Here is a 288358-nt window from a genome sequence, read left to right as displayed (position 1 = left end):
GCAGTCTTTGTTTTCTACAGTGTTATTGGACAGAATTCTTTTGATAATGGGGTTCCATGGTTTTGTGAAATATTATTTTCTGCTTTTGTTATTCACTAATCAAGTGGAATGCAGAAAGATGCAGGTACTTAATGAGAAAATAAATTTATGGAGATTCAAAAAAGAAATGATGGATAGTCACAAGAAGCTGTATAGTCACAATGTAAATTACAGATACCAAACATTTTATTTGTTGTTGAATACATAAATAATAATTTTGAATGGAGTCAATATTGGCTTATTCCACGTGCAAAAATTTTTATTTTCCGAATAAATGCAAATGAACTGAAGATAATGATGTAGGGATCCCACATAGAGATGCCTTATCATAGAGAAGGGGAAATAACGTAGTTCCTGATGAAAATCTCTTAATGGGACATGTGATCTTGTGATTTGTCCTGTTAGTATCCTAATATATATTGATTATATATGATGTTTATAGCATGTAGATCATAACTTTGTTTGAGAAATGTCAAATACTGTACTTAATGTTATTTTCCAGGTTGTCTGGGCAAAAAGTTATAAAGTTGGCTGTTCAGTTTCTGATTGTCCCAAAGGAATTAAAGGTTCTGGATTAAAAGGACCAGCTGTAATTTTTGTCTGTAACTATGCACCAGCGTAAGTCTTTCTAATTGTTTTCTGTTGAAATAATACCTTTCTTTTATTTTGGTGAAGTGAGAATGACAGCTGTAGACATCAAGGCAGCATTTGAAAGAATGTGGCATCAAGGAGCCTTAGCACAATTGAAGTCAATGGAAAGTAAGGGGAAACCTCTCCACTGGTTGGAGTCATACCTAGCACAAAGGAAGATGGTTGTGGTTATTAGATGCCAATCATCTCAGCCCTGGACATCTCTGCAGGAGTTTCTCAAGGTGGTGTCCTAGGCCCAGCCATCTTCAGCTGCGCCACCAATGGCCTTCCCTCCATGATAAGGTCAAATGTTGGGATGTGTGATGATAATTGCACAGTGTTTAGTACCATTTGCAACTCCTCAAATACTGAAGCAATCCGTGCCTGCATGCGGCAACACCTGGACAACATTCAGGCTTGGGCTGATAAGTAGCAAGTAACATTCACGCCTTACAAGTGCCAGGCAATGTCTCTCTCCAGCAAGAAAGAATCTAACCATCTGCCCATGGCATTCACTGAAACCCCCACCATCAACATCCTGGGGGGGTTACCATTGACCAGAAACTTACTGGAGCAGCCAGATAAACACTGTAGATACAAAGGTTGGGGATTCTATGGCAAGTAACTCACCTCCTGACTCCCCAAAGTCTGTCCAGCATCTACAAGGCACAAGTCAGGAATATGATGAAATCCCACTTGCCTGGATGAGTGCGACTCCAACAATGCTCAAGAAGCTCTACACCATCCTGGACAAAGCAACCCGCTTGATCGGCACCCAATCCACCACCGTAAACATTTAGCCCCTTCACCTCCAGCACACAGTGGCAGCAATGTGTACCAGCTACAAGATGCACTACAGCAACTTGCTAAGGCTCCTTGGACAGCGCCTTCCAAACTCATGACCTCCACCACCTAGGAGAACAAAAGCAGCAGATGCATGAGAGCACCATCACCTGCAAGTTCCCCTCCAAGTCGCATTTGGACTTATATGGACGTTCCTTCATTGTCGCTTGTTCAAAGTCCTGGAACTCCCTCCCTGACAGCACTGGGTATACCTACACCACATGACTGCAGTGGTTCACCACCACCTTCTCAGGGGTAATTAGGGATGGTCAATAAATGCTGGCCTTGCCAGCAACACTTACATTCCATGAATTAATAAAACAACATTTTTTAAATCAATTAAAATATTCAGAACTTTCCTTTAATTGAGGAAAACAGTATCGTTGATAATTGAACATGAATACGGTAATAATTCTTTGTCTGCTGTCCTGACCTTAACCTATCATAGCCTTGCCATGTGAAAAGGCAGTGATTCCTACAAATTGGTCTCTTAATTTAAATTTGACATATAATGCAGAGGTTCAAAATTGAATCCAGAAAGACAGTGATGGAAATATTTGTCTGAGTCTGACTCCTTTATTATTGTCAAGTATTTCACAACAAGAAGTTGTTCACTTTGGAACAGCTGCACTGTTGCCATCACCTAAATGAAGGACTCGTGCATAGATGATCATAGCAGAAATGTTAACAGCGTGTTTGTATTTTTCTGACTACAAGATTGAGAAAATAAAACCTAATAAAACAAATTTAGTACAATGCTTAGGATATTGTTACTGCACTCTGGCAAGAGGAAGCGTTACAAAGCTTACCAATCTTCAAGGTTACTCTTGAAAAAGAAATACCTAATCTGGAGCTCCTGCTACCCTGGTGCGTTTACATTTGATCTATCACCCATGCAGTCTCCCAGCACAGGTATAAATATAATAGCTTGCATATTTTTCCTATTTTGTCTCCTCAGATAACCAATCATCCAGTTTTATCCATTGCAGAGAACATTATTATTTCTAAAATGAGGAGATTAACAAAGCAGCAAATGCCAGCCATGAAAAGTTGTAGGGCTGATTTTCATCTGACTGCAATTGGGTGCAATGAATTGTTTGGAAACAGCATCTAGAGGAAACAGGGAAAATAACCCATAAAGAAGCCCATCCAAAAATTCATCCATTAAAATTAATGGATGGAACATCCAATTCATTGGGTGATTGAGTTTACGAGGTGGAGTTGGATTAGTTTGAGGAAGACATGCCATATATTTAGATGACTAATTTCTGGGCCAGTATTGCATTTCACAAGACTACCTACAACATGCCTTCCCATTAGAAATCTGGGCACACAATGATCCTGAAATCCCGTTTGCTTAAGTTGGCCTCTAACAGGGAGAAGTAGGGCAGAGCATTCTCCTGTACTTTGGCTGCATTTTCATTCATGCATTAGTTTGGACTTGTTAGAAGAACCTTGTGTTTGATGTTTCAATTTCACAAGGTAGGTTCCCACAGAGTGACCTGTACAGGACCTCTGGATCAATGACAGCACTTGCCGGAGTAATGATGCTTACCACTTAAAGACACTTTCATGCTGCTAGATCCTTTCAAGCCACACCAGAAGACATCTGCCATATCAGTCAATATTGAGTGCACATATACTTTAGCTAAAGTGCTATATCTGTTAGGAAGCATCAGCAAGACATGGTACATATCTTTCACTGGGTGGCATTGTTCCCTCAAGTACCATGTCATATATGGTGGTATCCTTGTGACCATCAGGGCTGTTCATTATCAGCTCCACGGCCTTCATAAGGATAAAAGGTTTGCACTAATCTAATGTTCAAGAGATTACTGGCCACAATATCATAAAGCATATGAGGTGTCAACATCTAGGAAGCAGCCATCGTGCCTGCCTCATGTGACATTGCACAGTGCAGGCTTTATTTGAAAGAACCACTGAGCTCTTGGGAGAATAGAACTTTCCTCTATATCCATGGCTGCAAAACATACTGAGAAACCCTTTAATAGTACAGGAGCACATTGACATGGACAAGAATTGGTTTAATGGTCTTAGATTCCACCTTCCAAAAAAAGGTGTTCCATGATCTTGGGTACAGCAGAGGAGTATGTGCAAAGCAGTGATCATGTGCAATGCTTCAATCGTACCTCTTAAAAGGTGGTGTCATTTCACAACTTGAGTTTCTGCCATGGTTGATGGGACCTACTAGAAATGTGTGCAGATGTGAGGACTACACCTATTGTCACCATGTTCCTGACACCAGTTAACTTGTACCACATTTCCTTATAAAAGGACCTTGATGACTGCATCGACATATTTGTCAACTTCCCTCCATGCAATTGTCACCACTGCTTTCAACGTAGTGAATTTCAGCCCCAGGTAGAGCCACACTCCAGTGGTGTACCTTTTGCATCTGATCTCTCAGAAACCTCACAGTTTTATTTATGTAATGAATTACTTGGTAGAGAATTCACTTTTATTTGTGCAAAATGCAACATCCATTTGGCGTACAGTAATAAGACAAATGACACAATTCCAGCAACCAATGATTGAATTCCAGAGAAATTAATGAATTTGAAAAGATCCACTAATTTGTAAAATTATAACTACCCCAAACACAGATCTGAAAGAACATTGCTTTTTATTTGTTGATCCTAACTTGAAATCTGCAAAAGCTGTCACTTAAAAAGGCCTATTGTCTTTATTACTGTACTATATTGCTTTAAATAATTGATTGTAAAATTTATTAAATGGGCTGCATATTTCACTAAAAATCAATGTCTTTTAGATAAACTATTTCTTAAAAGACACAATACAAAAAAGTTTGAAATTTCCAATTCATGAGCAGACAAAAATGGTTGCAAACTTCACTAATTGAGAGCATGTTAAGAGACTTGAGTTACAAGTCTACTGAATTAGTAACACATTTTGCATTGCTCCTCCAATTATCAGCCTGTTAGAATCATAGAATGATACAGCACGAAAGTTGGCCACTTGGCCCTCTGTGCCCCTTTCCCCATAGTCCTGTAATTTTATTCCTTTAAAGTATTTAACTAATTCTCTTTCTAATGTTGCTATTGAATTTCTTCCATCATCCCTTCAGGCCGTGCTTTCAGATCACAACAACTCACTGTGTAAGAAAAAAGGTATCCTCCTGTTGCCTCTGCTTCTATTGCCAGTCACCTTAAATCAGTGTCCTCTGTTTACTGACCCTTCTGCCACTGGAAACAGTTGGTCCTTCTTTACCGTTATCAAAATCATTCATGATTTGGAATCCTCTATCAAATCTTCTCTTAACCTTCTCTGTTCTAAAGAAAACACTCCAAGCTTCTCCATTCTCACCACATAATTGAAGTCCCTCATCCATGGTACCATCTCTTCTGCACCCTCTCTAAAACTTTGACATCCTTTCTAAAGTGTGGTGTGATGCCCAGAATTGAACACCATACTCCAGCTGAGGCCTAACCAGTGTTTTATAAAGGTTTAGCATAACTTGTTTTTAGACTCTATTCCTCTATTAATTAATCACTGCCAATCAGGTATTGGCTGCTTCTACAATATTGAAAAAGCTCTTACAAAGTCACAAATATTCTATGTGACTGTGACAAAGGTAAACTATCCCTCCTCGCCCTTCTCAAACTGTCAGCAGCCTTTGTCATGGCTGACCACATAATCCTTCTCCAATGTCTCTTCACCATCGTCCACCTTGATGGGACACATATGTCTGGTTCCATTCTGTCTGTCGAATCATTGCCAGTGAATCACCTGCAATGGCTTCTCTTCTTGCTCCTGCACAGTTACTTCTGGTATCCACCAGGGATCTATCCTTGGCCCCTTCTGTTTCTCATTTATATGCTGCCCCTCGTCTACATCATGCAAAAACATGTCAGTTTCCACATGTATGTCGAGGGCACCCAAATCTACCTCACAGTCCCCTGTTTCAACTGCTCCAATGTCTCTAAATTGTCAGGTTGTTTGTCCAGTACTGGATGATCAGAAATTTCCTCCAACTAAGTGTAGGATAGACTGAAGCCATTGTCTTTGGTCCCTGCTACAACCTCTGTTTCCTAGCCACTGGCTTCATCTCTCTCTCAGGCTGAACCAGGATTCACAACAGACTGCAGCGGTTCAAGAATGCAGCTCACCACCACCCTCTCAAGGGCAATTAGGGATAAGCAACAAATGCTGGCTTTGTTAGCGATGCCAACATCCCATGAAACAAATAATCTTAAAAAAACAACCGTGGTGTCATATTTGACCTTGAGATGAGTTTCTGGCCACATATCCATCATTATGAAATGCATCATTTAACATTTCTGTGCATTAAATTTCATCTGCCATATGTCTACCCATTTCACCACTCTGTCTATATCGTCCTGAAGTCTGTTGTTATCCTCATTAGATAGAAAAGTACTCTTTTATTCTTTCATGGGATGTGGGCGTCACTGGTAAGTCCAACATTTGTTGCCCATCCCTAATTGCTTGAGACGGTAGTGGTAAGATGCCTTTTTGAGCCACTGCAGTCCATCTGGTGCGTGTACACTCCCAGTGTAGTTAGGGAAGGAGTTCCAGGATTTTGATCCAGTGACAGTGAAGGGATAGCGATATATTTCCAAGTCGGTAGTGTGTGGTTTGGAGGAAAACTTGTAGGTGGTGGTGTTCCCATGCATCTGCTGTCCTTGTCCTAGGTGTTAGTGGTTGCAGGTTCGGAAGGTGCTTTCAAAGGAGGAGTGGTGAGTTGCTGCAGTGCATCTTGTTTATGGTGCACACTGCTGCCACTGTGAGTCAGTGGTGGAGGAAGTGAGTGTTTAAGGTTTTGGATGGGGTGCCAATCAAGTGGGCTGCTTTGTCCTGGGTGGTGTCGAGCTTCCTGAGTGTTGGAGCCACACTCATCCAGGCAAATGGAGATTATTCCGTCACACTCCTGACTTGGGCATTGTAGATAGTGGACAGACTTTGGGGAGTCAGGAGGTGGGTTCTTTGGCGCAGATTTCATGGTCTCTGATCTGCTCTTGTAGCCATTGTATTTATGTGGCTGTTCCAATTCAGTTTCTGGTCAATGGTAACCCACAGGATGTTGATAGTGGGAGATTCAGTGATGGTAATGCTGTTGAGTGTCAAGGGGAGGAGGTTAGATTCTCTTCTATTGGAGATAGTCATTGCCTCGCACTTGCATGGCATGAATGTTACTTGCCACTTATTAGTCCAAGCCTTAGTGTCCAGGTCTCACTGCATATGGACAGACTGCTTCAGTAACTGAGGAGTTGCAAATGGTACTGAACATCATACAATCAGCTGCAAATATCCCCACTTCTGATCTTATGATGGAGGGAAGGTCATTGCTGAAGCAGCTGAAGATGGTTGGATCTAGGACACTACCCTGAGGAACTCCTGCAGAATATCCTGGGCTGAGATGATTCGCCTGCAACAACCACAACCAGTTTCCTTTGTGCTAGGTAGGATTCCAACCAGTGGAGAGTTTTCCCCTTGATTTCCATTGACTTCAGTTTGCCACACTTGATCAAATGCTGCCTTGGAATCCAGGGCAATCACTCTCACCTGACCTCTTGAATTCAACTCTTGTCCACGTTTGGACCAAGGCTGTAAGGAGGGCAGGAGCCAGGAGAACCCAAACTGAGCATTGGTGAGCAGGTTGTTGCTGTTTAACTGACACATGATAGCACTGTCGATGACGCCGTCCATCACTTTACTGATGATCGAGATTAGACTGATGGGGCGGTAATTAGCCGGATTAGATTTCTCCTGCTTTTTGAGGATAGGACATACCTGGGAAATTTGCCACATTGTCAGGTAGATGCCAGTGTTGTAGCTGTATTGAACAGCTTGGCTAGGGGTGCAGCTAGTTCTGCAGTGCAAGTCTTCAGTACGACAGCCAGAATGTTGTCAGGGCCCATATTCTTTGCCGTATCCTGTGACTTCAGCAGTTTCTTGATATCATGTGGACTGAATCAGATTGGCTGAATATTGGCATCTGTGATGCTGGAGACCTCAGGAAGAGACAGAGGTGGATTATCCACTCAGCACTTCTGGATGAAGATGGCTGTGAATGCTTCAGCCTTTTGCACTGTTGTGCTGGTCTCCCCATTATTGAGGATGGGGATATTTGTGGAGCCTCCTCCTCCTGTCAGTTTTTTCATTGTCCACCACCATTCACGACTGGATGTGGCAGGACTGCAGAACTTTGATCTGATTTGTTGGTTGTGGGATTGCTTAGCTATGTCTATCGCATGCTGTTTTATTTAGTTCCTCAGCTATGTCCTCTGCCTCCACAAGAATATCTCCTTTTTGGTCCCTAATCAGCTCCACTTTCTTTTGACTACCTTTTTACTATTTGTTTATAAAAGGCTTCTGCATTCCTTCTTGCCTTCACTGCCATTGTATTCATACTCTGCCTCCGAGCAGAAGGGCAGATTAGGGTGTGTGGCCCAAATAAGCATTCTGGAAACAAAGACAGGGAGTATACGGAACAAATGAAATTGCAGGCACAAATTCAACTTGGAGGGTGAGACATGGCTGCAAGGCAGTCAGGACTGAAACTAAGTATAAAGTTTATTGGAAAGATAGGGAAAATGGTAGAGGGGAAAGATTAGGGATGAAATCATTTCAATAATAAGAGAAGATAATAATGAGAGGTAAGACCGCATTGGAGACTTTATGGGTAGAATTAAGAAATAAAAAAAGGATTTATGACTAGTGGCAGTTGTGTATAGGCCCTTTGGTAGTAGCTGTGAAGTAGTTGATTGTATAAGTGCAGAGGTTAGACAAGCATGTGGTAAAAGCAATGTGGTTTTAATTTTCACATAGATCAGATAAGTAAACTGGCACATGTCAGAAAGGTAGTGAATTTCTTGAGTGTGTCCAAATTAGTTTTCTGCAGGAGTATGTCCTAGAGCCAACAAGAGGCAAACCATAATAGATTTATTAATGAATAAATGAGCCAGATTTAGTTAACAGTCTAATGTGTATGAGCATTTATCGAATAGCGATCATAATATGATCAAGTACAAAGTAGTGTTTGAAAGAGATAAATGCAAAACAGCTAAGATTCTAGTTTTAGGTAAGGCTGACTTCAGTGTATGATAGAGAGAGAGAATGTCCATAGTAAATTGGGAAAACCTATTAATGGGTAAAATGACACAAAATCAGTTGGAGGTGTTCAAAGAAGAATTTAATGTGATACAGAACCAGTTTATACCCCTCAGGGACAAGAGCTCTACTTACCAAAAAAAACAACAGCCGAGGATGACTAAAGAGATAAGAAACTACATAAAAACAAAAGAAAAAGCAAAAAAAAGTACAGATCTTGGCAATGGGAAAGATACAAGAACAGCAAAAGGTGACAAAACAGCAAGCAAGAACTACACAAAAAGAGGATGGAAAGAAACTTATAAAGGATACCAAAAGGAACAAAACTGATAATGGTGATATTGTTAATGAACATAAGGGAAATGGAAGATATGTTGAATAATTAGTGTGTGTCAGTATTTTCAGTTGAGGTAAAGGTCAGCATGCCGGATATCAGAAGGAAACTAATATTGAATCAGGGACGCACCAAAACTAATGTAAGCAAAACAATATTAATGAAGAAAATAATAGTACTAATGTCTGACAAATCCCAAGGACCAGATGGTATCCATGCCAGGGTTTAAAAGGAAATGGGTGAGAACATTCCTGATGCCCTAACTATAATCTTCCAAAGTTCTCGATTCAATAACCAACCTTTAGACTGGAAAATTGTGCATGTCACTTGCCTTTTTTTAATTCATTCATTCGTGGGATGTGGGTGTCTCTGTTAAGGCCAGCATTTATTGCCCATCCCTAATTCCCTTTGAGAAGGTGGTAGTGAATTGCCTTCTTCAATACAACTGGTTGGCTTCCTTGGTTGTTTCAGAGGGCAGTTAAGAGTCAACCACATTGCTGTGGGTCTGGAGTCACATATAGGCGAGAATGAGTAAGGATGGCAGATTTCCTTCCTGAAAGGACATTAGTGAACAAGATGGCGTTTTACAATAGCCTGGTAGTTTCACAGATACTGGCCATTTATTCCATATTTTATTTAATTAATTGAATTTAAATTCACCAGCTGCCATGGTGGGATTTGAACTCCTGTCCCAAGATTCATTAGTCTGGGTTTCTGGATTACTAGTCCAGTAGCTTAACTATTATTGCTACCATACTATAAGAAAGGTGAAAGAGAAGCGAGGGAATTATAGACTAGTTAGCCTAACTTCTGCTGTTAAGAAATTACTAGAGAATATTATTAAGGATAGAGTGATGGAACAAGCTGAAATTTTTCAGTTGATCAGAGAGCCAGCCTGGATTTCCTGAGAGAATTTTTTTTGAAGAAGTGACTAAAGAGCAGCAAGGGAATTTGTTTTTATTCAGGGGATGTGGGCATCACTGGCTAGGCCAGCATTTGTTGTCCATCTCTAATTGCACTTGAGAAGGTGGCGGTGAGCTGCTTTCGTGAAGCACTACAGTCTTTGGGGTGTAGGTACACCAACAGTGCTGTTAGGAGAGGAGTTCAGGATTTTGACCCAGTGACAGTGGAAGAACGGCGATATAGTTTCAAGTCACGATGGTGTGTGGCTTGGAGGGGAACTTGCAGCTGGTGGTGTCCCCATGCATTTGCTGCCCTTGAGCTCCGAGGTGGTAGAGGATGCGGTTTTGGAAGGAGCCTTGCTACGGTGCATCTTGTAGATGGTATGCACTGCTGCCATTGTGTGTCGGTGGTAGAGGGAGTGAATGTTGAAGTTTGTGGATGGGGTGCCACTGAAGCGGGCAGCATTGTCCTGGACGGTGTCGAGCTTCTTGAATGTTGTTGGAGCTGCATTCATCCATGCAAGTGGAGAGTATTCCATCACATTCCTGGCTTGTGCCTTGTAGATGGTGGACAGGCATTGGGGGAAGTGGGGGTGGGGGGGCGGTGTGGAGAGGAGGTGGGTTACTCGCCACAGAATTCCCAGCCTCTGATCTGCACTTGTAGCCACTGCATTATGTGGCTGGTCCAGTTCAGTTTCTGGTCAATGGTGACCCCCAGGATGTTGATAGTGGGGGATTCAGCAATGGTAATGCCATTGAACATCAAGGGGAGATGGTTAGATTCTCTCTTGTATGAGATCGTCATTGCCTGGCACTTGTGTGGCGCAAATGTTACTTGCCACTTATCAGCCCAAGCCTGGATGTTGTCGAGGTCTTGCTGCATATTGACATGGGCTGCTTCAGTATCTGAGGAATCGTGAATGGTGCTGAATATTGTACAATCATCAGCGAACATCCCCACTTCGAACCTTATGATGGAGGGAAGGTCATTGATGAAGCAGCTGAAGATGGTTGGGCCTTGGACACCACCCTGAGGAACTCTTGCAGCGATGTCCTGGAACTGAGAATGATAGACCTCCAACAGCCACAACCATCTTCCTTTGTGCTAGGTATAACTCCAACAAGTGGAGGGTTTTCCCCCGAATATCCATTGATTCCAGTTTTGCTAGGGCTCCTTGATACCATACCCAGCCAAATGCTGCCTTGATGCCAAGTGCAGTCACTCTCACCTCATCTCACCTCTGGAGTTCAGCTCTTCTGTCCACATTTGGACCAAGGCTGTAATGAGGTCAGGAGCTGACTGGCCCTGGCGGACCCAAACTGAGCATCAGTGAGCTGGTTATTGCTGAGCAAGTGCCACTTGATAACACTGTTGGCGACCTCTTCCATCACTTTGCTGATGATTGGGAGTAGACTGATAGGGCGATAATCGGCCGGGTTGGATTTGTCCTTTTTATCCACAGGACATACTTGGGCAATTTTCCACATTGCCGGATAGATGCCAGTGTTGTAGCTGTACCGGAACAGCTAGTTCTGGAGCACAAGTCTTCAGTACTATTGCCAGAATGTCGTCAGGGCCCATTGCCTTTGCAGTATCCATTTCTTGATACCACATGGAGTGAATTGGATTGACTGAATTCTGGCATCTGAGATGCTGGGGACCTCAGGAGGAGGCAGAAATGGACCACCCACTCGGCACTTGCAAATGCTTCAGCCTTGTCTTTTGCACTGATGTACTGGGCTCCCCTATCATTGAGAATGGGGATATTTGTGGAGCCTTCTCCTCCTGTCAGTTGTTTAATTGTCCACCACCATTCACGACTGGATGTGGCAGGACTGCAGAGCTTGGATCTGATCTGTTGGTTGTGGGATCGCTTAACTCTGTCTATTGCAGGCTAATTCTGTTGTTTGGCATGCAAATAGTCTTGTATTGTAACTTCACCAGGCTGACACCTCATTTTTCAGTATGCCTGGTGCTGCTCCTGGCATGCCCTCCTGCACTCTTCATTGAACCAGGGTTGTTCCCCTTGCATGATGGTAATGGTAGAGTGGGGGATATGCCGAGCCATGAAGTTACAGATTGTGGTTAAGTACAATTCTGCTGCTGATGGCGCACAGCACCTCATGGATGCCTAGTTTTGAGTTGCTAGATCTGCTCAAACTCTATCCCATTTAGCATGGTGGTAGTGCCACACAACACGATTATGGGTACCCTCATTGTCACTGTGCGGTGGTCACTCATATCAATACTGTCATGGATAGATGCATATGTGACAGGTAGACTGGTGAGGACAAGTTCAAGTAGGTTTTTCCCTCTTGTTGGTTCCCTCACCACCTGCCGTAGACTCAGTCTAGCAGCTATGTCCTTTAGGACACGGCCAGCTCAGTCAGTAGTGGTGTTACCGAGCCACTCTTGGCGATGGACATTGAAGTCCCCCACCTAGAGTACATTTTGTGCCCTTGATACTCTCAGTGCTTCTTCCAATTGGTGTTCAACCTGGAGAAGCACTGATGTCACTAAACTAGTAACCCAGAGCTCCAGGCAAATGCTCTGGGGATATCGGTTCGAATCCCACCACAGCAGATGGTGGAATTTGAATTCAATTAATAAAACTGAAATTAAAAGGCTAGTCTAGTGGAAACCATTGTTGTTTGTTGTAAAAACCTATCTGGTTCACTAATGTCCTTTAGGGAAGGAAATCTGCTGTCCTTACCTTACCTACATGTGACTCCAGACCCGCAGCAATGTGGTTTACTCTTAAATGCCCTCTGAAATAGCATAGCAAGCCATTCAATTCTTTCAAACCGCTACAAAGTCTCAGAGAAGGAATGAGACCAGGTGGACCACCAGGCATCGATCTAGGCACCAGAAACGACAAGGGCAAACCCAGCCCTGTCAATCCTGCAAAGTCCCCCTGACTAACATCTGGGGGCTTGTGCCAAAAATGGGAGAGCTGTCCTACAGACTAGGTAAGTAACAGCCTGACATAGTCATACTCACAGAATCATACTTTGCAGACAATGCCCCAGACACCACTATCACCATCCCCGGGTATGTCCTGTCCCACAGGCAACAAGAGGGAAAAACCTACTTGACCTCGTCCTCGCCAGTCTACCTGTCGCAGATGCATCTGTCCATGACAGTATTAGTTGGAGTGACCATTGCACAGTCCTTGTGCGGTTGAAGTCCCGTCTTCACACTGAGTGTACCCACCATCGCGTTGTGTGGCACTACCACCAGGCTAAATGGATAGATTTCAAACAGACCTAGCAACTCAAAATTAGGCATCCATGAGGCGCTGTGGGCCATCACCAGCAGCAGAATTGTATTCAACCACAATCTGTAACCTCATGGCCTGGCATATCCGCACTCTACCATTACCATCAAGCCAGGCAACCAACCCTGAGTGCAGGAGGGCATGCCAGAAGCAGCACCAGGCATACTTAAACCTGAGGTGTCAGCCTGATGAAGCTACAACACCGAACTGCTTGCATGCCAAACAGCAGAAGCAGCATGCAATAGACAGGGCTAAGCGATCCCCAACCAACGGATCAGAGCTAAGCTCTGCAGACCTGCCACATCCAGTCGTGAGTGGTGGTGGACAATTAAAGAACTGACGAGGAGGAGGCTCCACAAACATCCCCATCATGTGCGATTGGGGAACCCAGCAAATCAGTGCAAAAGACAAGGCTGAAGCATTTGCATCCATCTTCAGCCAGATGTGCCAAATGGATGATCCATCTTGGCCTCCTCCTGAGGTCCCCAGCATCACAGATGCCAGTCTTCAGCCAATCCAATTCACTCCATGTGATATCAAGAAATGGCTGAAGTCACTGGATATGGCAAAGGCTATGGGCCCTGACAACATTGTGGCAATAGTGCTGAAGACATGTGCTCCAGAACTAGGCGCACCCCTAGCCAAGCTGTTCCAGTACAGCTGCAACACTGGCATTTACCCAGCAAAGTGGAGAATTGCCCAAGTATGTCCTGTGTACAAAAAGCAGGACATATCCAACCTAGCCATTGCTGCCCTATCAGTCTACTCCCAATCATCAGCAAAGTGATGGAAGGGGTCGTCGATAGTGCTATCAAGTGGCACTTGCTCAGCAATAACCTGCTCATTGATGCTCAGTTTGGGTTCCGCCAAGGCCAGTCAGTTCCTGACTCATTACAACTTTGTCCAAACATGGACAAAAGAGCTGAAGTCCAGAGGTGAGGCGAGAGTGACTGCCCTTGACATCAAGGCAACATTTGGCTGAGTATGGTATCAAGGAGCCCTAGCAAAATTGGAGTCAATGGTAATCAGGGGAAAACTCACCACTGGTTGGAGTTAGAGGCCTGCTAACCAACCCGAACCCGACGGGACCCGATGACATTTGTCGGGCTCGGGTCTGGTTGGGCCCATCTTCCGAGGTTGGCTTGGCTGAGTCCAGGTCGGGTTGGGCCCGACACACATGATAAGTGCTTTGCTGGTAAGTATTGAAATTTTAAAAAAAACTTACCTGAGCTGGGAGTCTGGGACGAAACTGTATCTGCTTGGTGGAGCTTCCCTATGGAACGGTAAGTAAAGTGATGGTCGGGTCTGGCCGAGTCGAGTAGTGGCGGGCTCGGGTCGGGTTGGGCTCGGGTCAAAATCGGAGGGACTCGGGTCCGCTGTGGTTCGGTCGGGTTCAGGTCGGGTCCTTTTTCCGAACCTAAAGCAGGCCTCAACAATCAACAATGGTTTCATGATCACCACTAGACTAGCTTTTTAATTCCAGTTTTATTAATTGAATTCAAATTCCACCATCTGCTGTGGTGGGATTCGAACCCAAATCCCCAGAGCATTTGCCTGGGGCTCTGGGTTACTAGTTTAGTGACATCAGTGCTTCTCCAGGTTGAACACAAATTGGAAGAAGCACTGAGAGTATCAAGGGCACAAAATGTACTCTAGGTGGGGGACTTCAATGTCCATTGCCAAGAGTGGCTCAGTAACACCACTACTGACTGAGCTGGCCGTGTTCTAAAGGACATAGCAGCTAGACTGGGTCTACGGCAGGTGGTGAGGGAACCAACAAGAGAGAAAAACCTACTTGAACCCGTCCTCACCAGTCTACCTGTCACATTTTTTTTTTATTTATTCTTTCATGGGATGTGGGTGTCGCAGGCCAAGCCAGCATTTATTGCCCATCCCTAATTGCCCTTGAACTGAGTGGCTTGCTAGGCCATTTCGAGGACATGTAAGAGTTAACCACATTGCTGTGGGTCTGGAGTCACATGTAGGCCAGACCAGGTAAGGACAGCAGATTTCCTTCCCTAAAGGACATTAGTGAACCAGATGGGTTTTTACAACAATCGACAATGGTTTCATGGCCAACATTAGACTAGCTTTTAAATTCCAGATTTATTAATTGAATTCAAATTTCACCTTCTGCTGTGGTGGGATTCGAACCCATATCCCCAGAGCAATACCTGGGTCTCTGGGTTACTAGTTCAGTGACAATACCAGTACGCCACCGCCTCCCCATTTGCATCTATCCATGACAGTATTGATATGAGTGACCACCGCACAGTGACAATGAGTCTACCCATAATCGTGTTGTGTGGCACTACCACCATGCTAAATGGGATAGAGTTTGAGCAGATCTAGCAACTCAAAACTAGGCATCCATGAGGTGCTGTGTGCCAACAGCAGCAGCAGAATTGTACTTAACCACAATCTGTAACTTCATGGCTCGGCATATCCCCCACTCTACCATTACCATCATGCAAGGGGAACATACCTGGTTCAATGAAGAGTGCAGGAGAGCATGCCAGGATCAGCACCAGGCATACTGAAAAATGAGGTGTCAACCTGGTGAAGTTACAATACAAGACTATTTGCATGCCAAACAACAGAATTAGCATGCAATAGACAGGGTTAAACGATCCCACAACCAACAGATCAGATAAAAGCTCTGCAGTCCTGCCACATCCAGTCGTGAATGGTGGTGGACAATTAAACAACTGACAGGAGGAGGAGGCTCCACAAATATCCCCATTCTCAATGATAGGGGAGCCCAGTACATCAGTGCAAAAGACAAGGCTGAAGCATTTGCAAGAAGTGCCGAGTGGGTGGTCCATTTCTGCCTCCTCCTGAGGTCCCCAGCATCACAGATGCCAGAATTCAGTCAATCCAGTTCACTCCATGTGGTATCAAGAAATGGACACTGCAAAGGCAATGGGCCCTGACGACATTCTGGCAATAGTACTGAAGACTTGTGCTCCAGAACTAGCTGTTCCGGTACAGCTACAACACTGGCATCTATCCGGCAATGTGGAAAATTGCCCAAGTATGTCCTGTGGATAAAAAGGACAAATCCAACCCGGCCGATTATCGCCCTATCAGTCTACTCCCAATCATCAGCAAAGTGATGGAAGAGGTCGCCAACAGTGCTATCAAGTGGCACTTGCTCAGCAATAACCAGCTCACTGACGCTCAGTTTGGGTCCGCCAGGGCCAGTCAGCTCCTGACCTCATTACAGCCTTGGTCCAAACATGGACAGAAGAGCTGAACTCCAGAGGTGAGATGAGGTGAGAGTGACTGCCCTTGGCATCAAGGCAGCATTTGGCTGTGTATGGTATCAAGGAGCCCTAGCAAAACTAGAATCAATGGGAATTCGGGGGAAAACTCTCCACTTGTTGGAGTTATACCTAGCACAAGGGAAGATAATTGTGGTTGCTGGAGGTCAATCATCTCATTCCTGGACATCACTGCAGGAGTTCCTCAGGGTAGTGTCCTAGGCCCAACCATCTTCAGCTGCTTCATCAATGACCTTCGCCCCATCATAAAGGTAGAAGTGGGGTTCTTCGCTGATGATGCACAATATTCAGCACCATTCGTTATTCCTCAGATACTGAAGCAGCCCATGTCAATATGCAGCAAGACCTCGACAACATCCAGGCTTGGGCTGATAAGTGATAAGTAACATTCACGCCATACAATTGCCAGCCAATGATCATCTCAAACAAGAGAGAATCTAACCATCTCCCCTTGACATTCAAAGGCATTATCAACATTGAATTCCCCAATTTCAACATCTGGGGGTCATCAATGACCAGAAATTGAACTGGACCAGCCACATAAATGCTATGGCTACAGGAGCAGATCAAAGGCTGGGATTCTGTGGCGAGTAACTTACCTCCTGTCTCCCCAGGCACAAGTCAGGAGTTGATGGAATCTCTCCACTTGCCTGAATGGGTGCAGCTCCAACAACACTCAAGAAGCTCGACACGATCCAGGACAAACCTACCCGCTTTATTGGCACTGCAACCACCACCTTCAACTTTCAGTCCCTCCACCACAGATACACAGCTGCAGCAGTGTGTATCATCTACACGATGCACTGCAGCAATTCACCAAGGTTCCTTCAACAGCAACTTCCAAACCCACGACCTCTAACACCTAGAAGGACAAGGGCAGCAAATGCATGGGAACACCACCACCTGCAAGTTCCCCTCCAAGTCACACACCATCCTGACTTGGAACTACATCGCCTTTTCTTCACTGTCACTGGGTCAAGATCCTGGAACTCTCTTCCTAACAGCACCGTTGGTGTACCTACACACCAAGGACTGCAGCGTTTCAAGAAGGCAGCTCGCCGCCACCTTCTCAAGTGCAATTAGGGATGGGCAATAAATGCTGGCCTAGCCAGCACTGCCCATATCCCCGAACAAGTAAAAAAAAAACTCAGGGCACTCTAGCTTTGGATGCCCTTCGTTTTCCCCATCACGATAATGCGTTTCATCTGTATCTGTACCAATTCCTCTTTGAAGGTTTCCCATTGTTATGGTTTTGCCTACCAAATTTTGATTTCAATCTGTCTGGGCCAGATTACTTTTCAACTCACTGAAGTTAGCCCTCCTCCAATTAAGCATTTTTTCTGTGTGTACCTTGTCTTTTTCCATAACTATTCTAAACCTAATGATACTATGTTCACTGTTCCCCAAATGCTGTCCCACTGAAACATGCTCCATTTGCTTCATTTCATACACCAGAACTGCCTCCTTCCTCAGTGGGCTGGAAACACACTGATCAAGAAAGTTCTCTTGTACACATTTAAGGAATTTCTTCCCCTCTTTGCTCTTTACACTGTTACTATCCCAGTCTATATTAGGATAATTTAAGTCCCCAATTATGATTGTAGTTCTTGCATCTTTCTGTAATTTGCCTGCAAATTTGCTCCTTTGTCTGCTTCCCACTATTTGATGACATATAGTAAACACCCAGTAGCAGATAGCACCTCTATTGTTAATTCTAACCAAGTAGACTACCTTTGGCCCCTTGATTGTATCATTCCTCTCCAGTGCTATAATAGTTTATTTGATCGATTCTGTCACCCCCTCCTTGTTTTTCCTTCCCTGTCTTTCCTGATTACCTTGCAACCAGGAATAATTAGTTCTCAATCCTCCCCTTCTTTGCTATTGTCACTATATCATAGTCCCACGTGGCATCTTCTGCCTAGCTCACCAACCTTATTTACCACACTGTATTTATGTACATGCACCCCGAACTCATCTTAGACAGCCTCATTTTGCCCCCTGTCTGATCCCTCCTATTTCTAAACCATTTATTCTAGTACTAATTGCCTTTCCCTGTTCTTTATGCACCTTGTTTTTCCCTGTAATGTTCCACACTGGAGTCCACCCCCCTGCCAAAAAAAACCCATATAAAGCTAATGGTTTACTAATGTCCTTTAAGCACGGAAATCTGCCATTTTGACCCGGCTGGCAATACGTGACTCCCACACCAATGTGGTTGACTCTTAACTGCCCTATGAAATTACCTAGCAAACCACTCAGCTGTATCAAACCTCTATAACAAAGTATAATAAAACTAGATAGATTACCCATTTGGACATGACAATGCCAAAGTCTTCCTCACTAACATCTGGGATGTGCCAGATCAGGAGAGCTGCCCCACAACCTATTCAAGCAACTGTCTGACATAGTCACACTCACAAAATCATACCTTTCAGCCAATGTCACAGACTACAACATCATCATCCTTGTGTATGCCATATCCACCAGAGGTGGCAGCACAGCAGTTTACAGTTGGGATCGAGTGGCCCTGGAAGGCCTCAACATTGATTCTGGACACCATGAAGGCTCATGATATCAGGTCAAACATGGACAAGGAAACCTGATCATCAATTACTGTCCTCTCTCAGCTGATTAAACAGTGTTTCTCCATCTTGAACACCACTTAGAAGAAGCACCGAAGGCAGCAAGCGCACAGAATGTACTCTCAGTAGGGGACTTCAATGTCCATCACCAAGTGTGGCTTGGTAGCGCCACTAATGATCGGGCCCTGAGGGTCATAGGTGCCAGACTGGGCTTGAGGCAGGTGGTGAGAGGACCTACACAAAAAAATCTACCTGTCGCAGATGCATCTGTTCATGACAGTATTGGTAGGAGTAACTACTGCGCAGTCCTGGTGGAGAAGTCTTGTCTTCAAAATGAGGCCACCCTCCTTTGTGTTGTGAGACATTACCCCAGGGCTAAATGGGATAGACTCAGAACAGATCTAGCAGCTCAAAACTGAACATCCATGATGCATTCTGGGACATCAGCAGCAGCATTGTATTCCACCAGAATCAATGAGTGAAATTGCTCAGGTATCTCCTGTCCACAAAAAAAAACAAAGCCAATCCAGCCAAATACTATGCCATCAGCCTACTCTCAGTCATCAGCAAATTGATGGAAGGGGTCATTGACACTTCTATTAAGCAGCATTTACTGAACAATAAGCTGCAGACCGATGCTCAGTTTGGATCCTTTCAGGATTACTTGGCTCCAGATAAAAGAGCTGAATTCCAGAGGTGAGAGTGGCTGCCATTGACATCAAGGCAGTGTTTGACCAAGTGTGGCATCAAGGGGACCTAGTAAAATTGATTATTGGGAATCAAGTGGAATACTTTCCACTGGCTTGAGTCATACCTAGAACAAGGGAAGATGGTTGCGGTATTTGGATGCCAGTCATCTTATCCCAGAACACCGTTGCAGGAATTTGCCAGGGCAGTGTCCTAGGCCCAAACATCTTCACCTGCTTCATGATTGACTTTCCCTCCATCATAAGTTCAGAATTGGGATGATCAGTAATGATTGAAATGTTCAGTTCCATTTGCAACTGCTCAGATAGAATCATAGAAAGTTTAAGGCACAGAAAGAGGCCATTTGGCCCATCATGTCTGTGCCAGCTGAAAAACAATCCGCCTATTCTAATCCCACCTTCCAGCATTTGGTCCTTGGCCCTGCAGATTACGGTACTTGAGGCGCATATCCAGACTCCTTTTGTATGAGTTGAGGGTTACTGCCTCAACTACCCTTTCAGGCACAGAGTTCCAGACCCTCACTACCCTCTGGGTGAAAAGATTTTTCCTCATCTCCCCTCTATTTTTCCTACCAAGCACTTGAAATCTATGCCCCCTCATCACTGACCCCTCTGCTAAGGTGAATAGACCCGTCACCTCCACACTATCTAGGCCCCTCAAAATTTTGTACATTTCAATCAGATCTCCCCTCAGTCTTCTCTGTTCCAAGGAGAACAACCCCAGCCTATCCAATCTTTCCTCATAGCTGCATTTTTCCAGTTCTGGCAACATCCTCAATAATGAAGCAGTCTGCCTGCATGCAGCACTTACGCTTGTGCTGATGGGTAACAAGCATATTTGTGCTGCACAAGTGCCAAGCAATGACTATCTCCAGCAAAAAAGAGTCTAACCATCTCCCCTTGACATTCAATGGCATTATCATCGAATCCCCCACCGTCAACATTCTGGGGGTCACCATTGACCAGAAACTTAACTGGAGCAGGCACATAAATACTGTGGCTAAAAGAGCAGATCAGAAGCTGGGTGTTCTGCAGCAAGTGATTCACCTCCAGACTGCCCAAAGTCTTTCCACCATCTACAAGGCACAAGTCAGGAGTGTGATGGAACACTCTTCACTTAACCTGGATAAGTGCAGCTCTAATAACACTCCTATTGCTCAACATCATCAATTGAGGGGAGATGGTGGTGTAATGGTAATGACACTAAACTAGTAACCCACAGGCCCAGGCTAATTCCCTGGGAACACAGGTTCAAATCCCACCACAGCAGCTGGTGGAATTTAAATTCTGTTAAGTAATTCAATAATCTGGAATTGAAATCTAGTCCCAGTTATGGTGCCATGAAACTATCATCGATTGCTATAAAAACCCATCTGGTCTGGTTCACTAATAGTCTTTAGGGAAGGAAATTTGCTGACCTTACCTGGTCTGGCTTACATGTGACTCCAGACTCACAGCAATGTGGTTGACTCTTAACTCCCTCAAATTGTCTAGCAAGCCACTCAATTCAAGGGCAATTAGGGATGGCCAACAAATGCTGGCCTTGACAGTGATGCCCAAATCGCATGAAAGAAGAAAGAAAAGACAAAAGCACCCATCCACCACCTTAAACATTTACTCCCTTCACCACCAGTGCAGTGAACAAGATGCATAGCAGCAACTCACCAAGGCTTCTTCAACAGCATCTCCCAAAACGCCAACCTTTACCATCTAGAAGGGCGACAGGCACATGGGAACACCCCCACCTCCAAGTTCCCTCCAAGTTGCAAACCATCCTGACTTGGAAATATATTGCTGTACCTTCATCGTTGCTGGGTCAGAATCCCAGAACTCCCTATCTAATGTACTGTGGGAATACCTTCTGCATTGGTTCAAGAAGACAACTCAGCACCACTTTCTCAAGGGCAATTAGGGATGGGCAGTAAATGCTGGCCTTGCTAGTGATGCCCAAATCCTGTGAATAAATAAAAAGGAATTAGTTTAAATGCTCCCCACAACAAGTTAACCTTCCTGCAAGGAAATTGATCGTAACTCTATTGAGTTGCAATCTGTTCACCTTCATCAGGTCCCTTCTGTCCCAGATCTTGGGAATTTGAAGTCCTCCCTCCTGCACCATTTCTCCAGTCACACATTAATCTGTTTTATCCTACTATTCCTATCATCATTAGCGAGTGGCACTGGGAGTAATCTGGAAATTACTACCTTTTAGGGCTTGCCTTTTAAGTCCCTCCCAGCTTCTGGAACTCTTGACTGCAGGACCTCAACCCTTTTCCTTCCAAAGTCATTGGTTCCCTAATGGGCCATGACTTCTGGCTCCTTCCTGCCTCAAAACTTTCTGCACCCTCTCAGTTGTGTTCTTTACCTTGGCACCAGCGAGGCAATGCACCATGTGGAACTCATGTCAGCAGATTCAGAACTGTCTATTTCCGTGTCAAATCGCCTACGATCATTGCATTTTTAAACTGTGCTGTGCACCTCTTCCCCCCACCCCCCCTCCCCACCCCCAACAAAGCCCCACACTGCTATGGATGTGCTCTCGACTGCACTCACCTAAGGTGTCACATCATCCTCACCAGTACTCAGTGCTGAAAACTGGTTTGAAAGTGCCACATGCCTGGCAGATTCTTGCACTGCCATTTGGCCACCCACTTATTATGCTCCTGAACTCTCTAGCTGTGGGTTGGCCACCTCTTGGAATGTGCACTTCAGGAAATTCACAGTCTCCCTGAAACCTTGCAGCTACTCAAGCTCAGAAAAGACTGGAGAAACAGTGAACCTATGAGGAGTCGCACTGGAGAGGGAGCTATAAATCAAGACCAAGGCTCGGGACCTACGCTCACCTGGGAGACCGGAGAGGCAGCGGAGCTGTGAGGAATCACACTGGAGAGAGAGATATAAATCGAGACTGAGGCTCGGGGCCTACACTTAGCTGGGATGCCGGAGAGGCTATGGTTGGAAGTCAGCATGTGTTGGGTTTGAAAAAAAGAGTGAAAATAAATCTAACAGTGACATCACAGGAAAGCTGTAAAAGTAACTACTGTTAGTGGCTGTAAATGGCTGGAAAATTAGGGGAAAAAGTAGCTCTTTTTAACCCTCAAATAGCTACCTTATAAGTGGTAAGGTTTATTAGTATTACCGAGGCTTAAGTTAGTGTAATTTATTAGTAATTACTAATTAGAAAGTGCTGCTTGGACAGAGTGTGAAGCTGTGAGTTGGTAAGTGAGGGAGTTCAGTTTTTAAGCCACCAGTATTTAGTTCTTACTTTGGTAGAGGGAAAGAAGCTGATTGATGAGTAACTGGTAAGTTATTCTACTTATTCCACTGACAATAATTAGTTTGTAAAGTGACAGGGCAGCTCAGCTGAGTGGAATGTGCCTCCTGTGGTATGTGGGAACTTGTGGATGCACCATGTGTCCTTGACAAACACATCTGTAGGACGTGTCACCTGCTGCAGAAACTTGAGCTCCAGGCTTCAGAACTGAAGCAGCAGCTGGAGACACTGTGGTGCATTCACGAGATAGAGAACTACGTGGATAGCATATTTCAGGAGCTAGTTACATTGTAGCTTAAAGGTATGGAGGCAGAGAGGAAATAGGTGACAGCCAGGCAGACTAAGAGATCCAGGCAGGTAGTGCAGGAGTCTCCTGAGTCAATCTTGGTTGCTAACTTGTTTTCCATTTTGGATATTGGTGAGGGTGATTGGTAAGGAGCGCAGCAAGAGCCAAGTTCGTGGCACCACTGGTGGCTCAGCTGCACAGAGGGGAGGAAGAAGAGTGAAAGTGCAATAGTGATAGTGGATTCGTTAGTTAGGGGAACAGACAGGTGTTTCTGCACCCATAGACATGACTCCAGGATGATATGACGTCTCCCTGGTGCCAGGGTCAAGGATGTTACAGAGCGGCTGCAGGATATTCTTCTGGGGGAGGGTGAACAGCCAGAGGTCATGTTCCACATTGGTACCAACGACATAGGTAGGAAGAAGGATGAGGTCCTGAAAGCAGAGGTTAAGGAGTTATGAAAGAAATTAAAAAGTAGGACCTCAAAAGCAGTAATCTCGCGATTACTCCCAGTGCTACATGCCAGTGAGCATCGGAATAGGAGGATTGAGCGATTGAACATGTTGTTGGAGAACTGGTGCAGGAGGGAGGCCATCAGATTTCTGAGGCATTGGGTCCTATTCTGGGGTAGGTAGAACCTGTACAAGATGGATGGGTTGCACCTGAGCAGGACTGGGACTAATATCCTTGTAGGGAGATTTGCTGGTGCTGTTGGAGAAGGTTTAAACTAGATTGGCAAGGGGTTGGGAACCTGAGAGGGAGCTCAGTTTGGAGAGAAGCAAAACTGGTAACAGGAAGCAGAAAAGTGTAAGCAAAATTAGAAGGCAGATGAAATGAAAGCAAACATCAAGTAGGATCAGAATGAGGAATATTGTTAAGACAAAGTTAAGGGCACTCTATCTGAAAGCACAAATAGAGGTAGAACCATAGGACCATAGAAAAATTATGGCACAGAAGGAGGCCATTCAGCCCATTGTGTCCGTACCGGCTGAAAAATAACTAGACGCCCAATCTAATCCTACCTTCCAGCACCTGGTCCATAGCCTCGCAGGTTACAGTACTTCAGCTGCATGTCCAGGTACCTTTTAAATGAGTTGAGGGTTTCTGCCTCCACCACCGTTTCTGGCAGTGAATTCCAGACACCCACCACCCTCTGGGTGAAAAGGTTTTTCCTCATGTCCCCTCTAATCCTTCTACCAGTCACCTTAAATCTGTGCCCCCTGGTAATTGACCTCTCCACTAGGGGAAACAGGTCCTTCCTGTCTACTCTATCTAGGCCCCTCATAATTCTGTACATCTCGATTAAGTCACCTCTGTTATAAGGAAAATAACTGTAGCCTATCCAATCTTTTTTCATAACTGCAACTTTCAAGCCCTGGCAACATTCTTGTAAATCTCCTTTGTACTCTCTGCAGAGCAATTATGTCCTTCCTGTAATGTGGTGACCAGAACCAGCTGCGGCTTAACCAATGTTTTATACAGTTCTGGCATTACATCCCTGCTTTTGTATTCTGTACCTCGGCCAATAAAGGAAAGCATTCCATATGCCTTCTTCACCACTCTATCTACCTGTCCTGCCACCTTTAGGGAACTTTGGACATGCACTTCAAGGTCTCTTCACTTCTTCTACCCCTCTCAATATCCTCCAGGTTATCGTGTAATTCCTCGCTTTGTTTGCCCTCCCCAAATGCATCACTTCACACTTCTCTGGATTTATTTCCATTTGCCACTTTTCCACCACTCAACCAAACCATTGATATCATTCTGGAGTCTACAGCTATCCTCTTCACTATCAACTACACGCCAATTTTTCTGTCATCAGCCAATTTTCCAATCATGCCTCCTACATTTAAGTCCAAATCATTAATATATACCACAAACAGCAAGGGACCCAACACTGAGCCCTGTGGAACGCCACTGGAAACCGCTTTCCATTTGCAAAAACAACCTTCGACTACTACCCTTTGTCTCCTGTCACTGAGCCAATTTTGGATCCAACCTGCCACATTCCTCTGTATCCCATGGGCTTTCATTTTACCGGCCAGTTTGCCATGCGAGACCTTGCGAAACGCCTTACTAAAATCCATGTAGACCACATCCACTGCACTATCCTCATTAATCCTCCTTGTTAATACCCCAAAAAACACAAGCAAGTTAGAAAGACATGACCTTCCCTTAACAAATCCATGCTGACTATCCTTGATTAATCCACACCTTTCTACGTGGCAGTTTACCCTGTCCCTCAGAATTGATTCTATAATCACTCACCACCGAGGTCAGTCTGATCGGCCTATAATTATTTGGCCTATCCCTCGCACCCTTTTTAAACAATGGTATAACGTTCGCAGACCTCCAATCCTCTGGCACCTCGCCCGTATCCAGTGAGGATTTGAAGGTGGTCCTCAACACATCCAGTATTTCCTCCCTGGCTTCCTTTAACAACCTGGGATGCAATCCATCCATTTTCAAGGATGTCAGACCCTTTAGTATTTCCTCCCTCATTATGCTTATCGTATCTAATATTTCACACTCCTCTAACTACAATGTCTGCATCAACCTTCTCCTTTGTGAAGATAGAGACAAAAAACTAATTAAGAACCCTGCCCACATCCACCCCTAAGTTCCCTTGTGCATCTCTACTAGGCCCTATCCTTTCCTTACTTATCCTCTTGCTCTTAATGTACTAATAAAACATCTTCGGGTTTTCCTTGATTTTACCTGCCAATAATTTTTCATGTCCTCTCTTTGCTTTTCCAATTTGCTTTTGTACTTCACTCCTGCACTTTCTATACTCCTCTAGGCTTTCTAAAGTATTAAGTTTTTTGTGATCGTCATAAGCTTTCTTTTTCTGCTTTAACGTACCCTGTAAGCTTCTAGATAACCAGGGGGCTCTAGATTTTGCAGTACTACCCTTTATCTTTGTGGGGACATGCCCACACTGTGCCTGTAGTATCTCGCTTTTGAATGCCTCCCACTGGTTTGCCACTGATTTTCCTTCAAATAGCTGTATCCAGTCCACTAATAGTTCGCCAGGTCACCTCTCAGCTTCTTAAAATCGCCTTCCCCCAATTTAGAACTTTTACTCCTGTTTTATCCTTGTCCATGATTATGCTAAAACTAACTGTATTATGGTCACTATCTCCAAAATGGTCACCCAGTTGCTCAGCTTCATTATCAAAGACTAAATCTAGAATTGTGCCCCTTCCGTTGGGCTTGTTATGTGCTGGCTAAAAAAGTTCTCTTGAATGCAGTTCAAGAATTTTGTGCCCTTTGCACCCTTCATATTGTTTGTGTCCCAATTGATATTAGGATAGTTGAAATCCCCAACTATTATTGCCCTATAGATTTTGCATTCAGAAATTTGCTTACATATTTGTTCTTCTATCTCCCGCACACTATTTGGGGGTCTATGGTACACTCCTAGTAGTGTGGTTGCCCCTTTTTTGTTTCTGAGCTCCACCCATATGGCCTCACTTGATGATTAGCATGTCCTCACTCCTCAAAGCTGTTATTGATTCCTTAACTAAGAATGCTACACCCCCTCCTTTTTGATCCCCCTATCTATCTCACCTGAAAACTGTATATCCAGGGATGTTGAGCTGCCATTCTTGCTCCTCTTTAAGCCAAGTTTCCGTTATAGCAATGATATCTGTGCCCTCAGCTCACCGGCTTTATTTAAATAAATTGCATTTAAATAAATACCCCTTAACACAGCCAAATTCTTGTGCTGCACACTTTTTAACCTTTGCTACTTCTGTCTTTCAGAGTCACTAGCTAATTTTCTGCCTCCCGTTAACGGCCCTGAAATTGTCCTATCTGAGACTGAGCTCAGTTTCCCATCCCCCTACCAAACTAGTTTAAACCATCCCCAACAGCACTAGCAAACCTTCCTGCAAGGATATTTGTCGCAGTCTTGTTCAGGTGTAGACCATCCGCCTTGAACAGGTCCCACCTCCCCCAGAACCGGTCCCAATGCCCCAGAAATCTGAAGCCCTCCCCACTGCACCATCTCTCTAGCCATCTGGTGTATTTTCCTATTTCTATACTCACGAGCACATGGCCTTGGGAGTATTCCAGAGATTACTACCTTTGAGGTCCTGCTTGCTAATCTCTTTCCTAACTCTCTAAACTCAGCCTGCAGGACCTCATCCCTCTTTCTTCCTATATCGTTGGGACCAATGTGGACCACGACCTCTGGCTGTGCACCCTCGCCCTCCAGAATGCTCTGTAGCCACTCGGTGATATTTATTTTTTTATTTTTTATTTAGAGATACAGCACTGAAACAGGCCCTTCGGCCCACCGAGTCTGTGCCGACCATCAACCACCCATTTATACTAATCCTACACTAATTCCATATTCCTACCACATCCCCACTTGTCCCTATATTTCCCTACCACCTACCTATACTAGGGGCAATTTATAAAGGCCAATTTACCTATCAACCTGCAAGTCTTTGGCATGTGGGAGGAAACCGGAGCACCCGGAGGAAACCCACGCAGACACAGGGAGAACTTGCAAACTCCACACAGGCAGGACCCAGAATTGAACCCGGGTCGCTGGAGCTGTGAGGATGCGGTGCTAACCACTGCGCCACTGTGCCGCCCATACTCCATGACCCTTGCACCAGGAAGGCAACATACCATCCTGGAATCATGTCTGTGACCACAGAAATGCCTGTCTGTTCCCCTAACCACAGAATTCCCTTCCACTATTGCTCTCTTGTCTTTTCTCCTTTCTCCCTGCACAGCTGAGCCACCCATGGAGCTCTGGTCATGACTCTCACTGTACTCTCTAGAGGAACCCTCTCTCCCATCGGTACTCAGAACTGAATACTGGTTAGATAGTAAATGGGTATGATTTAATTGCCATTACGGAGATGTGGTTACAGGGTGACCAGGACTGGGAATTGAATATTCAGGGATATTCCTCATTAAGGAAGGCTAGGTGGAGGGGAAAAGGAGGTTCAGCAGTGCTGTTAATAAGGGACAATATCAGTACATTAGTGAGAGAGGATCTTAGATTGAAGGAGCAAGATGTAGAATCAGTTTGGGTGGAGCTAAGAAACAGTGAGTGGCAGCAAACATTGGTAGGAGTTGTTAATAGGCCACCAAACTGTAGTGGTTGTTGGCATGGTATAAAATCAGAAAATTAGAGCTGCATGTAGCATGGGCTATACAGTAATAATGGGCAACTTCAATTTACATAAAGACTGGGTAAATCTAATTAGCACTAATGTTGTGGAGGATGAATTCCTGGAGCGTGTACGAGATGGGTTTCTGGAGCAGTATGCAGGGATTGGGCTATTTTAGGTTTAGTATTATGTAATGAGAAAGGACTAATTAATAACCTTGCTGTAAAGGAGCCATTAGGAAATAGTGACCACAATACTAAGTTTGAAAGAGATATCGTTCATTCTGAAACTAGGGTCTTAAACCTGAACAAAGGAAACTATGAAGGTATGAGGGGCAAGTTGGCTATGGTGGATTGGGAAAATACATTATAACTTGTGCACGACGTCTCAGGTTGTAATCTCTGGATTACTCCCAGTGCCATGTGCTAGCGAGTATAGAAATAGGAGAATAGCACAGATGAATGCGTGGCTTAAGAGTTAGTGCAGGAGGGAGGGTTTTAGATTCCTGGACCACTGGGACCGTTTCTGGGGAAGGTGGGACCTGTACCAGCGGGACGGTCTACATCTGAACCAGAGGGGGAGTTTGCTAGTGCTGGGTAAGTAAAACGCTATATATTTGGGCGGTTTCTGAACCCGAGACACCACACTTGTAGTGTCTCCCACCCGCCCTCCTCCTCTAACCAAAAAAAAAGGACTCGGTGGGGTGTATATAAGGTAAGGCTTTTTCTATTTCTCTGGTTTTATCGTGATTTGTTTTCGGCGGAGGCCAGGGAGCTGCTGGGTAAGTAAAACACGATATATTTGGGCGGTTTAAAATAACTTTCCTTTCATTGCAGCAGCTTTTTCGGGAGCAGAGTGCGAGCGAGTGAGCAGCTGGAAAGGTCAGTTTGAAAGTAAACTTAATTTCCTTTTGTTTTCGGCGGAGGCCAGGGGGCTGCTGGGTAAGTAAAACACGATATATTTGGGCGGTTTAAAATAACTTTCCTTTCATTGCAGCAGCTTTTTCGGGAGCAGAGTGCGAGCGAGTGAGCAGCTGGGAAGGTCAGTTTGAAAGTAAACTTAATTTCCTTTTGTTTTCGGCGGAGGCCAGGGGGCTGCTGGGTAAGTAAAACACGATATATTTGGGCGGTTTAAAATAACTTTCCTTTCATTGCAGCAGCGTTTTCGGGAGCAGAGTGCGAGCGAGTGAGCAGCTGGGAAGGTCAGTTTGAAAGTAAACTTAATTTCCTTTTGTTTTCGGCGGAGGCCAGGGGGCTGCTGGGTAAGTAAAACACGATATATTTGGGCGGTTTAAAATAACTTTCCTTTCATTGCAGCAGCTTTTTCGGGAGCAGAGTGCGAGCGAGTGAGCAGCTGGGAAGGTCAGTTTGAAAGTAAACTTAATTTCCTTTTGTTTTCGGCGGAGGCCAGGGGGCTGCTGGGTAAGTAAAACGCGATATATTTGGGCGGTTTCTGAACCCGAGACACCACACTTGTAGTGTCTCCCACCCGCCCTCCTCCTCTAACCAAAAAAAAAACTTTTCGTTCCTTTTTCATTTAACTAAGTTAAGCTTAAGATTAAAAATGGCAGGAGATCTCAGACCCGTGTCATGCTCCTCTTGCTCAATGTGGGAGCTCAGGGACATGGCTGATGTCCCTGACTCCTTCACGTGCAGGAAGTGTGTCCAACTGCAGCTCTTGTTGGACCGCATGACGGCTCTCGAGCTGCGGATGGACTCACTTTGGAGCATGCGCGATGCTGAGGAGGTCGTGGATAGCACGTTTAGTGAATTGGTCACACCGCAGATTAGGATTGCTGAGGGAGAAAGGGAATGGGTGACCAAAAGGCAGAGAAAGAGCAGGAAGGCAGCGCAGGAGTCCCCTGCGGTCATCTCCCTCCAAGACAAGTATACCGTTTTGGATACTGTTGAGGGAGATGGCTCACCAGGGGAAGGCAGCAGTAGTCAGGTTCATGGCACCGTGGCTGGCTCTGCTGTTCAGAAGGGCGGGAAAAAGAGTGGAAGGGCTATAGTCGTAGGGGATTCGATCGTAAGGGGAGTAGATAGGCGGTTCTGTGGTCGAAAACGAGGCTCCCGAATGGTATGTTGCCTCCCAGGTGCACGGGTCAGGGATGTCTCAGATCGGCTGCAGAACATTCTAAAGGGGGAGGGTGAACAGCCAGTTGTCGTTGTGCACATAGGCACCAATGATATAGGTAAAAAACGGGATGAGGTCCTACAAGCAGAGTTTAGGGAGTTAGGAGCCAAGTTAAAAAGTAGGACCTCAGAGGTAGTAATCTCAGGATTGCTGCCAGTGCCACGTGATAGTCAGAGTAAAAATGAAAGAATAGTCAGGATGAATGCGTGGCTTGAGAGATGGTGCAGGAAGGAGGGGTTCAGATTTTTGGGACATTGGGACCAGTTCTGGGGGAGGTGGGACTATTACAAATTGGACGGTCTACACCTGGGCCGGACTGGAACCAATGTCCTTGGGGGTGCTTTTGCTAACGCTGTTGGGGAGGGGTTAAACTAATGTGGCAGGGGGATGGGAACCAATTGAGGAGGTCAGTTGACAGTAAGGAGGTAGTAACAAAAGCCTGTAAGGAACTAGATAATGAAGTCAGTGTGACTAAGGGGAAGAGCAGGCAGGGAGCAGATGATGAATGTAAAGGGACTGGTGGTCTGAGGTGCATTTGTTTTAATGCAAGAAGTGTAGTAGGTAAGGCAGATGAACTTAGGGCTTGGATTAGTACCTGGGAGTATGATGTTATTGCTATTACTGAGACTTGGTTGAGGGAAGGGCATGATTGGCAACTAAATATCCCAGGATATCGATGCTTCAGGCGGGATAGAGAGGGAGGTAAAAGGGGTGGAGGAGTTGCATTACTGGTCAAAGAGGATATCACAGCTGTGCTGAAGGAGGGCACTATGGAGGACTCGAGCAGTGAGGCAATATGGACAGAACTCAGAAATAGGAAGGGTGCGGTAACAATGTTGGGGCTGTACTACAGGCCTCCCAACAGCGAGCGTGAGATAGAGGTACAAATATGTAAACAGATTATGGAAAGATGTAGGAGTGACAGGGTGGTGGTGATAGGAGATTTTAATTTTCCCAACATTGACTGGGATTCACTTAGTGTTAGAGGTCTAGATGGAGCAGAATTTGTAAGGAGCATCCAGGAGGGCTTTCTAGAGCAGTATGTAAATAGTCCAACTCGGGAAGGGGCCATACTGGACCTGGTGTTGGGGAATGAGCCCGGCCAGGTGTTTGAAGTTTCAGTAGGGGACTACTTTGGGAATAGTGATCATAATTCCGTAAGCTTTTAAATACTCATGGACAAAGACGAGAGTGGTCCTAAAGGAAGAGTGCTAAATTGGGGGAAGGCCAACTATACCAAAATTCGGCAGGAGCTGGGGAATGTAGATTGGGAGCAGCTGTTTGAAGGTAAATCCACATGTGATATGTGGGAGGCTTTTAAAGAGAGGTTGATTAGCGTGCAGGAGAGACATGTTCCTGTGAAAATGAGGGGTAGAAATGGCAAGATTAGGGAACCATGGATGACAGGTGAAATTGTGAGACTAGCTAAGAGGAAAAAGGAAGCATACATAAGGTCTAGGCGGCTGATGAAAGACGAAGCTTTGAAAGAATATCGGGAATGTAGGACCAATCTGAAACGAGGAATTAAGAGGGCTAAAAGGGGTCATGAAATATCTTTAGCAAACAGGGTCAAAGAAAATCCCAAAGCCTTTTATTCATATATAAAGAGAAAGAGGGTAACTAGAGAAAGGATTGGCCCACTAAAGGACAAAGGAGGAATGTTATGCTTGGACTCAGAGAAAATGGGTGAGATTCTAAACGAGTACTTTACATTGGTATTCACCGAGGAGAGGGACATGACGGATGTTGAGGTTAGGAACAGATGTTTGATTACTCTAGGTCAAGTCGGCATAAAGTGGGAGGAAGTGTTGGGTATTCTAAAAGGCATTAAGGTGGACAAGTCCCCAGGTCCGGATGGGATCTATCCCAGGTTACTGAGGGAAGCGAGAGCGGAAATAGCTGGGGCCTTAACAGATATCTTTGCAGCATCCTTAAACACGGGTGAGATCCCGGAGGACTGGAGAATTGCTAATGTTGTCCCCTTGTTTAAGAAGGGTAGCAGGGATAATCCAGGTAATTATAGACCGGTGAGCCTGACGTCAGTAGTAGGGAAGCTGCTGGAGAAGATACTGAGGGATAGGATCTATTCCCATTTGGAAGAAAATGGGCTTATCAGTGATAGGCAACATGGTTTTGTGCAGGGAAGGTCATGTCTTACCAACTTAATAGAATTCTTTGAGGAAGTGACAAAGTTGATTGATGAGGGAAGGGCTGTAGATGTCGTATACATGGACTTCAGTAAGGCGTTTGATAAGGTTCCCCATGGCAGGCTGATGGAGAAAGTGAAGGCGCATGGGGTCCAAGGTGTACTAGCTAGATGGATAAAGAACTGGCTGGGCAACAGGAGACAGAGAGTAGCAGTGGAAGGGAGTTTCTCAAAATGGAGACGTGTGACCAGTGGTGTTCCACAGGGATCCGTGCTGGGACCACTGTTGTTTGTGATATACATTAATGATTTGGAGGAAAGTATAGGTGGACTGATTAGCAAGTTTGCAGACGACACTAAGATTGGTGGAGTAGCAGATAGTGAAGGGGACTGTCAGAGAATACAGCAGAATATCGATAGATTGGAGAGTTGGGCAGAGAAATGGCAGATGGAGTTCAATCAGGGCAAATGCGAGGTGATGCATTTTGGAAGATCCAATTCAAGAGTGAACTATACAGTAAATGGAAAAGTCTTGGGGAAAATTGATGTCCAGAGAGATTTGGGTGTTCAGGTCCACTGTTCCCTGAAGGTGGCAACGCAGGTAAATAGAGTGGTCAAGAAGGCATACGGCATGCTTTCCTTCATCGGACGGGGTATTGAGTACAAGAGTTGGCAGGTCATGTTACAGTTGTATAGGACTTTGGTTCGGCCACATTTGGAATACTGCGTGCAGTTCGGGTCGCCACATTACCAAAAGGATGTGGATGCTTTGGAGAGGGTGCAGAGGAGGTTCACCAGGATGTTGCCTGGTATGGAGGGCGCTAGCTATGAAGAGAGGTTGAGTAGATTAGGATTATTTTCATTAGAAAGACGGAGGTTGAGGGGGGACCTGATTGAGGTGTACAAAATCATGAGAGGTATAGACAGGGTGGATAGCAAGAGGCTTTTTCCCAGAGTGGGGGATTCAATTACTAGGGGTCACGAGTTCAAAGTGAGAGGGGAAAAGTTTAGGGGGGATATGCGTGGAACGTTCTTTACACAGAGGGTGGTGGGTGCCTGGATCGCGTTGCCAGCGGAGGTGGTAGATGCGGGCACGATGGCGTCTTTTAAGATGTATCTAGACAGATACATGAATGGGCAGGAAGAAAAGAGATACAGACCCTTAGAAAATAGGCGACATGTTTAGATAGAGGATCTGGATCGGCGCAGGCTTGGAGGGCCGAAGGGCCTGTTCCTGTGCTGTAATTTTCTTTGTTCTTTGTTTGTTCTTTGTTGGGAGGAGTTTAAACTAATTTGGCAGGGGGCGGGGACACAGACTCCTAGCAGAATCGGGACACAGCTAAACACAGGAAAGCAAACAAGTCAGAGGGAATACAGCGGAGGTAAGTTTCAAGGGAGTAAGACCAGGATGGATGGCCTCTACTTTAATGCCAGGAGTGTTACAGGTAAAATGGATGAGTTAAGGGCAAGGATTTACACGTGTAATTGTGATATGGTAGCCATCACGGAGACATGGTTGAGGGAGGGGCAGGATTGGCAGCTCAATATCCCGGGATATAGAATCTTCAGGTGAGACAGAGGAGGGGGCATTGCAATATTGGTTAAGGAGTCCGTTACTGCAGTTAGAAGAGATGATATCTTGGAGGGGGCATCAAATGAAGCTTTATGGGTAGAGTTTAGGAATAAAAAAGGGACAGCCACATTGCTAGGTGTTTATTATAAACCCCCAGATAGTCAGCAGGAAATTGAGGAGCAAATATGTGCACAATTCGCAGAGGTGTGTAAAAAAATAATAATAGAGTAATTATATTAGGTGATTTCAACTTTCCCAACATTAATTGGGATAGTCATCGTGTTAAGGGCTTAGATGGAGTGGAGTTCTTAAAATGTATACAGGAGAACTTTTTAGCTCAATATGTAGAGGATCCAACAAGGGAGGGTGCAGTGCTGGACCTAATTCTGGGAAATGAGGCCGGACAGGTGGTTGATGAGTTGGTGGGGGGGGATTTTGGTAATAGCGACCACAACATGGTACAATTTAAGCTTGTTATGGAGAAAGAAATAGACAAGTTGCAAAAAAAGGTTTTGGATTGGGGGAGAGCGAATTTGAGTAAAATAAGGCAGGAGCTGGCCAAGGCAGACTGGAAAGAGTTACTTGTGGGGAAATCTACAGAAGAGCAGTGGGGGGCATTCAAAAAGGAAATGGGGAGGGTACAGGCCCAACATGTTCCCTCTAGGGTAATAGGTAGGAGCATCAAGCCCAGAGAACCATGGGTGACCAGAAACATTCAGGGTACGATGAGAAGGAAAAGAGAGGCTTTTAGCAAATACAAGGAGAGCAAATCAACAGAAGCATTAGTGGAGTACAGAAAGTGTAGGGTGGAGCTTAAGAAAGCAATTACAAGAGCAAAGAGGGGATATGAGAAAGCTCTGGCTGGTAAAAGTAGGGAAAATCCCAAGATATTCTAAAAGTATATCAATGGGAAGAGGATAACCAGGGAAAGAGTCGGTCCCATTAGGGACCAAGGGGGAAATCTGTGGGTGGAGCTAGAGGACATTGGTAGGGTGTTGAACAAATACTTCACATCTGTCTTCACCCAAGAGAATGAGGATGTCGATATGGAACTCAAAGAGAGAGACTGTAAGGTTCTTGAGCAAATTGTCACAGGGAGTGACAAGGTATTGGAGGTTTTGGCAGGCTTAAAAGTGGACGAATCTCCAAGTCCGGACGATTTGTGTCCCAGGATGCTGTGGGAGGCGAGGGTGGAGATTGCAGGGGCTCTGACCCAGATTTTTAATTCCTGTCTGGCCACGGGGGAGGTGCCAGAGGACTGGAGAACAGCTAGTGTGGTCCCACTATTTAAGAAAGGTTGTAGAGATAAGCCAGGGAACTACAGACCAGGGAGTCTCACGTCAGTGGTAGGGAAACTATTGGAGAAAATTCTGAAGGAGAGAATCTATCTCCACTTGGGGAGGCAAAATTTGATTAGGAATAGTCAGCATGGCTTTGTCAGAGGGAGGTCATGCCTAACAAATTTGATTGAATTTTTCGAGCATGTGACCAGGTGTGTAGATGAGAGTAGTGCAGTTGATGTAGTTTACATGGATTTCAGCAAAGCCTTTGACAAGGTCCCACATGGGAGACTTATCAAGTAAGCAAATGCACATGGGATACAACGTAACTTGATAAGGTGGATTCAAAATTGGCTTAGCTGTAGGAGAGAGAGAGTGATGACAGACGGCTGTTTTAGTGACTGGAAGCCAGCGTCCAGTGGCGTACCACAGGGATCTGTGCTGGATCCCCTAATGTTTGTCATTTATATAAACGACATATGTGGGGGTAGGATCAGTAAGTTTGCGGATAACACAAAGATTGGCCGAGTGGTTGACAGTAAGGTTAAGTGTCTTGGGTTACAGGAAGATGTAGACGGGATGGTTAAATGGGCAGAAAAGTGGCAGATGGAATTTAACCCTGAAAAATGTGAGATGATACACTTTGGAAGGAGTAATGTGACACGGAAGTATTCAATGAATGGCCTGACACTGGGAAGTTCCGAGGAACAAAGGGACCTTGGCGTGTTTTTCCATAGATCTCTGAAGGCAGAAGGGCAGGGTAATAGGGTGGTGAAAAAGGCATATGGGACACTTACCTTTATCAATTGAGGCATAGATTACAAAAGCAGGGAGGTCATGTTGGAGTTGTATAGAACTTTGGTAAGGCCACAGCTGGAGTACTGTGTGCAATTCTGGTCGCCACATTATAGGAAGGATGTGATTGCACTGGAGGGGGTGCAGAGGCGATTCACCAGGATGTTGCCTGGGATGGAACATTTAAGCTATGAAGAGAGGTTGGATAGGCTTGGTTGTTTTCGCTGGAGCAGAGAAGACTGAGGGGTGACCTGATCGAGGTGTACAAGATTATGAGGGGCATGGTCAGGGTAGATAGGGAACTGACCCTTAGTTGAAGGGTCAGTTACGAGGGGACACAAGTTTAAGGTGAGGGGCGGGAGGTTTAAGGGGGATTTGAGGAAGAACTTTTTTAACCAGAGGGTGGTGACGGTCTGGAATGCACTGCCTGGGAAGGTGGTAGAGGTGGGTTGCCTCACATCCTTTAAAAAGCACCTGGATGAGCCCTTGGCACGTCAACATTCAAGGCTTGGGCCAAGTGCTGGCAAATGGGATTAGGTAGACAGGTCAGGTGTCTTTAATGCATTGGTGCAGACTCAATGGGCCGAAGGGCCTCTTCTGCACTGTATTATTCTGTAATGGTAGACAGGCAATGGCTAGTATTTTTTAAAAGTATCACATGGTTTACAACAAATATACATTCCTCTAAGACACAAAAACACAACAGGAAAGTTGAATCAACCGTGGCTAACAAAAGAAGTTAAAGATTGCATTAGATCAGAGGAAGTGGCTTATGTGATCACTAGAAAAAGTGATAAGCCCGAGAATTGGGAGCAATTTAGAATCCAGCAAAGGAGGACCAAGAAACTGATAAAGAAAGGGAAAAGAGAACATGAACGCATGTTAGCTAGAAACATAAAGGCAGACTGTGAAAGCTTTAGGGATGTGAAAAGGAAAAGCTTTGCAAGGCGGAGACAGAAGAATTTGTGATGGAGAATGGGGAAATGGCAGAAAGACTAAACCATTACTTTGTGTCTGTCTTCACGGAGAAAGATACAGAAAATCTCCCTGAAATACCAGGGAACCAAGGAACTTGTAAAAATGAGGAACTGAAAGAAATTAGTATCAATAAAGAGGTAGTACTCAAATTTAATTGATTGAAAGTTGATAAATTCCCTGGACCAGATGAGCTACAACCCTGAGTATTGAAGTAGGTGGCTATTGAGACAATGGTTGCATTGGTGGCTATCTTGCAAAATTCTATAGATTCTGGAAAGGTTTCTGCAGACTGTAAAATAGCAAATGTAACCCCACTCTTTAAGGGAGCGAGAGAGAAAACGGAGAACTACAGACCTGTTGGTTTGATGTTAGTAGTAGGGAAAATATTAGAATCTATTGTAAAGATGAGATAACTGGACACTTGGAAAATAATGGTATGATTGTGCAGAATCAACATGGATTTATGAAAAGGAAATCATGTTTGACGAATCTGGTTGAGTTTTTTTTTAAAGATTTTACTTGTAGCATAGATAAAGCAGAACCAGTGGATGTGGTGTATTTGGATTTTCAGAAGGCTTTTGATAGGTCCTATACAGGTTAGTTCTGTTTATGGGCGGCACAGTGGTTAGCACTGCAGCCTCACAGCTCCAGGGACCCGGGTTCGATTCTGGGTACTGCCTGTGTGGAGTTTGCAAGTTCTCCCTGTGTCTGCATGGGTTTTCTCCGGGTGCTCCGGTTTCCTCCCACAAGCCAAAAGACTTGCAGGTTGGTAGGTAAATTGGCCATTATAAATTGTCACTAGTATAGGTAGGTGGTAGGGAAATATAGGGACAGGTGGGGATGTTTGGTAGGAATATGGGATTAGTGTAGGATTAGTATAAATGGGTGGTTGATGGTCGGCACAGACTCGGTGGGCCGAAGGGCCTGTTTCAGTGCTGTATCTCTAATCTAAAATTAGAGCATATGGGATTGGGGGAAATATACTGCTATGGATTGAGAGTTTATTTTGGTAAACAGAAAGCAAAGCGTAGGAATAAACAGGTCATTCTCAGGATGGTAGGCTGCTACTAATGGGGTACTGCAAAGTTCAGTGCTGGGGCCACAGCTGTTAACAATATATAAATGATTTGGATGTGGGGACCAAATGTACTATTTCCAGATTTGCTGATGCCACAAACCTAGGTGGGAATATTAAGTTGTGAGGAGGATGCAAAGAGGCTTCAAAGGGGATTTGGACAGGTCGGTGCAACATCGAGGGCCGAAGGGCCTGTACTGCGCTGTAATATTCTAAAAAATGAATGAGCAAGAACATGGCAGATGGAATATAATGTGAATCAAGCTTGAAGTGATCCACTTTGGTATAAAAACAGAAATGCAGTGTATATCTTAAATGGAGAGAGGCTGGGAAATGTTGATGTCCAAAGGGACCTGGGTTTCCTTGTTCATGAGTCACTAAAAGCTAGTATGCAGGCGCAACAAGCAATTAGGAAGGCATAGGGTATGTTGGCCTTCATTGCAAGGGGATTTGAATACAGGAGTAAAGATGTCTGTCTTGCTACAATTGTATAGGGCCTTGGTGATTCCGCACCTGGAGTATTATGTACAGTTTTGGTCTCCTTATCTAAGGAAGGATATACTTGCCATAGAGGGAGTGAAACAGAGGTTCACCAGATTAATCCCTGGGATGGTGGGATTGTCTTATGAGGAGAGATTGCAGAAACTGGGCCTGTATTCTCTCGTGTTTCAAAGAATGAGAGGTAATCTCATTGAAACTTACAAAATTCTTACAGGGCGTGACAGGGTGGATGTGGACAGGATGTTTCCTCTGGCTTGTGTGTCCAGAACCAGAGGACACAGTCTCAGAATATGGGGCAGGCCATTTAAGACTGAGATGAGGAGGAATTTCTTTACTCAGAAGGTGGTGAATCTTTGGAATTCTGTACCCCAGAGGACTGTGGAAGCTTAATCATGCGATAGATTTCTGGATACTAATGACATCAAGGTATATGGGGATAGTGGGGGGAAATGGCATAGAGGTAGATGATCAGCCATGATCTGTTTGAATGGTGGAGCAGACTCGATGGGTCGAATGACCTACTCCTATTTCCAAAGATCATATGAAAGACTATGAGCCCGAGTTCGAGCACTGGAAATATTTTTTGCATACATGGTCATTCAGGACACATGAAGATCCTGGAGTTCCCACAAGGCAGTGGATCTCAGCCATCATTTTGATCCCTCTGATTATATAGGAAGATAGGAATAGGAGTAGGCCATTCAGCCCCTCGAGCCTGTCCGGCCATGCAGTGAGATCATGGCTGATCCACGGCCTAACTCCATATACCTGCCTTTGGGCCATATCCTTTAATATCTTTGCTTAACAAAAATCTATCTCAGATTTAAAATTAACAACTGTTCTACCTTCAACTGCTGTTTGTGGGAGAGAGTTCCAAACCTCTACCACCCTTTGCGTGAAGAAGTGCTTCCTAACATCTCTCCTGAACGGTCTGCTCCTAATTTTTAGAATCTCCAACCAGTGGAAATAGTTTATCTTTATTTAGCCTGTCTTTTCCTGTTGATATCTTGAAGATTTCGATCAGATCACCCCTTAACCTTCTAAACTCTGGCGAAAACAGGCCTGATTTGTGTAATCTCTCCTCGTAACTTAACCCTGTAGACCAGGTATCATTCTTGTAAACCTGTGTTGCACTCCATCCAAGGCCAATATATCCTTCCCAAGGTGTGGTGCCCAGAACTGCTCACAGTACTCCAAGTGGGGTCTAACCAGGGTTTTGTACAGCTGCAGCATAACCTCTGTGTCTTTATACTCCAATCCTCTAGATATAAAGGCTAGCATTCCATTAGCCTTTTTGATTATTTTCTGCACTTGCTCGTGGCATTTTAAAGATCTATGCACCTGAACCCCTAAGTCTCTTTGGACAGCCACTGTACTTAACCCCTTCCCATTTAGAAAGTACCCTGCTCTGTCCTTTTTTGCTCCAAAATGGATAATCTCACACTTGCCCGCATTGAAATCCATCTGCCAGTTTTGCCCATTCACCTAGTCTGTCAATATCTCTTTGCAATTTTATGCTATCATCTAGACTGTCTACAATGCCGTCTAACTTTGTATCATCAGCAAATTTGGATATACGACTTACTGTGCCATCATCCAAGTCATTAATGAATAATGTGAATAATTGAGGCCCCAACACAGATCCCAGTGGGACGCCACTAGTCACATCCTGCCAGAGTACTTAACCATTATCCCCACTCTCTGTCGCCTACCACTCAACCAACTTCCTAACCATGTCAATAATTTGCCCTCAACTCCATGGGCTTCTACCTTCGTTAACAGTCTCTTATGTGGGGCTTTATCAAATGCCTTCTGGAAGTCCATATAAATAACATCCATAGACATTCCCCTGTCCACTACCTTAGTCACCACTTCAAAAAAATTCAATATTTACTGTTGTCTCCATATTTTTTCCTGAAATATCCTTTTGGTATCTCTGCTGGTTTTTTTGACTGTAAACTTTTGCTCTATGCGTATAAGCATGTTTGTGTTTTCAAACTTTTATTATATTTTGCTCTACTTTCCTTTCTCAGTTTTAAAAAAATATTTTTAAAATGCTCACTGCTTTGATATTAGTCTCTCTTGCTATTCCCTCATCAGCCCAAAAGTCTCTGAACTTTCAAAGTTCTGTCTATGAATATTTGACTTATTTTTGATATTTTTTTCCATGCTGATGTCTGGGGAACTTTATGCAGAATTTTCCTAATTTTTTTCCAGCCCGCTATTCATAATAATTTGTGTTTCCATACAAGTCATTTTCTGTTTCTTGCAGTGGAAATTATATCGGAACTTTACCATATACATCAGGAGAATCTTGTGGATCATGCCCCTACAATTGTAATGACGGGTTATGCAGTAAGTTAAATATTACAATCTTGTTATGCTATTAACTGCATTGAAGTTTTAACAATTATTAAAAAACTGATTAAATGTGAGTCAATTCTATGCCAAGAATTTTAATTTCAACTACAAATTTACACTTACATTTTTCTCTATTATTAGGGGATGCAAAACGTGATGCCATCAAAAGTATGTGTTTTATATTACTAATTATCTGTAGTTCATTGTTAACATTGTTCTTACAAATTAATTACATATTTTCTCTTCAATTTTTGACAGAGTATCCTAACTGGAATCCAGACTTTGGGTCAGCCTCCATTTCCTTCTGTGACCAACTACTGCTACTTACATCTATTATTGTGATATATATTCTACAGTAACTGTCTAAATGTAAATGTATAGCATATATATCAGGATTTCGCCACCCCCCCCCCCCCCCCCATTTCAGGCTGAGAGGTTACAAAGTTCTGGGTTGCAGACCAACAGTGCTGCTTTCTGTCCAACAGGCATTCAAAGGAATCACAATGGTCTCGGCCCATTTTTCTGATCAACTTCCAAACCAGAATACCTTGCTTTTGCAAGGTTGTCCATCTAGTGACCTAGTTGAGTACTGTGAAAACTAACACAACTAAAACAAGTATATCTGAGTGACAGGCAAAGCCACAGGGTTCAAATTGGTGACATTTATCTGATCAACTATTCAAGCTACCAGGGGTAGTCACAAAACTCTTCCATTGAATACAAAGAATTTAGCTTTCTAAAGAAATAATCATTTTTCTGTGATAGCTGAAAAAAGTGTGTTAATTATTACTGTATACTATGTTATCATTTAAGGAATGCTGGTTTGATTTTTACAGTTTGCTAATGTCTTGTGAAGTTGAATTAACAAAAAAGAACAATTTGATTTCACTTCACCACTATAAATATTACAGGGAACGTTCAGAAGAAACCTTGCATACCTTTTGGATTTGTGGTGGATTTTCTTCATTGTTAGTTCTGCAAGTGCAGAGTTACCATCGGTATAAATACTAGTGGACTCATCACTAGACAAACTTGCACTCTCAAATAAACATGGTACCTTTTCCAATTAGGATATTAAGTGAGTCCTCAGCCTTCCCTTTCAGTCTGATGTAATGAATAATTACAGTAATTTTTTTTAAATGTGTAATACAAGCTGGCATAGTATGCACTAGATCATTTATGTTGCCAGGTATGCAGTGTTTCTCATCATCCTTGAGTTCCATTTCACGACAAGAGGAGCTCAAGCAACAAGACAAAAAGCAGAAAATGCTGGAAACATTCAGCAAGTTACACAGATCTGTAAAGGAAAGAAAAATGTTGACTTTTCAAGCATGCTGAGCATTTCCAGCATTTTCTGTTTATGTCTCAGATTTCCTGCATCCACACTATCTAAAAAAATCAATAGTAAGTCCAGTTTAAACCACTAAAAAGAAATGAGGACAGATTTGTGACAGCTGTGTTTTTTGCTTGAACAATATTTGTCCATCCCTTTGTAAAACTAGAAATAGCCAACCCTGAAGAATACAATTCAAGACATAAACAAAGTAGAAGAAATGCCATTTTGTGCAATTATGTATAAAAATTATTAAAGACCATGCTGGCAGCCTGCATGAAATAGTGTTGTATGAGGAGTTAAACATTACCTGTTGGTTTCTTAGGGTTTCTGTAACCAATTTTTTCCTTAGGATTCTCTGTGCAATTTTGAATTTCAACAAATATTCAAAATTTACTGAATTTACTTTGTGGTTCAACAGACAACTAACTAAAAGAAACAATAATAAAAGCAAAATACTGCGGATGCTGGAAATCTGAAATAAAAACAAGAAATGCTGGAACCACTCAGCAGGTCTGCAGCATCTGTGGAAAGAGAAGCAGAGTTAACATTTCGGATCAGTGACCTTTTGGATTATACTTCATGGTGGATTTTCTTCATTGTTAGTTCTGTTTATGGGCGGCACAGTGGTTAGCACCGCAGCCTCACAGCTCCAGCGACCCGGGTTCAATTCTGGGTACTGCCTGTGTGGAGTTTGCAAGTTCTCCCTGTGTCTGCGTGGGTTTTCTCTGGGTGCTGCAGTTTCCTCCCACAAGCCAAAAGACTTGCAGGTTGGTAGGTAAATTGGCCATTATAAATTGCCACGAGTATAGGTAGGTGGTAGGGAAATATAGGGACAGGTGGGGATGTGGTAGGAATATGGGATTAGTGTGGGATTAGTATAAATGGGTGGTTGATGGTCGGCACAGACTCGGTGGGCCGAAGGGCCTGTTTCAGTGCTGTATCTCTAAACTAAAGTGCAGAGTTCCCATCGGTATAAATACTAGTGGACTCATCACCAGACAAACTTGCACTCTCAAATAAACATGGTACCTTTTCCAATTAGGAGTTTAAGTGATTCCACAGGCTTCTCTTTCAGTCTGATGTAATGAATAATTACAGTAATTTTTTTTAATGTGTAGTACAAGCTGGCATAGTATGCACTATGTTCCGAAGAAGGGTCACTGACCCGAAACGTTAACTCTGCTTCTCTTTCCACAGATGCTGCCAGACCTGCTGAGTGGTTCCAGCATTTCTTGCTTTTATACAAGAAACAATAAGTGTTTAGTTCTACTCCTCTGCAATTAAGTTTTTTTTCTCTATTGTATATCCTTACAGGGACACTTCAGTGAGTCTTGCGTAAACTCTCTGAAAACACTTTCCTCCCTGCTTATTGATCAATCGAGTAGGTGGAAGGTGGACTGAACACTCTGTAAGCAGACTATTAACATAACATGATGTGCATTGGCACATTGCAAAGGAATCCCTTTGCCTTTTATAGTTCAGCACACCCACTGCTTCAAAAGAAACATCCGCATAACTTTTCCAGGGACTCCTTCAATTTAAGTAAACTAGTGGAGCATTTGTGGTTGTTCACAGGTGTCAAAGGACTAGCTCTAGAGTTAGGGTGGGTGTAAAAGGGATATCCCTGATTAAACATGCAATACATATGGACAGAAATTCCAAACTCATCTGCCTTTCCAGAACTTTGTCGAGCTTGAATCCAGGTCAGATAAGGCTACAGCATTGTAACCCGTGTCTGAACACCAGGCTTTTAACATCAGGCGAGACTCCACACTAAAAGCAAGCCTCACTATTTCTGTCCAATGATGCCATATGTTTAATGTGGACCAATCAAGTCAGGAGGAATTCTGCATATATAGATTCATACAGGTTCAAATGTTTTCATAAGTATTTGGTTGAAGTCTTTCCTTGCAATGACCCCAATACTAAAATTCCATTTTATAATGGGCACTAATGTTTTGGATCCCAATTCTGAAATCCTGGGGGCAGTTTTAACTTTGCTCGTGTAAAACAGAAGATAGTGGTTCAGTTGCCCATTATACATCTCTCCTGAAAACTGGGAGAAGTGTAGTCACTGGAAATGAAAACTGGAAAGAGTTGTATAACTAGCACCCAACCCAACATTGTCCTTTTAAAATTAACCCACTTGACTGTACATTCCGCTGCTCTATCTGAAGTAACTTGTCTTTGAAATTTACTGTGTTTTAGGCTATTTTGTACAGAATTACAAACACACTTATTTAGTAATGGAACAAAATTCTACTTTTTGAATGTGCAGATAAGATTGTCTAGAATTAATTCTCTTCTGCAAGTGAGTAATGTACCTCATTGTAAAACTTAGCATTATATACCACAGTTGTTAATAAAATGCTTGTTTTGTGTTGGCTAAAATGTCATTTTCTCAAAGTCTTAACATTAAAAAATTAAAGCTTTGGAAAAGGCCCTGATCTTCAATCACCCCCAAATGCCTATCCAGGTCTCAATTATTTCTTCCACAGGATCTCCAGTCTTTTGTTTGTGTATTTGTTTCATTATTACCTTTTGCTTTGCACCATTATCCCACACCATTTAATCACTCCTGCTGTCCATCCTAACACAGACCTTTCATGTTTTTTCCTGCTTCTATAATTACATAAAAGCCGTTCATCTCTAACATCTTCCAGTTCTGATGGCAGGTCATTAAGCTGAAACATCAACTCTTTGTCTCTCCTTGGATGTTGTCTGACCTGTTGAGTGGTACCAGCACTTTTTGTTCTTATTTCAGATTTCCAGCATTTGCACATTTTGCTTTTGTTTTAGACCTTTACACAACTCCACTAGTCACTTCCCACATAACAGCAGTTCCCAGTTATTAGCCTGTTTAAAACAAAAACAAGAAATGCTGGATTCACTCAGCAGGTCTGGCAGCATCTGTGGAAAGAGAAGCAGAGTTAACGTTTCGGGTCAGTGACCCTTCTTCGGAACCTGTTTAAGCCTGTTTAAGATGGTCTCATCAGTTTTCAAGCCAGCTACTACTGGCCATTAATTCCAGGAACCACAGCCTAATAGAACTTCATTTGAAGCTTAACAAACATTTCTAGACATAATTTTAATTTAACTCTGCTTTAACTCCCAGAATGGAGAAAGAAAAATATCAAGCAGAAGTGCTTGACAGAGTGTTGCCCCATCCCATTGCCTGATTATAGATGTCTACTCCAGACAGATTCTATAGGAACTTGCATGAGCATAAAGGATTGGTGCTGTTACAAAGACCAGTCTTGCAAACTGTTACACCTCGGTGCCCAATGCCGTACAAGGATAGTGTCCTCAAAAGTGATTTCCCCAATTGGAAGGAAGGCTTTCCTAATCGTACATGACATTTAATTTCTTTGACCTGTTTTGTGGCCAAAGGTCAGGCAGCGACACCTAATACTGTCAATGCAAATATTAATAGCTAGATGTGATAATATGGAAGATAACAGATAAGGAAATATCCTGAATAGCTTCATTGCAGCTTGCATGTAATTCATAAATGGTTCAAAGATTTTCACATTCTTCTACTTTTATCAGTGTGAAGAATTTATGGATGCTAGTTCTGAATTTACCTTTTATTACTTTGAATCTGAGTCCCATTCTATTCACGCAATTACATTTTCTACGTTTTCCCAAGGTTTTCCCATCTTTGCTCAGACCTCTTAGCACTTGGGATCAACCTTGTGAACTATTCCACGCACAGGCTTCAGTGCTTGACCCTGTGTCTTGGCGACCAGTAGAATATACAAAACACACTGCAACAACTCACCATGCCTTAGATGGGCAGCAGCTGTATGGGAACACCACCATCTGCAAGTTCCCCTCCAAGCCACACACCATCCTAACTTGGAACTATATCGCCGTTCCTTCACTGTCACTGGATCAAAATCCTGAAACTTCTTTCCTAACAGCACTGTGGGAGTACCCACACCAGATGAACTGCAGCTTAAGATGGCAGCTCACCACCACCTTCTCAAGGGCAATTAGGGATGGGCAACAAATGCTGGCTTTGCCTTCGATGCTCACCACCCATGAAACAAATAAAAAAAAATCATGCAATCTTGAACTTCCCTTTACTTGCTTAGCAAATTCACTCTAATGGCACAACCAAGAGTATGAAATCAAAAGCAACAGCAAACTACGTACCCTAAAACCCCATGACATTACTTGCACCTTAAGTGTATATTTAATTATAAAGACATTTAATGAACAGACACAAAAGAAATCAAAGATATAATTTTAGATATACAACACAGACCTGAAGTATAAAATACCATAATAGAAATATCACAGAACATTGTTCTGCATGGTCCTGTATATAGCACAAACTGAAAAGTTCGACCCTAAAACACACTTTTCACTGTCTCGAAATCCATAGAAGGCTTCATTTCTAATGCGAATGCGTTAAGGAGAAAAATGTTTTCATCTTGACAGATCGACATTAGATTGTTTCCACAGAATGGGATACAATGAGATGGAAAAGCATGGAACTTGAATTTTCTAAGGTTGGGATCTGGGCAATCACAATGCACTTCAATCAATAATTTATATGCAAGTTTCTGACTGCAATGTACCCAATGGGTAAGAGTTAAGGGCAAGCGAAACAGTCCCACAAACTTAGCTGCTTTCAATAGATTTTACTCATTGTGACGATTAGTTGAAAGCTGCTAGAATTGCACAATGTTTGATGTGGATTTTTTTTATCTGCATTGCTGTAAGTCTCATAAAAAAACAACTTGGTGAACCATTTCATGAACCAGGTCAGGGATCCATCGATGTAGACAGAGAAGCACCTAGATTTAGCTGTCTAAGATCGGGTAACAGCAACTCCTACTCAGCCTTGCTCAGATTGATAACAGCCATATTGAAGTAGGAGATGGCTGAGGAATTATGAACAGTACTGGTCTAAGTGCACAAGAACCAGTTCCTTTCCTTAAGCATCAATGGCTATGCTCTGTTGCCTCCATTGGCAGAACACAGAAATTAGGAATTTAATGTTTACTGGCCATTTGTATTTACCATTAGTTAAGGAGGTGAAAAATAAGGCAGCAGCCTCAACAAGAATGACACGAATTTTAAGCAATGCAAACTGGATAGTTCCAATAGCTTAACCATGCTTGTCAAAAGTAAGGCGGGAGGTATGGAAAACCAAGTCAGTTTATTTCTTTTTGTTCTTCTCCTTTTGAGCTATTTTCTGAGCAATTTCTTCTGCTGCTGGGGCTCCCAGCTTCTTTTTCTTGGCTGTTTTCACTTTCTCTTTAAGAACTTGAATGTTAATTTTGGTTTCTACAGCTAAAAGAAAACAGAAAATTTTTCTTTTTAGCAAAGAACACACAAATCTGTTCACTGCAAGCTTTACTGACTAAACTACAAAACGTCAGTCAAAACAACTAACAGTCTTTCCGTCAGGTCTTCTATGCATCACAGCTTAAATTATGCATATGAACACCAGGATCCTAAAACGTTTTTCTGTATGCCAGCAGAAAAATCTTCAAAATACTTATAGTCTTTATATTGCTACATGACAATGCTCAGACACACATAATGCTTGCATTATACTCTACCTCAAATTGAGAAATGGTCCAAATTGTCATGTGATAGGAAAGCACCAACAAGGGCAAGACCATTGGGCTCGACAACACTCGCAACCAGTGGACATAGCAATCTCATGTACCACATTTCCTTAGGGTGATGCTCTCAGGATGTGGGTTAAGCTGGCATGGCAGAACATACAGCATTGTACAGCGAGCTCGTCACTGATATCAGACCGGCCGTCCATGTCTCCGCTTTAAAGACGTCTGCAAACACGACATGAAGTCCTTTGACATTGACCAAAAGTCGTGGGAGTCAGTTGCCAGTGATCGCCAGAGCTGGCGGACAGTCATAAAGGCGGGGCTAAAGAGTGGCAAGTCAAAGAGACTTAGCAGTTGACAGGAAAAAAGACAGAAGTGCAAGGAGAGCCAACTGTGTCCCGACAACCAAATTTTATTTGCAGCGCCTGTGGAAGAGTCTGTCACACTAAAATTGGTCTTTATAGCCACTCCAGGCGCTGCTTCACAAATCATTGACCACCTTTAGACGCTTACCCAAGGAGGCCAAAAAAGAGGACCAGAATATACTGTTTGATAACTTTTACGAATTTAAAGAAAACACACTTGACACATGCACACACCAGAACATACATATACATCTATATTGTGCTTTTAAGATTACAAACAAAATGTCCTACAGAAGAATTAGGAAAAGGGAATGCCAATCCAAAGGAGGTTACGAAGGGTGATCAAAGCTTTGTTAAAAGGGATGGCCTTAGGGAGGTGAAGAGGTGGAGGGCATTAGAGAAGGAATTCCAGAGAGTGGCACCATACATAGCCTACACAGCTTGAACAAGAGCTAGATTCATTTGTAGATTTGTTTGTAAGTCTGTCCTCACCTGGGCATCGCACATAGAATAACTAATGTCTGCTACATCAGAAAAAGACTTAAAATATAATCCAGTCAAACTACGTACAATGGAATCAGCAGGATTTTGTTGATTTCTGGTGATTGGAGAAAACAAATATGGAAATCAGTTACCTGTTTTCACTTTAACCACAGGCTTTTCTTTAGGGGGAATAAAAGCTTTATTTCTTTCTTCTTTTCGTCGAGCTGCTGCCTCTGCTTCTTTTGCCTAGGGATACATATACACAACAGTATGTATTTATAATGAATCATCTGGTGTAAAAGCTTTGCAGCACCCTTTGGTTACTAAACTGAGATAAAAAGACTTGCATTTATGTAGTGCTTTTCATGACCACAGGATGTCTCAAAGCGCTTTACAGCCAATGAAGTAATCTTTGAAGCGTAGTCAAAGTTGTAACGCAGGAAATGTGGCATCGCAAGCAAACTCCCACAAACAGCAATGCAATAATGACCTGATGATCTATTTTTGTGATGTTGATTGAGGGATAAATAATTGGCTAGGGCACGGAGGATAACTCTCCTGCTCTTCAAAACAGTGCCGGGGATCTTTCACGCCCATCTGAGAAGGCAAGTCACGGCCTCGTTTGAACATCTGAAAGACTGCACCTCTGATAGTGCAGCACTCCCTCAGTACTGCACTGGAGTGTCAGCCATGATTTTTGTGCTCAAGTCTTTGGAGTGAGACTTGAACCCACAACCTTCAGACCCAGGCGAAAGTGCTACCAACTGAGGCACAGCTGGTACATAAATACAGATTTGACAGGCTTTCACTTTTTTCATCTGTAACAATGAAGCGTTGAAGACCCACCTTTGTTTCGTGTAATTTCTTCTTCTTCCTGTCTTTCTCTCTGAGGAAGTATTCACCAGTAGCCAGCTCCTGATCAATCTAGACAATAAATTCAGCAACAATTAAGAACAATCCCTACAGCACAGCCACGATCAGCAGACAAGGGAACATATTTTTCACCTTTACATAAATTCAAACCCTTAGACCTTAAAATAAACAATCCTTAAACATCCATTTTAAATGAGCTTGTCCACAAAGCCACAGCAACTTGCATTTATACAAGTGCCTTTAACGCAGTAAAACATTTCATAAGAGGTGTAATCAGAAAAACCGACAGAGTCAAAGGAGGAGACTAGGAGATTCCACCAAAAGCATGCTCACAGAGGTAGCTTTTCAAGAAGGATCTTAAAAGGACCAGAAAGAGGCAGAGGAATTCCAGACCATGTCACCTGGCAGCTGAAGACTTTGCTGTCAATGGGGCTGAAGCATAAGAGATCAGAATCAAAGGAACAGTGTGTTCAGGGCAGAGGTATATACAGTTGGGATATGCTTACATGGATAGGCAGGGTGGGGTGGTGGGGAGACCATCTAGATATCTAATATGGGTGAGAATTTTTGAAATGGAGGCATTGTGCTGCAGTTATAGCAAAGACCAAGGTAGATTTAAAAAGGTACTTATATTCTATGCAAACATGTTTAAAATCATTATAAGTACTGCCACAGAAATTCAAATGTAAGAATATTTAAAACCAAGTTTAATGTCATGTGCCACGTAACTTTTTTTTAAGTCAAGATTCTTATGTGTTAAAGACTATTGTTTTTTCATCTGTCTTAAGACTGCAGATTCTGAATAATCACACCTAATTGTACTTGCATAAACTACTTATTATTTCCTATCTTCACTGATAAATTCATCAATTTCTGAATTTCACAGAAAAAATCTAGAATATCCTCCCATGACACTGGGAGAAATTTAGAAAAAATTCGTAATCTTAAAATACAAGATATGTAGAATGTGATTCACCAAAGTTACGGCAAGAATCCTGGGATCCCGTTCCTCTCTTCAACGACTTACCCATAAATATTGACTTGGTCTGTTTCAATGACTCACTGTGGTCGTGTATCCCATAGTCGCAAAGATTTTTTTTTTTTAAATTGTCCAATGATCAGGGTCACTCTCTTAAGGCAACTGAATAGTCAAATTCTGTTTTCAAAGCTTGGGATTCCAGGATTCTTAACAGCACTTTCGGAAATCAAATTCTACAGCTCAGCAATTTATCCTTGGTTCACAGGTGACTAAATCTGTGTACAAATGTTTTACCTTTGCCTGTTTTAACTCTCATGCATTTAATTTATATCCATGTCTCATTGTCCTAGATCTCCCTAAATCACTGGAAAGTCTGTTTCCATCTGCCTCGTCCTAACCCTTAAGAATTTTAAACAATTCTATCAGACTACTTTGTTAAGTTCATGATGGGTGCAGTTTTACAGGTGGCTACAGCCTCACAGTACCTCATTCAAACAGCCATTTAGTGTGGAACAGCAGCAAATAATAGTAACAGGTGATGCAGAGGTTATAGAAAGGGAGGAACTTAGAACTATCACCACCTCTAGGGAAAAAGTACTGAGCAAACTATTGGGATTGAAGGCAGACAAGTCCCCAGGGCCTGATGGCCTACATCCTAGGGTCGTAAAGGAAGTGGCAGCGGAGATAGTGGATCCATTGGTTATAATATTCCAAAATTCCCTGGATGCGGGAGAGGTTCCAGTGGATTGGAAAAATGCTAATATAACGCCCTTATTCAAAAAGGGTGGGAGGCAGAAAGTAGGAAACTACAGATCAGTTAGTTTAACATCTGTCGTTGAGAAATTGTTAGAATCCATTATTAAGGAAGTAATAACAGCACATTTAGAAAGTCAAAACGCAATCTATCAGAGTCAGCATGGTTTTATGAAGGGTAAATCGTGTTTGACTAATTTGCTAGAGTTCTTCAAAGATGTAACAAGTAAAGTGGATAATGGGGATCCTGTAGATGTTGTATATCTGGACTTCCAGAAGGTATTTGATAAGGTGCCGCACAAAAGGTTCATACACAAGGTAAGATCACATGGGGTTAGGGGCAATTTTATTAGCTTGGATAGAGGATTGGCTAACCAACAGAAAACAGAGAGTTAGGATAAATGGATTATTTTCTGGTTGGCAAGATGTAACTAGTGGGGTGTCATAGGGTTCGGTCCTCAGGCCCCAACTATTTACAATCTATATTAATGACTTGGATGCAGGGATAGAAGGTACTGTAGCCAAATTTGCAAATGACACTAAAATAGGTGGGATAGTAAGTTGCAATAAAGAAATAAGAAATTTACAAATGGATATGATAGGTTAGGTGAATAGGGCAAAATTTGGCAGATGGTGTTTAACATGGATAAGTGTGAGGTTATCCATTTTGGTCAGACGAATAGAAAGGCAAATTATTTTCTAAATGGAGAGAAACTTCAGAGTGCTTCAGTGCAGAGAGATCTGAGTGTCCTCATGCATGAATCGCAGAAAACTAGTATGCAGGTACAGCAGGTAATAAGGAAGGCAAATGGAATTTTGGCATTTATTGCTAAAGGAATAGAGTATAAAAGTAGGGAAGTGTTGCTGCAACTGTACACGGCATTAGGGAGACCACACCTGCAGTATTGCACACAGTTTTGGTCCCCTTACTTCAGGAGGGATGTAATATCATTGGAGGCAGTTCAGAGGTGGTTCACTAGATTGATTCCAGAGGTGAGGGGTTTGTCTTATGAAGAGAGATTGAGAAGTTTAGACCTTTACTCTCTGGAGTTCAGAAGAATGAGAAGAGATCTAATTGAGCTATACAAGATGATTAAGGGGATTGACAAAGTAGACGTAGAGAGGATGTTTCCTCTTGTGGGGCAATCTAGGTCATAGTTTTAGGATAAGGGGTAGCAGATTTAAAACAGAGATGAGGAGAAATTACTTCTCTCAAAGGGTCGTGAGTCTGCAGAATTCACTATCCCAGAGTGCGGTGGATGCCGGGACATTGAGTAAATTTAAGGAGGAGATAGACAGATTTTTAATTAGTATTGGGTTGAAGGGTTATGGAGAATGGGCAGGAAAGTGGAGTTGAGGCAGAGATGAGATCAGCCATGATCGTATTGAATGGCGGAGCAGGCTCGAGGGGCTGAATTGTCTGCTCCTAGTTCTTATGTTCAAATACTGGCAGGCTTTTGAACCATAGCTGAGGCCAATTTTCTCCTAAACCCAACATCTGCACTTCTAATTTCTAGTAGGGGTTTTCAGATAGCAGTTGTGAGCCCGCAGATTTTGGCGATTCAATGGTTACCTGTAGCACCACATCCAATAGTATGTAACAATTACTCTGTGGGGCTAAGTTTTGGTGCACTTGGTGACAGGGGAAATTGCAGTCATCAGGAATGCATCTTGGAAAGTTTTGGGCATCAGACAACGATTGCCACGTAACAGTGTACTCACAAAGTACCTGTGTCAGTGGATGACAGCATCACACAGTACAGGATGGCATTCGGCCCATTGTACCTGTCTCAGTATCAAAAATGTAAAGAAAACAAACTAGGGGCAATCAGTACCCACCTTGCTCTCTGGTTGTGGTGGTGGGAAAGGTGTGTACTCCTTCTTAACCCTCTTCTTCTTTGGTTCTTTGCGTTTGTTTAGGTTCTTGTGCTTGAACTTAGGCAGAAACCGCTCCCAGTTCTGTGTTCTAAGCTCCGAGTCTTTTGCTAATTCTCGTTTAATCATCAACGTCTTGAAAAGAGGAGATATTTCCCCACTTGAGTATCATGCAGATGAAACACGCAAATGCAATTTGTGAAGTCTCAGAAACACTTAATAGTAGAATGAAACAACTCTACAGAAAAATACAAATAAAAACAGAAAATGCTGGAAAGACCCCGCAGGTCTGGGAGCATCTGTGGAGCGAGAAACAGAGTTAATCTTTCAGGTCAGCAATCTTTCATCGGAACTGATGAAACGTCATCAACATCCACAGATGCTGCTAGACTTGCTGAGTATTTCAGCACTTTCTGTTTTTATTCTAGTTAACACAAGCCTTCCACAATACCAGTTTAAGTTCCATTACACTCTAGCAAACTCATATTTCAATACTGACTAGATTTCATCCAGGACAGTTGTGCACTGGAAACTACTGTTTTGTTAGGCATTAAGAAACAGCAACGAGACATCAAAAGATTTGATTGCAATACCAAAGGAAAGAGCATGGCAATCTGTGAGGGAGAGTACAGAATGTCGGATATGGACCAAATGGAGCTCAATGTGAAAGAAAATTGATATAAACCCTCAATAGAAACATTCTCAGAGTGAATTAAAATGGGGTACATGGGGCCCCTGAAAATGAAAACATCTATTAAAACAGAAAATGAGGTTCTGGGCTTTATATACAGAGACATTGAATTTAAAAAAACAAAACAAGCAGGCAATATTAAATCTACATATTTTGCGAGGGCAAAGCTGGAGTCCCATGTGGAGTTTTATGTAAAACATAAACGCAATGTCAGTTCCACAGAAAGGATGCCTAATAGGATACACTTACAGCTGAAAAACTAGAACTGTGCTTACTGAAATAGAATAGAAATTTCAAAAATCATGAAGGTTTAAAAGGAGAAATAGTGAAAGATTATTTCCACTGGCTGGTAAATTGGTAATGAGGACATGCAGGATTAGTGCTAGAAGCATAAAGGGGGATTAAAAATGTTCTCATAAAGAGGTGTTACATGGCATTTAAGAGGGAACTGGACAACCACGACAAAAGATATTAAAGGTTTCAGGGAAAGAGCAGCATAAACAGCTCTGATAAAAGAGCTGGCATTGGGAATGACACTGACTAATGGGCTAAAGAGCCGACTTCTCCATTGGAGTTGCACCAATTTTGAAGAGGAGACCGGGAAGGGATTTTTAAATTTCAACATTCCTCTAAAAGGGTTGGATAAACATTATTCTGAAGCAGAGATACCACTGAGAATACACAGGATTTCTCATAACCGGTGTTGATGAATTTGCTGTATAACCAACATTTGCAATTTTATATTTCTCTTATTGATATGAACGTTGGACCTTGTAACATGATTATGTTTTAAAAATTGAGATTTTAAAATTTCAAGCTGGATTCCAGAAGGTCAGGTGACCTCACCATCCACTCTGCAAAAGGACAAGTCAGAAGTCTTGGTTACTAGGACAACTGAGAACACATTTCAAGGACTTTCTTTTGAAAAACAGAGACTGCAGGGCTTACACCTGAACAATGGATTTCGCCCTCCCAGACTTTCGGGTCGTAAAACAAGGAGTCAGTAATTCGGATAATGCAATTGCACCAGGCAACTGTTAACATCTTCTTCTTTGGCCTCCTTATCTCGAGAGACAATGGATAAGCGCCTGGAGGTGGTCAGTGGTTTGTGAAGCAGCGCCTGGAGTGGCTATAAAGGCCAATTCTAGAGTGACAGGCTCTTCCACAGGTGCTGCAGAGAAATTTGTTTGTCGGGGCTGTTACACAGTTGGCTCTCCCCTTGCGCCTCGGTCTTTTTTCCTGCCAACTACTAAGTCTCTTCGACTCGCCACACTTTAGCCCCGTCTTTATGGCTGCCCGCCAGCTCTGGCAAACGCTGGCAACTGACTCCCACGACTTGTGATCAATGTCACAGGATTTCATGTCGCGTTTGCAGACGTCTTTAAAGCGGAGACATGGACGGCCGGTGGGTCTGATAGCAGTGGCGAGCTCGCTGTACAATGTCTTTGGGGATCCTGCCATCTTCCATGCGGCTCATATGGCCAAGCCATCTCAAGCGCCGCTGACTCAGTAGTGTGTATAAGCTGGGGATGTTGGCCGCCTCGAGGACTTCTGCGTTGGAGATACGGTCCTGCCACCTGATGCCAAGTATTCTCCGGAGGCAGCGAAGATGGAATGAATTGAGACGTCGCTCTTGGATGACATACGTTGTCCAGGCCTCGCTGCCATAGAGCAAGGTACTGAGGACACAGGCCTGATACACTCGGACTTTTGTGTTCCGTGTCAGTGCGCCATTTTCCCACACTCTCTTGGCCAATCTGGACATAGCAGTGGAAGCCTTTCCCATGCGCTTGTTGATTTCTGCATCGAGAGACAGGTTACTGGTGATAGTTGAGCCTAGGTAGGTGAACTCTTAGAACATAGAACATTACAGCACAGTACAGGCCCTTCGGCCCTCGATGTTGTGCCGACCTGTGAAACCATCTGACCTACACTATTCCATTTTCATCCATATGTCTATCCAATGACCACTTAAATGCCCTTAAAGTTGGCGAGTCTACTACTGTTGCAGGCAGGGCATTCCACGCCCCTACCACTCTCTGAGTAAAGAAACTACCTCTGACATCTGTCCTATATCTATCACCCCTCAACTTAAAGCTATGTCCCCTCGTGTTTGCCATCACCATCCGAGGAAAAAGACTCTCACTATCCACCCTATCTAACCCTCTGATTATCTTATATGTCTCTATCATGTCACCTCTCCTCCTCCTTCTCTCCAACGAAAACAACCTCAAGTCCCTCAGCCTTTCCTCGTAAGACCTTCCCTCCATACCAGGCAACATCCGAGTAAATCTCCTCTGCACCCTTTCCAAAGCTTCCACATCCTTCCTATAATGCGGTGACCAGAACTGCACGCAATACTCCAGGTGCGGCCACACCAAAGTTTTGTACAGCTGCAGCATGATCTCGTGGCTCCGAAACTCGATCCCCCTACTAATAAAAGCTAACACACCATATGCCTTCTTAACAGCCCTATTAACCTGGGTGGCAACTTTCAGGGATTTATGTACCTGGACACCAAGATCTCTCTGCTCATCTACACTACCAAGAATCTTCCCATTAGCCCAGTACTCTGCATTCCTGTTACTCCTTCCAAAGTGTGAATCACCTCACACTTTTCTGCATTAAACTCCATTTGCCATCTCTCAGCCCAGCTCTGCAGCCTATCTACGTCCCTCTGTAACCTACAACATCCTTCGGCACTATCCACAACTCCACCGACCTTAGTGTCATCCGCAAATTCACTAACCCACCCTTCCACACCCTCATCCAGGTCATTTATAAAAATGACAAACAGCAGTGGCCCCAAAACAGATCCTTACGGTACACCACTAGTAACTAAACTCCAGGATGAACATTTTCCATCAACCACCACCCTCTGTCTTCTTTCAGCTAGCCAATTTCTGATCCAAAGCTCTAAATCACCTTCAATCCCATACTTCCGTATTTTCTGCAATAGCCTACCGTGGGGAACCTTATCAAACGCCTTACTGAAATCCATATACACCACATCCACAGCTTTACCCTCATCCACCTGTTTGGTCACCTTCTCAAAAAACTCAATAAGGTTTGTGAGGCACGACCTACCCTTCACAAATCCGTGCTGACTATCTCTAATGAACTTATTCTTTTCAAGATGATTATAAATCCTATCTCTTATAACCTTTTCCAACATTTTACCCACAACCGAAGTAAGGCTCACAGGTCTATAATTACCAGGGCTGTCTCTACTCCCCTTCTTGAACAAGGGGACAACATTTGCTATCCTCCAGTCTTCCAGCACTATTCCTGTCGACAATGACGACATAAAGATCAAGGTCAAAGGCTCTGCAATCTCCTCCCTGGCTTCCCAGAGAATCCTAGGATAAATCCCATCTGGCCCAGGGGACTTATCTATTTTCACACTTTCCAAAATTGCTAACACCTCCTCCTTGTGAACCTCAATCCCATCTAGCCTAGTAGTCTGTATCTCAGTATCCTCCTCGACAACATTTTCTTTCTCTACTGTAAATACTGACGAAAAATATTCATTTAACGCTTCCCCTATCTCCTCTGATTCCACACACAACTTCCCACTACTATCCTTGATTGGCCCTAATCTAACTCTAGTCATTCTTTTATTCCTGATATACCTATAGAAAGCCTTAGGCTTTTCCTTGATCCTATCCGCCAATGACTTCTCGTGTCCTCTCCTCGCTCTCCTTAGCTCTCCCTTTAGATGCTTCCTGGCTAGCTTGTAACTCTCAAGCGCCCTAACTGAGCCTTCACGTCTCATCCTAACATAAGCCTTCTTCTTCCTCTTGACAAGCGCTTCAACTTCTTTAGTAAACCATGGCTCCCTCGCTCGACAACCTCCTCCCTGCCTGACAGGTACATACTTATCAAGGACACGCAGTAGCTGCTCCCTGAATAAGCTCCACATTTCGATTGTGCCCATCCCCTGCAGTTTCCTTCCCCATCCTACGCATCCTAAATCTTGCCTAATCGCATCATAATTTCCTTTCCCCCAGCTATAATTTTTGCCCTGCGGTATATACCTGTCCCTGCCCATCGCTAAGGTAAACCTAACCGAATTGTGATCACTATCACCAAAGTGCTCACCTACATCTAAATCGAACACCTGGCCGGGTTCATTACCCAGTACCAAATCCAATGTGGCATCGCCCCTGGTTGGCCTGTCTACATACTGTGTCAGAAAACCCTCCTGCACACACTGGACAAAAACTGACCCATCTAAAGTACTCGAACTATAGTATTTCCAGTCAATATTTGGAAAGTTAAAGTCCCCCATAACAACTACCCTGTTACTCTCGCTCCTGTCGAGAATCACCTTCGCTATCCTTTCCTCTACATCTCTGGAACTTTTCGGAGGTCTACAGAAAACTCCCAACAGGGTGACCTCTCCTCTCCTGTTTCTAACCTCGGCCCATACTACCTCAGTAGACGAGTCCTCAAACGTCCTTTCTGCCGCCGTAATACTCTCCTTGATTAACAATGCCACACCCCCCCCTCTTTTACCATCTTCTCTGTTCTTACTGAAACATCTAAATCCCGGAACCTGCAACATCCATTCCTGTCCCTGCTCTACCCATGTCTCCGAAATGGCCACAATATCGAGATCCCAGGTACCAACCCATGCTGCAAGCTCACCCACCTTATTCCGGATGCTCCTGGCGTTGAAGTAGACACACTTTGAACCACTTCCAGAGCGTGGTCGCCAATATTGATGGATGGAGCATTTCTGACGTCCTGCCCCATGATGTTCGTTTTCTTGAGGCTGATGGTTCGGCCAAATTCATTGCAGGCAGCCGCAAACCTGTCGATGAGACTCTGCAGGCACTCTTCAGTGTGAGATGTTAAAGCAGCATCGTCAGCAAAGAGGAGTTCCCTGATGAGGACTTTCCGTACTTTGGACTTCGCTCTTAGACGGGCAAGACAACCTACCCCCTGATCTTGTGTGGAGGAAAAATTCCTTCTTCAGAGGACTTGAACGCATGTGAAAGCAGCAGGGAGAAGAAAATCCCAAAAAGTGTGGGTGCGAGAACACAGCCCTGTTTCACGCCACTCAGGATAGGAAAGGGCTCTGATGAGGAGCCACCATGTTGAATTGTGCCTTTCATATCGTCATGGAATGAGGTGATGATACTTAGTAGCTTTGGTGGGCATCCAATCTTTTCATGTAGTCTGAAGAGACCACGTCTGCTGACGAGGTCAAAGGCTTTGGTGAGATCAATGAAAGCAATGTAGAGGGGCATCTGTTGTTCACGGCATTTCTCCTGTATCTGACGAAGGGAGAACAGCATGTCAACGGTCGATCGCTCTGCACGAAAGCCACACTGTGCCTCAGGGTAGACATGCTCGGCCAGCTTCTGGAGCCTGTTTAGAGCGACTCGAGCAAAGACTTTCCATCTAGGAACAATGGAAATGCCTAAGTGGCTCTGTGAAACCAGACTCCTGGACTCTGCATATTGAAAGAGTACAACAAGCTATTGACTTTTGAGACCAGATAAATTTAACAGACTTTCTGAAGGCAGACAGGCTGTAAGAAGGGAACTCAGTAGTTGCAGCCTCACAGTAGGCTGTAAGAAAGGAAGACAACCAGCGGTGGCAGCTCGAGAGAGAGAGAACGAGAGAACACCTGCTCTCGGAAACCAGATACAGTAAAAGGCTGCAAAGACTTTAACTTGTTTTGAATGTTGAAGCTTGCAGAGAAGACGACGCCCAGCAGGATCACCAGGAAATACTTTATTCACAGATGTCCAGGTCGGAAGTGAGAAAAGAGGACACTGATTTTTGAAAAGGTCTGGGAAATCCAACCCAATGCAACTGAGAAGAGCTTGGGACTCTTAACCGCAAAGGATTTCGCCATCAAAAAGAACGGTGTAACATAAGTGTGGTGTGACGTTTTCATGTGTTTGAATAAGTAATGAAAATACCTTTCTTTGTAATTTGGGGTATCAGCTACTTACAAATAACTATTCAGTTAATTGGGGATTTCTTTTAGTTTAGTTATTATAAGAAGTCTTAAAACGTGAAAGCTTATGTATTCCTTGAAATTTGTCTGGGTTTTCATATCTCGATTTTTCACATTAACAAACCCACTGAGGTCAGAACACATTATATATATATATATAAACAATACCTTGATATTGTAGATTGGATGAATGTTCTTCAAGGTGTCAATTACTACCTTTCTGACCTAGAAAAGTTAAAATACAATTAAATATTAATGCACTTATAAAATCAAGTATAGGTGGTACAAGACTAAATTACTTTTACTTGTTCTCATAAGGGCAAGGACACATTTATTGTCCATCCCTAGTTGCCCTGAGGAGTTAGTGGGCCTTTTTCCCTCTACAATGTGGTAATGGTGCTTCATAAGGATTGCTTACAAATGAGTGCTTTGCCAGGCCACTTCACAGGGCATTAAGAGGCGACTGTGCGGTGTGGGCTAAAGTAACGTGGGCCAGACCAGGGAGGTCACTTCCCAGAAGAGTATTAGTGAATCAGTTAGATTTCTACACGGTCATTGTATTCCCAATGCCAATCCATTGATTACCAGATTTACTGAATTCACTTTCACGGCTAACCACAGTGGGATTTGAACTCTCAACTTCTTGAGTTGCTTGCCCATGACCATTAAACTGCTGCACCTGTAATCAATGTTCAAAATGACAATCAAAAAAGGCTGTGGGGACCAAATTCTTCATTGCATGAAGAGGACCTCCAACTAAGAAACAGAGAGAAAAAAGGAGTGGGAGAGATGGAAAATGACCAATATTGTGGATTCCTGAGGCAGATTTTAAATGTAAGGGGTAGAGCCGGGGAACAAGAAAGAACAGAGAACAGAGCTGCTGGGAACGGACGATCGGTGCTAGCCCAATGACTTCCTACTTTGAGAGATTATACAGAATGTCACCAACCAGCAACTTGTCAGATTCCCTACAGCACAGTGAAGTATCTGCAGCATCATGCCAGCACAGTGAATACTCCCAATGCAATAGAAGTGAAGGAGAGGACAGCATATGCACACAATAAAAGTGGAGATAGGTAAACAGTAGGAATGGAGGAAAGCGCACAAGGCAAGATAAAAGCCACAGAAATGCAAGAATTTAGTGTACATAATACAAGTTAGAGAGGACACCATGCGTTAGAACAAGTAAGCAAGTGAAGGAAAGCAAGTCGGAAATGGTGTCTAATTGTGATTGTACGCCTGACTCAGAAGTTATTTAATCATACACAGCACTGTCACTAATTGTGGACACAATCTAACACACTGCCCCAATATACTGGACACCTCTACACAAACAAAAAACCAACAGCAAAGCCACAGAATTCAAACTTTAACATGAAATACAACAAGACACTGGCTTTTCTTCTGCTAAAGATCCACCTTTGTTCTGTGAAGTGCTATCTCCGGTCTTAGCCTATGGTGAGCAACAGAAGAAAATGAAGACTGGGAAAACAATTAGCACAGTTTTAGGAAATGCTGTTAACAACAGCCTTGAGCAGTCTAGGATCTAATGGGGCATTAGTTCTTTTCTGAATGAAAAAAACTTGTCACTAATAAACTAATTCCCCAACTCTCTCACTTGCCAGGTAGGATTGCACCTACAAGACTAAAAGCTCGAAATATAATTTAGGGATAGCAGATTAATGCAGTGCCTAAAGCCAAAAAAAGTTATAAACAGCATTTTGCATGATAAGAAAAAGCATCTGGTTTTGTGGTCTGAATACTGAGCACATCAAGTCTGCAAGTGAGCGGCAGCAACATTACATATCTGATTTATTCACCTCCTTCAGTCCAGAGTATGGTCCTAATGCAGACACAGTATTTCCTTGTACCATAATATAGCAGTTGGTCAACAGCTCCAAAGCCTGTGGGTAGGAGATGCAACATGAAGAATCCATTAACAGAAATTTGACAACAGACACACCCCTCTCCTATGGCTCTGCTCATGGTAACTCAGAAGATGCATTATTTTGCAAGGGTGGGAACACTGCTTCACGTTAAACAATGTCTTCTGCTGTTAAATTGTGGCTACACGATGCTTTAAGGCTCCAAGGTATAATGCTCTGGATTCCTGAAATGAATAGAGGAATCAATTAAAGATCAGGTTGCTTTTAATGTGCTTAATTACTTAACTGTTAAGCAGCCAGAAGCTCGGGTGACTCTGTTTTTTTGTTGTTTGGTTAGGGAGCTTTGCAGAATGTGGAAAAACAAAGTATTTCATCGTGAGATTTGACTGACAGCAATTTTCTGAAATCTAATTTACCCGAGGAATTTAGAATCAGCTACAATGACTTGATCTTCCACAGGGAATCTGAAGCAGACAGGCCAAGTTAAGAAGGTACACATCATAAATGTTCCCCAAGTTCCAGACTAGTAGTAATCAATGCCAAGGGAAATCCACCAACATATTTTTTTTTAAATTCCACATAGCCTATTAACACAAAAATCAATTAAACAATTCCAAGCCTTTTTAAAGAAGGAAGTGAAACTTTAAGATCAATGTAATAGGCCTGCTGAGGGCTACACTACCAGCTTCTGTTGTTTTAATCACTTATTGTAATGTGAGCATCATTTAAATGTTTTTAATCCTTAAACAAAAAACTATTTCACAGCTTATTATTCTGCAGAAAGGTTTATTGGACTTGTATTTGAAAGATAAATTCAAGAATTAGATAAGCACTTGAAAAGCTATAGCATACAAGGCTACGGGCCAAATGCTGGAAAATGGGATTAGAATAGTTAGGTGATTGATGGCCGGCATAGAAACGATGGGCCGAATGGCCTGTTTCTGTGCTGTATAACTCTATGACTCTAAGGGTCTTTCTGCAATCAATCAATTTATGAACATAAGAGAGAAAAGGTCAGACTTCCCTCCAAGCTTGTTCCACCATTCAACATCATGGCTGATCTTCTACCTCAACTCCACACTTTCTCCATATCCCTTGAGTCTCTTAGTGCCCAAGAATCTAACAAGCTCTGTCTTGAATATACTCAATGACTGAGCATCCCAACGGCTCTCTTGGGGAGAGAGTGAAAGGTTATCAGGGGTAAGTGGGAATGTGGAGTTGAGGTTGCAATCAGATCAGCCGTGATCTCACTGAATGGCAGAGCAGGCTCGAGGGGCCGAGTGGCCTATTCCTGCTCCTAATTTGTACTCATAGCCGCTAAGCGCATTGCACTTTTGAACTACAAGAAAGCCCCCAGCGATTTAACATCCGCAGCACTTAAAGCAGCCAGAAGTACTGCACAAAGAACAGCTAGGCGTTGCGCAAACGACTACTGGCAACACCTATGCAGTCATATTCAGCTGGCCTCAGACACCGGAAACATCAGAGGAATGTATGATGGCATGAAGAGAGCTCTTGGGCCAACCATCAAGAAGATCACCCCCCTCAAATCTAAATCGGGGGACATAATCACTGACCAACGCAAACAGATGGACCGCTGGGTTGAGCACTACCTAGAACTGTACTCCAGGGAGAATGCTGTCACTGAGACTGCCCTCAATGCAGCCCAGCCTCTACCAGTCATGGATGAGCTGGACATACAGCCAACCAAATCGGAACTCAGTGATGCCATTGATTCCCTAGCCAGCGGAAAAGCCCCTGGGAAGGACAGCATTACCCCTGAAATAATCAAGAGTGCCAAGCCTGCTATACTCTCAGCACTACATGAACTGCTATGCCTGTGCTGGGACGAGGGAGCAGTACCCCAGGACATGCGCGATGCCAACATCATCACCCTCTATAAAAACAAAGGTGACCGCGGTGACTGCAACAACTACCGTGGAATCTCCCTGCTCAGCATAGTGGGGAAAGTCTTTGCTCGAGTCGCTCTGAACAGGCTCCAGAAGCTGGCCGAGCGCGTCTACCCTGAGGCACAGTGTGGCTTTCGTGCAGAGAGATCGACTATTGACATGCTGTTCTCCCTTCGTCAGATACAGGAGAAATGCCGTGAACAACAGATGCCCCTCTACATTGCTTTCATTGATCTCACCAAAGCCTTTGACCTCGTCAGCAGACGTGGTCTCTTCAGACTACTAGAAAAGATCGGATGTCCACCAAAGCTACTAAGTATCATCACCTCATTCCATGACAATATGAAAGGCACAATTCAACATGGTGGCTCCTCATCAGAGCCCTTTCCTATCCTGAGTGGTGTGAAACAGGGCTGTGTTCTCGCACCCACACTTTTTGGGATTTTCTTCTCCCTGCTGCTTTCACATGCGTTCAAATCCTCTGAAGAAGGAATTTTCCTCCACACAAGATCAGGGGGCAGGTTGTTCAACCTTGCCCGTCTAAGAGCGAAGTCCAAAGTACGGAAAGTCCTCATCAGAGAACTCCTCTTTGCTGACGATGCTGCTTTAACATCTCACACTGAAGAATGCCTGCAGAGTCTCATCGACAGGTTTGCGTCTGCCTGCAATGAATTTGGCCTAACCATCAGCCTCAAGAAAACGAACATCATGGGGCAGGATGTCAGAAATGCTCCATCCATCAATATTGGCGACCACGCTCTGGAAGTGGTTCAAGAGTTCACCTACCTAGGCTCAACTATCACCAGTAACCTGTCTCTAGATGCAGAAATCAACAAGCGCATGGGCAAGGCTTCCACTGCTATGTTCCGACTGGCCAAGAGAGTGTGGGAAAATGGCGCACTGACACGGAACACAAAAGTCCGAGTGTATCAGGCCCGTGTCCTCAGCACCTTGCTCTACGGCAGCGAGGCCTGGACAACGTATGCCAGCCAAGAGCGACGTCTCAATTCATTCCATCTTCGCTGCCTTCGGAGAATACTTGGCATCAGGTGGCAGGACTATATCTCCAACACAGAAGTCCTTGAAGCGGCCAACATCCCCAGCTTATACACACTACTGAGTCAGCGGCGCTTGAGATGGCTTGGCCATGTGAGCCGCATGGAAGATGGCAGGATCCCCAAAGACACATTGTACAGCGAGCTCGCCACTGGTATCAGACCCACCGGCCGTCCATGTCTCCGTTATAAAGACGTCTGCAAACGCGACATGAAATCGTGTGACATTGATCACAAGTCGTGGGAGTCAGTTGCCAGCATTCGCCAGAGCTGGCGGGCAGCCATAAAGACAGGGCTAAATTGTGGCGAGTCGAAGAGACTTAGTAGTTGGCAGGAAAAAAGACAGAGGCGCAAGGGGAGAGCCAACTGTGCAACAGCCCCAACAAACAAATTTCTCTGCAGCACCTGTGGAAGAGCCTGTTACTCCAGAATTGGCCTTTATAGCCACTCCAGGCGCTGCTTCACAAACCACTGACCACCTCCAGGCGCGTATCCATTGTCTCTCGAGATAAGGAGGCCCAAAAGAATTTGTACGTTCGTATGTTCCAAAGATTCACAACTCTAAAATTTAAATGCAGGGTATGGCTGCTTTCTCCTTCTTAAACACAAGCATATGCTGAAAAAAATTAAACCCATGATTTAAGAGATCTTTACACAAATGTGGTATAAATGAATGAATTCTTCCAAGTCACTCCAGTATATCCAGTCTGCTCTGCTGCCTGAAATAGTCTTCAAGATATTTTTTCTATTGAAACTATTAATATGCATCAATAGTACTTAATTATGGAGTTGCTTTCTCTTTTAAGTTGGTGAGGTGCATGTATATATCTAATGTAGTCATTCGTAAAGAGGAACTCAGAGCACTTTAATATCCAAAAATTAATCTTAAATTGTGCTGATAATCCCCCTCACACATTTGGAATCAGAATATTTAAGACATTTTTAAACAAACCCAGTGTGATCAAGGAACTTACAAAGTTTGCTTAAAATTCTATCAACTGCTTTGACATTGAGATAGTTCCAACATCCCAGCTGAGCGGGAGGTATTGAAAGAAAGCAAGGTTTACTGCTCAATAGCAGGTAAACACATTTTCTAAAGACTCAAGAACTGGAACTATGGTTACCTTAAGTGTTGACCCTTTTGGCCCAATAAGTCTCAATCTTCTTTTTACAAATCGTTCGCGGTTCCTAACTATCGAGCCAATCTTAATGATGTCACATGCCATACCATCCTGAAAAATACGAACAGCCTAGAACAGGGAGCAATAAGAGTTACAATTCAAAACATCAAATATCCAGGCCAGAACATTCCTCTCTATTAACTTTAAGTAGAGGACATAGGGTTCATTTTACAAGCCTGCACTCCTGCTGAGAGATCACACCAGGAATTCAAGCACATTCCCCCATAAACCTCCAACCACTGAAATTAAGGACAGAAACAAGGTTTCTGCATCTGAATGGGCGCTCCTCACTGGGAGTGATCATTTGAAATGTACCCTTACTTCATGTGTCCTGCCTCTACAACGGAAAACCTGTTGCGTCAGCATTGATTTAGTTAAAGGCTCTCTTTGAAAATTTTGCTACTCACTTGCTCAAAAGGAACACTTCTTGCCAAAAGTTTGATCAGGTCTCTGGCCTTGATAATGATGAATGGATCAAACGTCTTCCTTGTGGTGGAAACTGTCATGCTGCCTTCAATCAAATCTAACGTAGCTGTGATATACTAAATAAATGAGAGATTACAACCATTTTCTCGTTAGAATAAATATTTTAGTTCAGATAAAGCACTACCAAAATCAAATACTCAGCAGGTCTGGCAGCATCTGTGGAGAGAGGAACAGAGTTAACGTTTCAGGTCGGTGACCTTACATCAGAGCCTGAAACCTTAACTCTGTTTTTTCTCTCCACAGATGCCGCCAGAACTGCTGAGCATTTCCAGCATTTTCTGTTTTAATTTCAGATTTCCAGCAACCGCAGGATTTTGCTTTTGTGCTACCAAAACCAAACATTACTTGTGAACTATGGATATTAAAAAAAATCTCAAACACAAGGATAGAAACATAGAAAATAGGAGGAGTAGGCCATTCAGCCCTTCGAGCCTGCTCCGCCATTCATTATGATGGCTGATCATCCAACTCAGTAACCTGTTCCCGATTTCCCCCCATATCCTTTGATTCCTTTCGCCCCAAGAGCTATATCTAACTCCTTTTTGAAAACATACAATGTTTTGGCCTCAACTGCTTTCTGTCGTAACGAATTCCACTGGCTCACCACTCTCTGGATGAAGAAATTTCTCCTCATCTCAATCCTGAAAGGTTTACCCCGTATCCTTAGACTATGACCCCTGGTTCTGGACACCCCCACCATCGGGAACATCCTTCCTGCATTTACCCTGTCAAGTCCTGTTCGAATTTTATAGGTTTCTATGTGATCCCCCCTCACTCTTCTGAACTCCAGCCAATATAATCCTAACCAACTTTTCAATTCAAAATGTTACATGGCGTGAAGACAAGATTAAAACAAACTCAGATCCAAACATACAATCGCCCCCTCCTGCCATGCTCCTGTGTCGTGTCTTGGATCATTTTGCTACTTTAGGAACACTACATAAGTAATTCGTTTTTAAAAATAAAGCATAAGGTTTAACCAGTTTGTCTATTTTGAGCATTGTAGGTGAACTGACTTTGTACTCTGTCCTGCCTATCTAAACCTGAAGCTTGTTCATTCACGAATCTGCAAACTATTAAAAAATATTTCTTAGTAGCCCCGATATAAAAACACTGAGTGCAATGATAGGACTTCAGGCCAATTGTATTTTTGACCTCTACCTTAGTGTTAGTTCTTGAGTCTTTTATATTAAAAATTAATTCTTCAGATCAGGCTGTCACTGGCTAAGTCAGCATTTATTGCCCATTCCGAATTATCCTCGAGAAGGTGGTGTGGAGCTACCTTCTTGAGCCGCTTCAGTGGGGAAAGTGCTTCCATAATGTGTTAGGTAGGGAGTTCCAGGATTCTGACACAGAAACAATGAAGGAATGGCAACACAGTTCCAAGTCAGGATGGTGCGTGGCTTGGAGGGGAACTTGGAGGTGATGGTGTTCCCATGCAACTGCTGCCCGTATCCTTCTGGATGGTAGAGGTCACAGGTTTGGGAGTTTAACCTTGTAAAAGACTAAATCATCTGAGATAAATAACTGAACAGGCAGTGGTAATAGAGACTGCCAAGAACTGCTATTTTTATCTCCAGCCATTACAAAATCACTATCCATCAGATGCTGCATTTCTTCAAGTATCTCTGTAGCCTCCTCCAGCCCTTCAACCTTCCAAGACCTCTACATTCCTCCAATTCTGAATTCTTGCACATCCCCAATCTTCATCACTCCACCACTGGCCGTCACTTCCTCAGCTGCCTGGACCTCTAAGCTCTGGAATTCCTTTGCCAAGCCTCGCCGCCTCTCTCTCTCTCTCCTCCTTTAAGAGGCTCCTTAAAAATGACATCTTTGAGTCACCTAGAGTCATAAAGTTATACAGCACAGAAACCAGCCCATCGTGTCTGTGCCGGCCATCAAGCATCTATCTATTCCAATCCCATTTTCCAGCACTTGACCTTGTATGCTATGGCGTTTCAAGTGCTCATCTAAATACTTCTTAAATGTTTAGTTTAGTTTAGAGATACAGCACTGAAACAGGCCCTTCGGCCCACCGAGTCTGTGCCGACCATCAACCACCCATTTATACTAATGCTACACTAATCCCATATTCCTACCACATCCCCACCTGTCCCTATATTTCCCTACCACCTACCTACACTAGGGGCAATTGCTAATGGCCAATTAACCTATCAACCTGCAAGTCTTTGGCATGTGGGAGGAAACCGGAGCACCCGGAGGAAACCCACGCAAACACAGGGAGAACTTGCAAACTCCACACAGGCAGCACCCAGAATTGAACCCGGGTCACTGGAGCTGTGAGGCTGCGGTGCTAACCACTGCGCCACTGTTCCTGCCTCTACCACCCTTTCAGGCAGAGTGTTCCAGATTCCAACCACCCTCTGGGTGAAAGATTATTTCCTCAAATCCCCTCTAAACCTCCTGCCCCTTAGTTATGGACACCTCCAGGTAGGTGGTAGGAGAATGGTGGGGATGTGGTAAGGAATATGAGATTAAGGTAGGATTAGTATAAATGGGTGGTTGTTGGTCGGCACAGACTCAGTGGGCCGAAGGGCCTGTTTCAGTGCTGTATCTCTCTATGACCTCCGCTAAGGAAAAAGGTTTCTTCCTATCTATGCCCCTCATAATTTTGTATACCTGACTTAATGTCATATGACTCGATGTCAAATCTTGATCATCGTTCATGTGAAGCACCTTGGGACATTTTATTAGGTTAAAGATGCTATATAAATGCAGGTTGTTATAACAGTAGCAATTCTTACATCATTTACAGAAGTGGAGGAGAGTAAAAGGAGTATTTGAAGGGTCTTACATATTCTTTCAGAGCGTTTTGTACTAAAGGCCAACATTCTTTCAGATAGGCCTCTCTGTATTTGGGGAAGAGAGTAGCAAAACTACTCTCCTCCAACAAGCCGTATGTATTGTCTGCTTTGGTGAATGGTTCCTCCTTCCATCCTTCCGGTACTGTCAGCAGCTCAGTTTCATCAACTATAGAGCACAAGCAACAAAATTAGCAGCTTAAAATTACAAATATTCACCTCCCCTGCAGAGTCAACCCATTGGCATTCTGCTCAATGTTTTTCGGAAATTAAAAATGCATTAGAACTTGCTTTTTAAAAAATTCTTTCATGGGATGTGAGCATCACTGGCAAGGCCAGCATTTGTTGCCCATCCCTAATTAGCCATGACAACTGAGTGGTTTGCTAGGCCATTTCAGAGGGCAGTTAAGAGGTAATCACATTGCTGTGCATCTGGAATCACATGTCGGCCAGACTGGGTAAAGACAGCAGATTTCCTTCTCTATCGGATATTAGTGAAGCAGATGGGTTTTTACAACTATCGATAATAGTCTCAGCAATGGTGCCATGAAGCTAACTTTCAATTCCAGATTTTTATTAATTAATTGAATTTAAATTCCACCAACTGCCGTGATGGGATTTGAACCCATGTCCCCAGGGCAGTAGCCTGGGCCTCTAGATTACTAGTTCAGTGACATTACCATCTCCCCATAATACAGTAAGTTATTAATGTTAAAACTTAAGTAATATTTGTTGGTAATACTTTACACACAAAGTTAAATCTGTTACGTATAGTAGGGTCAGACTGATTTTCTGGTGACTTTAACTATGGAAATGTCCTGAGGATTAGGCTGGAAAGGGCACCAAGTGACAGCACTTCAGCCAGCAGAAAAGGCCAAAACAGCCCACTTGTTTCAGAACAGAAGTCTAAGAACAAGTCACCGGCCCAACTTCTCTATACATATGCCAGAATTTATTAAGAATAATTTAAATCCAATGAAAAAGAAATAAACAGAAGGACTAGGTCGTGCTTGTCCTTTCAGCTTTGGTTTCAGGCTCAGACTAATGGAATAAAATTGTGTGTGTGAGGTTCCTACCTCGGTGAGCTAGACAGTACCAGCCCTTACTCAACAAGCATGGATCAAACAGCACAAAATTGCCTGGAGATTACACCATAGGCTGGTGCAGCAAGTGGAAGCGACGCCAAGAGGGACTGTTCTACCAGGAATTGGGGCTGTCAGTGTTTTATAAAACACATACTTCTGCTGCAAAATGAACCACAACTTAACTACAATGGTTATCCTGGGTCAGCCACTGTAAGAATAGGGTTCAGTTAAATTGCTTTCAGACATTTTTTAAACTCCCCCTGCCTACCCCACCAGAACGACCACCACCCCCCCCCCCAACCCAAAAAGGCCCTGTCCAACAGCCCCCTGGAACACCCTGCAGAGCACTCTATAAGTGGTACCAACGACATAGGCAGAAAGAGGGATGACATCCCGCAGACAGATTTTAGGGAGCTAGGGTAGAAACTAGCAAGCAGGACCTCAAAGATAGTAATCTCCGGATGACTCCCGGTGCCACATGCTAGTGAGTATAGAAATAGGAGGTTCGAGCAGATGAATGCTTGGCTGGAGAGATGGTGCAGGAGGGAGGGCTTTTGATTCTTGGGACATTGGGACTGGTTCTGGGGGAAATGGAACATATACAGGTTGCACCTTAACAGAGCCAGAACCAATGTCCTCGCAGGGTGGTTTGCTCACGTTGTTCAGGAGGGTTTAGACTAACTTGGCAGGGGGATGGGAACCAGGATGTAGTATTAGGAAAGATAAACAAGGTGCACAGAGGATTGGGAGAGACAGATCACAAGAGAGTAAGAAATAGTAAAGTATTAGGTGACGTCAGATTAAGAGGTAATGCAATAAGGTCTAAGTTAGGTTTACAGTGTATGTATGTGAACGCATGGAGCATGGTAAATAAGGTTGGTGAGCTGCAGGTGCAAAAGGGAGGTATAATATTGCGGCAGTAACAGACACCTCGTTCAAAAAAAAGGCAGGATTGGGTACTAAATATTAGTCATAGCGAGTCTGTGCCAACCAACAACCACCCTTTATACTAATCCTACATTAACCCCATATTCCCTACCACATCCCCACCATTCTCCTACCACCTACCTACACTAGGGGCAATTTACAATGGCCAATTTGCCTATCAACCTGCAAGTCTTTGGCTGTGGGAGGAAACCGGAGCACCCGGCAGAAACCCACGCGGTCACAGGGAGAACTTGCAAACTCCGCACATGCAGTACCCAGAATCGAACCTGGGTCGCTGGAGCTGTGAGGCTGCGGTGCTAACCACTGTGCCACTGTACCACCCTACTAATCACACACCCAAAGCAAGAATCATATCCCTAGACCAACGAGCCACTTATATTCCTGGATACCAGGTGTTCAGGAAAGATAGGGAAGGAGAGAAAGGAGAAGGGGTGGATGTAACGATTAAGGAGAATATTGCAGTGCTGGAGAGAATGTCCTAGAGGAGTCAAGGACTGTATCTATTTGGTTAGAGTTAAGAAACAACAGAAGTACCATTACACTACTGGGTGTATTCTATAGGCCATCAACTAGTGGGAAAGATATAGAGGAGCAAATTTGCAGCGAAATTACAGAGAGGTGCAAAAACAATCAAACAGTTATAATGGGGGACTTTAATTAACCTAATATAGATGGGAATAGTAATACTGTAAAGGGGAGAGAGGGGAAAGGCTCTCTGAAGTGTCTTCAGGAGAATTTCCTTGACCAATATGTTTCTGACCCAATGAGGAAGGAGGTATTGCTGAATCTGGTTCTGGTGGATGAGGTAGGACAAGTGGTTCAAGTGTCAGTTGGGGAATATCCAGGGAACAATGATCATTGTATCAAAAGGTTTAGGTTAGCAAAGGAAAAGGACAAGGAGAAATAAAAACTCAAAATACTTATTGGAGAAGGGCCAATTTCAGTAGGGTGAGAACAGATCTAGCCCAGGTAAATAAGAATCAAAGACTGGCAGGCAAAACTGAAACAGAGCAATGAGCTGCCTTTACAGAGGAGATGCTTCAGATACACTCGAGGTACATTCCCATGAAGGGGAAAGGTAGGGAAACTAAAGCCAGAGCTCCATGGATGACAAGAGTTAGAAAGATGAAGCAGAAAAAGGTGGATGTTAGGTTGATAATCCAAGAAAGAACCAGGCTGAATACAGAAAGTTCAGAGGGGAAGTGAAAAAGGAAATCAGAGGGGCAACAAAGTATGAGAAGACTCAGCTAACAGAAAAGGGAATCCAAAAGATTTCTATAAGCATATAAATAGTAAAATGGTCGTCAGAGGAGGGGGTGCGGCCAATTAGGATTTATGCATGAAGGCTAAATGAGTACTTTGCATCAGTATTTGCCAAGGAAGAAGATGCTGCCAAAGTCACAGTGAAAGAGGAAGTGATTGAGATACTGGATGGGTAAAAATTGATAAAAGAGGAGGTATTAGAAGTTGAAAAGTCACCAGGCCCAAAAGGCATGCATCTGAGGATGCTGAGGGAAGTAAGGGTGGAAACTAAGGAGGCACTGGTTATAATCTTCCAATCCTCCTTACACGAGGAGGGGTTGCTGCCAGAGGACTGAAGAATTACAAATGTTACACCCTTATTCTAAAAAGGATGCAAGGATAAACCCAGCAACTGCAGACCTGTCAGTTTAACATTAGTGGTGGGAACGTTTTTAGAAACGATAATCCAGAACAAAATTAACAGCCACTTGGACAAATATGGATTAATTACAGAAAACCAGCGCAGATCTGTTAAAAGCAAATCATGCCTAGCTAACTTGATTGAGTTTTTTGATGAGTTAACAGAGGGTAATACAGTTGATGTGGTCTTTATAGATTTCCAAAAGATATTTGATAAAGTAATAAACTTGTCAGCAAAGTTTAAGCCCATGGAATAAAAGGGAAAGTCGCAACATGGAGTCAAAGTTGGCTGAGTGACAGGAAACAGAGCGTAGTGATGAACAACTGCTTTTTGGACTGGAGAAAGGTATACAGTAGGATTGACCATGGGGTCGATACCAGGACCACTGTTTTTCTTGATTTGTTAATGACCTAGACATGGGTGTGTAGGGAACAATTTCAGAATTTGCGGATGACACAAAACTTGGAAATATTGCGAACTGTGAGGAGGATAGTGATAGACTGCATGAGGATGCATACAGACTGGTGGAATGGGCGAACACGTGACAGGTGAAATTTAATGCAGAGAAATGTGAAGTGATTCATTTTGGTAGGAAGAGCAAGGAGAGGCGATATAAAGGGCACAATCCTAAAGTGGGTGCAGGAGCAGAGGGACCTAAGGGTATATGTGCACAAATCATTTGAAGGTGGCAGGGCAGGTTGAGAAAGCAGTTAATCAAGCATTCGGGATCCTGAGGCATAGAGTACAAAAGCAAGGGAATTATCAACCTTTATAAAATACTTGATAAAACAATTCTGGGCACCACACTTTTGGAAAGATATGAAGGGAGTGCCGAAAAAAGTTATGAGAATGTTTCTAGGGATGAGGGACTTCAGTTACGTGGATAGATTGGAGAAGGTGGGGCTGTTCTCCTTAGAGAAATGATGGTTGAGAGATTTGATAGAGGTGCTCAAAATCATGAAGCGCCTGGATAGAGTAGATAGTGAGAAACTGTCGCCATTGACAGAAGGGTCGCGTACTTGCGGACACAGATCGAAGGTGATTGGCAAAAGAACCAATGGTGACGTGGGGAAAAACTTTTTTTTTTTACACAGCGCGTGGTTAGGATTTGGAATGCACTGAGTGTATGGTGGAGGCAGATTCAACTGGGGCATTCAAAAGGGAATTGAATAAGCACCTGAAGGGCAGCAGGATAGGGTGGGGAGCGAGACTAGCTAAATTGCTGTTGCAGAGAGCCAGCACAGTCACAATTGGCCGAATGGCCTCCTTCCATGCTGTAACCATTCCAAGAGGGTCACGTTCTCCCTGAAAACACAGTGTTCTCAGCCACCCTTGTGTAGATATTAAGCCTGGAGAGGAAACGTGGTCTTGATGTCCGTGTTTTTAATCAAATGTGATGGAGGTGTGAAAACAAGCCTCAGTGGTAGTGAGCACTGTTGTGCTCAGAAACATTTGAAGCAACTCTTCTGAGTGAATATAAAATAAAGAGCTACAATAAAGATGTAACAAAATCTTATGATTCTGGTCAGTTTCCCCGTAAGACTTTATTAAACATGTGGAAAGGAAGAATATGGAAAGACCCAGGGAAGGAGATGGTTCCAGGTCAAGTGGCCAGATTGTCCCCACCTCAGGCCACCCCCCTTCCATCCCCTCTACCTGCTCCCCCTCCCTCCTTCCTATCCCATCTAAACCCTTCCCCACACCCCTCCTCCCATTCCCCCCCCCACACCCCTCCTCCCATTCCCCCCCCCCACACCCCTCCTCCCATTCCCCCCCCCCACACCCCTCCTCCCATTCCCCCCCCCACACCCCTCCTCCCATTCCCCCCCCCACACCCCTCCTCCCATCCCCCCACCACACACCCCTCCTCCCAACCCCTCCCACCCACACCCCTCCTCCCATCCCCCCACCACACACCCCTCCTCCCAACCCCTCCCACCCACACCCCTCCTCCCATCCCCCCACCACACACCCCTCCACCCATCCCAACATCTCCCCCAGTTTGCTGAATCCGTTTAGTTGTGGGGAAATATAGAGCACTGCAGGCTTAGCGATCAGCTCAAACGCTCTCCCCGCCCACTCGAAATCCTCGGGCCGGGCTTGGGAAGTTACCGTCACTCGCAGCCCATTTCCCTCCAGGCTCGTATTTACCTTCATTTTTGCCGCGTTTCTTTCTTCCTGAAGCTGCCTCCATGCCGGTGCAGCACTGAACTCCGGCCCCCAGTCCGCTTCCGCCGGTGCAGCACTGAACTCCGGCCCCCAGTCCGCTTCCGCCGGTGCAGCACTGAACACCGGAGTTCAGTCCGCTTCCGCCGGTGCAGCACTAAACTCCGGCCCCCAGTCCGCTTCCGCCGGTGCAGCACTAAACTCCGGCCCCCAGTCCGCTTCCGCCTGTGCAGCATTCAACTCTGCCCCCTGCTCTCATCTCTGTCCTGGGATTGCTGCAGTGTTCCAGTGAACAGCATCTCATCTACCGATTAGGCACACTACAGCCTGCCGGACTGAACATTGAGTTCAATAATTTTACAGCATGACATCCCCCCATTTTACTTTCATTTTTAGTTATTTTTTCTTCTTATTTTTTTGCATTTATTTCATTTCATCTTAGTCTGTTCAGTTTGCTTAGCCACTGTTTTTTTTTCAGGTTTGCACTTGCTGCTGTTCAATATTCAGTGTATTTACACCTAATCTGTCCTAATGCCTTGTCTTTCAATACACCATTAACATATTGTTTGCCTTTGCTCTGTGACCTTTTGGTCAGCTATGTGGCCTGGTCCAATCTGCACCTTCTCCTTTGTTATCTCTTGCCCCACCCCCGCCTCACTTTCTTATAATCTGTGACTTTTCTAATATTTGTCAGTTCCGAAGAAGGGTCACTGACCCGAAACGTTAACTCTGCTTCTCTTTCCACAGATGCTGCCAGACCTGCTGAGTGATTCCAGCATTTCTTGTTTTTGTTTCAGATTTCCAGCATCCGCAGTATTTTGCTTTTATTCAACTCCGGCCCCCGGCCGCGCAGCACTTAACCGGCCCCCGTCCGCTTCCGCCGGTGCAGCGCTCAACTCAGTCCTGGTTACAGCAGCGAACTCCGGTCGTTAGTTCAGTCCAGTCAACTTCAGCACATGAATTCTGTTACAAGGATATTTCAAAGGAACTTGCATTTATAGTGCCTTTCAGCAGCTCAGGAGTTCTGCAAACTCTAGTTCGACACTTAAATGCAGTATTGAGGGAGTGCTGCACTGTTGGGGGTGTCATCTTTCAGCTGTGACATTGAACTGAGGGCACGCCTGCTCTCAGGTGAATATAAATGATCTCATGTCTGGGATAGAAACGCCAGACTCTATGGCAAGCCAGGAGGCACATTATAGTAGTCATGAGGCACTCACTGCAGGCATCCATTGGTAGGCAGTTCAATAAAGACACAGTACAAGCAAGACTGTTGTCCTGTGAGCTCGGAACATGGTGGCAGAGTGGAGCTGAGCTTGAACGTTGAAGAGCTAGCTAGAAGTACAGCTACTAAAAGAGCACAGGAATGTTCAGAGCTGCTAAAAGCCACAGGCAGCCACAGAAAAGGAACAAAGAAGCACTGGGTAAGACACAATGGCTGCAAATTTTCCTCTTCTGGCATCGGTCGCAATGAAAGCTGATATGAAGCAGAACTGGCAGTGTTTTCCAGTCGCAATGGTAAAATTACACAATTGCGACAGATTTAATTAACAAACCAGAGTAGCTACACTTTTATCACCATTGGAGAGACTTTTGCAAAATGTATTCCACCCTAAATCTCTCTGAACAAAAAAAAGCAGCAATTTTGAAAGCCTTGAAGGCACACTTTGAACCCTAAGTGAACGTGTTCACTCTATTCCCATCCTATTCATGTAGTCGCCTGACCTACTTAATTTTCAAAGCCCACTGGCCAGAACTAGATGGTGTTCTAGTTCACCAGACAAACCAACATATAGGTCAGCTTTGCCCAGTTTAAAGGCGACTGAGTCAAGTTCTGTTCCCACAGAATCTAGGTTGAAATTTTACAATAAAGGCAGAGGGGAGTACTGCACCGTTAGAGATAAAGATTGTATCAGTTCAGTGCACCTGTTCCACTGGTGCAGGTAGATTCAAGAATTCCCATGGCCTCATTTGAGGGGAAGGACATGGCCTTGGCAACATTCCTTAACTGCCATTTACCAACAAAAACATTAAATCAGCCAATTGTTTCACTTGTGGGATAGTGCTGTGCACTGTTTATGTCGTAGCAGCAGAATTTCTAAAAGAAATTCACCAAATGAGCGCACTTTAGGGCATCAGAAGAAATGTGGCAAGTTATTAAGTGAAAGACAGACCAATGTTGACATTTTGTAAGCTTTTAAATACATATAATGGGTAATTTTAGAAATCCTATATAATTCTGCCTTTCTGGAATGTTTTGCTCCATTTTAAACTTTACCTGCTTCCAGCTCAATAACATTGCCCACTCACCTCCCATCTCACCTCCACTGGTGTTGAAACCTTTGACTATACCTGGTTAGTCCAAGACTCATTTTGCCAACAATTCCTGGCTGCCGTCTAAAGCTCCACCTTACGTAATCATCAATGTCTGTTATATTTTTACATTCTTTTATTCTCTTCAGCATTCCAGACTGATAACACCTCTTAAAAACAACTTCAAAGTCAATAATTAAAAAGACAATTTAATCTCTCCTTAAACAGCATCAATAAGAGCTTTGTGAATGTAAATAACCCTTTTTAAATTTAAACAGCCATCATCTTGACACCTAAATAGATCACACATCATGTTTGTATTTGAATTAAGTGGTTCGACTACTCCCTGAAGCAAATTGGCTAAAGACCAACCAAGCATTGCATCAAGTTAACGTGAACAACCATCTAGGGCTTTTCATTTGCGAGGTGGGGCAGAAATAAAATATTAAGACACTAGCTGGTTCTTGAAGTACAAGAAACTGGTAATTATTTCTACTCTCCACCAGCAATAGTCTACCTTCTCAGTCATAATAAAACACCAGCTCACAGAAAACATAGTACAGCAAAGAAAGCAATTAATTTTCCTTTATTATTACAATCCACATAGCTGTAACTACATAGATTTGAATTTAAGCTTAAACAGGTTGTGAAATTCTGCGAGCTAATTTACAGGGCAGAAGTTGCCTGTTGTTCAATCGAGCGCTCAGCCATTCTGGATTGTGAGGGAGTCATAATCTTCAACAAAACAACAGCAACCACCATCAGTAGTGTTGTTCCTATTATCCCACCAGCCATCCAGAGGAGAATTTTCAAATTTTGCCCTGTAGATCGAAACAAAAACACTAAATATTGACTTAACAAAAATTTCATTCACACACAAAAATGTCATTGCTCACTGAAAAAAAAATGCTTTTTGGCTCATCTTCCACTATAATTTTCTATCGTTTAAATAACATTTCATTCCCTTCCAGCGAAGAGAATCGACCGTGTCTCAGTGGGTAGCACGCTGATCTGTAAGTCAGAAGGTTGTGGGTTCATGTCCCACTCCAGAGACTCATGTACTGACTCCAGTACAGTACTGAGGGAGTATTGCACTGTCAGAAGTGCCATCTTTTCAATAAGAGGTTAAACAAAGGTCCCATCTGCTCTCAGGTGGATGCAAGAGATCCCAATGCACCCTTTCAAAGAAGAGCAGGGGATTTCTCCATGGTGTCCTGGCCAATATTTATCCATCAACCAACAACTGATGTTTGAGAGAGTTTGCTGTGTGCAAATTGGCTGCTGCATTTCCTACATTACAACACTTTAAAAAGCACATAATTCACTGTAAAGCATTTTGGGTCATGAAAGGTGCAACATAAATGCAAGTTTTTCTTCTTAATCCCCCACTAAAATTCTCTGTCGAACATACATTCTCTATGTCCATCTTTTTGGATGCTCATTCCTTTACACAAGGCCTTTGTTCTTTATTTACTGTTCAACCCAACCAGTACATTTTGATGTTTATGCCCCACATGAGCAGTAGTCCTAATCTCATGCGTCTGAGCTGTTGGCATATCCTTTTTAGTCCTCAAGCTCTGGAATTCCCTCCCTAAACCTCCCAGCATCTCTACCTTTATTTCCTCCTTTAAGATGCTCCTTAAAACCTCTCTTTGACCAAGCTTTTGGCCATCTGCCCTAATATCATCTTGTGGTTCCAGGTCTAATTTCATTTTATAATCCTCCTGTGAAGCACCTTGGGACATTATACTTATATAGCACTTTTCTAAATCTCCTGCATTGAACATGTCCCATCATTTCTGGACAGCTTAATCATTGGAAACCATCTGTTTCTTAACTATTTGTCACATCAAAAAGAGAGAGTGTTGTCGGGACCTGGAAGGCTCCACCTAAAAAAGGTGGTGGAAGCGGATTCCATAAATAACTTGAAAAAGGGACAGACACTTGAGGCTGAGGAACTTAGAGTTATGGACCAGAAGCGGGGGGAATGGGACGAAGGACGACTACAGTTTCAAGGAGCCATCACAGGCAAAATGGACTGAATGGCCTCCATTTGTGCTGTAAGCTTTTATGATTCCATGATTTTTTTTCATAACTTCAAACTTCATATCAAATCATCCCTTAAATCTATGTTCCAACAAAAACACTCAATTTTTCCCAAGTCTTTCTTTGTACGGGTTTCCTCATACCAGGTGGCATTTTAGCAAGTTTGTGCTATAACCTCTCTATTGCCTCATCCTCCTTCCTATAGCATGGAGCTCAAATCTGCATGGTGTACGCCAACTGTGATCTTACTAAAGTTTTACAGAGTCTCTCAAATCCATTTCAACTTTTAGCTTCAAAACATTTTGCCACAAATTGGGAATTTGTTGCAATCAAACTTGTTTTGTGGAACCACAGTTTTACTGATGGGTTCAGTCTGAACTTGTTCCTTGGTACTTACAGTTTGTTGCTCCATCTCCCAGATCCATTGCCACACGTTTAGTAGTGCTCCACAGGTCTATAGGTCCCACAGAGACAATCACATTCACAGGCTTGAAGCCTGGTGCCAATACATTCCGTTCTAGCCTTTTGGGAATCTGGATGGCTGAACATTTCTTGGACAGGAAGAGAATATTCCAATTATTGATGCACAAAATAAATGAAAATTCATAATTCGATTGTTACAAGAGGTACCACCACCGAATCATACAAAACTACAGCACAGAAGGAGCCCATTACGAAGAGCAACCCAGTTGGTTCCACTCCCCTGCTCTTTCCCCATATCCTTGCAAATTTTTTCTCCAAGTATTTAATGATTTCCCTTCTGAAGGCTTCAATTCAATTTATATCCACCGCCCTATCAGGCAGTTCATTCCAAGTCCTAATCATTTGTGTAAACAAGCTTTTCCTCACGTCACCTCTGGTTCTTTCACCAACAAAAGGGAAAAACAAACTTGACCTCGTCCTCACCAATCTGCCTGCCACAAATGGATCAGTCCATGACAGTATTGGTAGGAGTGACCGCCACACAGTCCTTGTGGAGACTAAATCCCGCCTTCACATGGAGGATACCCTCCATCGTGTTGTGTGGCTCTACCACTGTACTAAATGGGATAGATTTCGAACAGATCTAGCAATGAAAAACTGGGCATCCATGAGGTGCTGTGGGCCATCAGCAGAATTGTACTCAACCACAATCTGTAACCTCATGGCCTGGCATATCTCCCATTACCATCAAGCCAGGAGACCAAGCCTGGTTCAATGAAGAGTGCAGGAGGGCATGCCAAGAGCAGCACCAGGTGTACCTCAAAATGAGGGGTCAACCTGGTGAAGCTACAACACAGGACAATCTGCGTGCCAGACTGCGTAAGTAGCATGCGATAGACAGAGCTAAGCGATCTCATAACCAAAGGATCAGATCTAAGCTCTGCAGTCCTGCCACGTCCAGCCGTGAATGGTGGACAATTAACAACTAACCGGAGATGGTAGCTCCACAAATATCCCCATCCTCAATGGTGGGGTAGCCCAGCACATCAGTGCAAAAGATAAGGCTGAAGCATTTGCAACAATCTTCAGCCAGAAGTGCCCAGTTGATGATCCATCTCAGCCTCCTCATGAAGTCCCCAGCATCACAGATGCCAGACTTCAGCCAATTCGATTCACTCCACATGATATCAAGAAACAACCGAAGGCACTGGATACTGCAAAGGCTATGGGCCCTGACAATATTCCAGCAATAGTACTGATGACCTGTGCTCCAGAACTTGCCGAGCCCCTAGCCAAGCTGCTCCAGTACAACTACAACACTGGCATCTACCCGGCAATGTAGAAAATTGCCCAGGTATATCCTGTACACAAAAAGGAGGACAAGTCCAACCCGGCCAATTACCGCCCCATCAGCCTACTCTCAATCCTCAGTAAAGTGACAGAAGGTGTCATCAACAGTGCCATCAAGCGGCACTTGCTTAGCAATAACCTGCTCAGTGACGCTCAGTTTGGGTTCCACCAGGGCCACTCAGCTCCTGACCTCATTTCAGCCTTAGTTCAAACATGGACAGAAGAGCTGAACTCAGGAGGTGAGATGAGAGTGACTGCCCTTGACATCAAGGCAGCATTTGACCGAGTATGGCATCAAGGATCCCGAACAAAACTGAGGTCAATGGGAATCAGGGAAAACTCTGCTGATTGGAGTCATACCTAGCACAAAGAAAGATGGTTGTTGGAGGTCAATCATCTGAGCTCCAGGACATCACTGCAGGAGTTCCTCAGGGTAGTGTCATAGACCCAACCATCTTCAGCTGCTTCATCAATGACCTTCCTTCAATCATAAAGGTCAGAAGTGGGGATGTTCGCTGATGATTGCACAATGTTCAGCACCATTCGCAACTCCTCAGATACTGAAGCAGTCAGTGTAGAAATGCAGCAAGACTTGGACAATATCCAGGCTTGGGTTGTTAAGTGGCAAGTAACATTCGTGCCACACAAGTGCCAGGCAATGACCATCTCCAACAAGAGAGAATCTAACTATCTCCCATTGACATTCAATGGCATTACCATCGCTGAATCCCCCACTAACATCCTAGGGGCTACCATTGACCAGAAAATGCATGGGAACACCACCTGCAAGTTCCCCTCCAAGTCACACCACTTGGAACTATATCGCTGTTGCAAAATCCTGGAACTCCCTCCGTAACAGCACTGTGGGTGTACCTACCCCACATGGACTGCAGTGGTTCAAAAAGGCAGCTCACCACCACCTTCTCAAGGGCAATTAGGGTTGGGTGATAAATGCTGGCATGGCCAGCGATGCCCACATCCCATGAATGAATATAACATTTTTTTTTTTTTTAAAATAACCTTAAATCTGTACCCTCTGGTCACCGACCCTTTAGCCATTGGAAACAGTCTTTCTTTACTTACTCCATCTAAACCTTTCATGACTTTAAACACTCCACAAACCTGGTTAACATTTTTGGGATACATTCAAATTGTTAACTTACCGTTAAGCAATCAGTAACCCCAGTATGGCAGATCTTAGCCTGACAATGGAGATAGATAGGATGGTTTGCTATTTCGATGAAGTGAAACATTTTGATGGAGAATCGACTACTACTGGAAGCCCCGTTTACAGAATGCCATCTGAATGTCTCATCATTCGGGCAGCTATTGGGAAAAAGAAAAGTTCATTTTTTTCCCACTCCTCCAGGACCAATTATAGGGTGGAGTAAGAGAATCAGCACAGTCACCTCATCCATGGCACTCCCACCTGTGCAATGGTGTGGAGATCAAGTTATCACTGTATAGAACAAAAAAAAAGTAGAATTTACAGCACAGAAACCAGGCCATTCAGCTCAGCTGGTGTTCATGGTCCACACGAAGCTCCTACCACCACTCCTCAACTCACCCCATCAGCATATTTGTATTCATATCCTTTCTTCATGTGTTTATTGAGCTTCTCCTTAAATCACTGTCATGCACTTCAATCATTCCCTGTGGTAGCAAGTTCCACATTCACCACTCTCTGGATAAAATGTGTTTCTCCTGAATTCCCTATTGGATTTATTAGTGACTATTCTATATAGTTGGCCCCTAGTTTTGGACTCCCCCATCTTCTTTACATCTACCCGATCAAACCTTTCCATAATTTTATAGACCTGTATCAAAGATGTCCCAAAGCACTTCACAGCCAAGGTTGTACTTTCAAACTGTAGTCACTGTCAAAAAGTAGGACACATGGCAGAAACTACACAAATTAAGAGCTCATGGTGTTGGGGGATAACATACTAGCATGGACAGAGGATTGGTTAGCTGACAGGAAGCAGACAGTAGGGTTAAATAGGTCACTTCCGGGTTGGCAGGATGTGACTAGTGGAGTGCCACAGGGATCAGTGTTGGGGCTTCGACTATTTACAATCTATATCAATGACGGATGTCTGGTATCTAAATTTGATGACAAAAGATGGTTAGGAGAGTAAGTTGTCAAGAGGACATAAAGAGGCTGCAAAATAGATATAGATAGGCAGATGGAGTATAATGTGGGGAAATGTGAACTTGTCCACTTTGGCAGGAAGAATAGAAAAGCAGCAAATTATTTTAATGGAGAGAGAGATTGAAGGACTTGCAGTACAGAGGGATCGGGGGTGTCCTGGTACATGATTCACAATAAGTTAATATGACGGTACAGCAATTGATTAAGGCAGAAAATTAAATGTTATTGTTTATTGCAAGGGAAATGGAATATAAAAGTAGGGAAGTTTTGCTACAGTTGTACAGGGCCTTGGTGAGACCACATCTGGAGTTATATGTACAATTTTGGTCTCCTTAAAAACGGTATCGTTGCACTAGTTCAGAGAAGGTTCACTCAACTAATTCCTGGGAAGAGGGGGTTATCTTATGAGGAAAAGGTTGGACCTGTATCCATTGGAGTTTAGAAGAATGGGAGGTGATCTTATTGAAATGTATATGATTCTGAGGGGCCTTTCCAGGGTGATGCTGAGAGGATGTTTTTTCCCTTGTGGGAGGGACTACAACTAGGGGGCAGAGTTCAAAAATTGAGGGTCTCCCATTTAAGATGGCAATGAGGAGAAATCTTTTCTTTGAGGGTCATTAGTCTGTGGAATTCTCTTCCCCAGAGAGCAGTGGAGGCTGGAGCACTGAATATTTAAGGCTGAGTTCGATAGATTCTTGATTGACAAGTGAGTCAAAAGTTAAAGCAGCTAGACAGAAAAGTAGAGTTGATGCCAGAATCAGATCAGCCATGATCTTATCAAATGGCAGAGCAAGCTTGAGGAGCTGAAAGGCCTACTCATGCTCCTAATTCGCATGTTGGTATGTAAATCTGCACACAGCAAGCTCCCACAAACAGCAATTCAACAGCAGTTCCGAAGAAGGGTCACTGACCCGAAATGTTAACTCTGCTTCTCTTTCCACAGATGCTGCCAGACCTGCTGAGTGAATCCAGCATTTCTTGTTTTTGTTTCAGATTTCCAGCATCCGCAGTATTTTGCTTTTAATTCAACAATGATCAAATCAGTTTTAGCGATGTTTGTTGAGTGATAAATATCATCCAGGATACCAGGGAGAACTCTCCTACTCTTATTTGAAATCATGTCGTGGGATTTATCCCATCCAAAAGGCAGCACCTCCGACAGCGAAGCACTCCCTCAGTACTGCACTGGAATGTCAGCCCAGATTTTTGTGCTCACGTCTCTGGAGTGGGAATTGAGCTCACAACCTGCTGACTCAGAGGAGAGGCTGTTACTAACTACGCCACAGCTGGAAACATATCAAGTCACCCCTCAGCCTTCTCTTTTCTAGAAGAAAAAGAGCCCCCCCCCCAAGCCTGGTCAGTCATTCCTATTAAGTCCAAACCTCTCAATTCTGGATTCATCCTTGGTGCAAAAAAAGTATTTTTTTTTTTTTTTAAAACTTCTCCTGTGGCTCAATATCATTTTGTAATGCAGACCAGAATGAATACCACTGAATTTACCAAAATCAGATCAAGAAAAGTATACTGAAATGTTACAGTAAAAAAAAAAACAAGTTTATGTTGGGCCAACTTAGTATTTACATTTTGGCCATGAAGAAAAATAAGGAGCCTGTCACTGAATAGCACCATTGTAATGGGTGTAATTCCAAGTTTGCTCATGGCCTTTAAACTAGTGGAAAGATCCAATCTAGAAATAATATACAGGAGGTAAAAATGTTTCTTCAGTCCTAATTGAACCAGTACATTTTGGAGAACTGCGATGGAACAGAATTGTACTCCTGTTCCAAAGAATCTCTCAAGAACACCACCAACGGAGAATGTTCAGCCCATCATGTCTGTGCCAGATCTTCAAAAGAGTTATCCAATTATCCACTCCCCTGCTCTTTCCCCATCACTCTGCAATTCTCTCAAGTATTCATCCAATTTCCTTTTAAAAGTCAGCATTGAATTTATTGAATCTGCTTCCACAGGCAGTGCATTCCAGATTTTACTGAAAGAAATTTGCACATCTCACCTCTGGTTCTTTTGCTAATCACCTTAAATCTGCACCTTATGGTGACTGACCAACCTGCCAGTGGAAACAGTTCCTCCTTATTTGCTCCATCAGAGCCCTTTATGATTTTGAAAGAATAATGTACTCACCCATCCTGAAGGAAGTGGAACTTTCTCTTCCCTTGAGGGTCAGGCGTTGTTGTAGCCCAACACGAAGCAACTTGCAGAACGAATGCAGCGGCAAAGCTCCCATTAGTCATGGATGATCTGACCTCCAAATAGAGGTCATCATTAAGCCAAATAGTTGGACTTGCTCCATAAGCACCATCGGGTGAGAAAGTATCATCCTTGTAGAGAAACATGGAGAGATGGAGTTTCTCTTTACTGTATTGCACAATGGGTTTGAACATCCTTCAACAAACAAGGCAGTGGGGGGAGGGGGCAGTGGAGAAGAAAAAGGGGGGGAAAAAAACCATCAGCACTGAAAGGTTGACTCGTACCACCTCTTCACAAAAGATCATAAATAATTATGGGGCCATAAATATAAGACAGCCACTAGTAAATATAATAGGGAATTTAGGAGAAACTTGTCAGAATGTGGAACTCGCCACCACAGGGAGTAGTTGAGGCCAGTACCATTGACGCATTTAAGGGGAAGTTAGATAAGCACATGAAGGAGAGAGAGGGGGGAATAGGAAGATATGTCAAGAGTTGAATGAAGAAAAGCAAGTGGTAGCTCATGTGGAAAGGCAGACTTACATTTATAAAGTACCTTTCATAACTTCAGAATGTCCCAAAGTGATTTACAGCCAATGAAGTACTCAATGTAGTCACTGTTGTAATGTAGCAAACAGCAGCCAATTTGCACACAGCAAGCTCCCACAGACAGCGAGGTGATAATGACCAGATAATCTGTTTCATTTGTAGATTGAAGGTTAAATATTGGCCAGGACACCAGGGATAACTCCCCAGCTCTTCTTTGAAATAGTGCCGTGGAATCTCTTACATTAAACAAAGTCCTGTTTGCTCTCCGGTGAGTGTCTGATGTGACAGTGCATCACCTCCTCACTACTGGCACTGGGAATGTCAGCCTAGATTTTTGTGCTCAAGTCTCTGGAATGGGAATTGAATCCACAACCTTCTGACTCAAAGGCAAGAGTGCTACCACTTGAGCCACAGCCGACACTGAAAAGAGCCAGCACAGGCACGATGAGCCGAATGACCTCATCTGTGTTGCATCATTCATAATTTAGGTTTACTGTTCTCCAAATCAGTCCAGACATAATGAGCTAACATAATTAGCAAATAAGCTGATACAGGCACAGCAACCCCAATATACTTAAGATTTACTTTACATTCTATACTATAGAATAGTTAAAGCATATATGTTCCACAAGTTCCCAAAGTCTCCTCTTTGGCCAAAATGTTGATAGATTGCCAGACCACACAGTGATCTGTTCTACAAAATTCTCTTTATAGTTTCCATCTACCTTATAATTCTCTTTCACCTTTGCACTCTTGATGACGAACATTAAACTCGCAAGTCTGGTAAACGTAAAAAGTAAAGTTTAAGCCTACCGGATTAATGGGAGACCTTCCAGAGGCATTTTCACTAAGGAGCTACGTAAATATACACATTTCACTTCAAGTAGTAGTGGCTCTTCTCTGGTTATAGAAGAAGCGGAATGAAAGTCATTAACGATGACATGTTTAAATATTTTGTGCGTCTCATTTATCTAGAGTGCAAGGGAAAGAGACAAAATAGTATTTAAAAGACTGGAGCTTAAAATAAAGTTGAGACTTCACTCTTAACAGTTTTAATTTTAAATATATTTAAGCAAACTCAGTATTAAAATTCAAATTAGAAGCTGATTCTTTCACGCGTGTTTCCAGCTCAAGTTAGTACAAAATTTGATGAGATCAGTAGAGATAATCACATCAAAGAATATCTTTTTTTTTTTTATATACACAGGACAAAAAGATCTGTCTTACCAGGAGCTGACCTCCACAGTAAGTCTGGGTTTCAGTGATTATGAACGTGTAGTACTTTGGCCCTTCTTTGACTGCACAGCCACCATCGTTCAAGACAAGATTCAGTCGTGTCTTCACACGATCTGCCAGAAATTCTTTTGACACATTAATTTTCACTAAACCGGTTTCACAACTTGCAAACACTCCATGATCTAACAAGGCAAAAACCAATTACAATCACTGGAGCAGAAGAGCAGACCCTCATTATCATTACAAAACTGTACATGGTGCATTGCATCTTTCCTTTGACAAAGAAAAATGTCCTTCCTGCAATTAGCAGAAGGGATAGCGAGGGCAATATAGATTAAATGGTACTGTTCTAAAGAGGGACCTAGGGGTTCATGTGCATAGATCTTTGAAGGTGGCAGGACAGAGAGTAGTCAGCAAAGCTTATGGGATCTTGGGCTTCATAAATAGAAGTAGCGTACAAAAGCAGGGAAGTTATGCTGAACCTTTATAAAAGCTCTGGTTAGGCCACAACGAGAGTATTGCACCCAGTTCCAGTCACCACACTTTAGGAAGGATGTGAGGGTCCTTGAGAAGGTGCAGAGGAGATTTACCACAATGGTTCCAGGGATGAGGGATTTTAGCTACATTAGGTTGGAGAAGCTGGGGTTGCTCTCCTTGGAACAAAGGAGATTGAGGGGAGATTTGATCGAGGTGTATAAGATTTTGGCAGGTTTAAATAAAGGTAGACAAAGAAAAGCTGCTCCCATTCGCTGATGGTACAAGGACTAGGGGACACAGATTTAAGCTTTTGAGCAAGAGGTGCAGGGTGGGGTGGGGAGGAAATGTGTGGATGAAATTTTTGTTTTTATGCAGTGAGCAATAATTATCTGGAACTCGTTATCAGCGAGGGTGGTGGAAGCAGAGATGATCAATGATTTCAAAAGGAAATTGGATGGGCGCTTGAGGGAAATAAACTTTTGGGGATGAAGAGGAATTTCTTCACTCAGGGTGGTGAATCTTTGGAATTCTCTACTCCAGAGGGCTGTGCAAGCTCAATCATTGAGCACGTTCAAGACAGAAAATATTGATTTCTGGACACTAATGACATCAAGGGATATGGGGATAGTGGGGGGAAAAAAAAAAAACTGGCAGAGAGATAGATGATCAGCCATGATCTATTTGAACGGCAGAGTGGGCTGATGGGCCGAATGGCCTGCTCCTATTTCCTCTGATCCTGAATTCTTTTAGATTCATTAGTGACTCTCATACTTAAGGCATCTAGTTTTGGACTTCCCTCAAAGTGGAAACATCTTTTCTCTGCCTACCCTATCAAACCTTGAAGACCTTGAAAGTAAAAGCAAAATACTGCAGATGCTGGAAATCTGAAATAAAAACAAGAAATGCTGGAAATACTCAGCAGGTCTGGCAGCATCTGTGTACCGATGAAGGGTCACTGACCTGAAACGTTATGGAGAGAGAAGCAGAGTTAACGTTTCAGGTCAGTGACCCTTCATCAGTACACAGATGCTGCCAGACCTGCTGAGTATTTCCAGCATTTCTTGTTTTTATCTCCAAGACCTTTATTAGGTCACCAGTCAGCCTCTCTTCCAGAAGAAAAATAAAGTGTCAGCTTGTTCCATCATCCTTGTAATTCTTTTTTGCACCTTTTCTAGTGCCTCTATATCCTATTTATAAATGTGGAGACCAAAACTGTGCACGGTACTCCAAGTGTGGTCTAACCAAGGTTCTATATAACCTAACTTCCCCAATTTTCTATTCTATTTCTTTACAAAGGAACCCCAATCCTTTGCTTGCATTCTTTATGGTCTTATTAACTTGTAAATGATTTGTGAATGTAATTTTGCATGAAGGAACATTACTTTTGATTCTACATGCACCAAATGTCATTGGTTTCCCCTCCAATGTTAGATGTGGTTATACACATTTGAAATGGAGGGGGGGCAGGGGGGGGGGGGGGGGAGTGCACGATGTTGATTCCTAGGATGGGAGGGCTGTCTCATCAGGAAAGATTGAGTAGAATGGGCCTATAGCCTAGAAGAATGACAAGTGATCACTTTGAAACATATAAAATTCTTAGAGGGCTTGACTGTGTAGATGCAGAGAGGCCGTTTCCGCTGGCTGGTGAGTCGAGAACTAGAGGTCTAGGGGTCAGTCGTTTAGGACTGAGATGAGGAGAAATTTCTTCTCTCAAAGGGTTATGAATGTTTGGAATTCTCTACCCCAGAGCGTTGTGGATGCTCAGTCATTACATAGATTCAAGGCCGAGATTGATCGATTAAAGATGAAGGGATCAAGGGATATGGTGATAGCACAGGAGTTGAGGTCGAAATTCAGCCATGGGTCTTATTGAAAGGTGGAACAGGTTTGAGGGGCCAAATGGGCTACTCTTGCTCCTATTTCTTATGGTCCTATGATATGAAATGTTGCTACTGTACTGGATATTATACAAGAACAAGAAAAAATTTAGCTCATTGTGAGCTTCCTCTGTAAACCACACCCAATTTACATACTCGGAGTCTAGTCAACTTTCTATTAAAAGCAACTAACTGTAGGTAGATCAACAAAAAATGTCGCTCTGAAATTTCACTATGATCTCATCCAAAACTCCAGCTTATTCCAACCTTATAAACAGTCCACAAGGTGACTCATCCTTGGTTATTGTATTGCCGTGCATGGAAGGAGTCATGATGAAGTAAACAAAATGAAAGAATTATGAATTTAAAAAGTCAACTGTTCAACAAAACCATAAGCACACAGACATTTGTACGACAGTCAAAGTGGTCACACGACCCCTCCTGTACTGGAAATCAACAAACCTGTCTACAAAGATGGAACCCATTAACCTCATCTGAAATAGCTCTGGGGAGAACCCTTTTAAAATTGAAAGGAGCACTATTGCATAGTGATGACCTCTATCAACATGACTGAACTAACAAAGGGTTCTGGAGACAGACTGACTCACAGCCCAAATCAAAATGAATAAGTTGTGAGGTAGCACTGTTACCAGAATAGTCCCCGTTCAGACATCAAATCGATAGCCATGGTTATCATATCCTGGTCCATTGTGTGGTTACATCAGGGGAGCAGGCCATGTGTCTTATGTGTCATGAGAGAAACCACAAACAATTACCTCACTTTGGACTGTAAACGACACCCTACCCTTTTCTCTCCACCTGTTCTTGGCTGTGTGTGGGTGAGGTTGTAACCATTTCGGGAATTGTGTAACCACCGACACCCCTTTTTACCTGTCCGTAACAGTATGCATGAAGTAATCATATTCCACTGAGCATATGTACTGCTTGAAGTGGTAAGCCAAACAAACCAGAAAGTCCCTGTTTGATCTCTCCAAGTGCAACAGTTGGGGAAAGGGCATACCTAATCTGTTGGTGGCAGGATGATGCTTTGCTGCAATATGCTTTACAGTTGAATAGCCCAATTATCATTGTCTGGTCTTGCAAATGAGGAATGGCCACTTGGATAAAGGTACCCAGAGGGTTTCCACTCAAATTATACCACAGAACGAAAAACCATCTTGAAGAAAAATGGAGGTAAAAGGTTGGACAATATCTCAACTTAACCACCAGTGCCCTCCAGTCCCCCAAAAATCACCTTCACTTCTCCAATACATCAATACCTTTTTGGTGGTAGTGTGCAACATTGTACATGACTTTTATTTTGAGGTCTTAGTGAATTAGAGTTTAAACTATACTTTTGACAGATTTTCAAATATGCATCCCAAAAACTTCATTAGCTTTGCTGATGACAGCCGGACATTAATTATGTACCATTTTGCCATACACCATCATCCTTTCATTTAAAATCACCCCTGCCCTATCACAGACCTTCCTTTTTTTTTTCCACTCACATTCCCCTCTTCCTTGGCTCTGTACTTGCTTATAAACTGTTAAGTCTCTAACTTATTCCAGTTCTGATGAAAGGTCATTGACCTGAAACGTTAACTGTTTTTCCTCACTTTCTCGCTCCACAAATGCTACCTGACCTGAGTGTTTCCAGCATTTTCCATTTTGATTTCAGATTTGAGCATTTGCAGCATTTTGTTCATGTCTTAGTTTATTGAAAGCACCCTACTTTTGGGGTACGAACACGCTCCAGGTTCATTGTAAAATGAAAAGTCCTCCATGTTAGGATTTCATATCACATTAATAGAATACCTCTACAAGCTCTCTCTTGATCATTGGTTTCGAAGTATCCTTGATGACAGATGCATGTAAATGAATCAAAAGTATTGATGCAATCTGATTTCAATGGGCAGTCATTCTTTGTAGCATTTGCACATTCATCCTCATCTGCAATACAACAGTTTTAAACTTAAGGTGCACAGTTACAAAATTATCCATTCTATCAGTTAATGAATGGAACATAAATTTGACAGAGGAATCCAAAAAAGATTCAATCCATTTATGTTTAAAATTATATACAGACAACTCTTCACAGATCAAGAATGCAGCTAAGTGTTTACTGTAAATTTGAATTGATCACATCTTCAATGTAGGAAAATATCCCAGCCACTTTACAAGAGTGTAAAATCAGACACCAAGCCAAAGGAGATGTATTAGGGGAATGGGTGTTTAAAAGCTTCAGTTGGGGAGACAACAGTAATCTTTTACTCACCATTCCAAAATAGTGCACTGCCCATGGCAGACACGTTAGAATCATTCAAATGAGTCAGGTGGTGTAAAAGAGTTGAGAATGTGCTACTGAACTGGACAACTACTGCTACAATCATCTCAACTGTATTGTTGCTTTTTGCCAGATACAACATCTCTACTTCAGTGTTGGAGAATTGCCCAGAACGCAGCAACTGTGAAATCTGGAAAATTAACAGTGTGTGCGTTACAATTGTCACATGGGAGATGGAAGAGCCAGACTACTTTAGATTTCTCGGTCATGAATCTCACCTCAAATCCTGATCCTAGCCCTACAGGTGCAAGATCTCAATTGCTCACACTCTATATACTTGCCTTAAATTTAGAAGTCATGTTTGTAATATTTCTGTTCAAGTAAAATATTTCCCGGCTTCTTGAAAGCTAGAAGGGAACGGCCAAATTCTAATGCATTCTCCAGATACAAATAACTCTTCTCAAAGACTGGTTGTAGAATGATACAATAAAAAAAAAAGGAGGCCATTCAGCCCATCGTGACTGTGCCAGCTCTTTGAAACAGCTATCCAAATTAGTCCCATTCCCTCCCTCTTTTCCCTGCAAATTGTTCCTTTTCTAGTACCTATACAATTCCTTTTGAAAGTTACTATTGAGTCTGCTTCCACCACCCTTTCAGACAGTGCATTACAGATCATAATGACTGGCTGCATTTAAATAAAAAAAAGATTCTCTTCATCTTCCCCTCTGGTTCTTTCATCAATTACCTTAAATCTGTGTCCTCTGCTTACTGACCCTTCTGCCATTGCAAACAGTTGCTCATTATTGACGGTCAAAATCACTCGTAATTTTCAGCCTCCATTAAATCTCCCCTTAATCTTCATTACTTAAAAGGAGACCAATCCCAATTTCTCCAGTCTCTCCATATATTTGAAGTCCCTCATCCTTGGTACCATTGGAGTAAATCTGCCTTGCACCCTCTGAGGTCTTGCCATGTTTAACAGCCTGGCTTCATTTAAATCTTACCTTGGACTCAGCAATGGTTGCCAGTTTTAGATACGGTCTTGAAGTTGGATCATCCATAAAATCTGCAAACTTCCATGGAAAATAAATGCGTACATGTAATTTTTCTGGCAGTGCCATAATTCGTTTACGATCAGAGGGTGGGCCTTCTATTGGACAGCCTAAAGAGTTCAAAAATGAGTCAAAAAATGTATTAAAGGGGAGACATTACAATCCAGCAGATCTGTGGCCGTTTGCTCTAGAATGTTAGTTTTCCATCCTTTGATTTTCTTCCTTTTACCCTAACTCAGGTGATAGGAGTCATTACAGCACAGAAGGAGGCCATTCAGCCCATTGAGTCCATGCCAGCTCTCTGTAGAGCAATCCAGTAAGTCTCATTCCCCCGCTCTATCCCCGTGGTCCTGCAAGTTTATTTCCCTCGTGTGCCCATCCAATTTCCTTTTGAAATCACTGTCTCTGCTTCCACCACCCTTGTGGGCAGAGAGTTCCAGGTCATTACCACTCGCTGCAAGAAGTTCCTCCTCACATTCCCCCTGCATCTCTTTCCCAAAACCTTAAATCCTTGTCCCTTAGTCTGGGGAATACTCATACAGAAATCAGTAACCCACCAATGCATTGCTCGAAAAACTATTTTATTTTGATATATTGGGAGGCTATTTGACTATGGGGATCATCACAGACAAAACCAAAGCTGTCCTTGCGGACCATCCTTCGTGGTTATTTCTTAGCAGTAAATACACTAACTGACTTGTTAAACCCTCAGTGAACAAGCATTCCAATCATGTTGTGGTGCGAAAATGTACACATTTTAAAGAAGTGGGAGATTTGATTGGTTTGCAGCAGTTTGTGCTGGGAGCTCTTGTTTTTGGTTTAGGCGGGCGGGAAAGAGCTTTTTGTGGGAGCTTGCTGTGCGTGAGCTGGCTGCCACATTTTCTACATTACAACAGTGACAACACTTCAAAAGTACTTCATTGGCTGCAAAGCCCTTTGGGCATTTTGAGGTCACGATGGCCATAATATAAATAGTTCCAGGGATAAGGAATTACAATTACTCGGATAGACTGGAGAAGCTGTATTTGTTCTCCTCAGAAGAGAAGGCTTAAAAAAAAAAAGAGATTTGATGGAGGTATTCAAAATCATGAGGGGTTTAGACAGTAGCTGTTTCCAATGGCTGTCAGACTGATCACCAGAGGGCAGAGATTTGAGGCGATTGGCGAAAGAAGCTGCCGGTATACGAGAAGGAATGCTGTGATTAGTTGAGATTTGGAATACACAACCAGTTAGGGTGGTGGATACAGATTCAATAGTCACCTTCAAAAGGGAATTAGGATAAATACATGAAGGATAGAAAATTGCAGGGATATAGGAAAAGTGTGAGGGAGTGGGACTAACTGGGTTGCTGAGAGAGAGAGAGAGAGAGATGGCACAGACTCGATGGACCAAATAGCCTCCTTTGCTACACAATTCTATGATTCCATAATTCTTAGATAATTCTTCAGTTCCAATAGATTTTTTCCCCCTTCCGGACACCAGTTAAAATGATTCTCAACACGGGTTAGAGGTTTTACTGGACATTAATGTTGTTAGGATACCTGTGAACTCAGTCCTGGTGTTAGCTTCGCTCCTCCAGCGTCCACAGACTGCTTCAAACGTATACTGGTATCGAGTGCAAGTGGTCAAGCCCAACACCCGGTAATAATTCTTCCTGGTGAAAGCCATTAAAATAGTGTCAACACTGATATAAATACCGTGAAATACTGGTGGGGAATGCCAGGAGAAAATGCCTCCGTCAACAGTTTGTTTGTAGAGCAGCTTAGTGATCATCTCTGGAGCTGGGAGGAGAGATATTTAATGAATAAAAGTCCCATTAAATAAATAGTCAACTGCCATAAAACCAATAACCCGTTTATCCCAAGAGAACCTTTCTCCATTGGAGAGAAGCACCGGCATGATCTGCATGGAATCCAACTCCCTGATGGAAGGTTCCCTCCACTCCCACACACTCCCCCTCCCAAACCAATGATGACCAATTGTATTTCAGTGCCGTGGAAATGTCTCCCTGCTGCAGCGCAGAGACATCAGCCTCCGACACTCAGTAAAGCTTCGTTAAAAATAAAAGCCGACAGCACAAAAAATAAAAACCAACTGGGGATTGAGGGGCAATTTTTGAACGAGGCCTTTAGCTGACTCGGGTATATTTGGTGTCCGTCCGTGTCTCTGCGGATGAGAAAACAATTGCGACTCCTAGACTCTTCTACATAGCAGTCAGAAAGATTCATGGGCAGAAATTCACCTCGAGCGGTGTTGTAAAACTGGTGGTATTGGATTGTCCGCCCAGTTCATGCGAAATCCAACATTCAGTTCCACTGCAGTCAATGGAACTGAGCATTGGGGCTGTGTATTCCAGGCAGTTGATCGATACAAATTTCTGCCCCCATAACTTGTATAAAGTGGAAGCCTGACCACTAACATTGCCAAGACTGTTACTGTCATGGTGCAACATGAGAGGAGATTGGTCTGGGTTGTAATCAGTTTTCCTGCTCACTTCTCTGGAGTTTCACACTTTGAAATGTACTTCCTTGGCTATAAAGTGCTTTAGGACATGCTGAGGTCACGAAAGACACAATATAAATGCAAGGTTTTTTTTTCTTTGCTGTAGAGCTAGTGACAAAGTCCAGCATGAAAAATGCAGCAGTGAGGAACTTGTGTGCTTTCAAATAAGCATTTAAAAAAAAAAGGTCCCCACCTGTTGCCACGGTGATTGTTCTCCTGTCTGCCACTGCACCAGTCCTGCAAACTGCCTCCAGCGTTAATGTCTCTTGGGTGCAAGCCTTGAAGCCAGTTGAAACGTACTCAGTTTGTCTCTGGGAGACTTGCAGGATTCCGTTTTTGTAGATGTAGAAGAGGATTTCTGATGGATCGCCCGACACTGACCAAGATACAGTGTAACTATCAGTAGAACCAGCCGTTTGAGTAACTTTTACAAACTTCACTGGGGCTGTGTATGGCAGGGAAAAAGTATTCTTAAAATGGTTTAAGTGATGAAATTATTAAAAAGGTTAAAGTAGTAGTGCAGGCATTGTGATTTTTTTTTATTCGATCCTGGGATGTGGGCGTCGCTGGCTAAGCCAGCATTTATCGCCCATCCTGAATTGCCCTCGAGAACGTGGTGGTGCAGATTAAAATAAATGTCATCACCAAGTGCATGGAGAGACAGTGAGAAAAGGAGAAACTTGCAATTTATGCAACGTCTTTCACAATCTCATTTCCCAAAGTGATTTACAGCCAAATGAAGACTCTGCTAAGTGTAGTCACTACTGTAATGTAGAGAAATGGGGCAGGCAAATTGTGCACAGCAAGGTTCAAAGAAGAGCAATATAATAATGACCGGATAATCCGTTTTACTGCTGTTGGTCAGGAGATAAATATCAGGATACCAAGGTGAACCCCTCTGCTCTTCCACAAAGTGTTGTGGAATCTTTTACATTCATCTGAAAGGGCAAATGGGGCCTTGGGCTAACGTCTCATCTGAAAGACAGCACCTTCGACAGTGTAGCACTCCTTTAGTACTGTACAGGAAACAGTTGGGATAAATGGGGCATTTTCAGGTTGGGAAACTGTAACTAGTGGAGTGCCACAAGGATCAGTGCTGGGGCCTCAACTATTTACAATCTGTATTTATGACTTGGATGAAGGGACAGAGTGTATTGTAGCCAAATTTGCAGATGATACAGGGATAGGTAGGAAAGCAAGTTGTGAGGACACAGTGTCTGCAAAGGGATATAGATGGGTTAAGTGAGTGGGCAAAACTTTGGCAGATGGAGTATAATGTGAGAAAATGTGAGGTTGTCTACTTGGGGTTTGGGGGTGGGGGGGGGGGGCAGGTGTTGGAGAAAGATAAAAAACAGAAGATTATTTACATGGAGACACACTGCAGAATGCTGCAGTAAAAGGGTTCTGGCAGTCCTCGCTCGTGAATCACAAATGTTAGCATGCAGTTACAGCAAGTAATTAGGAAGGTAAATGGGATGTTTGCATTTATTGCCAGGGGATGGAGTATAAAAGTAGAGAAGTCTTGCTACATCGTACCAGGGCATTGGTGAGACCGTACCTAGAGTACTGCATGCAGTTTTGATCTCCTTATTTAAGGAGGGATATACTTGCATTGGAAGCTGTTCAGAGAAGATTCACTGGGCTGATTCCTGGGAAGAAGGGGTTGTCTTATGAGGAAAGGTTGAGCAGGTTGGGCCTACACTCATTGGAGTTCAGAAGAATGAGAGGCAATCTTATTGAAACGTAAAAGATTCTGAGGAGGGTGCTTGACAGGGTAGATGGAGAGAGGATGTTTCCCCTTGTGGGGGAATCTAGATCTAGGGGAGCAGAGTTTAAAATTAAAGGGTCTCCCATTTAAGACAGAGATGAGGAGGAATTTCTTCTCCCAGAGGGTTGTTAATCTTTGGAATTCTCTTCCCCAGAGAGCAGAGGAGACTGGGTCATTGAATATATTCAAGGCTGAGTTAGACAGATTTTTGATCTGCAAGGGAATCAAGGGTTATGTGGGGTGGGGGGGGGGGGGGGGGAAGGTGCAGAAAAATGGAGTTAATGTCACAAATCGGATCAGTCATGATCTTATCGAATGGCAGAGCAGGCTTGAGGGGCCGAATGGGCTATTCCTGCTATTTATGTTTACTGGATGTGTTGACCAAGAGCTTAGTGCTCAAATCTCTGAAGTGGGGTTTGAACCCATGGTCTTCTGATTTTGGTCAGAGGGTGTGACCCAGTGAGCTACAGGCGACCTTGTGCTACAACACATGAAGAAAATAAAGGTTGTTCAGTGCATTTAAGTCCTGCTTCAAGGCCAATCTATATAATTTTAAAAAATACACATGCTTTTCCTAAATTCATCTCTCTCCTCTCCTTGCCTAAACATGATTGGCGCAATTCTCTTGTGAATGCTCCATGTTCAGTATTTAATGCACTGGAGAGCATTTTATTCCAGAGGTAAACTACCCCAAGTCAGAGTCACAGAATCAGAACATCACAGATTCGTCCCATAAAGTCCATGCCAGCTCTCTGTAGAGCAATTCCATCAGTCCCATTCCCCAGCTCTAGCCTTGTAGCCCTGTGAGTTTATTTCCCTCAAGTGCCGATGCAATTTTCTTTTGAAATCATTCATTGTCTCTGCTTCCACCACCCTCGTGGGCAGTGAGTTCCTCACGTTCCCTCTGCATCTCTTACCCAAAACCATCAATCTGTGTCCCCTAGTTCTAGTATCAGCAAATGGGAACAGCTTTTCTTTGTCTGCCCTATCCAAACCGGTCATAATCTTGTACACCTCAATCAAATCTCCCTTGCTCCAAGGAAAACAGCCCCAGCTTCTCCAATCTAACCTTGTAGCTAAAATCCCTCATCCCTGGAAATATTCTGGTAAATCTCCTCTGCACAACCTCAAGGACCCTCACATCCTTCCTAAAGTGTGGTGACCAGAACTGAACGCAATACTCCAGTTGGGGCCTAACCAGAGCTTCATAAAAGGTTCAGTAAAACTTCACTGCTTTTGTATTCAACACTTCTATTTATGAAGCCCAAGATCCCAGATAAGACTGACAAGTGAAATTTGGCGTTGAAAGAGGTCATTATTTACTTTGTATTACACCTCAATCTAATTTACACACATTGGACAGAAAACAAAAATGAGCAAAACTACTAGAAAAAAGGAAGGGATAAATGTCAGGAATTAGACTACACTATAAAACCCAATCCCACGGAACATTAAAATTAATAGGCAAGTATATTGCATTTAATCTTGACCTGTTAACAGGTATTTAAAATTCCCTCCTCAGAGTAAAAAAAAAATTATGGATTTCATAACATTATCCATTTGTTTGTGACCATGGGAACAGGAGCAGGTCATTCAGCAACCCCTGGTCCCAAACCTGTTTGGCCCTTTAATTAGATTATTGCTGATCTGTATCTCAGCTCGATTTACCTGTCTTGGTTCCATATCCCTTAATACCCTGACCCAGCACTCAATCTCAGTTTTGAAATTTTCAATTGGTTGAGCCTCAACAGCTTTTTGGGGGAAACAGAGATCTAGATTTCCACCCTGTGTGAAGTGCTTCCTGACATCACCTCTGAACGGCCCACCTCAAATTTCAAAGTTATACCCCCTTGTTCTGGGGTTGGGGGAAGAGTTTCTCTTTATCTACCTTATCCTCCTTTAAATCACCTAAACACAATGAGATCGCCATTTAGTCTTCTTAATTCAAGAGAATATAAGCCGAATCTGCGCAACCTGTCCTCACAAGTTAGCCCTTTTAACCCCGATCCCTTTCCGTCCCTTTGACCCGACTCTCATTTTCAAGTTGTTGCCACAGACAAGTTTACCTGTGTCAGCCACCACAAAGAGTTCTGCACTTTTCTTTATCTCGGCTGCTTCACACACAGTCACAAGAGAAACATTCACCATCTGGCAAGCCGGCAATCCATCGATAAGAAAGGTAGTCCCACTTTGTATCAAACGGTAAGACCGAAGTAACGGATTAGTGACATCTTCCTTTTTCCCAAGCAAATGGACATCCAGTTGGAACCAGTCAAAGCTTCCCAAAGCGGGCTTGTCCCAGTGAACGGTAACACTATTAGAACTCGAAGTTATTATGGTTAGGGTGCTCGGTGGCATGGGACCTACAACAGAAAGAAATCTTATTAAAAAAAAACTTTAATGCAAAACATCGATTGGAACTTTAATATTCTATTTGGTGCAGCATTATGTTTTGGATCTTATTTCATTCAACCCTTCAAGCAAGAATTACACCCAAATGGAAAGCAAACTCCGACAAATATGGAAGATAGGAGAAACTTTTATTGGATTGGAAACATTGTGAATCAAAAAGAAAAACAAATATTTTTGCAAAATGTTGTTATATCTGGGTCAAATATATGGTTTGATCAGGTGTGCATTCATCTGGAAAGAGTCAAGCATTCCAAGGTAGGAAAAATAGTTGAAAGATTGGCTCTGTATCAGTGTCAGCCATGGCTCAGTTGGTCACACCTTCACCTCAGGTCAGAAACTTCAGGTCTACATCCCACTCCAAGATTTGAGCACAAAAATCAAAGCTGACACTCCATTGCAGTACTGAGGGAGTGCTGCACTGTTGGAGGTGCCGCGCTTTGGATGAGATGTTAAACCGAGGCCCTGTCTGCCCCCTCAGGTGGGTGCACTACTTCAAATTATTCCTCAACTGATAATCGTTAGACAAAATTTGACAACACAGCAATTTTCTTTTATCGTAATGTGCATCTATTTAGATATCAGAATTATATAAAGCAATTTTATTAGAGACAAATTGTGTGTCAGCCATGGCTCAGTTGGTAGTGCACTTGCCTCTTATGTACAAGCTTGTGGGTTCAAGCCCCACTCCAGGACCAGAGTCCAAAAATCAAGGCTGACACCCCAGTGCAGTAACGTGGAATCATCTTTCAGATGAGACATTAAACCGAAGCCTCACCTGCCCTCTTCGGTGGATGCAAAAGATCCCAGGACACTATCAAAAGAGAGCAGGGCAGTTATCTGCAGTTTCCTGGCCAATATTTATCCCTCAAGCAACATCACAAAAACAGATTATCTGGTCATTGTTACATTGCTGTTTGTGGGAGCTTGCTGTGTGCAAATTGGCTGCCACATTTCCCACATTACAACAGTGACTGCACTTCAAAAGTATTTCATTGGACGTAAAGTGCTTTGGGACGCCCTGTGGTCATGAAAGGCGCTATATAAATGAAACTTTTTTTTTTAATACATGGAGTGTAGTTTGTACAAGAGGTGGAAGAGTTACAAACATGAGGAAAGAGCTCAAGCTTTACATTCCAGAAAGACTGTATATTGTGCTTGTTCATCAAAGCAGGTAAAATATTAAATTGCAAAGTAAGCTCTAATATTTCTTCAAGCATAAAACAGTTATGAACACTGGATTTTGTAACATGCTTATAATTTTAAAAAGTTTAAGATGGAGTCAGAAGTCAGGTGACCTCTCATCAACTCTACTTAAAGACAAGACAGAAATTTCAATTTCCAGGACAGAGAACAAAGATCAAATACGTTTTTGAAAAACAGAGACACTGCAGAGGTATGAGACTTGAACAATGGATTTCACCCTCCCAGACTTTCGGATCACCAAGGAGTCAGTGATTCTGAGAATGCAAGTGTGCATGGCAGCTGCTAACACCTGGGAACAATGGAAGGCCCAAGTGGCTCTGCTGAAACCAGACTTCTGGACTTTGCATATTGGAAAAGGACAATGAGCTATTGACTTCAGATAATTTTACAGATTTTCTGAAGGCAGACAGGCTGTAAGAAAGGAAACCAGCAGCTGCAACCTCAGAGCAGGCTGTAAAAATGGAAAACAACCAGCAGTGACAGCCTGGGAGGGGGGGGGGGGGGGGGAGGGGGAAAAAGGGGGGAGGGGGGAAAAAGAAAAAAAAAAAGAGAAAAGGGAGAAAAAAAGAGAAAAAAAAAGAAAAAGAGAGAAAAAAAGAGAGAGAGAACACGCCTGCTCTCACTTGAACCTGTGTTTTAAAAGTTGAAGCTTGCAGAGAAGGAAAAGACCAATGGGATCACCAGGAATCTCCATATCCATGGATGTTCAGGTCAAATATGTTCAGTAAAGTAAGCAAAAAGAGGGCATTTACCGTGGGAAAGGTCTGGGAGATCCAACCCATTGCAACTGGGAAGAGTTTGGGATTTCTAACCACAAAGATTTTGCCATCAAGAAGGACTGTGTAATGTATAAATGTGGTGTGAGGTTTTCAAGCGTTTTAGTAAGTAAAGAAAATACCTTTGTGATTTGGGGCATCAGCTACTTACTTTCGTTGGTATAATAAAAGTCTTAAAATGTGAAATCTTGTGTAATTTTCTTTAAAATTGGTCTGGGAGGTCATATCTCGTATTTTAACATTAATGGTCTCACTGAGGTCGTAACAAACAGAAAGTAGTGAAAGAATCTAAGCGAAAAGTCATTTTAGAACAGATACATAAGGGAGAAAAAGAAATCATCGTTACTCAGTGAATAATATTGGGAATAATCTGCCAGGTAAGAGACGACAAAAACAATAATGTACTCGAGGGATAAGCTGAGAGTTGGGTTGAATGGCCTTTAGCCCTTACCACTCTTACTTCCTAATTTCAAGCTCGGTTTGCCTGGACTCAAATACGACAACACTATAATACTGAACATCAAGAGTGGAGTCACATGAAAGGGTCCTCTTCAGAGGTTAGATAAAAAAAAAAAGGACATTGCTCTTGGGGAGAAGTTATTTGTCAGTTCAAGTTAACAATAACTTTTTGCACAAGCAAATATGTATATCACATTAATTCAGTGCATAGTTTTAAAACAACGAGGACCCTACAGAACAAGTTAGATTTTGGAGATTATGCTGCAAACTACACCCAGATCCGCTAATCACAAATGGATACTTGTGTACTGCTCACTTAATCTTTATTTGAGTGTATCTGGATTGACAGTTCAAGTTGAAAGTCAAGTCGTGAAATTCCCTGTCTGCGCCATCATGAGATTAAGTGTAAAGGAACACAATGTAATTTTCTAGTGACAGCCTCATGGGCTTTAAAAACAGCATTTTACATCACATTTGGGGTTTGTTGCAGAATTGATCAGAAGGGGTAATGACCAGATATTTTTAAAACCATCAAGACTAATTATCTGCAATTTAACCACAGTAGTTCTGCAGGATTTCATTAACTTCCAAAGCCAACATGATTTTCCATGTCAAAACAATTAAATCTTACAAAACCTACATCCAAATGAATCTAAACAAGTTTGAGGGGTGGGAAATGGTGGAATTAAGGAAGGAAATTGCTTTAAATATGTTGATAATTACAACCCAAAAAGGGTGCACGACTGAATTATTACCATAGAAACCTACAATTAATTCATGATGAGAATCATCTACTGTAAAGAAAAAAAACCCTAAAAAAAAAGTGAAATTCTGAAAAATCCAACATGGTTAACCATGACAGGGATATAGAAGCAATTTCCTTCGGACTGTTCCTAGGCCTGGCCAAGGCGACAACAGGATCTTTTAGCCTGACTGCCCACCTCTCTACCGCAGATATGGTCATGCCTGGGTGTCCCTGAATGGGAGCATGGGGGTGTGCATTGGGACGCAAATTATGGGCAGCAAGGGTGGGGGCTGGAGTGCCTCTGCACCCTAGGAACAGAATTAAAGTTTCACTTAAATTTTATTTGCAATCTATTGGTTGTGCCCTTTTAAGTAGGGGCACTTGCTACCTTTTTAATAGACAATGATTCCCATCAATCATAGTTGATTAATTAACATTAAAAAGTGGTCAAAGCAATTTCCTCGGCAACAGACTTGACTGTTTGCAGGTCACAGGGCCCTTTCCACAATAAGCAATTTCTACATCCAGGGAAGGGCAAAGAAGGTATCGACAATTAACACATGCTCTGGCCTCTGGAGTTTGGGTTCAAATCTGGCATCGGAGGATAACTTCACTAGATTTGCTACAACACTCCTACGTAAAGTAGGTGTAACCAGTTGAAATTCAGTGTCTGGTTATCCCAACTTCACAGCAAGGAACTAGCTACAAATTGTGCAGAGGTGAACAGATGCACTCAGGTCAAAGGATGACAGATGTGGGACGTAAAAATTCATACCAGTATAGTGGAAGATGCTGAGCTTTGATGTAATTGAACCATAGACATTAATAGAACAAAAGGCGGCCATTCGGCCCATAGCATCACTGCCAACTCTTTTCTAGAAACTAATCCCACTCTCTTCCCCTATTGCTCTGGATGGTAAATTGTTGGGAAAAGTTACTTTGCTTCTTGTTTGTCCCATGTCTGCTGTACACTGCTTGGTGCTAAACCTCTGCTGCCAAGAATGTCAACTTGGAGAATTTTCTGCAATTTGTATCCAGTAGAGCAATGGCCTCTTGTTCATTACCACTATTGCAGCTAGTTAATTAGCTATCTTCAATTGAAGATGCAAGACAATTTTTAGACATGTAATCAAATCAATTAGAAAATATGCTCATTAATGAGCCTGCAGACAAAGTCATTGATTTGAATCCAATAATATTCATTTTCACTGAAATGAAGAAAGAACATATCTGGAAGATAATTGGTGCTGAAGGGTTATCTCACTCATGCTTAGAATGTAGATACCATATGCCAGGAACAGACTAAACATCCTTGTCAATCGTGCAGGACAAAGAACTCTAGAGGTCTTGCTGCCACCCTGGGGGAAACATCCCAGTTGTGATTATAATACTGTGATCGAACAACATGGAAATCCAGAGTTCAGGGCTGGCATAGTCTACTGGGATTGTCTGTCCACTTTGGGATTGATGAACCATTGCTGACAAAGCAAGCCAGTGGAATTTGAAATTTTACAAGTAATGTGGGCCACAGAGAAACTGAGCTGCACAACACAAGAGTGTCAAATTATAATAATGTACATATAGGGTTTACAGATATACAGGGACTTCAGAAAATTCCTATTTCTAATAAAATCACTCAAAAATTTAGTCACTTTACACCTTTATTCTGGATAAATCCTAAATAAAGTACCACAGACATTACCACCTATCAATCTGCCCAAAATATTTTATACTGAAAGTTTAATCACTCAATAATCCAATCTTCTTCGAGATACAACATTTGGATTGGAATTATCCTCTAGTATAAATACTCATTCAATTTAGTAAACGTTGGTTGCAAATTTACTCAAGTAAACTTGTAAATTGTACTTGGTGGTGCCCATGGTTAGTTTTAATACAAGTTTTTTTTTTAAAAAAAACATACAAGGTGGTGATAAAGTTGGAGAGAAGTTTCAGAAACTTGCTCCACAGCAGCACCCAACAGTCAGAGCACGCAACAGTTGCGTGACAGTTGACATGGCAAAAGTTGACGTAACTTTAAATAGTAAATGTTGATGGAAATGAGAGAGACAACAAATTTGGGGACAAGTAGTGCAAGGCTTTTAAACATACAGACAACTGGAAAGTTAATTAAGAAGCAGTACATTACCTATTATGGTTGCAGCACAGACATCATGCTGGCCTGCAACATTCAAACATGCTGTATAGTGTTTACATGGCATCAGATCTGTGAATTCATGGTTCTGGTCTTGAACAATCTCCTGATACAAGTTTTTGCCATCCACATCGAACAATAGAAGGGTACAAAGAGGATCTTTAAGGAAACAGTCTCTGAAATCCCAAGAGAGACTCAGAGAAGTGTTAACTGTACTGATCTTGAAGGGGAATTCATCAGCATGCACTGTAAGATAGAAACAGTTTTAATGGTCAGTGTTCAACAAAAGTGGCCAGAAAGAAAACTGCTAGGCATTTTCTCCTTGAAGTAACAAAAAGTAATTTGATAATTGCCCGAGATCGCCAGATTGCATATGCATTTATTTATTTAAAAAAGTTTTGTTGAAAGATCAAGCTGAAATGTTAACTGTTTCTCTCTCCACTGATGCTGCTTGACTTGAATATTTTCCACTTTTTCTGTTTTTATTTCAGATTTCCAACATCCACAGTATTTAGCTTTTGTTCATTTTAAAGAGATTAAGGAGAAACATGCACCTCACCTAATGCCAAAGCCACACCATCTGTCTCAGAGAAGTATAACACTTCTCCCTTACAGCCTAGTCTGATGTTTTTTTGGAACTGGAAGCTGAGTTCAGAGTCTTCCATTTTCTAGAAAGCAAAAAAAAAAAAGGCAGTATTGGTTGCAAGTCGATAAAGCCAGTATTAAAATGGAAAGCTCAGCTCATACTATCCAATTCCCAATACATTCAACAGCTTACCACTTACCGAGTTATCTGTATGGATGGGGACCATTTCTGCACCACTTCCATTTAAAGACACCACTTGTAGGTGTAGAGGACCTCAATGTCGTTACAAAAGGAAAGAAAAATGAAACACGTTTAATTGCAACTTTAAGATTACAAGACAAACTGCAACCTTGACATGTCTAAGTTGAATTATTTTTACACTTAAATTGTGCTGATAGCTTGAGATGAAGGAGGGTGGGAGGAGGTTTGTGTGGAGCATCAAGACCAGCATAGACCAGTTGGGCCAAATGAGCTGTAGATTCTAAGTGCTCCCATTCCTTAAATTATCCACCGTATTTCAGGAGAACACAGAATTACTTTCTTTCAGCTTATGCCAGGGAATAAATATAGGCTCAAGAAAGTATGGCATAACATTTATATATTTCCTTATTACATCCTCATGACATTCCAACGGAATTCACAGCCACTTTATATCGGGCGTAATATAGTTAGTGCGATTTTTCCATGTTACTGTGAGCAATAAAACTGATAAAGCAAAATAGCCAACACATTTTTAATAAAAACCAGGAAAGCTCCACTTAGCAACCACCTCTCCTAATTATTAACAGTTACATCTGGGATTTTGCCACTGAGGTAATCACACTTTAATGAGCTGGTTGAAACTACAGAGATTTGACTTTGGCTTCGTTTCAGGCTGGAGGAAGGTTTGTAGTGGAGTTCCCCAGGATTCAGTGTTGGGACCCTTGCTGTTCCTGATATATATTAATGACCTAGACCTTGGTGTACAGGGCATAATTTCAAAGTTTGCAGATGATACAAAACTTGGAAGCATTGTGAACTGTGAGAAGGATAGTGTAGAACTTCAAAAGGACATAGACAAGTTGGGGAACGGGCAGACAAAGTTCAATGCAAAGAAATGTGAAATGATTCATTTTGGTAGAACATGGAGAGACAATATAGTACAAAGGGTACAATTCTAAAAAGGGGGTGCAGGAGCAGAGGGACCTGGGTGTATATGTGCATAAGTCATTAAAGGTGGCAGGACAGGTTGAGAGTGTGGCTAATAAAGCATACAGTATCCTGGACTTTATTAATCATGGCATAGAGTACAAGAGCAAGGAAGTTATGTTGAACTTGTATAAGACACTAGTTTAGCCTCAGCTGGAGTATTGTGTCCAATTCTGGGTGCCATACTTGAGGAAAGACATGAGGCAATTGGAGAGAGTACAGAAAAGATTCACGAGAATGGTTCCAGGAATGAGGAATTTCAGTTATGAAAGATAGATTGGAGAAGTTAGGACTGTTTTCCTTGGAGAAGAGAAGGCTGAGAGGTGATTTGATAGAGGTATTCAACATCATGAGGGGTCTGGACAGAGTAGTTAGACAGAAACTGTTCCTACTGGTGAATGGATCGAGAATGAGAGGGCACAGATTTAAAGTATTGGTTAAGAGAAGCAAAAGTGACATGAGGAAAAACATTTTCATGTAGTGAGTGGTTAAGGTCTGGAATGCGCTGCCCGAGAACATAGTGGAGGCAGGTTCAATTGAAGCATTCAAAAGGGAATTAGACAGTTATATGGAAAGGAAGAATGTGCAGGGTTATGGGGAGAAGGCAGGGAATGGAACTGAGGGAGTTGCTCTTTCAGAGAGCCAGTGCAGACACGATGGGCCAATTGACCTCCTTCTGTGATTCTGTAATGCCTCATCATAAAGGAGGCTTCTCAGACAGTGCAGCACTCCTTCTGTACTGCACTGAGGTTTCAGCCTCAGTGTTATGTGTTCAATTATTGGTGTGAGCCTTGACCCACAACCTTTGACTTTGCAGTGAGAGTGCTACCCACTGAGCCAAGCTGACAATTTGTTTCTTAAATGAGCACAATATACATCTTAACACCTTTCAAATTAACCACTCACTATGCATGTAGTGATGTCCTCAAAAGTGATCTCTTTGGCTTCAAACAGGATGCCTACTTATACCAAACCAGTAAAACCATGGCCTACAGCCACAGAGTGGCATACTTTGTTCCAGTACTGTAGGCAGAGTGTTCAACCTCTGATAGTGTGACAGTACTGTACAGGTCTCACTGATAGAGGTGGCACTGTACATGCAATTGGCAAGCAGAAACTTGCTGTTCAAAAACTCTGCTGCCCATGTCTTAAATTGCACCATTCACCCATCATCCTTATGCTCACTGACTTACATTAGTTCACGGTCTGACAATGCTCCACTTATAAAATTCCTATCTTGGTTTTCAGATCCCTCCCACGATCTCACCCCTCGCTATCTCTAATCTCCTCCAGCCCTACGATCCTCCGAGATCTTTGCACTCCTCCACCACTTGTGCATCATTGCTCAACCATTAGTGGTTATGCCTTCAGATGTCTAGGCCCCAAGTCCTGGAATTCCCTCCCGAAACCTCAAACTCTCTCTCCCCCAAGATTTTGGTCACCTGTTCCAATATGTCATGTGGCTCAGTGTCAAATTTTGCTTGGTAACATTATTACAGTGCTACATTAATGCAAGTTATTGTTTTTGTTGTCAACCAAAATCATGAGGCAAAATTTCCTGTTTATGTTCTTGGCATAGTCGGCCACCTGGGTGCAAGGATGAAAACTGGAGCAGAGAGAATTGCAGCCCAGTCGTGGCGGCTGTCTGATGTCCATCCATTCATTTTAAATGGATGAAAAATTTGACAGACTCCGTTACTGAACCGCAATACACTCTGCTCAGTTTTCCTCCATATGCCCATGCCCAGGTGAGCCCAAGCACAGGCACAGGAAAGCAAACACTGCTAGGAGCAGAGAACACTTTGGAGAAAGTGGCATTATCAATAGTTACATACACATGGTGTAGATTCTCCAGGTGGATAACTTGTTAGCATGCGAGTACTGTAGGATGTGTTGTGTCCTCGGCTCCAGAAACCAGGACCCAGATTTTCTTACTTTTTCAGCCTCAAGAATGTTGTTGCTGTTTAAATAAAGTTTCCTACTGGAATCACAAAGCAAGAACACGTTAACCAAGCAAAAAGAGTAATACAGATTCTCAAATGCAATTACTGAACTTCAGGAGAAAAATGGTTGGGATGTGGGCATTGCTGCCAAGGTCAGCATTTATTGCCCACTCTAGTTGCCCTCGTGAAGGTGGTGGTGAACTGCCTTCTTCAATCATAGACATCCTGTGAAGATGCTCCCACAATACGGTTCAGTTAGGGAGTTCCAGAATTTTGACCCAGTGAGAGTGAAGCAACGTTGATAGCCATCCATGTCAGGATGGTGGGCAATTTAGTGGGAACCTGGTGGTGGTATTTCTATGCACCTGTAATCCTCGTCCTTCTAGATGGTGAAAGCCACAGGTTTGCAGGATGCTAAAGAAGCCTTAATGTTAATGTTAATTAATATCCAACCTCCAGGATAAAACGTAAACAAAAGTGGCATCAACAAGTCCACGCCCAAAGCATCACCTTGCACTGAAATGAGCCCAAGTTTAAGGTCAGACACCCAGCCTCAATCAAATGTCTCTCCTCTTATATGAAGCCTGTAAGTGATTGCATCCCTTTGAACATTCCCCCTCTGGGAATCCCAATTACCAGCATCAAAAAGGACTTGAATAAAATCTATGCAACAAAAAGATAATTAAATAAGTGAAAGTTTAAAAAAAAAATTTTTTTTTGCAGTCAATTAAAGTCAGACTGCAGACAGGGCAACAGAGTCAAAGCCTGCTCGAGGAACTTTGAGCCTTCTTCACCATTCAATTAGATCATCTGAACTCCATTTACCTGCCTTAGCTCTTAGTCTTGAGAGCTCCAATTGTCCCAGAGCATTTTGTGGGAGAAACTTACAGATTTCTACTAAAGTTGATGTGAAAAAGTGCTTCTTAGGATGGAAGTCAAATGATCTCACTAATTTTAAGATATCTTCTGCTCATTCTTGATTTCCCCACCAGGTGAAATAGTTTCTTGGTATCTAACCTATTGAATTCTTTTACCATTTTAAACATCATGATCCAATCACCCCTCAATCTCCTGAATTCAATGGACTATGAGCCAAGTTTAGGGGCAGGCGGTGGCGTAGTGGTATTATCACTGGACTAGTAACCCAGAGACCCAGGTATTTCTCTGGGGACATGGGTTCGAATCCCACCACAGCAGAAGGTGGAATTTGAATTTAATTATTAAATCTGGAATCAAAAAGCTAGTCTAATGGTGGCCACGAAGCTATTGTCGATTGTTGTAAAAACTAATGTCCTTTAGGGAAGGAAATCTGCTGTCCTTACTTGGTCTGGCCTACATGTGACTCCAGACCCACAGCAATGTGGTTAACTCTTACATGCCCTCTGAAATGGCCTAGCAAGCCACTCAGTTGTATCTAACCACTCCAAAGTCTATAAAAAGGAATGAAACTGGACGGACCACCCAGCATCGACCTAGGCACCGGAAACAACGGCAAACCCAGCCCTGTCGACCCTGCAAAGACCTCCTTACTAACATCTGGGGGCTTGTGCCAAAGTTGGGAGAGTTGTCCCACAGACTAGTCAAGCAACAGCCTGACATAGTCATACTCACGGAATCATACCTTACAGACAATGTCCCAGACACTGCCATCACCATCCCCGGGTACGTCCTGTCCCACCGGCAGGACAGACCCACCAGAGGTGGTGGCACAGCAGTATACAGTAGGGAGGGAATTGCCCTGGGAGTGCTCAACATCGACTCCAGACCCCATGAAGTCTCATGGCATCAGGTCAAACATGGGCAAGGTAACCTCCTACTGATTACCACCTACCGCCCTCCCTCAGCTGATGACTCAGTACTCCTCCATGGTGAACACCACTTGGAGGAAGCACTGAGGGTGGCAAGTGCACAAAATGTACTCTGGGTGGGGGACTTCAATGTCCATCACTAAGAGTGGCTCGGAAGCACCACTACTGACCTAGCTGGCCGTGTCCTAAAGGATATAGCTGCTAGACTGGGTCTGCGGCAGGTGGTGGGGGAACCAACACGAGGGAAAAACATACTTGACCTCGTCCTCACCAATCTGTCTGCCGCAGATGCTTCTGGCCATGACAGTACTGGTAGGAGTGACCAACGCACAGTCCTTGTGGAGACAAAGTCCCGCTTTCACATTGATGATACCCTCCATCGTGTTGTGTGGCACTATCACCGTGCTGAATGGGATAGATTTCGAACAGATCTAGCAATGCAAAACTGGATATCCATGAGGCGCTGTGGGCCATCAGCAGCAGCAGAACTGTACTCAACCACAATCTGTAACCTCATAGCCTGGCATATCCCCCACTCCACCACTACCATCAAGCCAGGAGACCAACCCTGGTTCAATGAAGAAGGCAGGAGGGCATACCAGGAGCAGCACCAGGCATACCTCAAAATGAGGTGTCAACCTGGTGAAGCTATAACCCAGGACTACTTGCATGCCAAACTGTGTAAGCAGCATGCAATAGACAGAGCTAAGCGATCCCATAACCAACGGATCAGATCTAAGCTCTGCAGTCCTGCCACATCCAGCCGTGAATGGTGGTGGACAATTAAACTAACTGGAGGATGTGGCTCCACAAATATCCCCATCCTCAATGATGGGGGAGCCCAGCAAATCAGTGCAAAAGATAAGGCTGAAGCATTTGCAACAATCTTAAGTGCCGAGTTGATGATCCATCTTGGCCTCCTCCTGAAGTCCCCAGCACCACAGATGCCAGACTTCAGCCAATTCGATTCACTCCGTGAGATATCAAGAAACGACTGAGGGCACTGGATACTGCAAAAGCTATGGGCCCTGACAACATTCCGGCAGTAGTACTGAAGACTTGTGCTCCAGAACTTGCCGAGCCCCTAGCCAAGCTGTTCCAGTACAGCTACAACACTGGCATCTAACCTGCAAAGTGGAAAATTGCCCAGGTATGTCCTGTACACAAAAAGCAGGACAAGTCCAACCCGGCCAATTACCGCCCCATTAGCCTACTCTCAATCATCAGTAAAGTGATGGAAGGTATCATCAACAGTGCCATCAAGCAGCAATTGCTTAGCAATAACCTGCTCAGTGACACTCAGTTTGGGTTCCGCCAGGGCCACTCAGCTCCTGACCTCATCACAGCCTTGGTTCAAACATGGACAAAAGAGTTGAACTCAAGAGGTGAGGTGAGAGTGACTGCCCTTGACATCAAGGTAGCATTTGACCGAGTATGGCATCAAGGAGTCCTAGCAAAACTGAGGTCAATGGGAATCAGGGGGAAAACCCTCCGCTGGCTGGAGTCATACCTAGCGCAAAGGAAGATGGTTGTGGTTGTTGGAAGTCAATCATCTGAACTCCAGGATATCACTGCAGGAGTTCCTCAGGGTAGTGTCCTAGGCCCAACCATCTTCAGCTGCTTCATCAATGACCTTCCTTCAATCATAAGGTCAGAAGTGGGGATGTTCGCTGATGATTGCACAATGTTCAGCACCATTCGTGACTCCTCAGATACTGAAGCAGTCCGTGTAGAAATGCAGCAAGACCTGGACAATATCCAGGCTTGGGCTGATAAGTGGCAAGTAACATTCGTGCCACACAAGTGCCAGGCAATGACCATCTCCAACAAGAGAGAATCTAACCATCTCCCCTTGACATTCAACAGCATTACCATCGCTGAATCCCCCACCATCAACATCCTAGGGGCTACCATGGACCAGAAACTGTACTGGAGTAGCCATATAAATACCGTGGCTACAAAAGCAGGTCAGAGGCTAGGAATCCGGAGGCGAGTAACTCACCTCCTGACTCCCCAAAGCCTGTCCACCATCTACAAGGCACAAGTCAGGAGTGTGATGGAATACTCTCCACTTGCCTGGATGGGTGCAGCTCCAACAACACTCAAGAAGCTTGACACCATCCAGGACAAAGCAGCCCGCTTGATTGGCACCCCATCTACAAACATTCACTCCCTCCACCACCGATGCACAGTGGCAGCAGTGTGTATCATCTACAAGATGCACTGCAGCAATGCACCAAGGCTCCTTAGACAGCACCTTCCAAACCCGCAACCTCTACCAACTAGAAGGACAAGGGCAGCAAATACATGGGAACACCACCACCTGCAAGTTCCCCTCCAGGTCACACACCATCCTGACTTGGAACTATATCGCCGTTCCTTCACTGTCACTGTGTCAAAATCCTGGAACTCCCTTCCTAACAGCACTGTGGGTCTACCTACCCCAAATGGACTGCAGTGGTTCAAGGCAGCTCACCACCACCTTCTCAAGGGCAATTAGGGATGGGCAATAAATGCTGGCATAGCCAGTGACGCCTACATCCCATGAATGAATTAAAAAAAACATTTACGCAACTCTGGTCCCACTGTATAGTGGAGAAATCAAAAAAATCTACTCTGATGTCTCAGTGCCCCAATTTGTACCGTCAACCATCATTCCTCTGCTCATTGAGCTACAGCACCTCCGTTTTAAAATTCTCATCCTTGTTTTCCGATCCCTCCACGGCCTTGCCCCTCCCTATCTTTAATCTCCTCCAGCCCCATAACCCTCTGGAGACATATGCATTCTTCCAATTCTGGAATCTTGTGCATCCCCTATTTTCATTGTTCCACTATTGCTGATCATGCCTTCAGCTGCCTGGGCCCTAAGTTCTGGAATTTCCTCTCTAAACCTTTCCGCCTCCTTTAAAGACTTTCCTATAACCTAACTGACTAAGCTTTTGACAATCTGTCTGAATGTGACTCGGTGTCAAATTTTGTTTGATAATGTTCCTATGAAGCATTTAGAGCTACTTTATTACATGAAGGACACTATCAATGCAAGTTTTTGTTGTTGCTCTGGGTTGAAGGGTTCAAAACACATAGGAGCCTTAAATTATGTAAAAGACAGAAATTGGCATTTTAATTAAGTTAGAATGTCACTGGGCTAGGCAGAGGTCTTACAGTAACTAAATTACTGAAATCATTTTTAGTTGAGATTTTTCTTTCAATAAATTGGCACATTATGACTTCTGAACCAATCTGTTGACTTGAGAACTTAGTCATTGCTACAGGGCATTGTTTTCATGGGCAGTTTCTCTCCATCTGTTCCAAGGTATTAATCGAGAGCTGTACATTACTCTGATACATTTACCTCTCAGACGTGACACTTGATGTCATTTCCCAGCAAAGTGAGATAGCACCACATGTTGCTGGTTCTGCCCCTTTAAAAAAAGACAAAAAAAGTACATGTCACATTAAGATTGGCTTTCTCAGTTTATGCATTTGAAAAGGCAGTTACTGCAAAGAGCTACAGTAATTACCATCCTCAGATCTTGATTGCAAGGCCTTTGATAACGGGCCTCAAAAGGAGACTTGTTTTCTTATCTATCTGTGAAGCTTCTCCAGATGATATTCTTCATGATAAAGTCACTAACATGAATGCACGTAAGTCAGGCACATGGTGCATGAGGAAATCCAACAGGTTGGATAAGAAGCTAGTTGCTAGTCTATTGGACCTTTCAACTTCCAGGAGATGTAAAACAGGGGAGAGTGGATTGGCCCTTGTCATATAACGTCATACGAACTAGGAGCAGGAGTAGGCAATTCAGCCCCTCGAGCCTGCTCCGCCCTTCAATACGATCATGACTGATCTCATCTCAGCCTCAACTCCATTTTCCTGCCCGTTCTCCATAATCCTTCAACCCATTACTAAATTAAAAATCTGTCCATCTCCTCCTTAAATTTACTCAATGTCCCAGCATCCACCGCACTCTGGGGTAGTGAATTCCACAGACTCACGACCCTTAGAGAGAAGTAATTTCTCCTCATCTTTGTTTTAAATCTGCTACCCCTTATCCTAAAACTATGACATCCTCTCTACGTCTACTTTGTCAATCCTCTTCATCATCTTATACCTCAATTAGATCTATCATTCTTCTAAACTCTAGACAGTAAAGGCCTAAACTGCTCAATCTCTCTTCATAAGACAAACCCCTCATCTCTGGAATCAATCTAGTGAACCTCCTCTGAACTGCCTCCAATGCAACTACATCCCTCCTCAAGTAAGGGGACCAAAATTGTACACAATACTCCAGGTGTGGTCTCACTAATGCCTTGTACAGTTGCAGCAACATTTCCCTACTTTTATATTCTATTCCTTTAGCAATAAATGCCAAAATTCCATTTGCCTTATTACCTGTTGTACCTGCATATTAGCTTGCTGCAATTAATTCACGAGGACACCCAGATCCCTCTGCACCGAAGCTTTCTGAAGTTTCTCTCCATCTAGATAATAATTTGCCTTTCTATTCTTCCGACCAAAGTGGATAGCCTCACATGTTAAACTCCATCTGCCAAATTTTGGCCCATTCACCTAACCATATCCATTTGTAAATGTCTTTATTGCAACTTACTATCCCACCTATTTTGGTGTCATCTGCAAATTTGGCAATAGTACCTTCTAAGCCTGCATCCAAGTCATTAATATATATTGTAAATAGTTGGGGCCCCAAGGACCGAACCCTGTGGCGCCCCACTAGTTACACCTTGCCAACCAGAAAAGGACCCATTTATCCCGACTTCCTGCCCCCGCCCCACCCCCAAGAGAAAAATGACACACCCATGACTGCCCAAATTTACACCCGCACTGAAGTTGAAAGCTGCATCCAAAGGGTTGGGTGAATGGATGATACACAAATTTAAGAGTTGGAAGTGTTATACTCTAGGAATCACAGCTGAATCGACTTTTGTTCTGTATATAGATCAGATATTTGGACTTGGATAAGGGAAGCACAGTACCATAAAAGTAGGAGGTTTGACAAAATGGAAGGGCTATAAAATACTTAGAGATGTGTTAGCAGAATGGCCAAATAGGTAGCAGATGTTAATGAGCATGTGGTGGTGGCAGGGGGAGGGAATGGAGAAATACATGTGGGGAGAAAAATGAAGATTTGGGAGTATAAACTTAATGGAAAAACAGTGATCAGTCTGGAGGACAGAGAACCTTAGGGTTCCAACACAATTACTTCAAAGTGAAAATGTAGGTAGATACAACCAATAAAAAAGCCAATAGTATTTTGCATCATATAAATAGGAGCATAGAGTTATGATAAATTTGTACAAGGTAATAGTTTGGCCAAAGCTAGAGAGAACCTTTTTGCAGTGTTGGGCATTCTACATAACAAGAACATGGAAACCATACAGAGTAGGCAGCATAGATTCAGTGATATGGGATGATACCAGGGATGAGGAAACATTTGAGGAGACACTTGAGATACTGGGACTATTCCATTCGGAAAAACTTTGAGTGGTTAGGATTTGAATGCACCACCTGACAGGGTGGGGGATACAGATTGAATAGGGAATTGGATAAATACTTCATGGAAAAATAATGACAGGGTTTGGGGGGGGGGGGGGGGGGGGGGGTTGTGCAGTGAGACAAACAGGGGAGCGGGGCTAACTGGGTTGCGGGACTAAATGGGTTGCTCTTTGAAAGACTCTGAGCTGAATGACTTCCTTCTATGCTGTACCAATCTAAAAAGGAGATTTTTTAAAAACCTGAGTATTTCCCCAGTTTACTTCCAGTCAGGGATCAGTGACGGGTGTTAACAATTTAAAAATCAGTAATTGGAGTGAGGATAGGTTTCGGAGAATTTCTTTACACAGATGGTTGTGTTGAAAATGCCCTCTGAAATGGCTTAACAAGGCATTCAGTTCAAGGGCCGTTATGGACGGGCAATAAATGCTGGTCTAGCCAGCAATGTCCATATGCCACAAAAAACAAATTTAAAAAAATAAGGGGAATACTCCACTGTTGGGAGTGATTGAGGCAGTAACTACTACATCTTTTAAAGAAAATTTGAATAAATGTTTGAAACAGAGGACAGTTATGGAGCTCAAGGTAAAAAGTAGAGGCATCAGATTTGGATTGCTGGAAAGAAAGAGCCAGCACAAACACGGGTGAGGTCCCGAAGGACTGGAGAATTGCTAATGTTGTCCCCTTGTTTAAGAAGGGTAGCAGGGATAATCCAGGTAATTATAGACCGGTGAGCCTGACGTCAGTGGTAGGGAAGCTGCTGGAGAAGATACTGAGGGACAGGATCTATTCCCATCTGGAAGAAAATGGGCTTATCAGTGATAGGCAACATGGTTTTGTGCAGGGAAGGTCATGTCTTACCAACTTAATAGAATTCTTTGAGGAAGTGACAAAGTTGATTGATGAGGGAAGGGATGGCGATGTCATATACATGGACTTCAGTAAGGCGTTTGATAAGGTTCCCCATGGTAGGCTGATGGAGAAAGTGAAGGGACATGGGGTCCAAGGTGTACTAGCTAGATGGATAAAGAACTGGCTGGGCAACAGGAGACAGAGAGTAGCAGTAGAAGGGAGTTTCTCAAAATGGAGACGTGTGACCAGTGGTGTTCCACAGGGATCCGTGCTGGGACCACTGTTGTTTGTGATATACATCAATGATTTGGAGGAAAGTATAGGTGGACTGATTAGCAAGTTTGCAGACGACACTAAGATTGGTGGAGTAGCAGATAGTGAAGGGGACTGTCAGAGAATACAGCAGAATATAGATAGATTGGAGAGTTGGGCAGAGAAATGGCAGATGGAGTTCAATCAGGGCAAATGCGAGGTGATGCATTTTGGAAGATCCAATTCAAGAGTGAACTATACAGTAAATGGAAAAGTCCTGGGGAAAATTGATGTACAGAGAGATTTGGGTGTTCAGGTCCACTGTTCCCTGAAGGTGGCAACGCAGGTCAATAGAGTGGTCAAGAAGGCATACGGCATGCTTTCCTTCATCGGACGGGGTATTGAGTACAAGAGTTGGCAGGTCATGTTACAGTTGTATAGGACTTTGGTTCGGCCACATTTGGAATACTGCGTACAGTTCTGGTCGCCACATTATCAAAAGGATGTGGATGCTTTGGAGAGGGTGCAGAGGAGGTTCACCAGGATGTTGCCTGGTATGGAGGGCGCTAGCTATGAAGAGAGGTTGAGTAGATTAGGATTATTTTCATTAGAAAGACGGAGGTTGAGGGGGGACCTGATTGAGGTGTACAAAATCATGAGAGGTATAGACAGGGTGGATAGCAAGAGACTTTTTCCCCCAGAGTGGGGGATTCAATTACTAGAGGACACGAGTTCAAAGTGAAAGGGGAAAAGTTTAGGGGGGATATGCGTGGAAAGTTCTTTACGCAGAGGGTGGTGGGTGCCTGGAACGCGTTGCCAGCGGAGGTGGTAGATGCGGGCACGATGGCGTCTTTTAAGATGTATCTAGACAGATACATGAATGGGCAGGAAGAAAAGAGATACAGAACCTTAGAAAATAGGCGACATGTTTAGAGAGAGGATCTGGATCGGCGCAGGCTTGGAGGGCCGAAGGGCCTGTTCCTGTGCTGTAATTATCTTTGTTCTTTGTACAAAGACCATGTGGGCTGAATGGCCTTTTTTTGTGCTATAAACATCTAACAGCTTGTCTCAATTTGAAAGATTAACAAAACTGCTAATGGGAAATCATCTCCCAAATTCTCAAGTATTGGAGGTTAATGGGAGGGGAAGGAGTCATACAACCTTCAAACCCAATGTCCAACACTCAGTCAAACACAGCGTGTACTGACTGAAAATGGACTCAAAAATATTGAGGTACAGCTCATGCAAATCCAATCAACTCCAACCACCAAGGAAATGAAGAATGGAATCACCACAGGTATGGATGTCAATTTGAATACTCACCTGAAAAAGCAGTGAAGACATCGTTAAAGAACAGAGAACCTGTACAATTCGAGACACGAGTATCTGAGGAAGCAAAGTCGCTAGCATTTTGTTCTCCCAGACAACTTACCGATGGACAGCTGTTAGTTAATATCGAGCCCAAAGTCAAAAAGAGAGAGAAGTTTCTGGTCGGGGACGTGGAGGACCAAGAGGATAACATTCTGTTCTGCTTTGTAGAGACAGTTGCAGTTGATGTCTGTACAAGTTATTCAAGAATTTGTGCATTTTTTGTTGTTGTTGTTCCAAACTGAACTCACTGAACCCAACTGAACTGAAAGAGCTTCCAACACAGGGTTTAGCAGTTTCATATTGCCCCATCAGAGGGAGCGTCTCACGTTCTCTTGTTAAGAATATACCTGTAAAGATGCGAGTTCAATGCATGTTTTTTAAAACCAAAAAAAAAGACTGAATTGATTGGATTCTGATGGCTGACCATTCCTTGTAGTGCCTGCCGTTGGGTCAGCCTTAGAGGTGTTGCACATCTGTGAAATTAAATGATTACCTATTTGTATCGTTTGGTTACATAACCCCAATGAAAGATTTGGAGGGTTAACGTGTAAATTCGGGATTTAAAAGATATTTCAGGAAGTAATGGGTGGGAAATGGATCACAGATTCAACTCTGGGCAGCTACAAATGTAATTGTGTGTGTTTAAACCGATTTAGTCTAATTCTCACTGAACAAAAATCAACTTAATTCTTGGGGAAATCTCAGCCTTCAGTTATGTTGTAGAACTACGGAATCACGAAGAGGCACCAAGCCTGATAAAGACTCAACCAACAGTACAATTAATTTCATTGGAGCTACAGACACATATTGAACTCTTTGAACCATTTGAAATCACGCATTGTTCACAAGACCATTACCAGCACCGTTAAGGGTTAACAGTGCCTGGGATAGATAACATTGTGTAATTTACTGGCAACTACTTCTGAATTAGAGAAAAGGGTAGAGTCCCTCAGTGCATTTCACATTAAAACTTCCTACTTTTTATAGAAATTCTAACGTGATGCAAGAAATAAACCCACTGTTGGGAGAAAGTAGACGTTGAATGAATGATTTTGTGCAAAGTATCCAAACTGTTAGCATTACCTCCAAGTTCACGGGCTCGCTTTGAATGGACTGCAGAGAAAAACAACGCCAGGGACACAATTCTCACGTGCTGCATTCTGCTCAGTTACTCCCCCCCACAACGGGCCTCTGAGATAGAAACTATTTCTTTCCCTCTGATTGTTAATCATAATATCACTTCAGCACTTCGATTTACTCGCTCTTTGAAAAGCGATTGGCAATATGAAGCAACAGCATAAATAGAGCCGTGGGAACTGGCGTCGGAGTGCATCATTATCCTGGGCAATGTCAGCTTAATTTGATGGCTGATTCCTTCAAAGATTTTTTTTCTTACAGTCTATTAGTCAGACACTTAGTTCCTCTTAATTGGCAAAACTTGTGGTTGAATCACGTGAGGGCTATCACCTATAAATCGCCAATAATCTTACAAATGGACTGAATGAAAATTCAGCTATGTCTCAGATTTGCAGGTGATAACATTTAAAGGAACACTATCAAATACTTTTTTTTAGGAGGCAGCGGCTTAGTGGTAATGTGACTGGACTAGCAATCCAGAGCCCAGGCTAATGCTCTGGGGATAATAAAAGCAAAATACTGCAGATGCTGGAAATCTGAAATAAAAACAAGAAATGCTGGAAATACTCAGCAGCATCTGTGGAGAAAGAGAAGCAGAGTTAACATTTTCAGGTCAGTGACTCTTCATCAGAACTGGCAAAGGTTAGAAATGTAATATGTTTTAAGCAAGTAAAGTGGGGGGTGGGGCAAGAGATAACCAAAGAGAAGGTGTTGATAGGACAAGGTCACAGAGAATAACTGACTAGAAGGTCATGGAGCAAAGGCAAATGGTATGTTAATGGTGTGCTGAAAGACAAAGTGTTAGTGCAGAGGGTGTTAATTGACAGAAAAATGAACAGCCTGGCCCCAAGCACAAACATGAAAAATGTGGGTAGGCACAGTAGAAACAAACTAAACCAAACTAAAATATAATAGAAAAAAGAAAAAACCAAAAGATAACTAAACATGAAAAGAGGAGGGAGGGCCCGTCATGCCCTGAAATTATTGAACTCAATGTTCAGTCCAGCAGGCTGTAGCGTGCCTAATTGGTAAATGAGATGCTGTTCCTCGAGCTTGCGTTGATGTTTACTGGAACACTGCAGCAATCCCAGGACAGAGATGTGGGAATGAGAGCAGGGGGGAGTGTTGAAATGGCCAGCAACCGGAAACTCGGGGTCATGCTTTCGGATTGAGTGGAGGTGTTCCGTGAAGCAGTCACCCAATCTGCGTTTGGTCTCCCCAGTGTTGAGGAAGCCACATTATGAGCAGCGAATACACTATACTAAATTGAAAGAGGTACAAGTAAATCACTGTTTCACCTGAAAGGAGTGTTTGGGGTCTTGGATAGAGAGGAGGTAAATGGGCAGGTATTACACCTCCTCCTGTGATTGCAGGGGAAGGGAATGAGGTGGTGGGGGTAATGGAGGGGTGGACCAGGGTGTTGCAGAGGGAATGATCCCTTTGGAATGCTGACAGGGGAGGGGAAGATGCATTTGGTAGTGGCATCATGCTGAACATGGCGGAGGATGATCCTTTGGATGTGAAGGCTGGTGGGGTGGAAAGTGAGGACAAGGGGAACCCTGTCGTGGGGTTCTGGGAGGGAAGGGAAGAGGTGAGGGTAGAGGTGTGGGAAATGGGCCAAACATGGTTGAAGGCCATGTCAACCACAGTGGGGGGGAATCCTTGTTTGAGGAAAAAGGAAGACATATTAGAAGCGCTGTTGTGGAAGGTAGCATCATCAGAGCAGATGCGTCGGAGAATGGAATGGAGTCCTTACAGGAGGCAGGGTGTCAAGAAGTGTAGTAGAGGTAGCTGTGGGAGTCGGTGGGCTTATAATGAATATTAGTAGACAGCCTATCCCCAGAGATAGAGACAGAGAAGTTAGGGAAGGGAAGTGTCAGAGATGGACCATGTAAAGGTGAGAGAAGGGTGGAAATTAGAAGCAAAGTTGATAAAGTTTTCCAGTTCCGGGCAGGAGCAGGAAACTGCACCGATACAGTCATCAATGTACCGGAAAAAGAGTTGGGGGAAGAGGGCCTGAGTAGGACTGGAACAAGGAATGTTTGACATATCCCACAAAAAGACAGGCATAATTAGGACCCATGCTCCTGCCCGGAACTGGAAAACTTTATTAACTTTGCTTCTAATTTCCACCCTGCTCTCACCTTTACATGGTCCTTCCCTGACTTCTCTGTCTCCATCTCTGGGATAGGCTGTCTACTAATATTCATAACTCACTTCCTTCAAGTAAAAGGTGTTGCTGAGTTGAAGGAGAAGTTGTTCAATGTGAGAACAAGTTCAGCCAGGAGGAGGAGGGGGGGTGGTGGTGGTGGATGGGGCCTGGTTGGGCCTCTGATCAAGGAAGAAGTGGAGAGCCTTCAAACCATCCTGGTGGGGGATGGAGGTGTAGAGAGATTGGATGTCCATAGTGAAGAGGAGGCAGTTGGGGCCAGGAAATTGGAAATTGTCAAAATGATGTAGGGTGTCAGAAGAGTCACGGATGTAGGTGGGAAGAGACTGGACCAGGGGAGAAAAGATAGTCAATCTAGGAAGAAATAAGTTCAGTGGGGCAGGAACAGGCTGAAACAATGGGTTTGCTGGTCAGTCCTGTTTGTGGATTTTGGGAAGGAGGTCGAAGCGGGCTGTCTGGGGTTGCGGGACTATGAGGTTGGAAGCTGTAGAGGGAAGATCTCCAGAGCAGATGAGGTCAATGACAGTCCTGTGGATCGTAGCTTGATGTTCAGTGGTGGGGTCATGGTCCAGGGGGAAGTCGGAAGAAGTGTCTGAGAGTTGGCACTGAGCCTCTGCAAGGTAGAGGTTGGTAAGTCAAACAACAACAGCACCACCCTTGTCTACAAGTTTGATGACAATGTCGGGGTTAGACCTGAGAGAACAGAGTGCGACAAGTTCAGAGGGAGACAGTTAGAGTGAGGGGGGGGGGGGGGTGGGGGGCCGAGAAATTGAGACGGCTGATGTCTCGGCAACAGTTTTCAATGAAAAGATCAACAGCGGGTAAGAGGCCAAAAGGAGGGGTCCAGGTAGAGGGAGAATGCTGGAGGTGTGTGAATGGGTCTGCAAAATGCTCTGGGGACATGGGTTCAAATCCCACCACAGCAGATGGTGAAATTTGAATTCAATTAATAAAAATTTGGAATTAAAAAGTTAGTCTAATGATGAACATGACCATTGTCGATTGTTGTAAAAAAAAACCCATCTGGTTCACTAATGTCCTTTTCGGGGAGGTAGTCTGCTGTCCGTACCTGGTCTGGCCTACATGTGACTCCAGACCCACAGCAATGTGGTTGGCTTGCTAGGCCATTTTTAAGAGTCATTCAGTTCAAGGGCAAGTAGGATGGGTAATAAATGCTGGCCTAGACAGTGATGCCCACATCCCACAAACGAATAAAAAAAAAACTGTGTTCACAACCCCAGTGTCATATTTGACCCTCAGATGAGTTTTGAACCACAAATTCACACCATTACTAAGACGGCCTATTTCTACTGCTGTAACAGCACCTGATTCCCCTCTGCCCCATCTTAGCTCATCTGCTGCTGAAACCCTCATCCATGCTTTTGTTACCGCTAGACTTGCTGGCCTTCCATGTTCTCCCCTCCGTAAACTTGAGCTCATCCAAAACTCTACAGCTCATACCCTAACTTGCACCAAGTCACCCGTCACCTCTGACCTTGCTAACCTGCATCAGTTAAGCAATGCCTTGATTTTAAAACTCTTATCCTAGGTTTCTAATCCGTCCATGGTCTCGCCCCTCCCTATCCCTGATTATTTCTGAATTTCAGAATTTTCGATTGACACACCCATCCTGAATGGCTTTTTTGGCGGAGAGAGTTCCACAATTCCACTAGCATTTGTGTGAAGTGCTTCCTCACATCACCTCTGAATGGCCTGGCTCTAATTTTAAGATTATGCCCCCCCTGCTTGGTCTCCCCCCACCAGAGGAAATCATCTCTATCGACCCTATCAACTCATTTTATCATAATTAGAACATCACTTAATCTTCTATGTTCAAGAGAATATAAGACTAGTCTATGCAAATTATCTTCATAATTTAACCCTTTGAGAGCTCTATTAATCTGTGATGCTCATCCTCCCAAGGCCAATACATCCTTCCTGAGGTTTGTTGCCCAACCCTGAACACAATACTCCAGGTGTGGTTTAACCAGAGCTCTGGCTCACTGTAGCATAACTCCCACCCATTTATATTCAATTACCTTTGAGATGTTTGTTTACATTATTTTTTTGTTCCTATCCACTGGTTTTTACTCACACTTCCCCACATCAAACCTCAGCTACCACTATTTCACCTACTCACTGAATCGATCAATGTCCCTTTGCAAATTTCTACTCCCATCTGCATTACTGAAGGTGGGACCTATTTCAGAAAACTGATATATGCTTCTCTCTTCCTTCATCTAAGTCATTGATAAATATAGTGAAAAGCTGAGGCCGCCGTCTCCTGGTCAATATTAACCCCCCAATTGATAGCAATAAAACACATTGGCTGCTTTGGATGCCAAAGCAGTGAGAATGGAAGCTGGGATAAAGTAGCGACAGCTCTTATATTCCAGAAAGCTGGCTAGTGAAGGATAGAACAGGAGCCAATCTTTAAACACTTTTATATTTATTTACAAAGTTACACATTATAAGCATACGCATCCAAACTCAACAACCACAGTTTTAGTCTGTGTCTATTTGTAGGGGGCTCAAGTGAATGTGTCTATCCTTACTACCTAGCAAATCAAGTTAACATTTTAATCAATCTGTTCTACATACTGTCAAAGTGCAAGCACTATCTAGCACTGCACAGTTAAACAATTACGCAACTAACAAATTCATCACAGGATTCAAACTTCTTGTGGCCAGTATAATCTATTCGGGTTCGTCATTATCTTGATCCTCTTCCTCAGAATCCTCTGTTCATTTCAAGGACCCGGCCTCTCTGGTTTGGGCAGTTCCCTAAACCTCTCTCTCCAATCCAAACGAAAATCCCAATCCTAACACTGAACACTAAGGACATACAAAATAAGAGCAGGAGTAGGCCATTCAGCCCTTCAAGCCTACTCTGGCATTCTACAAGATCATAGCTGATCTTCTACCTCAATTCCTGTACTTTCTCCATATCCCTAGATTCTCTTATTGCCCAAGAATCTATCGAGCTCTGTCTTGAATATACCCAATGACTGACATCCACAGCTCTCTGGGGTAGAGAATTCCAAAGAGTCACAACCCTTTGAGTGATAAAATTTTTCCTAATCTCAGTCCTAAATGGCCGACACCTTACTCTGAGACTATGACCCTGTGTTTGAGATTCCCCAGCCAGGGGAAACATTTTCTGTCAATCCGCTTTAGAATTGTATGTGTTTCAATTAGATCACCTCTTATTATTCTAAACTCCAGGGAATATAGGCTTAGTCTACTCAATTTCACCTCCTAGCGTAATCCCCTCATCCCAGGAACCAGTCTAGTGAACCTTTGCTGCACTCCCTCTAGGGTAAGTATGTCCTTCCTTAGGTAAAGATACCAAAACTGCATACAGTACTCCAGGTGTGGCCTCACCAATGCCCTGTATAACTGTAGTAAGACTTCTTAACTCTTGTACACCAATCCCTTTGTAACAAAAGCTCACATACCATTTGCCTTCCTAATTGCTTGCTGTACCTGCAAGTCAACTTTGTGATTCCTGTACAAGGACACACAGGCCCCTCTGAATGCAAACATTTCCCAGCCTCTCACCATTCAAATATTATGATGCTTTTTTATTTTTTTGTACCAAACTGGATAACTCCACTTTAACGAAAAACCCTTACCCTAAGAACCTGAATCCTAGTCTAAAACGCTTATCCTAAAATGCCTTCTACCATGATCCTTATCTTGACTTTAAGCATGACTGCTCTTTCAACTAGATGTATCCTCTGGTAAGAAATTAACATATGCCTTGAAATACAACTATAACTCCAGGTGGGATGGATAATGGAAGTAAAACTGGGTAAACAGAAATGGAAAGCATGAGCCAAACAAAGTGGCAACTGGTAGTGAAACTAAAAAAACTGGAGAGGGGACGGTCCCCTTGCTGCCTGCACATTATCTCATAGAATGGATACAGCACAGAAGGATGCCATTTGGCCCATTGTGTCCATGCTGGCTCCCTGCAAGAGCAACTCATTTAGCTCCATTTCCCCCATAGCACTGCAATTCTTTTCTCCTCCAATTCACTTTTGAAGGCCTCGGTTGAGTCTGCCTCCACCACACACTCAGGTAGTGCATTCCAGATCCTAACCACTCGCTGTGCACAAGTTTTTCCTCATGTCACCATTGCTTCTTTTGCCTCTCGCATTAAATCAGTGTCCTCTGGTTCTCGACCCTTCCGCCAACAGGAACAGTTTCTCCCTCTCTCCTCTGTCCCTCATGATTTTGGACACTTCTTTGATCGTGACGTGCTTCTTATTGTCATGGGACAAGTAATGCCAAGAAATGAAATCCCATCAGGAGTATAGCCCAGCTCTCAGGCCTGGCCCAAAGCTGTAGTAAAACTTTAATGTGGGATGAGGAATCTTAAAAGAATAAATTGAATAGCCCTAGCCCCATCCTGGAATATTCTCTGAGGAAGGAGGCCCTGACTCATAGTTGCCCGTTTGGGGGCAAACGCGGGCAAATTCCACCCTGGAGGCTGATGAACAGGCCTGTGGCAGAAGGATGAGTTGTGCCATTGAGGGGCGGAGCCTGTCAGGGAGGGTGGTGCCTGTCAGAGTGGGTGTGGTCTGCCACTAGGGCGGAGCCTGCCAGGGTGGGCGGTGCCTGGTATTGGGGCGTGGCCCGCCCAGATGGGCGATGCCTGTGTAGGGGCGGGGCCTGCCAGGTTGGGCGGAGCCTGTTAAGGGCGGGGCCAAGGGTGAGAAGGTTTCCTCCCATTGGTAGATGCGCTGGCTGTGATTGTGATGCGAGGGTGAGTGAACTCTCCCTGTACATCCCAGAAATGGGAGCGTAACCAGGTAACCGTGGCCGGAAACGGGAGCGTAACCGGGCAACCGGCCCGGAAGCGGGCTTGCAGAGACTGACGGTGCGTCGCCCTCTGGGCCGGGCAGCTGCGTCCGGGTCCCCGCGGTTAGTCACTGGGACGAGCGAGGATGGGCCCTTCGGAGCCGGGCAGCTGATTAACGGAGTGTAACCGCCAGAAACCCCCTCCCTTCCTCCCCCATGGGCAGGAGCGCCGGACAGCAGAGCTGGGCCCGGCCGGGCTTCCTCAGGGTTTATCTAGCCAGGGCCCAGCGGCCTTGGGCGGAGAGAGTTCCTGCCGGAGAGGCAGAGCTCAGGGTGAGTGCATCATTCCCAGGAACAAGGTAGAGGGAACTCCCTTCCCCCAGTCAGGGGGAACCCCCCCCTGCGTCAGAGATATAACCATATGTTACTCCTGCAACAGGAACACTGGAAGAGGCCATTCAACCCATCCAACCTATTCTGCCTTTCACTGAGACCGTGACTGATCTATAGCCATCCACTCACCTTGGCTCCATATTGCTCATTACCCTTGGCTTTCTAAACCTTATAACTCTCAGATTTAAAATTATCAATTGAGTTAGCATCTACTGCTTATTGCGAGAGTCCTACACTTCTACCACCATTTACATGAAGTGTTTCCTTATTTCTCTCCTGAATGGCCTGGCTCTAATTTTAAGGTAATGTTCCCCCATGAAGAAAAAAGTTCTCTCTATCCATCCTATCAGTTTCTTTCAAAATCCTAAAAACCTCAATCAAATCTCTCCTTAACTCTCTATATTCCAGGGAATATACTCTAGATAATGTTATCTCTCCTCATAACCTAACCCTTAGAGCCCTGGTAACATTCTACTGTATCTGTACTGCAGTATTTCCAAACCAATGTATTCTTTCTAAGGTGTGGTGCCCAGAACTGTACACCGTACTCCGTTGTCTTGTTATTTCACTTGACCGTGTGAGCAATACATCCTGATAAACTGCACTGTCAGCTGTACAGCTGCTTTTAGCTAAGAATCTTGGAGTGGATGCAGCTCAATCCAGGTCTAATTGTTTTTTTATTTATTCATGTGGGCAGTGATGGCTAGGCCAGCATTTATTGCCCATTCCTAATTGCCCTTGAGAAGGTGGTGGTGAGCAACCTTCTTGAACTTCTGCAATCCTTTGGGTGTAGGTACATCAACAATACTGTTAGGAAGGGAGCTCCAGGATTCTGACCCAGTAACAGTGAAGGATTTAAAGATTAAATGTTTGCTTGTTTGATCTCTATGCAGGCTGGTACTGTACCTCATTGTATGTGTTCCCACTTAACTGTGCTGCTCTGAACTTGTAGTTAGTGAAAGATTCTAACGGGGAAAGATTATTTTGGTTTGTGGAAAAGGTGGTTGGAATCCACCAGGATGCTAATCTGTGACATGAGTAAAAAAAAATTGAACAAGTCAAATTAAAATCAAAGTTTTAAAGAGAACGCATTGGAAGTTAGCAGCATGTTCATCTGCTGCAACGGGTCAGAATTAGCTCCAGGCTGAAGCTTGCCCATTGCACCAATCTCCTGAGCTCCAGGTGCAAACTTAAGCGATGAACTGCATGTTGAGTGAATGGAGGCACTTCCTGTTCATGTATATTCTGGGGTCTTTATATGGAGCAAGGCTACGTGGGTGCACCTGGGGAAAACCCACAATCTTGACCAGAGCCCTGTCTTACTGCTTTGCTGTCTCCATAGGGAAGGAGATGAAGTTGTTTGCTTTGGTGGAGAACCTGTCCATGACCTTGGTGCTTGCGTGCACTGCAAGCTGACTAATGTCAATGTTGCAGCCTGGGATGACCTGAAGGTGTAGAAATTCAGGCCCACATTCTCTGTTGTGGTGATGTATGTGACCTGGTGCGGGTTGCAGTTGGTGATACAACAGGTGATGTAACAGCCTCCCTGGTGAAGGTTCATCCCAAGCAGCTCTGTAACACAGGAGTCTGTGCTCTACGGGCTGTTCCCAGGGACGCACACCGAGACAAACATCAACTGCTGCTGGAGGACTATCAATTCGGTGAAAGACGCCCTTTGGTCTGCCCGAAACTTGCTGGTCTTCCAGCGCAAAGAGTTGTCCACCACCGAATGTTGCAGACTGGCACATTCCAAGGTCCAGGACTACGTGCTGAGGGACGCACTAAAGCTTGGGGCTGCCGCAGCAAAGGCTCAATGGGGAAAGACCACAGTGTAGGGTTCCCCCACCAAGCTGGACTGAGGGGCTGGAACCATGGGAAGCCCCTCGAACTGTATCGTTAATATTCTGAATTGCTGTAAATGTAAAACTGTAATTGACATGACAATTGTGAAACGGAAGGGTTGGGAAGAAATTCATGACAGTATTGAAGGAAACTGATCTCCCTTGCAATGTTTGTATTTTTTGGTGCTGTTTGGAAACTGTTTGGCAATGTAATTTTTACAGATTTTTATGAATAAAGTATATTTTGGAAATAAAAAAAAAAAAACAGCCTCCCTGGTGAAGCAGAGCAGCCAGACTGCCTGCTCTTCACTTAACAGGAGGACCTGTAAACCCATGTGTAGTAAGACCTCCTGCTCTCCCTTTAGCCTTTTCTTGCTGTTCTTACTCTTCCTGATTCTTCTGCCCTGTAACACTGAATAGCACATCTTGCTGCCAGAGTTTGTGCAGGTCCCTCTGTACAAAAATTGACCCTCAGCTCCAAAAAAAGCCACAATTTCTGCGGTCAGCTGTTGCAGCTCCCTCAGCCAGAAATAGACGTAACAGCTCAACAGCAGCCTAATACAATGAACCAGCTGCTTGTCTAAGTTGAGGAGCCCTTTAAAGACCAGTACGACATCTATTCCAACTGTCCTGTCCTAGGATTTGTGGGTGGGTTTTAGAATGGGTGAAAGCAGTGTTCAGGAAGTTGAAATTGGCAGCAGGATCCTGACTTGGGCTCAGGAGCCACCTGTTTTAGGCAGGTATCCTGGACAATTAAAACTGCAACCAACTCAAAATGATGTTGGGTGCACTTACAACGGACCTGGTGAGTAATAAATCCTTGTACAAAATTCAGAGGCTGAGCCCCGATTTTAGCTGTGCAAAACAGATGGCTGTGAATTAACGCCCACCCTTCGACATAACTGAGGCATGGCGTTAGGATGTATGTATTTTATTAGCTCAGTAATAGTTTCATTATTTTGAATTGCAGCTAATTATCATAGTGATTTAAACAATGGCTGGAGAGGAATATGCTTCAATGATGGAGGAGGACAAGGTGGAAGAAATGGATACATCTGATGCACAGTGGAACTGGTACTATTTGGGTGAATGTGGAAAATGGCACATATTTGAGGTGTGCTATTTTATTTCTTTCCTTACTTGCTGATGCAGTGATGTTCAAATGATAAGTGAACCAACATTATAAGATTGAAGAGAATCATAGAAAACAAATCCTAATGTCTGTATTGGTCTCCCATGTTCTACCGTCCATAAACTTGAGCTCATTCTAAATTCTGCTGCCTGTGTCCCATTTGCCTATAACCTCTGTGCTCGCTGAGCTACTTGCTCACTCCCAGTCGAGCAATGTCTTGATTTTAAAATTCTCATCCTTGTTTTCATATCCTTCCATGGCCTAGCCCCCTCCCTATCTCTAATCTCCTCCAGCCTCACAATCCTCCAAGCCTTCTTGGCTCCTCTAATTCTGGCCTCTTGAGCAGCTCTGATTTTTAATCGCTCCACTAATGGTGGCCATGCCTTCATTTGCCTAGGCCCTAAGCTCTGGATTTCACTCTCTACACCTCTCTTTCTTCCTTTAAGACACTCCTTAAAACTTCCCTCTTTGACAAAGCTTTTGGTCATCTGACTTAGTATCTCCTTGTGTGGCTCAGTATCCTATTTTGTCTTATAATGCTCCTGTGAAGCACCTTGTGACCTTTTATTACATTAAAGGTGCTATTTAAATGTCAGTTGTGTCTCAGCTGAGAAATTCAGATTTTTGTCCATGTAACCTATTCCTGTAAAGCTAATGAAAAGCCCAATTTAGCCTGAATTGTTCATTTCTTAGACATTTAATGTCATGCAGTTTACCCATATTTATAGACTGGAAGACTAATGAAGTTAAAGAGTGTTTTAGCTAATGTTGGCACTGGCTACTCTTGTGATAACTTCATGCTTAGTACTTTATCCTTGACTTTCAGCAAGTATAAAGTACAGTCTGGTTCTCAAGGCCAGGAGGTCATCTTGAAAAACTGTCTGGCTTGTATCAAATTAAAAATGTAGGCACTTTGAATTTGCCTGTGTCATTATTCCAATTAAATAGAATGTTACCTTTTCATATTACCTCTAGTTAGATTTACCAAATCCTCCTTCAGCGCATATATATAGATATATTTTTCAATCTAAGTAGTAATTGCATTTTTGAAAATAATGTTAATTAGCGATTTTTGTTAATGCATCTCAAATTGAGTAACATAATTTACATGTTTTTTCTCAGACAATTATAATTTTTTCATTAGTGTCAAGGTGTGGAGACATTAGTCCTCGTGCATGTGAGCATCAAGCAATCCAAGGCCCAGTGTAGGTTGGGTTAGGTGCAGAGTAAAGATCCCTCTGTTATGCCCCAACAAATCTCCTGGCTCCTGTTTAACAGCACTGCTGTGAATTGTTCCATTTCCCAAAACAGTTATCCTTATAACCTTTATGGATTGAGTTAGGGTTAGGAATGTGGTTGCCAATTTAGTCTTTGGTTTCATGGGGGAGCACATCAATAGTGTGCTATGGTATTCGCCTTAGGAGATTGAGGGATGACTTGATAGAGGTGTTTAAAATCATGAAGGGATGGGACGATGTTCATCCATACAGACTGTTCCATCCTGAAAGGACCTGGAATGAGGGGGCATGGTTGTAGATAAAGTGTAAGAGACATGGGGCAAAGTGCAGGAGACGTCTTTTATACAAAGGGTTGTGTGGCTGTGGAACTCACTCCCGGAGTTTGTGATTGAAGCAGAGACAGTTGAGCTGGATTTTGTCGGGCCGGCAGGGCGCCCGGCATTGGGAGAGGAAAGGCAAGGAGAACCCTGCCTCGGCCATTTGGGACACACTCTGCCCCCCTCTCTTTCCAACCCCCCCCCCCCACCCCAGGCAATCGACTGGCACTTAAGTGTCCAGCACCAGGGTCGCTGTCCCTTGAAGAACGGAGATCCAGCCTCCAAGAGTTGCCGGCCAATCACAGGGCCGGCATCTCGGTAGTATTGGCGGTGCCACCAGGAGTGGTGGCCACTGCCGGTACTGTGGAAACCTTGGCCCCAGGCCCAGTGCTGGAGCCAAACCCAGGTGAGGTGGGGTTGCTGGTGTCAGACTGGCAGACCCTAGGGGGGAGAGGGGGGCTCTGAAGCGTTTAGTGCAGGGGAGGGGGTTCAGGGAGGTGCAGGTTTTCCCTTGTTTCACTGGGTGACCTCCCCACGTGGCAGAGGCCCACCTGCTGCTGGTTAAATCTCAACAGTGGCAGGAAGAGGCCCTTAAGTGGCTGGTAATAGGCCATTTAAGGGCCTCAATTGGCCTCTAGGCAGGGAGGCTGTCATCGAACTATCCCGCTCTGGTAAAATTGCATTGCGATGGGGAGGTGATGGGCCCTCCATTCCCTGCCTCCTGTTGCTATTGGGCCCCCCCCCCCCCCCTGCCTCTGAACACGTCTTCAGGGTGGCCCCATAAAATTCAGCCCAAATGTCACATGGAAGAATAGGTTAGAGAGGGTGTTGAAGGAAATTGGATAAAGGAATCTGGGAACCGTGCGAGTAGCTGGGATTAGTATACTGTGCCTGTGGAGAAGAAGCACCACCATAGACTGGATGGGCCAAGAGTCTTTCCATTTTAGAATTTCCGTGTAAATTCTATTGTAACCTATGTTTATCTTAAAGTGGCATATAAAATAATTTTTGCAATTTTTTGGGGCTGATCTGATGTCTCATGAATATATATTGCTCTATTATTAATCTCTTCCATATTTTCTGTTATATATGCTCGCCGTTCCTATTAGTGTGAAACACCTTGCAGAAAAATTTTATTCAACATAATTTCATGATATTAGGAGCTTGCAGACTGAGTATTCCTGATCAGTGGATTGAATAAGTAAGGAAAATGATAGTGGGTTATTGGCGCTGCAGGATTGTTAATTCCTGAAGTGCATCTCATTGTGCTTTATAGGTCAAATTTGGAGTTTCACTGCAAATGAGTTGTCTGTATAATGGGCGAATGATTCGATTTAGCATTGTGGGTAGTATCCAGCAAACTGGATTTCATTAGATCATAGGGAAATTTCATAAAATATTCTGGTTCTGGGTAGAGAAGCTTGGTAATACTGTAGAGTCATAATAGCAAAAAAGGAGACCGTTTGGCCTATCGAGTTCATGCCAGCTCTCCATAGAGCAATTCAATCAGTCCCATTCTCCGGCTCTGTCCCTGTAGCCCTGGTAAGTTTATTTCCCTCAAGTGCCCATCCAGTTTCCTTTTGAAATAGTCTCCGCTTCCACCCTCCTTGCAGGCAGTGAGTTCCAGGTCATTACCACTCGCTACGTTTATATAAAAAAAAAAAAAAAGTTCTTCCTCACGTTCCATCCCTGCATCTCTTGCCCAAAACCTTCAATCTGTGTCCCCCTAATCCTTGTACCATCAGCTAATGGGGACAGCTTTTCTCTGTCTACCTTATCTAAACATGTCATAATCTTGTACAACTCTATCAAATCTGTCCTCAATCTCCTTTTACTCCACAGACAACAACCCCAGCTTCTCCAACCTAACCTTGTATCTAAAATCCCTCATTCTTGGAACCATTCTGATAAATCACCTCTGTACCCTCTCAAGGGGCCCTCACATTCTTCCTGAAGTGCAGTGGCCAGAATTGGGCACAATACTCTAGTTGTAGCATAACCAGAGCTTTATAAAGGTTCAGCATAACTTCCCTACTTTTGTACTCAATACTTTTTATGAAGCACAAGGTCCCATATGTTTTGCTAACTAGCCTCTTGATATGTCCTGCCACCTTCAAAGATCTATGCACATGAACCCCCAGGTCTCTGTCTCTGTGCACTCTTCAGAACTGTACCATTTAGTCGATATTGTCTCACCCTGTCCATCTTGCCAAAATGCATCACCTCACATTTCTCTCTATTGAATTCCATCTGCCACTTGTCTGTCCATTCTGCTAGCCTATCTATGTTCGGTTGCAGTCAATTTTGTATCATCCTCACTGTCTGCCACATCTCCAAGTTTGGTATCATTGGCAAATTTTGAAATTTTTACTCTCTATTCCAATATCCAAGTCTTTTATATACATCACACAAACACTGGTCCCAACACTGAACCTTGGGGGACACCACTGTGTAGCATCCTCCAGTCTGAAAAATAGCCATTTACTGCAACTCGCTGTTTTCTGTCCTTAAGCCAATTTGCTTATCCAAGCTGACACAGACCCTTCTATTCCATGAGCCTCAATTTTTTTTTAAAAACTAGTCTTTTATGTGGTATTTTGTCAAACACTTCCTTAAAATCCATATAGATGACATCCACCACATTCCCTTTATCAACCTTCTCTGTTACATCAAAACATTCAAATAGATGAGTCAAACACGATCTGCTTTTTACAAATCTGTGCTGGCTCTCCCTAATTAACTCAAACCTTTTCAAGTGTCTGTTGATTTTTTTCTCTGATTATTGTTTCCAAAACCTTACCCACCTCAGATGTTAAACTGACTGGCCTGCAGTTACTATGAATGACCTTTCTTGAATAAGGGTGTCACATTTGCCACCCTCCAATCTTCTGGCACTCCCCCAGCCCCCATATCTAGGGAAGACTGTAAGGTTAGGGCAAGCCCTTCCACTATCTCCACTCCCATTTCCTTTAGCAACCTGGGATGTAAGCCATCTGGACCAGGCGATTTACCCACTCTAAGCATAGGCAAGATGTACTAGAAAGGCTGGCTATCAATTTTCACCTCATCCATTTCCTCTACACTTCTACTGATAATTAACATTAGTAAATGTTAGTAAACATTGATACTAACCACTCCTGAAGGATTCTAACCTTGCCCTCTGCCACCAAGCATATATCACCCACTTTTTCCCTAACAGGCCTCACCCGACCTCTTATTATCCACTTACTATTTGCATGCTGGTAGATGGTTTTTGGGTTCCCTTTTTACATTAACTGCCATTCTGTTCTCATTTTTTTTGCCAGTCGTATTTTCCTCTTCACTTCCCCTTTCAACTTATTGCATTTGACCTGGTTCTCGTTTGAAGAATTCACCTGACATGCATCATACTCCTTTTTTTGTTTCATCATATTCTCTATCTCTTTTGTCATCCAAGGAGTCCTGGCTTTGATTCCTTACCCTTCGCCCTTGTTGGAATGTATCTACCCGTACCTGAAACATCTCCTCCTCAGATCAGCCATTGCTCCATTGCAGTTTTTCCTGTCAATCCTTGGTTCCATTTTACCCAGGCTAGATCCTCTCTCATCCCATTGAAGTTAGCTCTCTTCCAATTTAGAAGTTCTACTTTAGATTGTTCCTTGCTCTCTCCATTACTAACCTTATGATACAAAGGTCACTTTCAGGAGAGAGAACTGTCTCTCCTGCCATTTTCTGTATTCCACTTATGAATCTATTTTCATTTCCAAGTTTCTTTTACTATCCTAAATCTTTGTTATAAATAAATGATAATGTACTTTTCTTTCTATAATCATGTTAGCGGGAATTTTAGATTTAAAAGCTCACTTTCTGTTAGTCACTTGACATCTGAAAAATGATGTCACTGCAGAAAGATTGGTTTTTCGCAATTTTTATCTGTCTTAAGATAACTTGGGTGGTGCTGAAGTGAGGGCTTCATATCCATTTTGTTCTCTTAGCAATTTTTATGTTTATTTCAGAGGGACCCCAATGTTCCATGTTCTGTGAGCAGTGAAGATATTGAAATGATTTTCAGGATGAATCCACATGGCAGTCTTTCATTTTCCACTGCAAAATACAACTACACGTTAGATTTCCAAGGTAACATTCCCTATCTAATGTGCAAATAAAGATTGATTCAGTGGCAATCTAAGATTTCAATGGAACATGCTTGGAAATCAAGCTGGAGTAAAGAATAGCCTGAAGAGATCCCAGTTGAATCCCTTGTCTACATTAAGCCAGACTGACAGAAGAAGAGCTATTCACTGCAGATGCAGGCTATCTGAAATAAAAACATAAAATGCTGGTAATACTCAGCAGGTTTGGCAGCATCTGTGGAGAGAGAAACAGAGTTAACGTTTCAGCTTGATGATCTGATGGGTTAGTGACCTGAAATGTTGGCTCTGTTTCCTCTCCACAGATGCTGCCAAACCTGCTGAGTATTTCCAGCATTTTTCTGGTAGGAGAGATGCTAGGCTGGGGATGGGAAAAGAGTTTGTATTCCAACTGCTGACTGCTTCCAGTCAACCTGCTGGGAATATTGTGCATCCTTGTGTGTGGACATTGAGTACAGACAAGGTTTAGCTTGCTGTGATATCTCGGACTGCTATATGGTCTGTCAGCATTCACAGTCTTGGTTCCTGCATAAACCAACAATAACTGGCATTTATGTCATGTAGTTTTACATAGTAAAACGTCCCAAGGTGCTTCACAGCAGTGTTACCAAACAAAATTTGACACAAGCATGTAAGGGGATATTCGAGCATATGAGCAAAAGGTTAGTCAAAGAAGAGTGTTATAAGGAGCATCTCAAAGGAGGAGTGAGAGATGGAGAAGTGTAGTGAAGGAATTCCAATGCTTGGGGCCCAGGCAGCTGAAGGCAGTGCCAATGATTGAGCAATTAAAATCGGGGATGCGCAAGCGATCAGGATTGGATGAATGTACAGATCTCGGAGGATTGTAGGGCTGGAGTAGGTCTGAGAGATGGGAAGGGGGAAGGCCATGGAGAGATTTGAACACAACTGTTTTAGATATGAGGTGTTGCTGGACCAAGTGACAATGTAGGTCAGGAGAGATGGGTGAATAGGACTTGTTGCGAGTTAGGATACAGGCAGCAGAGTTTTGAATTAGTTCAAGCTTATGGTGGGTAGAATGTGGGAGGTGTAAGGGTTGCCCCGGTACCCAAAAATGCCTAGCGAGTCAGATGTCTTGTACAAATGAGTGATCTTTATTTACGAGCATGCAAGGCGAAGTCCTACTCTCATGAATGGTTGTAGGTGTTCTGCTAGTATGTTGTCCCGATAGTCATTTTATGCAGTTTTACAGGTTTACTTGATAAACTGTTTCTTAATTGCATCATCTCCCATCTATTGCCTTCCCTGATCTCATCCTGCCTTGATTATATTATTCACTTCGTCACCCTCTTGATTACCCTATTCATAGAATTCTTCGGCTATTCATATGATTTGGGTGTCTACCTCCTGAGCTTGTTACCTTCTGATTAGGTATTCATATAATTCGTGTGTCTAGCAGGCAAGCTTTCTCAAGTTACAGGGACCGAAGTTACGCCAAGTATCTCATGGTTCCCTATGCCATTCTCCCCTACAGAGGCCAGCCAGGAGTGCATTGGAATAGTCAAGTCTAGAGGTAACAAAGGCAAAGATGAGGGTTTCACAGCAGACAAGCTGAGGCAAGGGTGGAGACTGGCAATATACAGAGGAGGAATTAGGCAGTCTTAGTGATGAAAAGGATATGGGGTGGAGGGTCAGCTCACGTTCAAATACGCCTCATACGTCAAATACCAGCTCAAGGACGTCTAGGTTGTGAACTGCCTTTTTCAGTCTGTTACCGGGGAGAGGAATGAAGTTGGTATATGGTATGATATGATATGGTACCAGAAGCTTTGCTGCCTTAGTACAACTCAGCACTTAAATGACAGAGGGGGGACATGTGCAAGTTTTGTGCATAAGCTCTATGGAGTAACGGAAGGGGTTAAAAATTGAATTTTGATGCTGACAAACTACTGTCAACATAAAGCTGAAATGGTTGAGAAATTTAAGTGAGATCCCAGAGGTAGAAACAGCTCCTTGTCTTCTGGCTGGGTAACTTTTTTTCCTGCCTCTGCCAGTTTTTTTTTTCTGCAAGATAGAAGCTAGTTTCCACTATGCAGCTGCTTCAAACAACCTAACTGTGCTCCATATTCCACTACTTCATTTGCAGCATAATGGAACCCTAATGTGCTTCGTTCTAATTCTTCACATTATTGCTTCTCTCCTGATGAGTCCTACGTTTTAAGCCTGTTTTTCTTCACGCATCCCATGATTTTACATAAGCAAATACTGCGGATTCTGGAAATCTGAAATAAAAACAGAAGATGCTGGAAGTACTTGGGTCAGGCAGCGTCTGTGGAGAAATGGTTAACGTTTCACGTTGATTACCTTTCATCAGATCCAGTTGTGACGAAGGGTCTTTGACCTGTTTTTATTTCAGATTTCCAGTATCTTGCTTTTGTATTGTTGTGGTTCTCAGTGCTGCTGTTGGACTTGCCTCATTTAATCGCTCCTGCCTCCTCACCCTATCACAGACCTCCCTTTTGCTCTCTTCCCCCGTCCCTCCATCTTATTCTGCACCTGTACTTGCTTAAGACCTGTTGCATCTATAACTTTTTCCAGTTTTGATGAAAGGTCACAGAGCTGAAACGTTAACTCTGCTTCTCTCTCCACAGATGCTGCCAGACCTGCTGAATATTTCCAGCATTTTCTGCTTTTATTTGACAATTTACATTTTTGCTTTTAATGTTATATTTTCACAGCTCCCTGCATTTGGTCAGCTGCTGCTTTTAGCTCTGCAGATGGAATTTTTCAAAATTGCTAGGCACTAGGGAAAGTGACTAATGCCTTTGTAGTTCATGTATCACATTTTTACTGGAAATGTAAGAGGTAATTGAAATAGCAAATGCATTGAAGGACTGGTTCACTTATCCCTAGTTTTGTTATTCAGATCAACCCAGGACACATTCTTAAGTAATTTTTCTTCGTTTTGTCTCTAGGACAAACTGTGGTTTTGGAGATAGACCTGCCAAGTTCATGTTGTATTAATTGTCATGTTTGGGCTGGCAAATTGCAAATGTTGATAAGAATGTATTTCTGTTGCAGGAATGAAACAAACCAATATAGCCACAGGGAAGCAGCGGCCAGTGAAGCGTGCGGCTTTCTCTGTCACTTCCTTCAGGTTGGTATTATCTGACACCCAGAATTTGGAGAAATAATGTGAACATTTTCCAGTAATCGGGTGGAAATTGCTTATTTATTGACAAATCTACAGTGATCTCAGTCTTTTAAACCCTTTAAATAAATATTTTCACCCATCAAGTAACACACTATGTAGCCTGTGGGTTAAATAGAAGGGAACAGAACCATATATCGGCAGGGGGTGGGGTGAGTGCAAGTTAATATATTGAAGGCTAGGAATATTGGGATTAGATCGAATTTACCAATGAAGAAAACATCATTTATTGTTTACAGGGAGATATTAAAAATGAATGCCAGACAAATCTAAACAATGTAGGAAAGATGAAAAAGGATCAGAAAGGCCGAGAGAGTACAAGAGAAAATTCACATAAAACATAAAGGGCAATAAAAAGGCTTTCTGTTGGACTATTAGTATTATAAGATCGTCAAGGTAAGGGTTGAAAGTACAAGCTTGTATAGAATACAGGAATGGCATAGAAACTAAATAGGAACTTAACTTCAGTTTTTACAGAGGGGAAAGTATTGGGATTAAACAAGCACCAGAGGTGTGTGTCATTTCAGCTTAGTCAACAGAATGCTTGTCTTTAAATTGGATGGCAATGGGTTCAAGCTCCATTCCTGTGCCTGAGCACACAATCTAGGCTGAAACCAGCACTGAAGGAGTGCTGCATCGTCAGCAGTGTCATCATCTGGCTGCAATGTGAAAATGATATTCCGTTTTGCCTGTTCCAGTAGACATGAAACATACTGTGACACTATTCAAAAAAAAAAAAAGCAGGGAATTTTCCTGTTGGTCTCACCGAACAATTGCAGAGAATCATGGAATGCTTACAGCACAGAAGGAGGCAATTCTGCTCATCTTGTCCGTGCTGGATCTCTAAGTGTGAAGTGATGCGTTTTGGAGGAATAGCATGGAGAGGCAATATAAATGAAATGGCATAATTTTCAAGGGGGTTCAAGTACAGTGACACCTTGGGGTTTCCACACACAAAACTTTAAGGTGGCTGGGACACATTGAGAAGGCTGTTAGAAAGGCATACAGGACCCTTGGCTTTATAGATGGAGGAATATCTTGAACACCTATATTACATCTCTTGATCTCTTCTCCAAAGTGAACAGCCCCAGCTTCTCCAACCTATCCACGTAACTGAAGTTCCCATCCACAAACATTCGCTCTCTTCCCCCACTGACACACAGTGGCAGCAGTGTGTACCATATACACGATGCACTGCAGAAACGCACCAAGGCTCCCTAGATAGACCTTCGAAACCCGTGACCACCTAGAAGGACCAGGGCAGCAGATGCATTGGAACACCACCGCCTGCAAGTTCCCCTCCAAGCCACACACCATCCTGACTTGGATCTATATCACCGTTCCTTCACTGTCACTGGATCAAAATCCCGGAACTCCCTTCCTAACAGCACTGTAGGTGTACCTGTACCAGATGGACTGCAGCGGTTCAAGATGGTTCTCTCCATCACCTTCTTGTGGGCAATTAGGGATGGGCAATAAATGCTGGCCTGGCCAGTGATGCTCACATCCCTAAAAACAAACTAGACACAATACTCTCCCATTTGAGGCTGAACCAGTGTTTTATACAGGTGTATCATAACGTCCTTCCGTTTGTAACTGGTTGAATAATATTTTATTGGGGAGATAATCTGCCATCTGCAGCCAGACTGGCTTACCTATGATTGCCGTCCCACACATGTTGACTCAGTGTCCCCGGCAATAGATATTACCTTAGTGATTGCCCATTTCCCAAGAACAAATTTTAAAAACCTTCGATCGACCATATAAAAAGACTAATAGAATCCTTTTTTGTATTCATAGTAGAATACAAAAACAGAAGGATATTTAAAAACAGTGGAAAAGTGCTGCATAGATGTTACAAGGGATAAATAATTTACCATTGTTTGGGGTTTTGCAGTAGAGCTGAGAAGATTAAGGAATGATACTTGAGAAGCTTTCAGGATTATGAAAGGTTATGAAAGAGTACGTATTGGTGACCATCTTCAGCCAGAAGTGCTGAGTGGATGATCCATCTCTGCCTGCTCCTGAGGTCCCCAGCATCACAGATGCCAGTCTTCAGCTAATCTGATTCACTCCGTGTGATAACAAGAAATGGCTGAAGACAATGGATGTTGCAAAAGCTATGAGTCCTAATAACATCCTGGCTGCAGTTCTAAAGACTTTGCTGCAAAACTAGCTGCACCCTTAGCCAGGCTGTTCCAGTACAACTATAACACCAGCATCTCCCCGATAATGTGGAAAATTGACGGTATGTCCTGTCCACAAAAAGCAGGACAAATCCAATCTGGTCAGTTACTGCCCCTTGGTCTACTCTCTATCATCAGCAAAGTGATGGAAGGTGTTGTTGACTGTGCTATCAAGTGCGACAGAAACAGCAGTAATCTGCTTGCCAATGCTCAATTTGATTTCTGCCCGGGCCTCTTTGCTCCTGATCTCATTACAGCCACGGTCCAAACATGGACAAAAGAGCTGAACTCAGGAGGTGAAGTGAAAGTGATTGCCCTGGATATCAAGGCAGTATTTGACTGAGCATCAAGGAAGCCTAGCCAAACTGAAGACAATGAGAATCGAGGAGAAAATTCTCCACTAGTTGGAGTCATACTTAGCACAAAGGATGATGGTTGCGGTTGTTGGAGGTCAATCATCTCAGCCTCAGGGCATTGCTGCAAGGGTTCCTCGGGGTAGTGTCCTCGGCCCAAGCATCTTCAGTATCTTCATCAATTACTTTCCTTCCGTCGTAAGGTTTGAAATGGGGCGTTCGCTGATGGTTGTACGATGTTCAGTACCATTTGCAACTCCTCAGATACTGAAACAGTCTATGTCCAAATGCAGCAAGACCTGGACAACCTTCAGGCTTGGTCTGGTAACTGGCAACTAACATTTGTGCCACACAAGTGCCAGGCAATGATGATCACCAATAAGGGAGAATCTAACCATTTCCTTTTGACGTTCAGTGGCATTACCATCGCTGAATCTCCACTATCAATGTCTTGGAGGTTACCATCGACCTGAAACTGAACTGGAGCAGTCACATAAATTGGTTGCAAGAGCAGGTCAGAGGTTGGGAATTCTGTGGGAAGTAACTGACCCCGATTCCTGCTGTCTGACATGCCCGTAGTCCTGTATTGTAGCTTCACATATTTTTAGGTATGCCTGGCATGCCTTCTTGCACTCTTCTTTTGAACCAGAGTTGGTCCCCCGGCTTGATGGTAGTTGTAGAGTGGAAAATATGCTGTGCCATGAAGTTACAGATTGCATTTGAATACAACTCTGCTGCTGCTGATGGCCCACAGTGCCTCATGGAGACCCAGTTTTGAGTTGCCAGATCTGTTTGAAATCTACCCCATTTAGCACAGTGGTAGTGCCACACAACAGAATGGAGAGTATCCTCAACGTGAAGACGGGACGTCGTCTCCACAAGGACTGTGCGGCGGTCACTCTTGCCATAGTGTCATGGACAGATGCATCTACGACAGGTAGATTGGTGAGGACATGGTGAGGTCGATTTTTCCCTCTTGTTTTCCTCATGACCTGCCGCATACCCAAGTCTAGCAGCTATGTCCTTTAGGGCTTGGTCAGTAGTGACGCTACTAAGCCACTCCTGGTGATGAACATTGAAGTCCCCCATCCAGAATACGTTTTGTGCCCTTGTGGTTTTCAACTTGGAGAAGCACTGATTCATCAGCTGAGGTGATAATCAGCAGGAGTTTTCCTTGCCCATGTTTGACCTGATGCCATGATATTTCATGGGGTTTGATGTCAATGTTGAGGACACCCTGGGCAACTCCCTCCCAACTGTATACCACTGTGCCGCCACCTCTGGTGGGTCTGTCCTGCCGCTGGGACAAGACATACCCAGGGATGGTGATGGCGGTGTCTGGGACGTTGTCTGTAAGGTATGATTCCGTGAGTATGACTGACTATGTCAGGCCGTTGCTTGACTAGTCTGTGGAACAGCTCTCCCAATTTTGGCATAAGCCCCCAGATGTTAGTAAGGAACATTTTGCAGGGTCGACAGGGCTGGGTTTACCGTTGTTGTTTCAACTGCTGAGGTCGTGCCAGGTGGTCCGTCCAGTTTCATTCCTTTTCTTCGACTTCGTACTGGTTTGATACAACTGAGTGGCTTGTTAGGCCATTTCAGAGGGCAGTTAAGAGTCAACCATATTGCTGCAGGTCTGGAGTCACGTAGGTCCGACCAGGTAAGAACTGCAGATTTCCATCTCTAAAGGACATTAGTGAACCAGATGGGTTTTTGCAACAATTGACAATAGTTTCATGGTGTCTATTAGAGTAGATTTTAATTCTAGAGTTTATTAATTGTCTTCAAATTTACCATCTGTCGTGGTGAGATTTGAACCCATGTCCCCAGAGCATTAGCCTGGGGTTCTGGGTTACTAGTCCAGTGACATTACCACTACATCAATGCCTCTCCTCAAATGTAAGAAAAGAATCTGAAAGGTTAGAAACCATGTCTTTGCATAGAGTGTGGTTGGAATGTGAAATATCTGCCACAAACCGTTGTGAAACAGAGCACTTAAGTTCTTTTAAAAGCAAATTAATTTAGTATTTGAAAAGGTGATGGAGATATGTACCATTAGACTAGAAAGCTCTTGGAGAAAATCATAGGTGCAGAGTTGATTGGCTTGTTTCTATGCTGTAACATTTGAAGATTTAATAGATTTACTGTGTACTGCAGTGTCTGATGTTTTGTCGATAAACCTGGCAGTCATTTTGCATATAGCAAAATGTCACAAACTGGTAATGAGATGACTGTCTTTTTTTTTCTTTGTGCAATTGGTTAAGGAATGTTGATGAGAACTCTTAGCTTTTCTTAAGAACATTTTTAACATCCACCAGCACAGGCAAACAGGACCTCAGTATGAGATTGGAGTGTCAGATGAAATCAGTGGTTCTCAAACCTTTTTTGGTCAATGGACCCCTTCTCAAGTGGACAAGTAATCACAGACCCATTCACCCCTTCCCATCTAAACTAGAATACCTGGATGAGCTGGCATTTTGGCACCCTTTTTTTTTTGAGTTTTAGTTTTAAAACAAAATCTCCCCTCTTTTGAACAAGGCTGAACTCGCCTGGCCCCCCACCAGCCTTGGTAACTGTGGTTCTCCCTGGTGATTTACCTGCTGCTCTCTGTGCTCCTCCATGCATGCTCCCTTCCAGGATGAGACTGCCAGCTCACTCTACACTGTGCATGTGGCAGCCGCATTCCGCTTCCAGTTCACACCAAGCCCTCACCAGCTGACGCTCGTTTGTATACTGCTCAAATATTTTGTGGACTGCCTGGAATGTCTCTACGGTCCCCAGTTTGAGAAACTGTGGTCCAGATTATGTGTCATAGAGTGCGATGTTTAGTAAACAGTGTGTGGTTAATATATCTGTATTTTGTATTCATTAATTTATACTGTTGAATGTTAACATTTTATTGTCTGTGATATTTTTTCAAAGTTTTATATGTGGAAATGAAGAAATCCCCATACCTTTACATTGGGACAATATAGACAGAGACAAACCTTATCAGGTAGGTCAGTTCAGGCAACTTATTTCAGAAGCCGTGTATGCATCGTAACCGATCAAATTAAATTATAAACTTTGTTTTAGCTCAGTCCATTGCACAAAGCTTCAAATGAATATCAGGAAGTCGCTAAACTTTTCGGACAAACAATGGATCAGAATCGAATCAAGAAAGTTCAAAGAATTCAGAATTTAGACTTGTGGGAATTCTATTGCAGGTAATACACACGGGATGTATTGTCATTTTGTTTGTTTCATTTCTTTCAACATCTTTTCTCCATGAGAGAAATCTGTCTGTCTTTGATTCATCAGAATGGACTGAGTTCTTTTTCTATGGATGTGGATAAAAGTAATGAATAATGTTGGTCATATTTTGGACAAGAGTTTCCTCGATCTGTCTTGCACCAAGATTTATGCTGGTTTTTATGTCCATAAAAAAAAAAAATTCCTTATTGACATCCGCGTTGTAATTGTCAATTATGTTAAATCAATGTTGACATGCAGGCCTGAGGACATTTTTCCTCTATCTTTAACCCTGTATCTGATTCATGTTATGGAAAATGTTTGAAGTCATCAAACCATCAATTATCCCACATTAGGCACATCATGTTTAAGAAAATTTAATTGTGCAAACTTTTTAATTTTGGTGCCATAAAAATATTCAGTTGTAGGAAATACAACGCGGATGTCAATAAGGAAATTTTTTTTAAAAGCTATAAAACCTGTTGCACCTGAAGTTTTACATACAAGCTTCCACCATTTCAGAACCAGCATAAATGCTGGAAATTTGCTTTCCTTTGTATTTTTTTTGCATGTAGGCAGAGCTTTGCTAATGAGATCAGTGGGGAATCGACAGATTCTGGGGTGGTACAAATGAACAAGGGAATTTATGAGCAGCAATGTTTGTGTAAAACCAGCATAAATCAGTTATGTGCGAATTTCCTCAGAGAAAACAGTGCAACTCCACTCTTTTGCTGAAATTTACCAGGAAATTTTTATTTTTTATTCTACAAGTTTAATGTGTTTGTTTGAATATCTGTAATATAAGTCCAGATTATAGCCATGCAACATTTTTGAATATCTAGTTATTTATATCTGTGATGCATATGTGTGTAAATATTCTGTTTAACAAAATTTTAACCTGCTGAAATAAATCGGGATCTCGATAGTTCAAATGGTGACAAAATAGTAAATCAATTCAAATCATGGATCTCTTCTCTCTCACTTTCCAGCATGACAAACTCTCTCAAACTATAGCAATGCTTATTTTTTAGACAGTAACAGAAATTAGGGTGTGGTGAAGCAACTTGACACATTTTAAAAAGAATTTTCATGGAATGTGAGCAACGCTGGGAAGGCCAGCAGATATTGCCCATCCCTAATTGTCCTTGAGAAGGTGGTGGTGATCTGCCTCTTTAACCACTACAACCCTTGTGGTGTAAGTACTGCTGTTAGGAAGGGGGTTCCAAGATTTTGACCCAGCATCAGTGAAGGAACAGCTGATCTATTTCCAAGTCAGGATGGTGTGTGACTTGGGTTATCTCTTTATCCTGACCCCCCCTGGGTCTCTGTGTATTTGAGCCCCTGAACGTGATTGACTTTCTCAAACACTTTTGAAAATCCATGAACTCCATGTCTACTGCAATCCTTTTCTATATTTGGTTACTTCAAAATATTCCATTAAATTTGTTAAGCACAACTTGCCCTTAATAAATCCATGCTGACTGGCCTTGACTAGCTCATGCATTTCTGAATGCCTACTAGTTTAACTTGAATTATGGATTTTTGAGAATTTGTAATTGCCTTCGTTGCAGTGCAACCTGTTTTACTGCATGAATTATATTCTGTTGTCTGATTATGTCCATGGTTCAGATCAGTCCCAATATGGAGCCCAACATCCAAGTTCTAGTGTGTGTTGAATACAATAGTGTAAATGCAGACATTCTTGTCTAGATATTTTCAAATTGATATTTTGACTTTTAATTTTCCTTTCCCAGAAAAAAAGTTCATTTGAAGAAAATGAGAAATGGGATCGAACTGAATGAGAGAATGCTCTTTCATGGTACAGGCAATGAATTTGTAGAAGCAATATGTTCACAGAATTTTGACTGGAGAATAAATGGATTGCATGCTACAGTATATGGAAAAGGTAAGTAGCAATTATACTGGCAATTTCACAAGGATTTACACATTTTATCAAGTAAAATTGTATAATTGGAATTTTATATCCAAAGAATAAGTAGTGTATTCAGGTACATTTTGAATCTTTATACAGGGACTTATTTTGCTCGTGACTCTTCGTACTCCAGCCGTTACTGCCGCATCGATGAAAAGAATGAGTCGTCCTTGCAACCTCCGGGGACGATGCTGTCCCCGTCTGCACCACATAGGTGGAGGTCGCAATTTAAAACAATGTTTCTTGCTCGAGTACTCGTGGGCGACTATATTACCGGAGACCCCAAATATATTCGGCCTCCTTCAAAAGATGGAAGTCTGGTGAACTTGTATGACAGCTGTGTCGACAACAAATGGAATCCAAAAATTTTTGTAATATTTGATTCTAACCATATTTATCCAGAATACCTAATTGAATTCACTTAATCACAAGAAGAAACAAGGAAAAGCTGGCTAAGGTAATTAAATAATATAATGTAATGATAGAAATGTAACCATTTCTTGAATTTCGAGGCTGATTTTTGACTCTCTAGCCTGTCAGAAAATGGGCACTGGTGGAGTGGTTATGGAGGTGTTGGACTTAACTTTGGGACTTCCCATTGGGTGGTCAAGGCAGCTGCCTGAATCAAGCAGGAGCCTTATGAATCTCTATAAATTTGGGCCCTACCATGTATGTCGGACCCTGATGACATTGTGATGGCCCATTGAGCAGAGTATCTGATGTTGACCTTCCGTTCTGCTCAGTAGATCTTGAAAGAATGGGAGAAGAGGCCATTGTTGGGACAAAGAGGGGCAGGGGTCCTGTGGCTCCCCCTTCCCGTGAGCACAGCCCCCACCATCTCGCCCTGGACCTACCTTTATCCTGGCTGGATTATCCTGTGGGATTCCCGCTATTCCAAAGCAGCCGAGCTGCATCAGGACATTTGTGGCATCTGTTAACATACCCCAGTCCCTCAGAATGCACCAGGATCTCAATGGACCAGGAAAAATAGGAAGGCTTGGATTTATACAATGCCTTTCACAACCTCAGGACTACCGCAAGCTTGCCTTCACTGGTCAATAGATGTGTTGGGATTCTTACAGTTCTACGGGCTATAAGATTGGCTTTATCGGCAACCTTGTAAATATTGCCCGAGGCATTTGCTCGCCATGCAAGCTTGATGCTAAAATAGGGCGAATCAAAGGCATCCTGCGTGATAATGGCTACCCTGATTTGATCATTTCTCGCTGTATATCGTGCAAACTTACGAACGGGTGTAAGGCTGTCATTTTCGACGCTGAAAAGTGCCCAGTCTACCTCCCCGTTTACCCTGGAAGGGTAACGTATCCCAAAAATTTGAGCAACAGGTGAAGCTAGCTGTTTCACGCTGCTACTGTGCAGTAGCAGCACATGTGGTGTTCGCCAGTAACGGGATGCTGCCATTAAGCCAAAAAGACATTCTGCCTACCACATAAATTAATAATGTGATGCATGAATTTCAATGCCAGTGTGCTGCTAGGTATATAGGCCGTACAGCCCAACAACTGGCAGATTGTATCAAACAACATGTCCCTTCCGCTGTTTGCAATGGGCAAGGTACAGGCCATACCCAACCAGCCCATGCTTGCAAAACCCAATACACAGTGTCCAACATTAGATGTGATTCTGCGATTGGACAACATTTGCTAAATAATCCTCAGTGTGCTAAGAATTACGCTGACAACCAATTTAAGATTGTCAGTAGGGCTTTCAGTGTGGCACATTTGTGCATACTGGAAGTTACATATTAATACACAGGGCCCTGTTCTTTGCGGACAGAAAGAACATGTACACACATTGCACCTGTTTCAGCTGAACAAAATAAGCCATTCGCTGGTTCATTCCCCAGGGCAATGCTTTGACCAATCAGTCAAACTGTCTGGTTTAAATTTCAACAAAGCTTGGCAGTTAACGGTCAGTCACCATAAATTGGTAGAGGTGTTGCCATAGAGAAGGCACCAATCAGCACACGTTTCTCATACACTGTAAATTTATTGCTTTCCCTTACATTGGTAGTATTGCGGATTGTCCTGATGCGTGCAAGACGAAAAGCTTCGACAAAATGTCTCTCATTTTCATCAATACTCAAGTTCAGTACTACCAAATGACTAGAAGGAAGGAGTGTTGGATCTGGTTCTGGGAAGTGAAGTAAGATAAGTGGTGTGTTACAGTAGAAGAGCATCCAGTTAACAGTGACCGCAACATAATTTAGTGGAGAGTAATTATGGAAAGGGACCAGAAAATATCAAGTGCAAAACTAGAGAGTAGTGATAAAGGGGGACTTTAATTATCCTAATATAAACGGGATAGTAATACTGTAAAGGACAGGGTGGTGGAGGGGGGTGGGGGAAAAGAGTTACTGAAGTGTGTTCAGGAGAATTTTCTTGATCAGTAGGTTTCCAGCCCAATGAGGAAGGTGGCATTGCTGGATCTGATTCTAGGGAATAAGGTGGGTCGAGTGGATCAGGTGTCGGTAGCGGAACAAGGCAACGGTAATCATTGTATCATAAGGTTTATGTTAGCTATGGTAAAGGACCAGGAGCAATCTAGAGTTAAAAATACATATTTGGAGGAGGGCCAATTTCAGTGATAATGAATCTGTCCCATTGGTAAATTGGAATCAAAGCTTGGCTGGCGGCCTTGAAAGAAGAGATGTTTCAGGGACAGATGAAGTACATTCCCATGAAGAGTAAAGGTAGGGGAAGCAAAGCCAGAGCTCCCTGCATGATGAAAGAGATAGCGTATGTTGAAGCAGAAAAAGGGTGTGTATGACCGATCTCAGGTGGATAATACAGTTGAGAACTGAATGTAGAAAGTTCAAGGGGAAAGTGAAAATGGAAATGAGAGAAGCAAAGAGAGTAAAAGAGACTAGCAGCTAACATTAAAAGGAATCCAAAAGTTTTCTATAAACATATAAATATTAAAAGGGTAGTAAGAGGAGGGGTGGGGCTAATTAGAGACCAAAAAAGGGATCTGTGCATTGGAGGCAGAGAGAATGGCTGAGGTACTAAATAAGTACTCTTCACTTGTCTTTACCAAGAACATGATGCTGCTGAAAGAGGAGGTAGTTGAGACACTGGGCTCGGAATTGATAAATAGGAGGTATTAGAAAGGCATACTTAAAGTACTTGTACTTAAAATTGATAAGTCACCAGGACTGGATGGGATGTATCCGAGGATACTGAGGAAAGTAAGGAAGGAAATTGTGGCGGAACTGACAATAATCTTCCAATCCCCCTTAGATACAGGGGTGATGCCAGAGGGCTGGAGAATTGCAAATGTTACACCCTCGTTCAAAAAAAAAATGGTGTAAGGGTAAACCCAGCAACTATAGGCCAGACAGTTTAATATTGGTTGGAGAGCTTTTAGAAACAATAATCTGGGACAAAATGAACAGTCATTTGGACAAGTGTGGATTAATTGAGGAAACCCAGCACAATTTGCCCTTAACAAATCTGTGTCTAACTTGATTGAGGTAACATAGGATTGCTGAGGGTAATGCAGTTATATATGGACCTTCAGAAGACGTTTAATAAAGTTCCACATAGTAGACTTATCAGCAAAGTTGAAACTGATGGAATATAAAGGGCAGTGGCAGCATGGATATGAAGTTGTCTGAGTGACATGAAATGGAGTAGTCCGGTTGTTTTTCGGACTGGAGGAAGGTATACATTGGGGCTACCCAGGGATTGGTACCAGGACCACTGCTTTTCTTCTATACTAATGCCCTAGACTTGGGTATATAGGGCACAATTTCAAAATTTGCAGATGATTCGAAACTTGCAAGTATTGTGAACTGTGAGGATAGTGATAGACTTCAAGAGGATGTAGACAGGCTGGTGGAATGGGTGGACACGAGGCAGATGAAATTTAATGCAGAGAAGTGTGAAGTGATTTTGGTAGAATGAGCAAGGAGAGGCAATAAAATTAAAGGATACTATTCTAAAAGGGGGTGCAGGAGCAGAGGGACTTAGGAGTTATATATGCACAAATCGTTGAAGTAGTAGGGCAGGTTGAGAAAGCAGTTAAAGGCATACTGGATCCTGGGTTTTTATAAAAAGAGGCAGGGTATGAAAGCAAGGAAGTTATGATTAACTTTTATGAAAACACTGGTTTGACCTTAACTGGAGTATTGTGTCCAATTCTGGGCACCACACTTTAGGAAGGTTGTGCAGGTGTAAGAGAAGATGCAAAAAAGATTTAAAGATTAAAAGATTGCAGAGAAGAGGGACTTCAGTAACTTCGATAGATTGGAGAAGCTGGGGCTGTTCTCCTTGGAGAAAAAGTTGGGAGGAGATTTGATAGGTGCTCAAAATCATGGGTCTAGACAAAACTGTTCCCAATTGTGAGAGGATCGAGAATGAGAGGGCACAGATTTAAAGTGATTGGCGTGAGAAGCAAAAGCGACATGAGGAAAAACTTTTCACACAGCGAGTGGTTAAGGTCTGAAATGCATTGCCTGAGTGTAGTACAGGCAGGTTCAATTGAGGCATTCAAAAAGGGAATTGGACTGTTCTCTAAAAAGAAAGAGCATGCAAGGTTACAGGGTTAAGGCTGGGGCGTGGCACGAAGTGAATTGCTCATTCAGAGAGCCGGTGCAGACACGATGGGTCAATAGCCTCCTTCAGTGCTGTAATAAACATGAACCACAACCTAAGACTGCACAACTTGCCTTTCCTGAAGGTTTTCCCACCCTGCCATTACGCGCCTTGCCCTGCCACCTGGGAATAACAACTTGCATTTATATAGCGCCTTTGATGTAGTAAAACATCTGAAGCTGCTTCTCAGGAGCCTTATCAAACCGAGGCATTGAGTACAAAAGCAGGGAAGTTATGCTGAACCTCTGGTTAACTTTCAAGTGGAATATTGCATCCAGTTCTGGTCACACTTTAGGAAGGATGTGAGGGTGCAGAGGAGATTTACCAGAAGGATTCAACGATGGAGGATTTTAGTTACAAGGTTAGGTTGGAAAAACTGGGTTTGTTTTCCTTGGAACAAGGGAAATTGAGGGGAGTTTTAATAGAAATGCACAAGATTGTGACAGGCTTAGATGAGTTCGACAAGGAAAAACTGTTCCCATTAACTAATGGTACAAGGACAAGGGGAGACAGATTGAAAGTTTTGGGCAAGAGGTGCAGGGGGAATATGAGGAAGAGCGTTTTTATGCAACGAGTGATAATGACCTGGGGTGGTGGAAGTGAAGACAGTCATTGACTTCAAGAGGATATTGGATAGGCACTTGAAGGAAGTAAATTTGCAGGCCTATGGGGATTGAGTGGGGGAGTGGGACAGACTGAAAAACTCTGGCGAGCCAGAATGCACTTGATGGGCTGAATGGCCACCTTCTGTACCATAAATGACACTGACTCATCAGTACATGATGGCTCAAAGGGATTTTGACCAATTAAATCAATAGGCTAAGGAATTGCAGATGGATTTCAATGTAAATATGTGTATAGTTGGAATTATGAATTATGTAAACCATGACTATATGTTTAATTGTACAAATGGGAAAGGATTTGGGTGTGATTATTGATCACTCACTGAAAGTATCTGGGCAATGTGAAGTCATTATAAACAAGGTTAATCATATCCTTGAAAACATTTGACCAGAACTCTCAATACTTGGAGGGGTTAAATTTGGAATATTAGTGGAGTTTTGAGTACTATTAATTCATAAAGACACCAATGTGTTGGAGAGTAACAAGAATGTGACTTGCAGTTCTAACAAAGAGCGAGCTTGCATGTATATAGTTCTTTTCATATCACCAGGGCATCCTAAAGTACTTCACAGCTAATGAATTAATTATTTCAAATAGCGTCACTGTTATGTTGGCTAATGAAACAGTTAATTTATACGCAAGGATCCTAAAAATAGCAAATGAGGCGAATAGTCAATTAATCTCTTTGGGGTGTTGATAGGAAAAATTCCCAGTTCCTCTTCCAAAAGTGCCATTTTACTCCAATGTGAACAAACAGATGTGACCTGTCGAATCTGACTGCACCTCTGACAATGCAGCACTCTCCTCGTACCGCTCTGAAGTGTTAGCTTAGATTATGCACTCAAGTCCTGAAGTGCAGCTTGATTTGACGTTTAGTTTAGAGATACAGCACTGAAACAGGCCCTTCGGCCCACGAGTCTGTGCCGACCATCAACCACCCATTCATACTAATCCTACACTAATCCCATATTCCTATCACATCCCCACCTGTCCCTATATATTTCCCTACCACCTACCTATACTAGGGGCAATTTATAATGGCCAATTACCTATCAACCTTGCAAGTCTTTGGCATGTGGGAGGAAACCGGAGCACCCGGAGGAAACCCACGCAGACACAGGGAGAACTTGCAAACTCCGCACAGGTAGTACCCAGAATTGAACCCGGGTCCCTGGAGCTGTGAGGCTGCGGTGCTAACCACTGCGCCACTGTGCCGCCCCTTGGAACCACATTGCTGTCTAAATAATGAAGGGGAGTTGTAGAACTTTTTAAAAAAAAAAATCATCCAGGTTTTTAAAAAACTGAAAAGAATTGGCAATGTAAATGCATTTAATTCATTATTTGAGATAGATGATAGGTGCAGAACAGTAGTATTAAGTGACACCTTGAGCAAGATTTGTAAGTATAGGAGTTCCTCCCAGACCCTTGGCTAAAGTGGTTAATGTTGTGGTCTTTTATGCCTTTTCAAGTTATTGCTCAAGTACTTCCTGTAATTCAAGTACTTCCAGGTAATTGTAGGTGCTTGTAACTTTACCAGAATGAAGCAGAGGTAATATATTTCAGGCTCCATGTCAAAGTCTGGCTATTTTCTTTTTAAAAAAATAAATAAATAAAACTACTTTGCACCTGTCATAAAGTGCGACAATTTGTGTGATGTCTTGAGGGTGAAGAGCATGCATGAGGTGAAAGACTATTATAGCCGATAACCTCTTTATTGCTCAAAATGCATTATTACTGGTGACTCCGTCAAATTGCATTTTTATAACATGGTATTCTAAGATTTATACAGTGTTTTAGTGATTAAATTCCCATTCTTCCTCTAATACTAAACCAAAGACTTTGATTTATTAATTGATATCCCATAACATTGCAAATGATCTCTCTCTCTTTACCTGCCTGCTGTATTTATGTTTCACTCTCTCTTCCTCTCCAGCACTCCCATGTTCATTGATCTTATCCCCTCTTCTGCTTTTCTCCATCTTCTGCTGTTCTCTTTGTAATGCTTTCTTTCAGGTATGGGGTTGGGGGTGCATGGAATCTTTGGTTGTGCAAGGAACCACGGACAGCTGTGTGGGGTTGTGGGGAAAATAATGGCCCTCAGCAGCTCTCTCCCCAACATCTGTGTTGCTACCCACCCCCACACCCCACTTCTGTTGTGTCCCCTACCCCTTCATCTACTGTCCCCTGCCTATAATCCTTTTCCTACCCCTACATCTTTCTGTTTGAATGATGCGCTCCCCTTTGCTCTGCTGTTACCCACCTTACACTTAATTCCCACTTAGTCCCTCAAAAACAGACACTCTCTCCTCTCTCTGACCCCTCTGTGTCTGTCCCCTCCATTCCTCCCCCCTGCCCTTTTCTCTATTGCTCACTCCTCCCTTTATTTAATCCTCCTCCTCGCCTCCCCCTCGCCTCCTCCCCCCCTCATGGATGGTGCCAAATTAACCTCTGTCTTCAACAGAAACTATTAGCATTTACCTTTTCTAAATGTCAACAGACATGGGTGAGATAATTAGATAATTTTAAAATTCAACCTTTGTTGAAAGGTGAACTATCGTTAGCATAAAGTAGGGCAAGACAGTCTCCTCGGTTTTTCCCTCTGTGCCTTTCTCTTTGATAAAACTGTCTCTCAGCTACAAACTTCAGGAAGTATATTAAGAACACAAACAAAAGCTGCAACAGGTAAGTAATCTGTGCAGTTATTTTCTGTATATTTTCATATGTACGAGTGTGTATATGAACACACATACACACTTTGGAAAAAGAAAATCCATCAACTTCTCCTGAATGAAGCTTTGAAAATTAATCCTCTACATTTTCTTCAAGTAATTGTGATAACCACTGGGAAGAAACTGCGAGACACTAATGGAAAATATTCCATCAACACGGCTAACTAGACAGTACTAATGCATCCTTTGAAATTGGGTATACTGCACAAGTTCAGACTGATGATTCAAATACGTTGCATTGCACCACAGCTCTGAGCAAAGCTATGAAGTCGCAGCCTTGGCTTTTGAGAGAGGTTGGGGCCTTCAACTAAAAACTGCTGTAGACATTAAAAGAAGTGAACAAAAATTCAGTTGTTAAATTGAATGTTATTGTCAAATATTTAAATACTTGAGTTTTCTGTTCAGATTAAACCCTATTTTGAACATTAGAAATTTCACTCACTGAGGAAAAGTAGTGTTAAAAGTTTTCAAAGTATTTTGAGCAATTTGTGGGGATAGACAATACAGCGCTACCCAATGGCAACATAATGCAAGTTACATGGGTTCTTGTCAGTATAAATGTGAACATAAATTATGATGGAAAGTTGACCAAATGTGACACCAGGAAGTAAGATATGTAGCCATGAAGTGCATGCAGATTTAATACTTTTTCAAAGGAAACAGGCCTTGTAATTACAGTAATTGACTAGCAACTTAAAGGTCATGAATGTTTTATGGTGAATGAAATGTTATCAAAAGATGTTTTGAACAATTTTATTGGTTTACTGTTTCTAAGAAGTTTGCATTTGACAATAATAGCTATCTGAAGTATGATGAGGAATTTCATTCGTATGTAAAGTTTTAGGATGTGTATTCACTATAGGATTTAAATTGTTCTGCTCATGGTCAGTCAAGGATGCAGTTATCATGTAATGCATAAAGTAGTATTTTGCTGCTGAAGTACAAGAGTGTTTCCCTTTAAGACTGCAAGGTGCAATGCTTTGCATTTTTTAAATTAATGCTTGGATCATTCGGTCCAGTTTTAATTGCAGCAACTGAGACCAATTGGGAGTTGGATGTGACTCAAAACGTCAACTCTGTTTCTCTCTGCACAGATGCTGCCAGACCTGCTGAGAATTTCCAGCACTTCCAGTTAATGTCTTTATAACAAACACTGGCAAGGCATGCTAAATGTAACATTTTTAGGAAGCACTACATAACTCTAAATATCTTCCTTTCTTGTATTCCAGTGGATCTCCCGTGGCATTGTTCACATAAATTGAATGATGCAAAATATAGTCTGCTAATCTGAAGATGTGTTTTCTGTCCTATCCTTTTTTTCATTCTCGCATGTGGACGCCACTGGCAAGTCTGGTATTGATTGCCCAACCCTATTTGTCTTTGAGAAACTGGTGTTGGGCTTTCTCCTTGAACTACTGCAGGTGCTGTGCTGAAGTTGTTTACACAATTGTACAGGTACAGTAGCATAGTGGTTATGTTACTGATCTAATAATCTAGTTGCCTGGACTAGTGATCTGGAGAGAAGGATTCAAATCTCACTTCAGCTGCTGGAAAATTTAAATTCAGTGAATTAAATGAATCTGGAATAAAAAGCTAATCGCAGTAATTGTGACCATGAAACTACCATTGTTGTAAAAAGCCATCAGGTTCACTAATATCCTTGAGGGAAGGAAATCTACTATCTCTACTTGCTCTGGCCTATATGTGACTCCAAGCCCACAGCAATGTGGTTGACTCTTCACTGCCTTCGGAAATAGTCTAGCAATTCCCTTAGTTATATTGAGGCAATGAGGGATGAGCAGTAACCCAGTCATGCCCAAATCCAGTGAATGAATAAAAAAAAGTGTTATTGCATAGGGAATTGCAGAATTTTGACCCCACAAGGTGATGGTATTTTTTGTAATGCATGCATATTAAGAGTTACAGAACCAAGGTAGGTAACTGGAACAAAGACACAGATCAGCTATGATCTAATTGAATGGCAGAACAGGCTCAATGGCCTCCTCCTGTTCCTATTTTAAGATTATTTCACAATTGTAAACAAGTGTGATCCCTGTGCAGGCAGCAATACTCTGTTATTTGTAAATCTTCTATATGCTGCTCACAGTAAGTAAGAGGCATATTTTACAAAGTAAGATGGATATACTTTTGATTCCCTTTTAGGAAAGAAAATATAATTCCTAGGGAGGCTAGCAGTTCATCGAAGGGGAGAATGGAATAATCGGATATGATTAGGAAAAACTTTGACTAAAGAACCATAGAAAAGTTACGGATATAGAAGAAGGCCATTCAGCCCATCGTGTCTGCGCCAGCTGAGAAAAATACTCGCCGTCCAATCTAATCCCACCTACTAGCACCTGGTCCGTAGCCTTGTAGGTTACAGCACTTCAGCTGCAGGTCCTAGTACTTTTTTTTAATGAGTTGAGGGTTTCCGCTTCCACCACTGTTCCTGGCAGTGAATTCCAGACACCCACCACCCTCTGGGCGAAAAAGTTTTTGCTCATGTCCCCTCTAATCCTTCTACCAATCATAAATGTGTGCTCTCTGGTAATTGACCTCTCCGCTAGGGGAAAGAGGCCCTTCCTGTCGACTCAATCTAGGCACCTCATAATTTTGTACACCTCAATTAAGTCACCGCTCAGCCTCCTCTGTTCAAAGGAATCCTAGCCGATCCAATCTTTCCTCATAGCTGCAATTTTCAAGCCCTGGCAACATTCTTGTAAATCTCCTCTGTACTCTCTCTCGCCAGAGCATTTATGTTCTTCCTGTAATGTGGTGACCAGAACTGTACGCAATACTCCAGCTGTATTTTATACAGTTTCAGCAATAAATTCTTGCTTTTGTATTCTTTACTGACTGAGGTATAGGAAAGCATTCCATCAGCCTTCTTCATTGATCTGTGGACATAAGCTCCAAGGTGTCTCACTTCTACTCCTTTCATTATTGTTACAAACTGGTGAGAGAGTGGTCTAGAGTTCCCTTTCAACTTTCACCTGGTCTTACTGTAACGGGGTTTAATTTTAAACACACTATTTTTAGCTCCCCCTTGGTGAATCTTTGTTCACGGCTTTCCAATTATTAAGGCAAAGAAACGAGCACAAACACGCTTTCTTGGGTTTAAAGAAGAAAGGTGACATTTTTCCCTCCTCACAGTGAGGTGTTGGTGACAGGTTTTAAGTACCTTTGACATGAAGATAACCGTAGCCAGCCTCAACATCAACGGCAGCAGGGGGTCTCACCGCAGATTTCACAATCTCTCAGTATTCAGGGAAGGGAGATATGCGGTGAGCTTTCTGCAGGAAACCCACACCGTTCCGGGAGACGAAGCCACTTAGCTCCTGGAGTGGCAGGGTGGGGTCTACATGAGTCACCTCACCTCTATTTCTAGTGGGGTGGCTATCTTGGCCCCGACTTTTCAGCCGGAGGTCTTAGGGGTCAAGGAGCTAGGGCCGGGCCACTTGCTCCACCTCGCTGTTTGCCTGGGTAGCGTGCCGCTCCACTTTGAACGTGTACGCGCCCAGGCCCGGTGTGTTGCAAGCGCGCTTCTTTGAAGTGTCCGCTCTCTTGAGCTCCATCGATAGCGGTGAGTGCATCATCCTCGGGGGGGATTTTAACTGCACCCTCGAGGTGGGGGATCGCTCCGGTCCCCAGCGCAGCCAAGCGTCGGTGGAGAAGTTGAGGGAACCGATCAGCTCCCTCAACTTGGTGGACGTCTGGCGGAATCTCCATCCCGACTCCAGCGCCTTCACGTGGAGGTCCGGAGGAGGAGGGTACCGAATTGACCGCCTCTACTTTTCGCAGGCATACGTCACCCGCGTCTTGGCCTCCATGCGGCTGGTGCCGTGCTCGGACCACCACCTGGTGTGGGCTGAGTTCATTCCGCTCCGCACGTGGGCAGGGTCCGTGTACTGGCACTTTAACAACCGGCTGCTGGAGGACGAGTGATTCCGGGACTTGTTCTGTCGATTCTGGGCCGACTGGAGAAGGAAACAGGGGGCTTCCCCTCCTTGAGGCTATGGTGGGATGTGGGCAAGACTCACATCCGCGTCTTCTGTCAGGAGTACGCGAAGGGGTCGACCAAGAGGCGGGAAGCCGAGATCGGGCGCCTAGAGAGGGAGGTGCTCGACTTGGAGTCCCGTCTCGGTCATGCCGTCGCGGACCTGGCCCTGTGGCAGGCGTACAAAGAGAAGAAGGGCACGCTGAGGGACCTACAGCTCATAGGGTCCCGAGGCGCGTACGTGAGGTCGTGGATCCAGATCCTGGAAGATTTGGACCGCGCCTCACCCTTCTTCTCGCTGGAAAAATGGCGGGGGGTCCGTAAGCAGCTCATCAAGCTGCTGGCCGACGACTGATCCTCCATCACGGATCCGGAGGGAATGGGCCGCCTGGTCCATACTTATTACAGTGCATTCTCTCTGGATCCGTCCAGTGAGGACACGCGCAGAGCTTTGTGGGAGAACCTGCTACAAGTCAGCCCGGAGGGCGCCGAAGGATTGGAGGCTCCGCTCACGTTGTCGGAGCTGACTGGCGCCATCCACCAGCTCTCGGGGCAAATCTCCAGGGCTGGATGGGTTGACCGTGGAGTTCCTCAGGGCGTTCTGGGATGTCCTGGGGGACGATTACGCGTGGGTCCTGGGGGAATGCCTGGCGACCGAGGAGATGCGCCTCTCATGGCGCAGGTCGGTCATCGTCCTGCTGTCGAAGAGGGGCGATCTCCGTCTGCTTAAAAACTGGCGTCTGGTCTCCCTCCTCAGCACGGATTATAAGATCTTTGCCCGGGCTATGTCTACCCGCCTGGGCTCCTTGCTGGCCCACATGATCCACCCCGACCAGTCCTACACGGTCCCGGGCCGGTCCATCCAGGACAACATCCACCTGGTCCAGGACCTGATCCATCTTTCCCAGAGGACGAGTCAGTCGGTCGCCTTTCTCTCCCTTGATCAGGAGAAGGCGTTCGACAGGGTGGATCACTAATACCTTTTCGGGACTCTGCGCGCTTTCGGACTCGGGCCGCATTTCGTGGCCCGGGTCCAACTTCTTTATGCCGCCGCAGAGTGTCTAGTCAAGGTTAACGGGTCCTTGACGGCGCCCCTTCGCTTTGGGAGAGGAGTGCGTCAGGGATGCCCCATGTCCGGCCAATTGGACACCATCTGCGTGGAGCCCTTCCTGTGCCTGCTTCGCAGGAGGTTGACGGGATTGACTCTGCGCGAGCCGGCCATGCGGGTCGTCCTCTCTGCTTATGCCGACGACGTGCTCTTCGCGGTCACAGATCCCGTTGACTTGCAGAGGATGCGCGACTGCCATCAGACCTTTTCTGCTGCGTCCTCCGCGAGGATCAATTGGGAGAAATGTTCCGGGCTCCTGGTGGGTCAGTGGCGGGTGGATTCCCTGCCGGAGGAGTTGACGTCTTTTGCGTGGAGCACCACGCACCTCCTCTATCTGGGAGTCCACCTTAGCCCTGCTGAGGAAGCCTGGCCGGCAAACTGGCAGGAGTTGGAGGCGAAAGTCACCGCTCGGCTGGGGCGCTGGACAGGACTGCTCAGTACTTTCCTACAGGGGCCGAGCGCTGGTCATAGACCAACTGGTGGCCTCCATGCTGTGGTACAGGTTGGTCACTTTGGCCCCGCCCCCTGCATTTGCCACCAAGATCCAGAAGAAACTCGTCGATTTTTTTTTTTTTTTCTAGGGCAAGAGGAAACACTGGGTCTCTGCTGCAGTCCTGAGTCTCCCGATCGAGGAGGGCGGCCAGTCGCTGGTGTGCGTCTGCACCCAGGCTGCGACTCTCCGCCTTCGGACCCTGCAGAGATACCTGTACGTCGAGCGTCCTCGATGGTGTGCGCTGGCGACGTATTTTTTCCGCCAGTGTCACTGCCTTCAAGACGACACGCAGCTCCCGGCAGAGTCCGTTAGCTGCGCCTCTCTGAGGGAGTTGCCTTTCTTTTACCGGGATCTCTTCCGAGTCTGGAACATGGTCGCCTCCAGTCAGGGTGCTCCCCCGCCGGCGGAGGTGAGTGCCTCGGCTGTCCGGGCAGCCGACTCGAGGGACGGACTGGCGGGCAGAGGAGTAGCCGAAGCTCCCGGGACGCCCCTCACTGTGGGTGGTGAGGGAGCTCGGGAGTGCGGAGTGCTCCTGGCCGAGCTGACCCCCGCTCGGCCGGAACTGCTCATCGGACTCCGGCCCCGAAACCCTCCTCGGGAGCCGGTCCTGCACAACCCGAGCCGTCTCTCGGAAATGCCCTCCGTGCCATTCCAATCGGCACGGAGGGGTTACCGGTACGGGCTGCTCCTGCACACTCTCCACTTCCTTGCCTCGTCAGCCAGCCGGACATGCCCTGGGGGTCCGCGTTGCCATCTGGTGGTGAGGGGAAACCCCGATGGAGGTCTCTCTACGTGGGAGTCTTTTCCCCCCCTTTACATCGGGGACCTGGGGTGGAGGGTGTTGCACAGGGCAGTCCCGTGCAATAGACTTTTAAGTAGGTTCACGGACTCCCAGGCCGCCTGTACTTTCTGCAGCCTGGACGAGTCCGTGTTTCACATATATACGGAGTGTGTGAGGTTGCAGCCCTTCTTTGAGTATTTGAAGGGGCTGCTCCTCAAGTTCTGGCTGCACTTCAGTCCCACGTTCCTGATCTTTGGGCACCCGGTGCGGAGGGGCCTGGCCAAGGTGGCAATTCACAGGTCCAGGCTGCGGGCCGTCGGGGGGGGGGGGGGGGGGGCGGGTCCGTCCTCCCTGATTGCCTGCCCCTCTTCCATGGTTACATTCGCACCCAGGTGTCCCTGGAGAAGGAGCATGCGGTGTCTGCTGGTACGCTTGAGGTCTACCACGACCGGTGGGCACCGCAGGGACTGGAGTGCATTGTCGAAGCCGAGAATGCCCTTTTAATTTGAGTTTTTTGTTTATCTGTTTTTTTAATAAAGTTATTTTAAAAAAATATGTATATAAAGGGGGCCTGGGGTAAAAAGGCCACCTTATATTAAAAAAAAAAGTGAAATTTTATTAAATTTAAGCTCTAATTTGGTTGATGCTTATGGTTACATGATGCACTCATGCTAGCATGGATACGTGATACACACATGAAAATAGAGACAGTAAAGAGCAGAAGAAATAAAGTGGAAAAGTTTGAGGCAATATCACAGAATCTCAGAATTGTTACAGTGCAGAAGGAGGCCATTTGGCCCATCATGTCTGCAACAGCTCTCTGAAAGAGCAACTCCCTCAGTTCCATTCCCCTGCCTTCTCCCCATAACCCTGTACATTCTTCCTTTTTCATATAACTGTCTAATTCCTTTTTGAATGTTTCAACTGAATCTGCCTCCACCATGTTCTCGGGCAGCGTGTTCTAGACCTTAACCACTTGCTGTGTGAAAATGTTTTTCCTCATGTCACTTTTGTTTCTGTTACCAAATACTTTAAATCTGTGCGCCCTTGTTCTCGATCCTTTCATGAGTGGGAACAGTTTCTCTCTATCTATTCTGTCCAGACCCCTCATGATTTTGAATACCTCTATCAAATCACCCCTCAGCCTTCTCTTCTCCAAGGAAACAGTCCAAACTTCTCCAATCTATCTTCATAATTGAAATTCCTCATCCCTGGAACCATTCTTGTGAATCTCTTCTGCACACTCTCCAATGCCCTCATGTCTTTCCTCAAGTGCGGCACCCAGAACTGGCGCAATACTCCAGCTGAGGACGAACAAGTTTCTTTCATACAAATCACAACATACAATATCTCAATATCTGAAGAGTATTTGTTACAGGTCTTTGAGCTCACTGTAGAGTCCTTGATTGTAGTTAGATCTTTCTTTTCATTGGGGCCCAGTATTCTTCTTTAAACCTTGTTTGCTGTAGGAGACCTTTCTCTTAGGGTTCATGTGTCTTCAATGGATTCAGTTCTGTGAAAAGGAGATGGGAGAAGACAGGAGAGGCTGTGGCAAGCCAGCCAGGAGAGGTCTTTTCAATCCAGGAGCATTCTGCTTTCTGTTCAAAACTGTACAATTCGGAAAAAAGACTGCCAAGCAGGTTAGCTATGTGACTGACTGGTTTGACCAAGTTTGTTGAGATAGTATTGGAGCAGGGGATAGCTCCTTTGTTCCATCACTCTGTTAATATGCAAAAATGTCTTTCCAGCCAGGGGCCTGGCAACCCCTTGTTACAGGCTGCCTTCCCAGCAATAATTTGAAATTTAATGCCCATGTGGCAAAATTAATGTGTCTCATTCTTGGCAGGTGGGGGCCTACATGACATTTCCACACCCAAGGGAATGAAATGTGTTTTGAGAAACGTGCATTTCATTAAAAGGGTTGAGAGAAAATATATAAAATACAAGAAAAAAGCATGCATTTCCCTCATTCATTTTTATTCATAAATCCTAAAGCTTATTAAAATTGTCTGTCTTTTCTTGGTGCCAGTGCTGCTTTAATTGCCCCCTTTTTGGCATCCCAGTAAACATGTGTGCTTCTAGTGTTTGCATTTAAATGGGAGGATGTGGGGGTCCAACTTTTCAAATTTTTCAGGGTTGGCTGACTAGACTGTAGGGGTTTTCATCTGGGATTACTCCCAGACATCCTTTAAACTGCCCTCTTGGTCACTCTTTCCCTTTCCCTTTCTAAACTTTTGCCAGCCTTGTGCCTGCCTGTCCCCTTTTGTTCTCGACAGGGGTCCCTTACAGTTCACCAGTCCTCTGCTGGAGGGTCCTCCTAACACTGGTACAGAATTTAGGGGTGCAGGTTTCACTGTAGGTTGGGGTTTCCCCTCAACTTGGCACATGTGACAACTCCTGCAGTACTCCACCCCATCTTTGTGGAGTTTTGGCCAGTCAAACTGCTGTCTTATGTGGGCTTTGGTCTTTCGTATACCTGCATGTACAGCCACTGTAGTCTCGTGTGCCCTTCTTAATATTTCTGTCCGGTATGTCTGCAGTACCACTATCTGGTGAACTGCTGCCCACTCCTTGCTCTCAGGTCTGTGAGGAGAATTCAGTTTCCTATTCAGTGCCTCATTCTTTAAATAGTAGCAATCAGGGACTCCCCCTGCTTCACTTTCAGACTGGACAGTGCTAATTCTCGCAATACTGGGTCTTTTCGCTGAGCCTCAGCTAGGGAAAATCTGTTAATTCATTCCCCAGTTCTCCTAACATTCCAGAAGAAAGTCTCAGACAGACAAATCTCATGGTCATCTGCCTGCAGTGCTAATTGTCTCCTCTGGGGGAAGCTGGTTTGATCAAGGCCTGATCCACGACACATTCAGGGAAACTGCAGGGGTCTGTCTCCTACCACTGCCCTGTGTCTCACCTCCTGCAGTCTTTCTTTCACTACTGCCGGTGCGGGGGGCTACCACTTTCACCCCTGCCAAATCATTACCGAGGAGCAGGTCAACCCCATCCACAGGCAAACTAGAGACAATCCCTATGGTCACCGGTCCTGAACTAGGTTGTACTCCAGGTGCACTCGGTGTACAGGTACAGGCAGACACTGCACTCCAATACCATTCACCACCATTTTCGTGTACACTGCACACTCTAGGGAAAGGTCAGGCCTTTTCCCAGTGAAAGGGATCCAGTGGCCCTTGGGAATTACTGTGGGCTTGCTTGCCACACTCAAGGGGTGTGGGGTTATTTTCCCTTCAGACACAAAATCCTGATAACCCTCAGGAATCCTATTAAATGTTCCTGTACTTGCAGTGGTAAGCTTCCTGGTCTTGCTCTTACTGCAGTTAAAGTCGCAGCTTGTTCTGCTGTGCTTTCCATCAGTGTCCTGTCTTCACTGAGGCAGGTGTGCCCTGATCAACCCTACCGGTTTTCCTTTAGTTTCCAGCTTTTAAATGTTCTACTTTATTACAATGGAAGCACACAGGTCTCTGGGCCTCACTCTTGCTCACAGCACATTTCTTTTGTGCCCTGTGTCTCCTGCTTTCCTTTCTCTCCAGGAGTGCCTGGGCTTCTATCACCTTCCCACCCTTTTGTCCTTTTCGAGTTTGTGGTGTGATTAGGAAAGGTTCTCCCCTGGGAAACTGACTTATAAATTAAAGCAAACTCATCAGCTAGAATGGCTGCTTGCCGGGCTCTCTGAACCCGCTGCTCCTCTACATGGGTCTTTATGGAGAGTGGGAGAGAGTGTTTGAATCCCTCTGACAGAATTACTTCCATGAGATTCTCATAGCTGAGCTGTACTTTAAAGAGCCATCAGCCACTGGTCAAAAGCCCAGCTGCTTGCTTGCTTTCAAACTCCCGATAAGTTTGATTAGCTTGCTTCATGACGGTTCTAAACTTCTGGCGATTGGCTTTGGGTACTAATTCATATGCCCCAAGGATAGCATTTTTGGTCAGTTCATAATTTGATGAGCTCTAATCTGGCAACAGGGAATAAACCTTATGGGATTTTCCAGTTAGCTTGCTTTTGTAGTGAGAGACCAGGTCTCAGCTGGACATTTAGCTGCCTGCCAGTTTCTCAAACGACACACACACACACACACACACACAAAAAGCTTCCACATCATCCTCATTGAATTTTGGGATTAGTTGAACTAGTTTTAACAATTCTGTACCCAGCCCTGAATTATGCTCCTCCATATTGGCCATGCTTTCACTGGGGTTACTCTTGCCCCTTAGTTAACTCAAGCTGCTTCAACTCTCCTTGCATTCTTTCTGGAATATTCATTCTCTCTCTCTCTCTCTTTTTTTTCTCTCTTTTTCTCTTTCTTTTTTCTCTTTCTTTTTTTCTCTTTCTTTTTTCTCTTTCTTTTTTTCTCTCTTTTCTCTTTCTTTTTTCTCTTCTTTTTTCTCTTTTTTCTCTTTCTTTTTTCTCTTTTTTCTCTTTCTTTTTTCTCTTTTTTCTCTTTCTTTTTCTCTTTCTTTTTTCTCTTCTTTTTTCTCTTTTTTCTCTTTTTTCTCTCTTTTTTCTCTTTCTTTTTTCTCTTTCTTTTTCTCTTTCTTTTTTCTCTTTCTTTTTTCTCTTTTTCTCTTTCTTTTTTCTCTTTTTGCTCTTTCTTTTTTCTCTTTTTTTCTCTCTCTCTCTTTTCTCTCTCTCTCTTTTCTCTCTCTCTCTTTTCTCTCTCTCTCTTTTCTCTCTCTCTCTTTTCTCTCTCTCTCTTTTCTCTCTCTCTCTTTTCTCTCTCTCTCTTTTCTCTCTCTCTCTTTTCTCTCTCTCTCTTTTCTCTCTCTCTCTTTTCTCTCTCTCTCTTTTCTCTCTCTCTCTTTTCTCTCTCTCTCTTTTCTCTCTCTCTCTCTTTCTCTCTTTTTTCTCCCCCCCCCCCCAAATTCAGGTTTCCTTTGTTCCAATTGTATCTTTGCTAGCAATACCCTTTCGGAGTCTACTTCTAACCTGTATCTGCTTCAGATTCAAGGGAAAATTGGTTGACCACTACCCTTAGGAGTTCAGACTTCTAGCCCTACCACGTACTGTGATCCCAAACTGCTCAGCCATTTTCCTCAACTCCTCCATAGACGGTGCTTTTAACTTATCCCAAGTTACTTCACCCCTGGCTTGGAGAGCTACTAGCTTCAGTTGCAGACATGTTAGTGTTCAAGCACATACAACGGCAAGAAAACTTGTATTTAATCTTGCTCTTTTTTGATTGGGAACAATTTGGCTTCCCACTTCCTCTCAGTTGTCTGTGGGTCAATCTGGATGCTAGCCCCCAAATTTCTGTTACGACTAGGTAAGAATGAGGTCTCGGGTTCCCTTTCAGCCTTCACCTGGTCTTACTGTAACAGGGTTTAATTTTAAATACATTCTTTTTTAGCTCCCCCTTGGTGAATCCTAGTTCACTTTCCAATTATAAGGCAAAGCAACAAGCACAAATGGGCTTTCTTAGTTTTAAAGAAGAAAGGTGAAATTTATTAAACTTGCATGCATACACCATGCACACATGCAAATAGAGACCGGAAAGAGCAGAAGAAATGAAGTGGAAAGGTTTGAGGCAATATCTGACCAGTTTTTGTTACATGTCTTCGAGATCACTTTAGAGTCCTTGGATTGTAGCTAGATCTTGCTTTTCGTTGGGGCCCAGTATTGTTCTTAAACTTTGTTCGCTGTAGGAGACCTTTCTCTCTTGGGTTCATGTGTCTTCAGTTGGTTTTTGGAGTTCCTTGAGAAGGAGATGGGAAGCAGCGAAGAGAGGCTGTGGCGAGCCAGCCAGGAGAGGTCTTTTCAATGCAGGAGTATTCTGCTTTCTGTTCAAAACTGTACAATTAAGAAAAAACCCCAGACTGCCAAGCAGGTTAGTCATGTGACTAACTGGTTTGACCAGGTCTGTTTGTGGATTGTATTGGAGAAGCTCCTTTGTTCCAACACTGTTAATATGCAAAAATGTCTCTCCAGCCAGAGGCCTGGCAACCCCTTGTCACAGGCCTTCTCTTCCCAGTAAGAATTTGAAATTCATGTCCATGTGGTGAAATTAATGTGCCTCATTCTTGGCAGGTGGGAGCCTGCATGACAATATCCTCCCGTTTATTGTTTGCCCTCCCGAAATGCATTACCTCTCTCACTTTTCTGGATTGAATTCCATTTGCCACTTTTCCACCCACTCAACCAAACCATTGATCTCATTCTTGAGTCTACAGCTATCCTCTTCACTATCAACTACACAGCCAATTTTTGTGTCGTCTGCAAATCACCCAATCATACCTCTCACATTTAAATCCAAATCATTAATATATACCACAAACAGCAAGGGACCTGACACTGAGCCCTGTTGAAAGCCACTGGAAACCGCTTTCCATTCACAAAGACATCCGTCGACCATTACCCTTAGTTTCCTGTCACTGAGCCAATTTTATATCCAACTTGCCACATTCCCCTGTATCCCATGGGCCTTTATGTTTCTGACCAATCTGCCATGTGGGACTTTGTCAAGTGCCTTATTAAAATCCATGTCGACCACATCCACTGCACTACCCTCATTCATCAATCCTCCTTGTTACTTCCTCAAAAAATTCAATTAAGTTAGTAAGACATGACCCCTTAACAAATTCATACTGACTAACCTCGATTAATCTGTGCCTTTCGAAGTGGCAGTTTAACCTAGCGTTCAGAATTGATTCTAATAGTTTATCTACCACTGAGGTCAGACTGACCAGCCTATAATTATTTGGCCTATACCTCGCACCCTTTTTCAACAATGGTATGACATTCGCAGACCTCCAATCCTCTGGTACCTCGCCTTTATCTAGTGAGGATTTGAAGATAATCTTCAGATCATCTGCTATTTCCTCTCTGGCTTCCTTTAACTAGGATACAATCCAGCCGGCCCTGGTGATTGAGAAGTGTTACAACAAGTATGTTACCACATTGTATACACAAATTTAAATTTACTATTTCATCCAAGTCTAAATATAAATCATTAGGGTTCTAGAGAGAGAATTTTTTCCCATTGACGGAAGGGTCAAGAACCACAAGATGTTGATTTAAGGTGATTGGCAAAAGAACCAAGGAAGATCTTTTTTCTGCTCGTCCGGATTGGGAATGCGCTGCCTGAAAAGTTGATGGCAGCAGATTCAATCATGGCTTTCAAAATGGAATTGGATAAGCAACTGAAAGGAAACAAAATGCTGAGTTACGGGGGAGTGGGACTTGCTAAATTGCTCTTGCAGAAAGCTGGCATGGACACGAAGGCCTGAATGATCTCCTGTTCTCCCCCCGAGAGTCTGGGGTCACTCCTCTTCTCCCCCCTCCCCTCCCAGAGAGTCTGGGGTCTCCTCTACTCCCCCCTCAACCCTGGGGTCTCTACTCTTCTCCCCCCTCAACCCTGGGGTCTCTACTCTTCTCCCCCCTGAGTCTGGGGTCTCTCCTCTTCTCCCCCCTCTCCCCACCCGAGAGTCTGGGGTCTCTCCTCTACTCCCCCCTCAACCCTGAGGTCTCTACTCTTCTCCCCCCTGAGTCTGGGGTCTCTCCTCTTCTCACCCCCCCCCCCCCCGAGAGTCTGGGGTCTCTCCTCTTCTCACCCCCCCCCCCCGAGAGTCTGGGTCTCTCCTCTTCTCACCACCCCTCCCCCCGAGAGTCTGGAGTCTCTCCTCCTCCCTCCCCCGAGAGTCTGGGGTCTCTCTCTACTCCCCCCTCAACCCCCGAGAGTCTGGGGTCTCCACTCTTCCCCTGAGAGTCTGGGGTCTCTCCTCTACTTCCCCCCTCAACCCTGGGGTCTCCTCCTCCCCCCTCCCCCCGAGTCTGGGGGGTCTCCTCCTCCCCCCTCCCCCCGAGTCTGGGGGTCTCCTCCTCCCCCCCTCCCCCCGAGAGTCTGGGGGGTCTCCTCCTCCCCCCTCCCCCCGAGAGTCTGGGGTCTCTCCTCTTCTCACCCCCCCCCCCACCGAGAGTCTGGGGTCTCTCCTCTCCTCTTCTCACCCCCCCACCCCGAGAGTCTGGGGTCTCTCCTCCCCCTCACCACCCCTCCCCCCGAGAGTCTGGGGTCTCTCCTCTTCCACCTCTCCCCTCTCCCCCCTCCCCCCCGAGAGTCTGGGGTCTCTCCTCTTCCACCTCAACCCCCTCCCCCCCCCGAGAGTCTGGGGTCTCTCCTCTTCCACCTCTCCCCCCTCCCCCCCCCCCCCCCCGAGAGTCTGGGGTCTCTCCTCTTCCACCTCTCCCCCCTCCCCCCCACCCCCCCCGAGAGTCTGGGGTCTCTCCTCTTCCACCTCTCCCCCCTCCCCTCCGAGAGTCTGGGGTCTCTCCTCTTCCACCTCTCCCCCCTCCCCCCCGAGAGTCTGGGGTCTCTCCTCTTCCACCTCTCCCCCCTCCCCCCCGAGAGTCTGGGGTCTCTCCTCTTCCCACCTCCCCCCCCCCCCCCTCCCCCCCGAGAGTCTGGGGACTCCTCTTTCACCTCCCCCCTCCCCCCGAGAGTCTGGGGTCTCCTCTTTCACCTCCCCCTCCCCCCCGAGTGTCTGGGTCTCCTCTTTCACCTCCCCCTCCCCCCGAGTGTCTGGGGTCTCTCCTCTTCCACCTCTTCCCCCCCTCCCCCCCGAGAGTCTGGGGTCTCTCCTCTTCCACCTCTCCCCCCTCCCCCCCCGAGAGTCTGGGGTCTCTCCTCTTCCACCTCCCCCCCCCCCCCCCTCCCCCCGAGAGTCTGGGGACTCCTCTTTCACCTCCCCCCCTCCCCCCCGAGAGTCTGGGGTCTCTCCTCTTTCACCTCCCCCCTCCCCCTCCCCCCCGTGTGTCTGGGGTCTCCTCTTTCACCTCCCCCTCCCCCCGAGTGTCTGGGGTCTCTCCTCTTCCACCTCTCCCCCCTCCCCACCGAGAGTCTGGGGTCTCTCCTCTTCCACCTCCCCCCCCCCTCCCCCCGAGAGTCTGGGGACTCCTCTTTCACTCCCCCCTCCCCCCGAGAGTCTGGGGTCTCTCCTCTTCCACCTCTCCCCCCTCCCCACCGAGAGTCTGGGGTCTCTCCTCTTCCACCTCCCCCCCCCCCTCCCCCCGAGAGTCTGGGGACTCCTCTTTCACCTCCCCCCTCCCCCCGAGAGTCTGGGGTCTCTCCTCTTCCACCTCCCCCCCCCCCCTCCCCCCCGAGAGTCTGGGGTCTCCTCTTTCACCTCCCCCTCCCCCCGAGTGTCTGGTGTCTCCTCTTTCACCTCCCCCCTCCCCCCGAGAGTCTGGCGTCTCCTCCTCTTCCACCTCTCCCCCCTCCCCCCGAGAGTCTGGGGTCTCTCCTCTTCCACCTCTCCCCCCCTCCCCCCGAGAGTCTGGGGTCCTCTCCTCTTCCACCTCCCCCCCCCCCCTCCCCCCGAGAGTCTGGGGTCTCTCCTCTTCCACCTCCCCCCCCCCCTCCCCCCGAGAGTCTGGGTCTCCTCTTTCTACCCCCCCTCCCCCCGAGAGTCTGGCATCTCTCCTCTTCTCCCCCCTCCCCCGAGAGTCTGGGGTCTCTCCTCTTCTCCCCCCGAGAGTCTGGGGTCTCTCCTCCCACCTCCCCCCCTCCCCCCGAGAGTCTGGGTCTCTCCTCTTCCACCTCCCCCCCCCCCTCCCCCCGAGAGTCTGGGGTCTCCTCTTTTTCCCCCCCCTCCCCCCCCCGCCGAGAGTCTGGGGTCTCTCCTCTTCTCCCCCCTCCCCCCGAGTCTGGGGTCTCCTCTTTCACACCCCCCCCCCCAACTCCGTGAGTCTGGGGTCTCCTCTTTTCTCCCCCATCCTGGGAGTCTAGGGTCACCTCTTTTCCCCCCCCCCCCCCTCCCCCGCCGAGAGTCTGGGGTCTCCTCTTTTCTCTTCTCCCCCCTCCCTGAGAGTCTGGGGTCTCCTCTTTTCTCCCCCATCCTGGGAGTCTGTGGTCACCTCTTTTTCTCCCCCCCCCTCCTCCCCCCGAGAGTCTGGGGTCTCCTCTTCTCTCCCCCCCCCCCCCCCCCCGAGAGTCTGGGGTCTCCTCCTCTCTCTCCCTCCCCGGGAGTCTGGGGTCTCCTCCTCGCTCTCCCTCCCCGGGAGTCTGGAGTCTCCTTTCTCTCTCTCCCTCCCCGGAGTCTGGGGTCTCCTCTCTCTCCCTCCCCGGGAGTCTGGGGTCTCCTCCTCTCTCTCTCCCTCCCCTCCCCGGGAGTCTGGGGTCTCCTCCTCTCTCTCTCCCTCCTCCCCGGGAGTCTGGGGTCTCCTCCTCTCTCTCTCTCTCCCTCCCCGGAGTCTGGGGGTCTCCTCCTCTCTCTCTCTCTCCCTCCCCGGAGTCTGGGGTCTCCTCCTCTCTCTCTCTCTCCCTCCCCGGGAGTCTGGGTCTCCTCCTCTCTCTCTCTCTCCCTCCCCGGGAGTCTGGGGTCTCCTCCTCTCTCTCTCCCTCCCTCCCCGGGAGTCTGGGGTCTCCTCCTCTCTCTCTCCCTCCCTCCCCGGGAGTCTGGGGTCTCCTCCTCTCTCTCTCTCTCCCTCCCCCGGGAGTCTGGGGTCTCCTCCTCTCTCTCTCTCTCCCTCCCCGGGAGTCTGGGGTCTCCTCCTCTCTCTCTCTCTCCCTCCCCCGGGAGTCTGGGGTCTCCTCCTCTCTCTCTCTCTCCCTCCCCGGGGAGTCTGGGGTCTCCTCCTCTCTCTCTCTCTCCCTCCCCGGGAGTCTGTGGTCTCCTCCTCTCTCTCTCTCTCTCCCTCCCCGGGAGTCTGGGGTCTCCTCCTCTCTCTCTCTCCCCCCTCCCCGGGAGTCTGGGGTCTCCTCCTCTCTCTCTCTCTCCCCCTCCCCGGGAGTCTGGGGTCTCCTCCTCTCTCTCTCTCCCCCTCCCCGGGAGTCTGGGGTCTCTCCTCTCTCTCTCTCTCTCCCTCCCCGGGAGTCTGGGGTCTCCTCCTCTCTCTCTCTCCCTCCCCGGAGTCTGGGGTCTCCTCCTCTCTCTCTCTCCCTCCCCTGGAGTCTGGGGTCTCCTCCTTTCTCTCTCTCCCTCCCCTGGAGTCTGGGGTCTCCTCCTCTCTCTCCCTCCCTCCCCTGGAGTCTGGGGTCTCCTCCTCTCTCTCCCTCCCTCCCCGGGAGTCTGGGGTCTCCTCCTTTCTCTCTCTCCCTCCCCGGAGTCTGGGGTCTCCTCCTTTCTCTCTCTCCCTCCCCGGGAGTCTGGGGTCTCCTCTCTCTCTCTCTCCCTCCCCTGGAGTCTGGGGTCTCCTCCTCTCTCTCTCTCCCTCCCCGGGAGTCTGGGGTCTCCTCCTCTCTCTCTCTCTCCCTCCCCGGGAGTCTGGGGTCTCCTCCTCTCTCTCTCTCCTCCCCGGGAGTCTGTGGGTCTCCTCCTCTCTCTCTCTCCCTCCCCTGGAGTCTGGGGTCTCCTCCTCTCTCTCTCTCCCTCCCCTGGAGTCTGGGGTCTCCTCCTCTCTCTCTCTCCCTCCCCTGGAGTCTGGGGTCTCCTCCTCTCTCTCCCTCCCTCCCCTGGAGTCTGGGGTCTCCTCCTCTCTCTCCCTCCCTCCCCGGGAGTCTGGGGTCTCCTCCTTTCCTCTCTCTTCCCTCCCCGGGAGTCTGGGGTCTCCTCCTTTCTCTCTCTCCCTCCCCGGGAGTCTGGGGTCTCCTTCTCTCTCTCTCCCTCCCCGGGAGTCTGGGGTCTCCTCCTTTCTCTCTCTCCCTCCCCGGGAGTCTGGGGTCTCCTCCTTTCTCTCTCTCCCTCCCCGGGAGTCTGGGGTCTCCTTCTCTCTCTCTCCTCCCTCCCGGGAGTCTGGGGTCCTCCTCCTTTCTCTCTCTCCCTCCCCGGGAGTCTGGGGTCTCCTTCTCTCTCTCTCCTCCCCGGGAGTCTGGGGTCTCCTCCTTTCTCTCTCTCCCTCCCCGGGAGTCTGGGGTCTCCTCCTTTCTCTCTCTCCCTCCCCGGGAGTCTGGGGTCTCCTCCTCTCCTCTTTCCCCCTACCCCGGTATTATTCTGTTGGGTGATATCCTGAGACCGGAAGTGTTGGGTCCGGGTTTTGAGAGTCTCAAAAGTTTCTGCACCTGAGCTGAAGGAGGAAGTTCCGAGCGGCTCGGTGGGATCGGACTGTGCCTCCGTTTCTTGAGACTCGGAGCGAGCGGCTGGTAGCGTTTTCCTGCGGTGTGGTGAGTTTGATGGAAGGTTTGTTTGATTGTGAGGAAGGTCTGTTGAATGCGGATTATGTTAAGTTGTTGAAGTTTACACAGCGAAGCCCAGACCATCTTTGGCAACAAAATTATTCAATAACAAGTTTGTTGACATTTTATTCTGGGAAATACTAAGGAGCAAGTTTAATGTTTGCTTATTTTAAGTATAAATTAATATAAAAGTAGAGAGTCTGTGTGACTTTTGAATATGGTGAATTAATTCAGTGCAACTTAGTCCAATTAACCCGTTGTTCTCCAAACTACCCCTACATTACAACAGTGAGTACACTTCAAAAAGTTCTTCATTGGCTGGGTATCCTTTGAGATGGTCGTTGAGTGCATAGCCAGGAGAGTTCGGCTACTGTAATATATGAATCTTCTTGCGCTGCCTTTGTCACAGTTACCCTTGTGTGACACATTCTCTTTGCTTTTCTAACACCTGAAGTGAGACACTTTCAGTCTCCAATTCTCCTGACGGAGCACTTTGTTGTTACCAGTTTGCTACAATCCCTCGTGTGCCTTATGTCTCAATTTTTGTAACTTACAACTTATCAGTTGCCTTCTGAAAATTCACAAGCACAATGTTTATTGAATTCCCAGCATGAAATCAGTCATTTGATCAAGAAAATCTATTAAATTTGACAGCTCACATGATCTTCTCAATTTCAGTAACCAGCTGGGTAAATACATAGTTAAACCATGAGTTATGTTAAAACTGGCATTTATGAACCAGTAAATGGCTAATTGAACAGAAGAAAAGTTCTAATAGTCATGATTTAACTGTAGCGCCTCAGTAGATGGAAACACAAACCATTGCATCTAATGCCATGAAAAATGCAAACTAAACCAAACATAGAATTTCTCTTACCTGTATCCATCTTAAAAGATATAAAATTTGAACAAGATGAGAAATAATTTTCAGAAAATGACGACAAGCTGGATTTCAATATTAGCGGGTGAATGGGACTTGGTGGGAGTTAGGATGTAAGCAGCAGAGTTAACTCAAAAGGATGCAAGAGCAAAGAGGATTGGACATTCACAAACAAATTTGAAGGTGGCAGGACAAGTTGAAAAAGCAAATGAAATCTTTATTTTTACAAGTAAAGAGATATTATACGAAAGAAAGGAAGTTATGCTAAACCTTTATAAGACACTGGCTAGACCTCAGCTACAGTCTTGTGTCCAATTCTGGGCGTAACACTTCAGGCAGGATGTGGAGAGGGTGCGAAGGAGATTCACTGGAATGATACGAGGGATGAGTGATTACAGTTATGTGGAGAGGTCAGTGAAACTCCTACCGCACAACCCCCCGCCCCAGTATTATTTTGTTGGGTGTGACTTGAAATGTTGGGTCCGGGTTCTGAGAGTCTCAAAAGTTTCTGCACCGGAGCTGATGGAGGAATTTCCGAGCGGCTCCATGGGATCAGACTGTGCCTCAGTTTCTTGAGACTTGGAGCGAGCGGCCCGTAGCGTTTTCCTGTGGTGTGGTGAGTTTGGTGTTCTCCTTAGAGAAGAGAAGTTTAAGGGGAGATTAAAGAAAGATTTAATAGAGGTGTGCGAGATTAAGATGGATTTTGATAGAGTAAATAAGGAGAAACTGTTTCTGTTGGCGGGAGGATCAGTAATCAGAGCGCACAGATTTAAGATAATTGGGAGAAGATCCAGGGGACCGATGAGGTGAAATTTTATTCAGGTAGTTGTCATCTGCAATGTGCTGCCTGAAAGGGTGGTGGAAGCAGATTCAATAATATCTTTTAAAAGGGAATTGGATAAATACTTAAAGGGGGGGATAAAATCATAGGGTGACTGGAAAGAGCAGGGGAGTGGGACTAATTGGACAGCTCTTTCAAAGAGTTGGCACAGGCGCGATGGGCTGAATGCTCTCCTTTTGTGCTGTATGATTTTATAGCAGGGTTTTCCGACATATGGTCCACGGGCCAGGATCTGGCCTGCCAAAAGTTTCCATCGAGCCCACGGATGTATTTTCAGAGATGGGAAATTTTCCATTGTCGTCGTCTTTCAGACTGGCTTTTTAAAAAAAATAAAACTTGTGCTGTCAGCTGACCGGTGGTGGGAGCGGAACAGCTGTTTCTGAACTTCGGACAGCTTCAGGGTTTTCCGGCGGGTTCCAACTTTTCTTTTAAAAGACTGCCGGAAAACCCCGAATCTGTCCAAAGTTCAGAAACAGCTATTCCTGCTCCTAGCACCTGTCAGCTGTGAAACAGATGGCGCAAATTTAAAAAAAAACTGATCAAGCACAAAGTTGCTGTGCTAAGTGCTCCTGATCCCTGCAACTGTCAGAGACAGAGAGAGAGAGAGAACAGAAAGAGAGACAGTGGGGTGGGGGTGGGGGGTTTGGAGGCAGAGAGTGGGGTGGTGGGGACAGAGAGAGAGACACACAGGGGGCGGACAGAGAGGGGGTTGCAGGGAAAAAAAGAGAAGGGGAGACAAAGAGGGGGGCACAGAATGAGGATGACATGGAGTGGGGGGGGGGGGTAAACACAAGGAGAGAGAGAGGTAGAGTGATCAAGGTCACTCCTGACAGATGGACATCTATCCGGAATACTCCGCGTTGTTACAGCAAGTGTGCGGGCAAACATTGACTACTTGTGCAAGTAAAAAATGCCAGGTATCTCACTAAATCAGTGACCAACATAGTGATGAGAAAGTAAGGCAACAAATTCATCTTCTCATTTAAAGCTTCTTCACAAAAATTCACATTTGTTGTTTTGATTAATAGTAAGATAAATTTTTTATGTCTTTATCTTTCCGAAATTGTCTCATAGGCCCCCCCATATAAGACAAAAATTGTAATGTGGCCCCCCCATGCGCAAAGGTTGGTATGTTCTATGGTATATGTGATATGGCCGGGCACTGTCCAGTTTCCTGTGGTGACCTCCTACCGTATTTTAGGACTGCTGTATTGATGGAATGCTGAAGTAAACATTGCTTGGCTTCCAGATCTAAATCATTCCAGATTTTACCTTTTAAAGGTTTCATGTAATAATACTTCATTTCTTTTGGTAAATAAAACATTTGCCTTGATTCCTCTGTTTTTATTTGAGAACTTTTTTTTAGATAAAAACAGAAAATGTTGAAAACACTCGGCAGGTCTTGCAACATCTGTGGAGAGAGAGAAACAGAGTTGATGTTTGAGGTCAATGATCTTTTATCAATTGTTTTTTAATATAGTCGATTAAAATCAAACAGTAATGTTAATGAAGTATGTAGTCTTGCTTGCTGCTTTGTCTAGGTTTAACAGCTAACATCTCTTTAACAGTATTTAAATTGTTATATCCCTGACAAATGGACAGAAAAAAATGAGGCGTTTCCTTTATAAAGTACTTTAGTCTCATCACTCATAACGTGACCCAATGCTTCAGGTAGAATGAATTGGTTTCCAGTTCAGTCGCCACTGTTATTTTGGGAAAGCTGGACAACCCTTCTACCCGTACCATCATAAGAAGAGATAATGCAGCTAAACGAAGATGAAGAATCCCATGACCTTTTAGTTGCATGCTGTTGATTGGCCATGGATCTCGAAAGGTCACTACACGACTCTGTGGTTCTTTTAATTGTTTCTCTTCTCTCTAGTTTCCTGCACATTGTGGCTGTTGCTTTTTTTTCTTATGTGGTTAACATATTCTGTCCCCTTCAACCTTCCTGCTTCTACAAGTTCTTTGCCTCTATTCCTGACAACTGCATCAGGGTTCAACAGGGATCCTTATGTCGAGACAGAATCCTGGCCTCGAAAGACATGTCTACATTCAGATGCTGCATTCTGAGACAAAAGAACCTTCTTAAAACAAAGAAACAGGAAGTACAATTGAGTGGAATATAAGGAAGTTAAGAGACTGGTTAAAAAAGCTGAAGTAGAAAATGAGGTTAAGATTGTGGGAGTATAAAGCACATTGTGAAAGGCTTTTGTAAATATATATTTGGAGCAAACAGGCATGAGGGTAACAGTAGGACACTTACTGTGTCACTCGTGCACTTTTCATCAAAGTGATTTCCTAAACCACTACTACATGTGAATGTGTGTGTCTTCAAAGCGGAAACCACAAACTACCGTTCCAATACAGAGATGGCAATTCTGGGGCAGGCAAATATTAAGGATTGTAAAAATTACAATTCAAAAGATAACAGGCAGGATGCAGTCAAGGCCTGCCCAGGTCACGAAAGAAAACCCGACCCGAACCTAACAGAACCAGATCAGACCCGAGCCCAACCCGGCCCGAGTCCCTCCCTTTTTTTCCACGCCCAACTCGACCCGACCTGACCACCAGAATGTTTCCTTTACCTACCTTGCAACTCCCAATCTTCGGGAAGCTGCAGCATGAGCGTGATGATGTCATAGAGACACTCACTGCGCAGACTCAGAGTTTCCTACTTTGACGTCCCGGACTCCCAGCTCAGGTAGGGTTTTTACTTTTAACACTTCTTGCTGTGTGTGTCTGACCTGGACCCAGCCCGACCCGACCCGACCCGAAAAGCCGGACCCGGAAGAGTGACCTGACCCGAACCCGACACATGTCGTCTGGTCCCGTCGGGTTCGGGTCGGGTAGCAGGCCTTTAGGATGCAGTCAAAACTCAGGGAATGTGTAAGGAAACGGCCAATGACATCGTACATCAGTCACAAACTTTAGGAATGCATTAGAACCCGAAACAGGGCTCAAGGATTGAAAAAGGACAAACATTACAATACAATAATTCATAAAAAGAAGTTTGCAGATAGCTATGGGGACTACATGCAATGGATCTGACATCTGTAGTAATTCAAAGTTGGAGGCCATTTGAAAGAGGGAAATAGTGAGAGGAATAGATACATTTAGCAGAAAGGAATGGAAAGATATGCCAATAGGGTGGGAGGAGACCAAAGGGGCTGCATAGCCTGTTTATGTGCTGCAAAATTCTATGTAATTCTTTATAATTCTATGTAATATGGAATAATTAGGAGGCATTACCATGTCTTTTTGGAAAGGCAGTCAAGACTAGAAAATGTATTTGACTTTGAGAAGATATTGAACCCAGTTGATACGTGAGACTGAGTAGATTTTCACGAAGATTTTGACAGTTTCATGCTGGAAATTAGAAAAGGGGACGGAAACACTGCTGTTTAAGTTTGTTAACAATACAAAACTAAGCGTATGGCTGCAAATAACTGAAGAAGCAAACCAAATATAGAGGAATCTAGAGTGAAAGCGCTGTCATTGACATATCATTACATGTATCAAATTTGCAATCGTATAATGACTTTATTGCAATAAATGTCCTCAGCCACTTCACACAGGGAAACATGAATATTGAGAGGGAGTAGAAAAGGTGGGGGATTTGACCAAAACAAAGGTTTTCTGGAGGCGTTTAAAGATGAAACAACATATGCTTTGGGAAGGGAATTCCAGAGAGTAGGGTGAGGTGACTGTAGCCACATCCTGAGAACAGAAGGAGTGGGTGTATATTGCCTCTACAAATAAAGCTGAAGGGCAGGCGTAAAGGTTTGAACACAGAGTTTTAATGGAGACTTGTTGCTTCAGCTTACACCTGCAAACAGACTGAATGGGAGAATGAATCACATAATATTGCATCACTTCCTGTGATGACATGCATATTAGCATAAACATATAGTTAAATGATTCTATTTAACATACTAACAAATATACTATCATAACAGTGGGGTGGGGGAGTGGGAATGAGAAGGAGGCCTGATTCATTGGATTGGAGTTTGGTCTGGGCTGTAGAGTTCAAGAGGCTGTAGTGGTATGGAGGGGTAATTGTAGACAAGAATGGGGAATTTTACTTCAGTGCATTACGGGCCCTCAAGTTTTGCAGAACGTTTTGTAGCGTGGAGCTTGAGAGATTGGTGATATGAGTCTTGAGGTCACAAAAGCATAGATAATGCTTTTGTGGGTAGCTTGGGCAAGTCGCTGTGGAGGTTCACAGTGATAAGAAGATAGAAATCTGTGACCTGAGTAATGGAAAGGATGTAGAGTTTGAAATTGATGAAAGTTCTGAAACGGTGACAGACCTGAAATGTTAGCTCTGTTTCTCTCTCCATAGCTGCTGCCAGACCTGCTGAGTATTACCAGCACTTTCTGTTTTTATTTCAGATTTCCAGCATCTGCAGTATCTTGCTTTTGTGTTGTGATGATGATACTGCACTCCTGCTGAGCGCTTATTGCTGCTTTTACACAGAACTCGGACATTGTTCCTAATTTTAATCGTTAATAACATTTATCACAAACTACAGTGGATCAATTCTTGTAGCAGACCCATTTACTACTGTTGACATGTTTGTTAACTGAACATCAGTGATCAATGAGTTGATAAAATGGAGAAAAAAATTTCCTTTCAGTTATCTGCTTGAATCAAATTCAAATAGGTGAATCTTTAACCTGAAGAAGTCTTTGCCTTTCTGCTGTAATCCTGATGTTGGCCATTTCAGAATCAGTAATCAAAAAGACTTTTGAGAAAGTGTGATTCAGAGAATCATAGGAACAAATTGAGGCATTCAGACCCTTGAGCCTGTTCCACCATTCAGTTAGATCATGGGTGATGTGTATCTGAACTTTATTTACCCACCTTCATTCCATAACCTTTAATACCCTTGCTTAATAAATTATCAATCTCAATTTTGAAATGGACCCCCAGCATCAGCAGCTTTTTGGGGGAGAGTGTTCCAGATGTTCACTGTCGTTTGTGTGAAGGAGTGCTTCCCCCCGCCCCACCTCGTTAATCTTCAATACTCAAAGAAAGATAACTGAAGTCAGTGCAACCTTTCTTCATAATTTAGCCCTTACAGCCCTGGTATCATTCTGGTGAATCTGCACTGCACCCCTTCCAAGACCAATATCTCCTTCCTGAGGTTCAGTGCCCAGAACTGAATGCAGTGCTCCAGGTGTAGTCTAACCAGAACTGTACTGCTGTAACATAACATCTTCCCCTTTGTCTTTCAGCCCCCTTGAGATAAAGGCCAACATTCCATTAGTGTTCTACATTATTTTTTACATATCTCCACAAGATTTTGGTGATTTCTGTTCTTGAACCCCTAAATCTCTCTGTTCCTCCACAGTTCCTAGCTTCTCACCACTTAGAAAAATATTCTGATCTATCTTTCTTAGGTCCAAAGTGAATGCCCTCATACTTTCCCACATTGAACTCGATCTGCCGCAGTTTTGTCCACTCATGTAACCTATCAAAGTCCCGTTGAAACTTTCGGCTCCAGTCTACACTGTATATTGTGTCATCAAACTTAATGTTATAAGCAAACTTGGAAATATGATTCTCTATTCCTTCATCTGAATCATTTATCAATCTCGCAAAAAGCTGTAGCCCCAGTATGGATCCCTGGGGACGTAACTAGTCACATTCTGCCAAATTGTGTATATACCCATTATCCTTACTCTCTGTCACCTTCCAGCTAACCAATTCCTTACTCATGTCAATAGGTTGCCCCCAATTCCATGTGCTTGCATTTTTCCTAACAGGCTGTTTTGTGAAATCTTATTGAATGCCTTCTGGAAGTTTATGTAAGTAACATCCAGAGACACTCCCTTATCTACCATGTTAGTGACCTCCTCAAATAATTCAACTAGGTTCATTAGATATGGCTTATCCTTTACAAATGCATGCTGGCTCTCTCTGATCAGTTCATTGTTGCCTAAACACTTTTTAAAAAGTAAAATTAGGTGTTTTATAACAATAGAACATTTGTTTTCTGTTGATTACCCTTTAAAGTAACAAGTAATTTCATTCCAACGGGGATAGGTTTTGTTGAAGTATGTGGGAAATAAATCATGGCATTGGAAGTTTCTCAGTATGGGAGGTGCAGAATGGAGAACAGCTGAACGTATTGTCAAGAAAAGATCTATTGATTTATGATTGATGAAATTCATGAGGGTTCGATGAAGGTGATGAGACATCGGTGTTCAATGGGACTACTCAATGTAGATGCCACTGCCAATGAGCTGAATTCCAATTTTGGTGCTGATATTGAACAGATGTAGAAAGTAATACAAGCATACCTGACAGGAACAGAAAACTTCCTAGGCCATTATTGCTTGCCTCCCAGAGGCTATTTAAGAGTCGCATGGACAGAGGATTGAACAGATGATGTTCCTATGCTACAGGCTGATGATGATGTCTTGGTACTGATTTCGCCCTTCCATTGATTTCAATCATCAAGAAAGCATCATCCCACCCATGCACCATTACCCCTGGAGTCCTCGAAAGATCAATCCTTGAGCCCCTCTACATCTTACCCCGTTGGTGATATGGGATAAGTTTTCACATCTATGCTGATAAAATTGTTTGACTTCACCACTCCATCTTTTGACCAGCTGGGCTCTTACCCACCACTTACTCCGTGCTGCATGTTTGATTGTTCATCAAGTCTTGTATCAACTTTAATTTCCTCTTTTAAGTATCACATTAAAAAACACTCCTCAAAGCCTCTCCACCATCTACAAGGCACAATTCAGGAGTGTGAATACTCTCCACTTGCCTGGATGAGTGCAGCTCCAACAACACTCAAGAAGCTCAACATCATCCAGGACAAAGCAGCCTGCTTGATCGGCACCCCATCCACCACCTTAAACATCGACTCCCTCCACCACCACTGCACTGTGGCTGCAGTGTGTACAATCTACAAGATGCACTGCAGCAATTTGCCAAGCTTTCTTTGACAGCCCTTCCAAATACATGACCTCTGCCACCTAGAAGGACAAGGGCAGAAGATGCATGGGAACACCACCACCTGCGTGTTTCCCTCCAAACCACCCACCATCTTGAATTGGAAATATATCGCCGTTCCTTCTGTGTTGCTGGGCCAAAACTCTGGAACTCCCTTCCTAACAGCAGTGTGGGTGTACCTACCCCACATGGATTGCAGCGGTTCAAGAAGGCAGCTCACCATCACCTAAAAGTGTGCAAAGGAAACCTGACCCCAGTCCGAATGCTGGAGCCGGAAGTCCGACTTGACCAGGCCCGAACCCGACACGTGTTGTTGGATCCCGTCGAGGTTGGGTCGGGTAGCAGGCCTCTACATCAGTACATGGATAAAGGCCTGCTACCTGACCTGACTCTGATGATGTGTCTGGTTCGGGCTGGGTCAGGCTGGACTTCCGGGTCTGGCATTCAGGCTCAGTGGGGTTTCCTTTGCACACCTTTACCACCACCTTCTTGAGGGCAATTGAGCATGGGCAACAAATGCTGGCCTTGCCAGTGATACTGACATCCCATGAACAAATAAAAAAAAAAGAATTCTACTGCCTTGCTTTAGTGATTTATTTATTGGTTTTGGAAACTTGCAGTAATGTGAAATGGGCACGTTTGTTTAGGTGGCAGCACTGTGTAATTCTAAGTCCTGACCACTCGTTAGAAATTCCACAAGAAGCCTGCTGATCAGGTTAGGAAGACAGAAACGTGTTGCCTTGGTGACCGTATGCTCTTTACAGTAATCTAATTGTACACAACTTGAATTGTGCAAATGTTTACTCTGTTAGTAAGATTTGGGTGGGATTATAATAAATTCAAGAATAAACCATCAGGAGAATACTATTTCAACAGTGCAACAGCCGTAAAATAGAAAGAACAAACAGGATGTAGTTTACCTCCCATGGAATTTGCTAAATGCCAGACCAAAGAGAACAATAATGGGATAAAAAGATGATCTTGCACCTCAAGGGGCCTAGGGTATCATTAACTTGAAAGCTGACACTGGTAACAAGTGGAATGGTATCTGATTTGTGTTACCAATCTTGTGTGTACAAAAAGAGAACCTTATAAGACTAAAATAGCAGCCTTTTCTGTTTCTTTTAAGGGTGTATAACATTTCACTTAGGTTACACATGCATAGTGAGTGTATACAACATTTTACTGTATACATCGCCTCATGGAATTTTACCCACAGAAGGAGACCATTCAGCTCATCATGCCTGTCCTGGGTCTCTGAAAAAGCAATCCCTTTGCTCCCATTTCCAAGTCATAGAGAGATACAGCACTGAAAGAGGCCCATCAAGTCTGTGCCGACCATCAACCACCCATTTATGCTAATCCTACATTAATCCCATATTCCCTACCATCTACCTACACTAGGGGCAATTTACAATGGCCAATTTACCGATCAACCTGCAAGTCTTTGGCAGTGGGAGGAAACCAGAGCACCCGGCAGAAACCCACGCAGTCACAGGGAGAACTTGTAAACTCCACACAGGCAGCACCCAGAACCGAACCCAGGTTGCTGGAGCTGTGAGGCTGTGGTGCTAACCACTGTGCCTCCCTGAGTCCTTTTAATTTTTTCCCCAAATATTTATCCTCTTCCCTTGAAGAAACTAGTATAGATTCTATTCTGCCAATGAAAGCCTTTCTGTGTTCTAACAACCCACAAGTTTTCCCTAACATCTCCCTTCTCTTTTGGTGGTGATTTTTAATGTTTGCTTCTCGTTACTAACTCACCAAACAGTGGAAATTGTTTTCTCCTGATTTATCTCCTCAAAACTTCTCAATGTTGAACGGCTCTATCAGGCATCCTTTTAATCTTTTTGTTCCCTCAGTTCCTCTAATCTCTCTCCACAACAAAACCATCTGACCCCTGATATCATCTCAGTGAATCTCTTCTACACTCTCTCCATGGCCTTAATATTCCCCCTAAAACTCAGCACAGGTTACAATGGTCTACCTGGGTTTAGCCAATGTTCTATACAGGTTGAATGTTACTTTTTTGCTTTTGTACTGTGTCTCAATTTATATAGAAACGTAGGATCCCAAAAGTTTTGTTTTTACAACTCTATCAAATTGTCTATCCTGTGTTAAGTATTTGAGTGCTTGACTCCCAAAGTTTCTCTGCCCCTCTACTTATATAGGGACAGGAGTAGGCCATTCAGCCCCTCGAGCCTGTCCCGCCATTCAATGAGATCATGGCTGATCCACGGCCTAACTCCATATACCTGCCTTTGGCCTATATCCCTTAATATCTTTGCTTAACAAAAATCTATCTATCTCAGATTTAAAATTAACAACTGTTTTAGCTTCAACTGCTGTTTGTGGGAGAGAGTTCCAAACCTCTACCACCCTTTGCGTGAAGAAGTGCTTCCTAACATCTCTCCTGAACGGTCTGCTCCTAATTGTTAGACTATGCCCCCTAGTTTTAGAATCTCCAACCAGTGGAAATAGTTTATCTTTATCTAGCCTGTCTTTCCCTGTTAATATCTTGAAGATTTCGATCAGATCACCCCTTAACCTTCTAAATTCTAGCGAAAACAGGCCTGATTTGTGTAATCTCGCCTCGTAACTTAACCCCTGTAGTCCAGGTATCATTCTTATAAACCTACGTTGCACGCCTTCGAAGGCCAATATATCCTTCCTAAGGTGTGGTGCCCAGAACTGCTCACAGTACTCCAAGTGGGGTCTAACCAGGGTTTTGTACAGCTGCAGCATAACCTCTGTGTCTTTATAAAGGCTAGCATTCCATTAGCCTTTTTGATTATTTTTTGCACTTGCTTGTGGCATTTTAAAGATCTATGCACCTGAACCCCCAAGTCTCTTTGGACATCCACTGTACTTAACCTCTTCCCATTTAGAAAATAACCTGCTCTATCCTTTTTGGTCCAAAATGGATAATCTCACACTTGCCCGCATTGAAATCCATCTGCCACAGTTTTGCCCACTCACCTAGTCTGTCAATATCTCTTTGCAATTTTATGCTATCATGTCTACAATGCCGCCTAACTTTGTATCATCAGCAAATGTGCATATATGACTTACTATGCCATCATCCAATTCGTTAATGAATAATTGAGGCCCTAACACAGATCCCTGTGGGACACCACTAGTCACATCCTGCCAATCAGAGTTCTTACCCATTGTCCCCACTCTCTGTCGCCTACCACTCAACCAACTTCCTAACCATGTCAATAATTTGCCCTCAACTCCATGGACTTCTATCTTAGTTAACAGTCTCTTAGGTGGGACTTTATCAAATGCCTTCTGGAAGTCCACATAAATAACATCCATAGACATTCCCCTGTCCTCTACCTTAGTCACCTCTTCAAAAAATTCAGTGAGATTTGTCGGGCATGACCTTCCCGTCATGAATCCATGCTGGCTGTCCCTGATTAACTGAAATTTTTCTAGGTGTTCAGTCACCCTACCCTTGATTTATAGACTCCAGCAACTTGCCCACCACAGATGTCAGGCTAACTAGTCTGTAATTGCCTTGGTTCCCCCTTTCACCCTTCTTAAAAAGTGGAGTGACATGTGCAACTTTCCAATCCAGAGGGACCACTCCTGAATCTAGGGAACTCTGAAAGTCTATAGTTAGGGCATCTACAATGTGTTCCCCTACTTCCTTTAACACCCTCGGATGGAAACCGTCAGGTCCTGGGGATTTCTCACTCTTTACTTCCATTAATTTCCTTGTTACCGATTGTTTTACTTACGTTAATTGTATTAAGTTCCTGTCCCCTTTCGGCTATTAATTTTTTCGGGACTTCCGGCAAGTTATCCTCCTTTTCAACTGTAAATACTGAGGCAAAGTAATTGTTCAGCATGTCTGCCATTTCCCCATTATCAATGACAATATCTCCAGTGTCAGCTTTTAGTGGGTCTACATTGCTCTTGACCACCCGCTTTCCCTTTATGTAACTATAAAATTCCTTCTTATTGATTTTGATGTCCCTTGCAAGTTTCCTTTCATAATCTCTTTTAGTAGCTCTTATAAGCTGCTTTGTGACCCTTTACTGGTCTTTGTATCGATCCCATTCGGCCGGATCTGTGCTGTGTTTTGCATTTTTGTAAGCCATTTCTTTTTGTTTTATGCTATCCCTAATCTCTTTAGTTGTCCATGGCTGTTTTTTCTGTGAAGTGGAGCTTTTTCCTCTCGGGTAAATACTCACTCTGTATTTCGTTAGATGTTTTAAATATTCTCCACTGTTCTTCACTCATTTGACCCATTAACAGATCTACCCAGTTTACCGTGGACAGTCTCTGTCTCAAGCAGTGATAGTGCGAGTGAGGTGTCAGCTGGGAAGGTGAGTTTCAGCATAAAATAACTTGCCTTTTGTTTCGGCGGACATGGGGACTGCTGGGTAAGTAATCTTATATATTCGGGCAGTGGCTAAACCCGAAACACGACACATGTAGTGTCTCCCACCCATCCTCCTCCTCTAACCAATAAAAAAAAGGCCTCATGTGGAGGGTTTGGTAAAGTAAGGTTTTCCTTTTATTTTTTAAATCTCTGTTGTCAATTTAGTGCGGAGGGGATGGAAGCTAGGGCAGTTGCATGCTCTTGCAGGATGTGGGAGGTGAGGGTCACCACTGACTTCACCTGTGAGAAGTGCACCCAACTCCAGCTCCTCGCAGACCGCGTTAGGGAGCTGGAGCTGGATGAACTTCGGATCATTCAGGATGCTGAGGGGGTGATAGAGAGCAGTTATAGGGAAGTAGTGACACCTAAGTTACAGGATAAAGGTAGCTGGGTGACTGTCAGGGGAGGGAATAGGCGCACATTGCAGGGATTCCCTGTGGCCGTCCCCCTCAATAATAAGTATACCGTTTTGGATACAGTTGAGGGGGACGACCTACCAGGGAAAAGCCACATTGGCCCAGTGGCTCAGAAGGGAAGGGGGGAGAATAGGAGAGCAATAGTGATTGGAGATTTAATGGTTAGAGGAACAGACAGGAGATTCTGTGGTCGCGAACGAGACTCCCGGATGGTATGTTGCCTCCCGGGTGCCAGGGTCAGAGATGTCTCGGATCGAGTCTACAGGATTCTTAAGGGGGAGGGGGAGCAGCCAGAGGTCGTGGTACACATCGGTACCAATGACATAGCTAGGAAAAGGGATGAGGACCTGAAAAGCGAATATAGGGAGTTAGGTTGGAAGCTGAAAGGCAGGATGAGCAGGATTGTTACCAGTGCCACCTGCTAGAGAGGCTAGAAACAGGGAGCGAGTGCAGCTGAACACGTGGCTACAGAACTGGTACAGGAGGGAGGGATTCAGATATGTGGATCATTGGGATACCTTCTGGGGAAGGTGGGACCTGTACAAGAAGGACGGGTTGCATCTGAACTGGAGGGGCACCAATATCCTGGGCGGGAGGTTTGCTAGAGCTCTTCAGGAGGGTTTAAACTAGTTTGGCAGGGGGATGGGAACCGGAGCTACGGATCAGTGGATGGGGTAGCTGTTGAACAGACAGATACCGAGTGCAGAGAGTCTGTGAGGAAGGTTAGACAGTTGACAGGGCAAAGTTGCAGCCAGTATGATGGGTTGAAGTGTGTCTATTTTAACGCAAGAAGTGTCAGGAATAAGGGTGATGAACTTAGAGCATGGATCAGTACTTGGAGCTACAATGTTGTGGCCATTACGGAGATGTGGATATCACAGGGGCAGGAATGGATGTTGGATGTTCCGGGGTTTAGATGTTTCAAAAGGAATAGGGAGGGAGGTAAAAGAGGGGTGGGGGAGTGGCATTGCTAATCAGGGATAGTATCACAGCTGCAGAAAGGGAGGTCGTCGAGGAGGGTTTGTCTACTGAGTCATTATGGGTGGAAGTCAGAAACCGGAAAGGAGCAGTCACTTTGTTGGGAGTTTTCTATAGACCCCCCAATAGCAACAGAGTCATGGAGGAACCGATTGGGAGGCAGATTTTGGGAAGGTGCAGAAGTAACAGGGTTGTTGTCATGGGTGACTTCAACTTCCCTAATATTGATTGGAACCTCCTTAGTGCAAATAGTTTGGATGGAGCAGTTTTTGTCAGGTGTGGCCAGGAAGGTTTCCTGACTCAATATGTAGATAGGCCAACTAGAGGGGAGCCTATGTTGGACTTGGTGCTTGGCAACGAACCAGGCCAGATCTCTCGGTGGGAGAGCATTTCGGTGATAGTGATCACAACTCCCTGACCTTTACTATAGTCATGAAGAGGGACAGAAGCAGATGGGCTGGGAAAATATTTAATTGTGGGAGGGGGAATTACAATACTATTAGGCAGGAACTGGGGAGCATAAATTGGGAACAGATGTTCTCAGGGAAATGCACGACAGTAGTGTGGAGGTTGTTTAGGGAGCACTTGCTGCGACTGCTGGATAGGTTTGTCCCGATGAGGCAGGCAAGGGATGGTAGGGTGAAGGAACCTTGGATGACAAGAGATGTGGAACAAGAGGAAGAAGGAAGCTTACTTAAGGTTGAGGAAGCAAGGATCAGACAGGGCTCCAGAGGGTTACAAGGTAGCCAGGAAGGAACTGAAGAATGGACTTAGGAGAGCTAGAAGGGGACATGAGAAAGTCTTGGCGGGTAGGATTAAGGAAAATCCCAAGGCGTTCTACACTTATGTGAGGAACAAGAGGATGGCCAGAGTGAGGGTAGGGCCGGTCAGGGATAGTGGAGGGAACTTGTGCCTGGAGTCGGAGGAGGTAGGGGAGGTCCTAAATGAATACTTTGCTTCAGTATTCACAAGTGAGAGGAACCTGGTCGTTTGTGAGGACAGCGTGGAACAGGCTGATATGCTCGAACAGGTAGAGGTTAAGAGGGAGGATGTGCTGGAAATTTTGAATGATATGAGGACAGATAAGTCCCCTGGGCCAGACGGGATATACCCAAGGATATTACGGGAAGCGAGGGAAGAGATTGCTGCGCCTTTGGCGATGATCTTTGCGTCTTCACTGTCCACTGGAGTAGTACCGGATGATTGGAGGGTGGCAAATGTTGTTCCCTTGTTCAAGAAAGGGAATAGGGATAACCCTGGGAATTATAGACCAGTCAGTCTTACGTCGGTAGTGGGCAAATTATTGGAGAGGATTCTGAGAGACAGGATTTATGATTATTTGGAAAAGCATGGTTTGATTAGAGACTGTCAGCATGGCTTTGTAAGGGGCAGGTCATGCCTCATAAGCCTTATTGAATTCTTTGAAGATGTGACAAAAAACATTGATGAAGGAAGAGCAGTGGATGTGGTGTATATGGATTTTAGCAAGTTTTTTAAGGTTCCCCATGGTAGGCTCATTCAGAAAGTAAGGAGGCATGGGATTCAGGGAAAGTTGGCTGTCTGGATACAAAATTGGCTGGCCCATCGAAGTCAGAGGGTGGTAGTAGATGGAAAGTATTCAGCATGGAGCTCGGTGACCAGTGGTGTTCCACAAGGATCTGTTCTGGAACCTCTGCTCTTTGTGAATTTTATAAATGACTTGGATGAGGAAGTGAAAGACTGGGTTAGCAAGTTTGCTGATGACACGAAGGTTGCTGGAGTTGTGGATAGTGTGGAAGGCTGTTGTCGGTTGCAACGGGACATTGACAGGATGCAGAGCTGGGCTGAGAAGTGGCAGATGGAGTTCAACCTGGAAAAGTGTGAAGTGATTCATTTTGGAAGGTCGTATTTGAATGCGGAATACAGGCTTAAAGACAGGATTCTTGGTCGTGTGGAGGAACAGAGGGATCTTGGGGTCCATGTCCATCGATCGCTCAAAGTTGCCACCCAAGTTGATAGGGTTGTTAAGAAGGCGTATGGTGTGTTGGCTTTCATTAACGGGGATTGAGTTTAAGAGCCGCGAGGTTATGCTGCAGCTCTATAAGGCCCTGGTTCGACCACACTTGGAATATTGTGTTCAGTTCTGGTCGCCTCATTATAGGAAGGATGTGGAAGCTTTAGAGAGGGTTCAGAGGAGATTTACCAGGATGCTGCCTGGATTGGAGGGCATGTCCTACGAAGAAAGATTGAGGGAGCTAGGGCTTTTCTCATTGGAGCGAAGAAGGATGAGAGGTGACTTGATAGAGGGGTACAAGATGATGCGAGGCATAGATAGAGTGGATAGTCAGAGACTTTTTCCCAGGGTGGAAAGGGCTATCACCAGGGGGCATAATTTTAAGGTGATTGGAGGAAGGTTTCGGGGAGATGTCAGAGGTAGGTTCTTTACACAGAGAGTGGTGGGTGCGTGGAATGCGCTGCCAGTGGTGGTAGTAGAAGCAGATACATTAGGGGCATTTAAGCGACTCTTAGATAGGTACATGGATGATAGTAGAATGAAGGGTAGGTAGTTAGTTTGATCTTAGAGTAGGTTAAAGGTTCGGCACAACGTTGTGGGCCGAAGGGCCTGTACTGTTCTATGTTCTACCCAAGTCTAAAATTCTAGTAGCTGATTCGTGCTTTTCACTTTCAAACGCTACCTTGTATTTGATCATGTTGTGATCACTATTTGATAAATGTTCACGCAAAATTAGACTACTAATTAAATTTGGCTCATTACTCATAACTAAATCTAATATTGCCTGTCTCCTTGTTACAGCTAGGACATATTGCTGTCGGAAACGATCCCGGACACATTCCAGAAAATCACTACCTTTCTGACAGGTGCTAGTCTGCCTCTCCCAATCTATGTGTAAGTTAAAATCCCCCATTAATATTACTCTACCTTTGTTACACACTTGCCTAATTTGTGCATTTATACAATCTAACACCTCAGAACTGCTACCAGGGGGTCTATACACAACACCTATTACAGTTTTAGATCCTTTTCTGTTCCTCAATTCCACCCATAAGGTCTCCACTGGATGCTTTCCCTGCATTATATCCTCCCTCACCAATGAGGTGATATTATTTCTAATCAGTAAGGCTACTCCACCCACTCTGCCATTTTCCCTGTCCCTCCTGTAAACTTTATAACCAGGTATATTTAGTTCCCAGTCCCGACCATCCTGCAGCCACGTCTCCGCAATGGTCACCACATCATAATCTTCCATTTGAATTTGCGCCTGCAGTTCATCTAGTTTATTCCTTACACTCCGTGCATTTGTATATAGAACTCTTATTTGGGCTATACCCCCTAACCTGTCCCTCAGCACTGATGCTTTATTCGCCTGTTTATTATTTCTCTCTTCTGGTTTAACCAGTATACTTCTTGCAGTTTGGTAACAATCAGCCTCACCACTAACCTGTACTCCTACCTTCTCCTTCAACTTCCTGTTTTTCCATGCAACTGAACCCTCCCCCCCCCCCCCCCCCACTATTTAGTTTAAAGCCCTATCTACAACTCTAGTTATACGATTCGCCAGGACTCTGGTCCCAGCATGATTCAGGTGGAGCCCGTCCCATCGGAACAGCTCCCTCCTTCCCCAGTACTGGTGCCAATGTCCCATGAATTCGAACCCATTTCTCCCACACCAATCTTTGAGCCATGCATTTACCTCTTTAATCTTATTGACCCTTTGCCAATTTGATCGTGGCTCAGGTAGTAATCCAGAGATTATTACTTTTTTGGTTCGTCTTTTTAATTTAGCCCCTAGCTGCTCATATTCCCTCAGCAGAACTTCTAACCTCGTTCTACCTACATTGTTGGTACCTACATGGACCACAACAACTGGATCTTTCCCTTCCCACTCCAAGTTCGGATGAGATATCCCGAGCCCTGGCATCCAGGTAGGCAACAGAGCCTTTGGGACTCTCGATCCTGGTCACAGAGAACAGTGTCTATGGCCCTAACTGTACTATCCCCGATTACGACTGCATTTCTCTTTTCTCCCCCCACTTGAATGGCTCCCTGTACCATGCCGCTGTGGTCAGTTTGCTCATGCTCCCTACAGTCCCTGCTCTCATCCACACAGGGAGCAAGAATCTCGAACCTGTTGGACAAGGACAATGGCTGAGGCTCCTGCAACACTACCTCCTGGATCCCTCTACCTGTCTCACTCATAGTCACACCCACCTGTCCCTGATCACTGGCCGAATTCAAGGTAGTTAATGTAAGGGGTGTGACTGCCTCCTGAAACACAGCGTCCAGGATGTGTAACAGTGTCCAAAGCTCAGACTCCAGCTCATCAACTCTGATGAAAACTACTTGTTTTAAAGGTTTTACCATTTAGTGTCTGTTAGCTTCTTACATTTCCTACTGAAATGTATCCTCGCCCGCTTCTCTGCATTAAATTTCATTTGACGTCTATCTGCCCAGTCTACCAACCTGAAGTCGTGTACCTTCTTCCCAGTTATCCAATGCTTCCTAAAACCTGTCACCTGCCAAACTTTGATATTGTTTCCCTGATAGTGTATTGCGACATAATGCCCTGTCCACAGTTGGTGCCCAGCACTGTAAACATTCACTCCCTCCACCACTGGTGCATGTGGCAGCAGTGTGTACCATCTACAAGATGCACTGTAGCAACTCACCAAAGCTTCATCAATAGAACCTCCCAAACCTGCAGTCTTCACCTAGAAGCACAAGGACAACAGGTGCATGGAAATACCATCATCTGCAAGATCCCCTCCATGTAACACACCATCCTGAAGTTGGAAATATATTACCTTTCCTTCGCGGTGACTCGGTCAAAATCCTGGAACTCCCTCCCTAACAGCACTGTGGATGTACCTACACCACATGGACTGCAGCGGTTCAAGAAGACAGCTCACCACCACCTTCTGAAGGTCAATAAATGCTGGCCCCACCAGCAATGCTCACATCCCATGATTGAATTTTTAAAAACATGTCACAGGATATGCAAAAAGAAAGTCCTGCAGATGTCCCAAAACACTTTACAGTGAATAAAGTACTTTTGAAGTGTAGCCACTGTTGTAATATAGGAAATGAGGCAGCCAATTTGCGTACAGCAAGCTCCCACAAACAGTAACGTGACAACAACCAGATAATCTGGATAAGTGGACATGGAGGAGAGCTTGCCTGCTTTGCTTTCAGTAATGCTATGGGATCTTTTACGCCCACCTGAGAGGGCATATGGGGTAAAAACAAGAAATGCTGGAACCACTCAGCAGGTCTGGCAGCATCTGTGAAAAGTGAAGCAGAGTTAACGTTTCGGGTCAGTGACCCTTCGGCATATGGGGCCTTGGTTTAATGTCTCATCCAAAATACGGCACCTCTGACAATGCAGCACTCCGCAGTGTCAGCCTAGATTTTGTGCCTCGGTCTCTGGAGTGGGTCTTGAACCCATGGCCTGCTGATACTGAGCCATAGCTAATGGCACTTACGCAAGAAGTCACTGATCTGGATATTCATTAGTGCTTATATTTTACTTGATGAGGAAAGCAGTTTGCATTTATAGATGCGCCACCCGGTAAAAGCAAGGATTCTAAATAACAGACACTTTCCCATTCTATTGAATTGGAATGACTGGCATGTTTTAGGCTTATATGTATAATCATACAAAATGTTTTTGTTGTTTATTTCCCTCTGTTGGCTGTTTTTCTGTCTTTAACAGGTTGGAAAATGTAACTGATCAATAAGATGAGAAAATATTTCTGAAATGCTTATTGAACTTTAATATATATCCATCAACTTTCTATTGTGGTGCTAAATCTTCTGCTTCTCCAATGTTTGGCAATGGAATCATTCAATTCATTTAATAACCAACTTGTACTTCAGTTTGTTGCTCTACTTCAACCTATAATTATCTGCTTCAGTTTGTACTAAAGTCCAGTTTATTAATAAAATAAATCAAAGATTTCTAAAAAGGTTTTTTTCCTTTTCCAGGTACTGCAGGTGAATTAAAGAGGCTGTTGCTTAGATCAGTGTGGAACATTAGCAAGAGACAGGTGTAATCTTTAGCTTTTTGGAACTGAATCATAGCAGCTTTAGAAAAAGTACCTTTGGCAGATACAAAAAATAAAACCCAAATGGAAGATGACAATGGTCTATCAGCCCAGCGGGACTTGGAGTTAGTTGATTGGAATAGGGCTGAGATCCGTAGTAGTGGACAATTGGCTCTGAAGGAGAAAGCTCAGGAATTCTTCCAGATCTGCGACCGAGAAGCTAAAGGCTTTATTAACCAAAGAGATATGCAGGTAAGATTTGAGAGTAAGGAGCTACACACACACTCATGGAATGTGTTTTGATCATTGCTTCTGAAAGTTAATAACTGATTCTTCAGCCAGCTTTCAAAATTAAACAAATGGCTGGAGCCAAAGCTTTATGTATTTCTGCTACTCCTTAATGCATTTGAATGGATTCTTTCTTTGTCAGGGTAATCGGAATCTGTAGAGAAGCGACATAAATGGCCTTTCTCAGTGTATCTCCTGGGCTTTGCCTGGCGGGATGTTTGGTGATGAAGGGCCATCAGTGGCCATTTTCTTTATAAGTGTTGACAGCTGTTTTGTGCTTTTTCAGTTTACATTTCAGCCTTATTCCAGAATTCACAATCTTTGGTAGTACAATATTCTAGGAAGAGGAGTAAGCCGTTTAGCCTCTCGAGCCTGTTCTGCTTCCATTCAATTAGATCATGGCTGACCTGTATCTTATCTCTATTTATCCATCTTGGTTCCATAACCCTTAATAACCTTCACCAACAAAAAATCAATTGACACCCAGTCTCAACAGCCTTTTCGGGGAGAGGGTTCCAGATTTTCACCGCCGTTGGCGTTTTCTGGCATCACCCCTGAATGGCCTGGCTCTAATTTTAAGGTTCTGCCCCCCTTGTTCTGAACTTGTTCCCACCAGAGGAAACGGTTTCTTTCTATCTACCCTATCAAATCCTTTAATCATTTTCAACATGTCAATAAGATCACTGATCATCTGTTACAGCCACATGGTGTGGCGTGGTGGTTCTCACTGTTCAATTCCCACCTGACTGCAGCAAGTGTATTTGTATTAGAGTATTGGTGTTTAATTTTTCAAATAACCAGACAGCGACAGATTTTCTTCAGAAAGTCAATTGTTTATTGATCAATATGCCTTATCCCAAAATTGACGCAACCACATCCACTCTCACATTCGCTCACGTGCATACGCGCACGCACGCACACACGCACACACACAACCGATAGAGAAGGGAAAGAGGAAGGTTTTTTTTAATGGGGGAGAAAGGTTACGATAAACATGTTGAATTCTCTTGAGACTCAAGTTCCGGATGGTTGCAGGCCTGAAGTAATTGTAGATTTCTCTCTTGATTGAAGGTTCTGTTGAAGATGGTGGGTTACTTCTAGTTTTCTCTGCTGTACAAGGTACATGTTGGATTTTTTTTCAGCAGGGCATATGCTTTCTGGCTTGCTGGAATGCCAGCTGTTACAAGTAGCTTCACCTTCTGGATCAGTGTCTCTCTCACTCTCTGGCTGTCTTTTTAAGTTAAAACTGTGTTACTCCTCACCTCCTGTTAGGAGACAGTCTGGTTTCTCGCCATGGTGATCACACAATGGCCCAGGATGTGGCTACTTCACCCTCTGTTTTCAATTCTGTAATATTTGTTAGGATAGGTGTAAGATGGGTTTTATTAACACCTTTTTGGCTTTGAAGATTTGGCCTTTGTCTTTGTCAGACTGTTTGGATACACAAAAGGCTAATCCTGTTTTTCTTCGGCAGCCATTTTAGACCATTGTTCACCTTTAAAAATAAAGGTTCATTTTTTTAAAGACAAAGTGGATGATTTAACAGTTCCCCACATTATAGTCCATCTGGCACCTTCTTTCCCAGTCACTTAACCAGCCTGTTTGCATCCTCCTCAGAGTTTACTTGCCCTCCCACCTTCTGCAAACTTAGACACAGCACCTTTACAACACTGCACTAGTTACACCCTGACATTCCAGAAATGTTTATTCCTACTCTCTGTTTTTTGTTTATTAACCAATCCTCAATCCATGCTTCAACTTCATAAGCCCTAACCTTGTGTAACTACCTCTGGTGTGGCACCTTATTGAATGCCTTCTGAAATTCTGAATATAATACATCCACTGGTTCCCCCTTATCTATCCTGCTAGTTACACACTCAAAAACTTCAATTGATTTGTCAAACATGATTTGGACATTGGTCATTTTCCAATCCAAGGGGACAATTCCTAAATCAAGAGAGTTTTGGAAGATCATGACTCAAGTATCTGTTATTTCCTCACTTATTTCTTTTAATACCTTGGGATGGAAGCCATTAGGACCTGGAAATTTGTCAATCTTCCATCTCATTATTTTCTCCATTGCATTTTTTAAAAACTTACACTAAATCAAGTTAGTTCCTCCACTTGCTTTATGTTTAGTTTTCCTTGTATCTCTGGTACTTTATCCTCTTCTTATATTGTGAAGACTGGTACAAAGTAACTATTTAGTAAGTTCACTGTTTCCTTATTTTCAATTACAACATCACCTATGTCTGTCTTTAGGGGGTCCACATTACACTTTGACACCGTCTTTCTCCTAATCTTCTTCTTCTTCTTCTTCTTCTTTGGCCTCCTTGTTTCGAGAGACAATGGGTAAGTGCCTGGAGGTGGTCAGTGGTTTGTGAAGCAGCGCCTGGAGTGGCTATAAAGGCCAATTCTAGAGTGACAGACTCTTCCACAGGTGCTGCAGATAAAATTGGTTGCCGGGACTATTACACAGTTGGCTCTCTCCTTGCACTTCTGTCTTTTTTCCTGCCAACTGCTAAGTCTCTTCAACTCGCCACTCTTTAGCCCCGCCTTTATGGCTGCCCGCCAGCTCTGGCGATCACTGGCAACTGACTCCCACGACTTGTGATCAATGTCACAGGACTTCATGTCGCGTTTGCAGACGTCTTTAGAGCGGAGACTTGGACGGCTGGTGGGTCTGATACCAGTGGCGAGCTCGCTGTATAATGTGTCCTTGGGGATCCTGCCATCTTCCATGCAGCTCACATGGCCTTTCTCCTAATACACTTGTAAAATTCCTTTTGTGTTGTTTGTGATATCCCTCACAGGTTTTATCTCATTCATTTTTATTGTGCTTCCTGCTTTCTTTGCATTCTTTGCTGTTCTTTATATCCCTCTTGGTGCATGGGATCCAATGTTTCATGTTAAATTTAGTTGTTGTGCACGGCCAGTTTTTTTTATTGTGTGGTTCCTTTTAAATTTTTTGCTTGGCCTTCGAACAAGGCCTATGTGGTACCTTTCAGGCTTTGCATCTGTACAGTTTAGCAGGAACATTGATCTCTACTATTCCTTGCATTTCTTTTAGATTTATACTATCTCACCTTTTAGTTGACTAAAGTTATGTAATTACACAAGTATACCCTTTGCCCTTTATGGGTATGTACATGTCTTGTATTGTACCAAATGGGTCTGTTCTCCTTGGAGAAGTGAAGGTTGAGAGGAGATTTGATAGAGGTGTTCAAAATCATGAGGGGTCTGGACAGAGTATTGTAGGATCGAGAAGCAGAGGGTTCCGATTTAAGGTGATTGGTAAAAGAAGTGGTTAGGATCTGGAATGTACTGCCTGAGAGTGTGGTGGAGGCAGATTTAATCGAGGCCTTCAAAAGAAAATTGGATAATTATCTGAGGAGAAAAACATTTGCAGAGGAGTGGGACTAGTTGAGTTGCTCTTGCAGAGAGCCGGCATGGATGTGACGGGCCGAATGGTCTCCTCCTGTGCTATTCTATGATTCTATGAAATACTTCTTTGAACACCTTCCCACCGTTTGTAATTTAACACTTCCATCCAGCTTTTTGTGATCAACTTCCGCATCAACCCTCCAAAGTCATTTGTAACTGAATTAAAATTTTGGTTTGTGACTCGCATACCCCCTCTCCTACCTAATAATTGAATTTGTCATATTATGGTCACTTTTAGCTAGATTTTCCCTAACTATTAGATTATTGACTAATTCTGCATCATCGGTAAATTTAGGTTCAAGAAGGTATTTTTAGTTTAGAGATACAGCACTGAAACAGGCCCATCGGCCCACCAGGACTGTGCCGACCATCAACCACCCTTCCATACTAATCCTACATTAATTCCATATTTCTACTACATCCCCACACCACCTACCTGCACTAGGGCCAATTTATAATGGCCAATTTACCTATCAACCTGCAAGTCTTTGACTGTGGGAGGAAACCGGAGCACCTGGTGAAAACCCACACGTTCACAGGGAGAACTTGCAAACTCCGTTATGACAGTACCCAGAATTGAACCCGGGTTGCTAAAGTTGTGAGGCTGCGGTGCTAGCCACTGCGCCACTGTGCACAATGTTCCAGAAAACTGTCTCGAATACACTCAAGAAATTCACTGCCTTTGGGACTCGAGCTGTTCTGCTTCCTCAGTCTAGGCTGAAAAGGGGCTTCATATTGAGGAAGTAGCTTCAGAGTTAGTTAAATACCACCAAGGTGGAAAGAGAAACTTCACAGCAAGTCAGGCGATAGTTAGAAGGACTTTAGGGCCCATTTTGTTGGTTTAAAACAGTGGAATGGAGCAATGCTAATGAATCCCTTTGCATCTATAAGGATAGGCAGTTGTTTGAGTAATTACATCGAGCAGTGGTGAGTCATTTATCACATGCGGAAGCTGACAAAATATTTGAACTGCAGCTTTTCATATTTGCTTAGCATTCGATGGATTCAAGCTGATAAATCCACTGGTGGGTGAATAACTGCAACTAACAGCACAACCCTGAAACCTAGAATCAAAAAATAAGCAAAAACTGCTGGAAATGCTCAGCAGGCCAGGCAGCGTTTTTTTTAATCCTTTCATGGGAAATGAGCTTTGCTGGCCAGGCCAGTATTTATTACCCATCCCCAATTGCCCTTGAGAAGGTGGTGGTGAGCCGCCTTCTTGAACCACTGCAGTCCATCTGGTGCAGGCACACCCACAGTGCTGTAAGGCAGGGAGTTCCAGGATTTTGATCCAGCAACAGTGAAGGAACGGCGATATAGTTCCAAGTCAGGGTGGTGTGGAAAGAGTTAAGGATTCAGGTCGATGACCTTTCGTTAGACAGTTGCACCCAGAGTGGGGTCGATGGGGAGAAGGATCCATTTTACAATTTCCTAAATCTCTCATTCTAACATGAACCTCGCCCTCCATCCTGCCCCTCATTCCCCCTCCCCTTCCCTCTCCCTCCATTTGTGTGGCATCATTGGTTGTGGTGAAAATCCTTCATGAGCAAGTTTCTCGTAGGCGAAAACGGCAATGGGTAGGAATGCAGTGAAAACCCCCCCCCCTGACTGTGTGCTCCTGTATGCGATAGAAGGGTTGAGTTAAAATCAGAGTTTGAGTTTGCCCACAACTGGTGTTTTTAACTTGAAAGTTTTCAGAGGGTGAAAGTTCAGATTTCTTTTAATTAATTCATGGGATGTGGTCATCACTGGCACGGCCAGCATTTATTGCCCATCCTTAGTTGCCCTGGAGATGCAACTGAGTACCTTGCTGGGCCAATTCAGAGGGCAGTTAAGAGTCACCCAGTTTGCTGTGGGCCTGGAGTCACATGTAGACCAGACTAGGTAAGGACGGCAGATTTCCTTCACTAAAGGACAGTAGTGAAACAGATTGGTTTTTACAACAATTCGGTCGTTTCATGGTCACCATTACTGCTACTAGCTTTTTATGTGACTGCATTTAAATTTTCAGCTGCCGTGGTGGGATTTGAACTCATGTCTCCGGAGTATTCGTCCAGGCCTCAGGATTACTAAAGTGAAATAAGAATAGAAAGTGCTGGAAATACTCAGCAGATCAGGCAGCATCTGTGAAGAGAGAAACAGAGTTAATGTTTTGTCAGAACTGGGAAAAGTTGGAAATGTGATGAGTCTTAAGCAAGTAGAGAGGCAGGGGAAGGACAGAAGGGAAGGCAGGAGAGATTAATTGTGAAAAGGGATAATGGTGCAAGGCAAAATGAGTTGGGACAAGTAAAGAAACAAAAGCTGGGTCTAGAAGAGGTGTAAATGGAAAAAGCAGAATCATCACCAAAAACTGCTGTCCAAAATCAATGATAAAAAATGGTGGGGAGCGGCAGAGATTACAGCCTGAAATTGATGAACTCGGTATTGAGTCCGAAGGCTGGGAAGTGCCTGATTGAAAGATGAGATGCTGGTGCTCGAGCTTCATTGGAACAGTGTAGGAGACCGAGGACAAAGGTGTCAGAGTGGGGTGGGGAAGCTCAGGGTCACACTTGTGAACTGAATGGAGGAGTTCAGCAAAGTGGTCACCCAACCTGCGTTTGGTCTCCCCAGTCTAGAGGAGATCACATTGTGGGCAGCAAATACAGTGTACTATGTTGAAAAAAGTACTAGTATATTGCTGTTTAAACTGGAAGGAGTCTTTGGGGGCCTTGGATGTGTGAAACCCTTTGTGTGAAGAAGTGCTTCCAGGCATCATCCCTGAATGGCCGAGCTTTAATTATAAGGTTATACCAACTTGTTCTGGACTTCGCCGACAGAGGAAATGGTTTCTCACTATCAGCCTTATCAACTCCTTTAATCAGTTTAAACACTACAGTCTTATTTTATTTGTTCATGGGTTATGGGCATCGCTAACAAGACCAGCATTTATTGCCCATCCCTAATTGCCCTTGAGAAAGTGGTGGTGAGCTGCCGCCTTGAACTGCTGCAGTCTATATTGGCTAGGTACACCCACAGTGCTGTTAGGAAGGGAGTTCCAGGATTTTGACCCAGTAACAGCGAAGGAACAGCAATATGGTTCCAAGTCAGGATGGTGTGAGGCTTGGAGGGGAACTTGCAGGTGGTGGTGTACCCATGCATATGCTGCCTTTGTCCTTCTAGGTGGTAGAGGTCGCGGATTTGGAAGGTGCTTTTGAAGGAGCCTTGGTGCATTGCTGCAGTGCATCTTGTAGATGGTACACACTGCTGCCACAGTATGTTGATGGTGAAAGGAGTAAATTTTTGTGAATGGGGTGCCAATCAAGCAAGCTGCTTTGTTCTGGATGGTGTCGAGCTTCTTGATTATTGTTAGAGCTGCACCCATCCAGGCAAGTGGAGAGTATTCCCTCACACTCCTGACTTGTGCCTTGTTGATGGTGGACAGGATTTAGGGAGTCAGGAGGTGAGTTACTTGCCGCAGGATCCCTAGCCTCTGGCCTGCTCTTGTAGCCATAGTATTTATATGGCTGCTCCAGTTCAATTTCTTGTCAATGGTAACCCCTAGGATGTTGATAGTGGGGAATTCAGTGATTGTAATGCCATTGAATGTCAAGGGGAGATGGTTAGATTCTCTTTTGTTAGAGATGGTCATTGCCTGGCACTTGTGTGGTGTGAATGTTACTTGCCACTTATCAGCCCAAGCCTGGATATTGTCCAGGTCTTGTTGTGTTTCTACCCGGACTGCTTCAGTATCTGAAAAGTTGCGAATGGCGCTGAACATTGTGCAATCATCAGCGAACATCCCCACTTCTGACCTTATGATTGAAGGAAGGTCATTGATGAAGCAGCTGAAGATGGTTGGGCCTAGGACACTACCCTGAGGAACTCCTGCAGTGATGTCCGGGAGCTCAGATGATTGACCTCTTTAAAAACCACAACTCTTTTCCTTTGTGCCAGATACAATTCCACCCAGCGGAGAGTTCCCCCACCTCACCCCTTATTCCCAGTGACTTCAGTTTTGCTAGGGCTCCATGATGCCGCACTCGGTCAAATGCTATCTTGATGTCAAGGGCAGTCACTCTCGCCCCACCTCTGGCGTTCAGCTCTTTTGTCCATGTTTGGACCAAGACTGTAATGCGGTCTGGAGCCGACTCACCCTGGCAGAACCCAAACTGAGCACCAGTGAGCATGTTGTTGCTGAGTAAGTGTCACTTGATGGCATTGTCAATGACATCTTCCATCACTTTGCTAATGGTTGAGAGTAGACTGATGGGGTGGCAATTGGCCGGATTGGAAATGTCCTGCTTTTTGTGGACAGGGCATTCCTGGGCAATTTCCCACATTGTCAGGGAGATGCCAGTGATGTAGCTATACTGGAACAGCTTGCTTAAGGATGGCGCTAGTTTTGCAGCACAAATCTCAGTACTACAGCCAGGATATTGTCATGCCTTTGCTGTGTCCATGGCCTTCAGCCATTTCTTGATATGATGTGGAGTGAATTGAATTGGTTGAAGACTGGCATCTGTAGTGCTGGGGACTTCAGGAGGAGGCGGAGATGGATAATCCACTTGGCATTTCTAGCTGATGATTGTTGCAAATGCTTCACCCTTGTCTTTTGCACTGATGTACTGGGGTCCCCCCCATCATTGAGGATGAGGATATTTGCGGAGCCTCCTCCTCTTGTTAATTGTTTAATTGTTCACCACCATTCACGACTGTATGTGGTAGGACTGCAGAGCTTTGATCTGATCCATTGGTTGTGGGATCGCTTGGCTCTGTCTGTAGCACGCTGTTGGAGAAATCTCTAAGCCTGTTTGTGAAGACGCTGAGACTCGGATGCTTTGGTGTAGATTGTTTATTGCTTGTCACAGAGCTTACTTCTGCCCTCCAAACAACAACATTCACCAGTGCTGGCTGGGCTCTTTAGATATACACACTTGAATACAATTAACTAATTAACACCCAACACCTGTTCACCCTATTATCTTAAACTACCAGGTATTTATCATCCATTAACAGAACTTCAGACCCAAAAACATGCTGCTTCCGTGGTTTGGCGTGCAAGTAGTCCCGGGTTGTAGCTTCACCAGGTTAACACCTCTTTTTTAGGTATGCCTAGTGCTGCTCCTGGCATTCCCTTCTGCATGCTTCATTGAATCAGGGTTGGTGCCCCGGCTTGATGGTAATGGTAGAGTGAGGGATATGCCAGGCTATGAGGTAACAGATTGTGGTTGAGTACAATACTGCTGCTGCTGCTGATGGTCCACAGCGCCTCATGGATACCCAGTTTTGAACTGCTAGATCTGTTCGAAGTCTATCCCATTTAGCATTGTCGTAGTGCCACATAACACAATCGTGTCTTCAGTGTGACGACAGGACTTCATCTCCCTGAGGACTCTGCAGTGGTCACTCCTGCCAATACTGTCACGGGTAGATGCATCTGCGACAGGTAGATTGGTGAGGATGAGGTCAAGTAGCTTCTCGCACAACCTGCCACAGGCCCAGTCTAGCAGATATGTCCTTCAGAACGCGGCCAAAACAGTCAGTAATGGTGCTACTGAGCCTCTCTTGGTGATGGATAATGATGTTCTACACCCAGAGTACATGTTGTTTCCTTGCTACCCTCCGTGTTTCCTCCAAGCAGTGTTCAACATGGAGGAGTACTGATTCATCCGCTGAGGGGGGAGGGGGGTGCAGCAGAAGTTTTCCTTGCCCGTGTTTGACCTGATATCATGAGACTTCATGGGGTCTGGAATCAATGTTAATGAATCTCAGTGAAACAGGACATACCCAGGGGTGGTGATGGAAGAGTCTGGGACATTGGCTGTAAGGTATGGAGGAGGTGGAGTAGTGGTATTGTCACTGGACTAGTAATCCAGAGGCCTAGGCTAATGCTTTGGGGACATGTGTTTGGATCCCACCATGGCAGATAGTGAAATTTCAGTTAAATTAATAAATCTGGAATTAAAAGCTAGTCTACTGGTGACCATGAAACCGTTGTAGATTGTTGTAAAAACCCATCTGGTTCACTAATGTTATTTAGGGAAGGAAACCTGCTGTCCTTACCTGGTCTGGCCTTCATGTGACTCCAGACCCACAGCAATGTGGTCAGCTCTTAAATGGCCCTCTGAAATGGCCAAGCAAACCATTCAGTTCAAGGGCAATTAGGGATGGGCAACAAATGCTGGCTTTGCCAGCGATGCCCGCACCCCATGAAAGAATAAAAAAAAAAATGATTCCATGAAATGACTACATCAGGCTGTTGCTTGACTAGACCGAGGGACAGCTCTCCCAATTTTGACACAGTCCCCAGATGTTTGTGAGGAGGACTTAGCAGGATTCCCTGGGCAGGGTTTGCCTTTGCTATTTCTGGGTCGATGCTGGGTGGTTCGTCCGGTTTTATTTTTATTTGTCTTTTCTGTAGCAGTTTGATATAACTGAGAGATTTGCTAGGCCATTTCTGAGGCCATTTAAGAGTCAACCACATTGATGTGGGTCTGGAATCACATGTAGGCCAGACCAGGTAAGGATGGCAGATTTCCTCCCCTGAAGGGCAATAATTTTCAATATCCAAGGCTATACAGGCCTAGCCTATGCAACCTGCCTACATAATTTAACCCTTTTAACCCCAGTATCATTCTGGTGACACTTCAAGGCCCATGTATCCATGCTAATGTGCAGTGCCCAGAACTCTGCACAGTTCTCCAGATGTGGTCTAACCAGAGCTTTGTATAGCTGCAGCAAAACATCCTTTCCTTTATATTCTAGCCATGTAGTCATAAAGGCTAACAGTCCATTAGCCTGTTTGATTATTTTTGTATCTGAAAGGTCAGGGAAAAGGCCAAATCGTTTGGAGTTGGAGACAGTTAGGAGTTGAGTGGTTTTCACTCTGCATTGAGTGTTGACATTACCCATCGTTTCTGCAGATTACCAGGAGAGACTGACGGTTCTTCTATCATGCAATTATAAAATTGTAGTTGCTGAATTTACTTGTGTAATGTTTTTTTAGCTGCTAATTAGGTCCATTCTTAGCGATGATTTTTTTCATCTTGTAATTCTGAAGGGGTAAGTGATTTGTATGGTGCTTGTAAATTGTTAACTCGACACCAGAGTTAGCACATTGTAGCAATTACATTCCAAGGTGTCTCTTGTACTATTTTGTTGTTCTTAGTCTGGAATGTTCCAGAGGGTCTGGAAAATAAATTAGCTCATTATTGATTGATTGTTCAGTCAGAACACATATCAGGCTGGATCCAACAATACAAACTCCTGTCGAAATCACCCCACATTTAATATTGGAATACCTCTTTTTAATCCAATTCTTTTCTTTCTGTTCCCCAAACATATCTCCAGGTGTCACATTCCCTCACTCCATGTGCCATAAGGCTCTTGTGTGGTAGCTGAACAAATGCAAAAAACCCCAGATAAGCAATACCCACCATAGTTACGTTATCTCTGCTATTTTATAAAGGATATCGGAAGATCAGTGAACAACGTGCCTTTTAGAAATCGACCGGCCCAGACCAGACTCGATCAGCTCAGTAATTCACCTTATTTTATTACCTGCCCTATAATTAGGGGGAGGCAGTGGCCCAGTGGTATTGTCACTGGACTAGTAACCCAGAGACCCAGGGTATTGCTCTGGGGACATGGGTTCGAATCCCACCACGGCAGAAGGTGGAATTTGAATTCAATTAATAAACCTGGAATTAAAAGCTAGTCTAATGATGGCCATGAAACCATTGTCGATTGTTGTAAAAACCCATCTGGCTCACGAATGTCCTTTAGGGGAGAAAATCTACTGCCCTTACCTGGTTTAGCCTACATGTGACACCAGACCCACAGCAATGTGGTTGACTCTTACATGCCCTCTGAAATGGCCTAGCAAGCCACTCAGTTGTATCAAACCGTTGCAAAGTCAATAAGGAATAAAAGCGGTGGACCACCTGGCATTGACCTCAGCTCCACCTAGAAGGACAAGAACAGCAGATACATGGGGGCATCACCACCTGCAAGTTCCCCTCCAAGTCACACACCATCCTGACTTGGAACTATATCGCCGTTCCTTCACTGTCGTTGGGTCAAAATCCTGGAACTCCTTCCTAACAGTACTGTGGGTGTACCTACCCCACATGGACTGCAGCGGTTCAAGAAGGCAGCTCACCACCACCTTCTCCAGGGCAATTAGGGATGGGCAATAAATACTGTCCTAGCCAGCGGTGCCCACATCCCACGAATGAATAAAAAAAAATTCCCTGGCTATTCCCAGTTGTTGTAGTCCAGAAAGCCAGTTGATAAATGATGAAACTGCACCCAGTCTTCACTCGGCCTTACATTTATTTACAAAATGAAACATTACATGCATATACCTCCTTATGCAACCCCACACAGTTTCAGTAAATATCTGTTTATTTGTGCTCAAGTAAGATCCCATTTAATGCTCTCCACCTGCAGATAATTAACCACATTTGATATACAATTAACACCAGCCTCCTTTTTTTTTTCCAGAAAAGCAGAGTCATGTTTGCCTTTCCCATCCTCCGACACATATTTCCTTTCCATAGAATTTTATCATTAGAGCCTTCGCTCTTTGTCCCTCCACATCTTTGGCTGTAAACTATTAGGTTCTGGTGATCTCTCCACCCTGACTCCCGACTCTCCACCCTAACCCAGACTAAACTGACCTATGTGGTCTGGTCCAATCTGCACCTTCTCATATGTTATCTCTTGCCCCACCCCCACCTCACTTGCTTATAATCTGTGACTTTTCTAATATTTGTCAGTTCCGAAGAAGGGTTACTGACCTGAAACGTTAACTCTGCTTCTCTTTCCACAGATGCTGCCAGACCTGCTGAGTGATTCCAGCATTTCTTGTTTTTGTAACTGACCTACATCTGTCTCTGGTGGTCTATCTTAAATTCCACTAACTGCCCTTTATCCCATTAACTACCCTAAGCCTTACTAACTACCCTAACCCCTCATTAACTATCCTACACTAACCTCTGGTGATTGTACAATTTTAATATTCAACTTTTCTGTGAAAATTGAGGTGAACCATTTTAGTGTCACTTTCCATTGCAAGCACTCGACCTTTTCATCTCCTCTATCACTTTATTTCCTCCAGTACTTCATCTCTCCATCTCCTGACCCTCACTGTGAACTTTTTTTTAATGTACAAATATAAAAGTATTTTGTTTCCCTTTCACATTTTGATAATTTTCCATCATTCCCTTTAGTGTTTCTTATCTTCCTTTATAGCTTTCCCATGTATATTTGTCCTGGTGTTTTATTATCTGTCCTGTAAAAGCTAAGTGCTTCTATTTTTAGTTCAAATTTGATTTTATCTCCTTATTCATCTTTGAAACCCCAGCCTTTGATACATTTCCTGTTTCTCTGACTGGAATTTACTTGATTTGTTCCCTCTCCAGGGTAAATAACCCATTAAGAACAAAACAAAGAAAATTACAGCACAGCCCTTCGGCCCTCCAAGCCTACGCCGATCCAAATCCTCTATCTAAACCTGTCGCCTATTTTCTAAGGGTCTGTATCTCTTTACTTCCTGCCCATTCATGTATCTGTCTAGATACATCTTAAAAGACGCTATCGTGCCTGCGTCTACCACCTCCGCTGGCAATGCGTTCCAGGCACCCACCACCCTCTGCATAAAGAACTTTCCACGCATATCCCCCCTAAACTTTTCCCCTTTCACTTTGAACTCGTGTCCCCTTGTAATTGAATCCCCCACTCTGGGGGAAAAAGCTTCTTGCTATCCACCCTGTCTATACCTCATGATTTTGTACACCCCAATAAGGTCCCCCCTCAACCTCCGTCTTTCTAATGAAAATAATCATAATCTACTCAACCTCTCTTCATAGCTAGCGCCCTCCATACCAGGCAACATCCTGGTGAACCTCCTCTGCACCCTCTCCAAAGCATCCACATCCTTTTGGTAATGTGGCGACCAGAACTGCACGCAGTATTCCAAATGTGGCCGAACCAAAGTCCTATACAACTGTAACATGACCTGCCAACTCTTGTACTCAATACCCCGTCCAATGAAGGAAAGCATGCCGTATGCCTTCTTGACCACTCTATTGACCTGCGTTGCCACCTTCAGGGAACAATGGACCTGAACACCCAAATCTCTCTGTACATCAATTTTCCCCAGGACTTTTCCATTTATTGTATAGTTCACTCTTGAATTGGATCTTCCAAAATGCATCACCTCGCATTTGCCCTGATTGAACTCCATCTGCCATTTCTCTGCCCAACTCTCCAATCTATCTATATTCTGCTGTATTCTCTGACAGTCCCCTTCACAATCTGCTACTCCACCAATCTTAGTGTCGTCTGCAAACTTGCTAATCAGACCACCTATACTTTCCTCCAAATCATTTATGTATATCACAAACAACAGTGGTCCCAGCACGGATCCCTGTGGAACACCACTGGTCACATGTCTCCATTTTGAGAAACTCCCTTCCACTGCTACTCTCTGTCTCCTGTTGCCCAGCCAGTTCTTTATCCATCTAGCTAGTACACCTTGGACCCCATGCGCCTTCACTTTCTCCATCAGCCTACCATGGGGAACCTTATCAAACGCCTTACTGAAGTCCATGTATCCGACATCTACAGCCCTTCCCTCATCAATCAACTTTGTCACTTCCTCAAAGAATTCTATTAAGTTGGTAAGACATGACCTTCCCTGCACAAAACCATGTTGCCTATCACTGATAAGCCCATTTTCTTCCAGATGGGAATAGATCCTATCCCTCAGTATCTTCTCCAGCAGCTTCCCTACCACTGACGTCAGGCTCAACGGTCTATAATTACCTGGATTATCCCTGCTACCCTTCTTAAACAAGGGGACAACATTAGCAATTCTCCAGTCCTCCGGGACCTCACCCGTGTTTAAGGATGTTGCAAAGATATCTGTCAAGGCTCTAACTATTTCCTCTCTCGCTTCCCACAGTAACCTGGGATAGATCCCATCTGGACCTGGGGACTTGTCCACCTTAATGCCTTTTAGAATACCCAACACTTCCTCCCACCTTATGCCGACTTGACCTAGAGTAATCAAACATCTGTCCCTAACCTCAACATCCATCATGTCCCTCTCCTCGGTGAATACCGATGCAAAGTACTCGTTTAGAATCTCACCCATTTTCTCTGACTCCACGCATAACTTTCCTCCTTTGTCCTTGAGTGGGCCAATCCTTTCTCTAGTTACCCGCTTGCTCCTTATATATGAATAAAAGGCTTTGGAATTTTCCTTAACCCTGTTTGCTAAAGATATTTCATGACCCCTTTTAGCCCTCTTAATTCCTCGTTTCAGATTGCGCCTACAATCCCGATATTTCAAAGCTTCGTCTTTCTTCAGCCGCCTAGCCCTTATGTGTGCTTCCTTTTTCCTCTTAGCTAGTTTCACAATTTCACCTGTCATCCATGGTTCCCTAATCTTGCCATTTCTACCCCTCATTTTCACAGGAACATGTCTCTCCTGCACGCTAATCAACCTCTCTTTAAAAGCCTCCCACATATCACATGTGGATTTACCTTCAAACAGCTGCTCCCAATCTACATTCCCCAGCTCCTGCCGAATTTTGGTACAGTTGGCTTTCCCCCAATTTAGCACTCTTCCTTTAGGACCACTCTCGTCTTTGTCCATGAGTATTCTAAAACTTACGGAATTGTGATCACTATTCCCAAAGTAGTCCCCTACTGAAACGTCAACCACCTGGCCCGGCTCATTCCCCAACACCAGGTCCAGTATGGCCCCTTCCCGAGTTGGACTATTTACATACTGCTCTAGAAAACCCCTCCTGGATGCTCCTTACAAATTCTGCTCCATCTAGACCTCTAACACTAAGTGAATCCCAGTCAATGTTGGGAAAATTAAAATCTCCTATCACCACCACCCTGTTGCTCCTACATCTTTCTATAATCTGTTTACATATTTGTACCTCCATCTCACGGTTGCTGTTGGGAGGCCTGTAGTACAGCCCCAACATTGTTACCGCACCCTTCCTATTTCTGAGTTCTGCCCATATTGCCTCACAGCTCGAGTCCTCCATAGTGCCTTCCTTCAGCACAGCTGTGATATCCTCTTTGACCAGTAATGCAACTCCTCCACCCCTCTTACCTCCCTCTCTATCCCGCCTGCAGCATCGGTATCCTGGGATATTTAGTTGCCAATCATGCCCTTCCCTTAACCAAGTCTCAGTAATAGCAATAACATCATACTCCCAGGTACTAATCCAAGCCCTAAGTTCATCTGCCTTACCTACTACACTTCTTGCATTTACTGTTAAGGCAAGCTTTTCATTATCCTAATTTTCTTGTATCAACTCAGAAATAATCATGGTAAGGTAGGTTTTAAGGAGCATGTTAAACTTGGAGACAGAGGTAGAGAGGCTGAGAGGCTTAGGAAAGGAATTTCAGAGTTTAGGGCCCAGGCACCTCCATAATATCACCTGTCTCTGCACCTGTCCCTGCCTCAGCCTTTCTGCTTTGTTACCTTCAGTCTCAACTGTTCCACTGCACTCTTGGCTGACTTCCCACCTTCCACCCTTCATAATCTTGAACCTATCCAAAAAACTGTATCCCGTATCCTCACCCGCATCAAGTCCCATTTGCCTATCACCTGCCAGCTGACCTAAATTTGCATCCAGTTCTTGAACACTTCAAATTAAAAATTATAATCCTTGTGTTCAAATCCCTTTATAGTCCCTCACCCTCCCTATCTCTGCAAACATCTTTTTTCACCATATTTATTAATGACTCGAATGAAGGAATAGAGTTGTTTATCCAAGCTTTCAATTGATACTAAGTTAGGCGCCACAATAAATTGTGCAGATGTGGACAGAAAGTTGCACAGGGACACACACATTAAGTGAATGGGAGAAACTTCAGCAGGTGGAGTTCAGTTTGGGCAAGTGCAGGCCCAAGAAAAATAGATTGAGAATATGTTCTAAATGGTGAGAAACTGGGAGCTATCGATTTGGCAGCCCATGAATACAAATTATTAATAGCTGGTGGACAGGAACAAAAAACAATCAAAAAGGCTAATGGAATCTCAAGGGGATTGGAATACAAAGGTGGGGAAGTGATGCTTCAGTTGTACAGAGCCTTGGTCAGACCCATTCTGGAATCAGTGTTCAGTTTTGGGCACTGTACCTCAGAAAGACTTTATTGGCCTTGGAGTGGGTACAGTGCAGATGCACCAGAATGATACCGGGGCTTAGAGGGTTAAATTGTGAAGACAGGTTATATAAACCTGGCTTGTATTTCCTTGAGTTTACAAGACTGAGTGATGATCCGATTGAGCTGTATAAAATGTGAAAGGATTTGATAAGCTAGATAGAGGGTAACTATTTTCTCTGGAGGAATCTACAATAAGAGGCAATCCTAAAATTACAACAAAGATATTCAGGAGCAAAATTACACAAACGGTGGTGGAAATCTGGAACTCTCTTTCCCAAAAAGCTGTTGATGCTGGGGGTCAATTGGAGATTTCAAGACTGAGATTGGTAGATTTTGTTGGGGAAGTGTATTAATGAACATGGATTAAAGGTGGGTAAAAGGAGTTAAGATGCAGATTGATAGCAATCTAATTGAATGACAGATGAGGCTAAAGGAGCTGAATGGTCTCCTGTTCCTATGTTCACTGGCGTCCTTTCAGCCCATCTGCTTTAATTGTGTCTTTTATCAATACTGCTTCTCCTTTCCCAACTTCCTGGTGCTTTCTGAAAATTGTGTAGCCTGGAATATTTGCCCGACTTGTAACCATTTCATATTCTTTAAGATAAATGTGTGCTTCTAACTCGTGTTTTATTCCTTATGCTACGTACATTCCTGTACACAATTCTTATTTGGGTAAGTGTCCCCACCCTGCCCACGTGCCCTGACAGTGTACTACTCACAGCTTTTGACCTGTCACACTTTGTTCTGATGCTCTGTCTATAACAGCAATGTGCTAACAATGTGATACACCCTGATATCTGGTGTGAATTTGTGTTTCCTTTGCTGACCAGAGCAATGAAGTTGTTATTACAGTGAAGAATTAGCTGTAGTATATTTCTGAGAAGTGTTTTTTTTTTTGCAGCATCTTCAGACCGAGCTGCCTCTCAGTTCGGACGAACTGCAGAACACATTTGATGCTCTAGATACAGATGGGAATGGGTACCTTACCTTGGAGGAATTTACCACAGGATTTAGTGAGTTTGCGGCAATAACTTTAACTTTCAGTTTATTATACAGTATACTGTGACCATTTTTAAGTGGAGTGCTTCCACAAGATTCCGTTGGCTTTCTCAAAGCAATTCGCTTGAATTCGGCTGAACCAGCGAGAAAGATTGAGGAACTTTGAGTGCAAATCGAGTTTCCATGATTTTTTTGTGTTAGTTTAAAAAGCATTGCGCTGGAAGCTGACTCCACCCACAAAACTGGCCACACCCCTTGATCAAATTAATCATCACAGTACATTTCTGCTAATTCTGCTCTTCAGGGGTCTCTTTCAAATTAAGTTTTTTTTTTAAAAGGCGCAATGACAAATAGATGTGTTTTGAAAAACTTTTAAAATATTAACTATTAATTTACCGAGAAATTGCCTGTTGAAACTAGCAAATGATCCTGTGTAGTTTTTAAAAGTCATTTTCAGTTATTTAAAACTGGGTTACTCACAGGTGATGGACTAGACCCTCTGAAACTAATTTTTATGTGACAAACCCATCAGGTTAATTACATCAGGAATAATTTTTGATGCAAAAAAAGTTCTAAAACGTTGCCCAAATCTGCTGGTTCCTAGTAGATATTGCGTCCGCCTCCGTGCAAATGGGTTTGAGTAGAAATTTCCAAAAATTCATTCAATTTGTGCCCAAAGAGGAGACTCTTTGTTATGGACAGGTGGTAAGGGGTGTGAGTGGCTCCCACCGTTTACCTCCCAACTGACCGCAATCGTGTTTTCTTAAAATTATGAATTAATCACTGGAAGAGCTGTTCCACAGACTAGTCAAGCAACAGCCTGACGTAGTCGTACTCATGGAATCATACCTTACATACGATGTCCCGGATACCGCCATCACCATTCCCAGGAATGTTCTGTCCCACCGGCAGGGCAGACCCAGCAGAGGTGGCGGCACAGTGGTATATAGTCACGAAGGAGCTACCCTGGGAGTCCTCAACATTGACTCCGGACCCCATGAAGTCTCAGCATCCGGTCAAACATGGGCAAGGAAACCCCCTGCTGAATACCACCTATTGCCCGCCCCTCCCTCAGCTGATGAATCAGTACTCCTCCATGTTGAACAACACTTGGCGGAAGCACTGTGGGTGGCAAGGGCACAGAATGTATTCTGGGTGGGGGACTTCAATGTCCATCACCAAGAGTGGCTCGGCATCAGCACTACTGACCGAACTGGCCGACTCCTAAAGGACATAGCTGCCAGATTGGATCTGTGGCAGGTGGTGAGGGAACCAACAAGAGGGAAAAATATACTTGACCTCACCCTCACCAATCTGCCTGCAGCAGATGCATCTGCCCATGACTATTGGTAGGAGTGACCACCGCACAGCCCTTGTGGAGACGAAGTCCCGTCTTCGCATTGAGGATACCCTCCATTGTATTGTGTGGCACTACCACCGTGCTAAATGGGATAGATTTCGAACAGATCTAGCATCCATGAGGCGCTGTGGGTCATCAGCAGTGGAATTGTACTCAACCACAATCTGTAACCTCATGGTCTGGCAGGTCCCCCACTCTACCATTACCATCAAGCCAGGAGACCAACCCTGGTTCAATGAAGAGTGCAGGAGCAGCACCAGGCATACTTCAAAATGAGGTGTCAACCTGGTGAAGCTGCAACCCAGGACTACTTGCATGCTAAACTGCGTAAGCATCATGCGATAGACAGAGCTAAGTGATCTCATAACCAACGGATCAGATCTAAGCTCTGCAGTTCTGCCACATCCAGTCATGAATGGTGGTGGCTAATTAAACAACTAACTGGAGGAAGAGGCTCCACAAACATCCCCATCCTCAATGATGGAGCCCAGCTCGTCAGTGTGAAAGGTAAGGCTGAAGTATTTGCAACAATCTTTAGCCAGAAGTGCTGAGTGGATGATCCGTCTCGGCCTCCTCCTGAAGTCCTCAGCATCACAGATACCAGACTTCAGCCAATTCGATTCACTCCGCGTGATATCAAGAAACGACTGAAGGCACTGGATACTGCAAAGGCTATGACCTCATTCCGGCAATAGTATTGAAGACCTGTGCTCCAGAACTTGCCGCACCCCTAGCCAAGCTGTTCCAGTGCAACTACAACATTGGGTGGTTGGGGTGGGGGTGTGGTGTGGGGGTGTGGGTGGGGTTGGGGGGGGGGGGGGGGGGTGTTTGGGGGGGGGGGTTGATCCTGGCCAATTACTGCCCCATCATTCTACTCTCAATCATCGGTAAAGTGATGGAAGGTGTCATCAGCAGTGCTATCAAGCGGCACTTGCTTAACAATAACCTGCTAAGCAACGCTCAGTTTGGGTTCTGCCAGGGCCACTCAGCTCCTGACCTCATTAGAGCTTTGGTTCAAAATGGACAAAAGAGCTGAACTCAAGAGATGAGGTGAGAGTGACTGCCCTTGACATCAAGGCAGCATTTGACCGAGTATGGCATCGAGGAGCCCGAGCAAAACTAGAGTCAAGGGGAATTGGGGAAAACTCTCCGCTGGTTGGAGTTGTACCTGGCGCAAAGGAAGATGGTTGTTGCTTTTGGAGGTCAATCATCTCAGCTCCAGGACATCACTGCAGGTGTTCCTCAGGGTAGTGTCCTAGGCCCAACCATCTTCAGCTGCTTCATCAAAGACCTTCCTTCAATCATAAGGTCAGAAGTGGGGATGTTCGCTGATGTCACAAATGGTGCTGAACATTGTGCAATCAGATACTGAAGCAGTCAGTGTAGAAATGCAGCAAGACATGGCCAATAGCTGGGCTTGGGTTGATAAGTGTCAAGTAACATTTGTGCCACACAAGTGCTAGCTAATGATCATCTCCAACAAAAGGGAAACTCACCATCTTCCCTTGACATTCAATGGCATTACGATCGCTGAATTCCCCACTATCAACATCCTAGGGGTTATCATTGACCAGAAATTGAACTGGTGTAGCCATATAAATACTATGGCTACAAGAGCAGGTCAGAGGCTAGGAATCCTGCGGCGAGTAACTCACCTCCTGACTCCCCAAAGCCTGTCCACCATCTACAAGGCACAAGTCAGGAGTGTGATGGAATACTCTCCACTTGCCTGGATGGGTGCAACTCCAACAACATTCAAGAAGCTCGACCGCATCCAGGACAAAGAAACCGCTTAATTAGCACCCCATTCACAAACATTCACTCCCTTCACCACCGACGCACAGTGGCAGCAGTGTGTACCATCTACAAGATGCACTGCAGCAACGCACCACGGCTCCTTAAACAGCACCTTCCAAACCTGTGACCTCTACTGCAGTCCATGTGGGAACAGCACCACCTGCAAGTTCCCCTCCTAGTCACACACCATCCTGACTTGGAACTATATCGCCGTTCCTTCACGGTCACTGGGTCAAAATCCTGGAACTCCCTTCCTAACAGCACTGAAGGTGTACCTACCCACATGGATTGCAGTAGTTCAAGAAGGCAGCTCACCACCACCTTCTCAAGGGCAATTGGGGATGGACAATAAATGCTGTCCTAGCCAGCGACGCCCTCACCCCAGGAACAAATTTAAAAAAAAAGTGTTGTCAAAGGAGCCTTGATGAGTTGCTGCAGTGTAGCTTGTAGATGGTACACACTGCTACCACTATGCGTTGGTGCATTTTGAGTTTGGTGGATGGCATGCCAATCAAGCGGGCTGCTTTGTTCTGTATGGTGTCGAGCTTCTTGAGGGTTGTTGGAGCTGCACCTATCCAGGCAAGTGGAGAGTATTCCAACATACTCCTGACTTGTGCCTTGAAGATGGCAGATAGGAAGACTCGCAGCCTCTGACCTGTTCTTCTGGACACAGCATTTATGTGGCTGGTCCGGTTCATTTCAGTTTTTGGTCAATAGTAACCCCCAGGATGTTGATAGTGGGGGATTCAGCGATGGTAACACCATTGAATGTCAAGGGGAGATGGTTAGATTCTCTCTTGTTGGAGATGGTCATTGCCTGGCACTTGTGTGGCGCGAATGTTACTTGCCACTTATCATCCCAAGCCTGGATGTTGTCCAGGTCTTGCTGCATCTGGATACGGACTGCTTCAGTATCTGAGGAGTCACGAATGCTGCTGAACATTGTGCAAACATCCGCTCTTCTGATCTTATGATGGAGCGAAGCAGCTGAAGATGGTTGGGCCTCGGGCACTACCCTGAGGAACTCCTGCAGTGTCCTGGGACTGAGGTGATTGACCTCCAACAACAACAGCCATCGTCCTTTGTGCTAGATGTGACTCTAACCAGTGGAGAGTTTTCCCCCGATTCCCATTGACTCCAGTTTTGCTAGGGCTCCTTGATGCCATACTCGGTCAAATGCTGCCTTGATGTCAAGGGCAGTCACTCTCACCTCACCTCTTGAGTTCAGCTCTTTTGTCCATGTTTGGACCAAGACTGTAATGAGGTCAGGAGCTGAGTGGCTCAGGCGGAACCCAAACTGAGCGTCAGTGAGCAGGTTGTTGCTAAGCAAGTGCTGCTTGACAGCACTGTTGATGACACCTTCCATCAGTTTGCTGATGATCAGGAGGCAACTGATTGGGCAGTAATTGGCTGGATTGAATTTGTCCTGCTTTTTATGTACAGGACATAGCTGGGCAATTTTCCACATTGCCGGGTAGATGCCAGTGTTGTAGCTGTACTGGAGCAGTTTGGCTAGGGGAGCGGCTAATTCTGGAGCACTGGTCTTCAGTTCACTTGCTGGAATATTGTTAGGACCCAAAGCCTTTGCAGTATCCAGTGCCTTCAGCTGTTTCTTGATCTCATGTGGAGTGAATCGAATTGGCTGAAGACTGGCATGGTTGGTACCTCGGGGCGGCTGAAATGGATCATCCACTCAGCACTTCTGGCTGAAGATGGATCTAATGCTTCAGCCTTGTCTTTCGCACTGATGTGCTGGTCTCCCCCATCATTGACGATGGGGATATTTGTGGAGCCTCGTCCTCCTGTTAGTTGTTTAATTATCCACCACCGCTCAAGACTGCATGTGGCAGGACTGCAGAGCTTAGATCTGATCCCTTTGGTTGTGGGATCGCTTAGCCCTGTCTATTGCATGCTGCTTCTGCTGTGTGGCATGCAAGTAGTCATGTGTTGTAGCTTCACCAAGCTGACACCTCATATTTTGGTATGCCCGATCTGCTCCTGGCATGCCCTCCTGCACTCTTCATTGGACCAGGGTTGGTCCCCTGGTTTGATGGTAATGGTAGAGTGGGGGATATGCCAGGCCTGAGGTTCCAGATTGTGGTTGAGTACAATTCTGCTGCTGTTGATGGCCCACAGCGCCTCATGGATGCCCAATTTTGAGTTGCAAGATGTGTTCGAAATCTGTCCCATTTAGCGTGGTGGTAATGCCACACAACACTATGCCCGGTATCCTCAGTGTGAAGATGGGACTTCGTGTCCACAAGAACTGTGTGGTGGTCACTCATACCAATACTGTCATGGTTAGATGCATTTGTGACAGGCAGATTGGTGAGAACGAGATCAAATATGTTTTTCCCTCTTGGTTCCCTCACCACCTGCCGCAGACCCAGTCTAGCAGCTATGTCCTTTAGGACTCGGCCAGCCCGCTTAGTGGCGCTACCGAGCCACTCTTGGTAATTGACATTGAAATTCCTCACCCAGAGTACATTTTGTGCCCTTGCTACCCTCAGTGCTTCTTCCAAGTTGTGTTTAACATGGAGGAGTACTGATTCTTCAGCTGAGGGGGACGGTAGGTGGTAATCAGCAGGAGGTTTCCTTGTCCATGTTTGATCTGATGTCATGAGACTTCATGGGATCTGGAGTCAATGTTGAGGACTCCCAGGACAACTCCCTACCGACCTTATACTGCTGTGTCGCCACCTTTGGTGATGTCCAGGACATTGTCTGCAAGCTATGATTCTGTGAGTATGACTCTGTCAGGCTGTTGCTTGACTGGTCCGTGGGGCAGCTCTCCCAATTTTTGCACAAATTCGCTATGTTAGTAAGGAGCACTTTGCAGGGTCGATAGCGCTGGGTTTGCCGTTGTCATTTCCGGTGCCTGGGTCGATGCTGAGTGGTCCGTCCAGTTTCATTCCTTTTGTTCGACTTTGTAGCGGTTTGATACAACTGAGTGGCTTGCTAGGCCTTTTCAGAGGACATGTAAGAGTCAACCAAATTGCTGTGGGTGTGGGGTCACAAGTTGGCCAGACCAGGTAAGGGCGGCTGATTTCCTTCCCTAAAGGACATTAGTGAATCAGATGGGTTTTTACAACAATCGACAATGGTTTCATGATCATCACTAGACTAGCTTTTTAAAAAAAAAATTGAGATTTATTAATTGAATTCAAATTCCACTACCTGCTGTGGTGGGATTTGATCCCATGTCCCTGGAACATTAGCCTGGGGCTCTGTTACTTGTCTAGTGGCATTACCACTACATCAGCGCATCCCCTTCACAAATGCAGAGTCTTAAAGTCACTTTGTCATGTCTCTGCTGTAATAGCTGTTCAGTTATTGTTCGGCAGGATTCTTCTTGCTTGGCTAGATTCCTTGCACAGCCTCTGGCTGGACGAGCTTTCTGAGGTGTTGGCTTGACCTCCCCTCTCTCTCTCCAGAAAGCTGCCTTTTAAAGGTAAAAATCCATCACATTAGAGTTTCTGTTAGAGGACACATTGTCCTCTCTCTTGGTGTGACCACACAATGGACCAGGATATGATAACCATGGCTATCGATTGATGTCTGAATGGGGACCATTCTGGTAACATGGTGCTACTTTACACCTGTTTATTTTGGTTTGGGCTGTGAGTCAGTCTGTCTCCAGAACCCTTTGTTAGTTCATTCATGTCGATAGGGGGTAGTCAAAATGCAGTAGTGCTCTTTTCAATTTCAAAAGGGTTCTCCTCAGAGCTATTTCAGATGAGGTTAATGAGTTCCAACTTTGTAGACAGGTTTGTTGGTTTCCAGTACAGGAGGGGGGTCATGTGACCACTACTCCATTTTGACTGAGGTGCAAGTGTCCATGATCTTGTGTTTAAAAAAAAAGCAAAATACTGCAGATGCTGGAAAGTCAAAATAAAAACAGAAACTGCTGGAAATACTCAGCAGGTCTGGCAGCATCTGTGGAGAGAGAAACAGTTAACGTTTCAGGTCTGTGACCTTTCATCAGGACTGATGAAGCAGGTTCTGATGAAAGGTCACTGACCTGAAACGTTAACTCTGTTTCTCTCTCCACAGATGCTGCCAGACCTGCAGAGTATTTCCAGAACTTTCTGTTTTTTGTTCCACGTTCTTGTGGTTTTGTTTAACGGTTGACTTTTTAATTCGTAATTCTTCCATTTCATTATGGCTCCTTCCGCGCATGATACCTTGTTAAACATTTTTGGATGGATAAAGATTTTAAAAAATGTAAAAGCACAAGAGTTTAAAAAAAACACACGGACTGTTCTAGAAGCCGCTGAATTTTACTTTCCATCATGATCCGAAGTGAGTGTGGCATCACACTGAAATAACAATGATGTGTGCTGAACCAGTTGAAGGTGAGCCATCATTTGAATTCGATACTTGATCGAACTAGCAAGTGAATGTTCAAGCACCTGAAGGGGGAAATAAAGTTGCAGGGCCACAGGGAAAGAGTGAGGGAACGGGACTAGCTAAATTGCTCTTGCAGAGATCCAGCACAGACTCAACAAGCCAAATGGCTTCCTTCTGTGCTGTAACCTTTCTATGATTCTGTGATCTGTTTACTGATTCAGAAATCCTGGACCTTTTTCCACATTCAGGTCAGTTCCTGTTTGGAGAAAAGATCATTGTAAACGAGATAAATAAAGGCCAGGAGAAGCATGAAACCCCATATCAAAATCGGTGGCCCCGACAGTTGACAACACCTGACGATGATGAGGAACGCCAATTCCATTTACTGATGGACAACCTGGGAGCGATGAACCTCTTTAAAGAGTAAGTGAAACATCACAGCAACATAATCGGATACTTGTAGCTCAATTCAGTATTTTCATGGGACGATTCTTCACTGCATCTGGGCTCCAAATGCACAATTCAACAAAATATTTGTAACAGTTTCTTATTTGTGTGGCTGAAATATATTTTGAAAGAAGTATTGTTTGAGTCAGTTTCTAGCTGTGTGTTGCCCTTCGGGATAGTTACTGGCCGGAGACTGTAGCTTCTGTCTAGCCTTTGGGCTACCAGTTCAACTTTGTTTTAAAACAATTCCCTCACAACAACAACTTGTCTAATAAAGTGGCTGTAATGTAGTTAAATGTCTCAAGATGCCTCACAGGAGTGTTACCAAACAAAATTTGACACCGAGCCAGAGGGGAGACATTAGGATAGGTGACCAAAGGCTTGGTCAAAGTTTTTCAGGATCATTTTGAAGGAGTGGAGAGAGGTGGAGAGGTTTAGGGAGGGAATTCCAGAGCTTAGGACCTAGGCAGCTGAATGTAAAGCCACAAATGGTGGAGCTCTGAAAATCATTGTATGTAATATGGAATGGCAAGGGTTGTGAGGCAACTCACTTTCTGTATAGAAGGAAACTGATTTCTTTTGCACTATCTGGAATGTCAAATTGGAACAGGTTTGTAACTTTTTTTTTACAGATTTTTATGAATAAAGTATATTTTTGGGGGGAAAAAAAGGAGAAATTTGAAAATCGGGGATACTTGAGGCTGGAGTTAGAGGAGCAGAGATATTCTTGTCCTCTGTGCTTCTATTACTAACATGGAGCCCAGGGAATGATGGGAGCTCCTCTCACCCAATATTCTAATGATGCAAATAATGTAAAATCTGTTGCATGATGTGCTTTGGTGGTTTATGTATTCTTGCAATACACCCGCCCTTTAAGGAGGTGTAAGTAGTTTACATTGGTTGCACCAGCCTGTGGGAAACCAAGGGATATAAAAATGGGCTGGGACCTAGCATGGTTTGACCCCAATTCATCTTCTGCCTTGCCCAGTCCAGTCCGAAAAAGAAATTGGCAGAGGGTTAGGGCAGTTAATTGTAGGCACTGCATTTGTTATGATGCAAAATAAGATGGGAACTGTCAGAGGCCATTCAGCCCTTTGAGCTTGTTCTTCCATTCAACTCAGTCATGCCTAATCTTTGTCAACTCCATTTCCACTCTTTGATCCATATCACTCTATACCCTTACTGAACAAAAATTTACCCATCTCATGAATGATTTATATTCTTACAAAACAGTTCTCTGTGACATCTGCTAATGACACGTTGACCCATCAACCCATTCCATCCTCAGCTATCCCTTGCCAATCCTAAGTCCATTACAGAAGCTTATTCTATTTCCCTCCTTCCTTTGTCTGTATTTATAACTTATGTGACATGAGATTTTGAACCCTAAATATATCACATTGGAAGATTTCCAGGTGTCAACATAATTTTTGATATTTTGAACTCGCAGAATTTCTGTCACAGTGATGACAACCCCCACATCAGTAACCATTTTAAGAAATTGCTGATAATAAATAAATGTGACATCGCATGTTTAAAAAGAAGCCGATGAGTGTTTCATTCCCGTACCCAATTTTCTCAAATTCCCCAAACCCTCTGTTCTGAGCAGAGAATTATTGCTAGTCAGGTTTTGACACAACACAGCAATCATTTTTTTGTCGTAATGTGTATCCATTTAGACATTGGAATTATACAAAACAGAATGTTATTATATAAAAATTGTGTCACCGTGGCTCAATTAGTAGCACACTTGCCTCTGAGTCACAAGCTTGTGGGTTCATATCCCACTCCAGGACTTGTGTTCAAAAATTAAGGCTGGCAGTCCAGTGCAGCCTTGAGAGAGTGCTGCACGGTCAGAGGTGGTGCTTTTCAGATGAGGGGCATAAAAGATCCCGTGGCATTGAAGAGGAGCAGGGGTGTTATCCCTGGTATCCTGGCCAATATTCATCCCTCAATCAGTATCACAAAAAAACAGATTATCTGATCATTGTCACATTGCTGTTTGTGGGAGCTTGCTGTGTGCAAATTGACTGCAATCACAGCTGTGTCTATACTTCAAAAAGTACTTTATTGGCTGTAAAACACTTTGTGACATCTAATGGTTGTGCTATACAAGTTCAAGTCTTTTTTATGAAAAATCAATAAGCAGTTTACAGTTTTCCATTTTCACAATGTAAAGCAGAAAGTATTTAAGCAAACACCCAGTTGGAACTGGCTTGGAATATAAAAGAAAGTTGGACATCATCTTGTTATCTTGCCTCAGATGATTTATGGCTTAGTCCCACATTGCAATGTATTTACAGCACAGATATAGGCCATTTGTAATAACTGGTCTATTTTGGTGTTTATGTTTCACATCCTCTCCATCTCACCCCATCAACATAACCTGCTATTCCTTTCTCCCTCATGTGTTTATCTAGTTTCCCTTGAAATGCCTCTACACTATTCGTTTCAGCTACTCCTTGTGGTAATAAGTTCCACATTCTAACCACTCCCTGAGCAAAGCAATTTCTCCTGAATTCCCTATTGGATTTATTAGTGACGATCTTATATTTATAGCCCCTAGTTCTAGTCTTGCCCACAGTTGAAACATCTTTATGTCTACCCAATCAAAATCCTTCTTCACCAACAACAACTTATATAGCACCTTTAACATAATGAAACCTCCAAAGGCACTTCACACGAGCAATTATAAAATAAAAATATGACACTGAGCCACATAAGGATGTATTAGGTCAGCTGACCAAAGCTTGGTTAAAGAGCTAAGTTTTAAGGAGTGCCTTGAAGGAGGAAAGTGAGGTGGAGAAGTGGAGAGGTGAGGGAGGGAATTCCAGAGCTTGGGGTCAAGGCAACTGAAGGCGTGGTCACCAATGGTGGAGTGATTAAAATCTGGGATGCTCAAGGCCAGAATTAGTAGAGCACAGATATCTTGTATTAATAAAGTTTCATAATCTTAAAGACCTGTATCAGGTCACCCCTCCGTTCTCTCTTTTTAAGAGAAAAAGTACCCCAGCCTATTCAATCTCGGTTCTGGTATCATGCTAGTAAATCATTTTTGCATCTTCTCCAGCATCTCCAGATGCTTTTTGGCTGCATTTTCTGACAACACAACCACTAGGTGGTGCAGTACTGGCACATACACAAATGCAGCCTCATTGACAGAAGCATCACTGTCTGCGACGTCTCGGGCAGCTGCCAGTAATAAAGATGGCGCTACTCAATTTGTCACAAAACGAATTGAACCCAAACCCCCCTCACCCCTTAATGGCCTCGATCGCCGCCTCAATCACACCTCCACAACAGTCCACCGCTCTATCCTCCGATTGCCGCCTCAATCTCCGCATTCAGTTTCCAGCTTCCCCTCATCGCTGCATCTTGTGCCTGTTTGCTCACTGCTCCAGCCTGCCGCTCGCTCCTCACCTCGCTGCCCGGAGAAGCGGTGAGGGGGGAAGTGAGGGTCGAGCAGTCAAGAGCAGGAGAGAATGGCGGGATGGCACAGGAGCGAGCATGGAAGAGAAGTGGTGATTGAGGCAGTGATTGTGGGAGGGAGCAGGGTACTGTTGGGTAGATGGAGGCGGTGATCGTGGCCATTGAGGAGTGAGGCAACAGTCGGAAGTCATTGCGCGTGAGGTAATTACGTGATGACGTCTCCACATGCATCTACGGATACATATTGGCGAGCTGGCCGATGTTTGGACGCACTGATGATGTCGGTGATCACTCTGTGCATGCTTTGCGTTGCCAGGAGACGCTCCGATACTTTTTGTATGGAAACCAGAACTGTTCACAATATTTCTGTGTGGTCTAACCAAGATTCTATACCAGTTTAACATAACTTCTCTGCTTTTCCATTCTATCCCTCTTGAAATAAGCCCATAGAACCATAGAAATGTTTTGGCACAGCAGGAGGCCATTCAACCCATAGTGTCTGCAGCGGCTGAAAAAACTAGCCGCTCAATCTAATCCCACCTTCCAGCACCTGGTCTGTAGCCTTGCAGGTTACAGAACTTCAGCTGCAGGTCCAGGTACCTTTTAAATGTGTTGAGGGTTTCTGCCTCCACCACCAATCCGGGCAGTGAATTCCAGACACCCACCACCCTCTGGGTGAAAAAGTTTTTCCTCATGTCCCCTCTAATCCTTTTACCAATCACCTTAAATCTGTGTCCCCTGGTAATTAACCTCTCTGCTAGGGGAAACAGGTCCTTCCTGTCTACTCTATTTAGGCCGCTCATAATTTTATACACTTCAAGTAAGTCACTTCTCAGCCTCCTCTGTTCTAAGGAAAACACCCTAGCCTATCCAATCTTTCTTCATAGCTGCAATTTTCAAGCCCTAGCAACATTCTTGTAAATCTCCTCTGTACTCTCTCTGCAGAACAATTATGTTCTTCCTATAATGTGATGACCAGAACTGTACGCAATACTCCAGCTGTGGCCTAACCAGCACATTTCATATAGTTCCAGCATTACATTTTATACTTTGGCCAATAAAGGAAAGCATTCTGTATGCCTTCTTCACTTTATCTACCTGTCCTGCCATCTTCAGGGACCTGTGGACATGCACTCCAAGGTCTCTCACTTCCTCTACCCCCTCAAGGTCCTCCTGTGTATTATGTATTCCCTCGCTTTATTTGCCCTCCCCAAATCCATTACCTCACACTTCTCTGGATTGAATTCCAATTGCCACTTTTCTGCCCATTCAACCAAACCATTGATATCATTCTGGAGTCTACGGCTATCCTCTTCACTATCAACTACACGGCCAATGTTTGTGTCATCATGCCTCCCACATTTAAGTCCAAATCATTAATATATACCACAAACAGCAAGAGACCCAACACTGAGCCCTGTGAACGCCACTGGAAACAGCTTTCCATTCGCAAAAACATCCGTCGACCATTACCCTTTTGTTTCCTGTCACTGAGCCAATTTTGGATCCAACTTGCCACATTCCCCTGTATCCCAAGGGCTTTCCCTTTTCTGACCAGTCTGCCATGTGGGACCTTGTCAATGCCTTACTAAAATCCATGTAAACAACATCCACTGTGTTACCCTCATCAATCCTCCTTGTTAACTAACCCCAGTGCTTAGTTTGCTCTCCTATATTCCCAACTAATTCAGACTGAAGGCAAACTCGATTTGTCGGGTGTTTCAGTCTAGTTAGCTAAGTGATGCAAAACTGTATGTATGAAAATGTAACTTTCAGTCTGTCTCTTGTAAAGGGCATTGACAGTGGAATGAACACGACTCACTCGCTTAAAAATCGCAGGCCAGAAAAAGCTTTATAATAATTTGTCACTGCGCTGTTTCCAGATAGTTTTGCATTAACAAAAACTTTTGCCCAATTTTTCTACATCATTCAGTTTAGATAGAAATGAGTTTTCCCGTCTGTCCAAAATATTCTTGTGATCTGACATCAATTGTAAGTAGTGGAATTTGCTGCTCCTCTGACAGGTAGGTGACTGAGACTCCCAGCGTCAGATGCAAGCGAGTCATAAACCCTGGACCATCCTTAGCAAGCTCCCAGTGTTACTACTACTACTGGGCAGTACCCAAGGCTGTTGAAAGAGACACGAAGAGACACTGCAGCCTATAAGCAACAAATTTCAATCTTGCTTAAACATGCGAGTTGTTCTGTTGGAGGAGAAAGTAGTTGTTAACGCCAGGAGACAATCTGTCATTTGAGATAAATAGTTGAGCATTGAAAATCAAGGACAGGCAGAATGGATTTGTTAAAGGCAGGGCATGTTTAACAAATGAGTTTCTTTTTGAAACAATGAGAGATGCAATAACAGGAATGTAATTGATATTGAATCATATAATGTTTACAGCACAGAAGGGAGATCATTCAGTTCGTCAAGTCCATCCTGCTCTCTGCAAGAACAGTTATCTAGTTCCATTCCCTCCACTGTTTCCCCGTAGCTCTGCAAATTGCTTCCCTTCAGGTGCTTATCCAATTCCCTTTTGGAAGGTACGATTGAATCTGCCTCCACCACACTCTCAGGCCATGCATTCCACATCCCAACCACTCACTGTGTAAAAATGTTTTTCCTCATGTCACCTTTGGTTCTTTTCCAATCATCATCAATCTGTGTCCTCTGCTTTATGACACTTCCACTAATGGGAACAGTTTCTCTCTGTTTAGACCTCTCTATCAAATCTCCCTTCAACTTTCTCTTCCTTAAGTTTCACCAGTTCATCGACCTAACTGCAGTCCCTCATTCCCAGAACCATTCTTGTAAGTTCTTTCTGCGCCCTCTCTAAAGCTTTCACATCCTTCCTAAAGTGCGGTGCTCAGAATTGGACACAATACTCCAGTTGAGGCCGATCTGGTGTTTTATTTGGTCTGTGCCTCTTTTATAAAGTCCAGGATCCTGTATGCCTTTTTAACTGCTTTCTCATCCTGCCGTGCCATCTTCAGCGATTTGTGCACATATACCCCCAGGTCTCTCCTGTGTATATTGTGTATATGGATTTTCAGAAGGTATTTGCTTAGAGGCTTCTTACAAAAATCCATGTGTATGAAATTAGAGGAAATTGAGCAGCACAGATGGAAAGCTGATGGACAGGGAATAAAGGGTTGGAGTAAATGATGCTTATTCTGGAGGAGGGTTGATGTGATGAACCCCCAGGGTCACTGCTGAGCACATTTCTATTATCATGTATATTGATGATTAGGACCTGGACATGGGGAGCGTGGTATCGACATTTTCTGATTGCAAAAGTCTTCGGGAACCATACTGGTTAGTAGAAGTGGCCAACAAGTGGCAGATGAAATTTCATGTCGATAAGTGTGAGGAAAAACTATGAAAGTGTGTGTGAATTCATTGTAAAGTCAGTGATGGATGTGGATAAACATAGCCCTAGGGTTCAAAAACAGAACTCCCTGGAAGTATGAGTGTAGGGAGATAAAGATGTACAAGGCTAAAATGTTCGCAACCTTCTTCAGCCAGAAGTGCCAAATGGGTGATCTATTTCGACCACCTCCTGATGTACCCACCATCACAGAAACCAATCTTCATCCAATTTGATTCACTCTACATGGCATCGAGAAATGGCTGAGTGCATTGGATACAGCAAAAGCTACGGCCCCTGATATCCTGGCTGTAGTACTGAAGACTTGTGCTCTAGAACTAGTCGCACCCCTAGCCAAGCTTTCCAGTGGAGCTACAACACTGGCATCTACCCGACAATTTGGAAAACTACACAGGTACGTTCTGTCTGCAAAAAGCAAGACAAATCCAACCCAGCCAATTACTGCCCTGCAAGCCTAATCTCAATCATCAGCAGTTCAAGAACAAGGCCAAGCTTCTTAAGGACACCTAGGAGATGGGCAATAAATACAGGCTTTGCCTATGATGCCCAAATCCTGAGAATTAATATGAATAAAAGGCCAATAGCATTTGGTGTCTTATAAATAGGGGCACAGAGTCCGCAAGTAAAAAATTAATGATTAATTTATATAAGACACTGGCCAGGCCACAGTTCGAGACTGGGTGCAGATTTAAGTCCCCATTATAGAAAAGACATTAAATCCACAGTGAGCGGGCAGTGTAGATTCACCAGGATGGGAAACTATATTTTTGAGGTTAGACTGAAGATCCTGGGACTGTTCTCACTTGAAGTAGAAGGTTAAGGGGAGATTGAATAGAGTTGTTTTTTTAAATGAAGGGTTTTTAGGGAGTGAATAGGGTGACTCTTTCCCCTGGTTGGGGAGTCGGTGACGAGGGATAATCAATTTATCGTCATCACTGAGAGAGCGAGGAGAAGAGATGCAGCTTTGTTTCAGACAGTGGGTGAGGCTGAGACCATCACTTCTGGATAGATAGATATAGAGGTACAGCACTAAAGCAGGCCGTTCGGCCCACCGAGTCTGTGCCCATCATCAACCACCCATTTATACTAATCTTACATTAATCCCATATTCCCTACCACATCCCCACAACTTACCTACACTAGGGGCAATTTACAATGGCCAATTTACCTATCAACCTGCAAGTCTTTGGCTGTGGGAGGAAACCGGAGCACCCGGTGGAAACCCACGCAGTCACAGGGAAAACTTGTAAACTCCACACAGGCAGTACCCAGAATTGAACCTGGGTTGCTGGAGCTGTGAGGCTGCAGTGCTAACCACTGCGCCACTGTGGATTCGTTTGGGGATTGATACAGGGTTATGGGGAGAGCATGGGGCAGTGGGGTTAGTTTGGGGATTGATACAGGGTTATGGGGAGACAGCAGGACAGTGGGATTAGTTTGGGATTGATAAAGGGCTATGGGGAGCGAGCAGGGCAGTGAGATTAGTTTGGGATTAATACAGGGCTATGGGGAGGGAGCAGGGAAGTGGGATTAGTTTGGGATTTATGCAGGGCTATGGGGAGAGAGTGGGGCAGATGTGTTGAGCTGAATGACTTCCTTCTTTACTGTAAAAAAAAATCTACGGTTCCTGTCTTCGACCTGCCTCTTCTACAATCCTCTGAAACATCAACTGAGTCATCCTCCCCTTCCTGTTGGGCCTGCTGGATGTTAACTGTTTGGCTATTCCCCTCACAGCCCCAACGTGCCATGTTGCTGTGTGAAGCCCCTTGAGCAGTTTCTCCTGGTTGTGAAGGGTGTGGTTCTCACAGTTCCTGAAGATATCTTTTGAAGATCAACAATCAGGTCCCCGTCAAAATTATACATCTTCCTTTTAAGTGCAGTAGCCTCAACACACCAAGAAAGCTGTGGGCAGGGCACTCATTCAACTGATTGAATTGAAGTTTGCAGGAAGGCAATGAGTGGCTCTTTTCCCTTGTGTGTCAGGAATCGGGCCTTATTTCTGTTGCTGTGCAAATCTTTTCTGATTTCTGAATTTTATTAGTAAATAATGAACATGAGGCTTATGTCAAGACATTATCGCTCTGACATTCCGCCCCTCCATGTCTTGAAGCATTACAATATCAGACCAGAAAATACCTCAGATTATACGAAATTCTGACTGGTAATCTTTGCTTCATGTTGCATCTGATACTTCCCACTTAAACAAACCGCAGTGTCCATGTGAGATCAAATGACTAGTAAACTGAACTGGAGTGAATTTTTGAACAGGACTGTTGGCTTTAATTGATATCCTACTTTTGTGCTTCCAAGTTTCTGGACACAAATCGAGAATGACAACTAAATTAATTTTGACCTCAAATTGGTACACACTTGCTGTGATTGTTCTTGGTTCATTGCACCAACAACACAGAAACAGGCCGTTCGGCCCAACAGGTCCATGCAGATCTTTATGCTCAAGAGGAGACTCTTTCCATCCCTCTTCGTCTCACCCTATCAGCATATCCTATTTCCTTCTCCCTCATGGCTTATCTAGCTTCCCCTTCAGTGCATCTATGCTATTCGCCTCAACTACTTATTGTGGTAGAAAGTTGCACATTCTAACCACTCTGGGTAAAAAGGTTTCTCCTGAATTCCTTATTGGATTTATTAGTGATCATCAAATTTATTTTCCTTAGTTTTGGACTCGCCCACAAGTGGAAACATTTTCTCTACGTCAACCCTATCAAACCCTTTCATTATTATGTCATCATTAGAGCTCTATAAGGTCACCTTCACAGCCTTCTGTTTTCTAAAGGTAACAGTCTCAATCTGCTCAACTTTTCCTGATAAGTATATCCTCTCTCAGTTCTGGTATCATCCTTTTTCGCACCTTCTTCAGTGCCTCTGTATTCTCTTTATAACATGGACACCAGAACTGTGCACAGTACTCCAAGTGTGGTCTAACCAAGGTTTGATACAAGTTTAATAGAACGTCCCTACTTTTCAATTCTAGCCCTCTAGAAATGAGCTCCATTGCTTAGTTTGATTTTTTAAATGGACTTATTAACCTGCATTGATACTATGTGATCTGTCTATCTGTACCCTTAGATCCCTTTGCTCCATGACCCCATTTAGAACTCTTTATTGAAAATGTTATGCTGTAATTATTACCCGACTGTCAGTTTGGTGCTGTACGCACATATGAATTAGGAGCAGGAGTAGGCCACTCAGCCCCTCGAGCCTGCTCCACCATTCAATAAGATCATGGCTGATCTGATTGTAACCTTAATTCCACATTCCCGCCTACCCCCAATAACCTTTCACCCACTTGCTTAGCTAGTTTCTATACACCTCTGCCTTAAATATATTCAAAGACTCTGCTTCCACTGCCTTTTGAGGAAGAGAGTTCCAAAGACACTCAACCCTCAGAAACAATTTCTCCTCCTCTCTGTCTTAAGGGCAACCCTTATTTTTAAACAGTGACCCATTGTTCTAGATTCTCCGACAAGAGGAAACATCCTTTCCACATCCACCCTGATAAGACTCCTCAGAATCTTATATGTTTCAATCAAGTCATCTCTTACTCTCCTAAATTCCATCGTATACAAGCCTAGTCTGTCCAATCTTTCCTCATAAGACAGCCCGCCAATTCCAGGTATTAGTCTAATAAACCTTCTCTGTATTGCCTCCAACGCATTTACATCCTTCCTTAAATAAGGAGACCAATACTGTACACAGTACTTGAGATGTGGTCTCACCAATGCCCTGTATAGCTGAAGCATAACCTCCCTACTTTAGTATTCAATTCCCCTCTTACTATCTGTTTTTATATTTCTAGCCAGCTTTCTCTTGTACTCTAATTTCTTTGCCACTTTTTATATTCTGTCCAATATTCTGACCTGCCACCCATTTAAATGGAGTGCAGATTGCAAGCTGAGTGTGGAGATTCGAGTTTGGTGAGTGAGGATTTTAAGTGTTGTTATCTTTATAAAAGTCATGGTCTGCAGTCAGCATTTAACTGGGATTTACACGCTCGATAAAGTAGGGTTAAGTAAATTTCTTACAGTCTTGGGCAGGGATTAACAGACTCTACTGCAGATTAGCTGATTTGTTAAGTAGCTGACCAGTCAAATCTGGTTGCTGCAGTTTCAGCTTCAAAAGGTATAATACAGAGGTCTGGCTGCAGCCTGCAAATGGTGTGCAGATTGCAAGCTGAGTGTGGAGATTCGAGTTTGGTGAGTGGTGAGTTCGGTGAAGGGGGAAAAAGTGCTCCATTTTTCTACTTTTTTTTTGTATTTTTTTAACCCTCCAGTATTTGGTTCCTGCTTCGGTGCAGTGGAAGGAGCTGTTTGGTGAGTAACTAGTCAGCTATTCTACTAATAATAAATAGTCTGTAAAGCTAAGGAATGGCACGGCAGCTCTGCCAAATGGAATGTACAGCCTGTGGCATGTGGGAAGTCATGGACGTACTATGTATCCTAGACAAACACATCTACAACAAGTGTCACCGGCTGCAGAAGCTTGAGCTCCAGGTTTCAGAACTCGAGCGGTGGCTGGAGTCACTGTTGTGCATCCGTGAGGTGGAGGACGACGTAGCTAGCACATTTGGGGAGGTGGTCACCACCACAGGTTAGGAGTATGCAGGCAGATAGGGAATGGGTGACTGTCAGGCAGTCTAAGAGAACCAGGCAGGTAGTGCAGGGATCCCCTGGTATGGTCTCACTCACCAATTGGTTTTCCATTTTGGATACTGCTGAGGGTGATGGTTCCTCAGAGGAGTGCAGTCAGAGCCGAGTTTGTGGCACTACAGGTGGCTCAGCTGCACAGGAGGGAAGGAAGAGCAGTAGTGATAGGGGATTCATTAGTTAGGGAAGCAGACAGGCATTTCTGCGGTAGGAAACTTGACTCCAGGATGGTGTGTTGCCCTCCTGGTGCCAGGGTCAAGGATGTCACGGAGAGGCTGCATGACATTCTTTTTGGGGAGGGTGAAAGCCAGAGGTCGTGGGTCCACATTGGCACCAATGATATAGGTAAGAAGGGGGATGAGATCCTGGAAGGAGATTAAAAAGCAGGACCTCAAAAGCAGTAATCTCAGGATTACTCCCAGTCCCATGTGCAAGTGAGCAGAGGAATAGGAGAATTGAGTGATTGAACTGGTGTAGGAGGGAGGGCATTAGATTTCTGAGACATTGGGACCAGTTCTGGGGCAGGTGGGACCTGTACAAGGGTTGCATCTTAGCAGGACTGGGATGAATATCCTTGCAGGGAGATTTGCTAGTGCTGTTGGGAGAGTTTAAACTAACTTGTCAGGGAGATGGGAACCTGAGAGGGAACATAGATTGGAGGGAAGCAAAACTGGTAACTTGTCTGGGGTGTGGGAACTAGGAGCAAATCTTAGAGAGGAATACCAAGGTACACAGAATACTGGGGGAGATAGATAGCATGAGAGTAGGGAATAGTAAGTTATTAGGTGGGGTCAGAGTAAGGGAGAAAGTAATAAAGTCTGAATCAGGGTTAATGTGCATGTATGTGAATGCATGGAGTGTGGTTAATAAGACTGGTGAGGTACAGGCGCAGATTGCCATGTGCAGTTATGGTGATGTGGCTATAACAGAGACCTGGCTCAAAGAAGGGCAAGACTGGGTGTTAAATATTCCTGGATACAAGGTGTTCAGGAAAGATAGGAAAGGGAAAAAAGGGGGATGGGTGGTGGTATTGATTAAAGAGAGCATTGCAGTGCTGGAGAAAAAGGATGTTCCAGAGGGGTTGAGGGCAGAATCAATTTGGCTAGAACTAAAGGAATAAAAAGGTGCAGTTACATTGCTCGGTGTTGTCTATAGGCCACCAACTAGTGGGAAGGACGTGGAGGAACAAATTTGCAAGGAAATTACAGAGAGGTGCAAAAATTACAGGGTAGTTTATAATGGGGGACTTTAATTATCCAAACATAGACTAGGATAATAGTAGTGTAAAGGGCAGTGTGTTCAGGAAAATTTTCTACAACAGTATGTTGCAAATCCAATGAAAAAGGAGGTACTGTTAGACCTGGTTCTTGGGAATGAGGTGGGCCAAGTGGATCAAGTATCAGTCGGAAAGCATTTAGGGGACAGTGATCATTGTATCATAAGGTTTCGGCTGACTGTGGAAAAGGAAAGAGCAATCCAGGGTGAGAATAATAAACTGGGGGAAAGCCAACTTCAATGGGGTAAGAATGGAGCTGCGGTGAATAATTTGGAGTCAGAAGCTGGCAGGAAAACCAATAGATGAACAATGGGCTACCTTCAAAGAAGAGATAATTCAGGCACAGTCAAGGTATGTTCCCTCAAAGAGGAAAAGTAGAGCAAACAAATCCAGAGCTCCCTGGATGACTGAAGAGGTAGAGATTAAGATAAAGAAGAAAAAGTGTGCTTATGACAGATGCCAGGTAGAAAATACTATTGAGAATCAGGCTGAATATAGAAGGTCCAGAGGGGAAGTGAAAAAGCAAATAAGAGAAGCAAAGAGACGGCATGAAAAGGAACTGGCAGCTAGCATTAAAGGAAATCCCAAAGTTTTCCAAAGGCATATAAATAGTAAAATGGTGGTAAAAGGAGGAGTCGGGCCGATTAGGGGATTTACACATGTAAGCAGAGGGTATAGCTGAGGTATTAAATTAGTACTTTGCATCTGTCTTTACCAAGGAAGAAGCTGCAACCCAGGCAATGTTGAAAGAGGAGGTAAGTCAAACACTAGAGTGGTTTAAAATTGATGAAGAGGAAGTATTAGATAGGCTGTCTGTATTTAAAGTGGATAAAACACCAGGGCCGGATGAGATGCATCCTTGGATACTGAAGGAAGTGAGGGTGGAAATTGCAGAGGCACTGGCTATAATTTTTCAGTCTTAGACTCGAGGGTGGTGCCAGAGGACTGGAGAATTGCAAATCTTTTTACAAAAAGGGTGTAAAGATAAGCCCAGCAGTTACAGGCCAGTCAGTTTAACTTTGGTGGTGGGAAAACTTTGAGAAAAAAATAATTTGGGACAAAATCAATAGTCACATGGACAAATGTGAGTTAATTAAGGAAAGCCAGCATGGATTTCTTAAGGGAAAATCATGTTTAACTAACTTAGAGAGATACAGCACCGAAACAGGCCCTTCGGCCCAACGAGTCTGCGCCGACCTACCATTTATACTAATCCCACATTAATCCCATTTTTTCCCCCCCTCTCTCATCCCCATCTTCCCTCAATTCTCCTACCACCTACCTACACTAGGGGCAATTTTTATAATGGCCAATTTACCTATCAACCCACAAGTCTTTGGCATATGGGAGGAAACCGGAGCACCCGGAGGAAACCCACGGGGTCACAGGGAAAACTTGCAAACTCCGCACAGGCAGTACCCAGAACCGAACCCGGGTTGCTGGAGCTGTGAGGCTGCAGCGCTAACCACTGCGCCACTGTGAAAACCTAACCCAAGGCATGGACGGGGATTGAACTTGTAATCCTCAGGTTACAGGACTGACACCTTACCACTTGGCCACCATGCCGTCCATGCTGTCCACTTGCTGGAGTTTTTTGAGGAGGTAACGGAGAGGGTTGATGAGGGCAATGCTGTTGATGTGGTGTACATGGACTTTCAAAAGGCGTTTGATACAGTGCCATATAGCAGACTTGTGAACAAACTTGTAGCTCATGGAATAAAAGGGATGATAACAACATGGATACAAAATTGGTTGAGTGACAGGAAACAGAGTAGTGGTTAATGGATGTTTTTCAGGCTGGAGGAAGGTTTGTAATGGACTTCCCCAGGGATCAGTGTTGGGACCCTTGCTTTTCCTGATATATATTAATGACCTAGACCTTGGTGTACAGGGTACAATTACAAAGTTTGCAGATGATCCAAAACTTGCAAGCATTGTGAACTGTGAGGAGGACAGTGTAGAACTTCAAAACGACATAGACAAGTTGGGGAACGGACAGACAAAGTTCAATGCAGAGAAATGTGAAGTGATTCATTTTGGGATGAAGAACATGGAGACACAATATAGAATAAAGGACACAATTCTAAAGAGGGTGCAGGAGCAGAGGGACCTAGGTGTATACGTGAATAAGTCATTGAAGGTGGCAGGACAGGTTGAGAGAGTGGCTAATAAAGCATACAGTATCCTGGGCTTTAGTAATAGGGGCATAGAGTACAAGAGCAAGCAAGTTATGTTGAACTTGTATAAGACACTAGTTTGGCCTCAGCTGGAGTATTGTGTCTAATTCTGGGCACTGCACTTGAGGAAAGACATGAGGCAATTGGAGAGAGTACAGAAAAGATTCATGAGAATGGTTCCAGGGATGAGGAACTTCAATTATGAAGATAGATTGCAGAAGTTAGGACTGTTTTCCTTGGAGAAGAGAAGGCTGAGAGGTGATTTGATAGAGGTATTCAAAATCATGAGGGGTCTGGACAGAGTAGACAGAGAGAAACTGTTCCCACTCGTAAAAGGATCGAGAACGAGAGGGCACAGATTTAAAGTATTTGGTAAGAGAAGCAAAAGTGACATGAGGAAAAGCTTTTTCACGCAGCAAGTGGTTAAGGTCTGGAATGCGCTGCCTGAGAACATGGTGGAGGCAGGTTCAATTGAAGCATTCAAAAGGGAATTAGACAGTTATATGGAAAGGAAGAATGTGCAGGGTTATGAAATGGAACTGAGGGAGTTGCTCTTTCAGAGAGCTAGTGCAAACACGATGGGCCAAATGACCACCTCCTGCACTGTAGTGATTCTGTGATTTGCACAATTATAAATCTTTAAGTTTGATACTATCTATAACTTTTTTTTAATTAACTGTACCTGCTCAATTGGTATGGCAGAGAATCCTCTGGGGCTAGAAATTCCTCTTGGGTGCAAAACAGGCAGGATAGGATTGGCTGCGCTCTATGCAGATGTCCAATTCCATTGACTGAAATGGAACTCCAACCTACTCTGATACTTTTTTTCTATTTGTTTCATGGGATGTGGGCGTCGCTGGCAAAGCCAGCATTTATTGCCCATCTCTAATTGCCTTGAGAAGGTGGTGGTGAGCTGCTTTCTTGAACCACTGCAATCCATTTGGTGCGGGTACGCCCACAGTGCTGTTAGGGAGGGAGTTCCAGAATTTTGACCCAGCGACAGTGAAAGAACGGCGATATAGTTCCAAGTCAGGATGGTGTGTGGCTTGGAGGGGAACTTGCAGATGGTGGTGTTCCCACGTGTCTCCTGCCCTTGTCCTTCACAAATTGCTGTCTGTTTTGCTATTTAATTTTAATGTTGAAAATCAAAGTGCATTATACAAAATAAGGACAAAATGTAATGCTTTCAGATGGGGACTGAATTAGGTGTTGTGCACCTTGACCCAATTATCCCTTGCCCTCTAACCCACTTAATCCTGACTGCCTTGCACACTGCCACAAGGGGTCAGTTAAGGTAAATATCAAATATAATTTTGTATTTTTCAGTCAAAGGGAAATCCGAAACCTTTGGACACAACTGAGAAAAGATGATCCACATTTACTTACCAATTTTGAAGTGTTCCTGGAAAAAGTTTCCATCCAGATTCAAGAGGCCAATGAGGAAAAAGAAATAATAGAATTTGCTTTAAAAAGGTTTGTTCAAATCCTAACAGTCTGTGTCCAGCAAGTTACTTAAAGTATGTATGAAAAACGAGTGAAAATATTATCTCTGTTAGTGCGGTATTTGAAATGGTCTTCCACTATTAACAATTAAAGCTATCCATAGCAATAAATTGTGCAATTTTATTAATTACATTGATATTTTCAGTACAGAGTTAGTCATCCTTTACACTGAAATGCACTGAATTTTAGCACAAGTGCTGATTGGACTGGATTGCTCTGTTTGATGTATGGGAATGGTGAAAATCTTAATTCCTCAAGGATGTCTCTTGCCAGCGTTAGATTCCAGGTTTAAAATCCGGTCGTTTGTGCTCAGGGCTACAGACAACACATCTTAGTTTAGGTTAGTTTAGAGATACAGCACTGAAACAGGCCCTTCGGCCCACCGAGTTTGTGCCGACCATCAACCACCCATTTATTCTAATCCTACACTAATTCCATATTCCTACCACATCCCCACCTGTCCCTATATTTCCCTACCACCTACCTATACTAGGGGCAATTGCTAATGGCCAATTTACCTATCAACCTGCAAGTCTTTGGCATGTGGGAGGAAACCGGAGCACCCGGAGGAAACCCACGCAAACACAGGGAGAACTTGCAAACTCCACACAGGCAGTACCCAGAATTGAACCCGGGTCACTGGAGCTGTGAGGCTGCGGTGCTAACCACTGCGCCACTGTGCCGCCTGTAATAAGATTTAACGGTACTGCATTGCCTTTGCTGCGTAACGTTCCCCTCAAAACTGCTTGGAGATGCTGGGGATTGAACCCAGGACCTCATACATGCGAAGCTTGCACTCTACCACTGAGCTACATCCCCAGGCATCTGTTTTTTTTTTTTAAAAACGTGGCCTGGAAATTTCCGCACGCAGGATCTGCTTTCACTGACCAGCTAAGCCCCCAGTCTGGTGGACAGGAAGAGTATCCACTTTTGTTCAGAATCACTTGTTTGGAATATTTAAACGGGATTAACTTACCCTGCACTATTGATAGGTCCCATTTTCTGTACTTGATCACCCCAGCCCTTCACTTGCTGTGTGCTGAACTCACTGAGCACAGCACGACACTGATGGTCAGGGAATCCCCTCACCAGCACTAGCTAAAGGCATAAGTTGGAGGTTAGTTGCTGGTCTCTCATTTCAGACAGCTGGTTAACTTCTGGGTGTTTCTCAGTGTGCTTTATCATTCTGGAAAGTTTACTTTGTGTAACCAGTGGTGTACACCTCACAAATTATGGGTGGTCTGGCGAGGTTCTCTTTGGAGCTAGAGGAGGAGGGGGAGCAGGAGCAGCTGGGACAAGAAGGAGAAGGAGGCCGTATCCATAGTGGGCCTTCGGGGTCCTCCTACATGCACTTCGCTAAAGAGCAATGGATGAGGAGTCTTCGCTTCACTGAGTTCTGTTGCTGGTCTCTGCCTCTGGGAGATGTCAGCTACTGCAGCCACAAATCGAGCCTTGCACCAGGGCATGGACTGCACTGCCTGTGGCTGTTCAGGTCACCATAGCCCTAAATGTTTGTCATCGGCTTCTTTCAAGCTGCCGCAGCAACATCTCCCGGTTGATAAGAACCTAATAAATAGATAGAAGCAGAATTAGGCCATTCGGCTGCTCAAGCCTGCTCCATCATTCAATAAGGCCATGTTCTATATCAGCTTCACTTTGCTGCCCTATCCCCATATCCCTCTATTCCCTTAGTGCCCAAAAATTTATCAATCTCAGTTTTAATATACTCAACGACTGACCATCCACAGCTGTCTGGAGTAAAAATCCCTCTGAGTGAAGAAATTCCTCTTCATCTCAGTCCTAAAAGGTCAACCCCTTATCCTGGGACTATGACCCCTAGTTCTAGACTCTCCAGCCAGAGGAAAACACTCAGCATCTACCCTGTCAAGCCCTCAAAGAATTTTATTTGTTTCAATGAGATCACCTCTCATTCTTCTAAACTCCAGAGAGTATAGGCCCATCCTGTTCAATCTCTCCTCGTAGGACAGCCCTTTCCGCATAGGAATCAATGTAGTGAATCTTTGTTGCACCCCCTCTAGGTATAGAGACCAAAACTGTACCCTGTACTCCAGGTATGGTCTCGCCAGAGCCCTGTACAATTGCAGCAAGACTTCAATACTCTTGTTCTAGCATACCATTTGCCTTCCTAATTGCTTGCTCTACCTGCATGTTAACTTTCTGTGATTTGTGTACGAGGACTCAGAAATTCCTTTGAACAGCAATATAACTAATCTCTCAAATATTCTGCTGTTCCATTCTTTACCAAAATGGATAATTTCACACTTCCCCACATTATATTCCATCTGCCACTTTCTTGCCCACTCACTTAACTCATCTATATCCCTTTACAGCTTCTTTATGTCCTCCTCAAAGCTTACTTTCCCACTTTGCATTGTATCAACAGAAAATTTGGATATAGTACACTCAGTCCCCTCCACATAGATTGTAAACAGTTGAGACCCAAGCACTGATCCTTGCACACTCCAGTATTTACACTCCCGTTCGCAATCCATCGCTGTATCAGGGAGATCACTGAGGCTCAATACACCAGGAGGAACAGTTACAATTCATTTCCCATGGACAGATCCACGTTGGATGAGAGGGCACGAGGCTTTATTTGCATAATAGGCTCCCACAGAGTGGGAGATGCTACAGACTGCTCTCAAAAAGCCTTGCATTCACCCCATCACCATTCTGGCATCTTTCTGAATAGGAAGGGATTCAGTTCTTTCAATGCCCAGGTTGTTTGCAACCATGGGCAGTGCATCATGCAGGCTTGTGACTCTTTCACCTTGCACCCGTTCTCTGCTCTGCCTTTGTTTCAACCAGGTTGTCAAGTCACAGTTTGGCTGCTGGACGACAGTTGACCAAGAACCAGGCTTCCACCAGAAACATCACCAAGCAGACAGGCAGCATGCTCAAGCAACACTTCCGATGTCTGTACCACTTAGGAAGAGTTTTGTAGTACACCCTGCATGGGCATCTGGCTTGCTGGCCATCTGCTGCATGCTCCTCAACTTTCATATCGTGAGGGATCGGCCTTTACCACTACCTGGGCAGCATAATGTGTAGGAGGAGGAGGAGCATGAAGGAAGGCAGAACAGAAACCATATAGATCACCAGTGTCCTGAGCTGCCAGACAGCAACTCATCCAAGAGTACTTCACCTGAACCCATCTCCAATACACCAACTGTTCCACAATCCTCACCACTGTCCTCACTAGCCACCACTGCCCCCGCCCTTCACCGCCCCCAGCCCTATTGCCTTCCTTCAGTCCCGGCTTATAAATCCAACTTAGCATTTCTCAGTGTTTGCCCACTGGCCTCCTTTGGTAGCCTGGGCCTTTGCAGTCAGCGTCCAAGTCCCCTGAAGCAGAGCCAGTATGGGATCTCTCTCTCTGGTGAGCTGGCACCTGTGGTGTCCTATCCCCTGCCCTATCACGTGCCCAGTGACTCATCACATGCAAACCCCTTCACTCGCCCACCCTCTAAACTGCACATGATGCCCCCTCCCCATCAGCCCCTCCCCTCTTCTCCCCCACTGACTCAACTCCACCCCTGTGTGCCTGATTCTGGTTCTGATCAGATTTCTCAGCCCTCATATTTAAAACTACAACGTGCAAAATATTGTTGTTCTTCCTGCTTCTGTCAGTTTAATCACTATAATCCGCTGTCACCTTGTCTCACTGTTGTCCAGCACTTACTATTCACAGCCACACCCTGCAGTTCATTATCTACTAGAACCTTTAGCAAAGTCACATTAACCTTTCTCCGAGCGATAAAGCCACAGAATTGGGAGCACACAAACTCCACGCTGTGTTTGATTACACTGAGTAAGAGGTTTGAGGTAGTACATGGTTGTTTGAGCTCAGAGAATTTTAATAGGAAATTTGAAAAAGAATTGGGAAATGGGATTTCAGAAGTCTGTATGATTCAGACTGGCTCATTCTTTAATTTCTCTGACTCGTGTTTTTACCTCACTGAATTTCATTGTGTGAGTTCAATCTAATTACTGTCTGTTTGAGTTGATTTGCATTTGTTTCATCTGAAACTAAGTTTGGAATGATGAAATAAGTAAATGAGTTGATTATTTACAGAAAGGCAGCAGAGTATAGTGAAGAAATAAAACATCTCTATGACGAAATGGAGCAGCAAATAAGAAAAGAAAAAGACAGTATGCTTAACAAAGTAAGGACTTTCAATAAAAGCTCAAATGTGTGGCAAAATAGTTTTTTCAAATTACAGCTTTGTCTTTTCATCTCTAAAATATATTCTAGACGCTCAACTTTAATAGATTTTATATCTGTTGTTTGTCTCATTTTCTTTTGGCCAGGATTCAGAGTCGAGATCACAATGCCAAGAGCTTGAATATTTGCTGAGAGTTAAAGAGCAAGAACAGGATCAATGTATTCAGAAACAGAATAGGGTAAATTGGGTGCAATTCCTGATTTCACCCCTGAACTGCTGAGCTCTGGTTTTAAGGTTATGTTCCCTTGTTCTGGAGGCTCCCACCAGAGAAAATAGTTTTTGTTTATCCATCCTATCAAATCCCTTTATCATTTTTCAACATCTTGATTAGATCACCCCTCAATCTTCTAAACTCAAGGAATTACAAAACAAGTCTGTGCAGCGTGTCATCACAATTAAACCTATTTAGCCCTGATATCATCCAGATGAAACTGCACTACACCCCTTCCAAGGTTGGTGTATCCTTCCTAAGGTGCGATGCCCAGAAGTGAACTGAGTTACTCTAGATGGGTTCTAACCAGAGCTTGATATAACTAAAGCATCACTTCCATCCCTTTGTATTCCAGCCCACTGGAAACGAAGGCCAACATTTCATTAGCCTTTTTTGATTCCTTTTTGTATCTATTCACTAGCCTTTAGTGATTTCTATACACAGACCCCTAAATCTCTCTCATCTTCCACAGTTTGTACCTTCTCACCATTTAGAAAATACTCCAATATTTCTTCCAATCATTCTTGGGTCCAATATAAATGGCCTTGCCTTTTCCAATGTTGAACTCAATTTGCCACAGACACTCCCTTATCATCCTCAAAGCTTGACTAGGTTAGTTAGACATGATTTACCCATAACAAATCCACACTGACTGTCTCTGATCAGCTAATATTTGTTCAAGTGCTCAGTCACTCCGTCCCTAATAGATTCTAGTAGCTTCCCGACAACTGGCATTAAACTGACGGGCCTGTATTTACTGGGTCTCCCTCTCCCCACCTTTCTTAAACAATAGTGACATTCACAAATTTCCAGCATTACACCACAAGTCCCAAATCTAGAGAATTTTGAAAGATTGTAACTGGTGTTTCTGAAATTTCCTGAACGACTACTTTTAATACCCTGGGTGGAAGCCATCATGTCCTGGGGATTTATCTATCCTAAGTCCCTTTAATTTCTCTATTACCATTTTCTTATTTCGATTGAACCATTAAGTTCTTCCCTTTTACAATGTTGTTTTTTGCTCTGTACAGCTGCTATACTGGCAGTATAAACACACCTTTAATTAATAGCGTGACCTTCAGAGCCCCTGAATAAATCCTGGGAAGCCCCGTTTGTCACTCTTCCTCAACCTGAGTTATTACAGTTATCAACACCTGATGGTTTCTCTTGCTGAGCAAGTTTTCAATCCAAGTAACTAATTGGACTCTCCCCATCAGTCCCACTCAACCCAGAGTTTGTGTCTGATTATTCTATCCTATGCTTCCCTCCCACATCATCTGTTGACCCTGTACTTTAGGGAGCATTAAGTTCCTGCTCTCCCCTCACCTGAAAAAAAAAATGTTCAGTAGCTTCATTTCCATCAATCTGTTTGCAGTATAGTCCATGTTGTAATTCAGGTGGTGAAGGATAGAACTTGTATGCACCTCTCAGCCAACCACCACAATTGTAGTCTGTTCCTTTTATAGGAGCACAAGTGAATTTCCCCCAGTTATTGCTGACCACTTGCATACTATTAAATAGAAATGATAGACATTTAACATTCCAATCTACCCTCCAGATATGTTATAGGCCTGGATTTTACATTGCCGTGGCACCGTAATGCGGACTGCTTGTTGCGGGAGCTGCCACTATATTAAACAAGGCAGCTCATTTAAATGGCCGGGGAGAATCGGCCCCACCCAATAATGTGGAGGGGGTGGGCGGTCTGTCCCCGGCAACGGTGTCCGGTGCACCGTGCAGGCGCCGACGCCATTTCTAAAGGGCTTCCAGCCCTTACATTTTGTTTAAAAATTTAAAGGAATAGGCATTTTAGATTAATTTTTAAAAATTAAAGAAATGTTTCTATCCCCTCTCCCACCCCCCCAATATCGATTCAGTTCATGACTTGCCCCCTCACCCCCAAAATACTTACCCTCTGTACCTGACCTCCCCCCACAAAGTTCATTAACTTTTAACTCCAACCCCTTCCCACCATCCCCTCCACCAATCAGGATAGTAGAATGACCCCCCTGCACTGAAATACTTACCTGCTCCCCCCTCCCCCCACAAAAAAAAAATCAAATTAGTCCAATGTCCTGCAGACAAAGTTTTATTTTGTTCTCTTGATACATGTAATGTTAGTAAAGTTCCAGCTGTCGTGCATCTGAAAATGAAGATGTAAAATATTAACACTGGGTTAGTGCGCCAGGGTCCAGAGAAAATGGCTGGCCCAATTTCATTGTCTTATCTTCTTGTGGACCCATGTCAGTTGGAGAGACGGTGTGTAGAGTTGCTGAGTGAGGTGCAGGAGTCAAAGATAGAGAATCAGAGACTAAACGAGATCAATGAGGAGTTGAAGCAAGATCTCCAGAAGGCGAGTGACGACTTGCTATACGCTCAGCATCAAGTACAAGTGCTACAGGAAGAAACATTCCACCTACGTGAAGAAGGAGAAATGTAAGACCCTCTGGCAATGACCATGAGATATATCTTTGATAAAATGAAACAAACTTTGAAACTTGAAATATTTTAGAACATACATTATGGAGATAATTCTGTGAAGGGTAGTTAGAATTTCTAATATTGACATTGTGATCATACCATTCGATTACGAGATCAGTGTTCAGTTTGTAGAAAACAGCATTTTTCATTTTGTATTATCCTACTTATCTTACTCTGTAGAATTATGTTGACCTGATACCTTTAAATCCCAGAAGGTTCTTGTGCAGAAAGAATATAATTTCACTAGTATGGTGCGGTCAAAGAACCAAACACGCCAAGAAGTAAAGAAATAGTTGAAGTAATTTGGGAATTTTATTCCACACATTGCTATGTCACTGTCAGATTCATCTTCATATACCTTCAGTGCTAAACTTAATTCAATCTGCCTCAACCATCCAACTAGGTAAAGTCTGCATATACAGTTATTAAAATATTTAATGTTGAGTGATAAAGACTTTTATTCCATTCTTACTTGAGAAAGTTGATGGAGTTCCTTGAGGAGCTGATGGGCGAAATGTAGCGGATGTAGTTTACAGGGACTGTCAGAAAACTTCTGACAAGCTACCACACAGGAGACTATTGGCGAAGATTAAGGAGTGTAGAGTTAAGAGAAAGGTAGCAATTAGATTGAAAACTAATTAGAATAGAGGAAACAGGGAGTCCGAGTTAAGGACAGTTTCTCAGAGTGGGTGGATGTGGGTAGTGGTGCCCCAATGGCATCTGTTTTTCCATCACGTCTCTTCATTGTGAACACCAATGATTTGGATGTAGGGCCAGAGGGAGAGGTGTCCAGATTTGGGGATAATACTAAATAAGAGACAGTGCAAGTAATTCTGAGGACCAAAAGAAGGTGCAGTGGGATATTGATAAAGTGGAGGAATGGGCAAAAAGTTGCAGATGGAATTTAATGTCAGTAAATGTGAGCTGATGCAGTTTGGGGGTGGGGGGGGGTGGGGGGAAGTACAGCGGGATTTGGGGAGCAGATTCATGACTATTAACAGCAGCACCTCAAGTGGATAAGATCATAAAGGGTTAATGGGTTTCTGGGCTTTATGACGAGATGTAGAATATAAGAGACGAGATGTAGAATATAAGAGGCGAAATGTAATGGTAAATCTGTATAAAATCTAAATAAGACGACAGTTTGGTGACTGTGTTGGACAGTTTTGGGCTCCACAGTATTGCAAGGATGTTGAGGAGTGGGAACAGCACATTCCCTGGGATACTGCCTGGTACAAAGGAATAGAAAGACTTGGAAAAAGTGGGTGTTTTAACAAAGGACATCATTGTTATTTGCTAGAGGTGTGTAAAATTCTGAAAGGATGGGAAAAGATAAATAGAAAAGTTTGAATTCTGATTTTGTAGTTAGTGTCTAGAACGAGGGGACATCAAGATAAGATGAAGTGTAAGAGATTTAGGACAGAGTGTGTGAGAAACTTTTTTTTTAATGCAGATCTTTTGCTTGCTGTTGACTGGCTCCTACTACATTTTGATGCAGTGGATTTCACATGGTGACTAAGGAGAGAGAATGTGACCGTTATTGAGTTGTAGCAAAGCGAGTGTGAGCTGCAATTCTCCCCTTTTTTTGCCCTGTGCAGTCGATCAGATTGAGGATCTGCGGTCGATGATGTGCAATTAATTTTCAAACCGCTCCTTCATTGGCTTAGCAATGCTGGTGGATGGAATGTAAGGCATTGATGATCAAGTGATGTATTCCTGGTGTTAACTTGAATCACGTAAATATGCCTGTCCAGTTTCAACACCTAATTTTTATTTTATTCCTTCTTGGGATGTGGGCATCTCTGGCCGGCCAATATTTGTTGCCCATCCCTGATTGCCCTTGAACTGAGTGCCTTGCTTGACCATTTCAGAGGGCAGTTAAGAGTCAACCACATTGCTGGTGTCACATGTAGGCCAGACCAGGTAAGGACAGCAGATTTCCTTCCCTAAAGGCCATTAGTGAACCAGATGGGTTTTTAGAACAATCAATGATAGTTTCATGGCACCATTACTGAGACTAGCTTTCAATTCCGGATTTTTATTAATTAACTGAATTTTATTAATTAATTGAATTTACATTTCACCAGCTGCCATGGTGGGATTTGAACCCATGTTCAGAGTATTAACCTGAGCCTCTGGATTCCTAGTTTACTGACATTGCCAGTACCCCACCATCTTCCCCAGCCTGCCCTGCGAACTTCAGTGTTTTGTGCACATATATGCACACATGAATTAGGAGCAGGAGTAGGCTATTCGTCCCCTCGAGCCTGCTCTGCCATTTGATAAGATCATGGCAGATCTGAATGTGGCCTCAACTCCACTTTCCTGTCTGCCCCCATAACACTTGTCTCCCTTGTCTATCAAGAAACTATATAACTCAGCCTTTAATATATACCCTCAGGTCACTCTGTTCCTGCACCCTCTTTAGAATTATACCCTTTAGTTTGTATTGCTTCACCTCATGCTTCTTACCAAAATGTATCAGTTAACACGCCTCTGCATCAAACTTCATCTGCCACATATCCACCCATTCCACCAGCCTGTCTAACTCCTCTTGAAGTTTCTCACTATCCTCAAAGTTCACAATACTTGTAAGTTTTGTGTTACCTGCAAATTTTAAAATTGTGCCCTGTACTGCAAAATCTCGTTCATTAATATATATCAAGAAAATCAGTGGTCCTCATACCAACCCCTGGGGAACCCCAGTGGATGCCATCCTCCAATCTGAAAAACAACTGTTCACCTCTACTCCCTGTTACCTGTCACTCAGCACACTTTGTATCTGTGCTCCCACTGTCCCTTTTATTCCATGGGCTTCAACTTTGCTGACCAGCCTGTTATATGACACTTTATCAAACGCCTTTTGGAAGTCCATGTACACCACATCAACTGCATTACCCTCATCAATCCTCTCTGTTACCTCACCAAAAACTCAATCAAGTTAGTTGAACACAATTTTCCTTTAACACGTGCATGCTGGCTTTCCTTAATTAATCCACATTTGTCCAATTGACTGTTAATTTTGTCCTGAATTATCATTTCTAAAAGCTTTCCCACCACTAAGGGTAAACTGACTGGTCTGCAGTTGCAGGGCTTATCCTTGCACCCTTTTTTGAACAATGGTATAACACTTGCAATTCTACAGTCCTCTGACACCTCCCTCGTATCTAAGGAGATTATAGCCAGTATCTCCAGAACTTCCACCCTTACTTTCCTTAGCGTCCTTGGATACATCCCATCTGGTCCTGGTGACTGATGATTGAGAATAAAAAAAAAATGAAAATCTTACAGCTGAAATTTTAAATTTAAGAGGAAAACACTAATGGGAAGTCGTTTAATTTTTGAAGCTTGATAATTATATATTTAAATGATGTATTTCCCTCAGGGAGCTCTATCGAGTGACTGAGAGCCTGGAGAGAGAGAAGCTCAGCCTTCGGAAGCAGCTCGATCTCCTCAGGTAAGATTATGAAATCAGTACTGGCTCCGACATTGAATCTTGATCATAAGTTGTGGTTTATAAAGTCCTGAGACCCCAGGGTGAAGAACAATAATCCAGGGCAAGATGCCTAGCCAGTTGTGATTTGGCCACAAAAGATTTGAGACTTGGTCAAAGAGCAGGATTTATATATTTTTAAGTAATGTTGTTATGTCAGACGTTACCAGGATCAGAGTCTGTACATTGAAGGTGGGGATTAAAGGTTTTTTATTCATTTGGCCAGGGCGGGATTGAAGAACAGGCTTTGATCAAATAAATATCACTGCCTTGTGCTATTGAACATCTTTGATCTTGAAGTGACGAAATATTAAAATAGTAGTTGGCAACTGTAAACAAATGGAATCCGAGAGTTGAATCATGGTAACTTCAGTAACAGCGTACGAATATGTCTCATGCCCATCGCTTTTGTGAGAAGGTGGGAGGAGGTTCATGTGCAGCATAAACACTGGCATAGATTAGTTGGGCCAAATGGCCTGATTCATTGCTGTAGACTCAATGTAATTCTATGTCATCCAAAAAGGCAATTTTCAATGAAGACCAGCACAAAAAATACATCATGTTTCTCGTGGACAGTTGGGGATCAGAAGTATGGTTGTGCAACTTACCCTGCCCTTTTAACTTAACCTATTCCTTTAATTTATTCTGTCCCTTTAACACCATTGCTCTATATTTGAAGCTGGTTTCCAGTTCTAATTGCAGCTGGTTGTGCGTTTCATGCTGCAGGCTAATAAATGGCTATCTTTTTAAAGATTGCTTTGCATCTGGAACAAGCTGTGACACCTTGATGCATGATGTGACTTGTTAGATGCAAAACTCAAAGGCAGACGGAGGTCACCTACAATGTCTTTCTCTGAGGCTGTTCTGCTTTTGTGGTTCCAAGTTTGGAAAAACTTCACTAATTACAGACAAACACCTCTTTAGCACATTATTTTGTCGTCTTATTTAGTCTGTTAACCTCAGTGATGCCAATTTTCCATTCAGACTCATTCCTGATCAACAGCTCATTGCAATGTATTGATGGTAATGTCTATTTCAAAAAAGAAAAAGCTACCTCAAAGGGGATTGTTGAAACCATCTATAACTGGACAATATATATTGAAAGAGGCAGCAACAGCTGGTAAGCTTCAGGGATTTAGAAATGTCCAAATAGCATCTAATGGCATTGGTCAAATCATGTAAACGTTCACTAGAGTCGTGTAAAATTTCGATCAATTTGTGTAATTTAGGTAACGAGCAGATTTGAGAAATGTAAAAAATGTCACCAAACATCATTGATCCCTCAAATTAGCCGGTTGTTTAATTGCAAAGATTGACTGGGATGCACAATGTATTTTGATGCATAATTATTCTGATAAATCTACCATTCTCTACAGTGTAAATTAAAGATTGTTTATTTGATTCATGCTCATATTTTTGGGTAGCATTTTATTACTTCCATTGCATTTAAATATACTGCAGGGAAAAAAACAAACATCTTCGAGATGAACGGGATAGATCCCTGGCCAGTTTTCAGGTGGGTTTTTGTCTTTTTTTTAAAAATGTCCTCAACTTACTAACATTGTGTTTGTCTTCTCAAATAAATTGCTGTAGTGCTGCTGTAATTGTCTTGATAATTGAAAGTGCTACATGACTGTGCCAAGATTTCATGGGGATCACACGTGCACTTTTGATGAAGAAACTATAACATGATTCACATCTTTATAATTTCACAGAAAACTTCCATCCCTGGGTTTTCCTCCTTCCAGATTCATAGAACAATGGCAGTCAATGATCAGTATACAGGGAGCAGGGTGTTGTCGAACAGGTCAGTTCCCAGGGTCTGTGATACTCAATAGGCTTACTGTCCTGTTTATTATTTCAATTCGCAGTTTGAGGGTATATTCAGTAAAAAAATGGTAAATAACCAAACAAAATTAAAAGTTGTATTCTCCGTGCTTAAAAATGCAGGGGTATATCTTTAATGAAGAAAGGTTTATCAGGGAACCTTGGACACATGGGGGCAATGCTTTAATTTTGAATTTCTCTTTGCTGTGTGCAGCCTGTTTGTTGCACTGTGTGGTCTCTATAAGATGCCCGTGCAAGCGTGTGTGCGGCCTGTTTGTTTCCAGTGGCAGTGTGCCTGCGCAGCTTAGAGGTGACGTTACTTGGGGGTGGAAATAGACCTTGTTGTATCTGTTTTACAGTTTGGGGATCCATCACCCGAGTTCGAAAGATACCTGAAAAACATCTGATCCAAAATTGGCAGCAGCCTGAAACAGGCTTTAACAACCTTACGCATATAAATAGAGGTTTTAGTCCCTCACTAATATTGGGCAAGATGAGTGGCGTAGGTGTTGGGCCTTGTGTCTCATTGAGCACTCTTCAACCATTAACTGAAACTCTGGTTTTATAAATAACATTCTAAAAAAATATTTATGTGGAACCAAGAGACACCTCCCCCTGCCCCCCCCCCCAAATCCTGACTCCCCGACCCCATGATCCTCAAACCTCCAACCCCACACTTCTGCCAATATTTTCTCTGTAAAGTGGACGAGTGGGATGGATCCCTTGATCCTTGCCAGATGAATCAGACACAGGGTGGCCCTTGTGAGGAGGGGGCAATGTGAGATAGGTTTAGTTACACCTGCCTGTTTCAGGATGGGACTGAGTATGTTCTTGTGATAGGACTTGTGACCAAAAGCGCGATCAAACAGGTAGACTTTAAGGAGCATTTTAAAGGAGGAGAGAGAGGTGAGAGGTTAGGGCAGGGAAATCAGAGTGTGACATAGATCACTGACAGCAAGGCCACCAATGGTAAGGTGGGGATGTGCAGGAGGCTTGACAAAAGAATGGAGAAATAGGGGTGGGAAGGTTGTAGATAGGGAGGGGAAAGGCCTTGGAGGGATTTAAATATGAGGATGAGAATTTCTTATTCAAAACGTTGCTGGACTAGGAGCCAATGTAGGTGAAAGGTCTGCAAATGAAACCCGACCCGAGCCCGCCCCGGCCTGAACCCTTTCATTTTTTTTACCCGCACCTGACCCGACCACTGGAATGTTCAGTTAACCTAGCTTCCGTTTTTCACTTTTTAAGCTTGTGCAGATAAGCAACAAAAACTGTAACTGGACTTGAAAGGTTGTTTAAAAAGTACATTAAGATTGGGGCCACGTACCGGGGGTGGTGATAGTGTGTCCGACCTGGCCCGACCCGACTTGACCTGAGCCCGAATGCCAGACCCAAAAGAGCGACCCGACCCGAACCCGAAATATGTTGTCGGGTCCCGTCTGGTCCGGGTCAGGTAGCCATGCTTTAATGTAGGTCAGTGATCACGAGTGATGGGTGAATGGGACTTAGTGTGAATAAGGTTATGGGCACCAGTGTTTTGGGTGAGCTGAAGTTTATAAAGGGTGGAATGTGGGAGGCCAGTTCCGAGAACATTGGAATAGTTGGGTCTAGAGGTAACAAAGGCATGGATGAGGTTTTCAACAGCAGATGAGCTAAGTTAGGGGGAGGGGTGGGTGATGTCATGGAGGTGGAAGTAGGCAACCTTAGTGCTGGTGCGGATATGGTTTAGGAACTCGGCTTAGGGTCATAGAGTCCATCAAGGTTGCCAACAGTCTGGTTCAACCTCACGCAGTGGCCAAGGAGAGGAATGGAATTGATCGTGAGGCTACAGCTTCTGTTCGGAAGCAAGGATGATGCCTTCTGTTCTCTAAATGCTTAACAAGAGGAAATTGTAGCTGAATCAAGACTTGATATTGGACAAACAGTGAGAGCCACATGTCATCAGCGTACGTGTGATGTTGTGTTTTTGGATGATATTGTTGATATGTTGATATTTGGATGATGTGATTTGGGTGGCGCAGTGGTTAGCACCGCAGCCTCACAGCTCCAGGGACCCAGGTTCGATTCTGGGTACTGCCTGTGCTGAGTTTGCAAGTTCTCCCTGTGACCGCATGGGTTTTCGCCGGGTGCTCCGGTTTCCTCCCACAGCCAAAGACTTGCAGGTGACAGGTAAATTGGCCATTGTAAATTGCCCCTAGTGTAGGTAGGTGATAGGGAATATGGGATTATTGTAGGGTTAGTATAAATGGGTGGTTGTTGGTCGGCACAAACTCGTTGGGCCGAAGGGCCTGTTTCAGTGCTGTGTCTCTAAATAAAAAATAAAATAAAATAAAAAAGATATCGCCGAGGGGCAGTATATAGATGTGAAATAAGAAGGGCTTAAGGATAGATCCTTGGGGGACACCAGAGGTAACTGAGCAGGAACAGGAAGAGAATCCATTTGAGGGGTTTCTCTGGCTGCGATGGATAGATAGTGGAACCAGATGAGAGCAGTCCCACCCAGCTGGAGAGGCGTTTGGAGGAGGATGAAGTGGTCAACCATGTCAAAGACTGCTGACAGATTGAAAAGGATAAGGAGCGATAGTTTCATTGTCACATAGGATGCTATTTGTGACTTTGATGAGTGCTGCTTCAGTGCTGTGGCAAGAGCGAAATCCTGATCAGATTTTTTGAAAATTCGTTCATGAGATGTGAGCATCGCTGGCAAGGCCAGCATTTATTGCCCATCCCTAATTTGCCTTGAGAAGGTAGTGGTGAGCTGCCTTGGAGAGAGCTGTGGAGGTGACAGCACAATCAGGGTTCTTTGGAGATGGGACAGGCTCTAACCCCCAACCACCCCACCTCCCCTCCCCTCCCCTCCCCTTCTCTCTTTCCCCCCCCCCCCCCCCCCGCCACCTCTGTGCTCGAGAAGAGGAGGCAAACCTGTGATTCTTACTAACTGGGAATAGGAACAAAATCAGTTTATGTTTTACACTTGGCACATGATCTTATTAACTTTTTTAGGAAAGGTAGCAACTGTGAGGACCTCAGCAGTTCAGAGCCATTCTCAAAGAATTTGGAACATGCAAGTGGACACAGCCACATCAGGAAAGAAACAAATAAGGAATCTGAAGCCAAAATAAAACAGAGACTGTACTTGCAGAGAATTATTTCAATTGAAGAAGATCCATTACCACAGTTCCTTGAAATGCATTCTACAACTCACTTAGAAAATTGGATTGAGATGAATGAAGAGGAGGAAGAGTTAGAACAAGAAAAGAAAAGCCAAGGAACAGAAAAGGTTCTTTCACCTCCAAGGAGAGAGCCTGTTGGTAAAGAGGCTTTGACACAAGTAAGTGGAAAATCTCCAGTCTTGCATCGCAGATTGAACACAGCTAACACCATTAAACTAGAAAAAGGCATTTAGAGGGTTTTAAGACTTTGTTCACAGCCAGAATATAAGATAACACCTTTAGGGCATTGCAGTGGAATAACAATATTTGGATATACACACACATGACTCTGAAAGAGTCTTCAGCCCGACCCCTGCACTTTTTCCATATCCTGTCAGACTTTTCTTTTTTAAATATTTATAAACTTACCATGGCAAACTCACAACAACTTGCAATTGTATAGTGCCTTTCACACAGTAAACCATTCCAAGGTGCTTAACAGGAGCATTATCACAGAGCTGCGTAAAGAGATATTCGGGCAGATGACCAAAAGCTTGGACAGAGATGTAGTTATTAAGGAATGTCTTAAAAGAGGATAGAGAGGCTGAGAGCTGTAGGGAGGGAATTTTAGAGCTTAAAGCCAAAGCAAATGAAGGCATGTCTGCCAGTGGTGGAGCAATTAAAATCAAGGATGCTCAAGAGGCCAGAATTGGAGGATCACAGAGATCTCAGAGGGGTGTTTAGGGCTGAAGGAGATTACAGAGATAGGGAGGGGGTGAGGCCATGGAGGGATTTGAAAACAAGGATGAGAATTTTAAAATTGAGGCGATGCTTAACTGGGACCCAATGTAGGTCAGCGAGCACAGGGGTGCTAGGTGAACAGAATTTGGTGCGAGTTCGGACATGGGCAGCAGAATTTTGGATGATCTCAAGTTTACTCCTTGAAGGTGTTGATTTTTTTTTTACTTGTTGCAGGATGTGAGAAATTCAGGTCAGATCAGCCCAGGTTACAAAGCCTTGCCGGGGTTTCTGATAATTGTGTTTGATCAGTGACTCTCTGAATTACCACCAGATTCTGGCTCAACTGGAAAAGTCATTGTTCTGTTTTATTACAATTTTTTTGTGTATTTTATAAGTCTCCTAACTGAGTTGTCAAGGGCAATTAGGGATAGACAGCAAATGCTAGCCTTGCCAGTACACACTCATCCCATGGAAAAAAAAGTAGCAAAAGCTGCAACTGCCTTTAAACAGCTGACATCTTATTACATTACATGCCGTGTAGAATATATGACAGAGTACATAGTGCAGCCCCAAGAACACCCATCACCCTGAATATAGGCTTAAAAATGAGTAGTTATGGTGAAAGTGCTGAGTGACACCAGTCTGTTAGAACAGACTCACCACTGTGGCAAAATGCATTTTGGTTATTTCCGATGCTACAATTGATGCAGCTGGAATATTGAATGCTTCCAAAGTGTCTCATGACAAAATTCCTCGACTAATCTTTAGGATAGCTTTCCCATCTTGAGCACTGTGCAAAGGATGAGCAGAGATTGAGAAAGCTTACTCTCAAAGCAGCTCCCAGCCCCGTGATCTCGACCTCTGAGAAGGACATGGCCATCACTTCCCGATTCCCCTCCAAGTCTCACACTATCCTGATTTGGGTGTATATCCCCAGTCCTTCATCGTTGCTGGATCCAAGTCTTGAAAATATCAACCCAACACCATTGTGGGAGCATCTTCGCCACAAGAACCGTCTCCATCACCATATCGCTCTTATATAAAAATCACGCCTTGCTGCTTACCTCTGCCCTGCTCACGTATTAAGCTGTTGCTCCCCTTTCAATCTGGACCTCTCTCCTTAACCCCACCGCGTCCCTACATAGTCCAGCCAGTAATCTTGAGAATGTCATTAACACCTGCTGTTTAATGAAACACCGCCAACGAATTGGAGATCAAAATCTTGCCACTCAAACTTCTTTGTCGCAGACGTTTTTAAGGGGTCTGGTGGTGAGACTTATTGCTCTGTTAGAAAACGAAAACCATAGATGTTTACAGCAACGGAGGAGGCCATTTAGCCCATCATGTCTGTACTGGCTCTTTGCCAGAGCAATCCAAACTAATCCAACTGACCTGATCTTTCTTTGCCTCAAATATTTATTCTGTTTTACCTTTATAAAATGAAATGGTCTCTGTCCCACCTAACCTTCCTGATTGGGTCTGCTGCAGATCCCGCCTGCGTTCCACAAATAGCAGTTGATGCTCGATAAACAGTTAATTTTAAAACTGAGATTCATAGATTTGTGTTAGCCTAAAGTATTAAGGATATGGGGCAAAGGTGGGTATATGATGTTCGGTTGCAGATCAGCCATTTGCGCCACACAAGTGTCAGGCAATGACCATCTCCAACAAGAGAGAATCTAACCATCTCCCCTTGACATTCAGTTTCGTTTAGTTTAGTTTAGTTTAGAGATACAGCACTGAAACAGGCCCTTCGGCCCACCGAGTCTGTGCCGACCGTCAACCACCCATTTATACTAATCCTACACTAATCCCATATTCCTATCACATCCCCACCTGTCCCTATATATTTCCCTACCACCTACCTATACTAGGGGAAATTTATAATGGCCAATTTACCTATCAACCTGCAAGTCTTTGGCATGTGGGAGGAAACCGGAGCACCCGGAGGAAACCCACGCAGACACAGGGAGAACTTGCAAACTCCGCACAGGCAGTACCCAGAATCGAACCCGGGTCCCTGGAGCTGTGAGGCTGCGGTGCTAACCATGGCATCACCATCGCTGAATCCCCCTATCAGCATCCTGGGGGTTACCATTGACCAGAAACTGAACTGGAGTAGCCATATAAATACCGTGGCTACAAGAGCAGGTCACAGGCTAGGAATCCTGCGGCGAGTAACTCACCTCCTGACTCCCCAAAGCCTGTCCACCATCTACAAGACACAAGTCAGGAGTGTGATTGAATACTCTCCACTTGCCTGGATGGGTGCAGCTCCAACAACACTCAAGAAGCTTGACACCATCCAGGACAAAGCAGCCCGCTTGATTGGCACCCCATCCACAAATATTCACTCCTTTCACCACCGACGCACAGTGGCAACAGTGTGTACCATCTACAAGATGCACTGCAGCAACGCACCAAGGCTTCTTAGACAGCACCTTTTAAACCCGCGACCTCTACCACCTCGAAGGACAAGAGCAGCAGATGCATGGGAACATCACCACCTGCAAGTTCCCGTCCAAGTCACACACCATCCTGACTGGAACTATATCGCCGTTCCTTCACTGTCGCTGGGTCAAAATCCTGGAACTCCCTTCCTAACAGCACTGTGGGTATACCTACCTCACATGGACTGCAGCGGTTCAAGAAGGCAGCTCATCACCACCTTCTGAAGGGCAATTAGGGATGGGCAATAAATGCTGGCATAGCCAGCGACGCCCACATTCCATAAATGAATTTAAAAAAAAATCTCATTAAATGGCGGAGCAGTCTCAAGGAGTTAAATGGCCTTCTCCTGTTCCCATGTCCCTATGAATCAGATAGTTCATGTATGAAGGACATGACTACTCTGAAACACAAGCAAGTACTTGGTGAGACAATATTTGATATTAACTATTAGGTTGGTTCATTTCAGAGCAATGTTTATGATCAGATTTACTTATTTCAATCAGTGTAACATGTCGTCTTGTAATGATACAGAGTAAAGAACTTGCCACACTGCCGCACACAAGTGGGTTGATTGTCTTACTCAACTGAAACACAATGTCTTCTAACTGTCATCCACCGTTCCTAACTCCTCTATCTGAGTGAAGAAACTCTACGCTTTCTCTATAACGAAACCCATTTGCTATGCAGTTCATTGGCCGAAAGCACTCTGGAGCATCCTGAGAACATGAAAGGCAGTGTTAAACACAATTCTTTCTTTTCATCAGGTTCAAAAGGCTTCTCTGTTTATTTCTATCCTCACTTTGCTTTCCCCAGAGCAGGTATCCGCGTTGTTTTTGTTTAGGCTCTGGCAAAAGCAACTTCCAGTTAACATAATCAAATTTTACATAGGTACATTTTTTAAATCTGTAGGAATTTGCTTTGCTTTCAAAAAAATTAGAAGTAATCTTTAGTTATAAATCCTTTGTTTATTTGTTTGACCATATTTTGACACATCCCAAGCTCCGACAACCCTCTGTGTAACAAGCATCCTCCTAACCCCTCTCCCCACTCTGAGTGATAATGTTAAATTGATGATCCCTTGCCACTGACTCTCCAACCAGAATAAATAGTCTCCCTATTCACTTCATCAAAACTCTTCATCATTTAAAAAGAACTTCTATTTCTCTGCTCCAGTGGGAACAGTCCCAGGATCTCTGGGTTCTCCTCATAAATATAGTTCCCCATCCTGGTGAATCTACACTGCCCACTCTCTGGGACTTAATGCCTTTTCTATAATGGGGATCTAAACCTGCACCCAGTCTCTAACTGTGCCCTGACTAGTATTTTGTGTAATAGACCTGCTCAAAGCTGATTTTTGAGGAGATGAATTGATTCATTTTTCAATGTTTTTAAATAAAACAAACAATCTTGTCTTTGCAGGACAGCGAATTGCACTCCAACCCCGACCGTTTATTCAAAATAATTTTTGTTGGGAATTCCAGTGTGGGGAAAAGTTCCATTTTAAGACGGTTTTGTGGAAATAGTTTTTGTCCTGGAATGTGCGCTACTGTCGGTAGGTGAGGCGATGTCAGCTTTTGTCACTTGTCATGTGATGTGGATTTATTTTATTATAGCTAACTTTATGAAGCTAATATCTGTTCCAGGTGGGAATGTTCTTCATCTTTGAGCATTGAATTCAAATCCCCAGTGCAGTGGAGAGAGGTGGAAAGTGCTGGGAACTGAAAGTTATGCGGTTCAAATTTCATTCTGCGGTATTACTAACTTGTTCTTGCATACTCCTTCCATGTGCTCATTAACCCAAAAGGTTTGTTGAACTGGTGGAATCCACATGAAGTGTTGCTGATATCAGACAGTTCAGTTTTAAACTAGCAATTTATTTTTACCTGTGCGTCTATCAAAGGCTGATTTTAGTGACACTTTCAATTGAATATAAACTTCTCCATAAAGTTAAGAGCCGATCTAACTGAACTGTTCAAAATTATGAAATGTTTTGAAAGGGAAAATAGCTCAATTATTTGACTGGTTCGTGAACTGGTAACAAGGAAACTTAAACTTGGGATTCCGATTGAGACTTCAAGGGATGGGTAGAAGGGGTTTTTTTTCACACAAAGAATAATTAGAATGTGGAATACTTATCAACAAGCATCTACTAAAACCCACTGAATTTCAGAAGTAGGAGGAAATTAGATAAAGATTGAAGAAAAATGGGAAAGGGCCTGAGGAACAAGTGGTTTGAAATGTGATTGAAGTAGGCCGTTTCCCACAAGGTGAAATGTTTCTTTCAGTGCTTGGGTTTTTACGATCTAATGAGGAACAAGACACAGTCCCAGCAGGTTAATTATTACTAGTTGATAGTATATCGCTTTCATTGTCTTTAGCTCTGTGGAATGTGTCACATGTAGCCCAGGCAGCAGGTGGGACTGGAGTCACATGTAGCCCAGACAGCAGGTGGGACTGGAGTCACATGTAGCCCAGACAGCAGGTGGGACTGGAGTCACGTGTAGCCTAGGCGCCAGGTAGGAAATTCTCTTCTTTCAGGCATCTGCTTCATTTTTCTCTGCAAAGGTCACACAGTTGTTGCCTCGACCAATCCCTGTAGATGAGATTGAGGGCAAAAGTCAGCCTGATATTTGTAGGGAGAAGATTGTTTCTAAACAGTAAATTCATTTTAACAAATTATAATTTATAAATGCTTCTGTAATAAAACTGTTCTTACTTCCAGGTATAGACTATCATGTGAAAACAGTAAATGTAGATAATTGTCTGCTGGCTCTGCAACTCTGGGACACTGCAGGACAGGAACGGTGGGTTAACAGCAAGTTAAACTTATTGTGGGTGTTTTATAAGGAATACTTATGGTTTGCATGCTGATAGGCTAGAATAAATTGCTTAGCATGATCACCTGCTACATTTAATTCTGTATGGTGTCATTTAAGGTGTCACCCGTGACTCCGTTAGGAGCATTCTCACCTCTGAGTTAGAAGGTTGTGGGTTCAAGTCCCATTCCAGGGTTTGAGCACAAAAATCTAGGCTGACAGTCCAGTGCAGTAGTGACGGAGTGCTTCACTGTTGGAGGTGCCGTCTTTCAGATGAAACATTAAATCAAGGTCCCGTCTGCCCTCTCTGGTGGATGTAAAAAATCCTATAGCACTATTTTGAAGAAGAGCAGAGGTGTTCTCCCTGGTGTCCTAGCCAGTATTTATCCCTCAATGAAGATCACAAAAACAGATGATCTGGTCATTATCACATTGCTGTTTGTGGGAGCTTGCTGTGCACAAATTGGCTGCTGTGTTTCCTACAGTGCAACAGTTACTACACTGCAGAAGTACTTCATTGGCTGTAAAGTGCCTTTGGAGGTCCTGAGGTTAAGAAAGATGCTAGACAAATGCAAGTCTTCCTTTATGGTGACTCTACCATTCTGATTCAGCAAAAGTTAGTACTATTCTATTCTAGTAAACAATATTCTATCAAAATGTAGTTCTTTGAAAGATTGAACTTATCGTCCATTTCTCGGTGCCCTGAGAAGGTGATGAGATTCCTTCCATAGCCAGTCAGTAACTTGCTAGATCACTTCAGAGAGCACCAAGAGTTAACCGCAGTGTGAACAGGGGTGATGTGTAGGACAGACAGTGTAAGGACAGCAGGTTTTCTTCCCAGATGAGCAGCAGTGGATGGGTTAGGCTTTAATGGTCATTTTTGTAGTGTGTTACAATCCCGTTAGGGATCGTTAACTTTTAAAAAGCGAAAGTCGAATTTCCAGTTATTACTGAAAAAACTACACCATAAGATTTCATGTTTTAAGCAAAAAACTTTACTGTACAAGAGTTAAACAAAGCAAAACACTGCTAACTTAACATTACATTTGGAAACACTAATATTTTAAACTTAAAATCTTAACAGAACATGAAGACCAATACTTTAAACTCTAACTCTCAACAGAACACTCCTATTTGACTTTTACTTCCCCACAAGAATTCCCCTATACTTTACAGGATCTTGGTGGTTTGTTCACTTCTTCTGAGGCCAATCCAAAGTGTACTACAGCTGTCAGGAATTCAGTTCGATTCCTTAATTTCTCAGCTGTCTTCCGATTTATGAGATCACCTCCTGAATCTTGACTTCCCGGCTTGAGCACGGGCCTGCTTCAAAATAGAAACACCCTTGGTTCCCGATGGCATCTTTGCTCCTGAGTCCAGCTGCTTTCAAAGCCATCAGCTTTCCAAAAGCCAACTGCTTCCTCTGTGACCAACAGCCTGTCGGAAGCCAAGCGTTTTCCAAAAACCAACTGTTTGTCTGAAGCCAACAGCTTTCCAAAAGCCATGGCTTGTATGTCAGCAAGCACACTAATCGAAACACCAACAGGCACCCCCTACATCATCTATCTTCATAGCAATGTCATACGTGTAGGATGTCCCTGGTAGCAACTTAAACTAATTTTCTCCAACATCCAAAACATCTCTTTGATTTCTAATATCCACATGAATAATTGATATTGTTAACAATGATAGAAAAATCTCTTCTAGACTTTGTGGTTCCAACTGCCCAAATAAGCATGCCCACCTGTGGTTTTCTAGCCCACACCTCACTAACTCTGTGTCTGTAAGCACTCATGGAGAGATTTTTTAACTTTAAATCTTGGGTGGTCTGCAACCTTTTGAAATTCTTACAGTGACACATTTAATTTCCCGAAACTAAAAGTGACTTCTAAAATATTAATATGAACCAGGTGATCGTAACAAGTGTTAACCAAGTTTATTGAGTTGAATTGTGCAACTAGCCATGATAGGATTTCAACTCCCAACCTCTGGCTTACTAAGTCAGATCTATAACCATTATCCTTCCACACTAATTGCCATGACATAGAAACAGACCATTAGAAATTCCATTATAAACCAATATCAGCAATTCTAAAATTACGTATCACTGCCCTTTTCTTGGTGCGTGAACAGACAATTCTTGCTCTTTTAGATATATGTCTGGGCCTTGTAAATGTGTTTCTGGCTGTTGCAGATATGCATCTGGATTTTGTGGATTATGCATCACTAAGACCGCCTATTTCTACCTTTGTAACATCACCCAACTCTACCCCTGTCTCAGCTCATCGGCCTCTGGACTCACCTATTCCAATGCTCTCCTGATCAGCCTCCCACCATGCACTCTCAGTTAATGTGAACTCATCCAAAACTCTGCTGCCTGTGTCCTAACTCGCATCAAGTCCCATTTACCCATCACCCTTGTACTCGCTGACCTACATTGGCTTGGTGGCAGGTAAATTGTTAGAATCTATTCTGAGGGACAGGATAAACTGCCACTTGGAAAGGCACGGATTAATCAGGGATAGTCAGTGTGGATTTGTTAAGGGAGGGTGATGTCTTACTAACTTAATTGATGTTTTTTGAGGGCGGCGTAGTGGTTAGCACTGCAGCCACACAGCTCCAGCGACCCGGGTTCAGTTCTGTGTTCTGCCTGTGAGGAGTTTGCAAGTTCTCCCTGTGACTGCATGGGTTTCCGCCGGATGCTCCAGTTTCCTCCCACAGCCAATGACTTGCAGGTTGATAGGTAAATTGGCCATTGTAAATTGCCCCTAGTGTAGGTAGGTGGTAGGAGAATGGTGGGGATGTGGTCGGGAATATGGGATTAATGTAGAATTAGTATAAATGGGTGTTGTTGGTTGGCACAGAATCGGTGGGCCGAAGGGCCTGTTTCAGTGCTGTATCACTCTATGACTGTAAGTAACAAGAAAGATTGATGAGGGCAGTGCGGTGGATGTGATCTACATGGATTTTAGTAAGGCATTTGACAAGTTCCCACATGGCAGACTGGTCAGTAAAATGAAAGCCCATGGGATATAGGGGAATGTGGCAAGTTGGATCCAGAATTAGCTCAGGGACAGGAAACGAAGGGTAGTAGTCGATGGATGTTTTTGTGAATGGAAGGCTGTTTCCAGTGGCGTTACACAGGGCTCAGTCCTTTGCTGTTTGTGATATATTTTAATGAGTTGGACTTAAATGTGGGAGGCATGATTGGGAAATTTGCTGGTGACACAAAAATTGGCCGTGTAGTTGATGGTGAAGAGGATAGCTGTAGACTCCAGAAAGATATCAATGGTTTGGTTGAGTGGGTGGAAAAGTGGCAAATGGAATTCAATCCAGAAAAGTGTGAGGTAATAATTTGGGGAGTGCAAATAAAGTGAGGGAATACACAATAAACGGGAAGATATTGAGAGGGGTAGAAGAAGTGAGAAACCTAGGAGTGCGTGTCCACAGGTCCCTGAAGGTGGCAGGACAGGGAGATAGAGTGATGAAGGCATATGGAATGCTTTCCTTTATTGGACGAGGTATAGAATTCAAAAGCAGGGATGTAATGCTGGAACTGTATAAAACGCTGGTTAGGCCACAGCTGGAGTATTGTGTACAGTTCTGGTCACCACATTACAGGAAGCACATAATTGCTCTGGAGAGAGTGCAGAGGAGATTTACAAGAATGTTGCCAGGGCTCGAAAGTTGCAGCTATGAGGAAAGATTGGATGGGCTAGGGTTGTTTTCCTTAGAACAGAGGAGGCTGAGGGGTGACTTAATAGAGGTGTACAAAATTATGAGGGGCCTAGATAGACAGGAAGAACTTGTTTCTCCGAGCGGAGAGGTCAATTACCAGGGGGCACAGATTTAAGGTGATTGGTAGAAGGATTAGAGGGGACATGAAAATCTTTTTCACCCAGAGGGTGGTGGGTGTCTGGAATTCACTGCCAGGAATGGTGGTGGAGGCAGAAACCCTCAATTATTTTAAAAGGTACCTGGACATGCACCTGAAATGCTGTAACCGGCAAGGCTATGGACCAGGTGCTGGAAGGTGAGATTAGATTGGGCGGCTAGTTTTTTTTCGGCTGGCACGAACATGACGGGCTGAATGGCCTCCTTCTATGCTGTAATTTGCCTATGGTTCTATGGCTCCTGGTCCAGCAATGCGTCCATTTTAAAATTCTCATTCTTGTTTTAAATCCCTCCATGCCCCTGCCCCTCCCCATCTCTGTAACCTCTTCCAACCCTCCAGTCTTCCGAGATATCTGCGCTCTTCTAATTCTGACCTCTTGAGCATCCCCGATTTCCTTTGCCCCACCATTGGCAGCCATGCCTTCAGTTGCCCGAGCTCTGGAATTCCCTCCTTAAACCTCTCCATTTCTCCACCTCCCTCTCCTTTAAGACACTCCTTAAAACTTATACCTTTCACTAAGCTTTTGGTCACCTGTCTTAATATCATCCTCTTATGTTGCTTAGTGTCAAATTTTGCTTGATAATTGCTCCTGTGAAGTACCTTGGGACGTTTTCCTACGTTAAAGGTGCTACATAAATGCAAGTTGTTGTAGATATGCCTCTCGGACTTGAAGCTTACTTAGCTTTATGACAGAAACTCTTTAGCGACAGCAAATGACTGACTAACAGAGAATGGTGCGTGACTACATAAATATCCATCAGTGCTTTAATGTTGACACATGGGGAATGTTCTTTCCTTTAATTTTTAAACTATATTTTGTGAATTAAAAAAAATGGCAACAGCAAATTTGACGTTTATGAAGATAATTTTAAATTAACTTTTCCAATCTTTCAGTTGGGTGCGTTTGTTGTTGAACGCTGTATGATGACTTGTTTAATGTTGCAGGTTTCGCAGTGTTACGAAGCAGTTCTTCCGTAAGGCCGATGGGGTTGTTCTGATCTATGACATCACAGCTGCGATGACCTTTAGGGCTGTTCGGCAATGGCTGGAGAGTGTGCAGGTTCCATCCCTAATCCTCCTATACTTTGTGACAACCCAGATATGCTTAAATAGTTCTGTATCATGGTACCAAATTCCGTTTAATTTTGTAACGTAACCTTCCCCCTTCAGTGTTATTTGTCTATTGGTAACTTTTCAAGTCCGCAAAGTCACCGGAACTGATGCAAATAGACTCCTGCTTTAGTTTTAAGATGAACTGTTGTGTGAATCACAAAGGTCGCTGTCCTCCTTCCGAGGCCTGTGACTGTGATGAATTCTCCTGGACAAGACTATGTACTAGGATTGTGTCACAGGCCTCACAAAGACTATGGGCCAGATTTTCAAAGTGGCAGTGGGAAACAGGAGCCTGGTCTGGTTTTTGGTGTGAAACCTGCCTCCTCTGGGAAGCTGATTCAGATTGCAATTTCAAAGTAGGAAAGCCTTAATTGGTATGGAGACAGGTTTCCTGTGCTCTTAGAACCAGTGGGATTGAAAATGGCAGTGGGTCAGATCAAGTCTGGGGCTCATGTAGACTTCCACCGAGGCGGCTGGTTGTCCTGAGGGAGAGATCTGCCTTCCACAGCACCAGAGGGAAGCAAAATGTCACAGGGGAACTTGGAGGCCTGGCACTAGAGGCAGACCAGATCCTGGTTTCATAGATACCCAACTGGATCTAATTCTGCAGGCCATGAGGAAGAGGAGGGAGATCCTCTTCCCAGAAGGTGGCAGGAGGAGGCCACCTCGTCATGCAGCAGGGGCACTTCTCTGTTCAGTGTTATCCCCCTCTTCCTCCTCTCGCACCTCCTACTGCTCCTGCGATGAGCTGCCTCCTTCCAGGGCTTCACTGTCCTCAAGGTCCACACCTCTCTCGAGGGCCATGTTATGGAGAGCACAGCAGACCACCACAATGACCAAGACTGTTGCAGGAGGGTATTGGAGGATGCCACCTGAACGATCCAGACACCAGAATTGCATCTTAAGAAACCCAATGGTTGGCCTGCTGAGCGGATGGCATTGGTTCTTTCGCCTCTGTGCCACTGTCTGGGGCTCCCGTAGCGGGGTCTGTAGTCATCAATTTCCCTTGTCCCCTTGGATTCATCCAAACACTTAGGGGTTGGAGTGAAGATCTGAGGGAGCCTGGACTGGTGGAGGATAAAGAAGTCATGGCTGCTCCTAGGAAAGTGAATACACAAAGGGAGGAAACTCTTATTCTGGTAGCGGACCATTTGGACGTTCAGAAAGTGGAAACATTTCCTGCTGATATATCTCACTGACCGGTCATTGGGAGTCTTGATGGCTTCATGGCTACAATCGACGATGCTCTGCACCTGAAAGAATGCAGTTATTGGGGACAGAGAAGGATATTCCGTTATTGATCCCAGAATTTATGGGAATGGTGTGTAAAGAATGATTGACAACCCAGGGTCTTTTCTGTCTTGAAAAGAGGATTTTGATTGGGGATGTGATAGAATTGCTTAAATTCTGAAAGATCTTGACAAATTGTTTCCAAGTAAACATTTCTGCCATGTTCAGATTTTTAGCACAATGGGTCATACTGACAAATTAAGAACAACAAAAGCAAATAGGAAATGTAGGAGGAACCTTCTAAAAAGGTGTTGAGTGTATGGAACAGATAACAGGCACAGTGTTGGAACGAGAAATATCGACAGGAAGAAGGAACCAGACAGGGAATTCAGGGTTATTGGAAATGCACCAAGGGAAAACTGTGGATAGGAGAGCTGGATGGGCTGAAGGGATACGGGTAAGAGGGCTCAATGGGCTGAAGGGGTCTGGATCGGGCACTATCATGTCCGGTGTCAATATCCATTCAGCAATATTCTGTGTTTGAGGCTGGATGCTGGGAGCTATATTAATTTGTGGAGTTGTTTTTGATGTGACGCAGAGTCTTATTGTGTTCACAGGAGGGAGCGGGTCCTGAGGTTTTAATCCTCCTCCTGGCCAATAAAACTGATCTGGAAAGTGAGCGTGAGGTTGCTATTGAAGACGGGCAGCGATTGGCTAAGGTTTGCATTCCGAGATCTATCATGCTCACACTTTAAAACACCTATAAAGCTTACAAAATATTCTTTTTGCCAGAAACAGCAGGGTCACCTGAGGAACGGGAGGTTCCCAGACATTGGCACTAAGTCTATGAGCGGCGATAGTGCAGAAACTGAGCCCAACGCCAAAACTGGCTCAATGACCCGCTGTTAAAGTGAAGGAGCAACAGTGAAAAGCTGCATAACCCACAGGCGATTGGTCCAACAGGGAACTTGGGTCCTGGTACTGCTTGACAAGTCAAGGTGGGAGTCATGTTAAGGACGCAAATTAAATTTCCAATGTGGCTGCCTGGCACCATCAATATCCAGTGGAAAATTTCTCACATCTACTCTCCAGATAGATGAAGATTTTATCACCAGATGTCACTCAGTTCCCTTGCTTCTAATCCCTGTGCAAACCCTTGGAGTTGGAGCTGCTTTGGCCGCAGAGTCGATATTGGTGGACAGCGACCAGTTGACTTTGGTCTCTGTCTTAGGTTCCTCAAGCAAAGTTTTTTTTTTTTTTGTTGTGGCTCAGTTGGTGACACACTCACCTCTGAGGAACAAAGAACAGCACAGGAACAGGCCATTCGGCCCTCCAAGCCTGCGCCGATCTTGATGACTGCCGAAATTAACACCTTCTGCACTTCCGGGGCCCATATCCCTCTATTCCCTTCCTATTCATATATTTGTCAAGATGTCTCTTAAACGTCGCTATCGTATCTGCTTCCACCACCTCCCCTGGCAGCAAGTTCCAGGCACTCACCACCCTCTGTGTAAAAAAACTTGCCTCGCACATCCCCTCCAAACTTTGCCCCTCTCACCTTAAACCTATGTCTCCTAGTAACTGACTCTTCCACCCTGGGAAAAAGCTTCTGACTATCCACTCTGTCCATGCCGCTCATAACTTTGTAAACCTCGATCATGTCGCCCCTCCACCTCCGTCGTTCCAGTGAAAACAATCCGAGTTTTTCCAACCTCTCCTCATAGCTAATGCCCTCCAGACCAGGCAGCATCCTGTTAAACCTCCTCTGTACCTCTCCAAAGCCTTCACGTCCTTCTGGTAGTGTGGCAACCAGAATTGCACGCAATATTCTAAGTGTGGCCTAACTAAGGTTCTGTACAGCTGCAACATGACTTGCCAATTTTTATACTCTATGCCCCGACCGATGAAGGCAAGCATGCCGTATGCCTTCTTGACTACCTTATCCACCTGCGTTGCCACTTTCAGTGACCTGTGGACCTGTACGCCCAGATCTCTCTGCCTGTCAATACTCCTAAGGGTTCTGCCATTTACTGTATACCTCCCACTTGCATGAGATCTTCCAAAATGCATTACCTCACATTTGTCCGGATTAAACTCCATCTGCCATTTCTCCGCCCAAGTCTCCAACCGATCTATATCCTGCTGTGTTCTCTGACAATCCTCATCATTATCCGCAACTCCACCAACCTTTGTGTCGTCCGCAAACTTACTAATCAGACCAGCTACATTTTCCTCCAAATCATTTATATATACAACAAACAGCAAAGGTACCAGCACTGATCCCTGCGGAGCACCACTAGTCACAGTCCTCCATTCAGAAAAACACCCATCCACTGTTACCCTCTGTCTTCTGTGACCAAGCCAGTTCTGTATCCATCTTGCCAGCTCACCTCTGATCCTGTGTGACTTCACCTTTTGCACCAAAGTTCCTGGTTCAAGTCCCACTCCAGGGCTTGAGCACAAAAAATCAAGGCTGATACCCTTGATGAGGTGCCATCTTTCGGATGAGACATTAAACTGAGGCCTCATTCTGCTTGCTGTAAGATGTAAAAGATCCCCTGGCACTATTTCGAAGGGGAGCAGGGGAATTCTCCCTGGTGTCCTAGCCAACATATTCTTTTTCTTTTGGGCCTCCTTATCTCGAGAGACAATGGATACGCGCCTGGAGGTGCTATAAAGGCCAATTAGAAAACATAGAAAACATAGAAAAATACAGCACAGAACAGGCCCTTCGGCCCACGATGTTGTGCCGATCCTTTGTCCTCTGTCAAGGACAATTTAATCTATACCCCATCATTCTCTTTTATCCATATACCTATCTAAAAGCCGTTTGAAAGTCCCTAAAGTTTCTGACTCAACAACTTCCCCATGCAAGGCATTCCATGCCCCGACCACTCTCTGGGTAAAGAACCTTCCCCTGACATCCCCCTTATATCTCCCACCCTTCACCTTAAATTTATGACCCCTTGTAACGCTTTGCTCCACCCGGGGAAAAAGTTTCTGACTGTCTACCCTATCTATTCCCCTGATCATCTTATAAACCTCTATCATGTCACCCCTCATCCTTCTCCGTTCTAATGAGAAGAGGCCTAGAATGTTCAGCCTTTCCTCGTAAGACTTATTCTCCATTCCAGGCAACATCCTGGTAAATCTCCTCTGCACCCTCTCCAAGGCTTCCACATCCTTCCTAAAATGAGGCGACCAGAACTGCACACAGTACTCCAAATGAGGCCTTACCAAGGTCCTGTACAGCTGCATCATCACCTCACGGCTCTTAAATTCAATCCCTCTGCTAATGAACGCTAACACCCCATATGCCTTCTTCACAGCCCTATCCACTTGAGTTGCAACTTTCAACGATCTATGCACATAGACCCCAAGGTCTCTCTGCTCCTCCACATGCCCAAGAACCCTACCGTTAACCCAGTATTTTGCATTCGTGTTTGTCCTTCCAAAATGGACGACCTCACACTTTTCAGGGTTAAACTCCATCTGCCACTTTTCAGCCCAGCACTGCAACCTATCCAAGTCCCTTTGCAGACGACAATAGCCCTCCTCGGTATCCACAACTCCACCAACCTTTGTATCATCTGCAAATTTACTGACCCACCCTTCGACTTCCTCATCCAAGTCGTTAATAAAAATCACAAACAGGAGAGGACCCAGAACTGATCCCTGTGGCACGCCACTGGTAACTGGGCTCCAGGCTGAGTATTTACCATCTAAGACCACTCTCTGCCTTCTATCAGTTAGCCAATTCTTAATCCAACTGGCCACATTCCCCAATATCCCATGCCTCCTGACTTTCTCCATAAGTCTACCATGGGGGACCTTATCAAATGCCTTACTAAAATCCATGTACACCACATCCACTGGTTTACCCTCATCCACTTGCTTGGTCACCTGCTCAAAGAATTCAATCAGGCTTGTGAGGCAAGACCTACCCCTCACAAAACCGTGCTGACTGTCCCGAATCAAGCAATGTCTTTCCAGATGCTCAGAAATCCTATCCCTCAGCACCTTTTCCATCAACTTGCCTACCACCGAAGTAAGACTAACTGGCCTGTAATTCCCAGGGTTGTTCCTATTCCCTTTCTTGAACAGGGGCACAACATTTGCCACCCTCCAATCACCTGGTACCACCCCCGTCAACAGAGAAGATGAAAAGATCATTGCCAGCGGCTCTGCAATTTCATCCCTTGCTTCCCATAACATCCTTGGATATACCCCGTCAGGCCCGGGAGACTTGTCTATCTTCAAGTTATTCAAAAACCCCAACACATCTTCCCTCCTAACGAGCACTTCCTCGAGCTTACCAGTCTGTTTCACACCGTCCTCTTCAGTAATACACCCCTTCTCATTCGTAAATACCGAAGAGAAGTACTCATTCAAAACCTCACTTATCTCTTCCGGCTCAACACACAGTCTCCCGCTATTGTCCTTGACCGGACCTACGGTCCCCCTAGTCATCCTCATATTTCTGACATACGCGTAAAAGGCCTTGGGGTTTTCTTTTATCCTACCCGCCAAGCATTTTTCATGCCCTCTCTTAGCTCTCCTAATCCCTTTCTTCAGATCCTTCCTGGCCATCTTGTATCCCTCCAGAGCTATGCCTGTGCCCTTTTTCCTCAACCTTATATACGCATCCTTCTTCTTCCTAACAAGACTCTCAACCTCTCTTGTCAACCACGGTTCCCTCACATGACCATCCCTTCCCTGTCTGACAGGGACATGCTTATCAATGGCCCCTACTATCTGCTCCTTGAAAAAGTTCCACATTTCGACCGTGCCCTTCCCTGCCAGCATATGCTCCCAACTTATGCTCCTCAGTTCCTGCCTGACAGCATCATATCTACCCTTCCCCCAATTGTAAACCTTGCCCTGTTGCACATACCTATCCCTCTCCATTACCACAGTGAATGCTACAGAATTGTGATCACTATCTCCAAAGTGCTCGCCCACCAACAGCTCTATCACTTGCCCTGGTTCATTACCTAGTACCAAATCCAATATTGCCTCCCCTCTGGTCGGGCAGTCTACATACTGAGTCAGAAAAGCTTCCTGGACATACTGCACAAACACTACCCCATCCAAACTATTCGATCTAAAGAGTTGCCAATCAATATTTGGGAAGTTGAAATCCCCCATAATTACTACCCTGTGACTTCTGCTCCTTTCCAAAATCTGTTTCCCAATCTGCTCTTCCACCTCCCTGCTGCTATTGGGGGGCCGATAGAAAACTCCCATCAAGGTGACTGCTCCTTTCCTGTTCCTGACCTCAACCCACAGTGCCTCAGTCGGCAGATCCTCCTCGAAAATTCTTTCAGCAGTTGTTACACTATTTCTAACTAACAATGCCACCCCCCCACCTCTTTTACCACCATTCCTAATCTTATGAAAACATCTATAACCAGGTACCTCCAAGAACCATTCCTCCCCCTCACCTATCCACGTTTCAGTGATGGCCACAACATCGTAGTCCCAAGTGCCCATCCACGCCTTCAATTCACTCACCTTATTCCTGATGCTTCTTGCGTTGAAGTATACGCACTTTAACCCTTCTCCGTGCCCATCTGTCCTCTGCGACAGTGCTACCTTCCCCAATACCTCACTACACTCTTTGTTTTTCTGAGTGGACCCACTGGTCCCTGGACTACAAGTCCGGTTCCCATCCCCTTCCCAAACTAGTTTAAACCCTCCCGAACAGTACTAGCAAACCTCCCTCCCAGGATATTGGTGCCCCTCTGGTTCAGATGCAGCCCGTCCTGTTTGAACAGGTCCCATCTTCCCCAGAATGCAGTCCAATTATCCAAGAACTGGAAGCCCTCTCTCCTACACCATTCCTGCAGCCACGTGTTCAGCTGTGCTCTCTCCCTATTCCTAGCCTCACTATCACGTGGCGCCGGCAACAAACCAGAGATAACAACTCTGTCCGTCCGAGCTTTCAGCTTCCAGCCTAACTCCCTAAACTCACTTCTAACATCTGTGCCACCCTTCCTTCCTACGTCGTTGGTGCCAATGTGCACCACGACCTCTGGCTGCTCCCCCTCCCCTTTAAGGATCCTGAAGACGCGATCACAAACATCACGGACCCTGGCACCAGGTAGGCAACAAACCATCCGTGCGTCTCGCTTGCGCCCACAGAACCGCCTGTCGGTACTCCTCACCATCGAGTCCCCGATGACTAGTGCTCTCCCATTCTCCCTCCTTCCCTTCTGAGCCACAGTGCAGGACCCCGTGCCAGAGGCCCGTTCACTGCAGCCTGCCCCCGATAGGCCGTCCCCCCCAACAGTATCTAAAACTGTATACTTGTTGCTGAGGGGAATGACCACAGGAGATCCCTGCACTGACCTCTTCCCACCTCTAACTGTTACCCAGCTGCCTTTGTTTTGTGGAGTAACGACATCCCTGTAGCTTCTATCTATCACCCCCTCAGCTTCCCGAATGATCCTCAGTTCATCCAGCTCCAGCTCCAGTTCCCTAACACGGTCTGATAGGAGCTGGAGACGGATGCACTTCCAGCAGGTGAAGTCGGCAGGGTCACCGGAGGTTCCCCTCACCTCGAACATACTGCAGGAGGAGCACTGCACTCCCCTGGCTGCCATTTCTTTTACTCAATTACCCCTTAATTAAGTACAAATATAGATATTAACAAAAACAGTGAAATAGCTTACCTGTTCAGTCCTTTTTGGCTAGAGGAGGAGGGTAAAAAGGGTCTTATTATTAGGTTAGAGGAGGAGGATGGGTGGGAGACACTACATGTGTAGTGTCTCGGGTTAACTCTGCTCCGCACCTTTAAAGAAAAAACCTACCCAGGAGTCCTTGCTGCCGTCCAGCTTCCGGTTCCTCCCGCGCCAAAAGTAACTTGAACACAAGGAAAACAGTAAGTACAACTTTCAAAACACAGCTCCTGTTGCCTTCACTTACCCACCGAAGAGTCGCTACCTTCTCCTGCTGCTCCGCCGGGAAATGAGGAGTGACAGGCTCTTCCACAGGTGCTGCAGAGAAATTTGTTTGTCGGGGCTGTTGCACAGTTGGCTCTCCCCTTGCGCCTCTGTCTTTTTTCCTGCCAACTACTAAGTCTCTTTGACTCGCCACATTTTAGCCCTGTCTTTATGGCTGCCCGCCAGCTCTGGCGAACGCTGGCAACTGACTCCCACGACTTGTGATCAATGTCACAGGACTTCATGTCGCGTTTGCAGACATCTTTAAAGCGGAGACATGGACGGCCGGTGGGTCTGATACCAGTGGCGAGCTCACTGTACAATGTGTCTTTGGGGATCCTGCCATCTTCCATGCGGCTCACATGGCCAAGCCATCTCGAGCGCCGCTGACTCAGTAGTGTGTACAAGCTGGGGATGTTGGCCACCTCGAGGACTTCTGTGTTGGAGATGAGGTACTGCCACCTGATGCCAAGTATTCTCCAGAGGCAGCGAAGATGGAATGAATTGCGACGTCGCTCTTGGCTGATATATGTTGTCCAGGCCTCGCTGCCATAGAGCAAGGTACTGAGGACACAGGCCTGATACACTCGGACATTTGTGTTCCGTGTCAGTGCGCCATTTTCCCACGCTCTCTTGGCCAGTCTGGACATAGCAGTGGAAGCCTTACCCAAGCGCTTGTTGATTTCTGCATCTAGAGACAGGTTAACCCTCAAACAACATCACAAAAACAGATTATTTGATCATTATCACGTTGCTGTTTGTGGGAGCTTGCTGTGTACACACTGACTGCTGCGGTTCCTGCATTACGACAGTGACTACACTTCAAAAAGTGCTTCATTGCCTGTAAAGCACTTTGAGATGTCCAGTGGCTGTAAAAGGCACGATATAAATGCAAGTCTTATTTGCAGGCAGCTGTTTACATGAAGTAGGAACAATTGATATGAAAGCCATGTTTTCGGCTCCTTCTAGCTTGTGGCTTCAGCAGAGCATTTTGCAAATACATGCACTTCCCACTAAAGATTACATTAATTGGTCTTGCGATTCTGTCAAGATAGCCAATATTATCGTACAAATCCTGCCTTCAGGCACCTATTTTCTGCTCATTCCCTTCTGGACCCAAATGTACTGCCATTTCTAATTCTTTGGCTTTTTTATGTATCACTGCTTCCTGCAGATGTTGCCAGTTCCTGAATGGGAACAGAATGGTTCAATCTGGGATCCGTGCAGAGATACGATGTGAAGAATTTGTTTACGCTGCTGCCCTTTCCTAATTTCCACCCATAATGTTTCTACTCATGTTATTCTTAAAGGTTTTCTTGGAATTTTGACTTTTTGTTCGCTTCTTACTCAGATAGAAAGTGTCTTTGCTTCCATTAAGTGCTTTTTCTCTGGTCTCATCTAATCCTCCTGTTAATTATCCTGAGCTACTTTTGGACAACTCCTCTTCATGAATATTGAATTCTGCACCTTTTCGGTTATCAATACAAGAATCTGAAACGGGTTCATTATACTCTTCTGCTTTTTACAGGAATGTAATTTGATTTTCTATGAATGCAGTGCTTCCTCAGGTGTCAATATAACTGAATCCATGATGCATTTGGCCAGGTAAGATATTAACACCATTGAGTAAGGTCGAGCAGCTGAGAGTAATTTGAAGTCATTGATTGTATGGTTTAACGGTTACACTACATAGTTCATGCTTTTTTCAGAATGCAGTGTCTGTTCAGAGGATAAAACTAAACCTTAGTTCTTGACTAACCCTTTGTTCCTAATTCAGTCTGAATGCAGAATAAAAGAGTTTTTAAAAAGTTTATTCATGGGATGTGGGCGTCGCTGGCCAGGCCAGCATTTATTGCCTATCCCTAATCGCCCTTGAGAAGGTGGTGGTGAGCTGCCTTCTTGAACCGCTGCAGTCCATGTGGGGTAGGTACACCCACAGTGCTGTTAGGAAGGGAGTTCCAGGATTTTGATCCAGCGACAGTGAAGGAATGGTGATATGGTTCCAAGTCAGAATGGTGTGTGACTTGGAGGGGAACTTGCAGATGGTGATGTTCCCATGCATTTGCTGCCCTTGTCCTTCTAGTTGGTAGAGGTCGTGGGTTTGGAAGGTGCTGTCTAAGGAGCCTTGGTGCATTACTGCAGTGCATCTTGTAGATGATACACACTGTTGCCACTGTGTGTTGGTGGTGGAGGGAGTGAATGTTTGTAGATGGGGTGCCAATCAAGCGGGCTGCTTTGTCCTGGATGGTGTCGAGCTTCTTGAGTGTTGTTGGAGCTGCACCCATCCAGGCAAGTGGAGAGTATTCCATCACACTCCTGACTTGTGCCTTGTAGATAGGCTTTGGGGAGTCAGGAGGTGAGTTACTCACCGCAGGATTCCTAGCCTCTGACCTGTGTTCGTAGCCACGGTATTTATATGGCTACTGCAGTTCAGTTTCTGGTCAATGGTAGCCCCTAGGATGTTGATCGTGGGGGATTCAGCGATGGTAATGCCATTGAATGTCAAGGGGAGATGGTTGGATACTCTTTTGTTGGAGATGGTCATTGCCTGGCACTTGTGCAGTGCGTTTGTTACCAGAGTGAGCTGGTAATGATCTTGGATTCTGTCCCAGTATTGATGTCTGACATTAGTGTCAATGTTGCATGCTTTATAAAAACGAAATCAGTAATTCTAGCTTGGAACTGTTTTTAAAAAATGGTGGTCAAGATTTGTCACATGACATTTTTAGCCAAGGATTACTACTGATACGAAAGCCACAAAGATGAAAAACTATAAGCTTAGAAACCAATGATTAAAGTAAAAACAGAAAATGCTGGAAATATTCATGTCTGGCTGCATTTGTGGAGAAGCACTTATTTACGATTTATCCTGTGTCACAGGTCCTCCTGAGCTCTCCAAACACTTTAAAGGAAAAAATATTTTAATTCAGGTGATGCTCATTCTCTTTATCTCACTCATACACCACTTGGTGTTTAAAATGTCAACATTAGATGGTGTTGGAAATATTCACCTGGAGTAGGCCAAATAGCATGGGCCATTGGCAGTGACAGTGATGTCCTTTTTATTGCATGGGTTCGAAGAGGGAAGAACAACAGATGAACTGTGCTAACAGCCTAATCTGGTCAGTACTACCAGTGATGGAAATGAGGCATGGGTCATCTGAGGCTTGGCCACACGTAGTGAGAACTCCACAATCTGCCTTAAAGCAAACACTGATAGAATGACAGGCACTTGGTGTAAAGTCCATACACAAATTGCAGCATAGTTTGATTGGCACCCCATCCATAAACATTCACTCCCTCCACCACCAACACACAGTGGCAGTAGTGTGTACCATCCACAAGATGCACTGCAGCAACGCACCAAGGCTCCTTCGGCAGTGCCTTCCAAACCCGCGACCTCTACCACCGAGAAGGACAAGGGCAGCAAATGCATGGGAACACCACCACCTGCAAGTTCCCCTCCAAGTCACACACCATCCTGATTTGGAACTATATCGCTGTTCCTTCACTGTCGCTGGGTCAAAATCCTGGAACTCCCTTCCTAACAGCATTGTGGGTCTACCTACCTCACTTGGACTGCAGCGGTTCAAGAAAGCAGCTCACCACCACCTTCTCGAGGGCAATTAGGGATGGGCAATAAATGCTGGCCTGGCCAGTGATGTCCACATGAACTACCATGAATGAATAATTAAAAAAAAAAGATATTTCAGTGAGTGAATTTAACTGCAAAAAAAAAATACAAAGACTTTCATTAGTTTGTCAACAAAGGAAGATGCCACCTGTCAATTTGTAATGTTATATATGTCATATGAAGTCGAGTATGAAAAAGTGAAAAAATTGCTGCTTCACAATTCAGCAGATAGAAGTTGTAGAATGCTTTTGATTTTGAAGATTTCACATTGAACTAGTTACCATATGGAGTTGAAGTGGAGATCAGCTATGGTCTAAGAGGATGGTGGGACTGATTCGAGGGGCTGAATGGTCTGTTGCTGTTCCTGTGTTCCTACCAGCCCCATATAAAGTGCTGTAAGCCAGGAGCCTTGGAAGGTTGAAAGGCTTTGAATCAGAACTTGACCTTGTGCACAAATGGTCAAGGACAGCCACCTCTGGGTGAATATTGAACCCTTTTGCTGTTGAGCTACATCCTGGATAAAATATGGGATCATTAAATCTGTAATCCCTGTTGTTTAGAAAGCATGATACTGAACATTCACTCCGAACAAAAACACTAATTCATAGTAATAGGAAGTAACATTAAACAGAAGCAAAAAAGAAATCAGATACATAGAAATGATAACGGGGGAGCAGGCTGTTCAGCCCATCCAGTCCATGTTGGGGTTTATCTTCTACAGGAGCAGCATCCTAATCCCATGGACCTGCCCTGTTCCCGTATCCCCCTTTACACTGCTGGCAGGCAGAGGCCCAAATGTGCTGGAAGGATTGTAGATTTTCAGTTGCAACTTCAATTGGACCACCTGAGCCTTCCTTCCCCAGTGTATCATTTCGAGCTTCTGCAGCCTGTCCTCATCACTAGGCTGCCTAATCCCCAACTCTTGGTTTAGTTGTCCTTCACTGCATCCTAATATTCCCAGCAATCGTAGTCTCATTGTCTGCTTTGTTTGCCTCTGTTTGGGCTGCATAGCAAGTGCTGTCTGTTCACCACAGACTGCCCTTGGCCAAGCGACCCCTGCCCTTGTGCGAGCGACCTCCGTCCAGCTGAAGCACTCTCATTCCACAAGACCTTTGCTCTGCTTCAAGCACATGTACCAGTCACGTGATCCTCTACTTCCTTCCCTTTAGCAAACGACCCACACGAGACTCCTCATGTGACATTGAGCAGGTATTGACGACATTAACAGTCCTCTGGATGGAATGAATTGTGGTATGATCTGTCCTGGGAGAATCAATATCTGCCTGTCTCCACCTGATCTACAAAGTAACATTAGCTGAACCTCGCTCAGTCCTCCTCTGCTCACTCTAACCGGGGATCAGCAGAACAGTGATGGCTGTTCCTGATTAACCCGTTATGACAAAAGCCACACCTGCCAAAATAAGACACATTAATTTTGTCATTTGGAACATTATTTTGACCTGTTACTGGACTGGAAATAACTTGTTTAAATAAGACCACAGCAGTGGCTGAAAACATGGCTGCATATCTGCATTCTAAAAGACAGTTGCCTGAAGAAGACAATGGGAGTGCCTCCCTGATTCAATTAGCCAGATAGATTTTTGATCAAGAGACATTGAATGTGTAAGAGCCAGCATTCCACCGCACCCCCCCGCCCCCCCCACAAACCCCCACACACCCCACTAAGAGCGCCTGCTAAGCTTGGGGGAAATGCACAAACCTCGCCAGAGAGGTTGTTCCAAATAAGGAGCTAGTCGCATGACTAACCTGCTGGCCAACTTGGAGTTGTTTGAATTGTGCTCATAGAACAGTTTGGGAGGAGACTGCAAGTTGAAGACAACAGAGAAGGAATGTCGCTCCCTGTCACTCTCGCGCTCTGAGTTCCAGGGACCCATGGAAGTAACTCGAGCCATCGAAAAAGTGTGCACTGGGCCCCAAAGAGAACTGCAAGACTTAACTGCAATCAAAGACTTTACATCAAATCCAAAGCCAGTAACTGAACTCCAGCTGTTGCTTCAAACCTTTTCTCCTTTGAGTCTTCTTTTCTGTCTCTATTTGCTTGTGTGTTTATTACGAATGCATGGCCGCATCGCATATTTCTAGTAGCTTTAACTGAATTAGAGTTTTAAGGTTAATAGACTTATACCTTTCTTCTTTAAATCTGAGAAAACATGCCTAGTTGATTTCTTTGCCACTACAATTAGAGAGCAGTGAGCAAGGACTCACTGAGAGGGAAGCTAAAACACGATGTTTTTAAAGTAAAACCCTTTTACGCCAAACCGGGAAAAGGCTGAGAGGGGAGCCCTAGACCCCTTTCTCACCCGGTCATAACAGGAATTGGGTGGCTAGCGTCCCAGATTGGATCCACTGATAAACAAGAAATTGGAAGTGGGAAGTCAAATTGATTCAATCAAAAACAGAAAAGACTTCAATACAGGTTTTCTTGTGGTTGTGTGTGTTTGAATACTAACATGTCTGTGACTGAAGCCAGAACCTCCCCAAGCCAGGGTGAAGTAACTTGGGATTAGTTAAAGGCACTGTCTATGGAGGAGTTGAGGAAAATGGCTGAGCAGTGTGGGATCATTTTCTGTGCCAAGGCTGGGAGGTCTGAACTCCTAAGACTAGTGGCCAACCATTTTCCCCTCTAATATGAAAAAGCAGAGACAGGGTTAGAAATGGACTCTGACTGGGTATTGCTCGCAAAGATGCAATTGGAACAGAAGAAACTTGAATTAGAAGACAGGGAAAGAGAGTGAGAGAGAGACAGGAGAAAGAGAGCAGAGAGAAAAAGAAAGAACCTCCCTGAAGGAATGTGAGGAAAGAGAGCTGAGGTGGCTTGAATTAACTAGGGGGCGACAGAGTAACCCCAGTGAAAGCATGGCCAATATGGAGAATAGTAATTCAGGGCTGTGTAGTGGATTGTTAAAATTTTCCCAATTGATTCCAAAATTCAATGAAAGAGATGTGGAAGCATTTTTTAAAATATCTTTTGAAAAACTTGCAAGGCAGTTAAAATGGCCAGCTGAGACCTGGACTCTTCTGTTGCAAAGTAAGCTAATAGGAAAAGCCCATGAAGTTTATTCCCTGTTGCCATATGAGAGTTCATCAAATTATGAACTAACAAAAAATGTTATCCTCGGGGCATATAAGCTAGTACCAGAAGTCTACCGCCAAAAATTTGAACCCTCAGAAAGCAAGTTGATCAAACTTACTTGGAGTTTGAGAGAAGTAAACAACTGGCTTTTTGACCAGTGGTTGAGAGCTCTTGAAAGTTCAGCCCAGCTATGAAAACCTCAGAGAGGTAATTCTGCTCGAGGAATCTAAAAACTCTCTCCTCCTCTCCATAAAGACTCATGTAGAGGAACAAAAAGTTCACAGAGCAAGGCAAGCCGCAGTTCTGGCTGATGAGTTTGCTTTAATATACAAGTCGGTTCCCCAGGGGAAAACCTTTCCTAGGCATTCCCACAAATCCAAAAAGGAAAAGCAGTCCTGGGAGAGAAAGAAAAGGACACATAGGGGGCCCTCCTCTAACCAAAAAGGAAGGTGCTGCAAGTAGGAGTGAGACCCAGAGACCTGTGTGCTTCCATTGTAATAAGGCAGGACATCTAAGAGCTGACTGCTGGAAACTACGGGGAAAGCCTGTAGGGTTAATCAGGGCACACCCGCTCAGTGAAGGAGAAAGGACCCTGATGGAAAGCACAGCTGAACAAGCTGTGGCTTTAACTGCAGCAGTAGTAAGACCCAGAAAACATACTGCTGTGGGTGCAGGAAAATTTAATAGGATCCCTGAAGGTTATCAGGATTTTGTGTCTAAAGGGAGAGTAGCCCCATACCCCTCAAGTGGGGCAAGCAAGCCCATAGTAATCCTCAGGGATACAGGGGCCACTCGATTCCTTTTACTGGGAAAAGGCCTGACCTTTCCTCCAGAGAATGCAGTAAATACCAGAATGGCGGTGAATGGTATTGGAGGGCAGTGTCTGCCTGTGCCTTTACACTGGGTGCACCTGGATGTGACATAGTTTCAGGACTGGTGACTGAGGGATTGTCCCTAGTTTGCCTGTGGACGGGGTTGACCTGGTCCTAGGGAATGATCTGGCAGGAGGAAGGTGGTAGCTCTCCCAATAGTGTAAGAGAGACCGCAAAAGGTCAGAGAGACAGGGCAGTGGCAGGAGACGGTTCCCTGCAGTTCCCCTACATGTGTAGTGAATCAGGTGATGATCAAACCAGCTCCCCCAGAGGAGACTGAATTAACACTGCAGGCAGATGACCATGAGGTCTGTCTGTCTGAGACTTTCTTTGGAAAGTTAGAGGACCCGGGGAATCAATTAAATGAGTCTTCCCTAGCTGAGGCTCAGCGAGCTGAATCAGTATTGAGAGAGTTAGCACAGGCTGCCCAGTCTGAAATTGAAGCAGAGGGAGTCCCTGACTGCTACTATTTAAAGAATGAGGTACTGATGGGGAAATGGAGTTCTCCTCACAGACCTGAGGACAAAGAGTGGACAGTGGTTCACCAGTTAGTGGTGCCGCAGAGGTACTGGAGTGAAATATTAGGAATGGCCTACGAGATTACAATGGCTGCATATGTCGGTAAACAAAAAACCAAAGCCCGCGTAAGACAACAGTTTGACTGGCCTAAACTCAACAAAGATGTGGTGGAGTACTGTAGGAGTTGCCACAAGTGCCAGGTTGAGGGGAAACACCAACCTACAGTGAAATCTGCACCCCTAAGTCCTGTACTGGTGTTTGGAAGACCCTCCAGCAGAGGGCTGGTGAATTGTAAGGGACCCCGGCTGAGAAGTTAGAGGAAAGGGGGGAAACAGGGACAAAGAGGACAGATTAAAGGCGATCCAAGAGGATTCCCAGATGAAAACCCCTACTGTCCAGTCAGCCAACCCCAAAATGTTTGAAAAATTAGACCCAACATCCACCTATGTAAATGCAGGCACTGGAAGCACCCCACCAGAGTTGTTAACAGTATTTACAGAAACCTGCAGGGACAAAGAAAATCCTCGACAGGGCAGAGAAACGGTGAGGGTGATGTCTCAGCTAGTCGAAGTGCCGTAGGGGCATGCAGTAGAATCTGGACAAATATCTGCAAACAGGAGTGTCCCAGAGGACAAAGGGAAGATTAGCAAAGAATTCTCCCCCACAGTCAGGAGAAAAGGGAAACAACCATCCCCTGAAGTGAAAAGCCCTTGCACAGGACCCTTGGGGTGGCACAGTAGCGCAGTGGTTAGCACCGCAGCCTCACAGCTCCAGCGACCCGGGTTCAATTCTGGGTACTGCCTGTGTGGAGTTTGCAAGTTCTCCCTGTGTCTGCGTGGGTTTCCTCCCACAAGCCAAAAGACTTGCAGGTTGGTAGGTAAATTGGCCATTATAAAATTGCCACGAGTATAGGTAGGTGGTAGGGAAATATAGGGACAGGTGGGGATGTGGTAGGAATATGGGATTAGTGTAGGATTAGTATAAATGGGTGGTTGATGGTCGGCACAGACTTGGTGGGCCGAAGGGCCTGTTTCAGTGCTGTATCTCTAAACACTAAACACATGACTTATCAAAGCACTGAAAGAGAGATCAGATGGATCCACCCACTGCCCACTCCCATGAGTAGAACTCCAAACCAGAGTTAGCTAAATCTAACCCTCCCCCTGCAGACCTTAACAGGAACAAAGGCACCCTAGGCAGTCATGGAAATGTTCAAACTGCCAACCTCCCCAAAAATCACATGTTTATTGGGATGCCCATTCCCAACATATTGCTCACACAAAAACAAGAAATGCTGGAATCACTCAGCAGGTCTGGCAGCATCTGTGGAAAGAGAGGCAGAGTTAACGTTTCGGGTCAGCGACCCTTCTTCGGAACCCAACATATTGCTGTCTGTTGGTGAAGAAATTTTAAACCCCTTTGAGCAAAACATAACTATCTCAAGGGAAAAGGGGCAGTTTAAAGCAACACTGCTACAAAGGAAAGACAGGCTGCAACCATTTTTAGGATTTCTGAATGAATGAGAGAAATGCATGTCTGTTTTCCTGTACTTTCTCTTCTCCCTATTCTTATAGTGAAATGCTCTCCTAATATCACATTTCATTCCACTGGATGTGGAGGTGTGACGAAAACCACGCCTGCCAAAATAAGACACATTAATTCCGTCCTATGGAACATTATGTTTGACCTGTTTTTGGACTGGAAATAACTTTTTAAAAAAAAGACCACAACAGTGGCTGAAAACATGGATGCAGCACATTTGCATTCTAAAGCTCAGTGGCTGGAAACATGGCTGCATATTTGCATTCTAAAAGACAGTTGCCTGAAGAAGACAATGGGAGTGCCTCCCTCATTCAAATAGCCAGATAGATTTTTGATCAAGAGACATTGAATGTGTAAAAGCCAGCATTCCACCGGACCCACCCCCCCAACACCCCATTAAGAGTGTCTGCTCAGCTTGGGGGAAATCGACAAACCTCCTCAGAGCGGTTATTCCAAATAAGGAGCTAGTCACATGACTAACCTGCTGGCCAACTTGGAGTTGTTTGAATTGTGCTCACAGAACAGTTTGGGAGGAGACTGCAATTTGAAGACAACAGAGAAGGAAGGTGTCTCCATGTCTCTCTCCCCGTCTCTCTCTCTCTCTCTCTCTCTCTCTCTCTCACACACAGAGTTCCAGGGACACACGGAAGTAACTTAAGCCTCAAGACAGAAGACCATCGAAACAAGTTTGAAAGTGTGCACTGGTCCACAACGAGAACTGCAAGACTTAATTGCAATCAATTACATCAAAACCAAAGCCAGTAACTGAACTCCAGCTATTGCTTCAAACTTTTTCTCCTTGGATTCTTTCTCATTTTCTGTCTCTATTTGCTTGTGTATTTATCGCTTATGCATGCTAGCGTGGTCACGTCGCATATTTCTGGTAGCTTTAACTGAATTAGAGTTTTACGATTAATAAACCTACACCTTTCTTCTTTCAATCTGAGAAAACCTGTCTAGACTGAAGTTCTAGGCTTTATAGATTTTATTAGGAATGGTACAGTTAGCATACACAAAGATACGAAGGCAAAGGGAGTTTGTGTTACAGTTGCTGAACTCAGTCACAGGATGATTAACCCCCTCAGGGTCTTCCCTAACATCCCTTTTTATTCTTAGCTAAAGGACCATTACATCATTCCTCATCCATGACTGTCACTCGTGGTTTACATTAACTCATCCTTCCAGAAACAGACAGTTGTATCTATTAGCTGATTCAGTCGACACAGACAGTAGTCAGAGAATGAGCCAAGGTGATTTGCACTTGTGGCATTCTGCTCATATCATTTAGTTCTGCACAAACTGTCTTTTAACTTCAAAATGAATTCCTGATCATAAAATGAGCTCTTTAATAAAACAATTCCTGTTATCTTACTGATTGAGAAATTGTGGCCACAGGCTCTGTTCTCTCCACTCTTCCTTCTTTCCAAAGGCCAGCGATGGAGGGGCAGGGATTTTCTCTGTTCCTTTATTGTCGTTTCTGGGGGTCATAGTTTATATGCTCCAATAGTTGCAAACTTTTCAATTAACCAGTTTGCAAGTCAGTACTGTTGTTTTCTCTTGCTGTTTAGTTCATCCCAATATGAAGCTTTCTTACCTTCCAGTTCAGATAAAGATTTACACTAACTGGCACAGACTCGATGGGCCGAATGTTGGCCCTCCTTTGTTGTCCTATTCTCCAATTCCATTCATTAACCATCTCTGCTTCTTTTCCAGCTACTTGGTATTTCCAGCATTTATTGTGTGAAGTAGTAATAACAAGGCTTGATGGGATGGTGTTTTATTATAAAATTCCTTGTTTATATTTTCCAAATTTATCAAAGCTGTGGGATTTTATTTGGAACTTTCAACTCACTGTTTCTTGTGACTAAACTTTGATTTGTTTGTTTAGACTTCTGAAGGAGCTTGAAGATCAGGAAAGAGAAAAGACAGTTAAACTCGGGGAAGATTCCCCACAACAGAAAACCTGCTGTGCAAAATAATAACAAGGATTTATTACTTCTCACTGCCAGAGGAGCCCATGTATCACCCAAGAGAAAAACATTTCTATACATTCTGCTGTAGGGAATTGTAGAGAATGTCTGAATGAAAAACATAAATGAGAGCTTCAATCAGATTTGCCAGCTGGCAATTTTACCATTGAATTCCTCAGCTAATGTGATGCTGTTTTAAAAAAAAATGTGAAGCTTGGTCGAGATTGGGGATTCTCTGCATTTTGAATTCTTCTATCAGATTGTGCAGCAAGTACAATGGGACTATTTAAATAGTAGCCAACGGCTAGCGACAGACCGCGCACCATGGGAGCTTTTAAATTAGGCAATTTATTGCACAACTGAAGCAAGTTGTGAAACATTTAATGACCTAATCATACGTGTTCTGCTGGGTTGAGTTCTGTACCCCCTAAATATCTGTCACAGGTTCTGTTTGTATTACACGTCTTAGCCAATAGGCAAAAGAAATCTTGTAAAATGATTTTTTAAAATACTGTGCTGCTTTTAAAAATTATGTTGTTACGACCGACTGCGAGCCCCCAGTTAATATGATGCAATCCCGGATGACTGATCCCCAATTAATATGATTCAATCCTAGACGAGCCCCCAATTAATATATACAATTCTTATTGTGGTGGGAGAAATGCACTGTTGATTCAGTCCCGTCCCTCCACAGATCACCTAACATCATTTTTCAACTTTCCAAATTAAAGAAAGACCCAGCCAAATTGTACCATCTATTAATTCCCGAATGAGGCTAACCAAACCAGGTGTCTTTAGATCAATAAATTAACTGCTTAATTAGAAAAATTAAATTCTTAAACACAGCTAAGATGTAAACAACATTTAAAATAGAAAAATTTCAGCAAGTTTCAGATGTCAGTCGGCAAAATTGTAACTCGTCTTTGGTCCTGAGTGGCTGTATCCTATGGCAATGAGAATACATCCTTTGACTGAGTCTTTGGAGCTTGTTGCCTTACAGGAGTACTGATCCTGTTACAGCCTTAAAGGCACACTGCATACTTCCCAGAAAAGAAAAAAACTACATGATCATACACCTCCGCCCCTGACGAAATGAAATGCCATTCCTGAAATGCATTTCATTACAATGTGCAAAAAATACAAATTGAAAAAAAAGCTAACATATCTTTTTCCCCACATTTTAGATATATAATCTTCTAAAATGGTAAGATTACAGCAACAAGTTCCACCAGAACATTTGCGGTTTTAACTTTCCAAAAAGGTTGTCCCAATTAACCCACTTCAAATTTCCAAGCGTAGTCTTCCAGTTGTTTCGTGTCCCTATTGTCCATCTCCTCAGCCAGGTGAACTGCACAGCTAGGAGTGACCACTAGTGGGTTCACAATTCTCTGAGAAGTTTTTCGAGTACCCCTTAACTTATGTGGCATCACTTGACGCTGGAAAACCATGTCTGGTGTAACAGAAGCTGACTTTTTCTTATCTTGGGGTGTCAAAGGAATTTGACAGCATCCCTCCAACATATCTGTCTCTTTAAGACACATTGTGTTGCCCAGTCTGTCCATACAGTCCTTTAAGTGAGAATTTGGGTAGGAGTCTGCCTACCTTACCACAGTGACTTTTCTAGAGTCTATGCAAATATAAGCTATCCCACCAGGTTTAGACATCAAGACCATCTGCAAATTCCAGCTGTCCTGACTAGGTTCAACTCAGCTGCCCTTCAGTATGCATTGTACCTCTGCTTCCACTTGGGCCTGTCTGTCCAGACCTAAGCAACAAGGATGTTGTTTTAAAGGAATGGCTCCCCCTATACCCACATCATGTGTGGTTAAGGTTGTACATCCTGGCTTATCCCTAAAACATTTTGAAACGTTATGAAAACCCTGGTTAGGACTTCATACTGTTTTGCCTCTAAGTGTAAAAGCCTATTGTTTAATTTTCCTGGCCATTCTGTATTTGCTAATTGGATAGTTGGAGGTTCAATCTGAGAATTTCCTAGGCCTCCTTCCGCCTCATCCTCACTATCCTTTTCCTTCTCAACAGTCCCGATTACCTGACATATCTGTACTGGCGTATCCTCCTCCCTGCGGTAGTATTGTTCGACCATATTAATGAGACACAACCGGTGGTGGTTCCGGCGATCAGGAGTGTCAAGCAAGTTATCTACTTTACCCACTCTTTTGATCACTTTATATGGGCCACTGAACCGTGCTTTTAATGGTTCTCCCTGTGACAGTAACAACACTAATACTTTATCCCCTGATTTTATGGTAGGGTATGCTTTTCTCACCATTTGACAGGGATGGCACCTCCTACAAAATTGTTTCACATCCTTTGTAAGACCTGGCCAGTAATAATGTTGACTTATGTGTGATTTGGTCTTCCGAATTCCCCTATGTCCTGCAAAGGAATGTCGTGTGCTAACCTTAATAATCCTCGTCGATATTTAGGTGGTACCACTATCTGTTCAACAACCGTCCAGTCTTCGTCGACAGGTCTATGAGGTGTTCTCCATTTCCACCTCAAAACCCCATTTGCCACATAATAGCCTTCCGGAACTCCTTTCACCTCAGCTTCTGACAGAGCCATCTGTGCTATTCAGTATATCTCTGGATCAGCTTGCTGTGCTGCAATGATAGACGATCTGTTAAACATCTCATTTGGATTATCTAAATCCCTAAATAAGGTTTCAGATACTTGGCTATCTATTTGTGGTGCCTCTTTTACCACCGACAATGGATCCTGTTTAGCTATTGCTCGGGTGACTACACACGCAGGAAATATTCCCGGAACTTGTTCCTCTAATTGCTCTGTTTCCTTAATTTCACTTGGTTCCTCTATAACTATAGGGGCAACTGATGCTTTTGATCCTGCCAAATCATTTCCTGGGAGTAGATCAATTCCCTTTGCTGGTAAACTGTGGACAACGTCTACAGTTACTATCCCAGATATTAAATCACTCTCTAGGTGTCCTTTAAACAAAGGTACGTGTATATACTCCCCACCAATTCAAACTTTAGCGTTCAAGGCACTCTCTGGTGGAAATCTCATATCTTTCCCCAGCAAGAGAGTTTGGGTTGCTCCTGTGTCCTTGAGTATAATAGGTTTTCCTGCCTCACTTACAGGATACAGAGTTACTCTCCCCTTTGACAAAAATTCATTATAGCTCTCAGGTATTTTATTCTTAACCTCTATACTATTAGTTTTTGTATCGGTTTCACAGCTGTCCTTAAAGCTATAGCTGGTCTGCTGTACTCTCAGTCAGAGTCTTTTCCTCTGCACCAACTTTGCCTACCCCAACATGTCCTCTGGGTTTACCTCACAATTTCCAACACTCAGAATGAAGATGACCCATTTTGTTGCAACGATAACACTTTGGCTTGCAAACCTCACTTCTACCCTCAGCACCTTCCTTTCTGACCTGAGGAGGTGATCATGGGGCACTCCCAGCTGTTTATTCTTGTCCCCGGCTACATGCTTTCCTTTCACTCTCCCACTTTCTATCCTCCTTGGGTTTATGGGGGTGACGGACAAAATCGATTGGCCTTTTCTCTAGCTCAAAATAATCAATTTCTGCTGCTTGCCTAGCTTTCAAAACTTTCAGGTTATCTGAGTTCTTTCTGCTGAAGGAATGGAGTTTTTAAACTCTTCTAAGTGAATCAAATTTTGAAGGTTCTTATATGTGGTTTCTATCTTTAATGCCATATCCAATGGTCAAAAGTAATTTGCTTCATTCTCTCAAATTCTAAATATGTCTGCCCAGCCAATCTCCATAAGTTCCCAAACTTCTGATGGTAAGCTTCAGGGACTAACGCATACACAGCGAGAATAACCTTTTTTGCCATCTCACAGTCTGCCAAAGCCTCTTCAGGAAGTATGGCATAAGCTTCATGAGCTCTGCCTACCAACCTGCCCTGCCTTAGCAGTGTCCAGCTTTTTTTTGGCCATTTCATCTGTTTGGCTATTCTTTCAAAAGATATGAAAAATGCCTCTACATCCTTTTTCTCAAACTTAGGAAGAGCTGTATAAATGTAACCAACTTTTCGCTGGGTCCTGATCTAAATTCAGATCTTCCTGACCTGAATTTGCCCTGGATTCAAGACTACCCTTTTGTCTTAGTTCCATCTCTTTTAACTTCAATTCTCTCTCTTGTCTTTCACTTTCTCTCTGAAATGCTCGCTCTTTCCCCCTTTCCTCTTTTTCTAATTCAAGTTTTCTTAATTCTTTTTCTGCCTCAAGTTTTCTTGTTTCTAACTGAATCCTAGCCAATACCTCTGCATTACTCTGGGACCTACTAGTTTCTTGTCTCTCGTATTCCCTTTCTTGTTCCTCGTATTCATCATCTCCATCTCCATCTCCACCTCCCATGATGTTCAGCTATTATGTCAATTAGCTCTACTTTTTTGACACCTGATTTCAATTCCAACCCCAATTTCACTGCCAATTCTTTTAATTTGTTCTTAGCTAAAGTTATCAAGTCAGTCAGAGAAACATTCTGCTTTCCCAAAAACTCTGCTGCAAACACTTATGCCATTACAATGGTATAGACTGTACCTTATTATACAAGAGACCTGATTCTTTTAATTTCTTTGTAATTGGTGTTAGATTTAGATCCCAACAATAAAGTTTCCAATTGCTATGATCCCAGACTCGAGAGAAATTATATATGATGCCAGACGCAAGACCCCAATTTAAATTTGTTTTCCCAGAGAAGAGTAGTTAATATGATTTCAAATGTGAGCCCTCTAAAATAGTCTGATTCTGATCCCAGATGCGAGCCACCTAATTAAATATGATTCAACCGCAAGCAAGCCCCCAATTGGTATGATTCAATCTCGAGCGAGCCCCCAATTATTATGATTCAATCCCAGAATGAGCCCCCAATTAAAATATATGACTGACTGAGAGCCTCCAATTAATATGATTCAATCCCGGATGACTGACCCCCAATTAATATGATTCAATTCCGGATGAGCCCCCAAATATATATAATTCTGATTGTGGTGGGAGAAATGCACTGTTGATTCAGTCCCATTCCTCCACAGATCGCTAACATATCATTTTTAAACTTTCCAAATTAGAGAAAGACCCAGCCAAGTTGTATTATCTATTAATCCCTGAATGAGGCTAACCAAACCAAGTGTCTTTAGATCAACAAATTAACTTTCAATTAGAAAAACTAAATTCGTAAACACTACTAAGATATAAACAACATTTAAAGTAGAAAAATGAGTGTCCTTGCATATTTAAGCTCCTGCCAAAGTGAAATCTTCCAATGTGGAACAGTCCAAGGTTGCTTGAAGTCCTCGCAGCCATCCGATGGGGTAAAAAAGGTTCTTCAACCGGAGAACCGTCCGTAGTCTAGTTCAGCAGTTGAATTGATGCTCCTCTTTTCCGGCGATGAATTTCAGCAATTACAGTTCAGCAGTTAAAGGAATTGGTTATTTTCTTTTAAGAAATTAATCTGGTTTGACATCAGAATTCTGAGAATATAATAAATAAGGTTTAAATAAACCAAGAGAGAGCTCTCTTTTCCTTCATTATATGCTGGCAGACAGTCTGTGTGTGTCTGTTAACTGTGCTTCAAAAGTCAGTTTTTCAGCTAGTTTCAAATGTCAATCGGCAACATTGTATCTCGTGTCTTTGGTCCTGAGTGGCTGTATCCTACGGTAACGAGAATGCATCCTTTGACTGAGTCTTTGGAGCTTGTTGCCTTAAAGGAGTACTGATCCTGTTACAGCCTTAAAGGCACACTGCATACTTCCCAGAAAAGGAAAAAAAAACTACAGGATCATAACAATGTTCTTGGTATGAATATGGAAGAAATATGAGGGGAGAGAGGGTATAATCAGCAAGCCAAGAGGAAGACAGGTTTTTTCAAATAAACCTTCAAATGATCCATTAGAACTTTTGAAGCTATTTCCGAAAGAATTTTGACGTTGACTTTATTTAAAATAACTGAGATTTTGTGCAGGTTAGAATCAACACCAACGTTTATTT

At 44.1% G+C, this 288358-nt stretch overlaps 4 protein-coding genes and 1 non-coding gene across 19 annotated transcripts in view; 3 read left to right on the top strand and 2 right to left on the bottom strand.

Moving 5' to 3' along the window:
• Nucleotides 1–41677, top strand: part of glipr1a (GLI pathogenesis-related 1a) — a 60074-nt gene extending 18397 nt beyond the window's left edge. The window contains exons 3-6 of the mRNA XM_068050045.1: nucleotides 542–657; nucleotides 41155–41237; nucleotides 41385–41411; nucleotides 41502–41677. Coding sequence (XP_067906146.1) covers nucleotides 542–657; nucleotides 41155–41237; nucleotides 41385–41411; nucleotides 41502–41602 — 327 coding nt within the window. The 3' untranslated portion in view covers nucleotides 41603–41677. The remainder of the gene's footprint in view (nucleotides 1–541; nucleotides 658–41154; nucleotides 41238–41384; nucleotides 41412–41501) is intronic.
• Nucleotides 41678–46647: 4970 nt separating this feature from the next.
• krr1 (KRR1 small subunit processome component homolog) lies at nucleotides 46648–75447 on the bottom strand. The gene is made up of 10 exons (XM_068050263.1): nucleotides 75345–75447; nucleotides 69491–69666; nucleotides 66597–66731; nucleotides 66133–66258; nucleotides 61978–62061; nucleotides 60326–60382; nucleotides 53457–53627; nucleotides 49859–49936; nucleotides 49165–49258; nucleotides 46648–47883 (listed from the first exon to the last, which is right to left on the bottom strand). Exons 1-10 carry the CDS (start codon nucleotides 75385–75387, stop codon nucleotides 47750–47752), a joined length of 1098 nt encoding a protein of 365 aa, XP_067906364.1. The 5' UTR covers nucleotides 75388–75447; the 3' UTR covers nucleotides 46648–47749.
• A 51476-nt stretch (nucleotides 75448–126923) lies between these two features.
• On the top strand, nucleotides 126924–157667 carry LOC137379439 (protein mono-ADP-ribosyltransferase PARP11). 9 transcript variants are annotated; one of them, XM_068050255.1, is made up of 9 exons: nucleotides 127063–127310; nucleotides 130182–130325; nucleotides 135894–136014; nucleotides 139068–139143; nucleotides 144659–144731; nucleotides 144812–144942; nucleotides 146722–146873; nucleotides 147000–147357; nucleotides 157033–157667. In XM_068050255.1, the coding sequence occupies exons 2-8, from the start codon at nucleotides 130206–130208 to the stop codon at nucleotides 147323–147325; spliced, it is 999 nt and encodes a 332-aa protein (XP_067906356.1). In that variant the 5' UTR covers nucleotides 127063–127310; nucleotides 130182–130205; the 3' UTR covers nucleotides 147326–147357; nucleotides 157033–157667. The 9 variants fall into 9 exon arrangements, with proteins under 9 accessions (XP_067906360.1, XP_067906359.1, XP_067906361.1 ...); XM_068050256.1 differs by lacking the exon at nucleotides 157033–157667 and adding an exon at nucleotides 154967–156181; XM_068050259.1 differs by lacking the exons at nucleotides 127063–127310; nucleotides 157033–157667 and adding an exon at nucleotides 126924–126988 and having other exon boundaries at nucleotides 147000–154100.
• Nucleotides 157668–173059: 15392 nt separating this feature from the next.
• cracr2aa (calcium release activated channel regulator 2Aa) lies at nucleotides 173060–287855 on the top strand. Of its 7 annotated transcripts, none has more exons than XM_068050245.1 (19): nucleotides 173061–173292; nucleotides 190583–190675; nucleotides 193772–194082; nucleotides 211643–211754; nucleotides 219496–219670; nucleotides 235953–236099; nucleotides 240226–240316; nucleotides 240462–240554; nucleotides 242836–243023; nucleotides 246454–246525; nucleotides 248023–248077; nucleotides 248277–248368; nucleotides 251392–251719; nucleotides 256152–256284; nucleotides 257455–257536; nucleotides 262389–262503; nucleotides 264404–264505; nucleotides 272259–272335; nucleotides 282280–287855. In XM_068050245.1, exons 3-19 carry the CDS (start codon nucleotides 193915–193917, stop codon nucleotides 282368–282370), a joined length of 2121 nt encoding a protein of 706 aa, XP_067906346.1. In that variant the 5' UTR covers nucleotides 173061–173292; nucleotides 190583–190675; nucleotides 193772–193914; the 3' UTR covers nucleotides 282371–287855. The 7 variants fall into 7 exon arrangements, with proteins under 7 accessions (XP_067906352.1, XP_067906353.1, XP_067906354.1 ...); XM_068050247.1 differs by lacking the exon at nucleotides 173061–173292 and adding an exon at nucleotides 177647–177729; XM_068050246.1 differs by lacking the exon at nucleotides 173061–173292 and adding an exon at nucleotides 186266–186338.
• trnaa-cgc (transfer RNA alanine (anticodon CGC)) lies at nucleotides 236877–236948 on the bottom strand. The gene has a single exon. It is a non-coding gene; the product is annotated as a tRNA-Ala (tRNA).
• Nucleotides 287856–288358: the final 503 nt, after the last annotated feature.

The sequence above is a fragment of the Heterodontus francisci genome, chromosome 18 (assembly GCF_036365525.1).
Source record: "Heterodontus francisci isolate sHetFra1 chromosome 18, sHetFra1.hap1, whole genome shotgun sequence".
In the NCBI taxonomy this organism is placed as follows: domain Eukaryota; kingdom Metazoa; phylum Chordata; class Chondrichthyes; order Heterodontiformes; family Heterodontidae; genus Heterodontus; species Heterodontus francisci.
Note: the sequence above shows the minus strand (reverse complement) of the source record. Positions and strands in the feature narration are given on the sequence as shown.

Bases quoted from the DNA above. Each gene is read 5' to 3' on its own strand.
- krr1 (XM_068050263.1), bottom strand. From the start codon at position 75,387: ATGGAGGCAGCTTCAGGAAGAAAGAAACGCGGCAAAAATGAAG. The intron at 62,062-66,132 runs GTAACCATAGTT...TCCTACCCACAG, and splicing joins CAAAAGGGTCAACACTTAAG to GCTTTGGAGCTGTTGACCAA. The intron at 49,937-53,456 runs GTGGGTACTGAT...TTTATTGTCTAG, and splicing joins CACCACAACCAGAGAGCAAG to ATTGATCAGGAGCTGGCTAC.
- cracr2aa (XM_068050248.1), top strand. From the start codon at position 193,915: ATGGAAGATGACAATGGTCTATCAGCCCAGCGGGACTTGGAGTTAGTT. The intron at 240,555-242,835 runs GTAAATTGGGTG...GACCCATGTCAG, and splicing joins GTATTCAGAAACAGAATAGG to TTGGAGAGACGGTGTGTAGA. The intron at 257,537-262,388 runs GTGGGTTAACAG...TTAATGTTGCAG, and splicing joins GACACTGCAGGACAGGAACG to GTTTCGCAGTGTTACGAAGC.
- LOC137379439 (XM_068050255.1), top strand. From the start codon at position 130,206: ATGGCTGGAGAGGAATATGCTTCAATGATGGAGGAGGACAAGGTGGAA. The intron at 139,144-144,658 runs GTTGGTATTATC...ATTTTTTCAAAG, and splicing joins TTCTCTGTCACTTCCTTCAG to TTTTATATGTGGAAATGAAG. The intron at 144,943-146,721 runs GTAATACACACG...TTCCTTTCCCAG, and splicing joins TTGTGGGAATTCTATTGCAG to AAAAAAAGTTCATTTGAAGA.